At 47.6% G+C, this 272,315-nt stretch overlaps 7 protein-coding genes and 2 long non-coding RNA genes across 31 annotated transcripts; 4 read left to right on the top strand and 5 right to left on the bottom strand.

Annotated features, from left to right (window-relative positions):
• Positions 1-8,992: 8,992 nt before the first annotated feature.
• Positions 8,993-16,601, bottom strand: Tmem74b (transmembrane protein 74B). 3 transcript variants are annotated; one of them, XM_046433058.2, is made up of 3 exons: positions 16,119-16,600; positions 12,686-12,791; positions 8,993-12,335 (listed from the first exon to the last, which is right to left on the bottom strand). In XM_046433058.2, exon 3 carries the CDS (start codon positions 12,292-12,294, stop codon positions 11,596-11,598), a length of 699 nt encoding a protein of 232 aa, XP_046289014.1. In that variant the 5' UTR covers positions 12,295-12,335; positions 12,686-12,791; positions 16,119-16,600; the 3' UTR covers positions 8,993-11,595. The 3 variants fall into 3 exon arrangements, with proteins under 3 accessions (XP_046289014.1, XP_046289015.1, XP_046289013.1); XM_046433059.2 differs by lacking the exon at positions 12,686-12,791 and having other exon boundaries at positions 16,119-16,601; XM_046433057.2 differs by lacking the exon at positions 16,119-16,600 and having other exon boundaries at positions 12,686-15,653.
• CUNH20orf202 (chromosome unknown C20orf202 homolog) lies at positions 16,352-33,728 on the top strand. Of its 10 annotated transcripts, XM_046433064.2 has the most exons (9): positions 16,352-16,539; positions 24,053-24,163; positions 24,568-26,355; positions 26,630-26,715; positions 26,931-26,976; positions 27,742-27,844; positions 28,130-28,249; positions 28,565-28,641; positions 33,394-33,728. In XM_046433064.2, the coding sequence occupies exons 5-9, from the start codon at positions 26,938-26,940 to the stop codon at positions 33,625-33,627; spliced, it is 573 nt and encodes a 190-aa protein (XP_046289020.1). In that variant the 5' UTR covers positions 16,352-16,539; positions 24,053-24,163; positions 24,568-26,355; positions 26,630-26,715; positions 26,931-26,937; the 3' UTR covers positions 33,628-33,728. The 10 variants fall into 10 exon arrangements, with proteins under 10 accessions (XP_046289020.1, XP_046289018.1, XP_046289017.1 ...); XM_046433062.2 differs by having other exon boundaries at positions 24,568-26,715; positions 26,931-27,690; positions 27,763-27,844; XM_046433061.2 differs by having other exon boundaries at positions 24,568-26,715; positions 26,931-27,690.
• Positions 33,729-45,586: 11,858 nt separating this feature from the next.
• On the top strand, positions 45,587-70,428 carry Rad21l1 (RAD21 cohesin complex component like 1). Its single transcript, XM_046433684.2, has 14 exons — positions 45,587-45,676; positions 47,832-47,988; positions 49,529-49,658; positions 51,168-51,261; positions 53,430-53,536; positions 56,207-56,377; positions 57,222-57,317; positions 58,341-58,454; positions 59,858-60,084; positions 60,339-60,438; positions 61,245-61,369; positions 63,575-63,661; positions 66,410-66,487; positions 69,979-70,428. Exons 2-14 carry the CDS (start codon positions 47,845-47,847, stop codon positions 70,165-70,167), a joined length of 1,662 nt encoding a protein of 553 aa, XP_046289640.1. The 5' UTR covers positions 45,587-45,676; positions 47,832-47,844; the 3' UTR covers positions 70,168-70,428.
• Positions 70,429-80,010: 9,582 nt separating this feature from the next.
• Positions 80,011-121,903, top strand: Snph (syntaphilin). 3 transcript variants are annotated; one of them, XM_046433748.2, is made up of 6 exons: positions 80,011-80,117; positions 80,358-80,463; positions 111,415-111,511; positions 112,118-112,225; positions 115,627-115,776; positions 118,858-121,903. In XM_046433748.2, exons 3-6 carry the CDS (start codon positions 111,462-111,464, stop codon positions 120,023-120,025), a joined length of 1,476 nt encoding a protein of 491 aa, XP_046289704.1. In that variant the 5' UTR covers positions 80,011-80,117; positions 80,358-80,463; positions 111,415-111,461; the 3' UTR covers positions 120,026-121,903. The 3 variants fall into 3 exon arrangements, with proteins under 3 accessions (XP_046289704.1, XP_058431467.1, XP_046289702.1); XM_058575484.1 differs by having other exon boundaries at positions 112,019-112,225; XM_046433746.2 differs by lacking the exons at positions 80,011-80,117; positions 80,358-80,463 and having other exon boundaries at positions 110,771-111,511.
• A 1,747-nt stretch (positions 121,904-123,650) lies between these two features.
• On the bottom strand, positions 123,651-152,255 carry Sdcbp2 (syndecan binding protein 2). 9 transcript variants are annotated; one of them, XR_006849583.2, is made up of 11 exons: positions 142,778-142,915; positions 139,464-140,045; positions 132,981-133,053; positions 131,778-131,847; positions 130,929-131,029; positions 127,129-127,287; positions 126,488-126,663; positions 126,236-126,407; positions 124,396-124,487; positions 124,015-124,137; positions 123,651-123,798 (listed from the first exon to the last, which is right to left on the bottom strand). XR_006849583.2 is itself a non-coding variant. In XM_058575487.1 (10 exons), the coding sequence occupies exons 2-10, from the start codon at positions 139,598-139,600 to the stop codon at positions 124,083-124,085; spliced, it is 1,035 nt and encodes a 344-aa protein (XP_058431470.1). In that variant the 5' UTR covers positions 139,601-140,045; positions 152,181-152,255; the 3' UTR covers positions 123,651-124,082. The 9 variants fall into 9 exon arrangements, 8 of the variants coding, with proteins under 8 accessions (XP_058431470.1, XP_046289752.1, XP_058431469.1 ...); XM_058575487.1 differs by lacking the exon at positions 142,778-142,915 and adding an exon at positions 152,181-152,255 and having other exon boundaries at positions 123,651-124,137; XM_046433796.2 differs by lacking the exon at positions 142,778-142,915 and adding an exon at positions 152,181-152,199 and having other exon boundaries at positions 123,651-124,137; positions 139,942-140,045.
• A 15,246-nt stretch (positions 152,256-167,501) lies between these two features.
• On the bottom strand, positions 167,502-190,031 carry Fkbp1a (FKBP prolyl isomerase 1A). 2 transcript variants are annotated; one of them, XR_006849488.2, is made up of 6 exons: positions 189,877-190,031; positions 189,751-189,798; positions 173,788-173,900; positions 170,573-170,736; positions 169,791-169,830; positions 167,502-168,647 (listed from the first exon to the last, which is right to left on the bottom strand). XR_006849488.2 is itself a non-coding variant. In XM_046433435.2 (5 exons), exons 1-4 carry the CDS (start codon positions 189,911-189,913, stop codon positions 170,608-170,610), a joined length of 327 nt encoding a protein of 108 aa, XP_046289391.1. In that variant the 5' UTR covers positions 189,914-190,030; the 3' UTR covers positions 167,502-168,647; positions 170,573-170,607. The 2 variants fall into 2 exon arrangements, 1 of the variants encoding a protein (XP_046289391.1); XM_046433435.2 differs by lacking the exon at positions 169,791-169,830 and having other exon boundaries at positions 189,877-190,030.
• An 11,004-nt stretch (positions 190,032-201,035) lies between these two features.
• Positions 201,036-204,989, bottom strand: LOC124085676 (uncharacterized). Its single transcript, XR_006849515.2, has 4 exons — positions 204,654-204,989; positions 204,470-204,579; positions 201,847-203,281; positions 201,036-201,253 (listed from the first exon to the last, which is right to left on the bottom strand). It is a non-coding gene; the product is annotated as an uncharacterized LOC124085676 (long non-coding RNA).
• Positions 204,990-229,063: 24,074 nt separating this feature from the next.
• LOC124085510 (uncharacterized) lies at positions 229,064-248,367 on the top strand. The gene is made up of 3 exons (XR_006849448.2): positions 229,064-229,257; positions 245,445-246,317; positions 247,030-248,367. It is a non-coding gene; the product is annotated as an uncharacterized LOC124085510 (long non-coding RNA).
• Positions 244,068-265,666, bottom strand: Nsfl1c (NSFL1 cofactor). Its single transcript, XM_046433198.2, has 9 exons — positions 265,507-265,666; positions 263,027-263,124; positions 257,162-257,236; positions 254,369-254,534; positions 253,642-253,734; positions 252,169-252,278; positions 251,683-251,820; positions 247,286-247,450; positions 244,068-245,802 (listed from the first exon to the last, which is right to left on the bottom strand). Exons 1-9 carry the CDS (start codon positions 265,609-265,611, stop codon positions 245,640-245,642), a joined length of 1,113 nt encoding a protein of 370 aa, XP_046289154.1. The 5' UTR covers positions 265,612-265,666; the 3' UTR covers positions 244,068-245,639.
• Between the last annotated feature and the right edge of the window lie 6,649 nt (positions 265,667-272,315).

Here is a 272,315-nt window from a genome sequence, read left to right as displayed (position 1 = left end):
AGACCTATTCGTGTCGTGATACGTATCGGAACTTCGTTCCTGTTTATGGCTGAATAATCATTGTGAAGATATATCACATTCTGTCTGCCGGGAGACGGACAGTTGGGCTGCTTCTACTTTTTGGCTATTAGGAATGATGCTGCTATTAAGGCTAGCGTACAGTTTTTGTGCAGGCAGCTGTCCTCAGTGCATTTGGGCCTATACCCAGGGGTGGCATTCTGGACCACCTGCAACACTGTGTTAAACTTTTTGAGAATTGCCAGATGTCTTCCACAGCAGCCCATCATTTCACATTTCCAACGTGAATGAATGACCGTCCCAGTTCCTCCGTATCCTCGCCAGTACTTGTTATTCTTCATCTACCTGCTGGTAGCCATCCTAATGGGTGTCAAGTTGGATCTCATGGTTTGTCTTCTGTGTTTTTTAAAACAGAACATTTTGACCCAACCCAAGCAAGGCAGGGCCCAGAGCCACTCACCTTTGGGGAGCAAACCATGGCTTTGATAATAGCCACGCGGGATGACCGCAGCTGGTGAGACAGAGGAGTTGGATTTGACTTTGGGGGATGGTTCCAGGATGGACATGACACAGGACAGGTCCTTTCTCTAGGGAAGTTCCTGTGACCTTTTCAGATCTAGTGATTGACACCATCACTTTTGCTTGAAATTTCATAGTTGATCCCTAGAATAAAAGTCTGGTTCCAAATCATCCGCTTTGGTGTGCAAGTGCCACACCACTGATCCTGTTTGTAGGCTGCATCAGCCCATGGCCCTGCTCTTCCTTGGCCTCTCTCCTCCCGAGTTCCTGGAGCTGGCCCTGTTTCTCCTTGTCGTTGCCTGCTTGGGCCTGAGACTCTGCCATTCTCCACTGAAAGTCATGAGTTTATTAAGGCCTCAACCCCAACAGTATACCATGCTCAAAGCGCAGATGGCCGCACTGGTGGCGCATTAGGGAATGGGCAGGAAGTCCCACTCAGCCTCACTGGAACCAGCTTCCCTCCTGCCTCTCTTTCTGTTGTCCTTAATGACAGTTTCTTTGATCCATGCTTCTCTTCACAGGCGGAAATTAGAATCTGGAGCAGTTCCTACTCTCTTCCCTGGTCTTGTCGCACTTTGGTGCAGTTCCAATAAAGACAGGTCCCATGATCAAGGAGAGGAGAGATTCCCCATGTGTACCCCCAGCCTTCTCTGCGTCAGAGTCAGTCGGAGGTGCACGCCTAGAGGCCACTTCAACTTTTTTGCTCCAGAGCAGAGACTTGCCTGCAGGATCCCATCCCCAGGCTTTGTTTGCCCTTGGGATCTCACAAGGCACTCACACTGGGCGTGGCCCTGAAGAGGGTCAGAAGGCAAGGGCGGGCAGTGAAGGGTGGCAAGGTCCTGGTGACTGATGACAGACACTGCAGAGCCAGAAGCAGCAACGACAGGAAGTAGGAGCACCCTCTGGCAGCAGCCAGCGCTGGTGGGAGGTGCTTAGAGAACACCTGCTGATGGCAGTCTAGCAAGACCCTGGGTGGCCACACAGATGGTTTTGTTACAGGTGAGCCGCGGGGTTCAGAGGGACAGGGAGTAGGAGGGTCCTGCTCAAGTGCTGGTCCTGGGTTTCAGCTGCATAAGCAATTTAGCTTTTTAACCCAAAGGTTGGGGCCAGAAAGCAGCAGGATCACATCATCATTGCCTTTATCTGAAGAGTGGGAACTCCAGAGCCACACAACCACCACCTCCATCTGCACCAGAAAGTGGGTAGCCTTCCTACTACCACCTCAGCCCCACTCAGCTCAGTTCCAAGCTCAAGGCTCAATTGAATGAATGCATCTGGTTGTTGGAACCTACTTCACCTCTCAGACCCTAACAGCAAGGGATCCTAGGAAAATGCCCCTGCTCTCTCTTCCCACCTCTGCATTCTGGAAGATGAAACTGGGACAAATGTCTGGTGAGCCAACCTCCTGTGATCATCAGCACAGGCCGTGACATAAATGGGGACTACAACCTTGCTTGCCCAAGCCTGTCTCCTGAGACCTTTGTTCGAAGTACACTTACACCCAGAGTCCCCATCCACACCACCAAAGGAGGGCCTTCAAATCTGTTTTTTTTTTTTTTTAACCACAAATCCTCTTGTGATTCATGGGATCATGCAAGTTTGAGAACTAGGACCGAAAGACTGTCTACATCCTTACTACTAAGCAGCAGCAGAGACGACATTTCCTGAGAACTTGTTAGAAGTTTAGCATTTCGGGCCTCACCCCAGACTCAATGAGGATCTGCATTTTAACAAGTCCTCCATGTGATTCATATGCACACTAAAGTTTAAGAAACTCAAGTGTACAAACTTTTGTTCTTTTCCTTCCTCTGGATATCACATGTAAAGAATTGAGTCACTCAGTCTTCTTGATTGATGGCACGTAAGGATTAATGCACGCAAGTAACCCCAGTATCCATTCATCCCTTATCCTGTGGGTCATACCAATGCATTTCAAGTATGTTTTTAAATATTTCAGCACCCAGCATGCACTACACTTTCCAATCATGATAATGATGAGATATTCCCATGTTCTAGTCCAGAAAATGAGGGTTTGGAAAGGTCTGATAATTGCTCAAGGCCAGACAGGGGTCTCAGAATCAGGCAGGTGAGGGTGTGACTCCCAGAACCCCCTTTCACCATGTGCAGCTCCCTCATCTGCAGAATCTGCATCATTGCCCCTTCCTGCAGAATTGGTGCAGGGTCCCACCAATTGTGTCTTATTAGCAGGTTTCAGGGTGCTCGGTGGGTGTCAGCTGCTGCTGCGGTTATACGGTAGGCGAAATGGGGCTCAAGAGAAGACAGCTGCACCCCCCACGCCCCGTGCAGGAAGCAGGTGTTTATCAGGCACCCAGAGTATGCTGGTTTCCCATCTCATGTAATGCTCTCCACAAACTCAAGGAACACGTGGTCAGCATCCTCGGAGGCATGCTCCTGAGGGCTGGCACATCTGGTTGGCCTGATTCTAAAGCCAGTGCTCTTCTGCCATGCCCAGACCTCACAACCAGAAAAGGACAGGGCCCCAGGGAAAACCCATTCCAGAAACGGGAAAGCCCAGTCAGGACTTGTGTGAGCACAGAAAGGTGTCACGTAATCCCCAGGAGAATCTAGACTTTGAAATTGGTCCTGTCTGCAAAGTGTTCCTCATGTTCCTAAGGACTGCCACCTCTAGCCACAGGGCCCAGGGCAACAGGGTTAGAAAGGAGCGCCTGAAACCACCCGGCACGACCTCAGAGCCACAGGGGAGGCAATGGGTCCCAGAAGCCACTGAGAGAGAGAGCTCCTGAGTGCCTTCCTGGGCCCCAGGGCTGGGCCTGGGCTCTGTGCAGGTCCCATCACCTGGCCCCAGGGAGTGCTCTCCTTGGCCTTCCAAGTTTAGTGAGATGGAAGCTACTTTTGTTCATGAACAGGTGATAGGACATGTGCAGAGCAGATGAGGGACAATGACTTTCCCAGGGCCACAAAGACCATAGAAATCCTGGCTTCAAATCCAAGAAATCCCCAGGAAACACTGGCCAAAATAGTTAGTGTAACAAAAATAGAAGGGTCCTCTTCCCAGTCGCCTCCCTCTCCCTCCCTGGGCTGTTAGGAAGTGCTGTACTGCTTCAGCACCCTGGTCAGCACCCACCACCCATGAAGCCTGGGAGGCCTTTGGACCAAGTTAAGCCAAACTGTCCATGCCCCGATAAGATGGCCCACTTCTGGTGACAGGCAGACATCCCCCAGAGGAGGGGACTGCGCCTACTAGTCCTGCCTCCAGTTTAGAGCCCTCCCTTTCTCTCCCCTTCGGATACACCTGCAGGAGCAGTTTCATCCTTCCCCTTCTTGTTCCCACGACAATGGTCAGGTGGGCAGGAGGCTTGAGCCATGGTGACTCCAAGCTCCTGTCCCTGTGGCTCCATCTGTACAGTGGAGGTAAGGGTGGGCTTGACTCCCAGAGCCTGCCCATGTGAGACTCCATGGTTCTGAGTGGGCCGCGGGCCTGCCCAGCAGTACCCCGCACAGGGCTTCCTAATTAAGATAGACCACAGGCCTCCGAGTGGCAGCCACAGCCCAGATCTGCCACAAACCTGCTCCGACTGGCCTGTGTGTTATTAAGATGCATGATGGCATATTAGTCGATTTTGAGTTGTGACTGATGTTCATCAGGGGTGTGACCTTTGACAAGTCACAACCCACCTGTGCCAAAGCTTCCTCATCTGTAATCTGGAGGTGATGTCGTGAAGTGTAGATGAGATGAAAGATGTACAGACAAAGAAGAGGGCCTGGCACAGAAAGAGCACTGTGTGTTGTTTAAGAAGTGAACTGTTTAATGTGTGAAGTTTCGGTCCAGGGAACGAACCCGCAGTGTATTCTTTCCATCCAACCGAGTGCTGTGAAATCCCACTTCCATCTTGACACCTAGGGCTCAACCAATAGCTAACTGGTCCCTTTAATTTAAAATACAGTTCAGGCAACCTTTCTGACTCATCTGGTTCCAAGAGGTCCCCTCTGACCTCTTCGGGATCCTAGCTCCTCCAGGGTGGCAGATAGGGATGAGGAGGGACAAAAGCCACGTGTCTTTTCATTCCTACTAGTTTTTTGGACTTGGGGAGAGGAAGTTCTGTTTTGCCGCTGGGTCTCCAGGGGGCTGACTGCATACTGGGCAAGAGCCTCTCCCTGGACCCTCAGAGAGGCCTGGAGGTCTCCGTCCAGTTGGCCAGAGGCTCACAGCCCTGCAGCTGGGTACAGTCACCTGTGCATGCCACAGCTTCCAGCCTCCTGTCACCTACCTGTATCAACACTTGGGTCCCCAGAACAATAGAGTCGTCCACTTCCCTTCCAGGGCCTCTGAACTCCAGGAGGGAGTGCAGGACTACCTTCCCCACTGACCACACCAGCCTGCCTTCAAGCCAGCCAGAGCCCCTCCCCTGGGCCTCCCACCCCAGGAATCCTCCAGGTCAGAACAGACTTTGTTTCTGTATTTGCAAACACCCGGGGCTGCAGAAGACGCAGCTGGAGCCCTCTGGGAGTTCTCTCCCTGTGTTTCCATCTGTTGCTGATCTCCAAAACCCGGCACAAAGTAGCTGCTCAAATCTTTGTCAAAAGAAAGAACGAGGGATGCTTGGATGGGTGACCCTCAGTTGGCTGTGGGGAGGTAGAGGCCAGCCCCCACTTGAGGGTACCCCCATCTCTGGTGAGTGATTTAGTAAGCTCTGGGGGAGGGGAGGGGGATGCGAGGTCTGACCCCAGCAGGTGGCAGATCATTGGCCCAGCTTTGGCCTCAGCCACAATTCTCAGGCTGTGGGATAATCCCTTTCAGCGTCCTTGTACCCACACAAAGTCCAGCTGTCCAGCTGCTCTGGAAAAACCAGGCGCTCTGACAACCGCTGGGCAACAGCCAGGCCAGCGCTGGAGCAGCCCCTCTAATCCTGCCACCACGCCCACAGCCCCCTGCTGTCTTCCTTAATTCACCTGCTGAGCCCTGAAACCATTTGCACTTGGGCCTCAGCCTTAATCTCTGGTGGGGAAGGGTGGGGACTCTGGGGAGAGTTCCATGACAGACCGATGAGTCAGCAGTAGTGACAGCTCACCTCTGGGTGCCTAAACCCACGAGTGGCTTCAATAAAAGATGAGGACACAGGAATCAGAAAGAGGAGGAGGATGTGAGATTGAAAGAGGGGAAGAAAGAAAAGATGGGGAGGGAGAGAGATGGGTGTCGCTGAAGGCTGTTGGCCTGAGTCAGTGCTGGCTCAGACACGGTGCCTGGTGCCACTGGGAAGAGGTTGGCATGGCAGCCGCCCTCTTCCCTGGTGCTCCTGCTCCCCGGGGCCAGCACTCAGCAGGAAGGCTGGCTGGTGACAGTCCCTTCACTCACTCCCCTTCACCCAGGCCCAGGAGATCTGCGCTGCTGCCTCCCCTGGTGGCCCAGAGGCCACATGGGCACAGGCTTCCAGGAGGGAGGCCCGGAGCACAAGGTTCTGTCTTCTAGCCCCAGTGGGAGCCCTAAGAAGAGGACTGGGGGTGCTGGAGTCCACAATGCCAGGGTCACCCCTACAGTGCAGGTGACAGTTGAAGATTCTTTCTGCCACACACATCTGCGACCATCCTGGGGCAGACAGAGACCCCTTCCTGTGTGCCTTCCATGGTCCTTGTGAGAACTCAGAGTCTCCATGGTAACCCTGTGACCTGAGCACTGTGGTGCCCACTTCTGCTGCTGCTGAAACTCAGCACCCATGATGCCCTTCTGTGGGCCTCGTGTCACACCTACACAGAGCCTGTCCCTTCCCCAGAGTGCACCTGGCTGTCGAGGGCACTGCCCGTGCTGTTCCCCTCTGCCTGGATACCTGTGCTTCTCTCACTGTCACCTCATCAGTATCCCCAGCTCCATCCTCTACACACCCCCCCACAGCCCCTGGGCACCCTCCGTCACGACAGCAATCACCAAGCAGCCAAAGGGCAGCAGGGTCATGTGAGCCCACAGTGCCCAGGCCAGAGAAGGCAGATGAGGTGTGGACGGATGGACAAACATGCATGGGTAACTTTGCCAAGCAGTTAGAAGCGCCAAGTCCTGTGCTGAGTGCTGTCCAGGTGACCTCCTCACTCACTGCTCACAGAAGCCTTATGGGGAAGACGCTGTCGTGAGCCCTGCTGTTTTACAGATAAGGAAACAGGCAACGAGGTAATAACAACCACTGAGCACCCAGCAGTCCGCCTCTGGAGGCAGTACCCCTGCACTCTCCCTGATGGACCCACCGCAGGGGCTCTGCCTCCCGTGGCTCTGAGACTTGCATGGGGCAGAAGCTGGGCAGCACTTGCCCTCTGGGGGAAAGAAGGTGGGAATTCCACTCTCCTCTGCACCATTCAGATGTCCTGGTCCTCGCATCTGCTCAGCCCAGTCCAGGAGGAGAATGATGTGGGCATTTGGGGCACAGTAAGACCCGCTAGGTTCTGGCCACTGGGGCCTTGACCTTTGAAAGGAAGGGTTTGGGCAGCCTCTTAAGTGAATCCAACCCAACTCTATTATGACCCATCCCTGAAGATACCCCAACACCTGACCAGTAAACGCTAACACAGCTGCACTCACAGGGAGCTCCCTACCCTGCAACTCCAGCAAGATCACTGCAATGTGAGAATCTACCTCCCAGGAGCGGAAGGAGTCCACTCTCCAGGAGAAACCAACAGGCCATGGGGGGCCCTTTCTGCCTTGGTCAGGGTACCCACACCCCACCTTCCTCCACAGAACCCCACCTGGGGACTTCTTCCTGCCCCTGGACACAGGGCGCCATGCTGTCAACTTTGGCAAGGCCCCTGCCTGTGTTTCTTGGCCCCCAGCCCCTGGTGAAGAAGAGCAAGAAGATTTTGTTTTCCTCTGGAAAAGCAGAGAGGTGGCTCTATTTACCCAGACCCATTGGGAAGGGGTGACCAGAGGACCTGGCTGGCCTGGTTCCAAGCCCTCTCACAATGCCAGGGTGGAAGTGCTCCTGGACACCTCTCCTACACCCCGAGTTGGGGGAGCAGGAAGGACACCTGAGAGCAGCCTGGCCAGGGGAGGGGACACGCGGCTGCTGCTGAGAGGCCAGCATGCTGGGAGCCGCACAGCCTGTGGCTGGTGGGGAAAGAGAACCGTCTTCAGTCATCCAGAGGACACGCTGGCTTGGAGCCGCTCTCCCAGAGCGCGTGTCCTTGGCTTCTGAGCAAGGTCAGGCAAGCTGTGTGTGTCTGCCGCCCTTGCACAGGCGTGCACTCATGCTCATGTGCTCACGTGTGTGCGGATGTGTCCATGCGGAGAGGAGGACATTTTAAAGAGAATCCTAATAATACTGTTCCCCAAGAAAGGGAGCAACAATGACGCGGCTCGGCAGCCGGCCTCTTCAGCTGGGAGACCTGCAGGAGCCTGAGGTGGGTGGGCACAGGTGATGGCAGACACCGGGTTTCCATTCATCAGTGAGCCCCTCTGACTCCTTGGTACACACAGCTGTACAAGACCCAGAGAGGGGGAGGCAGATGGGTTCCTAGGGTCCAGTGACAAAATAAGGCCCTTGAACACTCTGGGCAGGCCGTCTTCTGCATCCCTGAATCTCAGCCCTAAACAGGGCTCCAGGAGGCCGGGCAGGGACTGCAGGACCCTGGGTCCCATGCAGGGACTGCATTCCCTGGCAGGCACAGGGAACTTTGGTTACATTCATCTGTCCCTTCATCAGTGAACACCTACTATGTGCACCAACCAGTTGGTCACAGTGTGAGCGCAGCATGAACTGGTTAGACCAAAATGCCAGCACTCGTGAAGCCTGCGATCCTGCAGGGGAGGAATGGGGAGTACAGACGGTCAATAAGAACAGGACACAGCCTGCTGGGTAGCGATCAATGCTTTGCTCTGGACAGAAATAAAGCAGGCAGGAGAAAAGGGAGTGAGGGAGGGGTATGGGGTGTGGTTTTAAACACAGGGGCCAGTAAAGGTGTCCATGAGAGGGTGGTGTTTACAGAAACCCCTAAGGAGGTGAGGGAGTGGGGCTTGCAGTATTGAGGGGAGGAGCCTTCCAAGCCGAGAAGCAGCTAGTGCAAAGGCCCTGGGGTGGGAGTGCCAGGCAAGGTTGAGGAACCGCAAGGTGATGGTGGCTAGAGGGAAATGAGGTTGGAGAGGCATAGGGGTCACACAGTGTAGGGCCTTGAGGCCACTGTAGGGAACCGATGCAGGTCTGGGGGACCTACAGCTTATGGACTTTATGGGGCCATCCTTAAGGAAAAAAATTAATCAGGATTGCAAATACAAAAGGCAATTGGGGCCTTGGGAAGGTCTACGCAGGAGAGGGACACAGGCTTTGCCTCTGGCTGTGGGGAGAACTGGGGCCTTTGTGTGGAATGATGGGGACATGGAGGGGAGCTCTGAGGGAAGGAGTGACCAGACCTTTTAACAGGCTTCCTCTGGCTGCCAACTGGATGATGAGCTGGGGGGATGGAACGGTCAGGAAAGAAAGCCAGACACCAGTGACCAACATGACGGATGAACACAGATCACATTCTGAAAGTGGATCTGACAATATCTGCTGGTGGGAGATGCACGAGGAAGAAGGGTTGACCTCCCCCACCACCCCCATGATTCAGGCCTAAAAGAGTTAGCGCCAGTCCAGGTCGGAAGGAGAGTGTCCTTGTCAGTGGCCATCCTGATCTGCACCACCCCCACCAGGCAGCGTTTTCATGAAACCAACTCTGCAAAGAAACCCAAACTCAGAAAGGTAGAGTAACTTACCTAAAGTCACACAGCTGGTAAATGGCACAGCCTGTATGCAACCCAGGTCTTACCAACTCCAAAACTGCTATCTGTTCGGATACCCCAGGACAAGCAAGGCTGGGGGACCCTAGTAAAGCTTTCAGATGCGAAAAGTCCTTGGAGGTGAGGAGGGCCTCTTCCAACAACCACAGGGGCCTCTGGGATATTACCACACCTGGCCCCTAGGAACTTACAAAGAAAATTCTCAGCACTCCACCCCCACCCCCTCGACTCCTTCCTAAACCTGTTTCTGACCCACTGGTGAGGAGATCTCAGCTGCAATCTTGAGGAAATGTTTCTGGCATCTCTCGAATTTTCTTAATTTGCTGACAAGGTAATGATTGCTTTGCTCCATTACAAACGTTTTCTAAAGGAGTTTCCACATTAGAATGCAAAGCGGACTTCTCTGGCTTGGAGAAAACCTGAGATTTAATCTTCTACTACATTTATCCCTTAAATACAATTCATTGCATTTAAACTGATAGGAACTGATGGTCCCAGATGCGTCTTCTCAACAGGTTTAGTAACCAAATGAGTCCCCCACTGTCTTCGTAATCCACAGGGCTTGGGTTGATATTTTTATTATTATCATTATGGATTTGAAAAGCCTCAGCCCATCATTTGGGGCGTCCAATCCTACTGTCGTTCACCTTGCCTGGCTCACCACCTTCTGTGGCTTCTCCTTGCTTGGAACTTGGGAGAGATGACACATCCGCGGGAGCCCAGGGGATGGTGACCCTTTCACCATCTTGGCCTTTGTTCTTTGTGACACCCCAACAGAACCTGGGAAGCCAAGCTAAAGGATCTTTGTCCTCTCCAGCCCTCCCCAGCCCCCTTCTCCTGACAGAAACTGCCAACAGGGGCAGATATTTGATCCGTCTCAGAAGCTGTGATCTCATGCTGCCCAGATGTTCCACTCACTGGACTAAAGGCTCCTGTTACGGTAATCAGGGGCCCTCGATCCCCTAGAGACCCCACGCCTACCCCATCCTCCCACCCCCCAGACAATGAGAATTCCCAGCCCACATGGCCAACTGACACGGAGTAAGTGGACCCACTCAGCCGCAGTGGGCTCACGGAAATGACCCCTTAGAGTCTTCATACCAGTGGCCTAAGAAGGCGGGTACTCTCAAAGCCCCCTAGAGCCATTTGGGCTGAACGATGCCTTCCCCCAAATTCTCAAATGCCTGTATCTCCTTGTTCCTGTCTCATCAAGAGTTTAGAAAGTATGGAAGGAGCTCGGAAACATTCCGCAAGCCAAAGAGAACAAATGTTCACCAATGGGACTGAGCATGCCTGCTCTCCCCCCAGATCAACTGTGGCTACACTTGACTAGTGAGAGGGTAAGTGGGAGGTGACAAACTCAGTGTTTAAAACAAACAAAAAAAAATTTTTTCTGCAATTAGCATGAGGTCAGACCCAAGAGACAATGCTATTAAGGAGGGTTGGTGAATAAGGGCACATCAGATACCACAAAGTCATCACACTTTCTTTTCTGAAAGATTCTCTGTATCCCCAAGAAGGGGTAGAAACAGCACTTCTAACTTTGCAAAATGTGCTACCACAGAAAATTAATCACTACAGGAAATTAGACCCCCAGACCAAAAGCAGGTTTGTGGCACACGGTGGGTTTGACCCACACTGACTAAGGCGCTCTTCAGCAGGACAGTGAGAGCTGCTGGCTTCCTGACAGTGGTGGTCACAGAGGAGAGGCCAGAAAATGGCATGGAGAAGGATCAGTGCCTGGCAGACACCCTCCTCCTGCAAAGGGTGGCCAGAGGCAAAGACCGGGTTCCCATTTCCAGGGCAGAAATGGCCGGAGAGATCATCCAGTCCAACCCCTCACTTTACAGACAGAGCCACTGAAGCCTGGAGAGGACAAGGTCACCGTTCAGTCAGTTGGGATACAACAGGGGGGTCACCGAGTGCTGGCTTCTCCCCTCACCATGAAACCACCTCCCACCTTAGAGGGTCGGAGCTCAAAGGTGCCCCCTCCAAGATCACCCAACATCTTCAGCTAGCCCATGAGGACAGTGGAGGTCCCAGAATTCCCCACAGCATAAGAACAGGACGAGCCACCTTTCACATGGCTCCCCACCTCATCTTCCAAGAGCAGGGCTTTCCAAACTTTGTATTCTTAGCAACAGAACCTTAAGCAAGACCTTGAACTGCAGAACCTGCCTGAGCGGGCTGCCCTGGGCTTCGCCTCCGCACCCAAGACCCCCAGCCCCCTTCCACTGGGCCCTTTCTGGGGAGCTCAGTTTGAAGCCCCAGGCCTCTGGGGGCCTCGGAGCCCGGAGCTAAGGCAGCCGGAAAGGAGGGGCTCTTCCTTAAGACCCCTGGAGGGCGTGGCTGGGCTCTGACACCTGGACCACCTCGTTCTCCACCAGGGCCTGGCCCCCGTCGCCATTGAGCTGTCTCATGCGCAGGTTGATGGAGCCGTAAGTCTTCCGGGAGCCCCTGCCGGGGACCAGGGCCCGCCGGCGGTACAGCTCTCCCTTGCACAGGGAGACCATGAGCAGCGCGGAGAGCAGCATGCCGCCCACCGTGAGCAGCCCCAGGCCCGCGATGATGCACTTGTCCAGGTGGGAGCCCAGGCGGGCGTAGTACATCTCCAGCCGCTCCATCTCCCTCGCCGTCACCGTGTCCGGGTTGACGCGGGCCTCGCGGGGGATGGCGTAGGCTGTCACCACTAGGAGGATCCCAGTCACCAGGAAAACCAGGGCCGAAACGAAGCCATAATCCACAGGGCGGCTCACCGGCTCCAGGCCCGGCCCCTCCTCTGAACGCAGGGACAGGTCGTCCCGCTGGGACCGGGGCAGTGAGGGGACGCCCCCCAGAGGACTGGGGGAGCTGTCCGGTCTGGCATCCCTGGGGTTTTGGAAACGGGTCTCATGCTCCTCCAAGGAGAAGCCGGCATTCTCCACGCCTGCCCTGGATGGGGCCGCGGGGCCCAGAGGAGCGGGTCTCCTTGGGACCTGGGGACCATTGCTCAGTGTCTTCAGTTCCAGACCAGGGGGAGATGCCATTGGGAAGGAGGGACCCAGCTCATCCCTTGGCCCCTTGGCAGCTAGAAGAGAAAACAGAAAGTCAGCTGAATTTAACCAATCTCTACCAAGTCCCTGCCTGTGCCACAGTTGACCTCTGGGCACAGCCCCCCTCCCCCACTGGGGGAGCTCACCACACCAAAGAGGGAATGGGACAATGACAGAGCAGTGCGATCCCCGCTAGGGTTCTGCTCCATCACTGGCTGGTGGGAAATTCACTTAGGCTCTCTGGGCCTCAGTTTCCCCACCTATGAAATGACAATACTACCACTTCCTCCTACTTCACAGGGCTTAAACAGGGATTGAGACAACCCATATAAAGTACTCAGCAGAGTAAGTGCGCGCCCAGTAAGCATTAGTGATGAGCCATTACCATGATGGAGAAATTCAGACTGAGTGGCTATCAGGTTCAAATCCCAGCTTCACCACTTGAGCTTAGACATGTGATGCAAGCTCCTCTGCAGACTCACTGTTCTCACCTGTAAAATGGGAATAAACAAATGCTCCCCCCAATGGTTGTTGTGAAGCTTTCATCAAATAATGCACACAAGGGCTGGGGCTGGGGCTCAGCGGCAGAGCGCTTGCCTCGTACATGTGAGGCACTGGGATCAATCCTCAGCACCATGTGAAAATAAATAAATAAAATAAAGACCATGTATAACTAAAAAAAATGTTTAAAAAATAATGCACACAAGGCCTTGGCCACTTGAAGAAGTGGGCGCTGTTGTGCGTTAGGAAGAGGATGGGAGTGGGGGCGGGGGTCATGGTGGAGACCAAGAAGAGAAAGGAGGGGATGCTTCCAGGAGTTGGTGGCATTTGAAAGCCAGATTCAGAGGAAGAAAGGGAAATTCCACATCAGTGAGGGGAGTGAGGGCATTCTGGAAGAGAGAGGGGTGCCTTGGAGGTCAGCAGGAGCTAGTTCATGGAAGACTCTGAAAACCAGGCCAAGGAGCCAGGGAGAAATAGGCAGGCAGGTACTGGAGCAGGTCGTGCTGGGGTGTGCAGGGGTCCAAGACAGATGGTCCAGAAGGTAACAGCATCCAGCAAGAAAGCCAACAGGTGGGGACTGGCTGGGGGTGGGGGCAAAGTGGGACGGACTTGAAAGCCACTACTGAGGTCAAAGTCAAATGCCTCAGGGGAGGCCTGGACAGGAGGGTTGGGAGAGAAAGGTGAGAAGGGGGTACTCTCTGGGCTGCAAAGAGGAGACACCCCACCAAGGACCTGAACACCACCATACATAAAGACACACAGAACATGTGCATTACCATCCCGGGATACCCAGGGCCATATTTGGCTCGCAAAAGTTCTGCTTTGCTTTGTTTCTGGTCTTTTCATTTGTTTTTGGTGCATTTGTTGCCAACACCCAAAAAAGCAAAAGGTTGACATTTTAAACTTTGGATTACTGGCTTCTCTTGCAAAATTGAAGAATCTGGGCATCCCAGGTCTCCATCCCCTCCCAACTCTCTGCTTGTCTTGGTAATGGGGTCCTCTCTTAGGCACAGCAAGTCTCTCTCCCACAGCTTCCGCCTCAGTCCCCTTCTTTGGCTGTCATGTGTCCTTCCTGATCCCACAGGAGAATCATGCTCTTCTGTTTACAAGCTGATAACCTGAGGGTACATGCACCCAGGGGGCCAGGCACACAAATCCCCACATGGCACAGAGACCCACAGGTGCAAAGTAGCTCCAATTTATCTATATACACACTCATAAACACACTTCTCTGCATTCGTAGGCTGTGTTTATTCTCTGATGCCCTGCGGTTCTGCATGTGTGGAGAGTGTTTTTGAATATGAGCAAATGAATGAAATAAGAATGAATGAAATGAACAGATGGATGAATATAACTCCAAGGGTCCAGCACAAAAGGGACATTTTTCAATCTCTCTGACCTTCCTTCCAATATGGACTTACAACAGACATCTCCCTTTAGCACATACAGGGCCTTTCATCTGAGTACAAATCCTCTTTCTACTCACAACCCATTTCTATACTACATTCCTCTTTCTAGAGTTCCAATTTTATAAATGCTTACTGAGCCTCCACTACCTGTTGGGCCCTGTACCGGGCACTTCACTTACAAGTATCACCCATGATCGTCTTCAGCCCAGGATCAGGAATCACTATCTCCAACTTATAAAACAAGGCCTAGATTCCATCACATGTACTTGAGGGATCAGGAATTGAATGCAGGTTTCTTAAGAATTATCCTCCCCCATAATCCTTCAAAGCCACTCACTCCTAGGCAGGTGGTGACACCCCACACTCCTACCCTGGCTCTTCCAGCAGGAACACACAGACCCTCCACTTGGTCCAACCGTCTAACAGCCACCATGAGCATCCAGAGGGCAGTGATACCTCTGAATTTCACCTGGGTCCCCAGATGCCCACCCAGTCACTTCCCAAGGAATAGACAGAGAGGACAGAAGCACTGGTTGGCTTGTTACTCAACACCAAAAGCCACAAATGGCCCCTAGCAGGTGCTACTTGGTCTTCAGATGTGGTACCCACTCACCAGGCCATCAGCACCTTCAACAGAACTGTGCTCCTGGAGTGGCCCAGGAATCCCTTTCCCAAATGGACACACTGATGACTCCATGTCCCAGAGGAAATCTGAGGCACCCAAATTCTTGATAAGGGACTCTCCTTCACCCACCAGGAAACCCGAAACTTATTCCTTAGGATGCCCAGTGTGGGGGCAGAGAAAAAAGACCCACCCCCAGCATCAGAATGTCACTGTTTCTAAATCAGGGGTTCAGAAGCCCACAAGGCCATGTGCAATGACCCAAACATAAGCACAGACACAAATATTGTACCCACTGATTGTACCCCAGAATCACACCAGTTACTCCAATTTCATCTGAAGTTGGACAGGCCCTGAAAGACACACCCCAGTTCCATATTCAATCCCCTGGGGGTGGTTCCCACAGCAGTCCCCACAGACCCAGTAAGAGCAGGGTGACCCACAGATCCATAGGTCACTCTGGTACCCCGGAGGGGGAAGAACTGGTTATAGAAAGGGAGAAAAGACAGAAAAGAAATGGAGAGTTTCCCCGTAGGGCTGCTGAGATTCAAGCCTGATCTGCTAAGACCTGCCTGGGCCCAGCACCCCACCCGTGGCGCACACTGACACCCAGGGAGACGGACGCACAGCGAGGATGGGTGAAGCTCCACAACACCCAATCGATAGTCACACGCATGAGTTGTACACAAAGCCTCGGGGCGCGCAGACACGCACACGCCGTCCACGCTGTTATATCCAAAGTTCCGCGCAGGAAGCCCGGCAGCTGGGCGACCACCGCGCCCGCGCGCCCGCCACCCGCAGCTCACACCCCCTGCTCCTGCCCTTGACCGCGAACGCCGCGGGCGGCCCAGGCCAGACCTTGCCGGGCAGCGCCCGCAGCAGGGCGGCCGGGGAGGCCGGGCTGCACCGGCGCTGGCGTGCCCGGGTCCCCTCGCCGCTTGTCCTTCGGCGGGCCGCGAGGTCAGGCTCGCTGTCCTTCGCCAACACGCGCCGGCCCCGGCCTCAGCCTCCGGCCGCCCCCGCAGCCCCCCTCGGCGTGCGTACCTGTGCCCGGCCTCCCCTGCCTCCCCGCGCGGAAGCGAAGGGCGCCGGGAGGCCAGCGGGCGAGGTGCGTCCTCCCGGGCGCCTGCCCGCCTCCCCGCGACCGGAGCCGCCCGCCAGCCCGCCGGCCGGGGGCTCGGCTGCAGCGCAGCCCGGGAGCGCGCGGGCCTGGCCGCCGCCGCCCGGTCCTCCCCGGCTCCCGCCCCCTTCCCGCCCGGCCCGAGCCCCCGGCGAGGAGCACATACCTGCTCGCGCCGCGCGGGGCTACACCGCGGCGGTGGCGACCGCTGAGGAGGGGTGGCGGGGTCCGGGGAGGTAGCGACAGGGAAGGGGCGGGAGCCGGGATTCTCCGGCGCCGCGGATCGAGCTCCGCCCTTGGCCGGCGAGGGCGCCCGGAGAGTTAGCACGGGGAGGGACCGGGAGACGGGTGGGGGACGGGGGCGAAGGCGGGGGGGTGCCAGTCCATCCTCCTCCTCTCCCCTCCCCTTAGGGCACCTCTGTACCGCCCGCGCCTGGGCTGCGGGAACCCGAGCTGGAGTCCCCGGTCCCAGGGCTCGGGGGCGGGGCGGGGGGAGGGGCTGGAGAAGACCCCTCCCCCGCCGCTGGGGAGCCCCCACTGCGCCAAAGCCAGGAGCGACCCCCGCACCCTCCAACACCCGGCCCCAGGTAGGACCCTGGGTCCCCTCTGAGGTCTGCAGGTCCGTAGTCTCCTCGGGCGCTGGAGGCTCGGCGGCTCAAAGGCGCCACCTAGAGGCTGAAAGGAAGCCCTGGCGAGGCCTCCCACCCTTCTTTCTCTGTGGGACCACGTAGTGCGCTGCCCAAGAGGGATGGGCTCCTGGGACACTGCTAAAGGCTGCGCACACCCTCGCGCTCCAAGGCCCAGCTGCAGCGCCTCCTCCGCCGGGAAGGCTACCTGGCTGCTTCACACGCAGCCTGTCCCCGGGGCCCTCCATCTGATCTCTGCCCTTGCTTGCCGGAGAACTCTGATCTCTGACCGGCGTGATTTTCTAGTTCAGGGCAGCCCCCTCCATCAGACTGACAACTCCTGCAGAGCAGGGTCCAAGCCTGAGCCCCCAGAACCCGGTGTGTGGGTGCGGTGCACAGCTAAGGAGTGGGGTGACTTCCTCAGCTTCTGTCCTTTACTGAGCCCAGACTTATTAAGATGGGCTGAGTGAAGTTCTCCTTCACAAAACTCAAGTTGGCACTTCCTCTTGGGGGCCAGGCCAAGCCCAGAGAGAGGTTTGGTCTGAGAAGCGTGGGATTTCCAGAAGACTGGGGGAGGGGGCTCTCTGAGCCTCAAGTGCTCCCCACTGTCCATGGGCATCATGACCATGCAGGCTCCTGGGGCTCTGGAGGACTGCAAATGAGGACCCCTTGTCCTGGCTCCTTTGCTTCATCATGAGCAGATCATCATCCAAAGGCCTGTGCAGTCTTCACCCACCAGGAGAGCAGAGGCCACCCTGGACTCTTGGGGCCAGGGTAGCATAGCCTATGCAGAGTCCCCGGGCCTGGGAAGGCCTGTCTCCTGCCAAGAAGTCCTGAGACCTGGCCCACTGTTAGGGTCTTCAAAGGGAAGCCAGCCCTGGCACCCACACACCAATGCAATCCCAGCTCTGCCACTCAGAGCTCAGTTTTCTCATCTGTGAAATGGACTCAGCAAGGGAATGGGAGTTGAATTAAAGATTTCCTTGCAGCAGTCACCCGGTTCCTCCCTTGTGGTGCACAGTCTTACCACACAGCTTGGACCTCGGCCAATATTTCTGCCTGGGACATTTTCTTCCCGATATCCTCAGTACTCACTCCTCTCACCTCCCTTAAGTCTTTGCTCATATGTCCCCTTCACCTACCCAGGCCATCCTTCAAAAAAATTCTAGTGCCCCAGCACCTTTACTTCTTCCTCTGGATTTTTCTCTGTAGCCTTTATTAACTCTTGATATTAGTTTATTTCTTTGTTTATTGTCACCAGGGAAACACGAGTGTCCAAAGACGAGTGGAGGCTTTGCCTGTTTCCCTGATGGGTGTATCCCCAGAGACTAGAAAAGACACCAACACCCGGAAGCCTCTTGATAAATAATTTTTAACTAAAGAGCAAATAAAAGAAGCAAGTATTTTATTGAATACCTATTCTATACTAGTGAACTAGGTAAACCCTACCCCATCCTCAAGAGCCCATATTCTAGATAAGTAAATATAACCTTGCAGCTGTAGTCAGTGCTACCAAGCAAAGGGACATTGTGAAAGCCTCAAGCAAGGATGCTGACCCTTGGGGGTAGGGATAGCTCCCCTGTAGAAGCAAGGGTGGAGCCCAGATTAGAAGATACAGTTGGGTAGAGAGGGCAAGGAAGAGAGGTCCAATAGAGGGCTAGCATGGGCAAAGGCCCTGGGGTGGAAGGCAGCACAGTAAGAATGAGGGCTGAAGGAGACAGATGTGGCTTATGTGGACTGCTCAGTTAGGAATGTGGTAGAGATGAGACTGCATCCGTCAGTAGGCCAGGTTTCTGGGAAGTCCTGTAGGCCAGAGTTTGTTCTTTGTCCTCAGAGCTATATTGAAGAGTGTGTGGACAGGGTTAACTAAACCTCTTCCTCTGTTGCATGTGAATTTGACCTTTGGTTAATTGTCAAGCTGTTTCCTGGAAACAGATTAAAAAAAAATACTATGTCTGCTGTGTTACTGAGCAACATTGTCCATGGTAAAAATGACCCCCAAGAAAGAGGCTAGAATGATCTATACAGCAATTGATTAGAATTGGACACATCAATATGAATTCATGCTTGGCTTAATATAGATGAAGATGATTACATGAGACATATTTATAGACATTTATATAACATGGATTAGTATATGCATATTTATTTCCTTGCTCTGTCAGTTGAGAGGCCTAGAAGCAGTGGTGTTCCATAGCAATGACCTCACCTCGCACCCAGATCCTGGTTCCCGATGCCAGTTGCCAGCAAGAGGAGCCAGGGCTCCTTGGAGAAATGGGGCATGAAATGTACAAGATGAACCTGGAGCATCTTATAGTGCCAGAAAACAAATGCTAAACACACACACACACACACACACAGTGATGGGGGTGTGTCAAAGGACATAGGCCAACTAAAAGAAGTTCAATAACTAAAACTGGAAAAAATAAATGAACCAATACTGGATTGCAACCAGAAGTATGAAACAAATAATCCGTAAGTCAATGCTGATACAAATAACTGAAAAAAAAATAAACAAGTGAGGAAAAGAGATAAATCTCCCATGCGGAATTCTAAATATGTAGATCCTTGGTCCTCAAAGATGGGGACAGCACCTTTACTTCTTCCTCTGGATTTTTCTCTGTAGCCTTTATCAACTCCTAATATATAAGGACCACATAACTCTGTGATCCTTAAGTGTGGGCTGTGCATAGTGACTTCTTTTCCAAGAGTACAGTGTGGAAGGGGGTTGGGGACACCTGACAAACCCTATCTCCTCAGCCAGGTGCTCAAGGTCAACATCAACTGTCAAATCACCTTATAGTATGCACCCTTGATGTGATGTGTCGAAGATGGCACTCAACCTCTATGTCCTTCCTCTCCATGATCCATAACCCCAGTGTAATCATGAGATAAATGCCATTGAGGACCAATTGAATGTCATTGAGGGACATTCGACGAGATACCTGACCAGTCCCCTCAAAACTGTCAAGGGCATCAAAATCCAGGAAAGTCTGCAAAACTGTCACAGACAAGAGGAGCCTAAGGAGACATACAACTAAATACAGTGCGGTGTCCTCAGTGGGATCCTGGAACAGAAAAAGGACAGTAGATAAAACCTAGGGAAATCCAAATAAAATGTGGGCATTAGCTAAGGACAATGTATCCACATTGGTTCATTCATTGAAACAAATGCGCCACACTAGTGTAGGGTGCTAATGACCGAGGTCTCTGGGGGTAGGATACAGGGGACTCTCTGCACTGTTGTCCTGATTTTTTTTTTTGTAAATCTAAAACTGTTCTAAAAAAAATTAAGTTGTCATTTTTTAACAACTGGAGAGAACTATAAATACCTGGTGGGAATTATACTTTGGGCTTCCTGAACATGGTGACTCATAACTGGACAGGTCTAAAGACATTGGCTCCCATGGGACTTGAGATGTTAAGCCAGGATGGGGCCGGCTGCTGCCCAGCGGGTAGTCCATCCTGTACCCGGGCAGCGCCCTCTGCTGGGCACAGCAAGGCCTTCCACTTGAGGAAGCACCTGGTGGCATGGCAGGCTGGCTGAGCTCCCAAGCTGGGGTCTCCCTCTCACTTTCTCAGAGTAGGCTAAAACCAGGCGTGGCTTCTGGTCACCTGTTGAGTCTGTGTGTAGTTGAACCTAAGAAGATTCCCTTGTAGACACTGCAGTGGGTGACAAGCTTTAGAGTGATGTGGTCAGGCTGGGCATGGTGGCACACGCCTCTAATCCCAGCCTCTGAGAAGGCTGAGGCAGGAGGATCGTGAGTTCAAAGCCAGCCTCAGCAACAGCAAGGCGCTGAGCAACTTGGCAAAACCCTGTCTCTAAATAAATAATGAAAAAAAGTGGTGGAGATGTGGCTTAGTGGTTGAGTGCCCCTGGGTTCAATTGCTGGTACCAAAAATAAAATATAATAAAATAGTGACTTGGTCATATTTGGATTATGAAAATATTCTCCTGGCTACTCCCAGCTGCAAAGGGACAAGAGAGAAAACAGACTTTGTGGAAGGTTATTTATGGTCATGTTGGCACACGGTCAGTCCTCAATAAATGAGCTGCAATTATATATCTGTGGAGACATTGATCTGTCAGAGAATAGGGTCTGCTTGGAGAACTTTAGAACATCAATTAATACAGAATTTTGCAAAGAATAGTGGTATATGACATAATTTTATGTGTTATATAGATAAATATGTGCTCTGTTTATCTATTGCCACATAGTAAACCATCCCAGGTGGTTTAGCTTAATAGACATGTGCAGAAAGAGAAGCAGGGGACTCATGTTCAGGCACATATAGTCAGGACATTGCCTTACAGTACATTTTTGCTGCTCTAACAAAATACCTGAGACTGGGTGGTTTATAAAGAGAGAGATTTCTCACAGTTCTAAAGTTGCAAAGTCTAAGGATGAGACACCATCGTTGGTGTTGGGTGAGGGTTGCCCTCTGCTTTCCAGATGGCACCTTGTTCTGTATCCTCACATGTTGGAAGGCAGAAGGGCCCTGGTGTGTTCGCTTTAACCTTGAGCCCTTTTATAAGGGTGCTGATCACTCCCCACAGATCAAGCCTCTTGAAGGTGTTACACTGGAGATTATGTTTCAACAGGACTAAAAGGAAAAAAATAAGTTTCAACACAAATTTTATTTATTGTTTTTGTACATTTTTTAGTTGTAGATGTACATAATACCTTTACTTTATTCATTTATATGTGGTGCTGAGGATTGAACCCAGGGCCTCACACATGCTAGGCAAGCGCTCTACCACTAAGCCACAGCCCTAAGCCCTCAACGTGAATTTTAGAGACCAAGCAGACACCTTGTGGGTTGAGTTCCCCCAGAAGCAGACTGGAGGGCAGAATCTGAGCACAGGTGGTTTATGTGAAGGTCATCCCAGGAAGCAGAGTGGAGGGGCGGCAGAACGAGACCAGGAAGGAAGGAGCTCCAATTCGCTACAGGTGCACTGACAAGCACGTGAGCATCGTGGGCAACTGGGGGTCTAGTCCTGCTGGATGGAGTACGTCCCACCTGAGAGCTGAGGGGACTGAGGTCTTTATCCAGCAGGACCTGTTTGTCATCGTTGAGGGCTATCCTCGGTACTCTCAGTCTGTCCTCTGCACAGGTCACGCAGGTGCCTTAAGCAGAGTCAGATGTGTTTGCAGTAGGAAGCCCCAGGGACACGCGGAGAAGAGGAGTGTGGCAGGAATGTGGATGGGGCCCAACAGCACTTGCTACTGGACACAGGGGCAGGGAACCATGAGACACAGACATGGGGCATCGTCAGAAGGCAAATGATTGGACAACTGGCCTTGTCTGTCTGGGCCAAAGGGAAGGCCTATGGGGAGGAGGTGAAGAGCCACAGAAAAAGAAGTAGGGCTGGGAATCCTGAGTACCCCAGGTACTCGTCTCTGTGTCCCTCTGGTTAGCGTGATGGCACGAGCTTACGTGGTAGGATGGTTGGGCAGGAAGGCTGGGGTTGTCACCATGTGAAAACTTCTCCCTGTGAGACTTCCACCTTGTTTGTGTTTTATAGGCGGATCAGGGCTAAGGTGCCCAGGGTCCCCCCAAATGTGGAGGACCCCAATCCTAGAAGCTAGACACAGGGCAGAGATAAATGACAACTCTGACCTGCTTGCCCATCTGAGAGATGAGAAAAGTCTGCCTTTGTGTCTCAGGACAGGTCACCCACCACTGCTACATCCTGGTTTCCCTGTCTATCTGGTCACAGCCAAGAGTCCTCTCTCTGCCATGTATTAAGGGCCAGATTCAGTTATGAACAAGAAAACTCTTGGAAGAGAATACAGCACTTAAAGACCTAGGTAGGAGGATTATGGAAAGGACTCGAATGGGAAATCATGGACTTGGTCTAGCACTCTGCTCTATTGTTAGGACATTGATTTGATTCCTGAAACAAAAAGACTCAAAATAATCATGTCTTCAATGAAACAGATCGTGTTTCTCTCTCCTGTAAAGGTCTACTTGGTCGCTGAGGCCGACATGGCGGCTCAGCGATTGCAAGGGGCCTGGGGTCCTTCTGTCTTCTGCCACCCTCATCTTGTGGGTCAAGACAGCTGCTCCAGCTGGTCCCATCACTACACTGGAGTCAGCAGAGAGAGGACACTGGGATGGGGAGTCACCCTCCTCCATCTTTTTAAGGGCACATCCCAGAAACTGAACACATCAACTCTATTCATATCCCATTGGCCAGGATTTAATCACGTGGCCCATTTATCTGCAAGGGAGTCTGGGAAATGTAGTCTTTGCCATGTCAGAAAGGGAGATGTGATATCAAGGAGCAGCCTACAATTTTTGCCAGGGCCGCTGACTTGCTTGGGTCACACAGCCTCATCTTTGAACCAACCTCTTACTGTCTGGACGACAAGCCCCGTGAGGTCTGGAGTGAGGTCTCTCTTGCTCATCACTGCGCCCTTAGTGTGCACTTCAGGGTCTGGCGCATGGGAGCCTTACTGTTGGCTGACTGCGGGTGATGAATGGACAGCATTCAGGCTTTCATAGGCTGGAGTAGCATTCTTCCTCATTCATGGGTTTAAATTTTTTCCCTTTCCACGACTTCTGGCTCCACTCTCTACCCCTATCATCTCTGTGTGCCAAGCCTTTCTGAGTCTATGAAGTAAAATTGTGCTCTGAGCCAGAATCCAGAGTATGATTAAAAATAAATGAAAGTTGCATCAAAACAAGTTAACCACAAGAAATGGCCTTTCCAGCGTAGTTAGCATTAGCACTGGAGGCCAAGCATAGAGGGCCAGGCTCTAATTACCAAGGACTGTTATCAACACCTCTACTATGCAGGGCAGAGAACAGTAGAGCCTGGTCTGCACCCCTCCATCACTGGCCCCCCCACCACTGTAGAACAATAGGCAGGACCCTCCCCACAGTGGGAGGGAGAAGGAGTTCTAATTCCATCTTTGTCTCTACCTGTCGGAATGATGTTATGAAAATCCATACCTCCTGGGGCCAAGCATGGTGGCGCACACCTGTAATCCCAGAGCTTGGGAGGCTGAGGCAGGAGGATCACAAGTTCAAAGCCAGCCTCAGCAACTAAGCAAGGCTCTAAGCAACTCAGCAAGACCCTTCTCTAAATAAAATATTTAAAAAGGGCTGGGGATGTGGCTCATTGGTTAAGTGCCCCTGGATTCAATCCCTGATACCAAAAGAAAAAATATATATATGGGCCTTTTGAAGCCTCGGTTTCCTCATCTGTTAAATGGCAGGATCTGTAATCATTGCTAATATTCAGATAATGATGGCGCCTAACTCAGAGACAGAGGATCCTCAACGTTGTCAGTTCACCCACCCTCATCTCAGTAACTTTTCCATTGTGCCAGGCCCCAAGAAATACCTGACATATATAAAAAGTGGTTAGGTTGAAACAACTTAGTAATATTTGCTTGCACAGCATCTGACAGATTGTCCTTTTGTTTCCCTCAGAAATGTAACTGTTTTTTTCTGCCTCTGTGAGTTTTCTGCAGTACCTGGGGGTGCCTTGGAACACAGTTTGGGAACTGCAGTCATAAAAAGGTTCTGGAGATGCTCTGAGGTCATGGATGCCCAGCAAGCCGCCTGGCGCACAGTAAGCCATCCAGAAATGCTGATTGTCCTCAATTATCCTTCAAGCCTGGTGCTCAGATCACCCTCTCTCGTCCTTCCTGGGTCTCCCACCACCGCCAGGCGGCACTACCTCCTGCGTCTAGCTCCTGCCCTGGGGTCCCTGTCGGCCAGCCTCCCTCGGGTCCCTCCAGGCCTGCAGCCCCCCTTTGCGCTGACTTCCCTCCCAGTGCAGGACGGGTGGCCCCACTGCTCTGCCTCTCCCTCACCTGCTCTCTTGGCACGACCTCTTTGTAGATGGCCCACGTCCTGGCCCCTCGGGTTTGGGGTAGGTGATGTGACTCACTGCCCGCAGGCAGGTGATTCTAGCTTAGGCCCTAAGTGACCTCATGCCGTTCCACTTGTTCCTTTCTTCTCTGTCCCTGTCAGGAGGGGAACATGTCCCAGGCACCCAGTGATTCCAGGAGGGTGACAAGAGACCCGTGGGGCAGCCTCACACCTGCCGATGGGCAGCCTGAGGAAAGCCATGCCAGGCAGCCCACACGCTCACGAGCAAAAGTAAACCATGGCTGTGGCTGGAGAAGCACCCCCGATGGCCACGTGTTCACGACTTGACCCCCGCCTGCGGAGCCTCGTGTCTGAACCAGCTGATGGAGCCTCTTATAGTCTGGGTTCCAAGAGGTGGGGCCTGGTGGGCCTTATAGTCATATGAAGGGGATAGTGAGACCCTGGCCCCTCCTCCCTCTCCCTCCACGCCTCCCCCTCTTCCTTTTCAGGAACCATGAGGTAAGCAGCGTATTCCAGCACACATTATGCTGCTTTGTCATAGTCCCAGGCAACAGGGCCAACTATGGGTTGAAATCTCCCAAACTGTGGCCAAAATAAACCTTTCCTCTTTTAAGTGGATTATCTCAGGTATTTTGGTACAATAATAGAAAGGTAATTCAGAGATTATTTTGTTTGAAAGTGTGGAGTTTTGGAGAGGTTTGTTATACAGTGTTCTAATTCTGTTTTGTTTTTATGGGGGGTGGGTGGGTACCAGAGATTGAATTCAGGGGCACTTCGCCATTGAGCCACATCCCCAGCCCTATTTTGTATTTTATTTAGAGACAGGGCCTCACTGAGGTGCTTAGCGCCTCATTTTTGCTGAGGCTGGCTTTGAACTCTTGATCCTCCTGTCTCAGCCTCCCAAGCCACTGGGATTACCGGTATGTGTCACCGCACCAACATACAGTGTTCTTGTAACAATCCAGCTTCACTATCTGTGGCAAACTCAGAGTCTCTGAGCTCAGCTCTGATTGGATCGTTTGGTTACCAACTCAGACACACAGCTCTTCAAATACAAGCCACCCAAGAACCCAGGGTCTGCCTCCTGACCAATCCGTGGGGGCCACCTGTGTGCAGCACCCACCTCTGCTCCAGGCAATTGTCCCATGACTACAGGGCCACAGGAAACGAAGCCTGGGGACCTACCTGGAGGGGCTCATGTCTAGTCCCTGTGTTCAGAAGGGGTGTGAGCGGGGCCGGCGAGAGTTTCTCAGATCTTCAGTTCTGAAGAGTGACAGCTGAACCAGAATAGAATTGGCACATAGCATCTTGTCTGCATGTGGCAATGAGATGCACTCAGGCTGTAAATCCTAGAGTACAAGGAACCTGAGGCTCCTTACAACTCAGGTTAGTAGTTATTTAGAGACGTTTTGCCTGAAGAGGGAAAGGATAAAGCCCAGCTGTGAACAGAAAGTCTGATGGAGCCCGGGTTGGATCCCAGGCACCAGGGCCCCCAGTACAGCACCCATTTTTCTGCCTGGTAGTTCTGATGCTTGGAAGGAGCCCAGGTGCACCTCTGGCCCACAGAGGCACTTCTCAAGTCTCCCTGGTTTCCTGGTTCAGGCTGCTGCTTGCTGATGGCGTCCTTGAAAGAACTCTCAGCCTTCTCCGGCTGGGTCCCAGCCTGTGCCCCATGTCCCCTACCCACTGTTAGCTTTGTCTTCTGGGGCCACAATAAATTCATTTATGAACACTTCCTATAATTTTTACTTCTATGAATTCAATTGAGTTCTATTTCAAAAAAGTTTTAATAGCATCTTTTTCTGTGTTTTTGATTCTTTCTTGTGTGCCTTTCATTCTTCTCAGAATATTTTTTTTGATCTCCTTCATCTGCAGGGGGAAGAGGCACTGGATCCGGCGGTAGATGGGGTCCGCTGACTCTGGTCCACTGTGGGTTCTGTCATCCGAAGGCAGCTTTATTTGGGGGTTCTTGTGTCACCGGGGTTGAGGGAAAGTCCTTCCAACTCGTATCGAATTTGTTTTGTCCCTCACCCCAGGGGATCTGGGTGACAGACAGAACACAGCTATCTGGGATGACTGTGTCAATCCTCAGGGTTCCTGGCTCACATGGATAGAATGAATTTTTTAAGACCCTACATCAAAGTAGGTCTGATTTCTTTCCATGATAACATTAGCTTGATTATTGTTTGTTTCAATCTGCTAGAATATCAGCTCCAGGAAAGCAGAGACTTTGTCCCTCTGGTGTTGGGCTAGTGCCTAGAGCAGAACTTGGCACAGAGTGGATACTCAGTAAGTATTTATTGGAAGGGACAATTAAAGAATAACCACTTCATATTATCCTGTGAGAATATCTGGGAAGTCAGTTAGGACAGTTTGTCCCCCAAGTAGTAGACTGTCCAGTTACAAATGGGGTCTGTTCTTTCACCTAATAAATATATGTTGCTGCTGATTCCATGTCTCAATGACTTCCAATCCCTTTAATTCTCTTGGCCTTTGTGTTACAGTTGCAAGATGATTGCTGTAGCACCAGACATCACGTCTACATTTAAGGTAAAAGGAAGGGGGAGAAAGTAAATGCAAAGGGGAAAACATCAGAAACACTTTCCCTTTCGTTAGAAAGGTAGAAGGGTTTTCCTAAGGTCTAATGACAAATTTCTGCTTTGGTCTCATTTGTTAGGAATGGGTTTTGCAGGCATCTTAGAAGTAAGGGAATTTGGGACGTGAACATCTTCCTTTATCTAGACTCAATGGATAAGTGAAAAAGGGAGGGAGGGTCTGGACCACAGGTGGGATACCTCCCCCCCCCCCCCCCCGCATATACTTCGCATATAAAGCACAAAACAAGCCCTGGGCAAGAGCACCTATTTCACCTATTTCAAAATGACTGTTATTGTTATGCTTTAAAGCTTCACAGTCCCTGTCATCCCGCTGGCTTCTGGAACCAGCAGGCACGGAGGCACTCATGCCCCGGTGGTCCCCTCCCTTCATATTCGGTTTGTGCAAAGTACTCAAGCCCTTTAAAAAAAAAAAAAAAAAAAAAAAACACTACACTTTCCCATGTGAACTGCTTCCTGCTCCCATTTATTCCATCTTGAGTGACTTGGCCACCCTGCTGCCAGCTGAAGGAGGTTGGGGACTCTATGAGTCACAAGTCCCTCAGGCCCACAGCCGGATCATCATCAAGGTCTTCTCAAGGAGATGAAGGCAGCTGGAGAGCCAACCCCGGACCTCGGGCAGACCCTGGAATGGCTGAGACGGGAGCTGGTGAGGCTTTGCGTGACTTTCCCCCTGACACCCGCACCCCACATTTTCAAGGTTTCCCGTCCCTCCTCTCAGGTGCCCCATTGGACAGGGCAGAGGCTGCAGGCATCCCTGTGGGGACCAGCCACCCGGTGCATGATCGCAGTTTCCGGCCAGGGTAAGTGGGTCGCGGCCTACATAGGAGGTGCGTACCTGGTGTGTCCCTGGCACATCCATGTGGGCTGTTAACCCTGACATGGAGCACGCCGCTGTCTCAGCCCAGATCCTCTAGAAAGCAGAGGCTCGGAGTTGAGGACCTAGCAAGGTGTTTGGAGGTAGGGGCCCAGAGGGACTGGGATGGCAGTAGGAATGCAGGCCAGAGCCCGTGCTCCTGGGGGGGCAGGGTGTTACGAGCTGGCTCCCACTTCAGAAGTGGCTAAGGAGGCCGAGGGTCTCTCAGCAGGTGGCCTACCAGCTCAGGACTTCTCTGCAGGGCTGACTCAGAAACTGTACCTTGGAAGAGAGAGAAAGGGGGGGAAATCTCTCTCTCCAGGAAACATCTCCTGTGTCTCATTTCCAGTGGGTAAAGATCCACCCCACGGGGTGCAAAGGCTCCTGAATGAGTGTGTCATGTTACTTGGTGGCTTGGTGGCTCTCAGGACGCTAGGCCTTATACCCTTCACTGGGTGTTTTTGCAACACAAAAATAAAGGAGTGCTCCAAAGTATGGGGGCCACCAGCTGAGAGAGAGGAGGAGGCGGGTCTGGGAACCTCAGGGAGGGCTTGGATTCCAAGACAACTTCTTCTCCTCCTGGGAAGGACAGACAGGATTGTCCTGTGACATTTCTGGGTGGCTAGGGATTGGGCCAGCGGGGACCTAACCCTGTCTTCCTCCTCAGAGGGAGTAGCTGGAGCCAGCAGAGGGGACTGCAGTTTCTCACATCCACAGGCGCTGGGCCTCCCGGGGTCCCCCAGGGTGAGTGCCTATGTCAGATTGCTAGGTGCCGGAACCCAAAGTGCCTGTTTTCTCCATAGAACAAAAGCAAGGGAACCTCCCAGGTCCAAGCCCCTTTCTCCCCAGGGTGCCAAGAGATGAGAGGCCCCTTGAGCCTCCTCTTGCAAATCCCTGACATCTTGATCATATGAAATTTACATGAACCCATAAGAGCTCCTTGGGAGCCCACCCAAGAAGCCCCTTTGACCTTGTCAGGGGAAGGGCCTGCACCAGACTGTCATTTCATGCAGCAAGGGGAACAGATGGTCAGCAGCCACCACAGGCAAAAAGTCAGGGCTCTTCCTCTTTTCCTGGGATCCTGTGAGCTCCAGAGTTTTGGTGGGTCTCCAGGAGGAGAGAGAGCCACAGGCATTCATGGCAAGAAGGTAAACCAGCTCGATGCCCCAGTGCCCGACCGTGTGGCAGCAGGACAGAGATCCACTGCAGAGGTTGAAGACACTTCTGCTGTGGCAGCCTGTCCTCAAGGTTTACATTCCTCAAAGTCAAAGGCATCGTGTCTGGCTCCTCCCTTCACATTGCTGTGATGCCAGGAGGCCGAGGCAGGAGGATTGCATGTTCGAGGCCAGCCTCTGCCCCTTAGCTGGACCCTGTCTCAAAATAAAAAGGGTTGGAGAGATAGCTCAGTGGTAAAGTTCCCCTGGGTTCAATCCCCAGTATCCAAAACAAAACAAAACAAAACCCCCACATCTCTGCATCTCTGCCATGCTGGGTACATACTCAGACAAAAAGATGTGTGTGGGGAAATCCTTCGAGAAAACACACCCTGAATGCTTTCCTGGGAGTTGGGAAGGGAAGGTCCTAGACCACTGGGGGGTGGCCTGTGGGATCCCAGGGTTCTCCAGGACACAGTCCACGCTCCACCCGAGGGTTCTCTTCCTCCTGGCAGTACTAGTAATGCTCGAGCAGCAGACACTGGCTCGGTCTTCTCATTTGTAAAGTAATCACAAAAATTAAACTGATTCTTTTTCATTGAATATTTTATTTGTCCTTTTTAGTTATACATGACAGTAGAGTGTATTTTGACATATCATACATCCATGGAGTATAACTTCTCATGTTGTGGTTGTACCTGATGTGGAGTTGCACTGGTCGTGTATTCATATATGGACATAGGAAAGTTATGTTCAATTCATTCTACTGTCTTTTCCATCCTCAACCCCCTTCCTTTAGCCTAACTCCCCCTGTCCAATCTGATGAACCTCCCCACCACCCCTCCTACCTATTATGAGTCAGCATCTGTATATCTGAGAGAACATTCAGCCTTTGGTTTTGGGGGATTGGCTTATTTCACTTAACATGATAGTCTCCAGTTCCATCAGCTTACCTGCGAATGCCATAATTTCATTCTTCTTTAAGGCTGAGTAATATTCCATTGTGTATATATATATATATACCACATTTTCTCTATCCATTCATCTGTTAAAGGGCACCTAGGTTGGTTCCATGGCTTAACTGTTGTGAATTGAACTGCTATAAACATTGATGGGGCCATGTCACTGTAGTATGTTGATTTTAAGTCCTTTGAGTATAAACTGAGGAGTGGGATAACTGGGTCAAATAGTGGTTTCATCCCAAGTTTTCAAAGGACTCTCCATACTGCTCTCTAGAGTGGTTGCAACAATTTGCAGTCCCACCTGCAAGGTATGAGTGCACCTTTCCCACCCACATCTCGCCAGCTTTTATTGTTGCTTGTATTCTTTTCTTTTCTTTTTTTGGTTGTAGTTGGACACAATGCCTCTATTTATTTATTTATTTTTATAGGGTGCTGAGGATTGAACCCAGTGCCTCACATACGCTAAGCAAGCACTCTACCACTGAGCTACAATCCCAGTCCTGCTTGTATTCTTAATGATTGCCATTCTGACGGGAATAAGATGGAATCTCAGCATAGTTTTAATTTGCATTTCTCTAATTGCTAGAGATGTTGAACACTTTTTCATATATTTGTTGACTGATCATTTTTCTTTTTCTGTGAAGTGCCTATTCAGTTCCTTTGCCTATTTATTGATTGGGTTATGTTTTGGGGGGTGGGGTGTCAGGTTTTTTTTTTTTAAGATAGGGCGGGGGGGAGAGAGAGAGAGAGTTTTTTTTTTTTTTTAAATATTTATTTATTTATTTATTTTTAGTTTTCGGCGGACACAACATCTTTGTTTGTATGTGGTGCTGAGGATCGAACTCGGGCCACATGCATGCCAGGCGAGCGCGCTACTGCTTGAGCCACATCCCCAGCCCAAGGGTGTCAGTTTTTTTTTTTTTTTGAGTTCTTTATTTATCCTGGAAATTAATGCTCTATCTGGGATGCAGGTGGCAAAAATTTTATCCCATTCTGTAGGCTCTGTCTTCACATTATTGATTGCTGTGAAGAAGCTTTTTAATTTGATTCCATCCCATTTATTGATTCTTGATTTTACTTCTTGTGCTTTAGGAGTCTTATTGAGGAAGTCTGTTCCTAAGCCACGTAATGGAGATCTGGGCCTAGTTTTTCTTCTGGTAGACACAGGGTCTCTGGTCTAATGCCAAGGTCCTTGATCCACTTGGAGTAGAGTTTTGTGCAGGGTGAGAGATAAGGGTTTAATTTCACTTTGTTACTATGGATTTCCAGTTTTCCCAGCACCATTTGTTGAAAACATGATCTTCTCTCCAATGTATGTTTATGGCGCCTTGTCTAGTATGAGATGACTTGAAATACTTTTTTTTTTTAATCTTACTTTATTTTATTGTGATGCCGGGGATTGAACCAGCCCCTCCTGCACTGTAGCCAAGCCCTCTACCACTGAGCTACATTCTTCGGCCCCTAAAATACTATTCTTAATAGAGAAATAATGTCACTAATTATCTCTTATTAAAAGAGACAGAGAGGGGTTGTAAATCTGCATATCTAATCATACATTATGCCTTGACCAGAATCAAGAGCGAAGCCTGGGAACTCTTCCCAGTGTTGGCCTCCGGGGAAGAGACTTGAACTACAGGAGCGGGTGGGGTGGGAGCGAGACTTTTAACAACAGTGGTCCTCTGTATCTGCAGGTTTCATCCACACCCATTCAACTAACCACAGATTGAAAATATGGAATTCAATTGAAAAACTGTGTCTCTACTAAAAATATATAGACTTATTTCTCGTCATTGTTCCTTTTTTGTTGTTGTTGTTGTTGTAGTTGGACACAATGCCTCTATTTATTTATTTATTTATTTATTTTATATGGTGCTGAGGATTGAACCCAGTGCCTCACATGCGCTCTACCACTGAGCTACAATCCCAGTCCTGCTTGTATTCTTAATGATTGCCATTCTGACGGGAATAAGATGGAATCTCAGCATAGTTTTAATTTGCATTTCTCTAATTGCTAGAGATGTTGAACACAGTATAACAGCTATTTACACGACATCTACATTAGATTTGGAATTATAATTATTCTAGAAGTGATTTAAAGGCCATAGGACTGTGTAGGTTAGATGAGGGGCTTGGGCATCCTTGGATGTTGGTATCCCTGGTGACCTGGAATCCCCCAGGGACCACTGTACATACCCTTGTGTGGCTATTAAATGTTGTATCATGTGTAAAAATTACTGACTCAGAAAATAAAATCTGAACATTTAAAATGATGAGGTAAAGCAGAGAAAAACTTATGAAAAGGTAATTCTTAGGGGAACAAGGGAGAAGGCCAGAGGTGAGTGAGTGACAGCACTGGGGTCCGAGGGAGCAGGACCCCTCGATGCTTGTCAGAATGATTAAGGACACCAAGAAGAAGCCCTTGTGTGCGTGAATTATATCCATCAATATTGACTAAATTACAAAAGAAATGGAGAAATGTTTAATATTTATTTACTTATGCATTTAAAAATAACAAACTCATTAAATGTTAATAAAATATTATTAATTTAAAACAACTATCTTTTGAAGCAGATATTTAGTGAGAAGTGTGGTATCATTTTATATTGTTGCATGACAGCTGGATTCTCCTCTGCTTCTGCCTCCAATCTGTTAAGATAGTACATGTGGCCTGGTGTGGTGGCGCAGGCCTGTGATCCCAGCGGCTTGGGAGGCTGAGACAGGAGGACCACGAGTTCAAAGCCAGCCTCAGCAATGGCGAGGGCTAACAACTCAGTGAGACCCTGTCTCTAAATAAAATACAAATAGGGCTGGGGATGTTGCTCAGTGGTCAAGTGCCCTGAGTTCAATCCCTGGTTACCCCCCCTCCCCCCAAAAAAGGGATAGTACATGTAATAGCTTCTAGAAAACTCTACCATTCACTGATAAGAACATAAAAGTGAATAACTGAAATAACGTTAGTATTGTAATAAAAGTAGTTTTGGCTTTGCTGATCCCAGAAAAGGATTTTGGGAACCGGGGAACCCAGACCTTATTGGGAATCATTGTTCCAAAGGGCTCCAGCCTGGTGAGTTGACTTCACTTTGTTTTAATATGAAAGAAACCCTGATCACCTTAACCCCTGTGCAATGATTTGATGGCGATCGTGGAGTTTCACACATCACATGCTAAAGCTTGTTTTCGGGTGGAGAATTCACTCAGTCCTCATAAGAGCCTTGGAATATAAGTAATTTGCTTTCTTCTTTGCAGATGAAGACACTGAGGCTTCGGTGGGTATGGCTTCTGCTGGGTGGTGCTAGGGACTTGCCTCGGCCCAGACAGTCAGGGGGACATGGGGCACTCTCGCACCCCCTCACAGTCTCCTCTCTCTCTCTCTCCCCTAGTCCGAGATGCAGATCCAAGACCAGCAGCTTCTGCTCACGCTGAGACATCTTCACGGGGTCCTGGAGGAGCTGCGAGCCGAGAGCGCCCGATGGGAGGAGGCGCGGTGCAGCGCCGGGACCAGCCCTGCTAGAGCCCGGGCGGGCTCTGAAGGCCGGGGCTGCCAGCCGGTCTCCTTGCGGGGGCTGGCCCAGCTCCTCCGAGGGGAAGAGAGCAGGCGAAGCTCCCTTCCGTAACTGGGCAGAAAAGGCACTGGCCTTAGGCCCTCCTGCCGCTGGTGTGGACTTTGGCTGTGATGTATGGGAGGGAGCTCTGGAGGGGAGCCCGGGAGCCTGGAGCCTGGGAGCCTGGAGCCTGGACAGGGTTCTGGGGTCATCTCTGGCCTTATCTGCTGTGTTTCTGGATCCATCACTCAACTCTGTCTCTGGTCCCTTTTCTGTCACTTATCAGAGGCTTTTCTGGTTGTTTTGTTTTAAGCATCAATAAAGTGCAGGATGCGGACATTCTGCAACGTGCAAACGTGTCCCGGCTTCAGGAGGGCAGCCGCAGCAGGAACCCCGTCCCTGGGAGTCTCCCACCGACAGTGACGATGAAGGGAGTCGGTGTGCGAGAATGGCGAGCTGGTGTTGCCATGGTGGAAATGAGACCTAGTGACTTAGAGGCCCATTTCTGTCTTCCCAGCAAGCCTTCCTGTCCCCCTTCACCTGATAACCACCGGCCCTGTCGCCATCCTGGCCATGGGGATGTGCCTGTCACCAGGCCTGGCCAATTATATGATTCATTGTTGGCCTAACAACGTGATTGGTTGAATAGGTGAGCATGTGACTCCACAGAGCCAATCACAGTCCTTCCTTGGGATTACTATCTGGAAGCTCGGGTTGCTCCAATTACAAAGCAGAGGCTGTCAGGGGCCCTGTTTCCTGGCAGGTAGAGAAGACCAGTCTATGGTAGGAAAGAAAGAGGCTAATCACTTGGAATGGAACCACCATTTGACCCAGCTATCCCACTCCTTGGTCTTTACCCAAAGGACTTAAAATCAGCATACTATAGTGAGGCAGCCACATCAGTGTTTACAGCAGCTCAATTCACAATAGCTGAACTGTGGATGCAACCTAGATGCCCTTTAATAGATGAATGGATAAAGACACTGTGGTATATATACACAATGGAATATTACTCAGCATTAAAAGAGAATAAAATTATGGCATTTGCAGGTAAATGGATAGAGTTGGAGAATATCAAGCTAAGTAAAAAAAAAAAAAAAGGCTGAATATTCTCTCTGATAAGTGGATGCTGATCCATAATGTGGGGGGCAGGAGGGGGCGTGGGCAGAATGGAGAAACTTTGGGCAAAGGGGAGGGAGGCAAGGAGAGGGAGCATGGGGGCAGGAAAGATGGTGGAATTAGACAGACATCAATATCCACCCCAACAAATAGAAGCAGAGAGAGGCCACATAGAGATGGACAGAGAGGAGGAGCCCCGACTCTTTTAGTCCCTGGTTTTGGACCCTAGCTTGTGAGTTCTTTCCAGTGAATTCCACAACTACCACTCCCAACCACATTTGCTGATTTTTTTTTATTGGTTGTTCAAAACATTACAAAGCTCATGATATATCATCTTTCATACATTTGACTCAATTGGGTTATGAACTCCCATTTTTACCCCAAATACAAATTGCAGAATCACATCGTTACACACTCACATTTTTACATAATGGCATATTAGTGACTGTTGTATTCTGCTACCTTTCCTTTCCCCTACTATCCCCCCTCCCCTCCCCTCCCATCATCCCTCTCTATGCCAAATGTCTTCTTTGATATAAAGAGAGCAACTAAGAACAGAACAGGGAGGAAGAGCATGAGGAAAAGATTAACATTAAACAAAGACGAGTGGGGGGAGAGAAAGGGAGAGAGAAGGGAAAGCATATGGAAATGGTAGGAGACCCTCAATGTTACACAAAATTACATAGAAGAGGATGTGAGGGGAAAGGGGGGGGGAACAAGGGAGAGAATTGCTGATATTTTTTTTGCTTCTCTTCTATGCAACCAGAATGCTCCCAAGGGATACAAAGGAGCAAAGAAAAATCATTAAGAAAACAGTGTTTCCTTCATTCAGGGTTTGGGACAATGACCTCTGAAATAGTAGGCAACAAGGCTCAAAATATAGCAGGACACTCAATTGTGTGGGATGCATCATCAGGACTTTGAAAATTATATCTGCCTGTCATAAAGGCTCAAACACAAAAGGTGAAACTAAAAAACATCATCGTGTTAGGATGAGCCAATTGTTGGTGTTTTTTTTTTAATATTTATTTTTTTAGTTGTAGTTGGACACAAGACCTTTATCTCATTCATTTATTTTTATGTGGTGCTGAGGATCAAACCCAGGCCCTGCATGTGCTACACGAGTGCTCTACCGCTGAGCCACAATCCCAGCCCCTAGGCTTTTGTTTTTGACCATTGAATTGCATGTTAGAATATTGTTCTTACAACTTGAAAAAGTAAATCCTTTGCACACAGAAGCAGAGTGCAGAGGATGTATAATAAGTACAGTGATTGTAATCAGGCTAACCTGTGATGTTAATAAAATACTTGATAACAGCCAGGTGTGGTGGTGCTCACCTATAATCTCCAGCATCTCGGGAGGCTGAGACAGGAGGATTGTGAGTTCAAAGCCAGCCTCATCAACTTAGCAAGGCACTAAGCAACTCAGGGAGACCCTGTCTCTAAGTAGAAAATACAAAAAAGGGCTGGGGATGTGGCTCAGAGATTAAGTGCTCCTAGGTTGGAACCCTGGTACCCAAAACCAAAACAAACAAACAAAAACCCCTGCTCTGTGCTGCTGAGGCTGGGACCCTGCCAACCACATTTCTAGGTTGCCAGCTGCTTGCTGTTGGGCTTTGTTGTTTTTGCCAGTAAAAAGGGTGGGGTTAGACTGAAGTAGCTACCAGGTACCCTCACCAAAACGACCCTCCCCATAATTATGCTTCTTGTCACCAAGATTTTGCAAGGGTGTCAACACAGTTCTGCAGAAAGCCCTGTGTGGTCTGAGCTCCCTCTGTCTTGTAAAGTCCCAGTTTCTCTTTCTTGTAAAAACTAGATCTGCCAGCAAGCTCATTGCCCCAAATTACTATTACTGTTTTTGTTGTGAAAACCTCTGTCTAGCCTAAGAATACCGGACAAAATTTACTTTCATGTAACCACCCACTGTTATGTAAATTCCCACCTCCATGCACACACTGGGTATAAATCTACAAGAATTTTCAGGCTCAGGGTCCAGAGATTTTTAGGCATGAGCCCCTCTGGACTGCTGCAGCTTAAATAAACCTGCTTCCTGCTAATTCTTAGTGGCCAGCCTCATCTGTCCTACATCAAGACCACAAGGCAGGAGAGAGAAAGACTGTCTTTGTTCCCTGTGGCTTTCCTGCTCCTAAGAGCAACCTCTAGCAATGCCGCTTCCCCTCATAGCAGCACCTCCTTCCAGGGAACTAGCCCTCTCCAGGGTGGAGGTCTCAACCCCATGGGCACTACAGAGCGCAGAGTAGCCAGCTGAGGCCCCACAGGGCTCCTCCTCCTCTGAGGTTTTTTTTTTTTTTTTTTGGGGGGGGGGATTGTACCAGGGATTGAACTCAGGGGCACTTGACCACTGAGCCACATCTCCCACCCCCCATCTTTTAAAAAACTATTGTTTAGTTGTAAATGGACAAAATATCTTTAATTTTTACTTATTTATTTTTATGAGATGCTGAGGATCGAATCCAGGGCCTCATGAATGCGAGGCAGGAGGATACCACTGAGCCACAACCCCAGCTCCCCCAGCCCTTTTTTGTATTTTAATTAGGGTCTCACTGAGTTGCTTAGTGCATCGATATTGCTGAGGCTGGCTTTGAACTCTTGATCCTCCTGCCCCAGCCTCCCAAGCTGCTGGGATTCCAGGCATGCACCACCACAGCAGGCTTGAGTTTTTTAAATTTCATATAATTTCAGCTTCTTTTCTATGTTCCCTCAGCCCTGGGGGTGGTAGATGCTTCCTGTAATTGCTACCTTAAAGTTCTTTTTATAGTCTTCAGTCACCCAGTTAACAACTCTATACCTAGTTAACACTTCTTTATATTAAATTCTCTGTGATTAAAAAAAAAGAACTGGTGTGGTTTCTGACTCCCACCTGTCCCCGACTCACACAATTGTTTGCTATTCTTACCAATGTCACTGTGATCGTTCTTGTTGCTGTCTCTTGGTGCACAAGTGCAAGAGTCTCTAGAAGGGGACAGTTGTGAGTGGAACTGGAGGAATGTGAACACTGATTTACAAGAAACCTGTTTTCCAAGGTGGATCATCATTGACCCTCGTCCCAAGCAGTGCATGAGCGGTCCTGGTGCTCTGTATCTAGCCAACAATTGATATAATCAATCTTCTTAATTTTGCTAATATAATGGATGCAAAATGGTATTAGATTGTGATCTTAGGGCTGCGAGTGTAGCTGGGTAGTATAGCACTTGCCTAGCATGTGCAAGGCCCAGGGTTCCATTCCCAGTACCACAAAAAATAAGAATAAATAAGATTGTGATCTTGAGCTTAACTTGCACGACCCTGACCGCATTTGGTTCTTAACCTGAGTTTTAATTCTATCTCTGCCATTTACTTACTTTTTGATCTTAGTTAAGTTGCTCAGCCTGTCTGGTCTATGATAAAGGGGATGACAATTGTACTTACTCATGGGATCATTGTGCAGATTAAATGGGATAATGCACATAAATCACTTTACACAGCACTTGGCACTGGAAAGGCTAATAAATGGCAGCTTGTCATTACTGCCGTGTGATTATATACTGATCTGTGAAATTGTGACTATTATAAATAAATGGGCTTGTTAGCAACCATCATCTAGAGAGATCTGCTTATCCTTGAAAAGAACAAAAGAACATGGGTCTCACATCCAGCTTCCCACAACTGGGCCCACTGACCAAAAGCAACCTCCACCATCCTAATCTGTGAAGATAAACAGACCTAGAGTACCCGAGCCTGCCCCTCTGATGGGATGTTTTTCTTTCTCCAAGACTCCACATCTGGAACCAATGTTCAGTTCTGGATCTCAGCTCCGAACAAGTCTGACTGACATCCTGAGCGTGGATCCTCTGGGCGGGCTGGGCTGGGAGTGGTACCCATCCAGGACAGCCAGTGAACACCAGGGGGCGCTGTGCATCGTGCTCTCAAAAAGGAAAGCGCGGGGCTTTCTCTGCTAAGGCGGCAAAACCAAGAACGCACCCCGAGCCTGGCATCCAGGTGAAGAGAGGAGGGGACACAGATGGCAAAAGACTTAATGAGATCAGAAGCTAAAAGCCGAGGAGCAGGAAGAAGAGGAGTTCAAGACTTGAAGCCCACAGTGGGCAGGGCAGGACTCACTGTGACTGCTGGGAGGTGATCAGAGGCTCTCCTTGAAGAGGGGGCAGCCTCATCATTGGCCTGCAGCGACAATTTCCGGAGCAGGCACGGGGGGGTAATAAACTGTCCCTGGGGCCAGGAATGTACAGCGCTTGTCTAGCAGGCACAGAGCTTGGGTTCCATCCCCAGCGCTGCAAACAAAAAACAACAAAGGGCCCCAAATTTACAACAACGTCATTCTATGATTGCAACAACACTCACAGCTGTTGAGATCCTACTTCCCGTGGGTCTGTGGGTTGCCTGGGCTCAGCTGAGCGGTTCCTGCTTTGGGTCTCCCAGGTGGTTGCAGTCAGGTGGTGGATGTGGCTCCATCCGTTTCAAAGCCTGAGTCCTTCTCCCCTCTGGCGGCTGATGCTGGCAGCTGCGGGATCTGAGCTGAGAATGTCAGCTGGCACAGCTGCTCAGGACCCTCTGTGCCCGGGGTCTTGCTCACTCATGCCTGGCCTTTATGTTCTGGCCTTCTTCTTGCATCTTTTCGATTCTGTTTTTTTTTTTTTTTCTGCTAATGATTTCACTGTCTTGCTGCTTTTTTGAAGTCAGAGACTATAGAGAGGAAATCTGATTGGTCGGCTCAGCTCTTGACACCTGGACACATGATAGATTGTTGGCACAAGATAGGTTTATTTCTTCTTCCTCCTTCTCTTATTTTTCTACCTCTTCTCCTTCTCCCTCTTCTTCATCAACACACAGTAATATAATAGGGTGATTTAACGTCCAGGCTGGGACTTCAGGTTGCCTGGGTTTGAATCCCAGGTCCATTGCTTATTAGCTCTCTAACCTTGGACAAATAACACAATTTTTTTTTCTGTGTTTCAGTTTGCTCCAGTATAAAGTAGTGATAGTAAAAGAAATATCTCATAGGGCTTTGAGCAAATGTAATGAGTCAATATGTTCCTGGCACATAGGAAGTGCTCCACAAAACTTTGCTATCATTAATGATGACAGCTACCATTTTTCAGTTAGGATCATGTAGTGGTTATAGGTACAGCTGGAAGCCCCACTGCCCATGTTCAAATCCCAGCTCTGCCATTTACTGTGTGCCCTCAGGCAGGCCATTAAATGTTCTGTGCTTCAGTTTTGTCATCTGTAGAATGGGGCTAATAGTCTTACCTACCTATCTCCTGGGGTTACCTTGAGGAACAAATGAGGTCCTACCTGTAAAGCACTCACAATGGTGCCTGTCATCCAGTCAGGTCCAAGTGTCACGTGGGCTATTCATTATCATTCTCAATCATCTGCTCTAACTTCCAAAACCACATGAAGCATTGTAAAGATCTTATCACACTGAACCACAAGGGTGATATTATATCTCATTTTATGGGCAAAGGATCTTTAGTGGAGCTAATTTGTCCCCAAATAACAAAATAACCAAAGGTGTTGGTGGAATTAAATCTTGGGCCCTCCTCCTGCCTAAGCAGGGCTCTCACCAGATGATGTTGCTCTTCTGATCAGCAACAGTGGGGAGAGGCCCAGCATGGGAGAGAGGAGGCCCAGAGGTCAGGCACACGTGTCCCCTTCCCCTCCTCCCTCGGGCGTGTGAATGGAACTTCAGGTCAGCACTTCTGTACTCACCCTGGCTAGCAGGCAGAACAGAATCTGGGATCCCCAACAGGGCACCTTCTTCCAGGCTACCAGCATCTCTGGAGCCCTAGTTCATAAGTAGGGTTTATGCCCTAATCTGCCCAAGCAGATTAGTTCTCCTGTTTCACTGGCCTGAGGTCAGTTTTACTGAGCCACAGGCAAGGTCAGGTATTGGCCATGCTGTCCTCCCTCTGGGGGCTTTGAGGGAGAATGTTTCTCACTCCTTTCTGTTTCTGATGGCTATACCAATCCAATCTCCACCTGCTTTCTTTGTTTGTTTGGCAGTACTGGGGATGGAACCCAGGGCCTCGTGATGCTAGGCAAGTGCTCTACCACTGAGCTACATCCCCAGTCTCCATCCATGTCTTCTAATAGCCTTCTACTCTCTGTGTGTAAAAATCTCCATCTGCCTTTACGAAGATTTGTGTGATTATACTTATGGCCCACCCGGACACCCAGGATAATCTCTCCATGTGGAGATCCTCAGCTTAGTGACATCTGCAAAGGATCTCCCCCCATTTTTTTTTCTTTGTAAACTAACATTCACAGCTTCCAGGGTTTGGGATGTGGTGGCCTACCACAGCTGGTGATCAGCAGAAGGGAATTTCTCTCTCATTCTTGTTGGAAATCATTCTCTGACCCATGTGCAGGAGTAAGAATCTCACCTAGAGTCAGCCCTCCATATCCATGAGCCCCACATTGTTGGATTCAACCAACTGAGGATGAAAGATTTTTTTCACGAAAAAAATTGCATTGTACTGAATGGGTACAGACTTTTTTCTTGTCGTTATTCCTAAACAACAAAGTATAATCACTGTTTAAACAGCATTTGCATTGTAATATTTTAAGTTATCTACAGATGATTTAAAGAATACAGTAGGACGTGTGGGTAGTTTATGCAAATATTATGCCATTTTACATAAGGTACTTTCAGCATCATGGAATTTGGTATCTATAGTGAGTCCTGGAACCAGTCTCCTAAGTACACTAAGGAATCACAGTAGCCGTAACCTTGGGCCCAGTTAGAAGAACTCATATATATATGTACGTATATGAGGTGCTGAGAATTGAACCCAGTGCCTTACACATGCCAGGCCCCAGCCCCCAGAACTCCTATTTTTTGATCACCTACTATGCACAGAGACCATATCCTCTCACTAGTAATTATTCCCACTTGACAGAAAAGAAGACTGAGACCCAGCAAGCAATGGCCAAAGAAGCAAAAGCAAGACACTTGAGAACAACTGAAACTGGCATTCAAAGTTGGACTTGTGACCCATAGTTTACTTTCTAATCCTAGGCCATCAGAGGAGGGCAACCATGTACTCTGTACGTGGGCGCCACCTAGTGTTCATGTAAAGCCTTCCTTCAGGGAATGGGCCCCTCTGCATCTTCACTCACCATGGGCTTTCCTTTGTATTGTGTGGCATTGCATTGGGAGGATGGCAGAGGACAGGGTTTTCGGTGCCAGAGATCTGGCTTTGAACTTAAGTTTGCCACAGACTGAGCGACCTGGGCCAGTCACTTCACTGAATCTCCACTTATCTTTAACTCCAAAATGAAAATGACACCTCTCAGAGATGTGGAAAGGATCAAAGTGCTTGGTAAACTGGAGATAACTGGCACAATGGGAAGAAGCCTCATGTGCAGTTGAGCAGGCCTGATTCACTCAGCAAACACTGTGCACCTGCTGGGTGCAAGGCACGGTCTGGGATGTGGGACTGCAGCAATAAATTACAACAGACCAAGTTCGGGCCACTAACATTGAGCATTCCAGTTTGGGATTCATTCATTCATTTACAAATACGTTTCTGATGCTAACAGGCACCAAACACTTCCTAAGTCATCAGTACAGAAGGCATCCAAGATGACTGGAGCCCAGGGAGCAAGAAGGCTGATTAGGGCAGATCCAAGTTTGTGGGACCTGAAGTTCACACAAGTTAGTGTGTCCTTTAAGAAAAGACAGGGCTAGGGTTGCGGCTCAGTGGCAGGGCGCTTGCCTAGCATGTGAGGCACTGGGTTGAGTTCTCAGCACTGTAAGTAAGTAAGTAAGTAAGTAAGTAAGTAAATAAATAAATAAATAAAATAAAGTAAAGTTCCACCGATAACTAATTTAAAAAATTTAAAAAAAGAAAAAAAGAATACAAAGTCAGAAATACGGAATTAGGTTAGGAGGAGGATATTTTTTAGAATCAGAAAAAAATGACAAATTCCAAAATTTAAAAATCTGACAAATATCACACATTATAAAATATAGAAACATAGAATAATATTTTTGTTTTTGTACTGAGGATTGAACCCAGGGGCACTTAACTAACTAATCTCCAGCCCTTTTAAATATTTTGTTTACAGACAGGGTCTCACTGAGTTTCTTAGCCCCTTGCTAACTTGCTGAGGCTGCCATTGAACTAGTGAGCCTCCTGCCTCGGCCTCCTGAGCTGCTGGGATTACGGGTATCCAGCAGCATAATGTTTTTTATTAATTAACTGTATATGCCTCTATAATAATTTTCTCTATGCTTTTTGTGTATATTCTTTAATCACCTACTCATAACCAATAATTTTGTTGTGGTGTTTTTTTTTTTTAATAAAGAGACTAGGGAAATAATTTAGTTCTACAAGGTTGATTAACATTTTGTGTGGCTACTTTAAATAATTTTCTTTATGTTGTAAAGTTTAATGCTGTGTAAAGTTTAGGAGTATTGCCAAATTTGGGGAAATCTCTAAGTTTCTTTCATATGAGCTCTACGTCTCATTGCATAGTGATTAGTTTTAAATATTCTTTGAGCTAACAGTATGTATATTAACTAGTTTACTTTCAAAGTCCCCATTATAGTGGTGTGTTATAAGTTCTGTATTTCATTCATCCAGGTTAGCATTTCATATCGAATAATAGAGAAAACTAAATCTGTCCCAATATGTTTATGATTCACTCATTTTAATTAATTAGATTATCAAATGATCCAAGAGTCTATTCATTATTTTGTTTTCAAATGTATCTATTCACCTTAGTGAATTACTATTTCTGTTATGATCCACAGGACATTTTGTCCGTAGGCACCAGACATCAGCAAGACAGATGTGCCAGCTAAGTCAAGATCCAATACAATGAGATCATACAACCTGCAACTTCTCACATGGATGTACCAGCTGTTTATAGGACTGTCACGTTCGTGCTCTATGAGCACAAGACTCATATCTCCTACTCTATGCAATTCTTGTTTAAAAAGAAGAAAAAGCATGCTGTGCATTTATAATTGTATGTGCTTCACTGCCAGATAAATTCTGGTAAGAAATAATTTCTGCTTTAACTGAGCTTTGATGAGAACCAAATCCTCTCTTAGTTGAATATGACTGATGATTGGAAGAACTTTCCATAGACCAGTTTCTGGCTCTGTTTCCTATCCCTGTGCACATGCTTCTGATGCTGGGCACCATGGACCTGCATCCTCAGTCACTCGAAGGGTGAGGCAGCTTGGTGGGCAGTAGGTGTGTTCCTGGAAGCCATTCCTACACTGAGATGGGTAGCAATAACTTACCAGAGATGGAAGTGACTGAGGACCACATAATTAGATCTCTCTACACCTGAATCAAACGCACACTCAACTCTGCCTTAGCCTCAGCCCTCGTTTATCCATTGCCTTTAACATAGTGTGATAGCATCGAAATGGATGACCTTGATCTGAAAGGATCACAGTTAAATATCTTTCGTCTGTGAAGTTTACAGAAACACCTGCCCATGTGAGCACATCACTAGGTGTCTCCCAGGGTCTTAAAAGGGCTCATACAAGGAAGACCCTGAAACTGAAGATGCAGGATTGTCAAGGGAAATCCACCATATGAAATGAAATCATAAGTAAGGGGGAGATCATGGAAGGTCTTGTAGTTGTTAGAAGGGGGTTTGATTTTTATTCTAAGGGCAACAGGAAGAACTTTCAGGCTTTAAAAGAGCAGGTTGAGTCATATAACAGGATTCGACTCACATTTTTCAAATACTCTTCTGGCTTTGTTGTGAAGAATGGGCTTCTGGGAGGCAGGTGACATGAAGGTGACTACTGAGGAGGCTATGGGAGATCTCCCAGGACAGCAGGGGCTTATCTAGGGTGGAGTGGGTGGAGAGAGTGAGAAATGGAGAAAGTGAATTTTTATTTGAAGGTGGAGTGATAGGCTTGCTGATGGGTAGAGGTTGACATCAGTGGATGTCAAAGGTGGCATCAAGGGTGTCTCCCAGACTTCTGCTTAAGTGGTTGCTGTAATCATCCCCTGAGTTTGGAAGATGAAGCTAAACTTGAGTATGAATCTTCTAACATTCCCAACTATGTGACTGCTGAAAATGTCGCTTTTTGTCTCTGGACCTTATTGCAAAGGAGGAAAAAAAAATAACTATTTTTTGAGGTTGTTTAAAGAGTAAATGAAGTAACCTATGAAAATGCCCAGCAAGGAGACCGGACTTATTAATAACCTTATGTTGGATGTCATTGCTGCTCTGAGATTTATTAGTATTTACTACGCAGCTCCAGGGAACAAAGCAGCCTTGGATCCTTACATTCTAGTATGATTTTTTCTCAGATCCTAGCAATTGGCTTTGTTATTTAAAGCTGTGATATTCGAGGCTGGAAAACTTTTGTTGTCCCCAAAGGGCATGTTAACGTGAATGACCTTACTAATAATAACAAGTATTTATTAAGCACTTATTATTGTAAGCCATTTACATGCTTCGTCTCATTTATTTCTTACAGTATCCTATGGCGCAGGTACTTTTATTATCACTTCCATTTTACAGATGACAAAAACTGAGGTATCAAGGGATCAAATAATTTCTCCAGAAACTTCTAACTAGTAAGTGGAGGAGACTGGACTGCTTTATAGGGATGTTCAGAGATCCAGGTGGAAGGATCACCTTCCACAATGGAATTATAGGGATTGTGCCTGGTCGCTGTTGTGCCCCAGGTTAGCAGACGTCCCGCGGCACCGCCCTAGCACAGCTCCTGAGACGGCGCGCTAGGACGGAGCGCCCCGCCCATCACCTGTAGCCCCGCCCACCCCCGCCCTTTGCCCTTTCCGCCGCGCTCCTCATGAAGCCACACCCTCTCTCCCAGCCCCGGCCGCCACGCCCCCTGCACGCCACGCCCCTCGCCCGGCTGCGCGTAGCTGACGCACAGTCGCGCCGGCGAGCCCCTGGTCTCAGACCTGACGCGCGCCCCGGGCCACTCTTCCTCACAGTCCCTGCTCCGGCGCACCTCTAGTCAGACCGGGCGCTCAAAGTAGGGCGCAGCCTACGGGCCGGGCGGGCTCCGAGGGCAGTAGGCAGGCAGGTTGATGGGGATGCAGGCCGCCCGTCCCCGCGCGCCCCAGCCCGCTCCTCACCGAGCCCTGAGGGCCCGGCCTGAGGAAGAAACGCGCCTCCCGCAGCCCGCCTGGGGCTGGCGGCGCCGCCCGGGACCCCGGGCTCGCTCGCGGCGTGCCTGCGGGCTCCTGCGGCGGTCCTGGTCTGGGGTCCGCCCTCCGGGGAGTGGTCTGCTGAGGAGACCCGGGCGTCTCTGCCGGCCGCTTCGCGGACCGCGTCCAGGCGCCTCCCTTTTCCTCGCCGCCCTGGGGTCTCCCACTCGGCTCGCCCAGGCGCCCGCCCCTGCCCTGCTCTCCTGCGCCGCTGTCACCCAGCAGCCCGGGCGCTGGCGCCTCCTCCCACGCACTGTCATTGGCTTTACTTCTCACGAAGCAGAGTCAATCTAGGAAGAATCCCCAGGGTTGTGGGGTATTGGAGGGGTGATTTTTTGGGTGAGGAGGATTGGTTTGATTAGTATATGCTTAAGAAAATCAATATCTCAAAGAAAAAGAAAAATCACAGGGTCTAGGTTTTTTTTTTTTTTTTTTTTTTTTAAACCGGTTACTTAAAAGGTCCTTTTAAAGGATCTCTCATCTGGGAGCAATTTCAGAAGATAAATTGGACTTTATTCAAGAAGCCCAAAGACACCCATTAGAAAGGAAAGTGGAGCCAACGCAAGGCATAAACCTCAAACATCGAAATCTCTAGGTGTCCCGCGGGGGTTGTGGTTTGGTAATTGCACAACCTATAGTTTTGAGCATAAGGAGGTGATTCTGGCGGTGAAAATGAGCATTGATCAAAGTTCACCTCCGTTTATAATTCCGTGGCCGACGTTGTGTTCATTTTGGCTCAATGTTCTCTTATCCAAACTTGAAATAGAAAAGAAGCTTCAGTAACCTTAGTTTAAGGTTACTTACATGTAGGCAGTACTTGATTCTTCTCTAGGAGTCAGCCAAAGTGCTGTAACATCTCTTCTCACTTTGGGCTTCATTATGGAGCCTTAAAATGTAATCTGTAGTACAGTTTGCACCCTAGGTACGGGTATGACTGCACATATGCTGTGACTCTACATCGTGTACAACCAGAGAAATGAAAAGTTGTGCTCCATTTGTGTACAATGAATCGAAATACATTCTGCTGTCATGTATAACTAATTAGAACAACAACAAAAAAGAATAGTACAGTTTGTAGAAATGTATAGTACTTGTCTTCAAGTGAGGATTTTTTTTGTTACCATTCTTATTTCAAAATGTTTAAATTTGTTTCTTTTCTTGCCACCTCTGATTCATTTCAAACCTATAGTTTCGTTTTGTCTTCATTTTTCTCTTCTGATAGTCCTTTAGAATTCTACTGTCTTAACTTCAAAAATTAGCCAAATAAACCAGAGCATCTTGAAGAAAACAAAGAAATTCAACACTTGAATATGAATCAATGATCCCAACACTTCTCAAATTCTCAAAATCCTGTTTCTTAGTTTTGTCCACTTTTTCCTATTCTATTGTTTCCCATAACCATCTCCTATTTCTTCAGCCTTTCTCCTTTATTTATTTGACCGCATTAGTATGATCTCAAATTCTGTATAGTATAAAATAAAACCTAGGAAGAGATCATTGATTAGGATACATTTAAACCAGATATAGTTAACAAACTATTAGAGCTCTGTCATTAGTTTATAATTTGTGCGTGGGGGTGGGGACTGGGGACTGAATGAACCTAGAGGTGCTCTAGCTGAGCTACATCCCCAGTATTTTCATTTTTTATTTCAAGACAGCAGCTTGCTGAGTTGCATAGGATCTTGCTAAGTTGTTGAGACTGGCCTGGAACTTGCATTCTTTCTGCTCAGCCTCCTCAGTGGCTGGGATTAGAGGCATGCCCCATCACCCCTGGCCTGACATTAGTTTATTATTTTATATTCTAAATAAACTTCTCTTTTTTTCAAGAAAATATTTTGAAATATATTGAATTAAAGAATCTGTTATTTTATAGAATTGATAAGAATGTATTTGCTTGCTGTAAAATAGTCCTGAGAGGTTTTTATTATCAAATTTTAAGTAACTTTTCATTTTCTCTCTAATTTCTTAAAAATTACTAAGGAATACAGGCAACATGTTCTACACCCATGTGCTTATGAGTAAACGAGGGCCACTGGCCAAAATATGGCTCGCAGCTCACTGGGAGAAGAAACTTACAAAGGCTCATGTATTTGAATGTAATCTAGAGATAACCATTGAAAAAATTCTTTCACCTAAGGTATGTTACCGATTAAAATGATAGTTCTTATTTTCCATGACTTCTGAAGAGGAAAGGACTTAAAATATATTGGCAAGAAAAAAGAAAATTTCTTGTCTAATGTTCTTTTTTTTTTTAATTTTTAGTCTTAGACACAATATCTTTATTTTATTTATTTATTTTTATGTGGTGCTGAGGATTGAACCCAGTGCCTCATAAGTCCTAGGCAAGTACTCTACCACTGAGATAAAACCCCAGCCCCTTGTCTAATTCTTTAACATGGAAGCTGATGAAATGGATTCAGGCACAGGGCATTTATATCATAAAATACATTTGCAAAGCAATTTTACTTCTCATATGATTACTTTAATTGTATTGCATTTATTGCCTGAACATATATCAGTTTTGGGCTGGGGCTGGGGCTGAGCGGTAACACACTTGCCTGACATGTGTGAGGCACTGGGTTCGATTCTTAGCACCACATATAAATAAATAAATAAAGGTCTGTCAACAACTTAAAAATATATATATTTAAAAAATATCAGTTTCTGTTGGTAATTGTATCATATATTTATCATAAATACACTGGGCCCTGAAGAAAAAAGGGCATATTCTATGCATATTTTGTACTATTTCATATTCCCTAACAAAATACTGCTATACATAGTAGGTACCTGATAAGTACTTATTAGAAAATAATGAATGAATGAATTGGGAGCATAGGAAAAAGAAGGAAAATTAATTATAAATTTAAAAATATGTGAAATTATATCATAAACAAGAGTATTATGTTCATTATAAAACTATAAAACAACTATTAGAATTTATATGAAAATATTATAGCTCAAAACAAATATTAGAATTTGCATAAAAATTTGATATTTTTATATTAAGTGTCTTTCTGCTTGAGAAAAGGATAAATTATAATTAAAAAGCTACTATGGGCTGGGCACTGGGTTAGACTATTAATTTTTTAAATTTCCACAACAGCCCTCTGAAATCAACTTCTTTTGGCCTCAATGAAGTGTGGTAGTTGGCATGAACTTTTGTGTTGATCAGATTTATATTTTATCCTTGCTTTATTACTTAATAGTTATATTACTTATGCATGCCACTCAACATATATGAGTCTGGATTTTTTCTTCTGTAAATAGATGTTGTCAAAATTAAGTAAATCAATGTATGGAAAGCTCTTAGGACAATGCCTGGCACAAAATAAATATAGAATAAGTTATTAAACTGAAGTTCAGAGGATTAAGTTACTCAGCCTCAGCAATTGAGCCACAGGTTGAACCCAATTCTGCCTGACAGCAGAGTTTACATTCTTCCCATAATATTAATAATAATATACTTCACTTAAATGCCACAGTAGGTTACCTTTACTGAGTAAGCAAAACAGAAGTTAATAATTTTGCAAGGTGAAGTAGAAGTTAAGTGGTTTAATTTTAGAATATGGAATGTTTTTTTAAAGAGAAGAAATTCTTATGATTTAGTAATTTTCAAAGAACAGGATTCATGAACCTAATTTTTATTATTCTAATACTTCAAAAATTATTGAAAGGTGAAAATTGCACTTCGAACTTCAGGACACCTTCTTTTGGGAGTTGTTCGAATCTATAATAGGAAGGCAAAATATCTTTTGGCAGATTGCAGTGAAGCATTTCTTAAAATGAAGATGACATTTCGCCCAGGTATACATGCAACGTTAATTTGTCTCACTCTTGGTTCCCTTTTACATTTTTATGTTGTGTGGGCTCTTTTAATTGGCAGAACCCTGTAATTTCAGGCAAGAATAGTGAATGTAAACTTCATTTTGCTGAATCTAAGTTTCCATAGTTAAGGAAAAATTATATTCTTTCCCTTGTTCTTTTCCCGTGTTTTCAGGAAAAAGTTATGATTCCTAAAACTTGTAATGTTCCTGTGATTTGTGTAAGAAATACACTTAAAACAAGCAGATTGTGTAAGAACTCTGATATTCCATTTGTGATGTGTCATTTAGTCTGTTACGTCTGTTTTTGCTTCTATGAGAGAAATTAGAAATAGCATGACTGACAAAGTGTAAATATCAATAATTGTCATTGTTTTTAAAATTTGCAAGACTTTTAAGTTTCATGCTGTTTATGAAATATTGTCAAAATTTCCTGGCATTTTAAAGTGCTGGAGATATATATAAAGCCTTCAAATTTTAGTTTATGTAGCATCTGTTCTACTTTTACTACACCCATTATTTTCTATCCTCTGTGATGGTTATTTAGATACAGTAGGTCTTTCCTTTATCATTAAGTGTTTAAGTTCCCTGGCAGAAGCATCTTTGACGTTCCATTTTCTGAATCTCTTATAGTATCATCTTTTGTAGATTTAGGATTTACAGGTTTTTTTTTCTTTTTCAGTTAAAATATTTGTAGAATCTCAAGATAGATTTATACTCACACTGTGGTTCACTTGCCCAAATATAATTTCATTTATATATTCCATAAATATTTATTGATTTCATACCTTGCACCAAACATGATGTTTGACACACTGACAAACAAGATAAATAAGGTTCTTTTTAGTCTGGGGAAGAAATCAGAGGATGAAAAGGTTTAAAAAACTTATTACAATACTTACAGATTGTCATTGTGCTATAAAGGAAAATAAACAGAACACAACAACAGAAAATAACAGAAGTTCACTTAGTTGGCCAGGAAAAGCCTTTCTGAAAGAACAGAATTTAAGCTCAGACTTGAAAAATGAGAAGTACCCAGTCATGTAAAAATTCCCCGAGGGAATGGCATACTAGGCAAATGAAAGTGCAAGAGCAGAGGTCTTGAGGTGAAAAAAATGCTTGACTTTTTCAGGGAACAAAAAGGCTAGTACATTTGTGGTAAGTATAACAAGTGAAGAAGAGAGTGTCTTTAGATGATGCCTAATAGATTTGTAGGACTGGAGAGGCCCCAGTTAGAAATCTGAATTTTATTTAAATGTACTGGGAAAATTGCTAAACTGTTTTAAGCATGAGAGTCATCTGATCTGTTTGCTTTTGCTTTTGCTTTTGATCTGGATGCTTTGTTAGAGAAAAAGGACTAAAGATGGACAGGAGTGGATACGGGGAAACCATTAAATAGATGAAGCAGTTGTTTAGAAAATGAACATTTAATTGGGAATGTCTTACTTTATACCACATCAATGCTTATTGAATGTAATTCTTTAATTTTCAGGACTGGTTGATCTCCCAAAAGAGAATTTTGAAGCAGCTTACAACGCTATCACATTACCAGAAGAATTTCATGATTTTGACACCCATAATATAAAGTAAATTATTTTATTTACTTTCCCTCAACTTGATTTTTTTTGATATTTTATTGTTTTCATATTCAAATTTTGTGAAGGCAAATGGAGTGTAGTTAACAACTAAACAAGTACACAGTTGACAAAGGCTTAAATATAGTATGACATTCCGAAGTGCAACAATAAAATGTATGCTTGTATGTTTATTGAATGTTGTATGCAATATTGACAGTATATTTATCTAGTCATTCAGTAAATATTCATTGAGTGCCTTTCCTACCAGGCTCTGTTCTTATCATTGAAGAGATAGCAATGAATCAAACACAGCTTTTGGCTTCCTGGATCTTACGTTTTAGTTGAAGTAAACTGACAATAAATACACAAGTAAATACACAGTACTCCAGGAAATGGTCAGATGATAAGTATGAAGAGAATAGAAAATAAAATAGGATGGTCAGGAAAGGAATTTCTGATAAGGTAGGAATAGAAACCTGAAGGAAGTAAAGGAAAACTCATTCAATAATGTGGAAAAATGTTCTGGAAAGAACAAGTGGAAAGGCCCCAAGAACACATTTCACATTTTCAAGGAACAGAAAGGAGGCAAGTGAGATTAGATCGAGTGAATGAGGAGCTGAATGGTAGAAAAATGTGGTCAGAGATGCAAGAGGTGCACATGATATAGGGCATTGTAGTTTGCAGTAAGTCTTTTATTTCACTCAGAGATGAAGCACAGGTGTGTTTGTTGTGGTTTTTTGTTTTTTGTGGTGCTGGGAATAGAACTCAGGATCTTGGGCATGCTAGGCAAGTGCTTTACAACTTAACTACAACCCAGTGCTCCACAGTAAGGTTTTGAATAGAGGAGCGACCAGATCTGACTTGATTACAATGCCTTCTCTCCGGCCACTTATTATAAGGGTAAAGAGAAGAAGAAGAGAGCCTTTGAGATTATCGAAGCAGGAAGTCCTGGAGAAAGAAGATAGTATCTGTGATCAGTTCTCACTCTTCATCTTATAGAGGTGGTAGCAATTTATAGATATGTGTGGAAGGCACAGCCAACAGGATTTGCTGATGAATTGGATATGGCTCTAAAAACAAAGAGGTGAAGGATGATTATATGATTTTAGGCATGAAAACAGAATTAGGATAACTAAGGAATGTCAGGTTAAAGAAGGGGAGGGAGAAGGAAGTAAGTTAAATCTTGCACATAAATTTTGAAGTGACTATTACACATTTCCAGTGGTCAGAATGTATGTGTTCTCCTTAATTCAGATGTTGAAATCTACCCCCTAAGGTTATTGTACAAAGAGGTGGGGCCTTTGAGTGAGTGATGATTAGATGAAGAGGATGGAGAGTGCTTGTGGATGGCATTAGTGCCCTTATAAAAGAGACCAGGGAAGGCTTCCTTGCACCTTCTACCACCTGAGGACACAGCAAGAAAGCACCATCTATGAGGAACAGGACTTCACCAGACATCCAATCTGTAGGCATCTTGATTTTGGACTTCTCAACTTCCAGAACTGCACAGTACATTTCTGTTTATAAATTACCTCATCTCATGTATTTGTTACAGCAGCCCCAAAGACTGGGAAGTCCAAAGTCAAGGTGCCAGCAGATTCAGTGTCTAGTGAGGGTCTGCTTCCTGGTTCACAGATAGCAGTCTTCTCACTGTGTCCTCATATGACAGATCTTGCAAGGCAGCTCTCTGGGGCCTAATAAAGGCACTAATCCCACTTCTGAAGGCAGAGTCTTCATGACCTAGTAACTTCCCAAAGACCTCACTTCCTAATGCCGTCACATTGGTGATTAGATTTCAACCTATGAATTTGGGGGAACGCAACGTTCAGGTTATGGCAGGAGTGGGCGTCTATTTTGAATGCTGTTTGTTAGCACAAGTAGGATAAAGACTGAGAACAACCATTGGATTTGGCAACTTGGATATATGTATATATAAAAAACTCATGATTATATGTGTATGTGTATGTTATGTATGTAGTTATGTGTACGTATGTAGTGTATATGTATACATATAAAACTCCTGTTTATAAATAATAATATTGAGAAAATAAAAATTTTTATTTTATAATAAACCTGTTTTTTTCTTTTAAGGTTTTTTTTTTTTTTTCTTTTTAAGGATGCTTCAAATTCATTGTGTTCTATTCTTATGTTTTCCTCAATCTTATATTCCTCTATAGTGCAATTGATGTTACAGAACACTTTACTCAAAACCAAAGTAGACCTGAAGAAATTACACTAAGAGAAGATTATGCCAATGATCTACTTTTCCAAGCAGGGAGCTTTGGTGAGAATATATCAGAAATCAAAATTACAAGTCATAATCAATTGTATTTACATTTCTCTGTTGACACAATGCCAGTAGAAATATCTATAGAATGAATACTTTCATTTATAAATATAATCCCTAATAAATTTTCCCTGCCATTTTCTGGTACAATATCATCTCCAAGACTCAGTCTTAGAATGTATTTCTTTCCCAGTATACATCTCTTTGTTGACTACCTACTGTGGCAGCTGCTGTCACAGACTTACACAATACCAGAGTTTAAAGGAGCTGTTTTTGCCCTCAACTAACTTCAGGCTGGGAGAGAGACATGCAAATAAACAATTGCTATAATTAACACATATACAAATTTTTATATGTATGCTACATTAAATGTCTTCAAATATATTTCCTCCAGTGTATAATGAATATTAGTTGTAAAATAACAGATTTCAAATCAGCTTGGGGGTGAAGAATAGGAAATACTACTACTGAATAAGGGATTGATTATAAAATAGAAACTGATTTTTGAAATGTTAAAATATGTTTGGGTGAATGTACTTGACAATTGAAGTGATAAGTTTTAATTCAACTGTATAGTATTTGTTCTTTTTTTTTTGGCATCTACCACACTCTGTCTTGTAACATGATATTTATACACCTTCTTTTTTAGTCAGCAAGCTTCATAAGGGTAGGATCTAAGTCATGTTCATTTTTTAATTTCTTATAGTACCCAAAACAGTGAACATAGCAGGAGGATGGCCTAAACCTGTCTTGGGTCAGGGAGGGAGGTCAAGGGTATAATGCTCAAACCACATCTCTAGTCTTGGCTTCTCATCCACACTCTCTTTATGTAACTCTTGCTAACTATAGTTGTTTCTCAAGCAATCTGGTGAAGGACTAGTTTTATAATTTTTGTCAATTTCAAATCTGTCTATATTGTATTTTAATTTTGTATAAATAAATTACTAGACTTGAAAATGGATCATTAGAAAAATTAAAAATTTCAAGAAATAAGCCTCAAGTTTTTGTTATTAGAGTTTTAGTTACATAAAACTACTAATTGCTATAAAACTTCCTAAAGGTTTACTTCTAATTGCTATTATTTATTATGGACCAGCACCAGTCCGCAGATCATATTTTGAGTAGAATAGGTCTCTTGCTGGCTGTATTCCTAGACCTAGAAATGTGACATATTGGCAATGACATAATTATATTCTCTTAACTACCCAAAACACTCTTTACAATTTTCTCTGCAAATTCTGCTATTTTTCTTCATGCCTGAAACTTTAAGATTACTTTCAACTACACTTTCTACCATCTTCATATTAGTGCTGATTTAAAACCCACACACAGACACACACCTAAAATGTCTCTTAGGTCTTTCTATTTACTTAGCCACCAACATAATTCACCAGTACCAAAGGCCTGGAGTACAGCACCACCCACCTGCAAATCAGCCATTCTCTTCCCACATTTTACACATCTCTGCAAGAGCAGTTGTCTTTGAATTTTTTTTTTCATATCACATTTTTTGCTTAAGTACCTTGTCCTTATGACACAGTATCAAATCCCTCTGCTTATCCTTGAGGCCTTATATCAATTTATCACCTTTATTTTATCAACCTTGTTTGTCTTACTCTTAATATAGACACTTTATTCAAAGTATCTTACCATCCAATCAATACAATTTAGTTGTTCACAGTTCTGTGTGTTGTATAATTTTTTAAGAAGTGGGAAGAACATGTTCTTAAAAGATCAACAGAGTTAGATTTGAATCTGGATTTTCTCTGTTGATTTGCTCTGTTGTACTGGACTTCTCTGAACCTTACTGCCCTGTCACGAAAGTTGAGATACTACTAGCAGCATCATAGATTATTTCTTTTCTTTTCTTCTTCCTTCAGCCTTCTCCACCAATATGGGATTTTCTCTTCTTCAAAAACAACCTCAAATATTTCCTTTGAGAAATATTTAATATTAACCCATCAAATTTTGGGTTACTACATAAAATTGGGCTACTATATAAAATTGAAGGTAGTGATTATTTATTTTCTGTAATCTCAGATTCTTATGATGCTCAATGCTTAGAAGATAGTGTCTGTTCATTAAGTCCTATTCTTAACTATGCTTAACTATGCTTCTCTAGTTCATGTAATGAGCACTCAGGTAATGCTAGCCATTTTAGTGTTATCATTTTTACTGCTCTATTAACATATTCAATGGACATTATGAGTCCATTCTTTAATATTTTTAATATCTTTCCATTTTCCTAAAAAGGTAGATATGCTTCTTATTTTCCCGATTCTCCTTAGGAGTAAAACCACTGAAGCAATTGTCCTTGAAATGATGTAATGCTTGGTCAAGCAGTATTGGACCTACCTACAGTAGAGGAAATCATTTTACTATCATAGTATTTCTGCCGTCTAGGACATTATTAAACTATATCACAAATTTAAACTCTACCTAATGTTTTTGCATTCTTTCTATTGGGAAGATTATTAAATAAACTAGAATTCTAATCTCTACTGATTAATTGAGTGACTTTAGTTGAACAATTCAAATAATTATTTCAGCTTTTCATTTCCTCATAAAATGAGGGTGAATTATGCTAGATAATATCTCATTTTCCTTCTAACCCTAAAGTTATGTGTTTCTATGACTAACTTAGCATTAATGACATATATTATTTAGGGGAAGAATCTGAAATTCTTAGAAGACATAGCTTCTTTGATGACAACATATTACTGAACTCCAGTGGTCCTTTAGTTGAACACAGTTCTGGAAGCCTTATTGGAGAAAAGTCTTTGTTCTATGACAGTGGAGATGGATTTGGAGATGAAGGAGCTGCAGGAGAAATGATTGGTATGATGTCCAGTCATATAGAAATTAAATATTTATTACTATTAGTAGATTTATTACATCAAACTAAAATTTCAGCTGTGCTTCTGTATCAAGTAGGTCAACTCATTTTTCAGACAAGCTTTCAAAATCTATGGTATATTTAAGCTATTCTTAAGTAAATAGCCATCTGTTTAAACACATTTTCTATAAAAGTTTGGAACTACTACCCAGTTTTTATAAAGTCCTAATTTTGGGAAGGGAAGGAGTGAGTTCAGTATATCCCTCAAAATACATACTAGATTATTTGCTGGAAAACATAGCTTTCTTTGACACAAATCGTGGGACAGCTATTCTAAAGAATCTTTCTGGCATTTTATATTACCATCTTATATTTATATTATGATATTATTATAATCATAGAAATAGGGTAGACAAAAACTGAGAAAACTAAATGTATATATTTAACCCATCATCCTAGATGGGGAACACCTAAAAAAACTTCTAATATATAATATGTAATTATATAACAATATAATAATATAATTATATAATAATAGGAAAAATACTATTAAGCATAATATTAATATAATAATATATAAGCTCTAGATTATTATTTCCAACCTATTTTACTATGCCTGTGTGTTAATATCATTGAAATACTTGCAAAATCAAGAACTTTGAGCTTAGTTAAGTTTAAAAATTGTTTGTTAGCTGTTCAGATATAGTTTAAATGTCTTCCAGTTCACATTAAAACTCTTGATTATTCCTTCACAATGCCTTTGTATAAAGTAATGTTAATAAGTATTTAGTGAACAAATGACAGATTCAAGTCTGTATGACGAAAGCGTGTGTTGTTTTTTTCAAGACAATCTATTGCAGGATGATGAGAATCTCCTGTTAGAAGACATGCCTTTGAACAGAGAAATCTCCCTTCCTCCTGAGCCTCCCCATGCTACAGTGGGTATGTTGAAGTTTTCCTCTGTGTAGAAAGTCAATGCAGACTAATATTGATATTAAGCCTTAGAACTTCTGAGTTCAAGCAGCAGTATAGTGCAGTGAATGATAAAGACTGTTGTCCCTCAAACTCTTAGAAGGACTCTAGATAATATAGAATAGGAGGTTGGTTCTAAGACAGGTGGAATGAAGGGTATTTAATTAGGAATGAGTTGAGTATGAGAACATGTTTAAATCCCCTGCCAAAACTATGCTTTAGAATCACTGAATATATGTTACATGGAAAGAAAAAATTTTTTAAATAGTATGACTTGACAATCTGTATACAATTTGAGAGAAATTATAAATGGAGCTATTTTCCCTATTTGAAATTCTTACAAAATATCTTAGATGATTTAGGTCTTTTAAGCTGATTTTTCTTAAAAATCAGAGGTACTGGGATTATGGCTCAGAGGTAGAGCACTTGCGTAGCATGCATGAGGCACTGGGTTCAATCCTCAGCAACACATAAAAATAAAATAAAGATATGTGTCCACCTATAACTAAAAAATAAATATTTAAAGAAATTAGAGGTACAACTAGCCTGATTTTGATTCTTCACGATTTTTGATGTTGTATTTACTTTCCAAAACAATAATCAAAATTGAAAATGTAAAAGGAGGAGTAAAATTTTAGTTTTGGTTCTTTATGAGTCAATTGATAAGTGATCCAACAGAATATAAATATTTGAATGGACATATCAAATTTATGTCAGTCATATATTGCTACCACTGTTACTGCCACTGAGTGTAGCCTACCTTTAAATGACTTGTGTGCACAGAGAATGATGATACTCGACTCACCTAAATACTGTGGGTCCCAGTCTATATAATCCTGAGTCTCTTCATCTCTATTAAATATATGAGTCTAAGAATTAGATAAGGCTCCCATTATCAATATAGATCTCTGCTTTTACTTTAACTCTCATAGTCTTCTAGATTACAACATGACTATATGTTTTTATAATTACTTTTATGGTGTCATTGATTAGTAGAACCAGATAATCCAGATTACATGCGTCTACCTGAAAATGAAAAAATGAATGAAACAACATTATTGTCAAATGAAGAGGAAGGATTTACTCTTGATCCAATCGATATTTCAGGTCAGAGGCACTATTTATCTCCAACACACTGCTATCATGTTTACCTTGAGATATTTGTAGTAATCCACAAAATATTCTAAGAGGTAGTCAATCTAGTAAAAGCATTTGTAATACAATAGGAGAAGAGCATGAAGGAAATTTGAGATGATTCTTTCATTATACTCATTCCTGTTTGAATAATACATCCAGTTTGGGAAACTGGAAAATTAAAAACTGAGTTTAGTTCAGGAAGTTATTAAGCCATTATTCTGTGCTGGGGGTAGGAATGAAGAAGACATGGTTCCTGCCTTTAAGAAGTTTTCAGTACAATCAAGATAAATAAACATGCAAGTGAATATAGGGCAGAAGAAAGGCATTGTGCCCTCTAACATTTAGCCTCTGACATTTAACATGTTTTTAGAAATAAACAGTAAGTATGAATCTCATATGTAAATAGGTCCTTTAGGATTATACTAATATTAGGATTATAGTAATATTAATATATAATTTTAAATTATACTATTTAAAACTAGAATATTCTCATTTTAAATAGTATAATTGATATAGATTTCAGTTTATAAACTGAGGCATGCAAAGAATAAAGCGTTCCAATTTTTTCTTTACTGAATTTAACTCTGAGCTGTTATCCCACATGGCTGGTGGGAAATTCAATCTGCACAACTCCCCTATGTTCTTGGAGTGTTGTAGTACCAAAGTTTAGGGGAAGGGTGTGAGACGTGAACCTGTAGTCATCAGCTACACCAGTTAGTAGTGACCACTGTCCCAGCTCCACAGCCAGCTGTATAGTGTCTTGTGCTCCCAGGATTTTTACTAAAGCACACCAACAAGCAGGTTTATGTTTTTTCTGGCTCCATCTGATCTGGGATCTTCATAGACTGGGAAATCTAATCCTTGCTCCCCTTTTGCAGCTTTACTAAAGAAAAGCTTGACTTCTGCTTTCTGCCTGGTAAAATTCCCTAAAGGAGTGAAATTCCACAGACCTAGCTTCCTACCTTGAATTTATACATGAATTTAATTAGAGGAGAGGAAAATACACTGGACAAATACAAATGAATGTTTCAGAAGGTTATCCTGGTACATAGGCATTTTAAGGAATCTTCAGATTGGTTAACTTCCCTCTCAATGGAGCCTCTGCTTCAAGCTTCCTCAGATGCCTACTTAGCAAGTCAACAGTGTCCCTCATGAGTACTTTCAAGCAGCACCTTTAAAAATATATCAGCTTTTGGCTGCTCAGGAATTCTAGTTGTGCAGAGACTTTACAAAGCATCATGTTCAGAAAATAATGGATTTTCTTCCCAGTGCAACTCTGCAGGTTGTAGACATTTCTTAGACATGCAGTGCCTAGAGTATTATTTTATCAAGCTACACAACCAATCACATTTATGCCTCTTTCTTATATTTAGACATTGCTGAGAAAAGGAAAAGCAGAAAGAGAAAACTGCTCATTGATCCAGTCAAGGAGATCAGTAGCAAAACTATGCATAAGCAACTTACTTCCTTTGCGGATACACTCATGGTTTTGGAACTTGCACCTCCTACCCAGAGATTAATGAGGTGGAAGAAGAAGGGAGGAGTGGACACCCTGCTGTCAACTGCTGCCCAGGATCTGACTCATGCTGAACTGAAAATGGTAATCGTTTCCCTTCTATCACATGAGTGCAATGTTTGTTTAAAATTAAATAAATACTTATTTGAATACATATGTGAAACAGAATTTGAACTTGTAAAAAATGGCTCCTCATTTTAAAATTAATTTGTTGGAGATCTATCTATCTATCTATATCTATGAATTATAATTTCTGCTTTTTAGCATCTATGCTTATGCTTTATTGGATTGCTTTACTAGGGAAAAGAAACAGGAAATAAAAATGTATGTTTTTACAGTTATTTACAAAGTGCTTTCTGTCCTCTGGCTTTAAACTTGGAAGAAAATTGATACAGAAGGAGTCAGTAAGGGAAGAAGTGGGAAACCAATACATAATAGGTGAGATTTCCTAATTCTGTTGATGTTGAGGGGAATGTGGAAACAAAAGTTTCAACTTACATTTTAAAATGAAAATGGAATCCAATTCCATATTTTTTTAGTAGAAAGGCTATCTCTAGAAAAATATGTTAATTTAAAAGTTACTTCAGTATTGCATTTTTCTGCTTTTCAGATCAATTTTTGTTCCAGATACTTCATTAAAAAGATGAAATATTATTCTTATTCTTACTTTCCCAGCCCCAAAAGTCGTACTCACAAACCCTCAAAAAAGAAAATATTTATATCTATCAGGATAATGTTTAACTTTAAAACAACTAACATGAAAAACTATATAGGAACAAGAGCTATATAATTAAACTGAGGCAGATATTACCATCCACCCAGAGGTACACGGAGTATTAATAATAGCTGATTATTATTGTGACAATTATAAAGTAATAATAAAACCAACTTCTGTTGTCAGTGAGCCTCCACTTCCCAATCTACTGAAAGCATTAAAATGTACTGAACAACGTAATGAAGTTGAGCTATCCACGTTGTCTTGTGAGTGAACGTGTGAACGTGTGAGTGTGGAGGGGACTGCTGACAGAGGATGGGAGTGAGGTGATAAGAGACAGAGGAGGGGAGTAGAAGATCAACATGGTAGACATAGGGGAACTATAAGAAAGTTTGTGTACCCTTTGATTAAATTCGTGGATTCCAACTGGTCTCCAAAGTTTTCTTTTGTAACAGCCATATCTCAATTCAAGTTTGAAAGGTACTTTGTTTGACAGCTTGAAAGAACTTTACTTTCCTTGATAATTCAGAGGTCTCCAGGGTAGAAGAACCACATTACCAGAAAGAGTTAATTCAACCCCAAACTTGGAAGGATGTGATTGATGAATTTAAGGGTAACTCTCATGAGAATATCAATAAACATATTAACTCTGAGGTAAGTTAACCAGAGAGAATCACAAAAATGTTCTTTTTCTGACAACTTATAGTGAAGGACTGTTGCCTCTGATAGATCTTCTTACATTGACAGTTCATATTTCATCTTAAAATGTTCTATAGTTTCTTTAGTAAGTGAAAGTACTATAAGATAAAGCATTATTTTTATTTGTAAGGCAATATTCTTTACAAGTTTAGAACAGTGATTCACAGAGTAGAATTATTTCACACTGAAATTGTATTTTACATGATATATGAAGTGAATGATAGTCAATCCTTGAATTTGGCTATGTACTGAGAATCTTACTAGGCCCCACATTCAATATGTCATGTAATCTTTTAGGACTCTAGCCAGTAAACATATGTTTTATTTCTCATTATAAGTTCACCCTTCCTACCTCTAAGAACATTTTAGACCTACCAGTGACCTTGACCTTCAATCTGAAAGATTATCTGAAGTCTATGACCAAAATAAATTTTAAAATTTTTATTTAAAGACATAATTTTTATTTGAAAAACAGCTATTTGAAAACATAATTGGAAACAATGTGCTTTAAAATATGTTCTCAATTGTCACTTTATTAATGGCACAAATGTAATATTATAGTTATACCAGATAAAAATAAACCAGTGCTTTTCTGGTCTCTTCTATCTTCACTGTATTTGATAACCACTCAGGGAATTCAAAGTTAACCCACATTGAAACTGAATGCCCTTGGAAGGAAATACAGCTTCACAGTGCATTAAACAGAACATGTATTACTAAATACTTGATAATATATTAGATACGTACTGGGTTGCCAGTACCATCTTCTGTGTTTGGGCTCTGGCATTTCTTATAATGTACCTACTGAAAATTGTAACTAGGTAAACTTACTTAGTTTATGATTTTTGAAAGGAATATGGAAGTGAAGTTATCACAGATATATTAACAATACAGATTTTTTTTTTTCAATCTTGGAATGGAAGGAAGGAGATTGATGTACTGGTTCTTTGGAACTCTTACTCTTATATCCTCTGCTATGCTTTAGCCTTCAATTCCATTATTAGGTGGCTTCCAAAACAGTGAACAAATATGAAATATAGTGAAGTATGGGAGCACTGTTAGTTTGAAGGGACAGGAAAATATTGATTCTAATGAATCATTTTCAAATCCTCATAAAACAATTTTATATACAATAACTACAAAATTAAGAGTATCTAAACTGTGGGAATAAAAGAAAGTAAAAGTGGAAAAACACAATAAGTCACCATAAATGTGTACAATAAAAAATAAAATGTAGCTGAGTATAATGGTAGGTGCCTAAATCCCAGCTACTAGAGAAGCTGAGGCAGGAGAATTGCATGTTTGAGGGCCCACGGCAATCTAATGAGAATTTCTCAAAATAAAAAAAGGCCTGGGGATATAGCTCAGTAGTAGAGTGAGGCGCTGGGTTCAGTCCCCAGTACCATAAAAACAATAATAATACAGTTTCTTGTAGTCACTAAAAAATTTTAAAGCTAAAGTAAAAATTAGCAAACTCTGTTGGAGGAAGCTCTGAAGGTCAGGGATGAGAGCTGGGAATGAAGCTTGGAAATAAATGAAAAGGGCTGACAGCTTTATAGCCATGCAAAGGGGAGGTGATGGCGGGGAATGGGAGAATTTCTGGCTTTCTCTTTTTCCTTCTTCCTTTGTCTTTTATCCTCCTTTCAGAGGACACGGTTTTTCCTTCCCTCTTGCCAGTGATGGCTCCAGCAGTGGTGTCAAAAGTCCTGTCATGCCCTGGGTAGGGATATTAATATCCCTTCCCTCACTCTCACTCCCTCTGCTTGCCCACTGCAGGTCTCTTCCTCTGCCACCTGGTACTGGCCTGAGAGGGAGAGGACTGGGGCTTTATAAAATGCTTCAAAGGGAAGTGATCTCAGCAGTAGAGACTGTTTGATGAAGCCTGAAGTGGAGAGGGAAATAGGAAGGAAAAGGATAGGGAGCAAGGCAGGAAGGGGTGTGCAGGGTTTTCATCTGTGTGAAGCACATGAGAAAAAGGAAGGTTTAAGTCAAGGCCTGCCTGTATGGGAAATTTCAGAAATAATATTTTGAGAATGTGGGTAGCATTTAAATTAATTTGAGAAACAAATATTCATTTGATTAAATCATTTAACAATATTAGATTATACCTGTGACAATCACTACCAGAATGACCTATCTTTGTCTAATTTACTTTAACAGGATCTTATCGAAATGGTTTATTCAGCTGCTGAAGAATCACCTTTGATGAATGCTTTCTTGACCCAAGAAAATTGTCAGGTTGAATTGGTAAATATATGGATAGTTTTGGGGATATTCTTAAAAACTTTGTTCCTAAATATTTAATATTCAATCTAAAATTTGTTTTTTAGGGCTATCATGTTACTTTCTAAATTTATAATTAAATTCATCATTTAAGCAGAGATGTATCAGTTCTTTTGTTTTCTTAATTTATTTTGAAATGTCAAATAATTATATGAGATTTTTACCAAAGATTTTAAAATATTAAGAAATCACTGTTGTAAGCTTTTCTAATTAGCATCTCTAGAGAAACCATGCTGTCTGTATTAGGGATACAGACTAGGGCATTTAAAATTTTATTTTATTTACAAAATAGTGAGGGAATTTTTTTTCCTTAACATATGGCTCAAGCTTGTATCTGTACAAGACTTCTGGAAATCAGAAAATGGTTTGCTCATCAGACCACATGTTGATAGCAAAATGAGAAGTAAAATCTAACTCACCGACTCCCTATGCACTGCCTTGTATCTCTGGTCCTTGTCCCAGAATACAGAAAGCATTTTTAAAAAATAAATTCTTTTCTTTTCTTTTTTTTTTTTAGATATACATGACAAGAGAGTACAGAAAGCATTTTGAATTGTAAGGAATTTCAGCAAAAATTCTTTAGTAAACGATATCAAAACACCTATTAGTACCTGGTGTTAACTGGCTTTAAAATAAGTTATCTTTATAATAAGTTCTAAGACTATTAGATTTTTTTTTCAGACATGAAAAATAGACTGAATTCTCTAGATAATCTAGGACAGAAGAAATAACTTGAACTTTTTACCTGAAACATCCAAACAGCTGAGCCAGAAGTGAACTGATTCTTTTTTTTTTTAAAGTTGTAGTTGGATACAATGCCTTTATTTTAATTTTTTGAGGTGCTGAGGATCCAACCCAATGCTTCCCATGTGTGAGGCGAGTGCTCTAGCACTGAGCCACGTTCTCAGCCCTGAGCTGATTCACTTTTGCCACCCTCTTTGCTCCCATTGACAGTTTATTTTCATACATGGTCAAGCAAACCACACCACAGCACAAGTTCAGCTGTTTTAATAATCCACTGGGCTTTCCCCACAATAGATTCAGTTGTAGGATGTCAGATAGATCAAATGGACAAGCGCTAGCAAAATACACACACGATGCTGAGCCTTTTTCTGGTTATTTGGGCCTTATAGGTGAAGCTACAGTTTCATGGATTTTAACAAAACTTTTTACATTTCAGAAATAGCATTTATATATTTAACAATAAACACGAGTATAGGTAAACTAATTTACCCAAGGACAGACCAGAAGGGAATAAACATGAATCATACCTAGAGAGATTTCAACAACTCCTTAGAAAAAAAATGACTATATTTTTAAAATCAGTCTCACTGGGATACAAGGTAGGATACAGGACAGGCAGGACCATGCTGCATAGCTGGTGGGAATGGGGACTCAGCAGTTTCTGGGGGCACTCAGCAGTTTCTGGACAGACTCAAAAGGGTCCCTTTAGCCTTAAATGATTTAAAATTTTGAAAAATGTAATCTTATTTCTTTTCTTGTAAACTTCATGATAGTTTTGTTTCTGTTATTGTTGGAGTTAATCATAACCTAATTTTTTCCATTTTTTTTTAACATCTGAACCCCATCCTTAATTATTTTTCCAAACCCTCTGACAATATAATAAAACCCATTTTAGTATATATATATAAAATATATATTAATTGATCCAACAGATTCTTTTTTTTTTCTCTTGAAGATAACCTCTCTGAGCTCATTGTCTGCTTGTTCTAATCCAAACCAATTGCTCTCTAGGTTGGCTGCACAGCTTTTATTTCTTTATCATAAATATGGGAATTTCCAGAATATTCTTGAACTTTCTGAAATCATCTTGGAGTCCATGAAATTGAAAGTACTTTGAAAATTTATTTGATCTGCAGATTTATAGGAAGCTAGACAAATAGCAAACAGTGTGATAACAGTGAACAGGTAGTGTGTGGAATGGTCAGAGCTAGTGCAGGAAAAATGATAAAGTAGGTCAGATCTGTGCCACTTTTCTTCCCCCAACCCTTGGTAGGCCTGCTCTTTTATCAGATTCATCAACACATTTCCTATGATAATTTCCATTCTCAGAAGCTCATAAGGTGTTTATTGGAAGGGTAAAATTTTACAATTTAAAATATTGAGGTATTTCAGAAAGTGGTTAAGTTTTAAAGACTGAAAAAAATGAACCTATTCAGATAATATGACAGGCAGTTGCTTGACCTTTTTGGACAAGACACGCTCAAAATTGACAAGGTTTCTAACCCAATTGTCATAAACTACTAAACAACAGTTATTTTTAGAGCTCCAGAATCACCAGGGAAATTCAAATAAAGGTCTTTACAAGGCAGTTTTTCTAGAGCTTTAAGTTTATTCTTGTCAACTGAGTTCAGTTTGACTAGAAATAGGATAGTCCCAGCAGAAAGCAATGTCTTGGCTAACTTTACTTTTCAAAGCACCTAAGGGCACAATGCTCTGGGAGCATTATCCAGACAGAATGCAGAATCTCCTACTTTAGATTTCCTTATCAGAAGACAATCTGGAGAGCAAAGTTATAATCCTGCAAGGCTCATCTATATTTGTGTTAGTCTTATTCTCTCCATTATCATAAGCTCTTTATTTGGCAGAACTTGGTGTTATATTTCCCATAGCAGTGAACGCTATGCTTGACCAATAGTTAACATTGAGTAAAATTTGCTTAAGTGAAATATTTCTCAATCATTCATACAGGAGTCATTGGAGAATGAACAAAACACTGAAGCAGAGAAATGGAATAGAAGATTACTTCAGATGTTAAATAGTTTGCGGGTGAGATGGTCAAGTTTGGCAACTGTTTTCATTTTTATATGTAGTCCTGATTCAGTAACTATAAGCCCAGCTAATAATTCAATTATTATGGAAGAAGAAGAGAATGGATATTAAAGGACAACTAGCAGTTGCTACTACAAAGACTGTACAAAAATTAGTTCACAATGAAGCTTCAAGTGTAATTGTATTTCTTTTCTTGTAAATGTTATGGTTTGTTGTTGTGATTGTTGTTGTTTGGGTTATTACCTCATGTTTTCCATTTATTTACTGTTCATATACCCATACTTAATTACCTTTCCAAACTCTGTGACAATATAATAAAACTCCTTTTAGTATATGTATATCTCAAATTATTAATTGATGTGTCAGTTCCATTTTTCCCCCTAAAAATAACCTTCTTAGAGCTCATCATCCTCTTGTTCTGATTCAAGCTAGTTGCTCTTAAGGTTTGCTCCATAGCTTTTATCCTGGGACATTCCTTTATCTTAAACACAGGAATTTCTTTGTTCCTTTTTAGTTCCTCTATTTCTTGGTGCTTTTATCCTAAATGTTTTGGTAATTAACATCCTCTCATAATTTCCTAAGATAACAGTGTGTAGGAAATTTGACCTCACAAGACTGAAAATTTCTTTGTTTTACCTTGAACTTAATTTGTTGTTTCTGGATATAAGTTGGAAATAATTTCTCTCAGATGCTGAAAGCTTTGTAACATGGATTCTTGTGTTATTGAAAAGTCAGACTCTGCCTTGGTTGGTGATCCTTTGTAGGTGAACTTTATTTTCTCTCTGGAAGTTTTTAGATCTTTTCTTTATCCTTAGTGTTCTGAAATTTAATGGTGATGTGCTTTTTTTTTTTTTAATGTTAAGTTCACTGTGTTGACCATGAATGGGTTCTTTTAATCAAAAATTCCATGTTCTTGAGCTCTAGGATTTTTTCCCCCTTGGACTTTCTCCTTTTTGTTTATTTGTTTTCTTTTCTTGGAGGGCTTATGGATCTGATAGTGGATCTCCTAAATTGATCCTTTAATTTTTTTGTTTTGTTTTTGGTACTAAGGATTGAACCCAGGGATGCTTAACCACCAAGCCACATCCCTAGCCCTTTTGAATATTGTATTTAGAGACTGGGTCTCACTGAGTTGTTAAGTGCCTCACTAAATTGCTGAGGCTGGCTTTGAACTTGTGATCCTCCTGCCTAAGCTTCCCAAGCCACTGGGATTACAGGCATGTGCCACTGTGTCTAGCTGATACTTTAATTTTTTAAAAAATATTTTTTAGTTGTTAATGGACCTTTATTTTACTTATTTATATGTGGTGCTGAGAATTGAACCCAGAGCCTTCAAACATGCTAGGCAAGTGCTCTACCACTGTGCTACAACCCCAGCCCCTATCCTTTAATCTTTAAAACATATTTTATCTCCTATATTAACTTCCCTTGGCTTTGAACCCTTTCACTCTCTGGAAGATTTCCTCAACTTTGTGTTCTAGTCCTTACAAAATTTTTATTTCTGCTTTCAACTTTTTGTTTTCCAGGAGTTTTTTTAAGGTTATTAACTATGATTTTATAGATTCCTAATCTTTGATTTAATTATTTATCCGGTTTTTAAGATAAAAATCTTTATTGAGGTATGATTAACATCAGTATACAGTTAGATAAGTTTCAATTTATATGTAAATCTGTGAAACCATCACATTCAGGATGACATTAATGTATCTAAAACCCCCAAAGTTTCCTTGTCCCTTGACAGCCCCCACCCCATCACTTGCACTGACCCCACATCTCCAAGCCACCACTGATCTTTCTCCACTATCAGCCTAACTGCTTTTAATAAATGTGAAACACTTCTCTTCACTTCAGAGATTTCTGTTTTCTTTTGTCCCCTGCATCCTCTGTCCTTGGCTCTCTTAAATACATTCTTTTTTGCTTTAAATCTTTAAATCTGCTGCCTAGGAAATATAAGCATGATGCCAGTGGTTCAGGAACCAAAGGAAAGGGAGAGGCTGGTTGCTTTACTGTATAGATGTGGAGTGTCCCTTAATCTCCATGTTTGTGGTGTGATACTTCTCCTTGCCCATCCACAGTGCCAGGGTACCAAGACCAGAGCCTCAGTGGTTGGTACCTCCAGAAAGACACCTTCTTGCCTTCTGCTGTATGAGTAGTCATCTGGTTCTGTGAGGTTGAGGAGTGTCAGAATGTCTAACTCTCAAGGAATTCTGGTTTCAGTCTTCCCCTCACCTCCAGCTTTTAACATTCTCATGTCTCCAGTTCCTGGGTTTTCCCAAGGTCTGTGTCTTATGCTGGCCTGCCTTGGCTGGCTTTCCTCCTTGTTGACGCACGGGTTGCAACCTTCTCTACTCTGCTAAGTCAGTTATGTATTCCATTTCTGTGTCTTTATTTCTTTTGTCACTTTTTTATTCCTTCATTTTAGAGGGTTTCTTTAGGAACAGAAATAAGCAGATGTGTTAAATATTGAATATTTGACCCCTAAAGATTTTTCAAAAGAATTTTTGAAATTGAAAAAGTGGTTCCTGCTCCCTCCAGGTGAGGGGATGGCGGTGGGGGGCACCCAATCCACATCTTGTCTCTCAAGAGAGGAAATAAATGAAGACTGGGTTACCATCTCTGAAAGGTTGCTGACTCTAGGCTACATTTTCGGTTAAGATAAAAGCACAATAAGATATTTCATTTATTAATTTGTTAAGGATTATGAACTGGAAAAACATAATATTTCTAAAAGTATTTTATAATTATCCAAGGAATACAATACTCAGGGTTATCAGACAATATTTACTATACTCTTTCTAACTAAAAAAACTATGCTTCTCTAGGAATCTGATTCCAAGGCCTAGACTCTAAAAAAGGAGTTATCTTCATCCATAATTATATACTTTATTATACCTCAATTATTTCTAGTAGGTACATGGGTGCCATATGATGAATCCAATATCTTTTAAATCTGTAGGAATAAAACTGAAAGATGTTTACTTATTTATATAAAATGTACTTCTGTATTTACCACTTAAGTTATATATTGTCTTCCCTGCCTCTTAGTACTTTTAGGAGAAGAAGAACCCTAATAGGCTGAGCATTTTCTTTGTATTTGAAGCCTCCCAAAGTTCTGTGGATATTTTTCTGCCTGAAAGTATAAACTATTTGCATTTTCCGTAGGAGGTATTTATGTTAGCATCAATGTTTTAAAAGACCTAACATTTGTATAACACATTACAAATTTACATAACATCCTTTATAAGATGTTTTTGTTGTTGTTGTTGTTGTTTTTTGCTTGTATTTTCTTGATGAACCAAACTGGTGCTGAGTAACCTATGGGATTTTTATAAATTTAGTAAAGAATTGTTTGTATTCTTCCATTTAAGGATATCATAGTTACTTATCTAAAATTTCAGTATCTTGTTGTTCATTTTGAATCCACAGCCTGCTTGACATCTGATGATTTTGTTTCCCTTTCCCTTCCTCCTTTCTAATCATTTTCCCAGGAATCCAACAAGATGGGAATGCAGTCCTTCAGTCTGATGAAACTCTGCAGAAATAGTGACCGAAAACGAACCGCTGCCAAGTTTTATAGCTTTCTTGTTCTAAAAAAACAGCAGGCTATTGAGCTGAACCAGAGTGCTCCCTATGCAGATATTATAGCTACAGTAGGACCAATGTTCCATAAGTTGTGAAGGAAATCAGAACATGCAGGTTTATGCCATCACTGGCATTTCCGAATTGATTGTTCAATTTAATGCAGAAGCCACTTGGAAACTGCTGAAGTTCTGACATCTCATAGGTCAGATGCCTATTTCTATTCCCTCTCTAGGATTCAGATCCTATTCCCTCTCTGTAAATTCAAAATAATCATAGACAGGATTGGAAAACTAGATGCTTACAGAAATACTTCATTATAACTATTTTTTTGAATGTAGAGCCTTTATCGTTTCCTTGATTTGAATGTTGTATTTAGGCTACATTTAGAATTACATTTTTTTAAATACTATGTACTTTCAAGAAACATTCAAAGATGTTTTTTCAAATGATATTTTACATTGGATTATTTACATAACTTTTTGTGGGATTAATGAATAATTAATACTTTCTTATTTCTACACAGACAGTAATTTATTTAATTCTAATGCATAACATCCTTGATATGACCTAATGCCATATTTTTAATATGACAACTTAACTGAAGAATTATAAAATTAATTTTTTGTTTTAAACTTCCTAAGTGATTTTTAGTCTACTTGTAGGTCATTTAACTTGTTATTTATTATTTAATTATTATTATAATTACCACTAATGTTTCAGCATAACTAAATCTGCTTTCTTTAAATTTTTTTAGTTGTTAATGGAACTTTATTTTATTAATTTATTTACATATGATGCTGAGAATCAAGCCCAGTGCCTCATACATATGAGGCAAGCATTGTACCACTGAGCCACAACACCAGGTCCTAAATCTGCTTTTTATGTTAAAAAAAAAAATCAACAGACACTTGTTCAACTGCAGGCATGTTGTCTGCAGCTAAAATTTGAGTAAAGATCACTAAAATAATTGTTCTTTAACTAAAGTTTGAGTTAGGAGATTTTGTTTTATGCCCTGTGAACTCCACAGTCACTGTAAGATGAAGCCTATAGTGCTCTTTAAAATATTGTATCTGGAATTATGCTACAAACAACTAAATTCTAAATAGTCTCTGAATGAATAAGTCATAAGGTACAAATATGAGGTACAAATGTCGAATTTGCTTTTATAATTTTTCTTTTATTTTTAAAATTAACATAGGTTAATTTTATTTTTGGTGCACAGCTATGTAGATTTTTATAGATAGACAGACAGACAGATGGATCACAATCAGGAGAAAACAGTAGCATCACCCTAGAAGACTCCCTTGAATTCTCTCTTTGTATTTACACCCTTCCCACATTCTAATGTCTGGCAACCACTCTTCTGCATGACTACACTTTTGTTTTTTAGGTCCCGTCATACAAATCATATGGCATGTAACTTTTTGAGACTGATTTCTTTCATTCCACATCACATCTTTGAGATTCACCCAAGTTGGTACTGCATCTGTAGTTTGTCCCTTTTTATTGCTAACTATCATTCTGTTTGTCTGGATATGCCAGTTTATTTATGTGTTTGCCCATTAAAGGATATTTAACTTGTTCCCAGTTTTTATATTTATAAATAGAGCTACATATATCTGTGTACAATTTTTGTGTGAATATAAGTTTTGATTTCTCTCAGACTGGGACTGCAGTGTCAGGTGGTACATTTAACACTATAATACACTTCTTTTCCAGAGTGGAGGTACAATTTTGCATTCTCACTAGTAATGTATGAAAGTTCTAATTTACTTGTTATTTTGAGATAATTGTAGATTTGCATGCAATTTTAAGAAATAATACAGAGAGACTGTATACCAGTTTCTCCCATTGGTAACATCTTTAGTATAATATCACAACCTGGAATTTGACATTGCTATAATCCACCAACCTTATTCAGCTTTTACCAATTTTCCATGTACCCATTTGTATGTGTATTTAGTTCCATGCAATGTTTTCAGTGGGTAGCTTTGTATGACCACCATTATAATACAGAAGCAGAATAATTCTATCTCGAGGATCATTTATGCTGCCTTTTATTAGCTAGTTACCTCCCTCCCTTCTCTTATCCTTAGCCACTGGCTACCACTAAGCTGTACTTCATTGCTATAATTTTGTCAGTAATACAATGACTTTCCTGGGTTAACTTTATATCCAGGGACTTTGTTAAGCTTACAAATTAGTTCCAGGTGGTTTTGTTTGTTTTCGTGAAGTCTCTGATATTTTCTACACAGACAACCATTTTATCTACATAAAGGAACAGTTATATTTCTTCCTTTGCATTCTGTATGCCTTTTCTTTTTTTTTTTTTTTACCCTGTACCACTGGCTAGAACACTTAATATGATGTTGGATAGGAATAGTGAGACTACTTTGCATTGTTCCCAGTCTTAGAAGATAAGTATTAATTATTTCACTGCAGAATATGATGTGAACTATATTTTTGTGTATAGTTTTTGTTTGTGTGTTTTTAGTGGGGAGTAATTTGAATCAATCAGATTGAGGATTGTATTAGTCTGCTTTCTATTGCTGTAACAATGATGCTGGGTACTTAAAAAGAAAAGAGGCATATTTAGCTCACAGCTTTAGAGGGTAGAGGTCCGAGATGAGGCAGTCATATCTGTTTGGCCTCTGGCGAGGGCCTCCTTAACTACATCACAGCATGGAGAATGGCATTATGGCTGGTGTATATGCCCGAAGGAGAGCTCATGTGGTCATCAGGAAGCAAGGGCAACCCAGCGTCCATACTTGCTCTTTTTAGAACAATTTGCTAGCTGCCTGAACTAGCCATGATCTGTGCTCACAGTAACTTAACCACTGTCCATCTTTTAGAAGTTCTGTCGCCTCAGTACTGCCATGCTGAGGACTGACCTTCCAGCCCATGAACTTTTGGGAGGCATCTGAATCATAGCAAAGACATTCCTTTCTATTCCTAGGTTGCCGAGAGATTTTATTATGAGTGGATACTGAATTTTGTCCAGTGCTTTCCCTTATTAGTTAGTTGGATCATGAGTTTTTTTTTTTTTTTTTTTTCTTTTCTGGCTGTTAATATTGTAGTATACACTGATGGACTTCTAAATTTTTAACCCATTTTGTATTTCCCGAATAAACTCCACTGGTCATGGTGTACTCTTCATTTTATGTATGCTGTATTTGATTTGCTAATAAACTCTTAACAGCTTTATTTAGATATAACTCACATACCATAAAATCAACCCTTTTCAAGTATTCAATTCTGTGGTTTTTAGTATATTCACAGTGTTATGCAACTACAACCATTATTTTCTAATTTTAAAACACTTTCATCACCCCAATTAGAAACTTCATACTCATTAGTAATAACTACCAGTTCCCTTCTTCACCCTCCACAGGTCTTGGCAACCACTAATCCACTTTCTGTCTCTAAGAATTTGGCTATTTTATACATTTACATAAATGGAATCATACAATATTAACTTTCATGCATTGTACCTGGCTTCTTTCATTTTCAAGGTTTATCCATGTTGTAGGACATGCCTTTTTTGGGGCAGGGGGCAGGTTACCAGGGATTGAACTCAGGGGCACTCAACCACTGAGCCACATCCCCAGCCCTTTTTTGTATTTTACTTAGAGACAGGGTCTCACTGAGTTGCTTAGCGCCTTGCTTTTGCTGAGGCTGGCTTTGAACTTGCAATCCTCCTGTCTCAGCCTCCTGAGCTGCCGGGATCATAGGCATGTACTACCTCTTGGCCATACCTTTTATTTATTTCTTTTAGTGCCTAAATAATATTCCATTGGATGGGTATACCACATTTTATTTGTCCAGTCATCAGTTGATGGACATGTGGGTTGTTTTCATTTTTGACTATTATGAATTATGCTGCTATCAACATTAGTGCATACATTTTTGTGTATGTGTATTTTGATTTTTCTTGAGTATGTAGATAGTAGTATATATAAATGCTGTGATATAAGTTTATATTTAAAATTTTAAGGAACTATATTAAATTGTTTTTCAAAGAGCAACACCATTTTACATACCTACCAGCAATGTATGAGAATTTCAGTTTCTCTATATCCTCATCAAAACTTGTTATTATCCCTCATTTTTATTATGGCCATAGCAGTGAGTGTGAAGTGGTATCTTACAATTTTGACTTGCATTTCTTTAATGATGCTGAACATCTTTTTCATGTGGATTTGATAATATATTATTGAGGGGTTTTGTTCAAAGACATAATCATTTTTTTTTTTTTTTAATCTTTCTCTGGTTTGGGTAGCACAAAATGCTTGGAAAGTGTTTCCTCCTATTCTCATGCTCTGGAAAAGACTGGAGATTTGTGTTATTTCTTCTTTCAATGTTTGGTAGAATTCACACCATAAAACCACCTGGATCTGGAGATTCATATTTTGGAAGGGTTCAAACTAAAAATTGATTTTTTATATAGTTGTAAAACTATCAGTCGTCTATTTCATTTTGGGAGTGTTTGGTAATTTGTGGTTTCAAAGAATCATTCTGTTTCATCTACATTGGTGAGTCTGTGTATGCAGAGTTGTTTCAAGTATTCCCTTATTATTCTTTTACTTTCTATGAGATCCATAGTAATAACCACCCTTTCATTCCAGAGGTGTTAATTTATGTCTTCTCTCTCTCTCTCCCTACCTCTCTCTCTCTCTGTTTTTCCAGTTGCTCTACAGGCTTGAAATTCATTGGTCTTTTCAAAGAATGTTGTTTTGGATTTTTTGTTCATTCGTTTTTTTTTGGTGCCGGGATTGAACTTGGGGCACTTAAACACTCAGCCACATCCCGAGACCTTTTTGTATTTTATTTAGAGACAGGGCCTTGCTAAGTTACTGAGGCTGGCTTTGAACTCATGATCCTCCTGCCTCAGCCTCCCAAGCCCCTGGGATTACAGGTGTGCACCATAATACCCAGCCTTCTTGGGCTGGGGATATAGCTCAGTTGGTAGAGTGCTTGCTTCACATGCACAAAGCCTTGGCTTCAATCCCCAGCACCACAGGTAAAAACGACAGCAGCAACAACAAAACACTTCTGTTTTGGATTCATCTTCTGTTTTGTTTTTCTATTTTCAATTTCATTGATTTTGCTCCTGTATTTATTATTTTTCTTCCCCCTTTGGCTTGCTCTGAATTTCTTTTGCTCTTATCTTTCTAGTTTTATTAAGGTGGAAGTATAGATAATTTGTGCTCTTCCTTCTTTTTTGGGGGGTGGGGGTACTAGGGATTGAACTCAGGGACACTCAACCTCTGAGCCACATCCCCAGTCCTATTTAGTATTTTACTTAGAGACAGGGTGTCACTGATTTGCTTAGCGCCTCACTAAGTTGCTGGCTTGGAACTCACGATCCTCCTGCCTCAGCCTCCCAAGCTGGTGGAATTATAGGCGTGCACCACTGCACCCAGCTCTCTTCCTTCATTTCTAATGTAAAAACACAAGGCTATTCATTTCCTTCCAAACACTGCTTTAACTGTATCACATATTTTGATATATTGTATTTCTGCTTTTGTTCAGTGAAAAATATTTTCTAATTTCCCGTGAAACTTCCTGTTTGACCTATGAATTATTTAGAAGTATGTTGCTGAATTTCTAAGAGAGATTTTCCTGCAATTTTTCAATAATGAATTTTGTCTAATTCTTTTATGTTCAGAGAACATACTTTAAATGATTTTGATTCTTTTTAACTTAAAGTTTGTTTTATGTACCAGTTTATTATCTATCTTGGTGAATGTCCCATGAGTACTTAAAAAAGAATATATTCTTAATTTTTAGGTGAGCATCAATAAACATCAATTGGACCTCATTGTTAATAGTGTTGTTCAATTCTTATCTTGCTTTTTTCTATTAGTTCTACCAATGACGGAGGACAGGAGTATTTATGTCTCTAGCCTATGATTGTGGGTCTGCTTATTCCTCCTCTCAGTTTTGCTTCATATGTATGAAGCCTTCCAACAGGCACAGACACGTTTACAATTATTGTTGTAAATGGATTATTGAAATGTACAGTTGTTATATCTTCTTGAGTAAGTGACCTTTTTACTTATTGTGTAATGATTATCCTGGTAGTTTTTCCCCTGAAGTCTGTTTTTCTTATATTAATAGTAACTATACTATACTAATAGTATCTATACTCTCTAATAGCGATATCTACTTTCCTTTGATTAGGCTTACATGGCATCTATATATATTTTTTCCAGATTTTACTTTTGGTCTACTTATGTCATCTAATAAAGTCATTTTTATCTATTTTGATAACTCTGTCTTCATTGGTGTGTTTAGATCACTTCATTTAATGAGCTTATTAACATGTTTGGATTTATGTCTGCCATTTTATTTTTTGTTTACCATTTGTCCCCTTTTTTTTTCATGCTTGTTTTCCCTTTTCTTGCTTTCTTTTGAAATATTTGAACTTTTTTTAGAATTGATTTTAATTTATCTGTTGCATTTTTAAAAATATAAATAAAATTTCTAAGAACTGCTCAAGGGATCTCAAAATGCATCCTTAACATCTCATACTCTACCTAGAATTGGTATTTTACCACTTCATGTGGAGTGCAGAAACCTTTCACCATACAGGTTTCTTTATACAGTATATGTCTTATTATTATATCTAAAGACATTAAAACCCATTAAACAATGATACAATTGTTGCTTTCAACCATCTCAACTGTCAAATATATTTTAAAGAATTTAAGGGGAGTGTATATTAGTGTATTTAATAGTATATTAAATTCACTCAGATATTTACCATTTTTTAATGTCTTTGTTTCCTTTTTGGTATTCCATGTTTCGTTTTTGATATAACGACTCAGTTTTTCTTTATCTGAGAAAGTCTTTATTTCACTTTGGTTCCTGAAGGATATCTTTGCCTGGTATGGAATTCTGGTTGATGTCCCCTTTCTTTTGGCAATACATAAAGTTGTTCTATTTTCTCTGGCCCTCTGTAGGTTTCTAATGAGAAATCTGCAACTACTCAAAGCATTATTCTCATATAATTAATGCATCATTTTTCTCTGATTGCTTCCTCAAGACTATGTTCTTGGATTTTAATGTTTAGTAGTACCTGAAATTATGAAATTGTTCTCATTTGGTTCATCTTCTTTGGGGTTCCTTATAAAGTTGGAAACTGGAGCCTTATTTGCTCAGCTCTGCTTTGCTGCCTGCTTCCCACAGTAATTGTCTGCGTCTGGGGCCAGAAAAAGATGCAAACCAGCAGGGGCTCGCTCACCCTCCCTCAGGACCACAGCTACTCTGATTGGAGAAATTTCTTCTCCCTCAGAGTTTTAGGTACCTGTGTGTTCCTGCTACCAAAGGATTACCTGGGGACTGGGATAAGAGAAACGGAAGAAAAGATTTTAAAAGAAAAATGTATTTCCCCCACTTACTCTGAGAATCAGAAGTCTTCTGTCTCGTCCTCAAGTCAGAACCAGGGGGATCATTTGTGAGCTTTCTCTCTGTGGATTCCCGATTTTGGTGTATCTCGAGACTAGCCTGGGAGAGATCAGAGGAAACAAAAATGGTAAATTCACCACTAGCTCAGTAGCTCATCAAATTATGCCTTTCCCCAATTTGCCTGCTAGTATTTTTTTCTTTAGAATCCTCAAGTAGGGGCCTCTTTTATTTTGTTCCGGTTTTATTGCTGTGTTCAGTGGGAGGAGTGTGCTTACCCAGACCTGAAATGAAAATTGCTTTTGAAACTAAAAGAAATGTAACTATTTCCCAATAAATACAAAACCAAGCAAAATTCCTGACTTTTTTGGAATAATTTTATCTTGTTTTATACTTAAAATCCTCACTCATTGCAATTAATATTATAACTAAACACTGATTCTCTTCTCAATTACCTGATTTCCAATGCTCAGGAGAATTCTTTACTAGCTGACACCATTCCAGATGGAAATAATGGGGGTAGAGAAGCTCTCTTGTTTTGGAGATGCTCCTAGTGGAGATTTCTGGGAAATGTAGTCTTCTAATTACCAAGCAAAATAAAACATGGGGGAAAGACAAAAAAATATGTATATATTTGTATAATGAGCTCAGAAATTTTCTCCTGCTAACCATATAGTGATTACATGGCTTCTTTTGGTTTTGTTTCAAGTGTAAAGAAGTCACATATGATTTAGGTGGATGTTCTGACAGATAAAAAATTCCTCTGTTAACCGGTTAATACAGCATTAGGCTTTGTAGACAGCAGGCCTCAATATTTCACATGGCTTTTTCAACTACGATTTCTATTTCTGCTACTATTTCTCTGCCATGTTTTCCCACAGTGACTAGTATAATAGTGACCACCTGATAGGAAGATTCAGTGTAATTGAATAGAAGCGAAAATATAGCTACCGCCAAAAATGTATATGCATTTATTGCAAGACAAGAAAACACACACACACACAAAAGACAAAAACAAAAACAAAACACAAACAAACAAACAAAAACTGCACTTACTGCAGAGTGCTATAGAAAAATATTTGGCTTTGAAAAGTAACAGAAAACTTTAAAATAATGATTTCTTCATGTACATTATAAATATTAGCTATTTCTCACCCAGGTCAATAATGCAGAGTCATGAAGTAAGTCCATGCACTTAGTTTATACATTTTTCTCTTGGAAAAGTCAGCTTGGGGAGGAGAAGACAGGGTACCAAGTTCAGCCTTAACAACAGCAGATACTTAAAGACTTAAGAGACTTCAGACATAAAGACCGCCAGCATGATATCTGAGCATTCTTATGGACAACTAGGTCCTGGAATAATGTGTGCTTGCTGGACTATTCATTCAGTCAGTTCTTATTGAGCACTTATTATGTGTTAGGTGCTGTTCTAGGCACTGGGGATATAGAAAGGGAGGAAAAGTTCCTTCCTCCATGAAGTGTATATTCTAGTGAAACAACTAGTAAGTCAGCTAGCTGGTGATCAAATACAGGGCAAAAGAGTCGGGGAGGAGAGGGTTTGTATTTTATATAGGGTGATCAAGGAAGGCCCACCAAAGGACAGTGACATTTGAGCAGAGACCTGGAGGAAGTGAAGGAGCAAAGAATGGCAAATATAAAAGCCTGGAGGCCTAGCAAGGGAGACAAGACAGTTCATGCCATGAGATAAAGTCGGAGGGGTCAGACAGGGCAGATGGCAGAGGTGACAGAGAAAAGTGTCTGTGAGCAGAGGATGGCTGATCAGATAGGGCTTGTTCAGAAAGAGGGAGCCCCTTCCCACCCACCCCACCCCACTTCCCACCCGCGGAGCAGATGAGGAATCAGGCCCAGAGAGTGAGTTCCTAAAGTTGCATGGCTCAAGTGGACGGGCTAGACATGGAAAGTGGAAATGCAGTTTCCTGGACTTTTTTTTTTTTTTTTAAATCCCTTTGTTGGGGGAAAGAGAAGAGAAAGACCCCAAATGAACATTTTAGGTTGCGAATGCTTTCCTTTATATCAACAATTCACTGTTTTAATCTTTCAAAGGAAAACATGTCGGTCCTCAGAAATTAGTTTCTGCTTATTATTTTCTTCGGAGTCCAAGGGTTGGACCACATTAAATACTCAGACTGGGTCGGGGAGGGAAAAACATTCCTAAAGGCGTTCAGCTCAAATTACTACACAACACGAGCCCACTGCCCGCGAGGGAACGAGATGGGTGTCCTCATCCCAGGTTACAGATGAGAAAGTTGAGGCCCCAGTGGCGAAGGGACTTGCCCAGGGTCAACACGCTTTCCGCCCCGCCCCGCACAGGCTGGTGCGTGGGTGGGAGGGGAGCCCGCCCCCCCCCCCCCCCCCGGCGCGCCGCGTCCCTCCGGGGCCCTGGGGAACCGGAGATCAACTATCTCTTTAAGAAGGAAAGTGAAGACGGGCCGCTTACGCAGCTGCCGGCGAGCCGCGGACTGGCTGGTCCCCTGCATCCACCTCACCCTCCTCCCCTCCCTCCTCCCTCCCGGCAGCCCCAGCCCGGCCAGCACCCGGCCAGCCGCCTCCAGCTGGGGCTCCGGAGAGCGAGTCGGCGGCCCGGGCTGGGCAGCCAAAGCCATGGAAGCCTCGGCAGGTGATGACCAGGACCCCGGGGACCTCCGGGCCCACCGCCCAGCTGCGCCCGCCGCACCCAGGAGTGCCAAGTGCCAGGGGGTGGGGGCGGCGCGGAGCCGCGCACTGGGCCCGCGGCGGGCAGCCGGCGCCCCCAGCCCTCTGTCCGGGGCGGCCCAGCGGTCGGCGGGGGGCTCGGCTGCCCCGGCGTCCCCCGCCCGCGCTCAGCCGCCCCGTGTGTCTCTCTCCCCCGCCGCCGCAGGTCGCTGATCAGGGCCAGGCGGCTGCAGCGGCGACTGCAGAGGCGCTGCGCCAAGCCGGGCCGGAGCGGTGCGGGCGGCGGGACTGCGGAGGGCGAGTGGACTCAGGTAAGGAGGCCGCGGCCGGCGGGAGGGACCGCGCTCCGGCGCCCGGGCCGGGGGCCGCTTGCGACCGCTCGCTGCGACAGAATCCCTCCGAGGGCACCGCGAGAGGGATTAAGCGTGACTCATTCCTGCCCTCCCTTCAGTCCCCTGCATCTTCCTTAGCGCCCCCACCCCAGCCTGAGATTGACTGATGACAGGATGCCGAGCGCAGCCGGGGGTGCCCAAGGTGGGCGACACCCGAGCGCTGCCAGGGAGCGGCCCCCTCCCCGTCCTGTTTGTCTTCCTCTGGTATTTGGCAAACAGGCAGGGTTTCTTTTCTTTTTTTTTTTTTTCCTTCTTGGAGAAGGAGCAAGGGTACTGGGGGTGGGAGAAGGAAGGAACCCCACACCTACTCCAAGGTCAAGTGCCAATGACTGCTTCTTCCCCACCTTTCCCTCCGGGGAGCCTCCGTGCTCTGCAGTGTCTGGAAAAACTGTCCAGGACCCCTACAGTGGGCGATCCGGGCCTCAGTCTCCCTTGAGCTTCCATGGGGTGCCCGCACTCCCCTCCACTCGCCAGCAAGGAGGGGGCTGTTGGCGACACCTACCAGCCTGGGGAGCCCCAGATTCCCGGCCTCAGCCCTGCAGACTCAAGGAGAGGCCTGGTCACATGCTGCCTGTTCCCTGAGCCTTCTCTGCCCATCTGGTGGTGTGGGCTGGGCTGGGCTGGAGGAGCTTCCTAGGAAAGATGATCTGCGTGGAGTGGGGTGAGGACAGTGCTAGAGATCGGGGTTCTAGGCCCTGAACTTGCTAGTTGGCGACAAGTAGCCATCTTAAAATGCTCCAGGCGTGGGTGTCTTTCTGCTGTGTTCCATGCGGGAGTTGGATTCAATGGTCTGTTCCGTTTGGGGTACCCCTAAAGCTGCTCTTGTCAGGGGGACCTCTCTACCAAAGCTATTTGATTTCAGGTCTGTGGCTTCATTGGGATTCCCTGGGTTAGTGCCTTTCAGCTCTGGACTTCCCCAGTGAAACGCTGACCTTGTGGGCCTCCTGGCACTGGAAGTGTCAGACAGGTCTATAGTGACATCCCTGTGCTGTTATGCCTCACCTCAAGTTTCAGCTTCCTCATCTGTAACCTGGGAAGAGGGGTACCTGCCGGAAGCTGCTGGGATGGTGCCCATGCCTGGCACATAGTGGGTGCTCAGATCTTCCAGGCTCAGGGGAGATGGACCCGGAGAGAGGAGAGGAGGGCTGCCTTGAATCTGCTGCCCCTCCCCCTCCCCCTGCCAGTCTTTTCCACATCCCTGAGGATGGTGTCCCTGCCAGGAGATAATGAATATTGGAACGTGTTGGGCCACCAGGTTGAGGGCCTTGGCAGCAACCAGGAGGTGCAGACATTTCCACTGCAAGGGCTGTGACATCACTCTAGCAAATGATGGTCCCGAGGAAACTCGTGTAGGCCAGCCCTGGGCTTGGAGCCCCCTCACATCCTCGGGCAGAGGTTCCCAGGGAGCAGAAGCATCTGCTCTTGCATGTTGGTAAGGGGACGGGCACCGAGACGTCCAGATTTCACAGGAACCCCCCCCTCCCTGGAGTCTCTCCCTGAGACCAGGGAGTCAGGTCTGGGGCACCCGTATTTTCTCTTCTTTATCTTCCCCCCATGGCATCGTTTCCAGCCTCCATTTGATTGCACAGATGCCTTCTGCCTTGGACACCGTGGTAAAGAGGTTCCCCACTGGGGCGGGCAGGGCATTCTGCCACTGCACCATTTAGACTAAAGGGAACTATGGTGTCCCCGCTCTGCCCTAAATCCCTGTTGTACCATGAGCTCCTGCTGACAGAGGCTTTTCCTCTCTGTGTTTCAGGCTCTGTGCTGTTGAGCACAAAGTAGATACTCAATAAGTGCTGGATTGAATATATTTGAGGAAATGTGTTTCTACAGCAGCGGGGTTGACTAGATCCTGCACTGTGTAGGGGTAGGGTAGGGAGGAGGGCTTTCAAGCGTAGGACACAGTCGTCGTTATTATAACTAATACTCTCGGCTTTGCCATTGTCATTGGCTAACAGAAACTTGACATGTCCTTCTAGGGCTCCTGACTAGGGTCAAAGGGGGCGCATGTGCTGGGAGGGTGGTGATGTTGCCAAGGAGGGGTCAGGATGGCTTTGGCCAGTGTGAGACGTGACTGTGGAGGGAAGGGGCTGGGAAGAGTGAGCCCAGCCATCGCTGTGACTGTGGAGGGAGGGAGCAGAGCAGGAGTCAAGACAGGCAGCAGGAGGTCAGGAGGTCAGGAGGTCAGGCCCCGGGTCCCACTCATCCACCCCCTCATCACCATCACGTGGCCTTGGCTCAGCCAGGCCCCCTCTCAAGGTCTCTGCATCCCCATCTCTATACTGAGGGGACCGGGCTGGACGGCTGAGGCTCCTTTAGGACTGACATTATTTCAAGTGGATGACTATTTATTCCTCCTGATATTACATGTAGAATATACCAGACCCACACCCACCTCACGTACGCCTCAGAACAACCTAGGCCTATCGGAAAGATGAGGAAACTGAGGTTTAGACCAAGTGACATGCCATGTGGCACAGCTGGAGATGGTGGCCTTGTTAACCTGCCACGAGGCTTTCCTTTATGAACCCCGCTGTGGCTAAGTTAGGGTGCCCTTGCAAACTCGTACAGGGGTCGGGACAGGAGGGTGGGAAGGATTCGTGATGAGAGGTCGTGGGCTTGCTGCGGAGGGCCGGCCGGTCTGATTGAAGGGTGTGTGAGTCATGGTTGGGGAGTTCAGCACGAGCTCTGCTTTCTGACAGGGGCCGGGTGCCCCTTGACTAGGGAAGGTGGCTGGGTCTGAATGACAGTCAGGACAGACACACTTTTGAGTGCTCCCTGTTTGCTGGGCTCCGTCTTCCATGGGCCAATGATCTGCTCCTCAGACCCTCCCAATCCACAAGCACTTTATAAGAATTCTAGAGGCCAAAAAGCCAGGGTAAAGGGGCTCAGGGCTGACTGCTGATGTGTCTTAGAACTTGGAAGCCGCTGGCCTGGGCCTCAAAGACCTGCTTTTAATCTGAGGCCTCCCATTGTCCCAGTAACCGTGTAAGCCAGGCTCCTCTGGGAGTCAGCATTCCCACCCCTCCAATGAACTGGGTGCCTCTCCCGGCCCTAAGAGGCCCAAGTGTGGCCTCACCCCACTGTGGGGGCTGGGGTGGACTCCTGCGCTGCTGGGTGCTGGTTAGTATCTGCTGTTGTCTATTAGGGGGCCCTGGGCGAAAAGCACAGGGTACAGGAAAGAATCAGAGGTGATCCCTGGTTTCCAGAAGTTCTCATGGAACAGGGAGAGCTGGATACCCAACAGTCAGTATGAAAAATGCCCAGGAGCTGTGAGGCGTGCTGACGCGGGGTCTTAGGGGAGCAGAGAAGCCCAGGGTGGTCTTTCCCACCTACCCCATGGGCCTGGTCGGTTTTGGTGAGGTGGCACATTGAGGTTGGGAATAAAAAAATGATAATAAAGGGTTCAACCAGCTCAGGACATCTCCAAACCATTCTAGAGACTTGTTAGAGCTCTCTCTCTCTCTCCCCCTTTTTTTTTTTTTTTTTTTTTTGGCACCAGGGATTGAACTCAGGGCACTCAGCCTCTGAGCCACATCCCCAGCCCTGTTTGTATTTTATTTAGAGACAGGGTCTCACTGAGTCGCTTAGTACCTTGCTCTTGCTGAGGGTGGCTTGGAACTTGCGATCCTCCTGCTTCAGCGGCCTCAGTGGCTGGGATTACAGGTGTGCGTTACTGCGCCAAGCTGACCTGTTAGTTCTTGTCCCCAGCCACTCAGAAGGTGGCCAGAGAGTCTGAGGGCCATCCAAGCTCACTCTGTGGCACAGTTTCAGTTGGACCATTCATTTGGCCCCGGGTGGACCAGAACCTTCCCTGTCCTTGGAGGATTCTAGAAGCTGGACTCTTCAATTCCTCTCGGAAGGCCCGCTTAGTGCCTTGCTTGGGAGATCCTTGGCCCTGTCCACCCTCGTCCATCCTTCCTGGACGAACCCTCAGAGTGAAAGCAGTTACCCGCGATTGCTCATCAGGACTGGGCTGTCCCTCTGGGCAGTGGGGCTGTAGTTCTGAGCCAACTGCAGACGCTCTTTCTGCATCTGGGCCACCAGGGGCCTGCAGGGCCACATCTTCACCTGATGGGCAGCCGGTGCTGACAGGCTGGGTGCAGGTGACACACTGAGTGAGGCCCTTGAAGAGAGGGAAGCCTGTGTGCCCCCGGGTGCTCTGCATCCCCAGCGGGCAGGTATTTATCGAGTGTTTGTCACATGCCCAGAACTGTCCTCTGTCACTGAGGTGCCAAGCCGACCAGAACGCAGTGTCGGGGAGGAAGTGGCATGGTGCGGAGATCCTGCCCTGAGGAGCCAGGAGCTGTGGGCCCTCGCGCTGGCTCTGCCATCGACTCAGTGGTGACCTGAGACCAGGCCTTGTGCTTGTCCACACCTCTGGGAAGCAGAGCTGGTGACCCTTCCAACTCTGACTGGCCATCTACAGCACTTCTTCCTGTTCTGTAACCACTTCAGGGGTGCAGGTAGCCGTGACTTGGGGAAGAATAAGATAAACGTAGCAAGAGGCCAGAGGAGGGCTCTGGGGCTGGGGGACGGGGCTGGGGAGGGGCTCTGAGACAGGAGACACCTGGAGGCAGTTGCTGTGTTTTGTTTCATGCACTGAATGAGGAGGAGCAGGAGTCTGCTGTCACATGGGGACAGGAGGGGACAGGAGGGCTGGATGGTGAGCAGTGGCTCCTGGACTTGGATCTCGCAGAGGGCCTTGGGGAACCCATCCTAGGTTGGCCAACTCTTTATTATGCTGGGGAAGGACATTTCAAATGACACTGAGAGTTCACTTTATTGTCACATAGAAGCATTAAATACCCCTCTCCCTGAGACAGAAAGGCCATGCTGTCAGGAAAAAGGCACCACTTCAAATTGAATGCCTTTTACTTTTCCTTTTCTAGAAACTCACTGTGGGCCCTGGGTGTAGCTCATTGGTCGAGCACTTGCCTCGCCTGTTCCGTCCCAGACACCGCAGACAAACAAACAAACAGCCCCTACTGGGCACAGTGGCTCTGGGGTGGCACACGCCTGTAATCCCAATGCTCAGGAGGCTGGGGCTGGAGGATGACAAGTTGGAGGCCAGCCTCAGCAACTTCATGAGATTAATCATAGAGTGCCTCTGGGTTCAGTTCGAGGACCACAAGCCAGCTCATGCATTGTCCTGACTTTGCTCATCTCGCCACAGACAAGTGTCCTTGTATGTGTGACTCTGGAGTCAGGTGCTTGGGTTTGGATTCCTTTTGGCCTCAGAGTCTCTGCTTTCTCACCTGTGAAATGGGGAGATGATGCTGTCAATCTCCTAGGGCCATTGGGAGGTCTGGGTGCTAAAAGAAGGTACATAAGCCCCCAGGGACCTCGACTACAGTCTCCTAAAAAGGCAACATGGGGGCTGGCCACAGGGGGGTTGTAGAGATGGGGATTCTTGTACTGCCGTTCATGTCCATGAGCACGTGGGCCCGTGTTCTCAGATCTGATCCACAGCACAGAAATGCAGATATTTGTCTGTGACATCTCCTCATTTTAAAAATGTGGCCGACTGGACAATGTTTTCAAATGCATTCTTTAAAATGTGTCTGTGGGCTGGGGGGCGTGGCTCGGTACAGCAGTGCTTGCCTGGCCTGCACCAGGCCCTGGGTTCAGACCCCAGCACCACAAAAATAAATCAGCAAATAAAAAATCAAGTGCGTCTGTGACGGGCCATAAGGTAGCGGCCTTGATGTGGGTTTCAGATGTGGGGCACACCCTGCCCAGCAAATTGCCAGCCAGTCCACAGAGGAGGGACACTAGGCTGAAAGGCGACCCCGGCCAGGGCAGCCTGGCCTGCGAGCTCAGAGCTCAGCCTCGCTTTGACAGCTGTCGACCGTTGGTTTCTGGGCCCCCGACTTCAAAGGCCCTGGTTGTGCCCCTCTGTTTTGGGTGGCTCTGGCAGGATTGAAGCTCTGGGGACTGAGGCCTCCAGACACCTCCCTGTGTCCTCTTGAGCCTGGGTCCCACCAGGCCTCCCACCAGAGGTCTCTGACAGGTGGTGGGCAGCCTCAGAAGAGGATGGCCTGGGAACCCTGGCACTTCCCCAGCCCCAGAGGCCCTGGAGAGGCGTCGGGCCCTCCCTCGCTGGGAACGCCCTCCTGCCCTTCCGCTCGGGCGGGCGCTGTGGTCCGGCCTGCCAGCTGTCCGCCTATTGCATGGCCCCTGCACAGGCGAAGCTGAGGTCTGGCTGCATTCTTAGAGAGGGACCTCAGAGGAGCTCCTGATTAGCAAGGGACCCCGCAGACACGGCTTCAGGGCCTTCAGGGATTCAGATTAAAGCCACTGAAGACGGTCTGCATTCCTGTGGTCCAGGGAATCTGGTCTTCATCATGCACCGACAGCCAGGTTCCATTCTGGCCCTAGGTGGGGGGAAGGCAAAGAAGTATGCGTGTCCCTTAATCCCCCTGGTGGGTTCTGAGGGTCTCTGGCACCTACAGTGGTCCCTGCATGGGAGCTTCTCAGCCTGGTTGAGGGAAGGGGCACGGCTGGTGCATCAGCCTGACGGAAATGGGGTCTCCATTGACACTGACTTCCGAGTGCCAGGTGCTGGCCACCAGAGTGCCTGCCCTAGAGAGCAGATGTGGCAATTGTGACAGCACCCCACACGGTGCCAGCCACTCAGTGTAGAGCGGAGTTATTATTGGCCTGAAAAACTGGGAAGACCCTGAAGAAGGGCCCTAGCTCTGAGCCCCTGCGCCACAAAACCGACACCATTTTGGGCCCACTTAGCCTGTGTTATCCACATTGATGAGGACGCTGAGGCTCAGAGAGGGGAAGTGATTTGTTCAAGATTGCACAGCAGCTGGCAAGAGAGCCCACACTTAGATCGTGGTCTGTCTGCGTCCTCAGCGTGTTCCTTCCCCTGAGCCAGGGGGCCTCCAAATAAGTGCATCTTGAAGGAAACAAAAAGTTTCCAGTTGTTGAACACTCAGGCGAGGGGGGCACTAGGGAGGCAGGGCTTTTATAGAGGAGGAGACTGGACTCCTAGGAGAGCAACCTGGAGGCTCCGAGCTGTGGACCAGGGAGAGGTGGGGACAAGACTCCAACCCCGTGTGCTGGACGTGGCTTCCCTGCTGCGATGACAGGGTAGGAAAGGGGACTCTCTGCAGGTCATGGGGGAGCGCTGGGGTCCCGAGGCCTTGAAGATGCCAGACGAGCGCTGGCAAGATGTCAGCAAAGGAGGCGCATTCCTGCCCATTCCAAGGAGAACATTCTCAAACAAAAGCCATTTAGCACCAAGACGGCTGCTCTCTTGGCCACTCATGTAGGCCCGGATGACCAGAAGCGACTCTTGCAGCGGGCTGCCATCGTGACAGCCGTGGTCATCAGCCGTGGTCATCAGCCGTGCCATCCAGAGGGTCTGGGGTCCGCACAGGGCTGGTCACAGCACTGATACCCACAGCAGGTGACACTGCTGTTCCCAAGAGAAAGATCTGGGAAGGTCTTCTGGAAGAGGAGGAGGAGGAGGAGGAAGAGGAGGAGGAGGCCCACTTAGCATGTGTTATCCACATTTTACAGATGAGGACCCTGAAGCTCAGAGAGGGGAAGTAATTGATTCAAGGTTGCACAGCGGCTGGCAGCAGAGCTCTACACTGAGATGCGGTTAGAACAGGGTCCGAAGAGCAGGTGGCACAGGCTGGGGGAGGGGAGAGGAGGGAGGCGTGGGCCAGGGAGCCCACTGCTCTGCTGTCATGGGTGGGCAAAGGGCAGTTCCCTGTCCCTCTGGTTGTTGAAATGGTAACGTGGAGGCACAGTGACCCTGGGTCCCTCCAGAGCCCCTCAGGAGGTGGGCCCAACATTGCCCCTTCAGTGAGACCTGCGTGGAGGTCACCTCCCTCACGTTTGGGTCACAGAGCCAAGGGAGGAGCCCTTGCTCCATCCTCTGAAGGAACTGGTCTCCTGGGAGCAGCTCAGGGTGAGCAGGGCCTCAGGGTCAGGCCTGGCCAGTTTTCCAGTCCTGTCACTCGTTAGCGGGGACTTGGGACACATCGTGTTATGCCCCTGGCCATTTTCTCATCCACCAGAGAGGGATCGATTGATCCTGCCTGAAAGGAGAGGGGACCCTGTTGGCAGCGGCCGTGGGAAAGGGTCTGTGTGCAGGATGGGGACGTCCCCTCGGTTGCTCCTCTGCCCCCAGCCCCAGCTCTCGGGCAAGTTAAGTGACACCACACTGTGCACGGCACAGGGACGTGACCTGCTGGCAGTTTCCTGGCAGCCAGGGGAGAGAGCAGGCTGTGGAGAGGAAGCAGAGCCACTGTCCCGTGCGAGGTCCCCAGCTCCCTCCCGGGGCGAGCTGCCAGGTCTCGGGCCCCAGAGCCCAGGTTCTCCTGTCCCCTCTGTCCTTGGCCTTTGACATCTTCGGATTCTTCCTGCCCCAAATTTCCATGATTCTGAAGATCTCAGTAGTCGACCATTAGAAGTCAGCTGGGCTCCGCTTGGAGGTCTGCTTAGCACAGATAAAGACAGTCCCGCTGGACGTGTGAGCTCATTGCAAGACTTGGAGGAGGCCAGCGCCAGTGCCTCCCAAGAAGTGGCAAGGGTACAGAGAAAATCAGGCCCTGGAGAGGGGCTCGGATGGCTGCAGTGGGGGGAGCCGGCCTGAGCAGGTGTTGGTGGATCTGGGGAAGGCTACACCGTGGCTGCTGGAACATGTGTCCTAGGGAAGAGATGGGGTGGATGTGCCTCTGCATCCCCCCTGCCCAGAGCAAGCCAGTCACAGAGGAAACACTCTGGAAAAATGCTGAGTATGTGACAAATAGCCTAAGCCGGGCGCATCGAGGTTTGCCTGTGGTCCCAGCTACTCTGCTCAGGAGGCTGAAACGGGAGGATCACAAGCCAAAGTTTGAGGCCGGCCTCAGCAGCTTAGCAAGACACTGTCTCAAAAAACGAAAAGGGCTGGGGGCGTAGCTCAGTGGTTAAGTGCCCCCAGGTTCAATCCCCAGTCCCAGAGCACAGCACCAGTGGCCCTAGGGTCAGGTGGAATCCTGGGTGCCCCAGAGGCCAGGTGGCAGTCTCATACTCGGTGTGAGTGTGTGGGGGGCTGTGGGGGGGCTGGGTGTGCGTGCACCTGACCTCCCAGGACGGCTCCTGCCTTCCCCATCCATCTTCCTCTCCTTTCCGTGGGCCGCTCACACAGGCCTGGCTGTCCCAGCAGGTGTCCTTGCTGGAGTTGTGACAGACAGCTGTGCTCATCAACCTTGCCATCCAGAGGGTCTGGGGTCCGCACAGGGCTGGTCACAGCACTGATGCCAGCAGCAGGTGACACTGCTGTTCCCAGGAGAAAGAGCAGCTGTAGGTCCCTCTCCTCTTCCAGAGTCACTGAGCAGAGTGGATGACAGCAAGCTGCCCTTGTTTAAAGTCACCTTTGGGTAAGTTTCAACATAAGTATAGACCCAGAGCCCATCACCACACTGAGATGAGGAACGTATCCACCCTCCTCAGACTTTGTAATCCCCCCTCAGCCTCCTCCCACCTCATTCCCAGACAACAACTGAAGACACCTTTGTTTTGGTTTGTTTTCTGTGCTGGGATTGAACCCAGGGCCTTGCACCTGCCAGGTGAGCACTCTCCACTGAGCCACACCCAGCCCAGCTGGCTTCTAGTTCCTATAAAGGAACCACGCAGGGTGCACCGCTGTTGATCGGGCTTCTTTCACTCAGTATATCTCCATTTTGAGGTACTAGAGATGGAACCTGGGGACACTTGGCCCTGAGCTACATCCCCAGCCCTTTTAATTTTTTATTTTGAGACAGGGTCTCACTAAGTTGCTGAGGCTGGCCTCAAACTTGCAATCCTCCCACCTCAGCCTCCCACTCTTCACTGGGATTACAGGTGTATACCACCGCACCTGGCTTCAGCATTATTGAGAGTCATGTTGTGTGTATATCTTCCTTTTTCTTACTGAATGGTATGCATCCATTGTGTGGATAATTCATAAACCATGATTTGTTTGTCCATTCAGCTGATGGACAATTGTTATTTTCCAGGTTTTTTTTTTTTTGTAATATAAATAAAACTACTATAACTATTTGTGTATAATCTTTCAATGAACATGTGTTTTTCAGTTCTCTTGGGTAAATAGCTAGGAGTAAAATGGCTATAATTTGGTGAATACATATTTAACTTTCTGAGAAACTGCCCACGTGTTTCCAAAGTTCTGTGCATTGTACATTCCCAGAGCTGCAGCGTGTGAGGATTCCAGCCCCTGCACAACTTCGCCAGCATTTGGAATGGCCAGGCTTTAATTTTAGCCATTCCATCAGGCCTGGGTTTCAATTTGCATTTTCCTAATGACTAATGACGTTGATCATCATTTTATATGCCTGTTTGCCATCCATATATATTCTTTATCGATTTGCTCATTTAAAAAAAAAAAAAAAATAGAGCCAGGTGTGGTGGTGCAGGCCTGTAATCCCTGTGGCTTGGGAGGCTGAGGCAGGAGGATTGTGAGTTCAAAGCCAGCCTCAGCAACAGCAAGGTGCTAAGCAACTCAATGAGACCCTGTCTCTAAGTAAAATACAAAACAGGGCTGGGGATGTGGCTCAGTGGTCCAGTGGCCCTGAGTTCAATCCCCAGTACCAAAAAAAAAAAAAAAAAAAAAAAAGAATTACTGGACTTCTGAGTTGTATGAATTCTTAACACTATGAATACAAATTCTTCGTCAAACAATATATTTTGCAAATATTTTCTCTCCGTCTGTGGCTTTCCCTAGAGGGGTTGTGAGAGTCTCATACTCATGGTACATGTGTGGGTGAAAAAAAAGAAAACTTAAGGGAGAATATAAAAGACTAGCCAGGCACCACGGTGGCACACAAAAGTGTACACCTATAATCTCAGCATCTGGGGAGGCTGAGGCAGGAGGATCACAAGCTCAAGATCAGGTTGGGCCACTTAGCAGGCCCTGTCTCAAAATAAAAAATAAAAAAAGGGCTGGGGGTGTATATAGCTCAGTGGTAGAGCACCCCTGGTTTCATCCCCAATACTGCAGAAAATAAATTAAAGAGAGGGAGGGAGGGAGGGAGGGAGAGAGGGGGGGGCAGGGGGAGAGAGAGAGAGAGAATATGAATCTAAGGGCCCTAGAGCCTCCATCTGAAGACGGTCCCAGGAAAGTTTAGTGCCAGAGCCCACATGGCACTCTGATCTGAGAGGAAGAGGGCTGTGGCCGACCCTTGATGCCTCATTCCTGTGACCTGGGGTGAGTGCTGGGAGAAGGCCACCACAGCGCCTGGCTGTGGGTGAGAGGCTCAGCAGGGCTCTGCAGCTGACCATCGGCACCCCGAGGGTGAGGCCTGGGGGTCTGCCCTATTGTGATCTAAAGGCCTCTGGGGTGCGGAGGAGGAGGCTGTGTGCTCTTTGATGGCGGGTGGGGGATGCCTGACTCCGCCGTGCTCCGCCTGGGCTCTGACCCACAGGAGCAGGCGGCCATCAGCGCCTCTTACGGAGCCCGCGGAGCCCGTCCACAGCGCTCCAGCGGCTCCTGTGCGCGTGTGGGGGTGTGCATGCGCGTGTGGGGGTGTGCATGCGCGTGTGGGGGTGTGCATGCGCGTGTGGGGGTGTGCATGCGTACGTGTGCGTGCGCGGAGGCGTGGAGGCCGAGAAACCCCGACAGTTGGGAGGCTGTGGTCCACGGCGGAGCCTTGGGAACGGGCTGACGTGGTGGGGCCCCGCGGGGAGCCGCGCACACCTGTGCGAACCGAACCGAACCGGGAGAGGAGCAGGCTGGAGAGGGACACAGGCGGGGACTTTCCAGGCGGAGGGCCCTGCATGGCGGGCAAAGGCGGGTGAAGATGGTTCCGGAGACGTCTGGGAAGGGAGTGCGGTGGGCGGTCACACGGAGGCCACGGTGCCCCAGTAGCTCTGCGAGGGGGCAGGTGTGGTTTCCACTTTATAGACGGGAGACAGGTCCGCGGTCAGGAGGGTTGTGCCCTCAGGTTGTGCGTGGACGACAGCGGAGTCCCCTGCTGCCAATACTGTGCTGTCCTTTGCCAGGCTTTCCCCGGGAGCTAGAGGCCAGAGAGGAGGGCTCTGTGGGCCCCTCTGCCTGGGGCCTGGAGTCACCTGTCCTCCAGGTCATCGCGGGCTGCCTGGCTCCCCTCAGCCTGCCTCAGCTGAGCCGGAGTCTGAATGCAGCCCTGTTCCAGCACCTGGCAAGGCTCCGAGCCATGGGAGGCACGGTGCCCGCTTCTCCCAGCCCCTGCAGGTGAGCAGACAGCCAAGTTGGGGCAGCTCAAGCTCACAGGCCAGGACTGTCAGGGCAGCTCTGGACACAGAACCCTGTCTGCTTGTATGTAAGCAGAACAAAAACTGGCTTCTGTTTTAAGGGAGAGGGAGGGTGTGACCTTTGGGAGGCAGGGATTGGAGTTCATCAACCACCTCTTAGGGTCGCCGCATCATCTCTGTTATTCTACCCCTCATTCCCCACAGTGTGCCTCTTGGGCTTCCTCCTAAGTGTCTCTCTGAAGGCATCTCTGCTTCTCCTTCTGCAGTTCCCTCCCCCCCCCCCACTTTAGCTTGGCAGCCTCCTTGAAGCCTCATTACCCCCCACCTGGTCTCCTAGTACCTCTCCTCCTCCTTTCCCCACCTATTCTTGACAGAATTAGCAAGGATCATCTTTTACAATATAAATCTGACCTTGAACCTTAAACTTGATCTTGACCTTAAAACTGCTCAGGACTTTTCTTCGGTAGGTTCCTCTCCTGGCCCGTCTTCCTCTCTGCTTCCCCGCATCCTGAGCTTAGCCCTGCAGGAACTTCAGCCGCCCGCGCCACCCCGCACTGTCCGCAGCCCTCCTCCATAGACTGCTCTTGGTGCCCGGCCGCAGCTGGGCATTCACCCTTGAGAATCCTGCTCCGGTGCCTCTGACTCCTGCAGAGACTCGTTTTCGCCTCTGCCCACCCCCTCTTAGAACCAGGCCTTGATGACCAGGACTATCTGTCTGCAGAGGCAACCACTGTGCACAGGAGAGGCTTGGTCAGTGTTGATGGACACAGCCACTCCAGAGCTGCCACACAGACAGAACGTGCTGGCGTTAGGAGAAGGAGGAGCTTTGGGAGCCTGTCTTTCTGTCTTGGAGCTGGGCCACTTTAAAGCTCAGCCTCAGTTCCCCACTGCCCCATGGGGGTGAAGGCCACAGAGGGTGGGGGTGGAGGGTAAGACTATCCAGGGTGACTCTTTCTTTCTTTAAATGGTATTGGGGATTGAATCCTGGGGTGCTTTACCACTGAGCTGCATCCCCAGTCTGTTTTAATTTTTATTTTGAAACAGGGTCTCACTAAGTTGCTGAGATTGGCCTTGAGCTCGTGATCCTCCTGCCTCGGCCTCCTGAGTTGCTAGAATTATAAGTGTGAGCCCCCATGCCTGGACCTGGTGACTCTGTGTCTGAGCTTTGGCCTAGTGCTAGTGGTTTTGTAGAGTGGAAACCCCAGCTACTGTGTGGCTGTCATGAACAGGGAAAATCAGTGACCCAGACCTCCAGGAAAACAATTTGGCAACACATTCAGACATTTTGACCCTATTAATCCACTAGCAGGGATCCATCCTGAGGAAAAATTCCTGAACACAGAACAGTAATTGTGCATAAATATTTCTATTTTTGCATTATTCATGACCGAAATAGTCTAAATGTTTAGCAGAGAAAAGTTACATTAACCATCATGGACCAACAAAGTGGAATATTATGTAGCCCATAAAACACTTTCTATAAAGAATATGCCATATGTACAATTCCTATACTGTGTTAAAACTTTAAAAGATACAAAATTGCACATGCACAGGCGCCGCTGGCGGGGGTGCAAACACACACACACACACCATGACCAGAACACACACACACACACACACACACACACCATGGCCAGAACAGTGTAAAAATAACAATGCTCCCCTTACCCCTGCCAAAAAAATCTGTGCTCAGGCAAAAGAAAAAAGAGTTCACAATCAAATTTTTCAGTGATTTATCTTTGAGTAGTAAAACTGGAAGGTCTCTAAAGGGTGAGTTCTACTTTAATAACTATATTAAAAATATAAAATCCACCCAGGCTGAGCTGAGGGGGTCTCTCCAGTCTGTGTTCTCCTTGGGAGGAGTTGCTGTCTGTAGAGCAAGGGGAAGACACCGCCGTCCCCTGAGTGCTGGCGCCAGACTCCCAGGTACATCATCATGTTCCACTGAACTTCAATTAGCAGATGAAGCCCAGCGCCCCGGGCCCCAGCTCTGAGCTGCCTGAGGATAGAGCCCCTCCCTCCCTCCCTCTCTCCCTTCCTTCCTTCCTTCCTTCTTTCCCACTGAGCCATCCCCAGCCCTTTTTACATTCTGTTTAGAGACAGGGTCTTGTTGAGTTGCTTAGTGCCTTGCTAAATTGCTGAGGCTGGCTTTGAACTTGTGATCCTCCTGCCTCAGCCTCCCGAGCTGCTGGGCTTGCAGGAGTGCGCACCGCGCGCCCGGCTAGAGTCCCTGCTGTCTGTGGTGTGCTGGATCCCTGTGACTGTGACTCTCTGGTTGCTCAGGGGAAAGGACAGGTGAAAGGGACAATTGAGAGCACTGTGTCAACAGGGCAGGGGAGGGGCTGAGCCGTTCACCTGGTGCATTTCATAGAGAGGAAGTCAGTGTTTGGCAGCAGCTGGAGGAAGAGCGCTCTTTGCTGGCTGTAGTGGGAGTGGGGTGCTCTGCCTCTCCAGCCCAGCAGCCTCTTCCTGCCAGGACTCTCCACTAGCCCGAGCCCCCCATTCTTCTCACCGGCTGGGAACCAAGCCAAAGAGCATTTGTTTCAGGGCTGGGCTCCTGGCACCCCTGTGCATCACACTACCCTGGATTCAGAGCAGCAAGCCGCAGGTTGAGCTCAGCTCTGCCACCAATTGACTTGGCACCTTGGGCAAGCGCCGCCCCTCCCCACCCCCACCCCAGGTCCTGCGCCTTCAGTGGGTCTAGGCTCCATGAGATGTGCCAAACCCCAGGGCCAGGCAGCTAACAAACAAAGCAGGTCAGGTTAAGAGCAAGATCTGAGGTAAGAATTCTGCCAAAAGGGAGCCACTTCTGAGCCCTGGACAGTCATTGCTGTGCAGAAATGTGGGCACAGAGCTGCAAGATCCTTGGTTCAAGACAAACCAGAAATCTGGATTAAAAACATCTGAGCTGGACGCAGTGGCACCCGCCTGTAATCCCAGCAACTGGGGAGACTGAGGCAGGAGGATCGCAAGTTGGAGGCCAGCTTCGGCAATTTAGCAAGACCCTGTTTTAAAATATGAAGGACTGGGGTGAAGTGCCCCTGGGTTCAACTCCCAGTCCTCTCCCCCACTCAGAAAATAAATCTGGATTTAAAATTATAAAGGCTGACTCAAATTAACATCCATACACACGCAGGTGAAAGGAAGGCCCTCTGCAGGCTTGGTGCAGCCTATGGGCTGCCAGTTTGGGGCACCATGGTCGCCTGCCTCGGAGCAGCTCTGACTTTGACTCTGCTGCAGCCAGGGCAGAGCAGACCAAGGCCCTGGCCTGTGGGAGCTGGGAGGACGGGGGGAGGCCAGCCCAGAGCGGGGCTTTGCTTAGCCTTCATGGTTGCTTTTGCCAAGTGCATGGTCTCCAAAGGCTTCCTGCCGCCTGCTGCAAGTCCTGCCAGCTGGAACACGCTCCATGGACCAGGGCTTGTCATGGGCTGCACACTGCACTTGGGTCACAACAGTGTGCCTTTAAAGAAATCAGCTTCGAGAATGACACAGGCTGGCACCCACTGCTGGCAATACAGGGGTGTGACTCTGTCACCTGAACTTCTCTTTCTTTTGGTTTTGATTTTTTTTTTTTTTTTTGTACCCAGGATTGAAGTCAGGGGCACTTGACCACTGAGCCGCATCCCCAGCCCTATTTTGTATTTTATTTACAAACAGGGTCTCACTGAGTTGCTTAGCAACTTGCTTTTGCTGAGGCTGGCTTTGAACTTGGCCTCAGCCTCCTGCCTCAGCCTCCCAAGCCGCTGGGATTCCAGGCCTGCACCACGGCTCCTGGCCATCACCTGAACTGCTGCATCTTCGTCACTTCCGGCCTCGGAGGGAACCTCCATGCTGGAGGTTGATCCTCATGTGCGGTAGTTATATTCTATCAAGTTGTGCAGACGATTGAGCTGGGAGGGGAAACACAGGGTCTGGGACCTGTGAGTCTCGGGTCGGGCCATCTGCCTGGACGCAGAGCCTTGCTGTCCAGGTGCTTGTTTAGAAGCACCTTCCTGCTCCACGTGGCTTCACGCACGTGAACAACTAGGCAACCAGGCCTGGAGGAGGCTCACCCCATCCAGGCATTTTCTCGGGGAGACCCTCAGTCATCCTAGGCATGGAAACCCAGGAGCACCTCTGCCCTGTGCTGGGGCCTCGTCTCGTGGACAGGAAGAAAGCGGGAACAAGGTCGCCTCGCTGGACCTCCCCTGTCTGCGAGAGACTGTGGACTGCGAGGGACTTGAGTATTGATTTGGGGGTTTCAGATAAAATCTAAACAAGCAGGTGAATTCATCACGGAGACTCCTGAAGGACGGCTCCGCTGGGTGTGACTCTCTCGGCTCATTCTCTGAGAGCTGCGGTCAGGATTGGGAGTTGTTGACACAACTAACTGGATTTCCTGAGTGTGCAGAGGTGCTCTGGGGGGCAGGAGGGATCCACTCCAAGTTCCAGACCTTCCCCAGCCTGTGCCAGGGCGAATGGAGAGAATGCAGCGGGGTGCGCCTGCGCCCAGGGGGTGCGGACACATGGAAGATTGCAAGTCCAAGGGCAGCCAGGACCACAAAGTGAGACCCTGCCTTGATGTTTAAAAAGTAAAAAGAAGTGGGAATGGAGCTCAGTGACAGAGCTCAGGGACAGGTCCCCTGAGTCATGTCCTGCCTCGCATGCATAAGACCTGGGTTCCGTCCCCGGTGCTGCAGATGACAACGGCAAAACACCGCGTGGCTTTGGTTCTTCCCCCTAAGACCCAGTGGCTGTGCTGTGTTCCAGTCTCTGCTGGTCCCTGAGGACTCAGAGGTGGAGGAGACCCTTCCCCCTCATGACCTCGCACAGAGACAAGCCCACTAAAGAGGGCTGCGTGGAAAGGACTGTCATCATATAAATGAAGCACTGCGGAACTTCTGCCCTGCTGCTGACTTGCTCAGAAGCCCATACTTTCTTGGGTGGTGACATCCACCCAAGTGTGTGCAGACCTACTTATTTGGCAAATATGTACTGAGTGTCTTCAGTGTCCTGGGGACTAGCCTGGGGACTGGAGACTAAATAAAGATCAAAATGGACTGGACACAGTGGATCACACCTGTCCTCCCAGAGGCTTGGGAACCTGAGGCAGGAGGGTCGTGAGTTCAAAGCCAGCCTCAGCAACTCAGCGAGGTGCTAAGCAACTCAGTGAGACCCTATTTCAAAATAAAATAAAAAATAGGGCTGGGGATGTGACTCAGTGGTAGAGTGCCCCTGAGTTCAATCCCCAGTACCCTCCCCACAAAAAGGTCCAAATGGGCACGTATCTGTGGCTTCCTTATATATCCTTGTCTTCCTTAAATTCTAAAGACAGTAAACAAAATAAGCACATCAATATACTAGACATTGCTAAGCATCACGGGGGGGGGGGAAATAAAGTGTGGGTAGAAAGAGGGTGTGCTGGGGGTGGGGGATTGTATTTTAAAAGGGGAGACCTGGTGGGGGTCATGGAGAAGGTGCCTTAGGAGCAAAGACCTCAGGTGGGTGACATTACAGCAGGTAGCAGTCTGGGAGCAGAGCATTCCAGGCAGAAGGGACGGCATGTGGGAAGGTCCTGAGGTCAGGAGTAGGCACGGAGTCCGGGTGACTAGGGCCCAGGGAACCAGGAGGCAGTAGATGAGGGCGGGAGGGCAGGGCGGGAGGGAAGGGTGTGCGGTACCTAACATCTGCCAGGGTAAGAGCTCGGCTTCTGCATCACATGGGCTCTGCTGGAGGTGTTCTGAGGAGAGCAGGATCTAGTCTGATCTGCGTTCTGAAAGGACCTCTCCAGCTACAGCGTAGAGATGCAGGGGTTTAGGGGACTGCTGCGTCCAGGGGAGGGATGGTGGTGGCTTGGACTAGGGAGAGGAGACCGCAGTCGCTGGCTAGAGTCGGATTCTGGCGACACTGTAAGGGGGAGAAAGCTGGTGGTTTCCTCTGATGCACCTGAGTGTTGACCTGATCACCTGGAACAACTGCGTCGCTATGAACAGAAACAAGGAAAGCTACAGAAAACCACATTTTTTGAAGGAAAAAGCAGAAATCTGCATTTTGGACATTTAACTTCAACACGCTCTGTTTGACCAAAATGGCAGAGTCCTGAAATTCTGTGGTTTGGTAGACAGCTCTTGGCCTATGACTTGTCTCTCTCTCTCTTTTTTTTTTTGCCAGTAGAACTAAGAAGATATAAAAAATGACACCAGTTAGGAATCTCTAAAATACAAACTATTACAATATTTCAGATTAAGATTTGGGGTAGGGCCAGCGGTGGTAGTGCACCCCTGTAATCCCAGGAACTCGGGAGGCTGAGGCAGAAGGATGGCAAGTCCAAGGCCAGCCTCAGCAACTAAGTGAGACCCTGTCTCAAAATTAATCATTTTTGAAAAGGGCTGGGGATGTGGCTTGGTGGTTAAGCGCCCTTGGGTTCAATCCCCGGTATGGAAAAAAAAAAAAAAGATTTGGGGTCAGGATAAAGATATAATATGTGGAGTCCATTAGAATAATAATAGACTTAGCTAATAAATAACCGCCTGGAGGGCTCTCCCAATGCCAGTACCTACCAGGCTCTTACCGCGTCATTGCTCCTCAGGGCCATCTTGTGCTGGAGACCGTGATTAGCCCCACTCTACAGATAAGGAGACCGAGGCCTCCAGAAGTAGAGTAGCACGTCCAGCCTCGTCAATATGTGATTGTGGGAGTTTGGAATCCAAATCCTGGCGTAATTGACTCCGGAGCCTTTGGGTCCTCTACCCGGTCAGTTCTACCCTGGGCAGGGGGAGAATCGTTGGGACAGGGTCTTTAACAGGTTGGTGGAACCTCCCTCCTAAATCATCTTGAAAAGCCGACTCGGGCTGAGTCAAGGGGCAGGAGGGCATCTCATGGTCACCCTCCCTTCTCCAGGAACTGGGAGCCACGGGGCCTCGCGGCGGCTCTGGACCTCCTGGAAGGTGGCGGAATCCAGCATGGCTGGCCGGGGACCCGAGGCCAAGGGCGGCGGGCGGCTGGCAGCTATGGGGAGAGAGCTGAGGGGCTGATGGGGGCCGTTCTGTGCTTAGCCCCCGGGGGCTGCGGGAAGGTGGCTGCGACTCGGCTTCCAGTGGCCTGGGTGCCCGTGCCCGTGGCCGGGAGGAGCTGAGCGGCCGCCTCGCAGAGTTGGTCTCCTGTCCACGCTGTGGGTTTCTGCTAAGTAAATGTGGCAGTTGGATAGAGTCGTGGATGCTCGGGGAGGTGGGGGGGTCTGTGGTCCCCCATCTGGGATGGGGACATGGCCCCGGCAGATCTGATGGCCTCTCCACAGCCCTTTAGCCCTGTGGTCCTCGTGACCCACGGGTGCCTCGACCCTGTGACGAAGCTCTGCATAGTGGGGAACTTGGTCGCTCTGAGGCACCGTCTTCTGGCCTTAGGACCTTGGTGCTGGTCCGCTCCACGACACTGTGGCCACAATACCCGCAGCCACAACCTAGAGGAGGAAGGGCTTTGGCTCAGGCTCCAGAGGGGAGCTCTGGGCCCAAGGGAGGCAGCTCCTGACGGCAGAGGGGTGTGGGGGGGAGAGCGCCTCAGGACCTGCCGGCTGGGGGCCGAGGAGGGAAATGGAGAGGGGGCTGCAGGAGACACGCACCCTTCCAGGCTCACCACCAGTGCCCCACCTCCCAAGCCATGCCCCGCACGTCCACAGTGACCACCGGTGCATTCTCACTAGGGTGGACTGAGGAGGCTCCTTATAGCACTCGTGGTCCAGTCATTTCACCTCCCAACACTCCCGCCTTAACACAGGATGTTGGGAGTGGGGGATACCTCATACCCAAATTATACCACCCTCCTCACAGGCTCCTGCAGCAAATCCCATGCAAAATTATTTCTTTTGACATTTGGTTTGGGATATCCTTATTTCTCCCCAAAAATTAGTCTGCTTCCTGCTTTCTCCTAACCATGAGAACAAGACGGAGCACCATTTCCCTTTTCACCCAAGTGGCCAGGAAGCTCAGAATGAAATCTGAACCCCATTACTGCCACCATGTCTGTACCTGCATTCTGGCTGTAATCTTCCCTCCTTCCCTGGGCTTTAATTTCGATGCACAGTTTACTGTATGTCATTTGTGAGTTGCTTCAAAGTTGACCGAACTTTTTCTTTCTTACCCCTGGGCTTTCCTTCCAAGACTTCTTTAACTGGAAAGCTACCCTGTGTCTTATTTGATGGAACCGTTGCCTGAGTTTAGTGGGGGTGACAGGTGGAGGCTTGTCACCGGCGTCAGCTCCCAGCCTAGGCTGTGCTCCCTCTCTGCAGGGCAGTCCCAGGGGCTCACAGACTCTCTCTGGGCTTCAGTTTCTCTCTATGTAAAATGATGGGCTTTTGACAGGCTCCGCCCACAATCCATGCCTGAATTCTGAGAGTCTGTTAGCCCTGTTGGTATTTGGGGTCAATACCGGGGACACCGACTCAAGGATCCTAAGAACCAAGTCCAAGAGATGAAAAAGGGGAGACTCCTCAGGGATAGAAGTGCCACCGTCTGCCCCTTCCCATGACACTGTTAGGCTGGAGACTTGGAAGGAGGGGCAGAGAGAGGAGCCGGCTGAGGCTTGACAGCTCTATCAGTCAGGAAGCCCAGGGAGGCCTCCGCGGCGGCCAAGGTTGCTGACGGCCTCCATCTGCTCGGAGCCTCTTGCCAGGTAGCCACCAAGCTGGGACTGGCTCCGTGGCCCCTCTGTCCCCCCACCTTTCCCTGAGCGTCCATGATGGTGCAGCTGGGATGGAGGAGGGATGGGAGTCAGGAGGTACCTGCGGCTCCCTTCCCAAATGGGAGGCCTGGCCCACGTTGCCCTGGAGACCCATCCTGGGGGAGGCTGGCCTGGAGGCCGGTGCCCATAACTTCAGAAGCACTCCTGGGTGTGCTCTGACTTCCTGAGGGTATATGCCGGCGAATCTCTGAAGAGAAAAAAAAAAGATCTCCTTCAAGACATAGTGGTAACTGGGCGCAGGGGAGCACACCTGTCATCCCAGCGGCTCAGGAGGCTGAGGCAGGAGGATGGCGAGTTCAAAGCCAGCCTCAGCAACGTGAGGCACTAAGCAACTCAGTGAGACCCTGTCTCTAAATAAAATACAAAATAGGGCTGGGGATGTGGCTCCGTGGTTGAGTGCCCCTGAGTTCAATCCCCAATCCCCGCCCACCCCCCAAAAAAGAGGAAGTGGTAGTAACAGCAGGAAATGACCAGTCTTCTGATTTCACAGAACTGCCCCATCCTTCCATTATTCTCTTTGTTTCTGGTGCTGCTGGGGATTGAACTCTGGGCCTCCCACGTGCTGAGCAAGTACTCCACCAGAGTCAAGCCCCTGGCCCGCCGTGGCCCTCTGTTTGCTACTTTAGTTGGATCCTAGAGAGTCGGGCTGGGAGAGGCCAGAACAGGGTGGTCCTGCAGGGGCTATCCTTTGCCTACAAGATGGTTCTTAAGAACACAGATTTGCTCCCACCTCTCATCCCTGTTTAATGGAGAGGTGGGAGGGAAAGGGAGAGAGAAGGGAAATTGCATGGAAATGGAAGGAGACCCTCCGGGTTATACAAAAGTACATACAAGAGGAAGTGAGGGGAAAGGGAAAAATAATACAAGGGGGAGAAATGAATGACAGTAGAGGGGGTAGAGAGAGAAGAGGGGAGGGGAGGGGAGGGGAGGGGAGGGGGGATAGTAGAGGATAGGAAAGGCAGCAGAACACAACAGACACTAGTATGGCAATATGTAAATCAATGGATGTGTAACTGATGTAATTCTGCAATCTGTATATGGGGTAAAAATGGGAGCTCATAACCCACTTGAATCAAAGTGTGAAATATGATATATCAAGAAATTTGTAATGTTTTGAACAACCAACAATAAAAAATTAAAAAAAAAAAAAACACGGAAGGCTGTGAAACCAGAAGTTAAACAAACATACTACTACACTTTTTTAAGAAAGCTCAGGAGAAAACACATTATTCACATCATGAAGTAATTGGCGTGGCATCACAGAACACAGTTACCCAAGTGCAATTTCTTAGTACTTGGGAAAGTATCATACGACTTAACATTCCATGGGGTGATACTGCAACTTAGCCATATGATTTTTGGAGTAAGGAACTGTGGATGCTAATCAGATACGTCTTTATCAGTCCATGTTTTACCACAAACGCATCTCCAAATGTTAGCTTTTCGAACACAGTCTGGTGAAAACAGAACCATTGACTTAGGATCTAGGAGCCCTACTTTTGTCGAATGTAGAATGTCACCATAGGCCTCTTGAGGCATAGAAAGCACTTCCACATAGACTATGCCATGTCACCTTCACACGCTTGTACAAAACACAGAGACAAGCCATCTTTTCCCACGACGACTTCTTCCACAGGAGACCAGTAGTGTGCATAAAGAGGGTCTGGGTTTCTGCTCACCTCTGAGATGGCCCTGTCAGGTGACGGTAAAAAAAAAAAAAAAGAACACGGATTCGGGCTGGGGATGTGGCTCAAGGGGTAGCGCGCTCGCCTGGCATGCGTGTGGCCCGGGTTCGATCCTCAGCACCACATACAAACAAAGATGTTGTGTCCACCGAAAACTAAAAAATAAATATTAAAATTCTAAAAAAAAAAAAAAAGAACAGAGATTTACTCTGGTTCAGAGGAATCTCTTTTAAACCAGCTCTGTCCTACACTTCCCTCTCATCCTGGTGAGTGCTGCATTTATGGAGGCACCTGGGGACATTCTCCCTCACCTCCACGTGGCTTGGGAAGGTCACTTATTTCTTTTATGCAGCATCACGCATCCATTGTCTGACGAGGGCTTCCTGATGCAGTGGAAATGCAAAACGCCCACTATCCGAAGTCCAAGTGGCCACCTTGGGACTTCCCCCTCCCCTGCGGGTTCAGGTTTCCCAGGTGTCAGAGCCAATAGTCTCCACCTGACCTCCCTCTGCAGGGAGCTCAGGAAGCACTGCCCAGGGCTGACCCAGGGCCAGGAGACCAGGCGGCTTCTGGGCCCACTGCCTGCAGGCGGGTGGGGGAGGCGCAGCCTGTGTTCCCCTGCTGCACACCTGCCAAGAGCTCTGGGCACTCCCTCCCATCTCGGGCCATCCCTGGCCCTTGTGCTTTTAAAATACGTATCGTGCTAGGCACAGGGGCACACGCCTGCAAGCCCAGCGGCTCTGGAGGCTGAGGCAGGAGAATCGTGAGTTCAAAGCCAGCGTCAGCAAGTTAGGGAGGCCCTAAGCAACTCAGTGAGACCCTGTCTCTAAATAAAATATAAAAAAGGGCTGGGGGGCTTGGGATGTGGCTCAAGTGGTAGCATGCTCGCCTGGCATGCGTGAGGCACTGGGTTCAATCCTCAGCACCACATAAAAGAAAATAAAGATATTGTGTCCACCTAAAACTAAAAAATAAATATTTTTTTTTTTTAAAAAGGGCTGGGGATGGGGCTCAGTGGTTAAGCGCCCTGGGTTCAATTCCCAGTACCTAAATAAATACGTATTTTGTGGATTTTTATAAAGCTGCAAAATTTTTACTGAGTTCAAATTCACACAGGGATAAAAGTTACCCTTTTAACGTGTACGATTCAGGGGTTTGTAGGACATTCACAAAATTGCCCAGCCAGTCCCTTAATCTAATCAAAAACACATTTTCATCATCCCAGAAAGAAATTCTTGTAGTTGTTCTCTATTCCTCCTTTCCCTCGCTAGTCTCTGCCAACCTGTCTCCAGGGTTTGACTCTGCTGGGTATTTTGTGTAAATGAAATCATACAATACGTGGTATTTTTTTAAAAAAAATATTTTTTAGTTGTAGATGGAGTAGTTGTAGTCGTGTTTATTTATTTTTATGTGTACTGAGGATGGAGCCCAGGGCCTCACCTGTGCGAGGCGAGCGCTCTGCCCCTGAGTCCCAGCCCCAGCCCCAACACACGGTCTTTCGTGTCTGGCTTCTTTCATTCAGCATGATGTTCTCGAGGTGCCTCTAAGTCGCAGCACATGCGAACCCCTCATTCTTTTTGGGGGCTATGTAGTATTTTGTGGTAACACCTGTCTCATTGTGTCCATCCACCCGCCTATTGATGGACCCTGGGCAGTCTCTGGCTCAGTGATGGATTGCTTGCTGGGCCTGCGGGAGGACCTGAGTTCGATCCCCAGCCCTGCAAAAGAAAAAAAAAAATCAATTGACGTTAGATTGTGTCAACCTCTTGGCCATTGTGATGCTGCTGCGGTGAACGCGCCTGGCAGGTTTCTGTTTGAACACCTGTTCTCCATTCTCTGGGGAACACACCTGGCAGAACCGCTAGTTCACGTGGTGATTCTGTGTCTGACTATTGGGGAGCTGCCAGGCTCCCCCAGCTCCTTCCCCACTTCGTGTTTCACTGTCCAGCCACCCTGGTGGGTGTGAAGTCACACCTCGTTGTGATAAACAGGGTGGGTACATCTCTACCTGGCAGCCCCTCCCCTGGCTCCGCACTGATTGGCGTGCTGGGCACGCGCTCCGCCACTGAGCTGCACCCCCAGCCCCAAACCCTTTTAAAAGGTAATCTTACTTCAGACCCCCCATGTGCAGAAGGGGTACGGGAGGGAGCTCTTGAATCCTGAGCACCCCTCTGGGAGTCCCTAAGCCAGGTCCCCTCCGTGGCTTGCAGACCTAGCCCAGCGCCCAGAAGTCAGAGTCTGACAAGTGGAGATGTCCGGGGTCGGTGGCCTCAGCCCTCCAGCCCATCCTGTTGCCCTGGGAACACTTCAGCCTTTGGCCAAGTTGTGGGTCCACCCTGCCCCTGTCCTGGGGTTGCCAGTGGGCAACCTTCTCCCAGTGGCAACCCCAGGACAGGGGCAGGGTGGCGTCCTCTGTGGCTGCAGCCCTGAGGTGACTTGTGTGTGCCTCGATTCCCAAATCCTGAAGGATGGTCAGCTTCTGCTGATGGTGCGCAGGAGCAGGGCAGTGGCTGGTGTGGCCACGAGGCCAGTGGAGGGTCTGCGCAGCTCAGCCGCGAGTCGCCTGGTGTCACCAGCTCTCGGAGATGGAGCAGCAGCTGTGGGCGTGTGTTCAGCCCGCCTTCCTGCCCCCTCTGCAAGGCACTCTAGGAGCACCCGCTCTGCCCAGGCGGCAGGGAGGAGCCCCCAGGGTCTGTCCCCAGGTGGTGGTGCTCTGCTTTCCAGCCATCTGTGGTTCAAGTCACCAGGCAGACGGTTCCGTTCCCTGGGATTTCAGGGCTGCGGTTTTAGGGTTGCTCTTCTATACTGATGGCTCATGCTTCAGAAAAGAGATCACTGAAGGTCCACGCAGGGACTTTGCTTGGCTGGAATCTGAGGTCACCCTGGTCTGTGCCCTCCTCCAGGAAAATGCCATGGTGCCTGTCGGGGTCGGGGTGCAGCTTCCGAGTTTTACAGATGTGGAAGCTGAGACCCAGGAGTCCCAGCGGTTGAAGAGGGGGCAGCATCTGTCACTGGACAGCACTGGAGCAGGTCGTTAGATCCAGAAGCACCTCAGAGACCATTTAGTCCAGCTCCTGGGTCCAGCCTGCGTGTTTCATCCACTGTGTGACCGATGTGCATGTGTGTTGATTGTTTGTTCCTGTGAAATCCCCGGGGGCTGCTCCCTGAGTCCCAGCCCTAGGCAGTCGACATGGTCAGGAGGAAGTCAGGGAGAGGCCCCTGGGAAGGGCTGCGGACGGCACCTGCGCACACAGGTCCTGTGCCTAGGCCAGGGCTGGGTGGGGGAGGGTCCCCCTGGCTGGCCATCACAGGGTGTGGGGGTGGCCGGGACCAGCAGGGCCCCCCAGGAGTCACCAGAGGGAGAGGGAGAAAGACTTGGGACCAGTGTGAATGGGAGGGCCTTGAACTTCAGGATCCAGAGTTGTGCCTTGATTTTTATTTAACCACGACCTCCAATGAGTTCCAAGAGCAGGTCCTTGTCACCCTCATCCTGCCACTGCCCCCATCGGGCCCTCTCCATTTCTCCCTGGGAGTTTTTAGTCACCCCCAACTGGTCGCCCGCCCTCTAATCTCTCCCTGTCCCAGCTCACGCCACAGGACCCCCAACCCAGGAGGTTTCTCAAGTGCAAATCTGATTGTGCCTCACCCCCTCCTTTGAAAGCACCTGCAGGCTCCCGGCCGCCCCAGCTCCCATCTGTGCCCACAGCCCACCTGGCTGGCCACCTGCCCCACTGCTGGCCTTCACCTCTGCCCTGCTGTTGAATTATTTGCTGCCTCTGGCCAGACTGCCGCTCCCTCCCCTGGCCATCTGCTATTCATCCTCCAAGGTCCAGCGCAGATATTTGGTTGGGACAAGCTTTTCCTGACCTTCCTGAGGCCACCAATGTGCCTAGAATGTGCTTCTGTTTTGAATCTCATATCACATTGCAATTGCTTTCAGATTACTGGCTGTGTGTGAGAGAGTGTGAATGTGTGTGTGTGAGTGTGTGTGTGAGTGTGTATATGTGTGTGAGTGTGTGTGTGTATGTGTGTGTGTGAATTGTGTGTATGAGAGTGTTGTGTGAGTGTGTATTGTGTATGAGTGTTTATTGTGTGTATTGTGTGTATTTGTGAGTGTGTATATGTGTATTGTGTATGTGAGTGTGTTTATGTGTGTTTATTAAATATGTGTATTGTGTGTGAGAGTGTGTGTGTATTGTGTGTGTGAGTGTATATTATGTGTGTGTATTTTGTGAGTGTACGTGTGTGTATTATGTTTGTGTTGTGTGTTTTGTATGTATATGTGAGAGTGTATTATGTGTGTATGTTGTGTGTATTGTGTATGTGTGTGTTGTGTGTATTGTGTGTGTGTATATGTGGGAGTATGTGTGTGTGTTGAGTGTGTGTATATGTGAGACTGTGTGAATGTGTGTGAGTGTGTGTATTGTGTGTGTGTCAGAGTGTCTGTGCGTGTGTGTATTGTGGGTGTGTGTATATGTAAGAGTATGTGTGTTGTGTATGTGTGTGTTGTGTATATGTGAGAGTTTGTGTGTGTGAGTATGTGTGTGCATATGTGAGACTATGTGTATGTGAGAGTGTGTGAATTGTGTGTGTATATGTGAGTGTGTATTGTGTGAGTGTGTTTATTGTATGTGTATTGTGTGTGTGAGTATATATTATGTGTGTGAGTGTATATTATGTGTGTGTATTTTGTGTGTGTTGTGTGTGTATATGTGTGTGTTTATATATATGAGAGAGTGTATTATGTATGTATGTTGTATGTGTGTGTTGTGTGTATTGTGTGCGTATATGTGAGCGTATGTGTGTGTTGAGTGTGTGTGTATATGTGAGAGTGTGTGATGTGTGTATGTGTGTGAGTGTGTATTGTGTGTGTGTTGTGTGTATGAGTGTGTGTGGGTGTGTATATGTAAGAGTGTATGTGTTGTGTGTGTATGTGAGTGTGTGTGTATATGTGTGTGCATATGTGAATTTGTGTATGTGTGTGTGAGTGTGTGTATTGTGTGTGAATGTGTTTGTGTGTGTGAGTGTATGTGTGAGTGTGTGTGTGTTGTGTATGTGTGAGTGTGTGAGTGTGTGTTGTGTGAGTGTGTGTATGTGTGTGTGTTGTGTGTGTACGTGTGTTGTGTGTTGTGTGTGAGTGTGAGTGTGAGTGTGTGTGTGTGTTGTGTGATGCACACTGACCTAGCCCCACATACGTGTGGTTTCATGTTGCACGTGTGGGGGGCTCAGGTCGGCTCTCACAGTAACCACAGAGGTACATTTCGTCACTGTCCCATGTACAAATGGTCCCGAGGCTCTGAGGAGTGGCCTGAGCTGCCCGAGGCCTGCAGCTGGGATTCGAGCCCAGATCTGCTGGACCCTCGTTGCAGGCCCCAGGAAACCTGGGCTTGTGGGGGACCCGTCTCAGGGGTGGGCGCAGCAGGGTTGCCATGGTGCCCACAGGATGGGAAATGGAGGGAGCCAGGAGCACCGAGGGGCTGCTCCCTTAGGGTTCAAAGGATGCGCTTACCAGCCAGGCCACTTCCATTGCAAATGGCAGCCTCTGGCTGCCTGGGGACAGGCCTGTGGGACTCCAGGCTGAGCTGGTGGCATGGTGACAAATGCCATGACAACTTGCCTCCTCTCTGGGGCCTTGGAGGGAGGAGGACCTGAGAAGGCCCAGGGCACATACTGAGGCATCAGAGCAGAACTTGGAGAGGTGGCTCCCTTTGAGCCTGGGTGGCTTCTGCCTGCCCACAAGGGACGCTGCCTGTCAGGTCCTGTCCCAGTAGGGGAAGTGCCACTTCCACCTCCATCCCGAATGAATGGCTGGCTCTGCCTCCCAGGAGACTGTCCGCGGCATCCAGGTACCAATGCCGGCCCTGTGGAGGGAGGAAGGAAGAGGGGGCGCAGGAGGAGGAGGCAAGGGACTGCCTGGCAAGGTATCAGCAGGGACAAGTGGGGACAAGGCCTTCATTGTACCAAGGCCACACGCAGCTCCGAGCCAACGTGGCATCTTGCCTGCCTCTCAGGACGTGGCCCTGGAACTCTACCTGGACTTTCCTGGCTCTTGAGCGACTCTCGCCTGAGCTGGCAGGGAGGAGAGAGCCCTGTGCTGGGCTGGGAGTCCCGCGGGTGCTGGGCGTCTTCCTGGAGGCTCAGCCTCCTGTCGCCTCCTCCCAAAAGCCAGGGGGAGGGGCGATGACAGAGAATGGCCTGCAGAACCAGCCTGGTGTGAACTGGAGGCCAGAGCCCAGAAGACCCACAGTGAAGCCGGCTGGGGATAGAGCTCAGCTGGTAGAGCCCTTGCCTCGCGTGCCCAAGGCCCTGCGTTCGATCCCCAGCACCACACACACACACACACACACACGCACACGCACAGCCTGCCTCAAGGGACACTGTGGGAAGTAAGGGGGCAGGATGCAAGGAAGCCCTCAGCAGGGCCACCTGGCCACAGAGGGATTCAGTGGATGACACGTGATCTTTGGGCTGTTGCCCATCCAGGAGGAAAGACCACTAGCCACTGCCCGTGCCACCCCCAGCTGCTCCTGGTGCCCAGGAGACAGTGAGCTGTCCACACCAGCACTGGGGGCACTGCTGGCCTGCCCCACACCTGCCCGGAGCTCCTGCTGGGGGGCTGCCCTGTGGCTCCTGGAGGCCCTGCCTGGGGGGCGGGGCACGGCTGGGTGAGCAGCTCAGGTGACAGGTGTGGTGTCTGCGGCTCCTGCAGCCCAGCACCCGACACCTTCAAGCAGACAATGCTGGCTGTGTCCAGGCCTCCAGGGGAACAGGCCATCTTTGTCCACCAAGGAGGCAGCCCCTCCACTGGCTGGGAGGCCCTGCTGTGGGAAGGGATAGTCTCTGGCCCAGGGACCCTGAGGTTTGAGACCCAGTCCTTAGTGCCTGATGTTGGGCTGCTACCCAGGGGTGACCTGGACACTCCCTTCCCTCCTGGGGGCTGGTTCCTCATTGGTGACAGGGGACTAATCACAGCACTTCCCCATAGGGTTGTTGGGAGGAGTCGATGGCGTAATGTACGTAATGTGTGGCACGGGGTCTGGCGTGGAGTGGGCTCGAAGCTGCTCTCCCTGCACGAGGAGGTCCACAGCACGAGGACCCCAGCCAAGTCTCCTCAGTCCCCGCTTGGAAAGTAGAGGGCTGCCTCTGGAGCTGGCTTGGAATTAGCATTTGGCTGCAGAGAGCCGGGTCCCTCTGCGTGGCAGTCTAGGGGTCCAGCTGATGCCCACACGGCCCTCCTCCCCACCTGGCCACGGCCTCGCTGGCATGGAGCTTCCCCTTCCCTAAAGCCCCACCGGCTGCCCTTGGAGCCTGTGCCCCTGCCCAGGAAAGAAGCCTCGGACACCTGAGCAGGAGCCAGTGGGCCCGAGTCCCTCCAGCCAAGGACGCTTCCTGCAGGGCCCACCCACCAGGACAGCTGGGAGCAAGCAGAGAGGGGTTCTGCTCCGTCCCCACCCCCTCCTCATCTGCGCTCAGCCTATGCCCTAAGCTCCTGGGCTCTGCCAGGCTCAGCATGCGCGGTTGCATGGGGGGCTGCGGGGGTGCCTGCATGCGGCGTGGGGCTGGGGGCCACGGCGTGTCCCGTGTCGCAGGCAGGCGCTGGGCATGTTCATGGAGACGTGTGTGGTGCACCTTGGAATGACAGGACATGGGGCCTGCTTGTGTCTGTGCGCGTCCGTGTGTCTTTCTACACGTGTGTTGGTACGTTGGTCTGTCTTGTCTCCCCTGTAGACAGGAAGCCCCGAGCATCGCGCCAACTGGGAAGCTGATGGTCGTCGAGACCAGGCCAGCCTCACCTGGGGCTCCTGGTCCTGCCCGGGGGTCCTCCAGACTGCAGCCTCTGCCGAGGAGGGGGACGAAGAGCGGGGGAGGCGGGGTCTGAGGGTCAGGGACCCAGCACTGTGTGGCGGACGGGGCCCCACTCCTGCTGCCCCGGTCACCTTGGGCACGACCTTTGCCCTCCCTGGGCACATTCACTCGTCTGGAGACACCGGGTTGGACTGATGATTTACAGCCACCCCTGGGGCTGTGACGATCCGTAGCAGGAACCTGTGCACCAGCCCCTTGAACTCACTGGGAGAGGCACTTGTGGCCAGAGCTTCGCCCAGTCCTCGGGTGTCCTGCCAAAGGGTGGTGACAGGAGAAGCCATGCCGGGCAGCGGCCCCAGTGAGAGGATGACATGGCCTGGCCCCGCCCTCCCCGCGGCCCCCCCAACCCGCCCTCTCTCCTCAGCCCCGGGGATACCGCCTATCCCGCCCCTCACCCGGACCCGCAGCCTAATGGCCATGTCCCTGCCAGGGAGTAGACGGGCCTCTGCTGGATCCCGCAGGTGAGTCTTCCCCTGGCCCAGAACCTCGGCCTCCGGGGGCGGGAGGAGGGCAGGCCTCTGTCCCCGCCTGCATTGACCTGCAGTGTTCTTTGAGCAAATCACATCTGGGTTTTCCTGTCTTTAAAGTGGGCTTGCTAATGCTCAGCCCTCCAGGAAGGGCTCAAGGGCTCCAGTGACCTGGGGATGAAGGTTACCTGGAGGCTCAAGCCTTGCAGCGTTGCTTCTGGAGGGGGCCACAATCCCCCCCCCTCCGCTGGCCTCCGTTGGTCTTCACCCCAGTCCCTTCTCCAGTCCCTCTTAGATCTCCTACCCTGGGCTTGGGGGACCCTGGGAGTTGAGGACTCACAGAGGGGCCCCACCCTTGGTCCACAGCCCCGCGCACCCGCTCCTTGTCGGGGACCCCGAGGACCAGCCTCCTGGCTTCCATCTTGATTTGCGCTGTCTGTTTTGTCACCCCTGTCTGTGCTCCCCCTTGTCCCCCTGCTTCTCTCCCTGATGACCCCAAAGTGGGAGTACTTTGGGCCGCAGCGGCCTGGCTGTGTTCGCCCAGTGTCCGCAGCTGCCCGCCAGTCAGAATGAGCACCTGCCTCTTCTCCCCGCCCCCAGGCGCACCTCGCCCCCGGTGAGCGTGCGGGACGCCTACGGCACCTCCTCCCTCAGCAGCAGCAGCAACTCGGGCTCCTGCAAGGGCAGCGACAGCAGCCCCACGCCCAGGTAATCGGCCCTCCTGGAGCCCCCAGCAGGGCTTCTGACCATCCCTGACTCCAGGATGTGACAGCCGCGCGACCTTGAGCAGGTCACTGCCCCCCTCTGAACCTCAGTCCTGTCTTTAAAACAGACATGATAATACTCACCTGCACAAAAGCAAATCCAGTGTCCTAAGTAACCTCGGGGTGATGCTTTCAGAACACGGAACCGAGGTAGGCGGCTCCCGAAAGCATAAGTGCTCCTCCTCCTTCCTGTCCCACCATCCTTGGTGAACAGCATGTGTCCTCATCACCACAGGATGGCTCTTGTACCACCAGCCATCAGGTCAGCCACCCAGGAAGAAAAAAGATGGAAAAGACCCAAGACCCCCTCTGCTGTCTTCCCCCCCCCCACCCTAAGAAGACACTTTCCCTGGGAAACACTTTTATCATTGGATAAAAGTGGGCCATGTGACTATCTCTAGCTGCAGGCCAGTTAGTGCAGAGAGTTTGACTTTCCCCCAGCACAGTGCCACCCCAGACAAAATCCAGATTCTGTTGGGAAGAAGGCAAGACCCCTATGGGGACGCCACCAGCATGCTGCCAGCTTGATCTTCTCAGGGAACACTTTGAGAGTGGCAGAGGTGGCCAAATTTTGGAAAGTGAGATGTGTTATAAAGGTGCTGAGTTGTGGTGTTGGACACGGTGCGTGAGACTGGAAGAGCAGGGTCAGGTGGACAGGCAGGGAGAGGGGGACTGCAGGTCCTCAACACCAGGAAGCAAGATCAGGAAGGGCCCCTCATTCTGCTGAACTAACCGTGGGTGGTAGGGGAGTGTGGGGACCTGCAGGGAGTTGGGATTTGGCCTCTTCCTGTCTCCAAGTCCCCATTTCCTTGTCTGTGAAGTGGAGCTAACAGGCAGAAACTTCAGTGAGCTGAGGGCCATACGCCTGCCACTCATCCCACATGCCAATTGTGCTGCTATTAGGACTTTGATCTGAGTCAAAGGTTCTGGACAAGAAAAGCCCAGGAGATGTCCTGCCTGCAGCTCCCAAGGCCAGAGTCTCTCCAGGGAAGACTCATGTGGCCCTTCCAGCAGAGAGGCTGCCATTTGTGTGCAGTGAGGCCCAGAAATGTGGAAGCAGTAGATCTCAGGATTTTCCACCAAGACACATGTGACAGATGACCTGTGCAGGATCCCCCAGTTTCCTGCCTGCAACAGACCTCAGAGCCCTGAGGACATCAGGGGATGTGTTAGCTTACGTCTGCAAAAGTCTATAATTGGCAACTTCAATATTTTCTCGTTAGTAACAGATTTTTCTAACACATCTCATAACCGTAGCCCTCAGGGTCATCTCAGCCCCAGCCTGAGCTGTGGTTCTGCAGAAGTGTCCTCCTGCTCATCACGAGGATTGCTGCCCTTGGGTCAGCCAGGGCTCCTGCTAGAGCCAAGCTTTCAAAGGCCTGAATGGCTGAGAGACACGCATCATAGCATGTTTTCCTTTCCTTTCCTTTTATCTTATTTTTTGCTGGGGAGGGGTACTAGGGATTGAAGCCAAGGGCGCTCAACCACTGAGCCATATCCCCAGCCCTTTTTTAATTTTTAATTTTGAAACAGGGTCTCTGGTCTCACTAAGTTGCTTAGGGACCTTGCTAAATTGCTGAGGCTGGCCTCAAACTTGCAATCCTCCTCCCTCAGCCTCTCAAGCCACTAGGATTACAGGCATGTGCCACCGCACCCAACTCTGTTTATATATTCATATATGTATTTTACAAAGATAGAGAGTTAAATGTAAAAAGACTCATGAAAGAAAATGGAAAAATATTAACACAGTCTCTTCCCTCTAACCTTCTACTTTTACTAGTTTTATCTTGATTCCACCAGTACCACCACCACCCACCACACCCCAGGCATGGAGGAAAAATCTGCGCCCTCTGGCCAAGTCCCTTACATGGGGAGGACAGGTAGAGGGCCACATGGGCCTTAGGACAATCCATGTGGCTTGCTTCTCATTTGGAAAGAGATTTTTTTTTTTTAGATCAAAGGGAGAAAACACAAGCCCCCAGCCCATGTCACCCCCTGCCCCTTGCCAAGCTATAAAGAGGCCCACATGGGACTTGCCTTGAGTTGAACTCAGGGACCAGGAGGTGACTACATAGATGGCATTTCTCCTCCTTCCCACACTAGTGCCACATTCTCTTCTGTGGTTTACAATCTACAAACATTGGAGAGATTCCACAGGACTTTAAAAATGGCCTCCAACTTTAGGACCCACCGGGGCCTGTAAAGCATCTGCCCTTCTCTGTGTCTGGAAGTCCCCATCCTGGATGGAGCAGGGTGGGACGGCAGCAGGGCCTGAGTCTCTGGTGACATGGGGACATGCCTGGGATTTTAAGGCAAGATGCAAGGAGGTTTCTTTAAGAACAGAAGATCCAGCAGCCAGGAAGCCGTGGGTGGAGCCGTCTGGGCCTCAATCTGTTGTGGAGTGGGGGGCCGTGGGTGGGGCGGCCCTTCCTTGGGGAAAGCCTTGGTCAGCCCTGGTCCCTGGCACGGCTGCCCTCTGGTTGGAGATTCCTCCTCCTCTGCGAGGTGGGGCTGTGTGTGCCGCACCCAAGCCACGTCACTGCTGTCTGTGCAGCCTGCTGCCATTCAGGGCCCTGCAGTGACAGCCCATCCTCAGAGCCACAGGTGTCCATGCATGTGTCCCCAGAGGGTGGCAGTGTGGCCACCCATGGACGTGGCCTGGCACAGGTGGTCACTGGTGAGGGCACCAGCAAGGTGATGGGGGTGTGGGGGCGTGCAGAGGGCTCGAACTGGGAGTCCTGTACCCAGATCCACACTCCCAATAAGTGTGGCTTCTGTGACATCCACAGGTACATGAGGGTGGGTGAGGGCAGAGTGCCCTCCAGCGTCTCCCTCCCTATGCCCAGGCTGTGTGGTCTCTAGGCTCCAGGGAGGAGCACTGCCGACACCGCCCTTGACCTCCATGACACCTGGAGCCCGCTCTTCTTCCCAACCTCTGCCCTCAGGGTCCTTGTCTGAGTCGGGGGCTGGGAGCCTGGGCTCTGGCTCACCCTGGGGCTGGCTGTGGGGCTGGCGGCAAGAGCCAGCCTCTCTGAAGCCAGTGCCCATCTCAAAGGTGAAGGCCCTGCTACCCAGGGCTGCCATGAGGACCGTGCAGATGGCAGCAGAGGGCGCTCGGCGAGATGCCAGGTGCCGGGTGCCCCTCCTGGAGACCCCCATCCTGGGTTCACTCAACAGAGTCTCCCTCAAATCCAGAAGGCTCCCCTGCTCCTGGGGCCTGCGCAGGAGGCGTGGTTTGGAGGCCCTGGGGGTCACGGACTGAGGATGGTTAGGCGGGTGTCCCCTGCCTGTCCCCCACAGCACCAGTGCCCCCTCCTCCCCACCCCATGACGGTGTCCCTTGCAGGCGCTCCATGAAGTACACACTGTGCAGCGACAACCATGGCATCAAGCCCCCCACCCCCGAGCAGTACCTGACGCCACTGCAGCAGAAGGAGGTCTGCATCCGCCACCTGAAGGCCCGGCTGAAGGACACCCAGGACCGGCTCCAGGACCGGTGAGCGGGCGGCTGGGTAGCGGTGTGCAGCCCCCGGGGGCCTCTGAGAAGGAGGAGCGGCCAGGGCTTCCCAGCGCCCACCGCACCCTCCTCCCCCTCAAGCCTCGCCTGGGCCCCTTAGCAGGAGCCGCCCCCCAGCTCCTCTGGAGGGCCCCAGGAAGCTGCTCTAGTCCAGGTGGGGGCTGCCCCAGTGAGGAGCTGCCTGTTGGCCCTGCTCCTGTGGCAGTCTGTCCCCGACCGTGGGCCCTGTTGGCCACTTCTCCTCCCTGTCTGCTGGGGAGCTGGAAGGCAGGGTTTCTCCTCGCTTAACCCTCCTCTGGTGGCTCAGGGTGAGTCTGAGGCTGGCTTTGAACTTGCGATCCTCCTGCCTCAGCCTCCCAAGTCTCTGGGATTTCAGGAGTGTGCCACCGCACCTGGCTTCTTTTCTTATATAGCACCTTATCCTATGTAACTGTCACCATGCAACTCACCTATCCAAAGTACACCGCTGGGTGCCTTCTAGTGTGGCCACAGGATTGTGCAACCCTCACTATCATCTAACTCCATCAACATGTTTATCACCCCAGAGGGAAATCCTATTCCCATTAGCAACCACCACTTTTCTCCAGCTACCTGTCCCTGGCAACCACTGGTCTCTCTGTGAAGTCTGTCTGTTTGCATGCGTGGACACACCTTTCTTTCTTTTAACATGTTTAGTTGTCCACGGACACCGGGCCTTTATTTATCTATTTGTGTGGTGCTGAGGATTGAGGCCAGTGCCTCGCACACGCTGAGCCCCAGCCCCAGCCTGACACATTCTTCTTGCTCTGCCAAGCAGCCAATCCGGTCGGGTGCGTTGTGGTTTCCAAGCACAGGTTTGGGGTGTGCTGGGGGCCTTGCTGTCCTCGAGCTGGGCTTTCTATTTTTGTTTCTCATCCTCTTCCTAATGATCTCCAGGCTCTGCCTGACCTTTTCTCACTAATATTCCCAGGGAGCAGATGGCCCATCTCCCAGCTGCTTTTCTAGGCCAGCTCTGTGGCTCGAGAGCAGACCACCCGCCCTGCGTGGCCTGGGCATGCGCACGCCGCAGCCCTGACACTCGGCCCTGTGGCCTCTGTGGCAAGTCCTTCCTTGCTGGGCTGCCACACTCCTGGCCCTCTGTGGGGCCCACCTCAACTCCTCAAAGATGCCCCGTACTTGGTCCCTCTGTGCTCTGTACACCGCGTCCCCACCACTCCAGGTGTCTTCCCCATGTGGCTTCCTTGGCGACCTCCTCCTTCATGACCCAGTTCAAACATAATGCCCTGTTGTCCACGGAGGGCTGGGGAGCCACTGCCCCCTGGAGTCCAAGAGGCTCTAAGGGACCAGCCAAACTGAGCATGCCCAGTTCCTTCTTCCCAGCCCATCTTCTTCCGGGGGGAGGGTGAGTGAGCAGTCGGGGGAGAGGCCAGGAGTGAGCCACGCCCGAGGCAGGAGCAATGAAGGCCACGTATCCCTCGTATCCCTCGTGCTGTGAAGTGACATCTGTCACTTCCACTTGATTATTTATTTTTGGTACCGAGGATTAAACCCAGGCTAAGCCACATCCCCAGCCTTCATTTTTTTTTTTTTAAATTTTGAAACAGGGTCTCGCTAAGTTGCTGAGATTGTTCAAGGCTGGCCTTGAACTTTGGATCCTCCTGCCTCTGTCTCCCTTGTTGCTGGGATCATAGGCCTGTGCCACCACACCTGGCTTGTCATTGCTGCTCTAAGTGATTCAGGTTCGCTGCTGCCAGGTCGTGTCTTGTTGGATGGTCCCACTGCCTTCCAAAGGAGGCCACAGCTGCTGGCCACGTGGCCACTGCAGTCCGCGAGGCCTGGTCCCTTCGGCATGCTGTGGAATGAGATCCTGGGCCTAGTCATGAAGTGGAATTTCCATTCTGATTTTGAAAAGCACGTGGTTCCTGATCTGGGACTCTCACTCTACTGAGCTCAGGAACCCCACAGTGACTGCCGCAGCATCCGTGGATTTCAGGGCTCTCGCTGAGTGGGTGCTTGTGGCCTGGAAGGCAAGGCTGCCCAGGGCAGGGGCCAGTCCGTGGAAGGCTGTCCTTCCTTCTCATTGCCTCGAGCCAGCCTCTGCTCAGGCTGACCCCGGTCTCACCTCCAGCCACAAGGCCTTTCTCTAATGTCCCTGTCTGCACCCTCCAGGTTCATCTCTAACTCAGGCCTTTGAAAGGCCTGTGCTCTTCTGCACCAGCACCCTCCAGTGGTCCTGCTGGCCTGCGCCTGCCCCTGCTCTCAGGAGCAGCCCTGTCTTTCCCCAGCCGTCTTTTCAGCGTCTCCTCCTTAGAGTAGACACAGAGAAGAAACTTCTAGCATGGCTGAAAGTGAGAGTCACTCCTGCCACTTCTCACCCTCCGCTTGGGGGATGGCAGAAATGTAGCTCCCCCTGCCGACATCAAAGGTGGTCACTTCTCTCAGGCCACTGTCCTCTCCCTGGGGGTCTCTGGCCAAAGGTCCCTTTATTTAAAATGTTCACCACCTGCTTTAATAGGAGGCTGCATCTCTTTCTATAGAGCAGAGCTTTTCTATCTAGTTTCTGTTGTTTTACATTAAAGTTTTATTAGGTATTTTAGCCGAGCATGGTGGCACCCGCCTATAATCCAAGCAGCTCAGGAGGCTGAGGCAGGAGGATCCCAAGTTCAAAGCCAGCCTTAGCAAAAGTGAGCACTAAGCAACTCAGTGAGACCCTGGCTCTAAATAAAATACAAAATAGGGCTGGGGATGGGGCTCAGTGGTCGAGTGCCCCTGAGTTCAATCCCTGGTATCTCCCCCACCAAAAAATCTTCTGCAGCTCAACGTCTGGGGGGTGGGATGTGGACATTTCTTCTCTCTCCCAGGAGGAGGCCCCTCCTGCCTTCAGCCCTGGTCTTCTGCTCCACCTGTCCTGCTCCTGGTGGGGTAGAAGGGAACCAGGCAGGGGGCCCTTCCTTTTATTCCTAGCCTCTGCAGCACAGAGCCCTCTGTCCTTGATGACCCTGCCCCGTCCTTGCCTCTCCCTGGTGGTGGTGACAGGCCAGGCAGGCAGGCATCGAGCAAGTGCCTCTCATCTGCTCACAGGGACACAGAGATCGATGACCTGAAGACGCAGCTGTCGCGCATGCAGGAGGACTGGATCGAGGAGGAGTGCCATCGCGTGGAGGCCCAGCTGGCCCTGAAGGAGGCCCGCAAGGAGATCAAACAGCTCAAGCAGGTCATCGACACGGTCAAGAACAACCTGATTGACAAGGACAAGGGGCTGCAGAAGTACTTTGTGGACATCAACATCCAGAACAAGAAGCTGGAGACGCTGCTGCACAGCATGGAGGTGGCCCAGAACGGCATGGCCAAGGAGGATGGCACCGGGGAGTCCGCCGGCGGGTCCCCCGCCCGCTCCCTCACCCGCAGCTCCACCTACACCAAGCTCAGCGACCCTGCTGTCTGCGGCGACCGCCAGCCTGGTGACCCCCCCAGCGCCTCCGCCGAGGATGGACCTGACAGTGGCTTTGTGGCCGCTGATGACACGCTGAGCCGGACGGATGCCCTGGAGGCCAGCAGCCTGCTCTCATCGGGGGTGGACTGCGGCCCTGAGGAGGCCTCGCTGCACAGCTTCAACCTGGGGCCCCGCTTCCCCGCCAGCAACACCTACGAGAAGCTTCTGTGCGGCATGGAGGCCGGCGTGCAGGTCAGCTGCCTGCAGGAGCGCGCCATCCAGACGGACTTCGCGCAGTACCAGCCCGACCTGGACGCCATCCTGGAGAAAGTGACCCACGCCCAGGTCTGTGGGACAGTTCCCGAGGACAGGCACCGGGAGCCAGATCCCCACCCCTCAGGGCCCAGAGACCCCGAGTCAGCAGTGGTGGTGACCGTGGGTGAGGAGCTCGAGGCCCCGGAGCCCATTACCCACGGGCCCACCCCGCACGGGCCTGCAGCCAACCCCAGCCCCAGCCTGTCAGTGAGCGTGGTGTGCCCCGTGGAGGAGGAGGAGGAGGCTGCCCCGGCCGAGAAGGAGCCCAAGAGCTACTGGAGCCGCCACTACATCGTGGATCTGCTGGCCGTGGTGGTGCCGGCCGTGCCCACGGTGGCCTGGCTCTGCCGCTCCCAGCGGCGCCAGGGCCAGCCCATCTACAACATCAGCTCCCTGCTGCGGGGCTGCTGCACGGTGGCCTTGCACTCCATCCGCAGAATCAGCTGCCGCTCGCTGAGCCAGCCGGGGCCCAGCTCGGCCAGCGGGGGCTCCCAGCTCTGAGGAGGCCTGTCCCCGCAGCACCCGGCCGCCTGACCACTGATTGTAGGGATGCCCTCCTCCCCTCGCCTGTCCCCATGGGTATCATCTTATTTATTTAGTTTTGGGTTTGGAACCATTTTTTCCCCCAACATTACCAGGGTCCAGGAGAAGAGCTTGGGGGAGACACCCCAAGACTTCCTGAGAGAAAAAGGTAAGAGAGGCCAAAGACCAGGAGTGAGGGGCGCACTGAGTGGACAAACTGCAGAGAGAGAAGCTGGTGAGGGCCCCCTGTGTCCACCTGGCCCTTGAGACAGGGGGGGACCTGCTTAGGAAGTCTCTGGATCTCTCTGGGGAGGCTTCCCCCCTGCACCATCCTGTCCAGTGGCCTGCCCACTCCATGTCCTCTCTCCCAAGTCACCCCTTGCCCTGCGCCCAGGTTTCTGGGCCAATATTATCCCCTCAGATGGAGGCAGCCTTGGCCCAAAGTGCAGACAGCTGACCCACGGACTCGGGCAGGGTCTGGATCCCAGGCCTGGGCTGGAGCTCCAGCGCCCCCAGCCTGCCCGTCCCTTGGGATTCAGCAGCACCGTCGAGGCTGTGAGCCCGGAACAGACGGGCTGGGTTCTGCCGGGGGCAGAAGGCAGGGTGGGCTCTGTGTCTGTCTGTCCTCCCAGGCCCTCCCCACCATCCACTTTCCTCTTGGTGTTTCTGGGTGTGTCCGATCGTCCCTTTGTGAGAGAGCTAAGCCCCATCGGCTCGGTGCTGCTGGGTGGGGACCCTCACGAGTCCCATCGCGAGTATCCACCAGCAGGAAAGGCGTCAGGGGCAGGGCGGTCCAGGGAGCCCTCCACCTTCTGAGATGAGGCCATCTCATCTGCTGTCTGCGAGGCCTGACCGGACTCAGGAATCCTCGGCCAGTTTGAAAAGCCGGAGGCCCCCACGGCCCCTGGAGCTTGCCCGAGTTTCTCTGGGGGCCTCGGGCCCAACTTCTCCCTTGCACTACGTTCACTTTGGGGATTGGTTCTCCCTCATCCCAGGACCTCCAGAGAGGTGGCTGCTTTCTTTCCGGGATGAGTGTCCTTGTGTCTTCAACCTATCTGCCTCGGAGGAGGGTGCAGATTCTGGCAGATCTCAAAACGGGGTCCAGAAGCCATGGGGTTTGTCCAGGCCACAGCAGGGACGTGTTTCCTGGGCAGGGGCATGGCAGAGGGGGTTGGAACTCTGCAGCCACCTTCCCCCTGCCCAAGCCCAAGCCCAGTCAGCCTGGGAAGCTCACTGTCCCCAACCCTTGCCTGGAATCCCGTGGGAGACCCCAGAAAGCCGGTGATGTTAATTGCCATGACTAGTTTACAAAGTCACATCCCTCTGGTCATCGGACCCACCTGCCAGACGTCAGGTCCCACATGGGGAGTTGGCGGGACCCTAGGTCTCACTCGGCCCTCTGGCCTAGGGGCCAGTCGGCTCCCTGCCAAGGTGGCTTGTCCTCACCCCACTGCCTGACTCACGGGCTCTGCCCTTCCGCTCTGTGCCCTCCCCGCGAGGGGGCACCTGCATGCCCTGGGAATGGGCAGCAGCCCAGCCATCGGGGCAGGAGCCCCCCCACGCGCTTTGTGCCTCCAAAGACCCCCACCTCGTTTGGGGCCTCAGGCCAGCCCTCCTTCGCGCAGCTCCCCCCCACCCCCCAGCTGAATGAAGCCCGAATGCCTGGGGCCTGCTGGGGCCGCCCCACAGGACACTGGGCTTGTGCCATGGAGGAGGCAGGGGACAAAAGCAATCCAAAGCCGAGCCAGGACTGGCCACGGACCCAGCCTCCCGAGCCGTGTCCTCACGGAGCTGCGTAGCGTCTCCCTAGACACAGTCAAAGCTTTGCAGACAAAATAAATGTACGAACTCATCTGACGCCATAGAATCTACGTGTTTTCCACTGGAACTTAGTCGAGCTCTGTGCCCCTCTGCCCCTGTCCGCGTCTCGCTGTCTGTGGCCTTCCTAATGTGTCTGTGTGTCGGTGGACGTGGGCAGGGCGCCTGGGGCTCTAGTCCACTCTGCCCTGCTGCTCGAGAAGCCGCTTGGAAAGCGCTGGGCAGTGGGTGGGCCTGAGGCCCGTGGAGCAGGGGACGGGGCTGGCGGTCACCTCGACTCCTGCTCTGGGCCAGACCTGCGTGGGTCCCGGGGTCCAGCCCATCGTGTTGGGTCCCCTCTGTGGGTCTGCTGGAGCCTTTCTCAGGCTTCTCTTCTTGCCAATGGAGAATGCAGCTCACTGCCCAGCCCTGGGACAGACCTGGGCCTGCACGGCTGGGGCCCCGGTCCAGCTCCTGGGCCTGTGTGAACTCAGTATCCTGCATCTATGCAAAGGGGCAGTGCTGCCCGTACAGTTCCCAGAGGTGGCCGAGCAGCAGCCTGCTGGCTCCAACTCCCGGCCCTGACTAGCGGGGCCCCTGACAAGGGCCTGGGAGGGCAAGGCTGGGGCCGGGGGCTGGGCCTCCCCAGAGCATTGATCCTCCAAAGCTCCCCTTTCCCTTCTGCTTGACCCTCCTCCTGTCGGGGTGTGGCCCTTCCTACCTGCACTTGGCTTCTGGAGTAGAAGTCGTCGGGACCCCCCTCCCAGCCTCTGGCTGGAGCCGATAAGTCCTGAGGAACGACATCCCCAGGAACCACTGTCTAGAACTGTTGGTCCCTTGGAGCCCAGAGGCCAGAAGCAGCTTCTCCTTAGTTCAGGACCAGGGCAGCCCTGATGCCCCTCTGGTCACAGCTCAGGCAGGAAATGGGAGCTGGGGCCCGGGCTTCTGCACGGACAGCTGACCCTGAGCAGAGTTTATGACCAGTATCTCCCAAGGGAGTAATTAGACATTCACAGAGCACCTTCCCGGGCACCACTAGCTCAGGGGCATCTGGCAGCACTTTGGGGAGGGGGTGGGGCAACTTACAAAGTTCTAGGACAAACACCTGCCTCGGGGCCTCTACCCTGCGAACTCACGACTCCCTCTCTGACCTGGGGACAATGCCATCGGGTCACAGTGCACTCTTATATTATTAGACCATTGACGGAGAGTTCAGGGGGCGTGGGAAGCGGGAGGTGGGGAGGGTCCTGACTCTCGTCCCCTTTGTCCTTTGTTCAGAGTCCTACCTGCAGCAGACAGCTCTGATTAAAGCATGAGCACACAGCAAGACTCTCCGCCTGGTTTCTTTGTACAGTGTCATTTTCTAAGGGCGGGGGTTGGGGGAGGTCTGCACTGTCCTTCCCCAGCACAGAGGGAAGCAGAGGCTGTCGTTGGGCCACCACTGCCCACTCCACATCAGGGACACCCTCTCCGCCCGCCCCACCAGGTGTGGACACTGAGTGCCTTGCATTTCTTCCTCCCCAACAGCCCTGAAGTGGCTTCTCATGCCCACTTTGCAGATGCAGAAGCAGCCACGGTCACCCACAGCTCAAAGCCAAGGCCACGCTCTGTCCACCAGCCCTGCCACCACACAGCCCCCTAGATCCAGCCATCCCTGTGCCAGACGAGCTGGCAGTACATGGCGGAGGCAGGGCCAAGTCACCCCTCTCAGAGGGGATGCATAGAAAGGCCTGAGTGTCACCACTGTTTCAAAGAAGACCAGCCCTGGCGTATCACGGGAATTCCCAATGACCTTTGAGGAAGGGACTGTGTTTCCAATCAAATCTTTATTCAAAAGACAGCCAAGGGTCGTAACTGACGATCTGTGCTCAGTCTGCAGCAAAAAGCAAGGAAAGGCGAAGGCGAGATTCTCACGAAGAATGTGGTTCTGTCTGTCAAACTGCGGGGCTGTTTCCCTGCTCTAAGAGTCGTCTGGCTGGCCCGTCCACGTGCCCAACGTGTAAATAAGTGCAGAGAATGGGCTGCATTGGGCACTGCTGGGGCCGTGGCCCGGTTAGGAGGGAGACTCCCAGAGACCTCCGTGCATGAGTGACAGACTCACGCCATCCAGTGCCACCCACCTGAAACATGCTCCCCTCAAGACCCCACCCCAGGAGGCAGCCAGCTGCAACCTGTCATCCAAGAGGTCACTGCCCTTTCCTGCAGGAGGGTGGGATGGCTGAGCTGCCCTCCTGCGGCTTCAGACATCTGGGATGGAGTGGTCCATGGTGTGGTGGAGAAGCGTCGGGGACAACCTAGACAGTGGCAATGGTGACAGTGGTGGACACTGGAAGCTCCTTCTCCCTGCCCAGCCCCAAGCCTGTGTACCCCAGGGGGGCATTCACCCCTGTTCTAAAACTTTTAGGTCCCCAGAAGCCACCAGCCACCTTGGAGAGAGGGGAAGAGAGAGGAGGAGGGGCAAGCCGGGCCTGCCCCCTGGGTCAGCCTTGGAAAAGCCAGGGTGGCTCAGCAGGTGGCCTCGGGGGCGGGGGGACGAGGAGGGCGCTCCTTACTTTTTGACCATGTGCTCGTAGATCACAGTGGGAATGAGGGTCAGGGTGATGACGTTTCCCGCTGAGGCCAGAATCTCCATGATTGCTTTGTCCTGGACAGGAGGTGAGTGAATGGTCACCCTGAGGGCCGGGGACAGAGATACTGCCACAGGCCACTGACGCCCAACTGCAGGGGCCAGGCCGCCTGGGCCCCTGAGCCTGCCTGGCAAGGGTTAGGCACAGTCTGGCTTGAGCAAGGACGTGGGCCTCCCATCTGAGGATCTCCAGGGTCAAAGGAGCATGCAGTCCCCTCCCCTGCCTGTGAAGGCCAGCTGCGTGGGCCTGGCACACAACACGGCCTCACAGACGGAGCCTCCTTCCCCTTGCGAGGGCCCACATTGCCACCCCATCTTCCTGGCCCCAGTCACACTAGGGTTTGGGTTCTAAAGCCCAGAAAGAAGAACCCTGTGGTGGGAGACAGTAAGCACACCTGACCCCTGCTCGTTTGGCCAGACAGGCCAGGTGGGTGCTGTCCCCTACATCTCCGACCATGAGGAGGACAAACCTGAAGTCTCTGAGCAGCCTGTGCCCGGCAGCCCAACACAACAGCCGGGGCCATAGGGGCCTCTGGCCCGGACCCAGGGCCTGGTGACTGTTACTTTGCACATCTGTCCCTGGCTGTGTTTTCTTAGTTGTTCCAGAATAAATGGGAGCGAATGTGCCAGGTCAGAGTAGTGACAGCCACAGAGTGAAATAAACTTCAGAGAGACCAGTGAAGAATCGAGCCATCTAGAGCCTCCCTAAGAGCCGCACAGAGCCGTGGCCTGGCACAATGACTGATAAACTCACGACCATGCCCTGAGCCATCCATGCAGATGATGTCAGAATCCCATCTTAGCAGGACTGCTTTCCAGAAGAGTTAGGATGGAAGAACTGTAATGCTCTCAAAGGAGGAGTTCACTAATATCCGGGCTCTCCAGCTACTCAGAATCCATATTACTATACTCAACTTTTTAAGCACTTTTTAGTTGTCATGTCTGAGAAAAGGGAGATGATGTAGCAGGAGGGATACTGGATAGATATTAGGAAGAACTTCCTGACCACAACAGTCACTAAGAACAAACTCTAAGGAAGGTGGGCGAGACTGTCAGGCATAAGGAAGCAGACATGTGACAGGAATGGCTTGTGTCAGCTGCGGAGTGAGATGCCACTACCCAGACCACTTCTGCTGGGAGGAGCCCTGCCCCACAAGTGCCAAAGCACTGGACATGGACAGGAGGGGGGCGCTCCCTCTATATCACAACTGGGTTTGAGAGCCACTCTGAGTCCAAGTGGCATCAAGTCAGGATAAAGGCACTTTCACTTGTTCAGGACCATATGACTCATCATCCTCGGTCCATTCCCCCAAGACACCCCCATTCCAGATGCACAGCGCCCACCCCTCCTTGCACCTTCTGGATTTTCAAAGGTGAAACTCACCACCACCCTTGAAAAAGAAACAAAGATCAGAAGTGATCAACATGGAACCAGGAGCTCCATGTAGAGGAAGAGGTGTCCATGCAGCGGGCACCTTGGGGTGCCCTGTCCTCACATGCATTGCCACGCCCCTCTGCCCTCAGCGCCCCCACATGCATTGCCACGCCCCTCTGCCCTCAGCGCCCCGGGGTTAGTCACAGTAGCTAGTACTTACTGAGCACTGCGCTGTGCCTGGTGCCCTGCAGAGCTCTAGGCACACACAGGGTCTTACTGAAACCTTGGGAGGAGGAAGCTGCATGGGGGTTGGGGGCCTGCAGCCTGTCCAGATACCAGCCTTCCCAACCAGCCAGCTCCCCCGTGCCCACGGAGACCGGCCACCGCCTACCTTCAGTCCGATGACGTTCTGCCCGTTCACCTCGCACACATAGTGGTTGGTGAGGAGCCCGTTGCGGGCCGCAGAGCTCCCTTTGACCACAGAGACCACCTTCCCCTTCTTGATGAAGAAGCCCACGTGGCCCAAGCTGTCCTTGTGCATGGTGACCGTCCGCTGGAATGGTCTGGCAGAGAGGGAGAGTGAGCTGGGCTTGGGGACGTGGCTGGAACTAGGCAGAGGGGCTCTGGGGCTCTGGCTGCTCACCTGTCCCTAATGACCATGACGATCTTCTCCGGCGAGGCCTTCTTCAGCGCCCGGTGGGCCTTTTCCGTGCTCCACCCAGCGCAGTCCCGCCCATCGATCTGCAGGATCTGGTCCCCGAAGCGCAGCCCCACAAGGGAGGCGGGGGTGTTGGCCTGGACCAGCTGCACGAAGAGCCCCTGGGGAAGGTGGCCTAGAGTCAACCGCTGCCGCCCTGAGCCCGGGAGCCTACCCGGCACGGGGCCACGACCCTGCGGGGCAGGTAACACGGTTACCCCATCTTCCTGGGGAGGAAGCAGGGCGGGCCACACAGCTGGGTCAGGATTTGAACCCCGGCCAGAGGCTGCACGGCGACCCCTCCAGTGCACCGCCCCTCCAGAGGCATAGGGTTTCTCAGCTTTCACTGTCTGCGGGCAGTTGCCAGGAAGCCGATCCCTGGGTGGTGGGGTGCACGGGGGTGGGGCATGGCTCCCCAGGGAGCCACGGACCAACGGGAGCCCAGAAGGGGTGGAGGGTCCCTGCCGCAACCTAGCCCAGCCCCGGGGCCTTGGGTCAGGATGCCCCATCTGCCCCCTCCTCACTAGTGCCCTCTCGGGGTGGCGCGCTTTCCCGACAGGGCGCGTGTCCCCAGCCGCCGCGCCTACCTTGTCGATGGCCCGCAGCCGCAGCCCGGTCTTGCCGCGCTCGTCCTTGCACAGGTGGATCTCGCGCACCCCGGGCTTGATCTCCGCGCGCTTCACGCCTAGGTTGTTCCCGGACACCGGTGCCACCACCTGGCCAGGCAAGAGACCGGAGATCGCCTCCTGCAGCCATCAGGGGAACACGGAGTCAGGCAACCCCAGGAGCTGAGGGTCTCAGGGGTCACTGGGCTGGCGGGTAGGAAAGAGCAAAGGAGGACCCAGCAGTCCCTGGGAGCCCAGATCCACCCCAGACCACACACGGCTCCGCAGGGGCTGGGAGGCGCCGTGGCTCCAGGAAGCCACTAGAGGGCATCAAAGCCCATGTCCCTAAAAATGGGCTGAGAAAGGGTGGTGGGGCCCCAGGGAAGGGAGGGGGGCGCGTTTTCCAAGGCAACTTGATATCAGGAAGAGATCCCTTCAAATTCACTTAAAATAGAAAAATAATATGGTAAATAGTGAGCAGTGGCGGATGAAGGAACTCACTATAATTCTCGTTCTTAAAAAAAATGAACCCCAAAATATAAAGATTAACAAATGCTTCCTCATAAAGTGCAGAACAAGGCAAAGATGTCTATTCTCACTCATCTACTGAACAAAGTACTGGAAGAGCTAACCAGTGCAATAAGGCAAGAAAAAAGAGAATAAAAGGCATACAGACCAGAAAGAAGGAATCTAAGTGTTCTTATTCATTGATGACATCACAGTCTACTAGGAAATCCCAAGGAATCTACAAGTAAACTCCTACATCCAACAAATTAGCTCAGCCAGGTCATAAGATACAAGTCAACGTGAAAAAATCAATGCTTCGAGCCACAGGTACAGAGAATTGGGCTTGTTAGTCCCACCTACTGCAGAGGCTGAAGCGGGAGGATTCCGTGAACCCAGGAGTTCTGTGCCTGCCTGGGCTGACAGCAGGACCTAGTCTCAAAATATGTATGTACTTCTGTATATTAACAAGTACAAGTAGAAACTTAAATTAAAAATAAAATATCACTTATAATAATTTGAAATAGGGGAGATATTTAGGCATAAGTCTAACAAAACATGTACCGAAACTGTAACAAAACAACCTAACACTGATAAGTGGTCAAAGAAAACCTAAAAAAATAGAAGAGTGTCCATGGGTTAAAAACTAGTACAGTTGTCAACTTTACCCAAATTGATATACAAATATAATATAATTTCCAACAAAATGTATAGAAATATTTTGTAGATACAGGTGCACTGTATAAAAGCTCAAAGTCCACTGTGCCCAGTGCACTTTGAGCATTTATAACAAGAAGAAAGAGGAGAAAGGAAGGGAAAAGTGCAAGCTGGGTGCAGCAGTACACGCCTGTAATCTCAGCAACTCAGGAGGCTCAGGCAGGAGGACTGCAAGTTTGAGGCCAGCCTGGGCAATTTAGTGAGGCCCTAAGCAACTTCGCAAAGTCCTCAAAAATAAATAAGAAGAAAATAAAATATGTCTATACAAAACCTATACACGAACAGCTTTGTTTGTAATAATCAAAAACTGGAACAACTAAAATGTATTTCAACAGGTTAAACAAACACTGTTACGTTGCATGGCAGAATATTTCAGCAATGAAAAGGAGTAAACTGCTGGGCATGACGGTGTACATCTCTAATCCCAGTGACTCAGGAGGCTGAGGCAGGAGGATCCCAAGTTCAAGGCCAGCCTCAACAATTTAGTGAGGCCCTATGCAAGACCCTGTCTCACAATTAAAAAAATAAAAAGTGGGGGTGTGGCTAGATGGTAAAATACTCCTGGATTCAATCCCTAGTATCAAAAATAAGTAAATAAATAAACACATAGATAGATAAATGATATGAACTACTGAACATATGATGACTGGCATGGACATCAAAGACATATTGAGTAAAAAAAAAAAAGCCAATCTTGCCAGGTGCGGTGGTGCACACCTGTTAATCCCAGAGGCTCAGGAGGGTGAGGCAGGAGGATCACGAGTTCAAAGCCAGCCTCAGCAAAAGTGAGGCAGTAAGCAACTCAGTGAGACCCTGACTCTAAATGAAATACAAAATTGGGCTGGGGATGTGACTCAGTGGTTGAGTGTCCCTGAGTTCAATCCCTGGTACTGAAAAAAAAAAACAAAACAACAACAACAAAAAGCCAGTCTCAGAAAGTCACATTATAGTATGCAATATTTCAAAGTGACAAAATTATACAGATGGAAAAATAAACTAGTGGTTGGGGAGGGTGTGGAGGTGGGAGTGAGCAAGATTCCAAAGCAGCAGCAGGGGCGAGACTCTGGGGCTGAAGTGGTTCATCCTTGACTGTGCTGTGGTTCCTTGTATTTAAACATGTAACAAAATGACACAGACCTGCAGGCATTCATTGCACCAGAGTCAAACTCCTGGTTTTGAGGTAGGGCTATGGTTATGTAAATCGGAACCAGTGAGTGGGGGTGCTGCTCAGTGGTAGGGCACTGGACAGCATGCGTGAGAGCCTGGGTTTGATCCCCTGTACTGCAAAAGAACAAAAAGATCAACAAAACATAACCAGTGAAGAAACTGGGTGAAATATACTTCTCTATACTATATTTGCAACTGCCTGTGAACCTATTATTTATTTTTTACTTAACCACTGAACCATAACCCCAGACCTTTTATTTTATTATTTTTTTTATTTTTACTTTTTTTATTTTGAGGCATAGTCTCACTAAATTGCTTAGGGCCTCACTAAGTGCAAACATTGGCCTCAAACTTTCGATCCTCCTGCTTAGCCCTCCCAACCTGCTGGGATTACAGGCATGTGCCACCTTGCCTGACTTAAACCTACTATTTAAAAATGAAAAGTTTGGGGATGGAATGCAGCTCAGTGGTGGAGCACTTTCCTACCATGTGGGAGCCCCAGGTTCAATGCCTAGCATCACAAAAAATGATAAGTAGGTAAAATAAAAAGTAAAACACAATGCAAGAGCCTTCAATTACAAAAATACATCTTATCCTCTTATATTATTATGACCTAGACTGAATGCATTTATGTCCTAATTACCCAACATGACCTTCTTTGCTTCCTGGTTGTATTTTACAGCATGACTACCAAGAAGGTCATTTAGGAGAAGGACCGTAGGGTGTCACCAGTTTTCCCCAGGGTCCCACATGTCCTCATCCTTAATGATTTCCTCCTGTCAAATCCTCACTCATCCGTGGGTTTGCATATGACTACTGTCACTTCCATCAGCTTCATGAAACCCTACAGCCTTGGCAAGAGGTAAAATTGTTCTCTGCAATCAATTGCATTGGCTTAGGAAGAAGCTAGACAATGGGGTCATTGACAGATGGGTCACAGGATGCCAGAGCTGATTGCAAGGGGTCCTATCAGTGAATGTGTTTTCAGGAGCATTTCTGGTGACAGTTTGGTTTGCTCTCTGAAACCATGAAAAGCAGGAATCAAGTATTGTTGGACTTGGGGAGCACATTGGGGTGTGAGCACCTGCCATTGTTGCTGAGTCACAGGTCGCCCCAGCATTAGATGTCCCAGGCTCCTACTGGCTCTAATGTCTTTTCTTTGCATCCAGCTGGGTCAGACCAGCAGCCTGAAGCCACAGGTCAAGGGGCAGGGAAGACATGAAGCCCCAGAATGCTTCCCATGAAGGCTTAAAATGAAAAGTGCCACTAAGAAACAGAGCCATAAATAAGAACCCAGCCGAGAAAGGAGACTCAAACACAGAGAAAAGGCGAGACCAGGGGGAAGGGGGCTCGGGACGTTCTGAGCCGCAGCTGGACAGGAGACAGACACTCACACAGTCGCCCTCTGGCATCTGGGGCAGGCTCTGCTGGACTTCTCGGCTGGAGAGGGAAAGACCCATGTAGCTCTCCAATTCTGCCAGGTTTGGGTACAAAACTGATGGGAGAGGAGGAAGAAAGGTCACCCAAGAGCATGTGCTCTGTCACCTCTGCCTGGCCATCCATTCTTAGTAAAAAATGGAACCTGGGGATACTTTTATTCCTTGTGCTGAGCCCTGGGACGCTTGCTGCGGATGCGGACTGGCTCAGAGGATGAGCTGTGAGTGGGGAAGGGAGCCTGCCTTTGTCCTGGAGCAGCCTGGGGCACAGGGGCCCTTGTGGACCACTCTGGAATTCGACTCCACTGACTCTGGCACCAGCCAAACACCAGCCAGCTGGGGTCCACAGTCATGGAGGAAGGACTCTGAGCCCAGGACAACCCCCAGAAAACCTGCACAAGGTGGAGGGCAAGATGGAGCTTGAGTTCAAGTTTCTATTACAGAACTGACTCAAAATGCAGGAGCACCTCCAGAGGGCACCATGAACATCTGGTGTCCCCAGGCATCCTCCTGTGGTGGCCCTCACTAAACCAGTCTGCCAGTGTCCCCTCCAAGGGTTCTGGAGAGAGCAAAATGTGCATAAAGCCCTCACATAATAGAAGGCAAGAAGAAATCCTGGGTTCAGAAGTGGCCAGAAATGTGAGGCTGGGTTCTCAAGGTCAAGACTACCCAGAGACCCAGGCAAGCAGGACCTGCCCCGTCCTGGGAGCAGAATCCTCCATGTCCTTTCTGGTGATGAGGACCCACGGGGACCAGTAGTGCCAGCTGGGGGTGTTAGGTGTGAACATTTGTGTCAGGCTCACTCACCTGAGGGTGGGGACACAGCTGTCTCCTGGGCAGGCAGGGCGGCCATCCTGGGCAAGGCTGTGGCCTGGGCCTGGGCAGGGGCAAGGAGTACCGTCAGCTATGGCCAGGACCCTGGGATCCTCAGAACCTGGGGCTCCCTGAGCAGGGGAGTCTGGGAATTGGGTACATATGTGGGCCTGGGATGGGGGTGCCCTGGAGCTCTCCAGGCTCTGTGGCCTGCAGGTGGCTTCTATGCTCTGTTAATTAGTGGGGCCCAGAAAGACCAATACCACAAGTTCTCACTCCCACATTCAATTTCAAAGAAGTAGAGAATAGAAGTGTAGTTCCTAGGGCCCAGGGAAGGGTGTGGGGCAGGGAGAGGGTTGGAGAGAGGATTGTTAAAGGGTGCAGGGGTGCAGCGGGACAGGAGGAATACATTCGAATGTTCTACAGCATAGTCAGGAAACTAGGGTTGAGAGCAATGGATCAAATATTTAAAAATAGCAAGTAGAGAGGGTTGTAAGTGTTCCCAACACAAAGAATGATAAATGTCTGGAGTGATACATGTGCGAGCCGCCCTTATCGGACTGTTACAGTGTAGACGTAGTGAAATGTTACGCTGTGCCCCATAAATAGCTACAGTTACTATGTATTAATTAAAATAAAAAACAGATTTTTTTTTTCAAAAAAGTGGCCTCTGTAGATGGACATCTTTGTGAGAGGAGGTTCTCCTGGGGCCAATGACCCACCAAATGTCACCACCCATTTTTTGCCTATGGCAGCCAGGACACCAAAGCCAACCTCCTGAACAAGTTCTCAGTGGGAAAGGCCCAAATTCTCAAAGTCCTCTGGGACCCCAGGGCAGTGGGATGGAGGGAGGAAGAAGCTGGACACACCAAGGCCACACCCTCTGGGTTTCCTGTGGAGCTGGCCCTGGCACCACAGGGTCCACCTGTAGCAGGAAGTGTGGGGACAGAGCTGGGCCTGAAAGGCATGTTGGTGGCTCCTTGGTCCTTCCCACTCCTGCTGTGGCTCCGCTGGCCCTGGCTCTAGATGCCTTCCCTGCCCAGCCCCTGCAGTGGGACTTGCAGGCCACAGGGACTCCCAGGAGTGCCCAAGGTCCACAGCACCCAGCGCCTTCCAGGAAAGCCTCCCTTAGTTACCCGGGGGTCACCCCCAAGGCCTCAGCCAAGGAACCCAGGCTAATGGGGCCTGGTGGCTTACCTGGATGACTTGGTCCACCTTCAGGTCCTCCAGAGATGGGTACAGGGTGGACATGGCTGCTCCCTGGGACACCCTGCAGAGAGCAGAGAGTGAGGGGCTGAGGATGCATCTCCCATCTTCCTGAGGAGAGGCGCAGACATCAGGCTTCTGCCCCATATGCCACTCAGCACTCCCGGATATGAGAAAATCATCAGGGGGTGTTATTATCCCTGTTTTAGAAATGGGGAGACTGGCTGGGCATAGTGGTACATGCCTGGGGAGGCTGAGGAAAATTGCAAGTTCAAGGCCAGCCTCAGCAATTTAGCAAGACTCAGCAATTTGGAGAGACCTATCTCAAAATTAAAAATTAAAAATATCTGGGCCTGGGGTTGTGGCTCAATGGTAGAGTGCTCGCCTAGTAGGCACAAGGCACTGGGTTCGATCTTCAGCACCACATAAATGTAAAATAAAGATATTCTGTCCACCTAAAACTTAAGAATAAGTATTTAAAAGTATCTGGGGATATAGAGAGGTAAAAGGTCAGGGGATATAAAGTACCCCTGAGTGTAATGCCCAGGAGAAGGGGGAGGGGAGAGAAGAAAGAAATGGGAGGGCTAGGTATTGAGCCAGTCTGACTCCAAAGCTCATGATCTCCACACACATCCAACCATGTTTGGCTTAGAACCCAGGCCCAGGGGACCAGCCAGGATATGCTATGGAGGAAAGGCAGAATCATGAACCACATTCTCCCCTGCCATCTGTCAAAGGTCAGATCACTCAAGATCTAAATCTAACCCAGCAGGCAGATATAAAAGACCTGGTGTATACCAGGTCTAGGTTAGGGGTATGCACAGAACTATCTCACAACTACAAATAGCAAAGGCAGCAGAGCATTCCAAGTCCCTGCATCCCCCACCTTCCACACACCTCTGGATATTTGAGCTCCACTATATACCACTGATTTCCAGACACCCTGGCAACTTCTGATCTTAGCTAAAATGAAGTAAGATCCTTCAAAATTCATTAAAAACATGCACATGGGATCTGGGAGTGTAGTCTAGTAGCATATAACACTTGCTTAGCCTTTGTGAGGCCCTGGGTTCCATCTCCAGAAAAACACACACACACATACACACACACCCCTAACATATACACACAAACAGGCAAAATTCAGTTGGACAGAGCTTGGTCCACAAAGGGAGACTGGGGTGGTGGGCCACTGTGAACACTTGCTAACAGCTTCTGATTGTCCCAGAGGAGACTCAGTGAAGCCCCTAAGCAAGGTGCCCAGAGAAATTCAAAGGAACCTGTCATGAGCCATCCATGGGCTGTGTGTGTGAGCTATGCGCATTTGAGCCCTATGAGGGGACTGGCCTGACGTTGCCGCCTGATTGGGCTGTGCGTATGTGTGCCTTTTCTCTCCCTCTGCCCGTGATCCCACACAGCACCTGAGATGGTGTGGCTTTCCAAGATGTCAAGCAACCTGGGGATCACAAGACATCACCAAGCAAGACTCCACCCTTTGAAACCAAATCCATTGCCTTATTTGGGTGGAATATTCTATGAATGGCTTTTCCTCCATAAATAGGGGGGGTTTCCGGTGTGCCCTCTCTCTCTTGCCTCCCTTGCTCACCTTGCCTTCCTGCACGGGAGCTGACACCTGAGGGCTCAGAGCTGTCCCTGACCCCCAAAAAGGTATTTCTGTGTTTGTGTGTTTTTTAATTGCCAGCCCGGCCAGTGGTGACAGGAGTCACAGCCTTTTGAGAAATGCTTTGTCTCCTTCCTAGATAAAATGCAGGAAGGGAATCTTTATTGGTCTTTCTGGACTCTTCCCCTTGACCCACTCATCCCTGGCTCTGGCACACCTCCACCTCCACCCCAGTTCGTGACCTGCCCCACCCCCTGATCACCCTTAATCCTGCAGAAAGGTGTTCCTGGTAGAAAGGTCATTGTCCCTCTTACCCTGGGCCTGCCCTTAGGGACAGGCTCTGGCCAGCCTCCCACCCTGAACTTTTCAACTGTCCTCAGTCTGTTTTCCCAGGGGGACGGCAGGTTCTCAGGGTCAAGGTATGTCCTATTGCCTACATGTGACAGGTGCATGTGATAAAGGAAGGCCTGATGGTGGCACAGGGGACTGACTGGGCTGTGCCAAGGAAAATGTGACTCTGGCCTGCTCCTAGGGATCAGTTCCTTTGGGCACTTCCCTTAGTGATCCATGGGCACCAAGAACATCCTCACGTATCAATGTTCCTTCCCACAGTGCACATGCTGCCCCACCCCGTCTTCCCTGACCCCCATCCCCCACCCTTCCAGTCTGTATCAAGTCCCCTCCCCCACACGTTGTGTTGTGCAAACTCCTTCATCTCTCCGTCCCTCCCCAGGGCCACAACATCCTCCCCCCTGTCGATGTTCCCAGAGGGCAGCTCAGGTGTTGTGGCCCTGCGTGGTGTCCCTAGGTGGCATGCCACTGCCCTCAGAATGTGACCTTTGTTTCCTAAAATGGCCCACAGGGACTTCCTGATTCCTCCGGAGATTGGAATGGGTGCCCCATGAGCCTGCTGTAAACAGACTGTAGAGTATGTAACGAACCTTGCAGAGTATGTAACATTCAAATTAGTGGCCTAAATGCAAAACTCAAGACCCTGCATTTATAATCTGTATTTCCCACTGCTCCTAAAAACAAACAAACAAAACCAGGAAGCTTCGTTGCTCCTGGACTGCATCTGAGTAGCTATCTATGGTGGAGAAGCAGCAGACTCCAGGGCACCTCAGGCCCCACCACTCTGTATTGTCCCTTACACCCAAGCCACTGTACTAGACAGCATCAAGACCCAGGGGACATCTGTTGGCAACAGTGGCCTCACTCTCCGGCTTCTTTTCTTGCCACGCATCCTCCCAGTTCCTTCATTCAGTCCCAGTTGTGATAGACTAGTTTCAGATATTTGAATGAATGTTATTGTCCCTTGTCTCCAGGCCTTTCTGTGTGTCATTCCTTCTATCTGGAATGACCCATCGGCCTCGTCATCTTGCCTGACTAGATCCTAATAATTTTCAAGTCCAAGATCAAGGGACCCTTTTTGCAGGAAGCCCACCTTGATTTGTGCTCCTGGTAGCTACTGCCCCATGTCCTTACTCCTGTTGGTCATTCACTGCTCCCGTGGTCACCTCTTTTCCTGTCCAATTGCCTCATTAAATTGGGAGTCCCAAGAGGCAGCAACTGGGCCTTTTCACTCATGGCCGAGCTTCTAGCCCCTAGCATGGAGACGAATGCAATAACATTGCCTAAGCTTAGGAACCAACTTCCTCAACAAGACTCCTATAATTGCAAGAAGTAAAATCAAGAATCAATAAATGGGATGGAATCAAACTAAAGAGCTTCTTCACAGCAAGGGGAACAATGTGAAGAGAGAGCCTACCCCCCACCCCACCCGCTCCTGTAGTTCAAGTCTCTTCCCCAGAGGCCAACACTGGGAAGAGTCCCCAGGATTCCCTTGTGATTCTGGTCAAGGCATAAAGCGAGATTAGATATGCAGATTCACAACCCCTCTCTGTCTCTTTTTATAAGAGGTAATTATTAACATTATTCCTCTATTAAGAGTAGTATTTTAGGGGCTGGGGAATACAGCTCAGTGGTAGAGGGATTGGCTAGTGTGCAAGAGGGGCTGGTTCAATCCCCAGCACCACGATAAAATAAAGTAAAATAAAAAAAAGAAGTATTTCAAGTCATCTCATATTAGACAAGGCGCCATAAACATATATTGGAGAAAAGATCTCCTTTCCAACAAATGGTGCTGGGAAAACTGGAAATCCATATGTAGCAAGATGAAATTAGACCCCTATCTCTCACCCTGCACAAAACTCAACTCTAAGTGTCAAGGACTTTGGCATTATACCAGAGACCCTGTGTCTACCAGAAGAAAAACTAGGTCCAGATCTCCATCACGTCCATTTAGGAACAGACTTCCTCAATAAGACTCCTAAAATGCAAGAAGTAAAATAAAGAATCAATAAATGGGATGGAATCAAATTAAAAAGCTTCTTCATAGCAAAGGAAACAATCACGAATGTGAAGAGAAGCCTACAGAATGGGAGAAAATCTTTGCCACCTGCACCCCAGATAGAACATTAATCTCCAGAATATATAAAAAATTCAAAAAACTTAACACTCCCCCAAATAACCAATCAATAAATGGTCAAATGAACAGGCACTTCACAGAAGAAGAAATATAACCAGTCAACAAATATATGAAAAAAATGTTCAACATCTTTAGCAATTAAAGAAATGCAAATTAAAACTACTGAGATTCCATTTCACTGCAGTCAGAATGGCCATTATCCAGAATACAAGTAACAATAAATGTTGGTGAGGATTTAGGGAAAAGGCACACTCATACATTGCTGGTAGGACTGAAAATTGGTGCAGCCACTCTGGAAAGCAGTGTGGAGCTTCCTCAGAAAACTTAGAACGGAACCACCATTTGACCCAGCTATCCTACTCTTTGGTATACACCCAAAGGATTTAAAATCAGCACACTACAGTGATTTAGCCATGTCAATGTTTATAGCAGCTCAATTTCAATTCACAATAGCTAAGCTATGGAACCAAACTAGGTGCTCTTCTGTGGGACACTAACCTTGCACGTGACTGAGTTAACTCCCCTGCTGGGCGATGTGGCCTCAGGCACCCATGCTAGACTGCCCTGCTCTTCTGGGGTTTGAGTGATTGTGTCTTCATGCCCGGGCTGTATCTTCCTACAGTCACATGGGTGGAGCTATGCTCACCTGTTCCTTTGTAATATAACCCCTTGCCCTGTTTAGAATGTTCCATGGAAGTGCCTTGTGTGTGTCCCCTTCTCTTACTGTGCCCTTGAGTGTGGCCTACCTAAATGTCAGTCAATCTGCTGACAGTGGACATCATGAAGATAGACTCAGCCCCCTGAAACCTGATCCCTTGCCTCATTTGAATAGCTTCTCCTCAATAAAAGGGGTCAGCATGCTCTCTCTCTCTCTCTCTCTCTCTCTCTCTCTCTTCCTGTGGACCCTTAAGGTCAGAGGAGCCATCACAGCGACCCCAAAGAAAAAGGTATTTGTGTCTCTTGTGTGGTTATTTTACACAGCCCAGTTAGCCCAGTTTCCCTGGAGTGACCCCCTGAGCGTTTTAAACTCGAACACTCTTCAAGAGATAAATGGATAGAGAAAATGTGGTATGTATACACAGTAATACTCAGCCATAAAGAAGAATGAAATTATGGCATTTCCTAGTAAATGAATGGAACTGGAAACTATCATGCTAAGTGAAATACGCCAATCCCAAAAAGGCAAAGGCTGAATGTTTTCTCTGATATGCTGCTACTAACGCACAATAAGGGGGTGGGGAGGGAAGAACAGAAGTTCATTAGACAAAGGGGAATGAAAGGAAGGGAGGGGTGGGAATAGGAAAGACAGTGGAATGCATCTGACATGACTTTTCTATCTTCATATATGAACACGCCACCAGTGAAACTCCACATGTGTACAACCACAAGAATGGGAAGTTATACTCTATATGTGTATAATATGTCAAAATACACCGTACTGTCATGTATATCAAAAAGAACAAATTAAAAAAATAACTTGTGAAAAATAATAATATTGCCAAGGGCGATGCTTTGTGCCTGGGCTTTCACTTTCCTCCTTGTAAAGCTCAGCTCTGTTATCCTGAGGACACCCACCTCCCTAGGATGAACCAAACCGTCATGTAACAAAACAAAACAAAACAAAATCTGTTTATAATCTGTTCCATATACAAATATAAAGACAATATCCCTGGTTTTAGCATGCACTGTATTATCCCAAAATGCATATATACTAGGTTAACTTAGGGAAGTTATACTTTGTTTTCTTCACCATTTTGGAAAATCACTGTGAACCCTGCTCACCACAGGTGTCAACACAACAACCTGCCCAAGCCTTCCTGAAGTTGTAGCTGTCACCGTGACTCCACGCTCCTATATACTAAGCCTTTGACTCAAGTTGTCAAATATAAACTGTTGCAAAGTTCAGTTGAATATTGCCTCCTATTAAATCTGAACTTGTAAGATGGGTACAAGCATGATCAATGTAATCTGTCTGACTTTACAATCGTTTATTATAGATCACTGCCACTTCCCTTACTCCTCCCATATAGATATTGATTTTTTTCTTTTTCACCAAGAGGGAACCATCGCCTAGCATGAAGCCTCAGGATGAACTTGCCCCTTCCCTCGCCTCAGTTTCCCGCTCTGGGTAATGGGAGCAACCAGCACAAACTCCGTGGACCGAGGCACCGCGGAGACCTGAGGCGCACCCTCCACCCCCCCACCCCCCGGCCCCAGCCAGCCCCAGCCAGCCCATCCCTCACACCTCCTGGCTGACCCGCTCTGCCTAGCCGCTCCCGACCCGCCTCTCCCGCCTGCATTGCCTACGGCGCCTGCGCAGACCCCCCCCCCATTTCGGCAGTGTCTAGGGCGCATGTGTCGCGCCCACCTAAGCCCGAGCGGCTGAGCGCAGCTCCCAGAATGCCCCACGGCTGTGGAACGAAAAATGGTGGCCTCCTCGCCGCGTAGGAGGCCGGCTGGGTGGGTTACTAGAGTCATAGTACAGGCGCCCGTGATTAGCGGCATCCGCAAAGAGGGAGCGGGTAAAGCGGCAGAGCAAGCGAGGCGAAGGCTCGGTCGCGTTCTGCGTCCTCTCTACGGACCGGAGGCCGCGCGTGTCGAATGGGTCTTAGTGGCGAGGCCCCTGCGCTCCCACGCCCTGGGCTCCAAGCGACACGCGTGGGCTCCGGAGGAGAGGGGTGAGGCCGAGCCACCGCTGCCTGCCTTGGGAGATCCTGCGCCCCGCGGCTTGTTGCTGGTGTGAACAGGAAGTCTCCGCGCTCCCCTTGGCTTCCAAGGCCCTTGAAGACCAGAGCGTTTCTGCACGGCGGGACGTCACGCTGCGCCTCTTGACCGTGTGCCCCCACCTCACGCGGATGCTCCCCAGGCACCACAGGGATGGAAGGAGACTTGGGCTTCCCACGGTGAAATCAGACCCACTGCCTTTGACAAGGGACTCCGGAAGTTGGGTCTGTGGGGTTAAAAAAAAAAAAAAGGCTAGGAAAGCCACCTGAAGGCAGAAGACCCTAGAAAGTTCTAGGCAATGAGAGTGTAGTGTGCAGTGCAGTACGGGGGATAGCAAGGCCCAGGCCTGAGAGTCCAGCTGCCCTCTGGATAGTTACTACCTCTTGATTCTCCTCCTGAAGTTTCCCCCAGCTGTGCTGTCCCTCCAATGCAGCCCCACCAAGTCCATCCATGGGCTGAACCAAAAATCAGTTTTCTTCCGATCCTGCCTTTCCCTCCTTTTGAAACCATACCCACCTCTTTATCAGGATGAATCTCAAACTAGAGCCTGGCATAAAATTTCCCTAACCCTAACCCTGATAATGTCCCATATCACCTCTGCACCCATTCGCCGTGCATTTTAATTCATCCCAAATTATTTGCTGGTTCTAAAACAACCTGAGAGCTGTACCACAGTGCCATTATAGGTCTGTGCCCTCTCTCTTGAATGACATTCACAACTTCCTCCTCATTCATCTGATGGTGTAATTCTAAGCCCTCCACCGAGAGAAGGGCCAACCTCCTTTCTCTAGACCACAGAATCTCATATATATCACCTATGACTTGCTCATTCCCTAAGTGTTTATTAAACATCTACTATGAGCAAGACCTTTTGCATTTCCTGGGTTGCAATTCCACTGTGCTGTATTTATTTGCTTATCCTCAGCAGTGCTGAGCATAGTGCCTGGTATATAACAGCCATCCAATTACTTCTTCCAAAGGAGTTGAAAAGCAGAGACAGAAGAGAAGGTCTGAAAACCTAGATGTGCAGTCTACTCATTCCCACAGCTTAGAGAAGGAAAAGAAAACAGCCCTGATAGGTAGCCTAAAGGTGGTGGCTGGTACAATCTCAGTGGAAGAGTTGACTCAGTTCTTAATGGTTTCCTGCAAATAATTGGTTCCCCAGAAAGAAACAACCCCTCTAACTCGCGTCTCTCTGAGGAATTTTCCTCTCCCTGAGTGCTTTTCAGATTCCCATCCCTGAGCTTCTGCACTTAATGTTATAAGCAATAACACCCACAGCAATCTAGCAATCAGGTCCTGGGAGATCAGCAGGGCTGAAAGGGGTCTTCAGCCCCCATATTTGAATAGAGTGAGAACACTTTGTTCCAAAGAGCTGAGGCTCAGGGACTCCCACGTGTTCCTGTGGACAACTCATCCTTTAGAAGACAGTGTGCAGGAGGGAAGCGTGGGTTAGGTGGTGGAGGAATAGCTTTGAAGGCCAAATTAGCCCAGGGATCTGGTGAGTCGGAAAGGAAGAGGCTGTTGCTAGGCCACAGTCCTATACCCCAACCCCCTCCTCTCAGGGCTGTACTACCTGCTGGGGAAAAACTGTGGACTTCAAGAAACACAGATATTCCCAAATGGGAACGCCCAAGGGAGTCAGGGCAGGAGCCAGGACTTGGAGGGAGGCTGGGCTCAGACTACCTGCCTCTGGCTTGTGAGAGCAGAGCATGGCTAAGACCCTTTGGGGTGTCATTTCTTTCATAATATGGGTAATAGTACCCAATTACCCATATCTAATCCCCAGAGTTGTCTGGGGATTTTTTTTTTTTTTAAGAGAGATTTGGAAAACATTTAGCTTGGTAACTATCACATAATAGGCAATCAATAATAATAGTAGTTCATTCATCCAACACATTTACTGAGTGCCTACTAAGTCCAAGTACTGTTCTAGCTGCCAGCAGTGTGGCAGTGAACAGAAGAATTGGTTCTTGAGGAAGTTGCTTTGTAGTGAGGAGCTAGATTAAAAAGCCCCATGACTCGGTGGGCTCTCAGGTGGTGGGAACCGCTAGGGAGAAGGTGAAGCAAGTCGGAGAGTGGAGAATCAGGAGATCAGAGGAGCCTGCCTGCAGGATGGGGGGCATGTGAGGAAAGGCCTAAAGGGGTGGGTGGGGAGGAGCATTCCAGGATGAGGGCACAGCTGTTGCGTAGGCCCTGGGGAGGGGGTGCCTGCTGTGCTCAGGGACATCTGACCACGAGACTGCAGTCAGCTGTGCAGAGGGGAAGCAGCAGAGGTGTTCCTACCTTAGGCACAGTATGTCAAGTAGCCAGGACAGCCAACAACCCACGGTGGGCCCACTCCGAGCCCCTTCCTGAGACCCTGCCATAGAGGACATGGGCAGACTCCTCGTTTCTGTTCTCATTCTGTTGTCACAGCTGGGCTACTTCCAGCCTGCAGATGAGGACACTGGTTCCTAAGTGGTCAAGCCACTGGCTGTTTCCCAGCAGGTTTTCCTTGCTGTGGCAGGAAGTGGTTTGTAGAAACAGCTCCAGGAAAAGAAGAAACAAGCAGAGACCTGGGCCCTGTTCTTTGTGGACACCACCTCTACCTTCAGCTGGGCCTTTGCTGCCAAGGGCTCCCGTGAGGACCCAGGTGTGGGTTCCACTCCTGGCGCCCTCCTGGTGAGGGGCAGAGTGAGTGCCAAGGTTCAGCTTTCATGCAGAGGGCCCCCAGGGCTGGGGTTGGGAAACAGACCAGAAGAAGTCAGAGGCAGCGCAGAACACCAGCCCCCGAACCTGGCCGGCTGCTAGAGTCCGAAGAGGAAATCCCTATTCATGGGTCACTCTCAGAGTGAGGCAGGGTGGACGAAAACTGCCTGGAAGTCCCAGAAAGGAAGGGACAGAGAGGCGGCAAGGAGATAGTGTGAGAGCAGGGCTCACTCATTCCTCTCCCAGTCAGCACAGCCCCGCTCTTACCTGCAGACAGGTGCTGCTGCGTGTCCTCCAGCCACTGCTCAAAGTCTGTCTCACTCCCTGGAATGCAGTGGCCCTTGTCCCAGCTGGGTTCCTGCTCTAGGAAGGGTAGTGCCCGCCCCTTGGGCAACTGACTCACCTTGGGCTGGGCTAGGCCCAGTTGTGGTTGGGTAAACAAGGCAGGTGGCCTCCTCTGGATTTGGAGGTGGGTTAGTGCACACAGCTGACTTGTGTCAACACAGAGCTGTTGACTGGGGCGTGAGCTTTCTGCTCTTTTCCTGGGGAAGTCTGTGTTTGGGTTGGAGACCTCCTGCTGGTGGTGGCAATGGCAAAAGACTGGAGAGCAGTTTGATGGGTCCCCTGGGTCTTAAAAAGTGCCCATTCCTTGTGGTCCAGCATTTCTTCTAGAAATCTGTTACTGTGAGGTCTCAGGGCCCATCTCCATGTTTTTTTGCTTTTTTTTTTGGCGGGGGGGGGGTACCCAGGATTGAATCCAGGGGCATTCGACCACTGAGCCACATCCCCAGCCCTATTCTGTATTTTATTTAGAGACAGGGACTCACTGAGTTGCTTAGCACCTCGCCATTGCTGAGGCTGGCTTTGAACTCGCGATCCTCCTGCCTCAGCCTCCTGAGCTGCTGGGATTGCAGATGCGTGCCACCATTTAAAAAAACAAACAAAAAAACCCGGAAAGTCTAGAAATCCCAAATGCCAGTCACTGTGGTCTGGTTAAATAAACCATCCAACTATTAAAGTCACTTAAGGAAGGAGCTATTAGGAAATGCTCCTGACACAGTAAGATAAGGAAAAAGCCTTATTGTGGTTTTGCTCTTACATTTTGTTTTTGTAAGTGACAGTCTAGACAGACACGAACTCAATGCTGGCTGACTGGATGTGGAGTGGGGGAGCAGCTTTGCTTTTTTTTTCCTGGTGCTGGGGATGGAACCCAGGGTCTCTCACACACTGGGTTGCATTTTTTGAGCAAGGTGAGCTTTTCAGTTTGTGCTTTTGTGTGTCCTCCATAGTGGTAATGTGGTTTGGTGATTTTTATGTTATTCTTTGTCTGAATGCTCACATGTTGTAAGGGAGGACTCCAAACTAAGTTTTTAACTGTTTTAAAAAGGAATTTCAACTGATTGTCTCCTGGAAGGGGAGCTAAGGAGCTGTGGGGGAGGGTGTGAGGGGATTTTTTGTTAAGCATCTTTTTTTGGTGCCTTTTAAATTTTGAAAAATGTAAGTGTGTTATCTCAAAAAACACTCAAATACAAAAGTCAGAATGCCGCAGTCTGGCTGGGCACAAATCACGAGCCACTGAAGCAGGAACAAACTTTATTTCTGAACTCCACCAGCACACTCCACACAACTCTCCCGAACGCCACACGGCTCCTCTAGGAACCAACAACTGGAAATCCCCCCCTCCCGCACTTCCCCAACCAATTGGAACTCTCCGGGGATCCCCACGAGAACTCCAAAGTAGTGCGAGAACTCCAAAGTAGCAGGCCGAGGCGGACAGTAAAGGTCTAATATACAACCTAATCAATCCAGCATCATCTTAATGGCTTACCTCCCAACCAATACTATTGGCAAAATGCCAGGGGCCATTTCGACTTGGCTGTGGCTCTCAGCATCAGGTTAAACAGAAAAGGAGGAGGAATTTAGATTCTGGTGGGTTTGGTTAGGTAAGGGTGCCTGTCGCACCTGGTGCCTAGGGAAGGAGGGGGACCTGGGTGTTGGGCATTCCCGTGAGGAATGGTACAGGGCGCCCACTCGGGGCGGGGTGAGTATCGAGGCTGCTTGCCAGGCCATGCAGGCCCACGTCACAGTCCCTGTGACGCACCTGGGCAGAACTGCATCAGCCTTGGGCAGCAGATCTTGAGTCTTGACTCCAGGGAGGAGACACTGTGACTTCCCGTGGAGCGCCTTCAGCCAGGAGTGCCACAGAGGGCACAGTGACGTCCCCATCCAGGTGGCATCTCTCACCTCTACCTCCAGGTCAGACAGTCCTGCTCTCTTCTTGGAGAATTCTCCTCTTGTATTGTTCACATTTACCCAAGGCTACCAGGTAGACCCTGGGTTCTTGAGGGTGGTGGTGGTGGGGGGTCGCTCTATATACAATGACTACTCCCTTCAAAATAAAAATGGGAACCTGGGCTCTGACGGGTATCTTTCTGCTTTGTTGTCTGTTTGCATCAACACTCTCCGTAAATCCAAAGCATGGTGGCCAACACGCGCAGACTCGCAGAAACTCCCTGACAGCGGCCAGGACAGACCTGAAGACCCAGCCACCATTCCCCTCCTGAAGAAGTCATCACCTGCAGTTGGCCCTGAGCTGCTCATGGTGGCAGGGGCTTGTCTCTCGGTTTCTTATCCCAAGGGCCTGGCACTGTGCCCAGCACATGGTACACTCTCAACAGTTACTGAATGAATAAATGTTCTTCCTCGAAAAGACAATTACAGGTCTGAACTTCATGACTCGGTCTTACTTAAAGAAGAATTTGGGTCAGGGCATCAGATGTCAGTCCAGATCTGTGACGTTGCACAGTTACGAAACCTCTCTGAGCTACGTTTTCCATGTCTACTTGCTTACAGGATAAAATGAATATTTTGTCCTTGGGATAAAATGAATGAGTCATGAGGAATGCCTAGGACAAGCTGGCATTTAGGACATCTCAGTTTCCTACTCCCTTACGGCTGCAAACACCAGTCTTCTGGTTCCAGGGAAAATGAAGATGTTCTTACCAGGGGAGGGGAGGTTGGTTGGTGGGCAGAGAGGAAACCACTGCTCACTCCAGCTCTCACAGATCTGGAAGGTGTAGTACAGCGCGGACTTATGTCACTACACTTCATCGGCCCTGCTGAATCAGGAGGAACACCATCTCTCCAGCTCCTGCAGGCTAGGTGCTCTGCTGGGCACAGGGCATAAACTGAGTCAGGAATCAGAGAGTACAGCACTTTGCCCAAGGCCACACAGCCAAGAGTGGCAAAGTCAAGCCTTGGCTGAGAACTGAACCAAGGTGCCTGGGCTCCCCCAACCCCCTGTGGCATCTGAGTCATAGATTTCCTTTTAGGAAGGCCACCAAGAGGTCCTAGTGAAGTCCGAATTAGACAGGCAGTCAGTATAGATAGGTAAATTGAGTCAGGTAGGATCTAGGGGCCAATTTTGAGTGAGTCTGAGAAGTTGGAGACTGTCCCTTGAGGGATCTTATCAAGAACCTGCCCCTGCTCCAACCTGTTGCCAAAGTAACCTGTCCCAGGAATTGTCCCTCCCTACAGGGAGCTAAAAGGTTGTTAATGTGTCCTTGGCTGCTCCATCCTGCCCTTCCCCCTTCAGCCCACCTGTGTCCCACCTTTTGGCCACCCCACCGAGCATTCCTGGGCCTAGCCCTGTAAGCAGGAAGAAGAAAGGTAAGGGGAAGAGGGCAGGAGAGCAGAGGAAGCCTAGGACATATAAAAAGGGCGGAACACCTCTCTTCTTGGGGTACCAGGATACCAGCTATGGCCCCCTTCTCCCTCCCGGGAGAAGTCTGTTACCCCTTTTTAAATAAACCCTGCTTCATAAGCTTGCCTCAGCCGGCTTCTCTAATGTTCAGACTTCAACATGTGAGGAAGCAGGATTCGGCACCGATAACCAGAGGTATCACTAGGTAGACTTCAGCTGTGTCAGAATCTAATTCATGCCCAGGTGGAGCTGCGTGGGAAGCTGGGAGATGGAGTCTAGTCAGGGCCTGTAGCCAGATACTGGGGTTCATTTATTAAGAAAATGGGGAGCATGACACTGGGTGGCCAAGAGCAGTCTTGGCCACCCTTGCCAAGGTGTGCTTGGCGGCCCTGGCCAGACTGACCCTGCCTGGTGCTGTGCCTGCGAGGCCTTCCCAGCAGCAGCCTGGGGACGTCTGCCTGGACAGGAGCATGAAGAGTCCTGAGTGGGGAATCTGGTCTTGACCCCCATTCAATTCCTCTCCAGGCCTCAACGCTCCTGTCTGTCAAATGGGAATTGAGATGCACAGATTTCTAGCCCAGTCTGAGAGGGTTCTATCACAGGCTCCCTCTGCTACGGCCTGCTGTCACGCCCTGCTCTCTGGGCCCCAGTGTCCACATTTATTCAGGGAACAGTTTGGGTGGGTGATCTCAGGTTTCCCCCAGGTGTGCCACCCAAGGGCCTATAGTAACACCAAAGCCCCTGCCGGGCCCCGGCACCACAGGTGACCGTCCATTTCTCAGCTCCCTCTTGGCCTGTGGTCTGGAGGCCATACTGATCAAGGTGGGCTAGGTCACACTGCAGCAAAAACCACCCTGAGGTCTGTGGCTTCCAACACAGAGTGGGTTTCCCCACACACCATGTTCCACCGAGGACTGACAGGAGCCCACACCTTACTCCAGGTCCCAGGGTGATGGACATCTGCCATCTCAGAGGCTGTTGGAAGCATAGCAGAGGGAAAGGGGTCTCCATCTGGCAATTAAATACTTCAGCCTGAAGTGACAAATGTCACTTCTACACCATTGGCCAGGTGGCCCCACTGACAGAGGGGTAGGAATGTGCCACCCAACCACATGCACAGAGGGTGACATTAAAGATGATCCCAGATCTTGTTCCTGGTTGTCTGCCAGGTGGAGGGTTGGGGAGAGCTGCATGGAGTCCTACTGGGACCTACCCAAAAGAGCTGACTACTCATGGCCTGTGGTACCTGACTGTCCTCCCAGGCTGCTGTGATCTGATGTTGGTGTCCCCTCAGAATCCATCCTCTGAACCCTAATCCCCAAGGTGGTGGTCTGAAGAGAGGGTGCTTGGGGGAGGTGATTGAGGGTGAGGCCCTTATGAATGAGGCCTTGGGAGTTTGTCCTTCTGTCTGTCGTGAGATTGCACCAGAAGGCCCCCACTGCCATCCGTGCAGCAGAGACTCCTTCAGTGTGGGTTTCCCAACCTCGAGAACCGCGAGCACCTTCTGTTGTTCATAAGCTGCCCCGTCTGAGGTATTTTGTTCCATCAGCCCAGAGAGACTGAGGACACAGTCCTAGCCAGGAGCTGCAGTTCCCAGCTCTAACAAGCGGGGCAGTATTTCCTGCCCTGCAGGCCTTTAGTGAAGGTGACTAAGGCACAGGAGAAACAGCTGGGCAAGGCGTCTCTTCACTCCCAGCAGCCTCTGAGGATGTGGGTATTTCAGTGGAAGCCATTTGCTTTCCTGAGCCCTTGGTGAATTTAGGTGGGCAAGTTTGAGACTAGGAACTTGGCAGAGGGGTTTGGAAAAGGCTGTCAAGATGGAGGGGACTTTTGTGCTTAAGAATAGGTTCCCAGGTTTTCTTTGGGGTGACTTAATTTGGAACAGTTTGGGGGGAATTGACAAAGGTGGGGGCCTCCAAGCCTCCAGTGTCTGCCCCCACGTAAACAGAAGATTTGGGGGTTCTTGTGAAGTTCACACGATAGGGGGAATGAAAAGAGCATATTTAGTGACCTCCATGGAAAGACCCCCTGTCCCCAAAGGTGAAGGCCAGCAAGGGTGAGGTTCTACAGCTGCTGACTTGCTCTGAGGTGAGCCCCAGCTCCTCACACCTTCAGCGACCCCCTTTGTTGACAGGAGTGGGGTTTACTGAACACTGCCTGCTGCCTGTGTCACCTAGGGCATGTCAAAAGTGACCAGTGGACACACAGGCCCTGTGCTTCCCTGGGGCTGGGGTGGGAAGAAAGCACTGCAGAAGCCAAGCCCCTCTCCTCTTCACAAAGCCTCAGTAGCCAACCCCAACCAGCCGCCGCCACCCCTCCTCTGAACAGACAATGGGGAGAGGGCTACTGCGGAAACTTCCTGGGACCAGGAGCCATCTCAGCCATCTAGGTGAGCGTACCGACTTGCAGATTAGACAAACTGAGGCCTGAGGGAATAACAGCTTCCCGTAGTAACCCCACCAGCCCTGCGTGGCCCCGGTGAGAAGCCTCATCTGCCTTCCTAGGACTTTAGAGGAGGGAGACAGGCCCAGGCTGGAGTGGCCCTGCTAGAGGTCACACAGGTTCAAGGACTCCACATCCATGTCTCCTCCAAGTGCCTGCTGGGAAAGTTGCCCACCCCTTTCACCCGCTTTCGGCCTTTTTCTAGGGAGATACAGCATTATCTGAGAAACCTACTCAGGCCCAAACCCTAGGCCCAGCTGTCCCCTGCCTGCTGGCTGGAAGCAGCATTTTGAAAGCCAGTCCTGACGGAGACTTAGTGCCAGGACAGATGTGCTCTAAGATTGTCAGCGTCCCCTGTGGGCTACCTCGCTCAACCCCAGGGGGCCATCAGGTGGGCCCCTCTGTTCTCTGTTTTTCAGAGAGGAAAGCAGGTGACTGGGACTCAGTCTTGGGACCGCAGTCCAGCACATGCCACCGGGCGGATGCAGGCAGTCAAGCAGGGCTGGGTTTGGGGAGGGGCCAGGGCCACTTTCCCAGAGGCCTCAAGGAGCGGCCACTGCCCCACACAGGAAGGCCAGAACAATGGGCCGGCAGTGGCAGAGGCTGGGGTTCCTGAGCCTGGGGTGGGGCGCAGGGGAAACCAGGTTCCTGCACAGGGGACTCACAGCAGACCGAGCCACCAACATTCCTGAGAACCTGTGTGCCCGGGCCCGTGTTCAACACTGTGGAGGGATCATGCAGATGCCCTATTATTGCCACTCTACAGATGAAATGGACACACGGAGAGTTTAAAGTAGAATGCTCAAAGTAAAGAGTGAATGTGAAATTTGAGCCCAGGCAGACTGGCTCCAAATTCCATTCTCTTAACTACATTAAATTGCATATATTTGTTTGCAAGGGAATTAACAAATAATAATTGGGGGTTCAGAAAGGTGACTTCCGGATCACCCACCTCAGGTCACCCCAGTGTGGGAAAGAGTTCTTATTAGACCACCTGTCAGGGCAGGAAGAGCTTACAGAGGGCATATAAAATGAAATCTGGTTCTATCTGTTGTAGTTTAGATCTAGAATGCCTCCCCACAAGCTCATGGTCACCAGCCTGCGCTGCTTTTGGGAGGCTGCAGAATCTCTAGGAGGTGGACGATATGGAGGGTCATTTGAGTGTGCCCTTGAGGTGGATACTGGGAATGCCCCCTACCCCTTCCCCCTCTCTTTTTCTCCTCCCTCCCTCCCTCTTTTCCTTCCTGGCCACTGTGAGGCGAGCAGCTCTGCTCTTCTAAAGCTCATCACCATGATGTTCCGCCTCCCCATAGGCCCAAAGGGAAGGGAGCAAGCAACCATGGACTGAAACCTCTGAAACTATAAACCAAAATATATCTTTTCTCCTTGTAAGTTGATTATCTCAGGCATTTTGTCATAATGACAGAAAGCTAATACAGAATATTGGTTCCAAGAAGTGGGGTCAGTGCTGTGACTACAGCTTAGGGTGTGATTCAGAAGCCTTTGAAATTGGTTTGCAGAAGTTTGGAGAAACAGGCTAGAGACAGCTGAGAACTTAAGCAGAACTTAATGGGCAGTTCTTATGGGAGCTCAGAAAAGCAGGATGCTGAGTGTAGACAGTCAAGTCCAGATTCATGGGTTTTCAGATGGAAGTGAGGCCTCTGCTGGGAATTAGAATAGAGGCCATTCTTATTGCATTCTAGCAAAGAATGTGTTTGTATTTATTTAGTCCATGCCCTGAGAGTGTGAGACCGAGTTGATGGTGTGGTTGCTGAAGAGATTAGTGTTGTTAAACAGAATCCAAGTGCTGGGTGTGGCCGTGCACGCCTGTGATCCCAGCAGCTCAGGAGGCTGAGGCAGGAGGATCAGAGTTCAAAGTCAGCCTCAGCAAAATCGAGGCGCTAAGCAACTCAATGAGACTCTGTCTCTAAGTAAAATACAGAATAGGGCTGGGGATGTGGCTCAGTGGTTGAGTCGAGCACCCCTGAGTTCAATCCCCAGTAACACTGCCCCCCCCAGAACCCCCCCAACACAAAAAAAGGCCAAGGACTGGGTGAGGTGGCACATGCCTGTAATTCCAGCAACTCAGGAGGCTGAGGTGGGAGGATCACAAGCCATCTACACCAAGACAGTGAGAGCCTGTGTCAAAATTAAAAAATAAAAAGGCCTGGAAATGCAACCCTCAACCCCCAAAACAACAAAAAGGAGAAGAAGAAGAACACAGAGAAGAGGGAGAGGAAGGGGAAGAAGAGGAGAAGGAGAAAGAGGGAGAAGGAAAAGGAGGAGGAGGAGGAGGAGCCACCAGTACTGTGCACCAGACGACTTGAGCCTATCTCTGGAAGACAGCCAGGGACCATCATGCTGGGACAGAGGCTGGGACAATGAAATAAATCCCTGGGTGCGATAAACTAGGATTCCCCTGTAGCATGGAATTTGCTTTTCTTTCCTTGTGCTCTTTTCAATAGTCCTGTCACAAGACTTTGACACACACACACACACACACACACACACAGGATGTTTGCAAACAATGAAATTGTGGCCTGGGAAAAATCTAAATTAACCTAACTTCACTGATTTTTAGTCAAATTAAAAGTCACTGATTTTGGAGTCTCCCGGGGCGACCCGTGATTAGCTTGCCCTCAGCTGTTTTGTGGCTAATACCTTGGCCATGTGGGCTGTGATGATAATGGTTGCCTAGGTTACTTTTCAGCAACAGGAAGACCACATTTGCTATAAACACTGACTCGACTCTCCACCTGGTCTTGTGATGTCTGATGGGCGACTGGAATAGGATCTCTGTCTTCATATAGTGTCTGTCCCTTTGCCACCTTAACTTTAGAGTCTGGTCTTACTCAGCCCTGTGTGCAGACATGTGTGTTTTCTTCTACCTGCCCTTGTGCCAGCTATAGCTGCCCAAGCTCCCAGGTCCTTCCGCCCTGTTGAAAGGCTCAGCTTGAGCCACAGGCCAGGACGCTTGCACCGGACCTTGGTGTTGTGCACAACGGTGGGGGTCCAGGTCTCATGAAGAAGAAACACCTTTTGGAGCTGTGCTCTGGGCCAGCCGAAGTGGAGTGGAGTGGGCCAGGCAGTAGCCCACCCCAGCAAATCAACAGAAGCCTGCACCTCCCTTCAGGGGGCATCCTGGCCGCCCTGTCAATCAGTGCCGGCTCCCTTCAGCTGAAGCCCACTTAAAGACTCAGCTGCACACTCATGCTCACTTGACTCAAAGTCGTTTGTGTCATCACCCAATCAGATTTCTCATCGCCGGTATCTGCAAGACTCCTCCTACTGCAGATCTCAGTGCCCTGCTTGTGCAGCCCCCCGCCCAGAGCCCCCTTTGGGCATTAGAGGCAAGCTAGAGGCGCTGCATGGAGAAGTTAGACCCCCCCCATGGGCTGCTGTCCTTTGGGTCACCTGAGCTGCCACGGGGGTGACCCTGACATTACCTTTCTAACCCCCAACTGTTATTACATTTTTTTCATATATCTACATAATTATTTTTGAAAGATGGCTCTTTGGACTCACCCAGCACCCATTTCCCCTTTTTATGTAGCTGCTCCCAATTTTCCTCTGAGGAAGCCTCTCCTTCCTTGCTTCTGACTCCAGCAGAAGGACGGACAAGGGGAAGCCCTACGTTCCATTCCACGCCCAGACTTGGGAAGAAGTGAGGGGTCATGTGACCCTGTTCCAGCCAATGGCATCAGGTGAAGGACTGCCCAACTGTGGAGAGTCTGGAAGCTTCCAATCTGAGAGGCTCTGAGGCTGCCTCCCTTGAACATGGAGCTCCCCAGCAGGTGGAGCTGGGCGAGCGACAGCTCAACAGGGCCCCACCCCGCCCCAGTCCCACTGTGCGCCAAGAGCCCTGATATCCCTAGCCTAATTCTCTCTTTAGATCAGAAGCCAGCTTGTCACAGGTTATGAAGGATCCATTTCTGTTTTCTGTAAAAACATTAGGATGTCTGTATGCCTGGACATAAGCTGATGTTGTAAAGCTGCTTGGAATGCCTGCCCATGCCCTGAACTCACCCATGCCTGGTTTTCCCTGACCAGATAACAACCCTTTCCTAAACCTCATAAATCCTGGCCTTCCCTGGCCAGACAACGACCCTCTCTGAGGCTCTAACAACCTTCATAAATTCTGATGTTGGGGCCACCAAATATGTAAACTAGCCTTTGTGTTATGCTCGTCAGAGTTTTGTTATCTGTGACCCCCCTTTGTGTAACTTTTGGGCTATAAAGCTAGGCTGCAAGAAAGATGCGGTGCTGTCCTTGGCTCCCACAGTTTTGTTGGGAGAGGCATCCCAGCCAGTCGAAATAATAAGCTTGCTTTAATTTGATTTTATTTGGAGTCAATGGTCTTTACTTGTGTGGTGGTCTAACAGCCCCTAGAGAAATGCCTTTCACCCAACCAGTTTGAAGTGGGTTTTCGTTGCTCACAGAATCCTGTTTGTTGAACTTTCTTGATTCTGACACCATTAATTCTAAGTTGAGTTTTAAAAAATCTATTTAATATGTTTCTTAGTTTTTTTAAAAAAAAATATCAGATATATCCTTAAAATAACTGAAAAGGTGGTGTACACCTGTAAACCCAGCAGCTCAGGAGGCTGAAGCAGGAGGATCCCAAGTTCAAGGCTAGCCTCAGCACCTTAGAGAGGCCCTAAGCAACTTAGCGAGACTCTGTATCAAATTAAAAAATAGGAAGGGCTGTGGATGTGGCTCAGTGGTTAAGTGCCCCTGGGTTTAATCCCTTGAACTAAAAGAAAACAAACAAACAAAAAAAACAAATCTGAAAAGAGGTATTTTTGTTTATAAAATTGCATAGACTCACTGTTCTCTTGGGTAATAATGACCAAAGTTCTTCACATCTAATCTTTTTTGGCAGCTACATTACCTGGCTGCTGACTATCAATCTTCTGTATATTCAATAATACTTATTTTCACATGGTATCATTTTAGAAGTCATTTTAAGTGAGAAACTGGGCTGAATCACAGCACTGAATCACAATTGGGCAGCAGACAATGACCACACCTCACTGGCCCTCCACCTGCTGGCTGACATCCTCATTCCAGAAATATTAGGCCAGTATTAAGGGGAGGCTGTGAGTCAGAACTAGTTATGAACAGAGTCACCACTTCTAGGAGACAGTCACTGAGCCAAGCAGAACAGAGATGTGACTTTAGAATGTCACTCCTCTGCTTCCCAGTCGTCATATTTATAAACGAGAACAATTGTAACTTCATTAGTAACTTCTTCAGTTACTTGTGGAGTTTAAGTCTCCAGAGAAAAGCCAGGCACCATGACACACCGCTGTAATCTCAGCTCCTTGGGAGGCTGAGGCAGGAGGACTACAAGTCCAAGGCCATCCTGACCAGCCCTGGCAGTCACAGCCCTGTCACTGGACTCCTCACATGGTCCTCATACTTCAGTGCTTCTCCTCTGGACATCCATCCCCGAACCTGGTGGGCTCCGGCCTCTCCCAGGCCACCCACCCCCAGGCCTGGTGGCAGGAGTCTCAGTACTCACCTAGCATTTCGGAAGTGGACACTGTAGTCAGGGAGACGTGGGCTTGGATCCTGCGTGTGTGTGTGTGTGTGTGTGTGTGTGTGGTGCAGGGCCTTGCGCATGCGAGGCAAGCGCTCTACCAACTGAGCTTGCCCCTGCCCCGGGCGCCTCCTTTTACCACCTCTTAGCTGTGTGACCTCTCACCTTACTGAGCCTTGGTTTCCTTACCTGTAGAATGGGTGCTGAAAGTATGGGGTCCGGTGAAGTCTCAGTGAGGATGGACCATGGAGGGCTGAGCACAGCTTGGCACACACTCAGCCTCCAACTCAGTGCCCACTTGGATCAGATCTCTTTCCCGCTTTCCCTCGCTCTATGTGATGTAATTATTTTCTTTAATAACTGTGAAGGAAAATGAATAATGCAGGCAATGCAGAAATGTAGGCAGCAAAATATTTCTTTTACAGGATTTCACATATTTTGTCAACAAAAAAACTAAGTGAATATATATGTATATATATTTTATAGACCTTTATTTTATTTATTTATATGTGGTGCTGAGAATCAAACCCAGGGCCTCACACATGCCAGGCAAGCGCTCTACCACAGAGCCACAACCCCAGCCCTAAGTGAACATATTTATTTATATTATAACATACAAAGTAATGAATTAATACTTTTTTAAAAGATATAGAATATTTTAATGGTTCCTGAAAATTTCCTCAGGTTCTTTTGCAGTCACCCAACCATTCTATTATCTGACAAATGCTGATCTGTTAATCTATCACAAAGAGGTCAGTTTTGCCAGTTCTAGAACTTTGTATAAAAGAAATCACACAGTATGTGCTCTTCTGTGTCTATCTTCTTACATTCGGCATGTTTGTGAGGTTATCTAAGCTGTGCATATAAATAGTTAAGAATTAATACTTTCAGCTGGGCTATCTGATAGCATATGCCTGTAATCCCAAGGGCTAGGGAGGCTGAGGCAGGAGGACCCCAAGTTCAAAGCCAGCCTCAGCAACTAAGTGAGGCCCTATGCAACTTAGCGAGACCCTGTCTCAAAAATTTAAAAAGGAGTTGGGGTTGTAGCTCAGTAATAGAGTACTTGCCTAGCATGTGTGAGGCACTGGGTTGGATCCTCAGGACCACATAACAAATTAATAAATAAAATAAAGATATTGTGTCCACCTACAACCAAAACCAATTTTTTTTAAATTAAAAAAAAACCTACGTGCATGGGTAGTGCAAGTGCCTTATTGCTGTAATCCCCCCTCCGAGTCTGAGAACACTGCTGTCGGTCATGTGCTGATCCACGTGGTATGATCACCTCGTTCCTTCTTGCTATTATTGCTTTGAACAAAGAGTTATTTATAGATCAGGTAGGTATACAAAGGAGGAAGATTTTACTTTACCTTCTTTATTTCTTTGTCTCATGTTCTTCCTTTTTGTGGAGGTGAATTTCTAACCTCCATCATCGTCCTTCTCTCTGAGGTATCGTTTTTTTTTTTTTTTGGCAGGGGTGCTGGGGCAATGCTGGGGATTGAACCCAGGGCCCTGGGCACACTAGGCAAGTGCTTTACCACTGAGCTACATCCCCAGCTCTCCCTCATCTTTAAAGGACAATTTTGCTGGATGCAAAATTTTAGGCTTTTAACAATAACAACAACAAAAATTTCCCCTTCAATATAACATTTTAAATATTTTATTTCCCTCTCTTCTTCTTGTTTTTTCTCGCTGAGTTTCGGAGGTCCTCACGGCTGAGGCTGGCTTTGAACTCACGATCTTCCTGCCTCAGCCTTCGGAGCTGCTGGGATTGCAGGTCATTTCTCTCTCTTCTTGCTTGGATAGTTTCAGGGGGGCGTCGGGTATGATCCCCCTGTTCCTCGATGGGTGTAGGTAAGGGGTTTCTCCCTGCTGTGGCTTATGTCAAGATCCTCTCTTTTCCTTTTGTTTTCTGCAGTTTGAGTGTGAAACACTTAGCTTAAACTTTTTGGTATTTATCTTATTCTGTGTTTTCTGAACTTCCTGAGTTTGTGGTCTGGTATCTATCATTATTTTGAAAAACCCACAGCCATTACTACTTCAACAATGTCTTTTTCTCCTTCTTCTACAATCCCCATTGTGTATTTACCCTTTTTATCATTGTCCCACGGTTTTTTTTTTTTTTTTTTTTTTTTTTACAAATGTGGTAATTTCACTATTTGGTCATACACTGGCAACTCTTTAACATCGAGAGACTAGATGTTGCAAATTTGAGACTCATCTGTCCTTTAGATACACTATATACACAGCAAAACAAGATGCAGAAAACTGGTGTCTGAAAATGTCCAAGTGTGAACACACTAACATATTACCTTTTGCAATTGCTTCCCTCCCGCCCCCTCCACATCACTGAGCAAGTACAGACAGTACCATACTGCTCACAGAGGAGGTTCAACCATTCCATTCCCAAAAGACAATCTTTCATTTGAAGTTTAGCAAAAAAATATTTACGGAGTGATATTGTACTACCTCTACTATAACACATATTGGGCACTTCTAAACATCTAGACAGACTAGATATTTCAAGTAGGGATTCAATTTGTCCACTCTGTACGACAGTCTTGACTACACTGCACACATGTAACAATAGTTCTAATTTGAAAATATCTTCAAAATATGAGCATTCTGGCCCTTCACCCACCCGGTGGGCTATAATGCTCAAATTTTCAGAAGACAATCCTTCCTAGGAATTTTATAATTCTACTTTTGTCATACACTGGCAACCTCATTAACATCTAGAAAGACTAGATGTAGATTAGGAGGACTCATTTGTCCTTTATATACACTATGTACAGAGCAAAGAAAACAAAACCCATAGATATAAGGTACGACTCTTGGCTCACGGTGAGCACACCGGCATGAGGACCAGAACACAACTCTGTACCTCAACAGGGGGTTGGCTATTGCCCACTCCAAAAAAAGTTTTTTTTTTCATAAGAATTTTAACAAACAAAAAAAAATGGGGGTAGGGGAGTTGTGGCTTAGTGGTAGAGCACTCGCCTACTGTGTGAGAAGCTCTGGTTTTGATCCTCAGCAACACATATAAATAAATAAAATAAAGGTATTGTGTCCACCTTCAACTAAAAATTATATATATATATATATAAATATAATTTTAATAAAAATAAATTTACAAAATGTGTTATATTTTACCACTTCTACTTTTAACATATGCCAGGCACTTTAGAGCATCTCAAAAGTCTAGATATTTTTAAAAAAAGTTCTTAGCATTTTCAACTATATATACAGTAATGAGGAATAAAATGCACACACAAAACAATTGTTATAATAGAAAGCGGCTTTTACAGAAAACTAGTCTGGCACGAGACCTCCTTCTCACCGTCAAAGTCTTCTCCGTGTCCTCTAACCCACTGAACAAGCGAGACAAGTGCCATTCGTTCCTAGAGGTGGTCTAACAAACCCATTCAATGTCACTTCCAGAAGAAATTTCTGATTTTTTTCAAACAAATGGGCATTTACGTTATTTTGTAACTCTATCATATGTCTGCAACCTCTTTACATTTAGAATGTCCAGATGTAGCAAAGGTTTTACAAGGTGTGTGCGGGGGGTGGGGCAAGTTGAGAGCAGCTTCTTCATATCGTATACACAGGCCTCTACAAATGGCCAGTCGATCTTCCCAAAGGATAGTGGGCATTTCCAGTTTGTCAGATACGCCCTGTTACTCTGCCCTTTCAACTTTGGTAAAACTACACCAACCACCCGACAGCCACTAAGTGTCCCACTGGTGGTTGTCAGGGCTTTGCTCACCCTCCAGGGTGGCTAAGGCCTTGCTTTGCCGTGGGGGACAAGGTGTGGGGCTCGTGGGCTGAGGTGCGGTCTTGCTGGGTTCGTGGAGCCCCATGAAGTGGTCACGTAGGGCCCTAGTAGGGCCCTAATCTCTTCCAAATTCTAGTCCAATGGTGTGATTGTAAAGTCTTCAGAAATCTGTACTTCAAAAGTTTTTTTCCATTCTTTCTGTGAACCTCCTTGAAGACACAATAGCTTAGGATCACAGTTGCTTGACAAAGAACTTCGAGAACAAGCCCAGGCAGGAAGAACTCAGCTGTGACAGCAAGATCAGCATGGCCTGGTGCAGGGTCTGGTGGAGTCCGTTGTGCTGTGTCCCACAGTTCTTCAATGTTCCTTTCCGGCTTGTGGTGGGGGGGGGGGGTTGAACCAGGGCCTCATGCAGGGCAGGCAAGTGCTCTTCCTCTAAACTGCACCTCCAACCCTGTTTTGGTTTTTCATGATTTTTTATTTGTGTTTCAACTTGGAAGGTTCGTTGGGTGTCCTCAAGTTGGCTCATGATTCTTTCCTTGCTGTGTCTTCTCTCCGGATGCTCTTCGTGTCTGCTCCGGTCTGTTTGCTCTCATGCATTTCTTCTTGACACTTCGTAGGCTTCCCCCTCGGTGTCCTCTTTACCCATCGGTCCTTGCCTGTCGCTCACTTTCCTATCAGAGCTCTTGGTCTACTGGTCATAGTTATGTTAGTCTCACAGTGCCCCACTCTCTGACTTGATGATTCTGTTGCTATTTGTCTCTTCAGATAGACGTTTTTCTCTCCTAAAATTCCTTATAATCTGTTGTTGTTGAAGGTCTGCTGTGTGGGACGGCAGGATGGGACGCTCCTTTACCTGGCTAGCAGTCCGGCTGGGCTGACTGTTGCTCTAGCTATAGGTGTCACAGCCGCCCATTGCCTCCAGTACTCAGTTTGTCTCCTGCTGTGGTTCAAGTGGCTTTTGCTCTCTGAGATTCACCCAGAAGCTTGGTTCCCAATGCAGTGATGTTGGGAGGCATGGCTTTTGGAAGATGATTGGCCATGGAGGCTCCGCCCCCCTTGATGAGCTCACCTGTTTTTTTATAAAAGGGCTCTGCAGAGGGAGGCCTTCCCTCCTTGGCCCTCCACCATCTGCTGCATGAGCACATGGCATCTGCCTCTGGAGGATGCAGTATGCAAGGAGCATCTTAGAGGCAGAGCCGGGTACCCTACATGACAACAAACCCCTGCAACCTTCATCTTGGACTCCTCAGCCTCCATTTCTGTTCTTTCTACAGTACCCAGGCTGTGGTGTTCTGCTACATCAACGAAATAGATGAAGATATCTCCTTTGTTGTCTTTTGGGTTCCCCAGAATCTCCTTAGAGTCTGAGTGGGCGGAGGATAGCTCAGTGTTCTGCACTTGCCTACCATGTGTGAGGCCCTGAGTTCAATCCCCAGCACTGCAAAAACAAAGCTTCAAGAGAACTAAGCCTTGAAGTTCTTGCACCTGTAACCCCCTGTCAGAGAGGAGCCCTGTAGAGAGGTACCAAGGTGTCAGGGAGAGGAAGCACCCTATCACCCTATGATTTGGTCTTACACTTGTAATGGGCCTGTGCCCCTGGGCTGTGACCTTCACAAGTTCGTCTTAGCTCCTTCTCACCTTTAGTTGAGGCTCAAAGTCTAGAGGGGGCTGGAGTTGAATTAGGCTCGATGAAGTCTCTGCCGTTGCTGGCTGGGCCACTTTTGCTGAGAATGTGCTGGGCTTATTTCACAGTGGTTACTTTCCCCTCCCTCAGATGTGTATGAGATTTTCCCTGATATTTTATTCTCACTATGAGAATCTGGCGGGGCTCCTGGAGGTAAAACTGACACAAGTGAGGGCTCCTCTTAGACTGGGCACATAGAACTGTTTAACTCTCCAGTTCATCCATGCTAATCGGGCACACTAACACACACATGTAATCCCAGCTACTTGGGAGGCTGAGGCATGAGGATCACAAGTTGGAGGCCAGCCTTGGCAACTTAGTGAGATTCTATCTCAAAATAAAAAGGGCTGGGTGTGGGGAGGGGTAGCTCAGTTGTAGAGCACTTGCCTAGAATGTGCAAGGCCTTGGGTTCAACCCCCAGTCCTGTTTAAAAAGAAAACAACAGTACTTAGTCCTTACCTCTTCATACACTTCAACCAAAACAACATATTGCAGCGGATTGAATGCAGAAGTAGATGTGAGACTTCACTTGTGTTCTGTGAAGCCAGCATTAAAGAGATTTTTTAAAGTGTGAAATAATGCTACTCTTCTAATGCTTTGTGAGAAAATATTTCTGGAAAATATATCTAATAAGGAAATAATAGAAATAATTTCAAACTGGAAGACACAGGTTTTCGGATTAAAATAAATTTTAAAATGCCCAACGATCTTTTTCCTAAAAGAAAAATAGGAGGAGGAGAAAGAGGAGATGAAAAGAAAAGAACCCCCATGCAAGGCCACCTTACGGAATTCCATCACTGCACAGATAAGCAGCCCTTGAACCTGGGCTGGCCTGTGCATACTTGACCAAGAGAACAGGAAAGAAGCCCATCTGTGGGGGTCCTGTAGCTTGAAGGGTCCTCGAAGTTTCTCCTCTCGCCTCCTTGACACCGTGAATAGCCTGGGCCCTTCTACAGGAGGGCGGAGGCCTCACACCATGTCCACAACCAGATCAGCCAGCACGGCTATTTAATGCCATTCTCTATTAGACCAATTCTTCTTCTTCTTCTTCTTCTTTTAATACTTTTTTAGATGTTGATGGACCTTTATTTTATTTATTTATATGCGGTGCTGAGAATCGAACCCAGGGCCTCACACATGCCAGGGAAGTGCGCTGCCACCGAACCCCAGCCCAGCCCCCGGTTATTCTTCTTTAAATTCTTCTTGTGTTTAGGGTATGAGATCGTTGTTGTTACATTTTGCAAATATTTTCGCTCCATTTTTAAAACCCAGAACGGCTTCCTGGGCTGGCTTCCCACCCAGGTGGGCTCGGGGTGCTACTGAAGCTGCTTTCCTCTTCCCATCCCCCCAAGCTGCTGTTCCTCCTGGAGGCTGGCAGAGGACCACAGGGCAGCGGCCACAGGACTCCCACGTGCGCCTGCAGACCAGGTGATGTCACTGAGTGGGAATTGACACCGTGCTCTGTCCCAGGTGCTGCTGCTTGTGCTGCTCTTCTTCTCTGGAGAGGGATGAAGAGGATCCTTCACAAGAGGCATGTCCTCCTTATCACTGCTGAAAAGCACGGCTCATCTTTTAACTTTATTATCTTTTAAGAGAGAGAAATTTTTTTTTTTTCATTTTTGGGTCACATCTATTAATAATTTCCTTTATGTCCTTGAGGTTTTATTTATCAACTTAAGCCTTTTCCACTGAGGATGTACTTCAATCTTAAAAAACAAACAAACAAACAATAACAACAACAACAAGGCAAATTAGCTGGGTATGGTATTGTACACCTGTAATCCCTGCTGCCCCGGAGGCTGACGCAGGAGGATCGAAAGTTCAAGGTCAGCCTCAGCAATTTAGTGAGGCTCTAAGCAACTTAGTGAGACTCTGTCTCAAAATGAAAAATGAAGAGGGCTGGGGACATGGCTCAGTGGTAAAGCACCTCTGTTACCAAAATAAATAAGTTTATAATTTTAAAATAAAAAAGTAAGGGGGAAAATAATAGTATAGCAGGTGGTTGGTACAATATGGTGGTGGCTGTCAAAAGAGAGAGCGGAGTCTGGGTGTCCGTCTGTAAGGAGCGGCCGGGGATGAGGGGAGGCCAGGCAGGGACGCTGCCTTCTGTTGGAGCTCCTTCCCTCACGTTCCAACCGGAAATGGCTCACACAGTGTACCCTGAACCTGAGCACTTCCTGGGTCACTTCCACCTGTCTGGTCCAGGCTCCATCACCTCTTGCCTAGAACATCCTGACAACTGGCTCCCTGGTGTCCGCTCCCCCCTTGGCCCTGTTTCAGTTACCACCGTGAAAAAAACCATTTCAAAACCAAGTTATTTGGTCTCACAATTCTTTGGTTTTCTTGGGCTGAGTGATGTGGCTTCTCTGAGTGAGTGTTGTTGGTGGCACCGTGGGTCCTTGTGGGCTCGACTGGCAGAATGTCCGTGGTGGCTTCTTCAGCAGAACGTTGCCTGGCTGGCAGTTGCTGCTGCGGTTGGCTGCGTTCTGGGCTGGGATGGTTGGTCTCAAGCCTCCTCTGTGTGGCCTCCCATGTAACCTGGCAGAGCCAGCATTCTAAGAGGAAGAAAGAAGAAACTGGCTGTCCTCTTAAGGCCTGGGCTGGGCATCCCAGAACAGCCTTCCACAGCCTCCCATGGGCAAAGTAGCAGCAAGGCCAGCCAATCTTCCAGTGTCCAATGACATCCTTATTTTTTTTGGGGGGGGTACTAGAGATTGAACCCAGGGGCGCTTAACCACTGAGCTACATCCCCAGCCCTTTTTATATTTTATTTAGAGACAGAGTCTCCCTAAGTTGCTGAGGCTGGCTTTGAACTTGCAATCCTCCTGCCTTAGCCTCCCGAGCCACGACACCTGGTCAATAACATCTTTTAAAAACAATTACACACCTCTACTTTGCTGAAGTCTACCCGTGGCATCGTCATGCTCACTGTGCCTATAATGTAGACCTGCCTAACTCTGTCCTGCCAACTCTTGCTCACCCACTCCTGGCCTTCCAGTGGTCTCTCCAGATCCCCCAGTGCACTGCCCCTCAGGACCTTTGCATTTGCTGCTCCATTAGCCTAGAACTGTTTCCCTCCTGGCCTTGACTTGGCAGCCTTTAGATGCAGCTGCCTGACACGATGCCCTCATCCGCTTCAATCTCCTTCACTAGGACATACAGTTCTCACAGGTGTACTGTCCTTGGTCTCATATTGTCTTCACTCCAAATACTGGAATCTATCAACTACAGGAATGGCACAAATCAGAAGTATACTCTGTGTTCAACTGAACTATTTTCCTAAATTTTGGGCATGTACTGTTTGAGAAATACACAAATCAATGGCAAAATAGGACAAATGACAGTGGTCATTAGTAGACAGGTCTGACAGTACACCAGTCCCATGTGCAGACTGGCACGTGTTTCCACCTTTGCAGGGAAAGCTGTTTGGCTGTCAGCTAGGGCAGCTGCTGCAGCAAGCCCAGCCTTAGATGGTTCCGAAATCAAACTGCCCTATGTACTTCTGGGACTTGAGGAACACATCATGTGCTCTGGGCAGAAGCCAGGGGAGTGCTGCCCTTGGCATTTCATTTTAATCCATTTTTTATGTCAGCTGTCCTTCATCATTCATTTATCCACTGAATTTAATTAGAGGTCTGAATGAGGGTTCCTACACTGGCTTCAATGGTTCAAGAAGGCAATGTAGTCCAAGGTGGTCAACCAGAACAAACCCACGTTTACACAGGATGTGCGTGAAGGCAGAATTTCTACACACATCCCACATGCGTCAGAGAAAGTCCAGGACAAAATTAACAAAGACTGTGCATTCATAAACTTGCAACAAGGGAAATACTTCTGTGGTCACCTTTGTTTCAGCTGTGATTCAAAGGTGTCAGAGAGGATGGTCTATAGAGTATAAAAAGAAAATAGTGACTGCTGGGCTGGTGAACCTTCCTTCGGGGTAGGATTCCTGGAAGCAGGAAGAGACTGGTCTTCAGGAGCATGTGGCTACCTGGATTAGCTGCAAGGGGTGAGCTAGTTTGGGAGCATTTCAAGAGGACGGGGGCGAGGGCTTTCTGTGGCTACCCATTTCCTGGAACTAGTTGGGGTCCAGGGGATGTTTTGGCAGTCAAACCTTCCTCAGGGTCTCATGGGGCAGGGAGGGGTAATGGCGGCAGGAAACTTCCCCTATGAATCATCACATTTCAAGTACTTAACATTTCCAAGTTGGAAGGTATCTTAAAGTTCACTGCTAACTTTGACCACCTGTGTCACCCCCCCACCCCCACTTAGGTCAGATGAATGGAAAGACTCAGACATAGCGTCATTTGGTGGCTAAGCCTTAGCAGACGGAAGCAGAAGCAGAAACAGGTCTTCCTGAACCCTAGGATGGTGAATGTAATCATCATGCTTCTCAAAAATAAAACAAAAAAAGGAAAGAAGTGAAAATGTAGTCACTAAACATAAACTATTTCCAGTGGGGCCCTCCTCTGTACTGACACAACTTGATTATATTTGGGGGCTCCAGGACTCTGAACTTTGGGGTCCTTCCACAGCCCTGGGGGTCGGGTCCTGATTGGCACCAGGCCAGTCAATTCACAGATTCAATTCTAGCCAATGATTATGAGGGGAAATGGGAGTGTGTGAGGAAGTCTTGGGTCACTTTATGCTGCTGAAACAGTGTACCACAGATTGGGTCATTTATAGTGAACAGAAATTCCTCACAGTTCTGGAGGCTGGTTAAGTCCAAAAATCAAGGTGCTGGCATCCAGCAAGGGCCTTCTTCTCTTTTTTCTTTTTGGTACCAGGGATTGAACTCAGGGGCACTCAACCCCTAAGTCACATCTCTAGACCTATTTTATATTTTATTTAGAGACGGGGTCTCACTGAGTTGCTAAGCACCTAGCCATTGCTGAGGCTAGCTTTGAACTCGTGATCCTCCTGCCTCAGTCTCCTGAGTCACTGGGATTATGGGTGTGCACCATCATGCCCGGCTAAGGGCCTTCTTATTGTCACCCCATGGAGGAAAGTAAAAGAGCAAAGACAGGGAGAGAGGGAGAGAAAAAGGGGACAGAATTAATTCTTTTAAAAGGACTCAATCCGAGGATAGGAAAGGCAGCAGAATACAACAGACACTAGTATGGCAGTATGTAAAAAAGTGGATGTGTAACCGATGTGAATCTGCAATATTTGTACGGGGTAAAAATGGGAGTTCATAATCTGCTTGAATCAAATGTATGAAATATGATATGTCAAGAGCTTTGTAATGTTTTGAACAACTAATAATAAAAAAAAAGAAAAAAAAAACAATGAAAAAAAATAACAAACCCACCCATGTGATATTGGTATCCATCCATCCATTTGGGAGGGCAGAGTCCCCAGATTCAAACACCTCCTAACATGGACACATCAAGGATCAAGTTTCTAACATATAAACTTTGTGGGACACATTCAAGTCAAAGAGGGCTTTGGGAAAATAGTGAAGCCATTTTCTGCTGTGGGATGTTGGATGCTGGACATGGTGTATTTTACTGTGAGGAAAAGAAAACCTATAATAGGAATTAAAACTCATTAAACGTCTATATTTCTCCAGGCCCCCTTCTAATAGTTTCTCTTACAGGGTCTAGGTATTTAGAAAAGAAAAAGGTTACATGTTCAAAGATGTACTAACTTTGATGAAAGCAAAAATTGGAAATAACCCAAGTATGTAATAATAGGGTGTAAGGAAACCCTGGGAAAGATTTGGAAATAGGCCTGTCCCTCTTAAAGGGTGTTGTACTAGCCTACCCTTCTGGAATGTCTCCACTCAATTATGTAAGTTGAGAGAAAGTATGATGCAGATTATTCTTATCCTCAGAAATGCAAACTGTGACCAGTGGAATGTAATTGTTTATTGCTGTAGCTATTGGCTTATTTTGCCAGTTTTGTATCTATTATGCAAATTAATTTCAGCTCTCCTGCTGGGTTTATATATTTACTCTTTGGATTTTCTTTTGGAATGATGAAAACATCTCACTGATTCTCATTAACTAATGAGTTAAGATCTTTAATTAAACATGCTCATTTCACATTTGTATGAATTATTACTTTTACTTTTTTGGCACTGAAGATTGAACCCAGAGGTATTTCCATTGAAGTATATCGCCAGTCCTTTTTACTTTTTGAGGGTCTTGCTGGCTTTGAACCAGCGATCTTCCTGCCTTATCTTCCCAGGTTGCTGGGACTACCAGTAGGCACCATGGTAAATGGTTCATAATTTCATTTTCTAAATGAAAAGTTCTCCTTTATCAAAGTAGTTACTTGATATTCACTTGATACAATTTACAGTTCTCTTAAAACAGTTAAAGATTATTCAGCAACATGAATAAATATTCGCAATAAAACATTAAGGGGGAAAATGTAGACTTTTTTTTTTTTAACTGGTTGAATGTAAAAACTTGTGCCTTTAATTAAAAGTAAAAATTGTTTGAAGTGCCTAGGGAAAGAAGAAATTGAACTTGTTAGGGTAATGATCCTGTATAAAATTTTAAAATATTCTCAGTTGTTATTGTTTAAAAAAAAGCGCCCACTGCATTCTCAAATGTCTTTCCAACTCACATCTCCTTCTCTGAATCTTGTATGGATCCTTGTGATACATACACTGACTCCACCAGGTAATCCAGGATGATCTCTTCATCTCAGGGCCCTTCACTTATCCATATCCACAAAATTCCTTTTGCCAGGTCAAGTGTCACATCCAAGGATCCCAGGGACTAGGATGTGAGCTTCCCGGAGGCCATGATTCTGCTGCCCAATCCAGAGGTTTCGCTTGAGTTCCACAAGAACAGATTTCCTATGTGCCAGGGTGGAAAGCACAGCACTGACTTTGGAGGGCAGGGACCCTATGCCAGAGGACACAGGTAGAATGCCATTTAAATTAGTACAACAGGCAACAGTAATCTATAAGGGAAAACCCCAAAACAACTGGTGTGGGGACTGGTGGGGGAGAGGGCATAGGGCATTTTCTGACTTGATGATGCTCTGTGTATTGATAAGGAGCAAAAATATAAACAAACACTGCTCTCTAGTTTATGATACGTATTGGGGGGGGATTGTGATGTGTGCCATTGACTGTGAATGTGACATAAAGGGTGAACTGAGGAATGGAGAGATGTGACAATAGGAACAGCAAAATTTAAAGAACCAGAGATAGTCACTGAAACAATCTTTCACTTTTTTGACAACTTTCATTAAAAAATTTGGGGAAAATAAGACACAAACCTGGAATATTACTCCAGTGATTTAAATTAAAAAGGACTAAGAAAATCACTAATTAAGTCCTCGAATCATGTTTAGAACCAGTCTCAAACAGAACAATTGTAAAGTTGCCTCTCAAGGAGTGGGGGCATCTTTGGTGGTCTCTATTCTGACCAGCATGTACAGGGTGGGCCAGAGGAGGTGTGGAGCCACCCAGCCTGACCACATGGCAAAGTCTCTCCACACCAAAGGTCACCTAGAATTCCAGCTTAAAACCCAGCTCTTCCCTTCATTATTCCTCACCAATTTGCTCACAGCCAATGAGACTGGGCATCCCTTTTTAGGAGTTGGTTCCATCTCACTTTTTTCACCTAAGAACTCAGCAGTGTTCTACCAGGACACACACTTAAGGAACAAGGGACATGACCTCTAAGCAGTTCCTCTGGTGCAAACCTACTGCCCTGCCTGGCCATGCACCCCAGCACAGCCAGGGGCAAGGTGTTCACTGCTGCAGTTCTGCTGAGACAATGCTGGATAGTAGAACCCCTGCCCCCACCAATGCCTTCCCAGAACCTGTACCAAAAGGCAAGGGAAGCACATGAAAGGAACCACCAAGACCGGAGCTGAGAAAAGCCAGCATAAAGCACTTTTATTGCAATAGTAAAACTTGAAACTCATACGTGGTGCGGGGGAAGCGGGGACAAAGCAACAATTTCTCTCACCAAATCACTACACAGGACAGCAAAGGGTAAGAAGGGGCTGAGGGACAAAAAGCCAGGAAACCTGGAGATCAGCAGAGAGCCAAGCATCAAAAAACAGGCGTTGCTGAAGCTGCGTTGGCCAGCAGCGTTTTCTGAGAGAACACTCGAGGATGTGTCACGATGGCCGGGCTTTCACTGGGTGTTGAAGTCTACAAACAGCACCTTCAATTTAAACTTTCAATTAAGGTTCTTAAAATTTACGAAGTGGAACTTGGATAGCTTCGATATTACAAAAGTTCTGAAAATCCATTAGAAAAACCACAAGATGGAGGAAAGAAAGGGAAAAAAACCCCAAAACAAAAAAAACCCCAAAGACCCCAAACCAAAACCAGCCAGGTCACAAAGGCGGCTTCAGAGGTCCCTGCTGGCCCAGGGACAGATACCTGTAGTTTCCAACATCGCAGTGAAAGTGATCTGCTTTCAAAAGGCAGAGGGGTTCTGGGGAGGGGGTGGGCTGGCGAGGCAAAGGCTCTCCCCTCCCCACTGCAGTATTGGGTAGGGCTTTGAATTTAACCCAAGGACATTTCTCACATTGGAGAGTAATTCAGCCCTCCACAGCGTCTCAAATCTGCTATGGCTTTGCAGCACAGCAGCAAGAATGTTTAATATATAATAGATAAAAATTTCATCCAAAAAAATAAAATAAAATAAAGATTCTTGCAAACCCCACCCCCAACACCAATTCCTATTCTAAAGTTAACCCATCACTTGTGCTGTTAATACCTGTCAAGATATTTAAATGGAAACCTAGATTCTAAAGACTGAAACTGAATCTTCACCCCAAAATGAAAACAAAATGACTAACTTGAGGTTTATGGCATATAGTTTAGGTAAACACACATACAAGGAGAAAGGGGAAGGGGAGATGGAGGTGTCAGAAGCAAAGCTGAGTGACAGAACACATTCAGTCAGGGTAGATGTTTATACAAAGTGTAGTGGGACGCCAGGAAAAGCTCCGTATGGATTCATGTGCACGCGTCTGGAGGCACCGGATCCCTCCATGGCAGATCTGTTGGGGACAGAAAAATGTGTTGAGTTCCAGCAACTCCGTGTTCTTTGTGGAGACAGACACAATACCGTCTGCCACGCCAAGTCCCATCCCCTGCAGCTGAGAGATCTTCCGGGGACCACATCACTTCTCTTCCAGGTGGAGAAAGCCAGATGGGCACTGGCTGGATTCCCAGGGGAGCAACCTTCTTCCTGCTTAAACTGGTCCATGTGTTTTGTTTTGCTCTTTTGTTGTTAATCTGAGGCTAAGTTTGGCTTGCTGCAAACAGCAGGTGGGTTGGACCCTGCTGCTGGCAGTGGAGGTTCCCCATTATCAATGGCACCCCAACTTGGCTATGTATAGCTTGGCCCACCCCGGGGCTTGAAAAAAAATGTAATGCCTGGACCCCACTCCTAGTGACTGTAATTAATTGGTTTAGGGTGATCTCAAAAGCTATTCAGGTCTTTAATGTGTAATCCACCCTGAGAATCACAGCTCTAATTGGTTCTTGACATGGTGAAAAGACTTGGGAAATGTTTCCAGTTTGTTTACTCAAATCTACAACTTTCTGGGTTGCCCTTGGCCATTCCTTGGAGACCTTTGTGGGAAGTGCTGAAATTTTCTTCAGCAGAGGGCAGGGAAGGTTAGGTTAGGTTTCTCTTTTTCTTCCCCTCTCTCCAACTCATCAGGGTTTACAGAAAGTGAATCCTCCCAATTCACCCTTTTACATTTAAATGACTCAGCTCTCAATGAACAGGAGGGGGTTTGGGTTAGGTGTAGACCTCTGGGTGGACAGAGGCTTCTCTAAAGGTCCAGAATTCCCTCCAGGTAGGATGACAAGCAAAGAGACTAGAGCTGTCAAGTCCAGCCGGGCCTATGTTACCTTGGTGTGAATTTACACCTAGGATCAGGCCATGGAGAGGAAGATCACTGATAGGAAGAAGCCTCTCACTCCAGGAAGCCCCCCGCAAGTCAAGCTTCCAAGTAGTTCCAACTGCCACAACACAGGTAGCAGCAATTTGTTGTAGCTTTCAAACAAAACCACCCTCACCCAGCCCCTGGCTGTGCCCTCGTGGTCCCCAAAGCAGGAGAGGAAGGGACTAGAAAGGTCTGGCCAGTTGGGAAGGAATGACAGCAGGTGTGTTTAGTGATTCTAATACCTACATGAAAAGGGATGCGCCACTGGGATATTCAGTTTGGTTTCCTAAGAAATAAGGGCAGAAGAAGGGAAATCAGGAAATGGGTCTGGTCCTACTTTGCCACTGCCTGGATGGGACTGAGGAAGGTCTTTCTCCAGGACTTAGGCTCCTCACTTGCTGCCAAGGAAGACGGATACAGTCCCTTGCCAGGACTGGTCTGAGCACATCCTTTCCATCTCACGAGCATCCTTTGGCCTTATCTTTCTGCCCCACTCCCTGGTACAAGTTGGCCATGAGTGTCCTGGGTTCGGTCTGTCCCCAGGGCAGTCAGCCTCCCTCACATCATCTAACAGGCAGTAACCAGGAACCCTACAGCTGAGAGCGCCACACAGTAGACATGGTATTCATATTAGAGGTGCTTTCTCTGCTGGGCTTCTAGAAATGGGGGAAGCAAAGTCATCAGAGCCTTATTTCTAGAGAACTAAAGCACCAAAACTAGAAATCTGCCCTGTGTCTCCACAGTCCCAGCTCAGATTTAGTTAATAAGTGACATAAAAAGACTTTAAACAGCTGCCATCCTGAGTTAATTGGAGAGTATAAGCTGTCCCTTTCCTTAGGGTGACCAACAACATTTACATTCTAGATACACACTAATTAACACTGAAAGGACACCCTACAGGGAAGAACCTAGGGGGAAAGAGAGCCCTGTGGCTCTTTTTTTTGTTTTGTTTTGTTCTCTTCCCATCAAACTCTGGGCCTCACAAGGAAGGAGCAAAGGTAGTTAAGGCCTTCAGCAGGTTTCCTTACCCAGGAACAGGGGGCTGAGGGAGGGGCCACTCCTGTCATTCCAGTTTTAGAAGCTCCACATCGAAGACCAGAGTGGCGTGTGGTGGGATGATGCCCGGGTGCCCAGTGGCACCGTAGGCATAGTCTGGGGAGATAGTCAGTTTGGCTCTCTGACCCACACTCATCTGTGGAAAGAACAAGAAAGAAACACTCAGCAGGACACACATCTGTCTCTGGAGAAGCAGAGCTGTTTCCCAGGGTGTTCTCTGGTCAGGATGGTGTTTATTAGGAAATCCCAGGAACTCTGTACTTGCCCAGGCTGCAGGCAGCACCCCTTACTTCCTGAAGGACTTGAGGTGAGCAGTGAGACTCCAAGGATTCCAACAGCAGTTAAAAAACCCTGACACCCCTAAAGGTCAGGTCCACAACCTTTCCACCTAGATCTTACTGATGGACGCCTTCCAGTCCATCAGTGATCTGTCACTCAGAGGACATGTGGTTAGGTGGCATTTATGCTCTTGTAAAAGGATCACAGCCATCCCTTGATATTTGTGGATGCTCAAGTCACTCACAAAAAACATATTAGCATATAACCTAAATACATCTTCTTGAACACTCTAAATAGCCTCTATTATAATACATAACGCAGTGTAAATGCTACAAAGTTTTTATATTCTGTTGTTTAAGTAGTAATGACAAGAAAAAAGTCAGTAAGTACAGATTAAACGTCCCATCCCCAATAATTTCTATCTTTGGTTGGCTGAATGTATTGTGGAAACTCTGAATATAGAGGCCTATCAAATTTTTGCTTTAAAAGCAAATACACAGATAAAATAATACTTGGGGATAGTCTACTTTTTTGTTTTCTATATTTATATATTTACATTCATACTGAGAAACTTGAAAGCAGATAACATGATTTTCTAGAGTACAGAATAGCAAGTACAGTGAGTTCCTATTTGTACAAATATTTATATTTGCCCTACTACATAAACAGAAAACATCTTTGGAAGTACAATGAAAATTGCAGTGTTTTCCAATGGAAAGCAGAGTGGTGAGTAACCAGAGAGGAAGGAAAAACTTTCACTTTAAAAAAAATATATCTGCGCACTTTTTTTGAGTTTCTAATCAAATACGCCAACAGACGTAAATGTCTTTTCCTGAAACACTGAGAAGGTTTTCTGCTGAATCTCCACCCTTCGCTTATTTCTCCTCTGATTGTTCACGGTGTGCCCCTGGCTCTGACTAAGGGGGAGTGCAGTAATGTTGCTAATGCAGTTCAGAATCCACACTTCCACAGCACTTCTCAGAAACTGGAACACATTAGACCACAGTTTTAAGGACAGTTAAAACTTATAGCTTTATCTAATAACTTCAAAATAATCATTTTCTTTGAGCAAATGTACGTCTACAATATATGCTAACAACCCGTCTCAGTGGGAGTGGTTCCACAGGCATGTCCACACAGTTGGAAGCAATATAGCAGTTGTGAATATACTTCCATGGACAGATGCCCAAGACTACTGTTAGACGAAAAAAGGGAAGCCGTGAAACTAGCACTTGTATGATTCTATACCTGGAAATGCGAAAACCAGAACGCTAACAATGTCAAAAAAGAAGGGGCATAAGACAATCCTCCCTTCTTCCTATGCCTTTAACTCACTGGCTGAAGGCTTCTGGGCAGGGGAGTTTAGTATAGGGAGTTCTGTGTGGCTCTCAATCTACCTCAATGTGTCCCAAGTACAGGGCTATGACCCACCCCAGAGCACTGGGTCAAGGGGAGTCTGGGCTTCTCCCAGTCACTTATGATGCCTTGCCACACCTGAGACATGAAGTAGGTTAGTAACACCATCTCAGTGGCAGTTGTGACACCTGGGACATATAACACAGTCATTGTCCTAGTGCAGACACAGACAGAGGATGTCTGTGGTGTGAACAATGGTTGGCACAAAAGACGGGGGATGGACTACAGACTCAAGAGCTGGCCAAATTACAGGGGATGGGGCAAAATGGCATGGCTGACAAGAGTTCCCGAGGGAGGCAAAACACACAGGGCCCCTTCCTTGCACTGCCAGACCTTCTCTCCTCAGGACAGAGACCCACACTTAGGAGTAGGAAGGCTTCAAGTTCCAGTCTATTTGGAGAGAAGTCAGTGATATTTCATGGAGAAAGTAGAACACTGTGTATTCTGGAAACGAGATTGACAGAAATCTTTCTTCTTGTCTTGTTAAATTTCCAATTCTCCTCGATAAGAAGATAACAGACTAATTGCCATCACGCAGAGCCCGCTAGGTCTCAGCCCACCATGAACACCCCCTTACCTGATTAAAGAAAAAAAAAAAAAAAAAAATCTGCTTGACAGAATCCTACTACATTTTGGCAATTCTAGGTCCCCCATCATCTCTTGGGAATTTTGAAGCGTTGGCAGAATAAAAGCTTTTCCACAAATAGGGAGGAAGGAGGTGAGGAAACAGACTCAAGCAAAAATGACTCTCTTCATGAGTCTGATCTCTCATAAGCTGTCTAACATAATGTAATCAACAATCAATAAAACAAACAAAAAAATTAAACTATACAAGATAACATTTTTCATTCATCATATTGTCCCAACGCCAAAAATTCTAACCCCATACTCAGTTGGTGGGTGGGGAGGACACAGCACCCCCAAAGCCTGCCCGTGGCAGTTCAAAGAATGCAATCCCCACGTAAACCCCCTCGGCAGGACCTGATAAATACAGGGCGCAGGTCCCCTGAGCCATGTACCCCACTTTTGAGAATCCGTCCTATAGCAGCAACACTTGCATACATGTAAAATCAAGTCCATACTAGATGAGACACCGCAGCATTATTTATAATGGCAAAATACTGAAAATGCCATCATTAGGGCTCAGGTGGAATAAATTCTAACACACCCATTGAAGGGAATACTATGCAGCTACACTCCTTTATGCTCTGGTATGAAGTGTCAATATAGATTAAGTGAAAAAGCCAAGAACAATGTATTTGTATAAAGGCAAGAGAAAGGAGTACGTTTTTGTGTATGCTTAAAGAAACTACAACACAAGAAACACTATTAAGAAGTTACCTGTGGGGTGTTGGGCAGTGGAGGCAGAATGAGAATGACACTTTTCATTTATACTTTTTAAAAAAATTTTTGAACCATATGAATATGCTATCTATAAAAATAATTTCAAAGCTAGATATCAGGAAATAAAACAAAACAAAGGAGAGCATACCTGGGCCACCCCTTCTTCCCAGCCTCGGATCACCTCCTGCTTGCCTAGCATAAACTTAAAGGGCTTGTTTCTGTCCCGGGAAGAATCAAATTTCTTTCCATCTTCAAGCATCCCTGTGAAAAGGGCAGATGTAACATGAGCAATGAGGAGAAAGACATGAGGCAAGTCAGAAACCAGCAGCAAAGGACCCATCCCACCCGCCAGCGCTGGCAGGGCGTTCTAGCCTGGGAGGAACTGGGCACCCAGGGAGGATCTCCTGGGACCTCACTGGGCAGCTCTGGTTCTGGGGAATCCCTCTATACCAGACCTGTAGAGGTTCCTCAGGAAGTCGGCCACAAAGGGACCTTGCCTCCCAGTAGCAAGAGCAGTTTCCTTGTCTAAAGGCAGAGAGCATCAACTCCCTCCAGTCATGACGTTCCAGCAACCTGTAGATTTCTTCCCAGACTAAGAATAACTTTAGGCTCACACAGGGCTTACAGGGCAAGAGGCAACCCTCCTTCCCTAATTCCCCGGTACCTTTAACATACACCATGTAATCTCTCTTTCACTGTTCAGATGAGGCGAACCCCTCCACCACTGCCACTCCATGATCCCCTCTGCAGCTGAGTGTGACCCCCATATATTGCTGCTCTCCAGGCTGGGGTGACTGGCAGTTCATCTAGAGGAGAACCCCTCTCATACCACAGAGTGTGGTATTCCATCAAGGAATCTAGACCCTTAGTAAAAAGCCTTTATTTAGCCCAATGGGAACTGTGAACCATGAAGGGGACCAATAACAACGCTGGCTTTGAGTTGTCATAATCTTCCTGAGAAAAGGAACCACATGGGCTGAACCAGAGGAATGAAAGAACTTGTGCAGCTTTCGTCCTACTTATTTGATTCAGTGGTGACCAGACCTCTGGCGCTCAATTCTTCACACACACTCATTCAATTCTTTTCACAGCACCGTCCCAGGTTACATAGATGAGGAAACTGAGGCAGAGAAGTGAAGTAATTTGAAGTAGTAAATTTAGACTATAAATCCAAATACTGCATTCTTTCTACCAGACTGTTTCCTAGCCAAACCACAATGGCACCCTTCAACAAAAGGGGGAACTCCAGAGATGGCGATCCCAGAGGGCGAGAGCTATGAGAACAGGGGAAAAGACATGTGTGATAGACATCTGCAACTCCCCTTTCCAAAACACACCATCAGCACCGGTTTCTCGGAAGTCAATGTAAGCCACTTGTGTTAGCTGACACCACCTAGTTCCTGGAATCCCAGATGGGATGGGGCCAGCTGTTGATGTACAACTGACACAACACTGGCTTTACTGGAAGCTGAGGACAGGCAACCACAAGGGTTCTAAGCATCATTCAAACGACTCACCCAAACAAAATTCTGCTGTGTGTGTTTAGGGGAGTAGGGAAATCCCAACCTAAAAAACATGGCAATATTTATAAGGACAGGAAAGCAGAGATGAACTGAGAATGTTATCACAACTACCAGATTATATGGAGTTTAACAAAATAGGAAACGGGGCTGGGGGTGGGTGCTGCTGTCCTGAAAGCTGGAGGGGAGACAGATGTCCTGGGGCAGAGTGGGCACGGATACTGCCTGAAGTCTGGGACTGAGGATAAGAGAGAAAAACACCATGCAGAGGCAGGAGATGGCACTCCAGAACTGGTGAGCTGGAGTACAGACTTAGCTCATCCCTTCACTAGTACACAACTACCAGCTGTAGGACTGGAACAGTCTTCTACAAATGAGTAAGCGGGAGAGAGGAAAGCAGTTTCCCAATTCCACAATGCCACTGTGCACATACCCCTTGCAAGCTTTGCTTCATGCACTGAACCCAACACAACTGAGCTTAGTGGTTAAGGCAATGAACCGCTATAATGTCCAGAATCCTCTTCCTGAACAGACAGGGAGCATTTCCATTCACCTTGAGGCTGCATGTAGCAGAAATCTGGAAACCAACTCCAAAACTCTGTAACCTGGCCAAGGTCAGAGGCAGTCAACGGCAGGGTATCTTAGTAAAAAGCCTTTATTTAGCCCAATGGGAACTGTGAACCATGAAGGGACCAATAACAAGAAATTCCTGGTCTGTACTTCCTTGAACAGACCTTGAATTGGAGAACAGGATGAAGGGTAGTTCCTGGCTCCTCTTTCTGACTGAATATCAGAGCCCCGGCTAGATGAACCGGATTAATCTAAGCCTTTCCCTATGTTGGTGTGAAGGCGTACGGGCCCATTTGGGCACTAAGATCTACTTAGTTTAGGCACTACTTCACCTATTGTGAACATCTACTAGAGTCTTCTAGGAAAGTTCTGCCTCACTAGCAAAAAGAGACACACTGAGGAAAAAAGCCCCTACCCTCCACACAGCTGAATGCTGCCAAGTGAGCATGTGACATCTGAAGCTACAGTAGCTACCTTATAACCAGGGGAAGGCCAGAGCACCAGGGCTCTGAACCAACCCAAGCCACCTCTTTTAAGACTTACGTTCTAGGTGGCATACAGAGGCACATGCCTGTCATCTCAGCTACTTGGGAGGCTGAGGCAGAAGGACTGCCAGTTGGAGGTCAGCTGGTGCAACTTAGCAAGACCTTATCTCAAAATTTAAACTAAAATAGCCTGGGGTACTGCTCATTGGTAGAGTGCTTGCTTACTACATGCACGAGGCCCTGGGTTCAATGCCCAGCAACTGGGGGGAAAAAGCTGAGGTGATCATAATGTCCTCTGAAGGCAAACTATTGAGATAGTAAAAAGATCAGTGGTTGCCAGGAGTTAGGAGGAGAGGGAGGCATGAACAGATGGAACAGAGAATTTTTAGAGCTGTGAAAATAATCTTTATGATACTATAATGGTGGATATATGTCATTATACATTTGTCCAAACCAAAAGAATGAACAGCACCAGGAGTGAATCCTAATGTAAACTATGGACCTTAGGTGATTATAATATTATGATATAGGTTTATCAATTTTAACAAATAAAGCACTCTAGTGGGGAATGGAAAAAATGGGGAAGGAAGGCTATGCATGCAAGGGGCCAAGAGACACACGGGAAATCTCCACACCTTCCTTTCAATTTTTCTGAGAAACTGAAATAGCTCTAAAAGGTCTTATTTTAAAAAAAGGAGGTTGGGGGGTGCTGAGGTTGTGGCTCAGCGGTAGAGAGCTTGCCTAGCATGTGTGAGGCACTGGGTTCGAGCCTCAGCACAACATAAAAATAAATAAATAAAATAAAGGTATTGTGTCCAACTACAACTAAAAAAAAAAAAAAAAACTAAAAATAAAAGTCTGCTTTTTTTTTTTGTACTGAGGATTGAATCTGAGGTGCTTTACCACTGAGCAACATCCCCAGTCCTTTTAAAAAATTTATTATTTTGAGAAAGGGTCTTGCTAAATTGCTGAGGCTAGCCTTGAACTTACGATCCTATTGCTTCAGCCTCCTGAGGATTTAAGTCACATTTTCTGTTACTTAAAGCTGAATACAACCTAACTGGTATGAGTTTAAGCTTTAAAAAATTTTATTTAGCACACTCCAATGTACAGTTGACATGAAAGTAATAAAGAAATGGAACTTGACACCAAGATCACAAAGTGGTATCACTGACCTGTGATAACCAGACCAGTGTTTTAGGCCAGGACTCAGTAGATATATTTTGTATAGGTACAAACAAAACAAAACTTCTAGGTAATGGTTGCTACGTGTGATACACTTCTCATTTTTAAAAAGAATTGGATTGTAACCCATAGTTATACAGGTGAATCATCCTATTTTAGGCCAAATCTGAACATGGCCCAGACCTGGGCAAGATCATATTCTGATTGCAATGAAAAACCACAAGGTATTGAGACAGACTCCCTACACTTTTCTCTTACACCCCATCCACTCCGGAGGTGAGAATGTTCTTCAGTGCAGAGACTCTGGGTCTGTGCAGACCTCTAAATCCTGCTCTCTCTTAAGCTTGTGTGGGACTCTGAGGGACAAAGCCTCTCCCTGTTACTTCAGCAAATCATAAAAGCCAGGAAGCAGAATCTGCCTAGGATCCTGATTCTCCTATGCTATTTCAGATGAGCTGTTGACTCTGGGAAGAGGATGTAAGCCATACTCCAGAACTTCTGACCATAGTTACCATCTGTCAATCCCCCGACTTCATCTTCACAGAAGGGCTGGTGGGGTGGGTATTCCTTAGGCCCGAGGAGAGGATCTCCCATATTTCAAGTCCAAAAGCCAAGCAATATTCTCATAAATGGTGGTATGTGTCTGAGCAGATGTCACACAACTGGCACAAGCTCTAGGATAAGGAGATACTTGAAGAAGGGCTTGCCCAATGGGGAGTAACAAACCCTAGTATGGATGTGAGTGAGTGAGAAGACTCGGGGGAGGAGGCCAAGAGGAGGGTAAGCAGTGGTGCCCGTCAAGAGGCAGGAATGAGTGTGCACTACAGTGTTCTGGAGTGGGAGTTATGCTGGTCAGCAATGATTGCAGGACATAAAGAAGCAGGTGGTCAAAAGTCAAGATGGAGGAAAAGGTTCAGATCTACCTCTGAAGCAGTGGTAGAGCTCTTGCCTAGCACGTCTGAGGCACTGAGTTCAATTCTCAGCACCACATAAGTAAATAAAATAAAGTCCATTTACAACTTAAAAAAAAAAAAAAAGATAAGCCTACACTTGCTCCAGCTTACATCCTTGGGAATTTCCAGGGGGAGGCTTAGGCTCAGCAACCAGAAGGGAACCTAAGGCAGGTAGGACCACAGACTCTACAGACTATCAGGAAAGTGCTATGGAGAGACCTGCAGAGGTTTGCAAAGTGTCCTCCTTGAGTATTCACCAGAGTACCAACAAGTGCACATGTCTGGAGAAACTAAGTTCAGGAAAAGAACCATCTAAAAGCTTTAGAGGAAACAGAGCCCAGTGCTCACATAGGGCTGGGATTAGTGCCTGTTTCCACTAGACAGAATAGGAGAAACACGTGGTTCACAAGGCACTGGGTAGAATGCAAGGTAGCAGAAAGTAATCAGCCCTAAATTGAGCACTGCTAACAAATCACAAAAGCAGACTCACAAGGATCTAGTACTAGTAAATGCTCCTCAGTAGGAAGCTTGAGAAGATATATAGGAATAAAGATATCTAACACTCCAAAAGGCAAAATTCACAATATCTGGCATCCAAAGAGGCAGAAAAACATAACCCACAATGAGGAGAAAAATGGTAGAGGATGTTAAGACTCAAATTTCCAGATATGAGAACTATGAAATTAAAAATGCACACGTAGAAAAGCAAAAACTTGCATCCATACTTCATTGTCAAACGCTGACTCAAATAACAGGCCTAAATATAAAAGCTAAGAAATCTTTGTGATTTTAGCTTAGGCAAAGATTTCTTACATACAATGTAAAAAAGCACTACTCATAAAAGAGTAAACTGAACTTCATCAAGATTAAAAACTTCTGTATTTAAAAAAAAAAACTCGGTTAAGAGAACGAAAAGACTCAGACTGGGAGAAAATTTTCGCGAAGCATATTTCTGATAAAGGCCTTCTATCCTGAGTACATAAAGAACTACCAAAATTAACCACTAAATGGATACTTCAAGCCTGAGGAGGGGGTGAGGAACCAGGACTTCTCACCTGCACCCCCACCTCCCCGCCACTGGTGGACTGCAAATGGGGCAACTACTGCAGAAACAGCATCTCCCACATGACATGGCCACTACCACTGAGCAAGTATCAAGAAGAAAGGACATGCTATGTCCATATAAAGACTTGCATGCAAATGTTCAAAAACTTGTAAATGACCCAAATAATCTACCAACTAGTGAACTGATAAATAAGTATGCCCATATGTAGAAAATATTCAGCAATAAAAAGGAACAAACTACTGATACTTGGAATGACACAGATGAATCTCAAAATAATAATGCTGACTAAAAGAAGCTAGACAAAAGAATAAATGATGCACGATCCCATTTATAGAAAAACTTCAGAAAAAGAAAACTAATTTCTGCTGACAGAAAAGCAATCAGCAGTTGTTAGGGGAGGGTAAAGAGGAAGGATTTTTAGAGGTAACAGATTTCAAAGAAACATCAAAACTTATGAAATTGTACATTTTAAAGGATGTCAATTATGCTTCAACAATTTTTTTTTTTTTTTTTAAGAAAAAGAAAAAAGTAGGTAGTGACATTTCTAAAGTTCTGCCTATGCTTAGCTCCTATATCCATCCTGGCAATGGACGAAAAGTCTGGGAGGGGGAAGGCAAAGCAGGCAGCAGGTGAAGTCTCAGCAGTTGCTCCAATTTTAACTCTGGAGGTCTCTGTGCCAGGTCCTGGAGCCCTGGAGCAGTGGAGCCACCTCCACGTCAGTGCTGTAATTTCCTAGAGAAAGCACACTCTACAGGGAGGAGGCAACTGAGGCTGCGGTTCGGACAAGACAGCTGGCATTCTTTAAGCTCAAAAGGCCATGCTCAGCAAAAAGCACCCCCGTAGTTCTTGCTATCCTGACAGTACCCGCCACTTTCATTTCTGACTACACACAGACCACACCTCATGATCTAGAAACTGCCTGGAAGAGCTCCACATTCTTGATTCAAGTATTCAGTCTTGGCTCTTAGGACTGAATGTAGCTTGAGGTCACAGATCTGGACTTGGAGTCCCCATGGCACCAGCTCAGCCCTTGGCACTTGCAATGCTGGCATTCACAAGCACTTTTTGTTTCACTGTGTGATTTTTAAGAATCAGGAGGACAAGTAAGAGGCTTCCATATTTAGACCCTCTTCCCTTTATGGGTAAGAAGAATCTGAGGGGTAATCCCAGAATGGCAGCCTTTACTTTCAGCACCTCGAAGTCACTCATCAGTGAGAAAAACATGAAACTCTGGGGGCCTCCAGATAAAAGCACAAGACCATGAAAGAAATGAAAGCTATGGCTGCACACAGAGTTGACGTCACCTTCACCTGGGTCTCCTCCCAACTGTTTAGCAGGTCCTTGGGGAAAGACCCAGACTCAAATCCTTGGAGAGGGAGCAGGAAGATTTAAAAAAAAAAAAAAAAAAAGAGGGGTTTAGCGGAGTTTCAAGTCCCTCTCCACCATGGCCGTAGGCACTTTCCTGCCACTTACTGCTTGAGCATGTTCTTGTTCAGAAGGAATTGGCAGAGGGAGACTTGGCCAGCAGCTCCTGGGCAGACAAAGTGTCCTGGGTGCTTGGCCCATGCCACCGAAGCAGTGGTTAAGACCTAAAACTAGGACTTGGAGATTTGCAAGGACCACTGGGTTATTTTTCGTTAATAACTCAAGAGAAATGGAGTCATTTCCAGTGTACTCTGCTTTGTGGAAGGCAGAGCTCCCACGTGCCCTCTACTGGGTTCGGTACAGAAGGGGACTGAAGGCACCTTTAAAGAATTACAGCTTGACAGGCTCAATTCACAATGGGGGGGTACAGCTGCTCATCAATCTTTGCAGGAAGTTTTCATAGCATATTACATGGACCCCAAAACGGACAGTTTTAAACACTTAGCAAAAAAACTAAACCTTAATCAAACATTAACAAAAAGACAGAACAGCCCAACCTCCAAATGTTTAAAACAGAGTTCTTGCTCGGAGTTCTCAGTTGGGAGAGGGGGAAAGGACTTCCACTTTTGAGCGTACAGATTGAAAAGAGGTGGAGGCACCCAGCTGAACACAAGTTTTTCTGCAGATTTTCATGTGAAGCCACTTAGAACCTCCTTGTGTGGCTGAGGAGCCTGCGGCCTCATGGCTTAGCTCTTTTTCTTCCCTCTCCTCATCAGACACAAAGACTCCGAATCACCTTCTGCTTAACTACCTTACCAGAAACTCCTATGCGACCTACCACCTGTGTAACAGCCCCAGCAGGGCGGGGAGGAGAACTCCCCTCCCGCCTCTCTCTAGCTGTGTGCACTCCTTCACTCCCATAAGGGTTCTTTATGCTTAACAAGGAGAGGGGGGTCAGCTGTATTTGCTTCCAAACCCATTCATGGCAGTTACACTAACTGTGTACAGATGACATAATTAAATAATATGTAAATTAATAAAATGTGAGTGTGACTAGAAAGAGCAGTCCCAGCTGACTGCGTGGAAAGACTTAATATGGGCAAGTCATTAAAAAATACAGCTAGTGAATAACGTTGCACAGACGTCAGACCACTGTATGTTTGGAGAAAGAAACAGTAAAAATCTAGAATGGTATGGCATTTAGGTGATCTCTTACAATAGTCCTTGCTCTAGGAAAAAAAAAAGGTCAAACTTGGTTTTTGTAAGAACTATGATGGGATACTCCACAAGTGGAGCCTAATACTCAAAAAGAAATTCTTTTTGTTCTGAAAGTTCTCACCCTCCCACCCCAGGGCCTTTGCACATGCTGTTCCCACTGCCTAAAATGTTCTCGCTCAAATAGTCACATGGATCACTCCCTTACCTTCCTCAGGTCTCTCTACTCAAATGCCACTTTCTCACTGAGGCCTACCTGTATCATTCCCTACAGGGTAAACATCTTAAGGACACGGTGGAGGCTTTTTCTCATCTCCTGACACCTTCCCTGAATAGCTGAGCAATAGCTTTGGTGTGCAGTGGTTACAAGAGAAAGGAGTGGTCACAATTTTATTAATCTATATGACTGAATAAAGTCCAAAAAGTTGTAAATATTTTTCTCTCATTCTAACTTAAAGGAAACAGAAAAATACCAATCATAACAGAAATGTGGGCTTTGTCCACCCAGCTAGTCTAATGCCAAGTCCGAATTGGCCACTCATTCAATAGTCCCTGACTCATTCAAATAGTCACTGAACGCCCCCTCGATACCACAGTACATCAATGCTAAGCACCGATGGGGAGACTCTAGAGAACAACAGTGAGGTTCTGGCCTCGGTCTGTTGGGGGAAAAGCTGTGATATCAAGACTGGGAAAGAGCTTGCCAAGTACATAAAGGGAGTGGGGGCATTGTGGCAGCACCTAAGCACGGAGCAGAGCGCCGTGCGGAAAGGCTGGCTGTGTCCAAAGAACCAAGTGGAGGCCAGGGTGATCCGAGTTCTTGGATCAGGAAGAGAAAATTACAAAGCAGACAAATGATTCCCAGTTTATGGACATAATAAACCATTAATACTTCATAAAAATCAGTTTTAACCTCCCAAAATGTTTAAGTTACAGTCTATGGGTGAATGAATTTTATGGTATATAAATTATATTCAATAAGGCTGTTCAAAAATGTCAATGGGACCCTCTGAAAGGAGCCAGAACTCTTTGGCGATGGCTGATACCAAAACCAGAGCAGTGAAATCAAGAAACTGATTAATCAATTCCAACTTCTCAATTCTGGGACTATTTCAATTATACAGGTATTAAAATAGGTTGGAAATCATAATCTGAAGCTCATGTACCCTTCATTATTAGTGACAACAAAAATACAGCTAGTCCTATAAATAACTGGGTACTAGGACAATACAGTATCTTTACATATATACAAGCCATCCTATAAACAGGACAGGACATTGGCACACATGGACATGCTCCTCAGGTTAATCTCTTCAAAATCAAGGCAGACAGAGAGAAGCAAAGAAGAATTCTGATGAACAGAGAATAATGAGGGCAGGTAGGCATCATTTCTGTGGCCCAGAATACCCAGGCATTACACCAATGGGTCACTATGCAGTACACATTGTTGCAGAGAATAGCTATTTTCCACCATTAATAATTTGAAATACAGTGTATTCCTTGAAATAAAGAGACAGCCTAATTCTAGAGAGTAATGAATGTATTTCTTATATTATGTATCAGTTATGTACATAATACTTTGCACAGCTCAGCGTTTAGAAGTAACTTAGTAATAAAACTTATGAAATCTTTACAATGCATTTAAAGTTTTTCAAACACTATAATCATTCACCTATTACTTTTTCTCCAAATAGACTTCTAAAAACATTATTATTATTATTTTGGTAGCGGAGCTTGAACCCACGAGCACTTAACCACTAAGCCACATCCCAACCCTTTTTTGTATTGTTTTATTTAGAGGCAGGGTCTCACTGAGCTGCTTAGTGCCTCGTTGTTGCTGAAGCTGGCTTTGAACTTGTGATCCTCCTTCCAGTTTCTCAAGCCTCTGGGATTATAGTTGTGCTTCCAGCCATAATTATTATTTTGAAGTTACCTTAAGTGATATATTTGTTGCTAATTTCTTAATGGGTTTTCCACACCGAGGACAATGAGACAAATATAAAGAATAAAGAATTTCATTGATTTTTAAAGACTTTGGAAATTTTAGGAGTCCACAGTATACTAAAAACAGAGGGAAAAAATGTTGGAGTTTGATTCCTCACTTTAAAAATAATATTTAAAATGAAGGAATTTGCCTTACCCTCTCTTATAGAAGACAGCTAAGAGAAGGAATGAGAAAATTTTAATAATTGCCACTTTGTGAATGCTACTGAAAAAAAAAGTCTTCTGGTAAAAATTCTCCACAAGTGGAAATATCACCAGGGTGTCTGCAGGATGCAGGTCTGCACTCACAGATCACTGCTACTTGCAAAGGGAAAATTGTACCTTTACAAACAAGATGGAATTCAGCATCACAAACAGTGGTACTTACCAGGGTCTATTCAGCCATTTAACATTGAACATGCAGTTTACAGGAAACCAAGAGGGGGAGGACAAGGGCAAGTTAAACAATACCAGGAGGAAACAACAGGACAGATACGGGCATTCTATAAGATAATTAGCCTGCTGCCTTAGAAAAATCAGGGTCATTAAGAAAAAAATAGTGCACATAATGCACCAATTTAAAAATGTGGGAAAAAAATAATAAAATTTTTTAAAAGAAAAAAAGTAAATTTTAAAAAAGAAAAGAATAAAATAGTGCAAAACTCATAGATTCAGATTACAGAAAGAACATCTAACTGCAATGAGTGAACAATGGAGCTGGGGAGTCTTAAAAAAAGGATATAAACACTGAAGAAAACTGGGGTGGTTTCAATGAGTTTGGTGTTAGATACTGTTAAATCATTTAAAACTTCTTCTTAGAGGTGACAAGGAGAAGGATAAGGAGAATAACCCCATTCTTGGGGTATGTTCAAGACTTCAGAGAAGAAAGATGTCATGATGTTTGCAACTTAAAATGGCTCGGCACAAAAACAGATTACAGAACTGCTGCTGTCTCCTTTCCTATGGAGTAGACAGAAATGGCATTTATGATGAAACTGGAATCTAGGTGGTACTACATGTCAGTAGTCTTTGTTCTATTTTCATTTTTCTTTCTCTGAAAACTTCTCCATGAAGAGCTGCCATACACACAAGATGCAATGAAGCCTCTGGATCATTTAAGACAAGGGAGCTGTCATCCACTCTTATTTATAGGAGGCAATGAGGACATTTGTGTTGTGATTTTGATAATGACACTCCCAGAAAGAGACAGTAGCTTCCACAGCAAAGTCTATTTCCACAGTGTTAACATCTCACCATGCTGAGGGAATGGAGGAGAAACAGGACTGGTACCTTAACCTGCTCATACAGCCTGGTACAGGCCAACCCCAGCCCTTCGGATTCAGTGCTGGCCACAACCACAACTAATAAACCCCCCTTGGTCCTCAAATGCAAGAGAACAGCTGCAGCATTCTTAGCCAATGAACACTGGGAACAATGTCTTCAGATGAATCCCCACTCAGCCCATCTCCCTTCCCTGGGTGCCTATTTCCTCATATGTAAAACAGGAGGAGGAGGAGGCCATCGCCCAAACAAATGCACCAAGATGCATGGAAAGCCACATGAAAAACACACCAAATGCAAGAGGTGGCATGAAAGTTTGGGCTATCCAAGGAGTTCAGTGTCAAGACCCTGGCTCTTTGTCGCACTCTCATCATCACCAAAGCCAAGTGGACACAATACCCAGTGCTGGGACACAGGGAGCCTGACAGTATGTGTAATGACATCATCACTGTCATATGCTCCCAGCTTCACACCCTCAGCCACTCCTCACTGTTGGTTCCACTTTACAGGTAGCACATGGAAGCTGAGAAGGGCAGGACCACTTGCTCACATTCTCAGAGCTTGTTACATGGCAAAAGACGAGCTCCGATCCCTCAAAGGACTTCCGACCTCTTTCAGGATCACTATCCACCTGGCATCATCTCTGCTTATGGCCTGGCCTGGTACACATTTGGGATACAGTCTGGGTCCTATTTCTGCCCTAACCCTCCCACAGTCCATTGTCTACACAGAAGCCACAAAGGAAAGGATTAAAATCCAAGTCAGCTTATAAGAGCTTCCAAAGGCTCCCACCTGACTCAGAGGAAAAGCCAATGTTCTCCTACAACCTGCCACAACCCACCCCAGCCTCCAGGTTTGGCCCTGTGCGAGCTTTCCCCTCTACCTGGAATGCTCTTCCCTGACAGCCACAAGGCTCACACTCCGACTTCCTTTGAAAGATGCAAAGATGTCACTTTGTCACAGGCCTTTTCAACTACCCTCATTAAAAGCAAACTCCCTTTCCTGCTTTTCTTTCTCCACAGTGTCTCTGGATACCTGAGCTGTCACACTATCATGGGAGTCTTTGCCATGGGCTGAGTCCCACTAGATTAGGCCTCTGTCTACTGAGTTCACTGGCCATGTTTCATGACTGGCCTGTTGGTGTAGGAAGGAAAAGGTCCTGTCACATCCTTGCCCAACAGCTCCAGCCTGTCTGCCTTGAGATTGCATCCATCTGGGAGAAGCCATCTGAGGCATCTCTGGTGGGTGTGAGCCTTCCTCCAGACACCAGCTCATCAAACAGGAAACAGGCAGGGCAGTGCAGGAAATAAAGCAGAGAAGAGGGGGAACGGAGGCGAGAGAAGAGCAAGAGGCTTGAGGGAGCTGTGGGAAAGCAGACACCTGCCTGAGGAGCCTCAGAAGCCCTCCAGGAGGACCCCTAAAGACCTGAGGCTGGGGGACTCTCAGCTTCTCTCAGGCAGAAGCCAGGAGGCTATGGATGACTTAAGCCCAAATTCAAGGATGAGATGTCAAGCTACTTTTTAAAAGGATAAAAAAAGAATTTCTTCAATCTTGAGGTTGCTATCACAATGGCAGGCACGTGGCCTGCTGATGTGAGTAAAAGGGACATGAACCTAGCTGTGTGCCAGGGAAAGCTCAACAGTAAAGATGACAAAGCTTCTGGAAGCAGGGAGTGGGCTCTGAGAATCAGCTTTATCCTCAAGGCACTTAATTGGTGGTTACCTCCCCACCTCCTCCCACCTAATCAAGGCATGTCACACTTCTAGGAGATGGCTTATATGCTGCCAGGAAAGTTTTCCTTTTCCCTTTGGTACTACACAGAGGTGGTGTAGGACTTTAAAACCTTGCTCATGCTATGCTCTGCTAGCGGGCATGGGAGGCACAAGTGGAAGCCTTGAGAGTGACATCAAGGCCATTAACTGGTGGCATTTAAAATATCCTAGGGGTAAAATCACACCGTATTGTGCTCTGGTGGCTAAGGGGGAATTTGTCACCTTACTTCTACCTGCTCTTTCTCTGGATCCACCCCAAATCAACAACAGTGGACAGATGGCCAGAGCTAACACGGTCAGAACTGTACCTCTAACCTAAACCTGGGTCAGCTAGATCCTCCACCTTAGCAACTGTAACCATCAATCATATAAGCAGAACAATCTGAACTGGGTACTCAAAAGGAGACAGAGAAACTGGCACCTTCCATCAGGTGGGAAAGCAGAAGAATGCATATCTGTAACAGGATTACAAACAAGCAGGGGCAGGGGGAGAGATGAAAACTAGGGGCATCCTGAGAATGTTTCTCTCTTCTTAAGACACAGTGGGCTTCCTGCCTTTGAAGCCCCCTCCCAAATCTTTACAATAACCCTCCCTTCTGATCATGTTCACTCAAAATGGATTCTGTTCCCAGTGACTTAAAAGCCTAAACTGCTACAGATGAGATCGCACAGTGCCTACCCCCTCCTCCCACGCCCCCACAGGTCTCAAACAGGTTCTTCCTGGGAGGCTGGTGGCAAAGACCCACGGGAACAAAGCCACCCGCCTGCGGGAGAACAGCCTATTCTGTGAACATGAGGCAGAGCTGGCTTCTCACTAAGGCGTCTTTGTAGAGCTTATCAAAATGAAATAAAAGAGAAAGCTTTTGTCCTAATGCATGCCAGGGTCTTGCTGCTGTTCTGGGAACGTGTGGGTGGGTGCCACCCTCCAGGAAAACACAGACTTGAAGAGGCACTGAGAGCCCTGATGGTGTTTTGGGTCCCATGGCCATCTGTTCTTTTACTAAAAGGCTTCAGCATGCTGTGGGGACATTTCACCAAGAGACACAGTGAAGCCAAGGATGAGGGGCAGACTTGAGAGTGGGACAAATGCAGCCAAACCACCCTAGTGTGGTCACCTGCAAACAGGTGGGGAGAGGCTACAGTGGAAGGCACCTCCTCATCAACTTGTAGGAATTCAAGGAACTGCTATTCACCCCAGCACATAAATAAAGCATAAATAAATACTCTTCTCAACATGTGGATCAAAAATGACCAAACTGATGAGTGTTCCTCCCTAGACCTCCGAGGCACAGGTGCTGACTGCTGTCTACAAGGACAGTCATTTAAATCACTTTCCAGTTTTTGTTCAACATGAGACTGACTGTTCCCTTCAGAGATGGATCTCGATACTCCTTTTCTGGCAGCCCTTTAAAGGTTCTAGTCCTTAACTCTGTCCACCTCTGGCCTCCATTTCTACTCAAGGAGAAGGGCCAGAGAAACAAAAGGGCACAGGAGGGAGGATGTTAGTTGCCTTTTTCCCCTTCCTAATGTAAGTCATTTTCCCCAAGAAGGGGCTCCTCCATGATGGAGAAGAGGAGGGCAGAGCAGTTTGGTCAGAACTGCCCAAAGGGGAGGGGGGGAGGAAGGGGGAACGGAACTGCCCTAAGAGAAGGGGAAGAGGAAGAGGAGGGAGGAGAACTGCCCAAGAGGAGGAGGAAGGGGGAGCAGAAGAAACAGAGGAAGGAGGTGGGGGATAGAGGAAAGGGTGGGGAAAGGGATAAATGGGAAGGAGAGGGAGGGAAGGTTATTCACATCAATTGTGGCTACAGCTCTCCAGTCCTGGAGCCAACAGCCCCTCCCCTCCCCCACCCCACCCAACCCTCGAGGACCTTGTAAGGACATGGAGCAAAAGATGGTTCCAAGGTGCGCAACTCTGATGTCTGAATTCTGGCTAAGGGGTCTAAACTTCCCTTTGGCGTTAACATCACTGTATAACAATACCCTCCCGGAGCCTCCAGTTGCCTTTTCATTAAAATGGGGATGAGAAAAATCTCTATTTCGGGGGGTGGGGGCGGGTAACACGTGCAGTTTTTGGTCATTGTGGTCCATCACTGCCAGTGAGGCTTGGAGTGTTTTCAAAAGTAAGTGGAGAAAAAAAGACCGTGCACATCCATTTCTTCCACAGCCGTATCGAAACACCAAGTAGGGACTTAGGAAGTGGGACGCACTCATGGGCGCATCCCGACTCCCGAGCGGAAGGGGCAACTTCGCTGCCTTGAATTACCTCGCCCTTCTTATTTTCAATGGAGGGAGAGGCGGAGCCAGGGGAAGGTGTCCATCGGGACGTGGAAATGTTCCACATTCTCTCCAAGGGTCCCTGGCCAGGACTCGGCCCATTCGTGAGCGGGTGACCTTGGGCAAGGGACTTGCCTCGCCGAGCCTCAGTTTCCTCATCTGTGCAGTGGGCATACAGGCAATACCCAAGGCACAGAACCGCTTTGGAGGGGCGAGGTACCTCCTGGCCGGAGTCACCGCTCGAAAACGTCGGCTCCCACTGTCCCGGGTTCGGCAGGCCCCAGGCTGTCCCCTCCCGGCGCGGCCACCGCCCAGGCCTCAGCCTCGGGCCACGCGGGCCTCGCCACCGCCACGCCCCGGGTCCCCAGACCGCGGCTGCCGGCCGCAGCCGGGCCGGGGGTCGCGGCCCGGGCCCCCCACCCCGCGGGCGCGCCCCACTCACCGGTGTAGTGCACCACGCAGGTCTGGCCGCGCTTCGGGAAGGTGCGCCCTGAGGAGACAGACAGACGCGCCGGGTGAGCGGAGGGCTCGGCTGCGGAGCGCCGCGGGCCGCGAGCGCCCTACTCACCGTCTCCGGGGGAGATGGTCTCCACCTGCACTCCCATGGTGGTGGCGGCGGCGGACGCTGGGCGGGCGGCGCGACGGGCGGCGTGGACCGTGAGCGGACCTGGCGGCGGTTCCGCGACTGTGCCTCGTCCCTCCGCGCGTCGCCTGCGCACGCGCGCGCCCCCGCACGCCCCGCCCTGCGTGCGCGCCCCACGCGGCGCGCACGTCCCGGAAGCCCAGGCCGCGGTGCAAAGGAACCGGAAGCCCCGAGGCCCCCGGATGCAGCTGTGTTTGAAGACCTGTTGGGCGCGCCCCTCCCTGCCTTTCTCTGGGCTTCCATCCTGGCAGGCATCGCCTCAACCGAGTTTCCGCAGCCGAAAAGCAGGAGTAGTAACTGGGGCTCGGCCAGTTACTGACTGGGTGCCTTTGAGCAGTTCACACCTGCACAGGCTGCGCAGCCTGCAGAGTGGGTGGCTGTGAGAACACGTGTGTCATGTTACCGATCAGTAAATGGCTCAAGTTTCTGGGCTTCTCTTTGGAGGAGGAGGCAGTGCTTACATTGCCCTGCATGAAGCCTGTCCGGATGCTTCCATTCGTTTCACCCAACTTTACCATCGCATATTCTGATGAAGCACCTATTAGTTATCATGCACTGCGGTAGATGCGTGGGACATAGCAGTGAAGAATATACTCATTCCCAGACTTCAAAGAATTTACGGTCTGGTGTGGAAGAGACAATTAAATGACCACATAAATTAAAGTTTTCGTTCCGTTAAGTGCAATGAGAGCAATACATGGTGTCATGTCATGACTTAGCCTGGAGTATGGTGAAATGTTTTCCTGCGTTAACCAGGTTTAGCAAAAGTCTAAAGCATTGGCCAGCTGTACAAGTGCATGTTAGAGTGGGAGACAGAAGAGAACCTTGTGGCACTGTCTTAAGACCTAGGGAGGCAGATGTGAACTAATCCCTCTCTCATCTCCCTGTTTGTGCTCCTGTAAGTGTTTTAAACAAGACCTCAGAGTTCTCTGACACTGTTCTCATTGTCTACATCCCCTTCCCTAGAATTTCAATTGAGTTTGTGTCTGCCTTGTCAATTTTTAGAGTAGGATGTAAGCTGTAAGAGAAACCCAGTCAACAATGGTTGAAATGAGAAGTTATTGTCTTTCTTGCCGCAGTCTGGCTGGGCACAATCAGGAGCCACTTGTCAAAAGAAACTAACTTTATTTTTAGAACCACACACGCCAAACAAAACAGCCTCTCAGGAAAAACCCTCTGAGCCTCAACTGCCACCACCAGCTTTCCACAAGCCTCTCTCTCCCACACAAGCTTCTCTCCACCTCCCACAATCCTCCTGCTCTTGAGGCCCATTGGCTGGGTCACGTGGGCGGAGCCAAAAAAGTCCCCCAATGAGCAGTTCGGTGGTCTGAAAGGGCAGGGAAACAGCCCAATGAGCCTCACCGCAGAGGAACCAATCAGCTAGATGTTGCTGGGGCTGCTGTGAGCCAATCATCAGCCGGCAGCTGGAAGTTTGCTGGCAGCTGGAAGTTTGCTGGGGCCCCTTCGGCTGTGGCTCTCAACATTTCTCATGTAGCAGTCCAGAGGCAGATGGTTCAGTGCAGGTAAGAATTCACAGGCTGTCCAGGCACCCATGCTTCTTATTGCCTCTCATTCCTTAGAATCTTACCCTCATATGTATGGTCCCAGATGGTTCTCCAACATGCTTTCCTTCGAACAGTGGGAAGAGGGAAAGGAGGAGTGACAGCACAACCCCTTTCCTTTAGGGCATGACCTAGAGGCTGCATACTTCTCTTCCCCTCACACCTCATTGACTACAACGCCATTATGTGACCAAATTTAGCTGCATGGGAGGCTGGGAAATACAGTTTCCACTCTAGGTGGACATATGCCCAACTAAAAATCAGGAAGAATGGATATTGAGAGACAAAGTTTAAAAGAGCAAACCCAGCTGTTGCTAGGACACTAACCCTACCACCTAGAGAAGATCTGACTGCAGAGAGCACAAATTATGAAGCAAGAAAGCCACCAGGAGGTGAGAGAATTCCTGTATCCAGTTTCCCCTGAAGCCCAGCAGGAGGAAACTTGCTTCACTTTCACCCTGTGCTCATGTGGTTGTTCATGGCTCTAAATTGGGCATCTATTCAAAACATAGTCCTGCCTTTGCGACAGAATCCATAAAAATCCATAGATAAAAGGCTGTTTCGCTCTTCCTGTGAGGATTCCCAAGATCCTCATGTTTGCATCACCTCTTTCTTATTGCTTTCTTACTAGGTAAAGGAAAAAAGGCATGTGGCTATCATTTCAGCTACTGGTGGCAATATGCAACGCTGGTCCAAGACGAATGTGAATTCATGTGTGCTGTGCAACACAAGGGGCACTTATTAAGCATTTGTGTGTGTGTGTGTGTGTGTATACGCACGCACGCATGCACACTGAGGATCGAACCTGGAGCCTTGTGCCTGCCAAGTACATGCTCTACCATTGGGTCACATCCTCTGCCTCTAAGAAAGTTTTAATTTTTTTACTTCTAACACTTCCACTTTGCTCTTCCTTCTGTTTTATTTATTTGCTTAGGTTTCCATCCTTCCCTTTGTTTTGAGATGATTTGTTCTTATTTTTCTTTCTTTCCTCCTCTTCCTCTTCCTTTTTTTTTTTTTTTTTGGTAGCACAGGGATTAAGCTTGGGGTCTTGCATGTGCCAGCCAGGCAAGTGGTCCATGACCAAGGTACATTCCCAACTGTTGTCCTTATTTTTTGAAACATTCTTATAATACCTGCTTTAGAGACTTTATCAGATAGTTTCAACAGCTGTGTCGTTTCAACATTAACATGAATTGATGTTGAATTCATGTTAATGTTGGTCTTTTTTTCACATTTCTTCATATGTCAGGTAATTTTGAATTCTATCCTAGACATTTTGAATATCATACAGTAATATTCAGAGCCTTTTAAAAAATCCTGTGCTGTCTTTGTGTTAGCAGGCAATTGACTAGATTGGGCTCAGGCTATCTAATTCCTCTCAATTTAGGATCCTGCAGGTACAGACCGTTTGCTGTCGCTGCCACCTTCACAAGGATTTCTGGGGACTGGGGTACAAGTGAAAGAAAAAATTATTTAAAAAAGAGAGTTCTCCCACTTTTGACATTTGGAGACCTTGTTCTGCTTCTTGTCCTGAGCTAGAAATAGAAAGCCACTTCTGAAGCTTTCTCTGTCTGCCCTGGTATGTACTTCTGGTTTTCAACCTGAAGAGTCCAAGATGGAAAATACTAGAGGGAAAAAAATAAGGATAAACTTGTTGCTAGCTCAGAGGTACTTTAAACTCTGATATTGTTCCCCAAGTGTATCTGAAATGTTTTATTTTTAAGAGTTCCTTTAGCTACTGCATGCATTTTGTCCAGCTGCAATCCTTGGAAGAGAAGGCACAGCTTGCTTACTCCAATCCACCAGAGGCAGATTCTGGCCCCTTCGATTTTAAAAAGGACCTCTCACCAGGCATGGTGGTGCACACCTGTAATCCCAGTGATTCAGGAGGCTGAGGTAGAAGGATCCCAAGTTGGAGACCAAGCTGGATAACTTGACCTTTAGTGGTCAAAATAGTAACTTTTATATTATGTGTATTTTACCACAATAAAAAAGGGGAGGAGCTTCATATACAAAGCAAAAACAGCAACCAAAGAAAACAAGGTGTCACTTTTTAACTCCAGCAGGAGAAGTGATGTGTCTGTGGTCTCCAAAGAGCCATGATGTTGACCCAGCTTCACTTCCCACTGGTTGCAAGGTTTGGGCAATGTACATTCTGGGCCAACCTTTGGTATTATAGGTAAGTAGCAGGTGGGCCAGTCACCGCCAGCCTCTCAGCCCAGTACCGAGCCAAGAGCACCAAATCTGGGCCTTCTTCCCCTTATAACTGAAGTCAGCCTGTTATTAGTGCCATGGAGCATGCAAGACTCAATTTAGCATAAGAAACAATGAAACTATGAGCTTGGCATGGTGGTGTACACCTGTAATCTCAGAGATTTGGGAGGCTGAGGCAGAAGGATCCCAAGTTTGAGGCCAGTCTCAGCAACTTAATGAGACCCTGGCTCAAAATAAAAAAGAAAAGGGGCTGAGGATGTGGCTTAGTGTTCAAGCACTGCCTCCCCCCTTCAACCCTGGCGCCAAAAAAAAAAAAAAAAAAAAAAAAAGAAAAAAGAAAGAAAGAAAGAAAAAAGAAACAATGAGACTGTGCTTTGACGTTAAAAGAAGAAATCCAGTGCTTCTGAAAGCCCAGTGTGCATTCCGAAAGGGGCTCTGAGTCTAACGTTTTGGGGTCCAAGGCCCATTCCAAGGCAGAATTGCTGGAAATCCTGAGCTCTTCTTTCCCCCTTGACCTCCTGTAGCTCTCTTCTTTTTCTTCCTGGAGAACAACTTCTAGATTTTTCCAGGTATCAAACCTGTAAGTGACTGACAATATCTTCACTCTATAATTTAAAAATTTAGGCTAAAGGTTTGAAACTTTAGGCTAATGATGAAATTTCAGGCATTCACCAATGGATGGAGTGGGTATATTTGAGCCTTCCTGCAGTCTCAGGGGCTTAGGGAATCTTAGAGACATCCCTTCCATCCTGCCCAAATGTTCCAATCTCCTCGCCAGATGCTTCCAGGAGGCTGCCCAGATTCTACTTGAACACCTCTATGGACAGAAAACCCACTACCTTCAGGAGTGGGAACTTTCAGCTTCAGGGTGTGTGGCATGGAAGGGCACTGGGGTGGGACAAAGCACTGGACTGGCTATCCTCTGCTTGTGGGGGAAGTGAGGGCAGTAGGCCAACTCTGAAGGTCCTAAACTTGATGGGATGTAGGACAGGGGTGGGGGTGAGGTGCGTTGCTGTGTCAGGGCATGACTGAGCCTGTGCTGAGTATGGCACCAAGTAGAAGATTTGGGGAAAAGGAAGTAGTAGAACTGAGATCCCTCGTTGAAAATCTTATACATTTCTATGGCGGATGTTTGTGGTGTTTGTCTTTCTTTTGAAAATAGTGCTTTGGTTTTCATTTGGGGGAAGCACTCCTCCACTCTTTGGCCTAAGGTTTAAGTAGAACTATTATCACTTGCAGTTCCAGAGAGGGCATTGACCCAAATCTGGCCACATGCTGTGGGTCTCCTTAGATACGAGGATTGATTTAGGGGTGGGTATATGTCTCATGCTGTTCAGGTTAGTATAAGAAAAAAATACCATAAACTGGGTGGCTTGTCAACAAGAGAAATTTATTTATCACAGTTCTGGAGACCGAGAAGTCGAAGGCTGAGGCAGATTCCAGGTCTGGTGAGGGTCTGCTTTCTAGCTCATAGCACCTTCTCACTGTGTGCTCACAGGGCGGAAGTGGTGAGGGGTCTCCAGTTTCTTTCATAAGGACACTAATCCTACCATGCCCTAATCACATCCTGAAAGCCCCACTGACTGATATCATCACCTCCGGGCTTAGGATTTCAAAATATGACTTTGGGAGGGGACACAGACATTCTGACTGTGATAGTATCAGACACACAGAGAATGCTTTAGCTTGCGCTGCCATAACAAAACACCATAAGCTGTTTGTTTTCTTTCCCCGTCGCAGGGCTGGGGATCCAGCCCAGTGTCTTGCACATGCAAGGAAAGCACCCTACTGCTGAGCTATGCCCCCAGCCCCAAGCTGGGTGACTTAAACAACAGAAGTTTATTTTCCCAAGGTCTGGAGGTTGGAATTCTGAGATCAAGTGCCAGCAGTTAGATTCGTGTGAGGACTTTCTTCCTTGGTAATAGATAGTTTCTTGTTTCCTTACCTAGGAGGGAAAAGCAGTGGAAGAGGGAGAGAAGGAGTCAGAGGGAGAGAAATGGAGAAAGGAAGAAGGGAGGGAGAAGGAGAGAGAAGAGAGAATTCTCTGGTGTCTCTTCTCATAAAGATGCTAAGACATCGTGAGGGTCTCTGTCACCCTCATGACCTCATTTAACCCTAATTCCTGCCCAAAGTCCCTTCCTCAAATACCATCACATTGAGGGCTAGGACTTCAAGGTGAATTTGGCAGGGGCATTGTTCAGTCCACAGCACAGTTAAATAATCCTGAATATTTATGGGTGCAGTTTCTGATTAAAAGAGAATTCTGATGATAGTAGATCCAGCAGTGTCTGAATCTGGATGACCCTTAAGTTTTCCATTATGTGGGCCAATACATTCTTCGAATTGGACTTTCCGTTGCTTGCAACAGAAAGATTTTTGGGTAATGCAATCCTCAAACTCATAGATTACTCAATATGCAAAGGCTGCACTTGCTGGTTAATCAGCCGCTTGTGTGTGTGTGTGTGTGTGTGTGTGTGCACGCGTGCGCACGTGTAATGACTACAGGGGTCTTCACATTTAAGTTACATTTAAGTGTGCAGGGGAATCACCTGGTAGAACTGATTGCTGGTCTTTACTGTCGAGTTTCTCATTTTGCAGACATGAGGTGTGACCAGAGAATCTGTATTTCTAACAAGTTCCCCAGGGATGCTGTTGGCCTGGGAACTACATTTGGAAAACCACTAGTGTCATGGAAGCCCGTGATTCCTGAAATCAGGACACCTGGAATCTTGGTGGTCCAAGCTTGAGATGAGGGAAAGAACCATGGCAGTATGTTCCAGTAGTTCATGGGAAGTTTATTCACCCAGCTTAACTCCCAGAGGAAAGGTTTCTCAGTTCTCACAATCTTTAAAAATGTCCATCATGCCTCCCTCTGGAAAAGTTCAGGGGCTGTTATGGTTTGGATCTGGAATGAACCCAGAGGCTCCTGTGTTGGAAGCCTGGGCCCAGCGCAGCAATGGTCAGAGGTGGGAATGTGGGGAAGTGACTGGATTGTGAGGACCGTCATCTCATCAGTGGATTAATCCATTGATGGGTTCGTAATTGAATGGACTGTTGAGAAATTATGGAAACTGGGAGGTGGGGCCTAGCCTAGTTAGGGGAAATAGCTAATAGGAGGGTACATCTTGTCCCTGGCCCTTCCTCGCATGTGTTTGTACACGCTGTCTGCCCTCTGGCCACCGTGAGATGAGCAGCTCGGCCCTGCCATGTGGTCCCTGCCATGACGCTCTGCTTTGCCAAAGATCCAAATGGGTGGGGCCAAGTGACTAACACTGAAAGCTCTTAAACCATGAATCAAAATAAAAATTTCTTCCTTTAAATTGATTTTCTTGGGTATTTCATCACAGTGATGAAAAGCTAACACAGGAGACTTGAAGACCTTCCAGAGGGCTGGGGAAGTAGCTCAGTTGGTAGAGTGCTTGCCTTGCATGCACAAGGTCCTGAGTTCAGTTCTCAGCAACACACACACACACACACACACACACACACACATGAGCTGTCTGGCTCGTCATTTTGTGGTTTCCTCTGTACCCTGGAGCCATAACAGGAGAAAACACAAGACCATCCAGGGCCAAGTGGAAGGGAACAGAAACCCCTTTCTCTTGACTCCTTTCAAACACAACATTCACAGCCATGGGCCTCAGGCATACTAGAATTCTCTGAGCCACACCAGTAGCAAACTTTCTCTTCTGTTGCTCTCATCATTTCTCTGAACATCAGGAAGTTTCTAGTCTGTTTGGATCTAAACTAAACTATATCTCTCAGATGGTTTGGGGCCCAAGAATGATCCTTAGACCTCCACAGGCTCAGATATTTGGGTTTGGAATTGCGATCATTAGATCATGGTGGCCAGAAACAGTGGCCCCTGATACTAGGGGGAGTCATAAAACAGTGTCAACCAATGGCCGGGATGGGATTGTACTGCCCCTGAGGGTCAGAGAAGGGACTCTTCACCATCCCACAAGGTCACAGGTAGATGACTCAACTGCAGGAAATGCAGTGGTGGTGTTTTGCATACAGTGATTTATCAAATCCTGACACTACATTGTAATCTTAGCCCTCTTTTACAGAAGGGAAAGCTGAGGCTTAGAGATGTTGGTAATTTCCCTATGGCTGCATGTGGTATCTTGAAAAATGGCCTCTCAGAGATTTCAGTTCCTAATCTCTGGGGCCTGTAGATGCTGCCTTACATGGAAACAGGTCTTTGCAAGTGGGATTAAGTTCAGGATCTTGACATGGGGGATTATCCTGGATTATCAGATCAGGCCCTAAATACTATTTCATATATCAAGGAGTACATGACTTCACCTCTACCTACTCACAGAAAAAAAAAAAAAGCAATGTAACCATGGAGCTGGGATATTTGAAGATGCTGGCCTTGAAAGTTGGAGTGATGAAACCACAAGCCAAGGAATGATGGCAGCCCCCAGATCTTGGCAGAGCCGAGGAGGGATTCTCTCCAGGAGTGTGTGAAGGCAGCACAGCCCTGCTGACGCCTTCGTTTTAGTTCAGACTTCCAGCTTCCAGAATTCTTGAGACAATTTCTGTTGTTCTAAACCACCAGGTTTGCAGCAACTTTCTACAATAGCCTCAGGAAACCAATCCACAAACATCCAGAAATGTGCCCAGGGCTGTTTGGCTCATCATTTTGTGGTTTCCTCTGTACCCTGGAGCCATAACAGGAGAAAACAAATTCTGTTCCCCATGATCTGCACTTAGGAAGGACTTGGAGATATGTCTCAGCTACTCTGGACCACTGTCAACTAGGGAAGAGCCAAGTCTGTTCCAGGGGTTAAATTCTAAGCTCACTATGAAAAGGTACCAGTTAAAGAAAGGCAACATTACCCTTGTCCCCCCACCTGCCCCCAATACCAGTGACCAAACCCAGATCCTTGTATGCTCTGCAAGCACTCCACCATGAAGCTACATCCCCAGCCATTATTATTATTATTATTTTTATTTTGAGACAGTGTCTTGCTAAGTTACCCAGGCTGGCCTTGAATTTGCAATCCACCTGCCTCAGCCTCATGATTCACTGGGATTCTAGGGTGGGCCACCATGCTGAGCCGTAGCATTATTCTTGACAGTGCCTCAGAAGACATCCTGTTGGAGACCCTGTGCCTCCCAATGAGTCCAGCAGCAGCCATTTGTCCTAGGGCCATCTTCTCTTTGGGTAAGCAGCAGGGGTGTCTGTAGAGTGTGTGAGACCTAAATTGGAGTCTCCACCATGCTTAAAATACTCTTGCACAGGGGGCCCAGATCCAGAGCCCAGGGTAAGTGGAACATTGTCCATCACCTACTGCCTATTGTGGGAGATGACTACTCTCTTTATTAATTAACATAATAAAATGTACTGATCTTAAGTGTACAGATTAGTGAGTTGCAAAAATCATGTATGCTGTTTTAACCAACACCCAAGCAAGATGCAGAGTACTACAAATTAAGGTGGCAGAGTTTACCACCCTGAAATATGTCACTTGTTTGGAGCTGAAGGCATTTGAGAAACAGCAGATACAAGAAGAGCTTTCTGACCTCCCCCTTCCTTCCTGAAAGCTGGAGAGAAAACGCCCCGGTAGAAGCTGTCCTCCTTGTATCAGGAGGAAAGGAGCCTTCCTACTGCAGAGCCCGGAGTAAAGGGTGGGAGAATTCTGGAGAATTCTGCCTTTAGTCTCCCCACACATTTTAGCTATTCTCCCATTAATTGCTTCTCTTGTACAACTTAATTTTTGCCACTTCTTTGGGTCTTCATTTCCTTCTGAGCACTTGTGTCATTTATTACATTTATATATTTTTCTTCTGTTAATCTGTGTCAATTTTATTCCTAGGTCTAGCCAAAGATCCTCAGAGGGCAGTGGGAAAGTTTTCTTCCTGCACACCTGTGTAGAAAGTCCCCTATTGTCCCTTCCAGTTAAACACCTTCCCAAGAGGTGATCATGGTCCAGATTTCTATCCCCATAGGTTAATCCGAGAAGAGTGCTGTCCCGTAGAAATTTCTGGCATGATGGAAATATTCCAAATCTAGACTGACTAGTATAGCACCTATGGGTCACATATTCAGCCCTTAAATGTGGTTAGTGTGGATGAAGATGTAACATTCTTTTTTGGTGTGTGTGTGGGGGGTACCGGGGATTGAACTCAGGGACACTCAGCCGCTGAGCCACATCCCCAGCCCTATGTTGTATTTTATTTAGAGACAGGGTCTCACTGAGTTGCTTAGTGCCTCGATTTTGCTGAGGCTGGCTTTGAACTCATGATCCTCCTGCCTCAGCCTCCCAAGCTGGTTGGATTACAGGCGTGCACCACCTTGCCTGGCTAAGACATGACATTTCTATTCTGTATAATTTTACTTAAATTTGGACAGCCTCATGTGACTAGCAGCTACCATACTGTACAGTGCTATCTGTCTTCTTTGTCTCAACATGGTTTTAACATTACTTCAGTGTGCTTCAGCAGCTTCTCACTGCTGAGTAAGGTTTTTACATTTTTAAAATTTTTATTTTTAGTTGTATGCCAATCATATTCTATGATATATGTATATATATCATAGAATGGACCATTTAACCTTCTTAAGTGTGCAATTCAGTAGCATTAAGTCCTTTCACATTGTTAATTGTGTGACTGTCACCTCCATCTACTCCAGAACTTTTTCACTTTCCCCAAGTGAAACTCTGTGCCCATCAAACTCTAACTCTGAAGTCCCCCACCCCCAGCTCCTGGCAACCATAACTACTCTCTGTTGTTAGATGAGTTTTCGTTGCCAAGTTAGATTTTTGCTGCTGGCCAGCATTCATCTTTCTCCATCTCACCCTGAGTTGCTTAGGAGCTGATCCTTGAAGGTTTGCTGTGTAAAGTGACAGTTCATCTATAAGCTTTGGCTTCTGCACATTCTCCGTGACTAGAGCAGGCTTTTTGCAGCAGAGCCTTCCCTTCTATTTCTTTGAATCACACTGGATGCCCCGCCATGTGGTTGATAGAGACATGTCTGCTCACGATGAGTTTTTGGCATCTGTTGGGGAACTTGGGTAGGACACCAGCATTTGCTGAATTCTCAGGAGTCCCAGGCATGTTCTCTCCAGTGTGTCAGCAGGCCCTCCACAGCCCAAGGTCATCTAAACCTGAGCTCCTCAGTAAGGCCTGAGCCAAAGCTCAGGAATCCACCCTCAGGGCTCCTTCTCTATTTGTCTCCAGGCCTGTTCTTTCCCAATAGCTGGGGACTAAAATGAACCATGCCTCCCAAAATTTGACAGAGAGTTGGGAGAAGAGACACTGTTTGCATTTGAAGGCTCAACTAAATTGCTGGAGTCATGGTCAGGGTGGATTAATCAACTTTTATAAATAGGCCCATCACGCAAACACGTGATCACAACAGAGAGTGTGTTTATCCCATGGAACATTCCAGGGTGAACGCTCCAGCAGGGGTGGGTGGGTGCTCTGCTCCACATGCCCACTCAGGGACACAGTCTGCCTTCCAGTCTGCCAGTTTCGCACATGGATCCCAAGATGACTCTACTGTTGGGTCACTTCAGCTGAAGGGCAGGAAGACAGAGCATGAGGAATAGCATGGGAGGATTCTTGGCCAGGACCAGAGTGACACCAATCACTTCCAATTAAGAGAATTTAGTCACGGAGCCATACTTAACTACAAGGGAGGCTGGGAAGTGTGCCTGGTAAGGAGAGGGGACTGGATTTTGGTGATCACTAGGTGTGTTTGAGAGCTTCTGAGCAATAACACTTTTATAGGAATCTTCTGTGGGGACCTTCACTTTTGAACTTTGCTTCCTGAGTCTCTCTCTGTCTTTCTGACACACACACACACACACACACACACACACACACGAAGCACACAGTAATAATCAGCTGTCACTGTTCTTAGTTGATTCTTAGTTCTGACTCAGCATTTACTAAGCAATCCCAAGTTCCCCATCTAGATTCATCTAGTGGGAGAGAATTCCTCAGCTAGTGGATGGGAGTGTTAGGCTGTCTAGATAATTAGGTTTTGGGCTAGACATTGCCATCTGCCCCAATCCTTCCATCCTCTCCTTACTGCAGAACCAGATTTTGTACAAAGCAGCGAAGCACTTGTCTGACGCCCACCCACCACCCCTCCCCAGGCACTCACTCTTGCACAGGCTCCTGTGCTGCTAGAAGTTGTTGGGTAAAAGGTTAATAAGAGAAAAGCAGAGGTGCCCTGGCTGGGGCTTCTGGAATGCCATCGTATTCCTGCTAGAGGAGAAAAAAAAAAAAAAAAAAAAGAGTAGACATGGCAGGTTGGCTGGTCTTCTGCTCAGTCTCCTCTCCATCTTCTGCCTTCTTTCTACCCAGGGTGCACTCATGGAGTAGAGCAGCCCCCTTGTATCCAGGAGGGGAACAGATGAAGGAAATATGAGTGAACTATGGACCTGGTTGATTTGGTGTTGGCTCATTAACTGTAACAAAAGCGTTACTGTGGTGTAAGATATTAATATTAGGGGAAATGGGGGTGAGGATGGAATGGGAAACTCTCGGGACTAGCCACTCAGTTTTTCTATAAACCTAAAACTGTCTTTAAAAATAAAGTATATTAATAAAAAGTATATTTTCAAATGGAAATTATAGAAATAAAAAATATGATATGTGTTGGGCAGAATAATGGTCCTCAAAGATGTCTACATCCCAATCCCTGGACTCTGTAAATATGTTGCTTTGCTGGAAAAAAAGGCCTTGAGATGAAGAGATTGGCCTAGAGTATCTTCACATCATCCATCTAATAATACAGGCCCTTAAAGGAAGAGACTCTTTCTCAACTTTCGTCAGAGAGAGAAGTGACTATGGAAGAATGCTCAGAGAGATACAGCATTGTTGACTTTGAAGATGGAGGAAGGGGGCCATGAGCCAAAGACTATGGGAAGCTTCTAGAAGCTTGAACAGTTAGGAAACTGATTCTCCCCCAGAGCTCTCAGGAGGGAATGTAGCATTACTGACAGTTTAATATTAGCCCTGTGAAGCCTGTGCTGGAATTCTTAACTATGGAAGAGTAACACAGTCTGTCTGTGTTGTTTTAAGATAACAAGTTCAGACTTGTTACGACAAGTCTATGGCAGCAATAGAAAAAACTAACAGAACTAAAAAATTCATTGAATGAGCTTTAATAACAGAGTGCAGATGACAGAGGATAGAGTTAATGAACTCAAGGATGGAGTAACAGAATTCACCCAATTGGAACTAAAGGAAAAAGAAAAAGGGATAGAGCCTCAGGGAACTATGGGGGCAAAAACAAAATATCAGCATTTGTGTTATTGGAATTCTCAAAGGAAGAAGGGAAAGTGGTGCTGAAAGAGCACTCAAATACACATGCTCCTTGATTTATGGGATTACATCCTGACAAGCCCATCATGATTTGAAAATATTTTAAGTAAAAAATGTATCACACCTGATATACTGAACAGCAGAGCGAAGCAACACAGACTACTCCTGCAGGATTGGCTCGTTACCTTCACAGCCCCGTGGCTGATGGGGAGCTGTGACTCACTGCTGCTGCCCACCATGGCTAGGGTCCCCTAGTGCACATTGCCAGCCTGACAAAAGATCAAAATGCAAAATGGTTTCTACTGACTCTGCATTGCTTTCATGCTGTTGTAAAATGGAAATAGCACTAATTTTGAATGGTTGGGAGTCATCAAGGACTATATCTAATGGCTAAAAACATCCAAAAATTTGTTTAGTATATGAACCCATAGATTCAAGAAGGTGAGAGAACTCCAATCAAAATAAAATTGAAGAAACCCATTTAAAGATCCATCCAAGTTAAACTTCTAAAAAAGAGAAAATAATATTTAAGAGCAGCCAGGGAGTAATGGCCTACAGAGGGAAAAACAAACAAACAAACAAACAAACAAACTTCTCATGTGGACTTCTCATCTGAAAGCATGGAAGTAGAAGGAAGTAATACCAAATTTTTATGTGCTGAGAGAAAACAACTATCAACTGTAACTTCCAAATCCAGCTAATCTATCATGCAGGAATGAGGAAGAAATGAAGATATTCTCAGATGAAGGAAAGCTGAAGGAATTTGTCACTAGCAGCTACCCTTAAAGACTGGGTAAAGGAAGTTCTACAAACAGAGGATATAAGAGAAAAAATCTTGGAGGATCAGGAAGGAAGAAGAAAAAATAGAAATGGCAGAAATATATGGATACATATATTAGACTATCTTTATGAGTTTTATGAATTATATTTCATGACTGAGATTTTGCCCTGATACTCAAGATATCAAAAGGGGGAGAGTAAAGGTATCTATGGGGAAGTGATGTTGGAGTGGTAAGATGGTAAAATGGTGATACTAGTGATGGTGATTTATCACCTTTGTATATTGTAATATCCAGAGCAACTACTAATGAAGTATACAAAGAGATAAATAAATCAAAATGGAATCCTAAACAATGTGTAAGTAACCCAAGAGAAGACAAACAGGGATGAGAAACAGGGAAAAAGCAGAAAACAAATAATAGACTATAGACTTGCAGCTGTGTGCAGTGGTGCTCACCTGTAATCCCAGTAGCTTAGGAGGCTAAAGCAGGAGGATTGTGAGTTCAAAGCCAGCCTCAGCAATTTAGCGAGGCTCTAAGCAACTCAGCTAGACCCTTTGACTAAAAATATATAAAAATGGCTGGGGACGTGGCTCAGTGGTTAAGTGTCCCTGGGTTCAATCCCTGGTACCAGGAAAAAAAAAAGGTAGCCCTAGGCACTAACATGTTAATAGTTACCTTTGAGGGCTGGGGATGTGGCTCAAGCGGTAGCGCTCGCCTGGCATGCATGCGGCCCGGGTTTGATCCTCAGCACCACATACAAATAAAGATGTTGTGTCCGCCAATAACTAAAATAAATAAATAAATATTAAAAAATTCTCTCTCTCTCTCTTAAAAAAAAAAACAAAAAACAAATAGTTACCTTTGAGAAGTCCAATTCCAAGCCAAAATTCTATGCAAGCCTTTCCTTGTCCCAAGGTCACTGTTGACACTGTTCTCTTTTCAGGACATGCACCTTCACTTCCACCTCCACCTGGGTAATTTCAGCTCATCTTTCCCACTTCAGTTAAAACATCACCTCCTCCGGGTCTTCCTGACTGCCCAGGCTAGAGGAGGGTGCATGATCTTCTGTGTTTCCCGTAGTTCTATGGGTTCCCTCCTTTCACGCCCAAGATGCATTGTCATTTCTTATTTTTGCCTATACTTGCACCAGAATGTGAACTCCATGTGAACAGAATGGTGTATGTTTTGTTTGCTGTTGAACAGTACCTGGCACCTAGTAGCAGCTCAGAAAATGTTGGATGAATGATTAATTTATCTGCTGAGAAACAAACACAGGCATGTGGCCCTCCCGGTCAACTGGGCAAATGTTAAGAGAAAATCAATTCTGAACCTTCTAACTGTGTGTCATGCACCTCCAAGTCCTTGTTTATCCCTCACCATTGCCCCCTTGAGATAGGCATTGCCATACCATTCCACAGGGGAGCAAACTGAGGCTCCTGGAGGGGAAATATTGCTCACAGGGTCACCTGGTAGGTAAAGCACAGTCAGAATCTGGCCTTGTAATTAACTCTGCACCACCAAAGGCACTGCCTGCCCTTTTACAGTTGCCCCTAGGAGTTGAGAGGAGCGACATTGGCTGTGCACCTGTTCTGTGCCAGATGCGGATCTTCCTCAGGCTTACCAGAGACTGCTGGCGTAGAAATCTGGGAGGAGAGGTCACCTGCTGAGGTCACTTAGCTGAGAAGGGATAAGCAGGTACCCTAGGGTGTTCTGACTCAAAGGCTGGTGGGCCCAAGCAGAGTGGTCGCACCTCAGAGTCACCTCCCAAGTTGACTACCAGGTGCTAGAAGCTTCCATTAAGACTTGTGGCATAAGAACAGAAAGAGACACAAATCCATGACTCATCTGGGTGAAAAAGGGCAGAGAATGGAAGGCCCATTGACTGCTGGTGGTGACTGGCCTGTCAGATGGAGATCAACCATGAACTTTGGGCCCTGAAGAGAATCAATTCTGGAGAGAGCGAGGGAGATGCAGGGAAGTTCCCCCAATACCCTCCCTGGCCCCTGCCTGCACAGGGCTCCAAATCACAGTGCTCCAGGTCAAGTGGCCAAAGAGAGCTGCCTCGGTTTCCATCTCTAAAATGAACCTTCTCAAGACTGCAAGACTGATATGAAAGAAGTGTCATCAGGCCTTTGACAACTGGTCCCTGAGGCCCAGAGAGGCCCGAGAACTAACCCAGGTCACATGGCTAACTAGGGGTGGTGTCAGGGCTTTGGACTCCCAGCACAGTGCTCTCCGTCCTGCCCCAGGATATGCTCATGCCTTCTTTCTCACCTGGACAGCCGAGGAGATGAAGAAGCAGCTGCTAAGCAGCAGGGTGTAGGGGTGATGGTGGAGGGTGTGACATAGAGTGAGCCAGAGAGAGAGCTGGGGTGCTTCTCGGGGGCTGAAGAACCCTGGGAGGGAAGACCTAGGTCAGATCCGGGTGTCCAGGCACCTATGGTCTCAATTGCATTCTCAAATTTTCTAAACCCAACAGTAAGTATGCAAAATAACATGACCTTTGGGGTGACTCCAGGGGCCTTGACTTTCTTCCCGTGACTGAATTGGTACCCACCCTGGGGGCAAGAAGAGCTCTTGTTGCCTCTGGGTCTCTGGTCCCCAACTCTTTATTTTTTCCATGTCCAGGAGAAAGATCTGGAGAAGAAGATGATGGTGTTGTCTGTAAACTGCCACAGTAGCAGATTTTCTGGGGACAATGATGCTGTCTCCTGGTACCAAGACACATCCCAAGGCTGGGTCACCGCAACTGCTGGCTACCCAACAGGAAACCCAGGCCCAGAGAGCAGGTGCCAATATCTATCCTCATCTTGGCCCTTGGGGAGGCAGCATGGCAGGACCCGCTGCCTGTCCCCGCTGGCTCTGCATACAGAAGTGGGAGGATGTGGAAGATCCACATGCATGGAGGGCCAAGCATGAGAGCAGCGTTTCCGGTCCCACCCCAGGCCTCCCAGGCTCCCCCATACCGTAAGCCTCCCCTCCCCTCTCTCCATCTGACAGGTTCCTGCCTTGGAAGCCCGACCAAGCCGTGCCTCCTTTGCAAGCCCTCCTGGATTCCCCAGCCGTGGAACCTCTACAGCCACCCCTGGGCTGGGAATGCTCATCTTTCCACAGAATAATGGGTTTTTCTAGGGAAACTATGGTCTCAGAAGGGGCAGGTCTTCCAGATGACCTCTGCCCCACCTCTACCCCCTGGTGTCCTAAGTTAGAGCAAGGCCAGGTTGACAGCACCTGTCCTTACCCCACCCCCTTGCTAGCTCAGCAAATTACTTTACCTCTCTGTGCCTCAGTTTCCTCCTCTGTGGAATAAGGATGGCAAAAGACCCTACCTGATAAGGTGTGGCGAGAACATGGCATTGTCATTTCTTCTCTGAGCATTGCAAGCAAAATATTATCAGCTGTAAGACTGGAAAACGCCACACCACACGACACAGATCACCAAAGAGGTTCCACTTTATTACCAAAGGCTGTGTGTTTATATAGGTCTAAGGAGAGGTATCAGGGCTGAGGTAGATAACGGGTCACCCGTTTATTGGAAAGCTCTTCCATATGTCAGTTCCGGAACCCAAGAAGTTAATTCTTATTGGGGCTAAGGCTTCCCACCAGCAGGATTTGAACATTGCCACCAGTAGGAACGTTTCGCGCCAGTGAAAGAAACAAAGAGGAGAAAGAGGGTCGTTAGACGCCATGTTGGGGTTTTTCTCTGGGGTGCTGCTGCCATTATATGTTTTCCCAACATTCCTCCCTTTTTGTTTTCTTAGGAATTGGGGCGTCGCTGGTCAGATCTGGCTGCTTCCGGCTGTGCTGGGGTGGTGTAGGGCCTAGAAGGGAAAGTGGAGGAATGTTGGGGAAGGCAGGTCTGGGGATATCATGGCAGCCAGAAATAAAACCCAGTGGCTATAGACAGCTACTTCTGTAGGGGTAAAGTCTATAAAAGTTCCCTGAAGCCACAAGTCGTTGATGGCATCGAACCACTCCTGGATGGAGATTGTTGGTATCAGCCACTGGTCCTGTAACAGAGACTCTAGGAAATATTAGAAGCATTGCCTTGACATGGCATCACCAGCACCTGAAGAAGATCAGAGCAAACAAAAGCAGGATGAAGATAAAAATTAAAGCAAATGTCAATTTTTGGCAGAAGTTCCATGTCGGGGGACTGACAGAGAACCATTACACCATTACACCAAGGGCCATGAGGAGGCTTAAAAGGACATAAAGGCTCAAGAATCCAGGATGGCAGATTAAGAGGTTCTCCGGGCTCGTTGTCTCCCACTGTCCGATGTCCATTGCATTCCATCGAGCCTGGTAGTGAGCTTCAGCAATGAGTGAGCTGTTCTCTTGAAGATGTTGGGGGGCTCATTGGTCATCAGAGGCTGCTAGTACCTAAGCAGAGGCTGGTTGAAAGTTTGGTTAGAGATCTTCCATAATTGGCCCTGAAGGAAGTGAAGCAGACAGGGCAGGAACAGACACATCAGGAAAAGAAGACATATGGGCCTTAAAAGAGGCAACAGCCACGATTGGAAGTGGGCTAAAAAGAAGGTGGCAAATGGGTTTTGGTTTGGTGGATTTTTCAAAGAGGTAGCCAAGTCGGTGAGCTTGACTACATTAGTTTCCACAAGGCCTGATTCATTGATGTAGTAACAGCATTCTTCCCTCAAGAAAAGACAGGTTCCACCTTTTTCGGCTGTGAGTAAGTCTATAGCTCGTCGATTCTGAAGAGTGACCTGAGCCAAGGATGTGACCTGCCTTTGTAAAGATGCTAGAGATTCTGCCGTAGAAGTGAGCGCTTGTTCAAGTTTAGAACTTAAGTCCTGTACAGCCCATAAGGAGTGTCCTAGAGCTCCACCAGAAATTTCTGCTCCCACCGCAGATGCAGCCAGTGAGAGACCCACCAGTATTGGAAGGGAAGCAGCCTGCTTATTCCGCACTAGGGGAGACAAGAGGGCCTGCACTTCAGCTGGGGTATAGAGAGTCAACTGTGGGACATGTGTCACCAGTATACATGGGGTGGAGGTGTTGGTGAATAAGATAGTGATGAGAGAACCATTACACCAGAAGAATGAGCCAGGTGGTGCATAGAGGGTGAAGTTAAAGGTGATGTTAGAGTGGCAAAACTTTGACTGGGAGACACCCAAGCCCAGAAGGCAGCACCGGGGAATCACAGTATGGTTAGACTCCTCGGGCTCTCATAATGGAGCATTGGGTGAAAGGGTTTTGAGAGAATGGCGGGCAGATGGAGTGGAGAAATTTGAGAGGTCAGAAGCCGAGAAGTTCAAGGGAACCGCTGCAAGCAAAGGTCGAGTCAGAGAGGCGCATAAGTAGCAATCAGTTGGTGTGATGGCGGGGAAGGTTAGATTTAAGAAGGTTACAGTTTCAGTAAGTAGTCATAGCCATGAATACTGTGGTGGACTCCTCACATTAGGCTCATATGGATCCTGTATGGAGTCTAACTACTGCTGTTTGGAATGCTTTAAGAGGAGGACGATGATGTCCCCTGGAAAAGGGTGATGACTGTGAAAATACCACCTAGAAGAGTGGGAGTCATGGTGGAGTATGGGCGGTTATGCGAGACAGGCGAAGCTTTAGAGGATAGTTAGGATGTGGAGAGCAGGAGTAAAAGGGAGGTCTAGGAGGTGACTCTTGAGGCTCCTCTGGGGTAGTCTTGTCATCGGCAGGTGGGGGGGCCTCCTGGTGATATGGCTTCAACAGGATTCCTCAGTTTGATCTGCTATGAAGCATAGCATTGCTGAACATAAGTGGGATGAGGTGGCCCAGTTGAATCCAGTAACATTAAGGGCCCGATTACAGCCAGTGAAAGGCCAATCACGTTGGCCCATAGACTGAGAGTGGATGGTGCCATCCTGTTGCCATGTCGCTTGGATGTAGAAGCGCCATCTGTGGGTTGGGATAGAAGCTTGAGAGAGATTAATGATTAGTAATAGGAGAGGGTTGGCAAGAAACCTTGAGTTTGGTGGGCCCCAGCATGGTGGAAATATGACTGTATGGGGTCCTGTCCCGTGAGGTTTCAACGACTGAGAATGTAGCTCTCGAAATAAGACTGCATCACTCGGTTGAAGAGGGTCCAATTTAATTCCCGATTGTGCTGGAACAGAAGTAACAGATGGTGCAGGAAGACACCAGTCTGCGTGTTCTCTTAGGAGTTTGTATAGAAGCATGAGATAGGGCAGGTGGGACACAAGGGGAGGAGGAGTGATAGGAAAGTTTTAGTTGATTAAGAAAGGCACCCATAGAACAGCTCAAAGGGGCTAAGGCCTGAGGGGGCTCTAGGGGTTGCCCGAATTTGGGTGAGGGCCAATGGCAAAAGATTGGGCCAGGACAGTCTGAGTTCAATAGCAAGTTTAGTGAGATGATCCTTGAGAATGCCATTAGGCCTCTCAAACTTACCTGAGGATTGGGGTCAGTGGGGGATGTGGAGCCTCCAAGTTCTGTTAAGGCCTTTGGAAATTAGTTAAAGAATCTGAGAAGTTAAGGCTGGACCATTGTCTGCCTGGATGGAGGCAGGAAGTTCGAACCTAGTAATGATCTGCTTAATGAGGATGGAGGCGACAGTGTCAGCAGTTTCCGATGGTGTCAGCAGTTTTCCTGGTGGTAGGGAAGGCTTCTATCCAACTGTAAGAGAGTGCTATCCCCAAATTACAAACAGTTAAATCCTGTGTCAAGGCCTGACCAAAGTGGTAGGGACTGTCCCTGAAGCCTTGGGGTAGGCCTGTCCATGTCAGCTGTTGAAACCTAAAGAATGTAAGGTCTTCCCATGTGAAGACAAAGAGGTAATAAGAGTCAGGATGCAGAGGCACTGTAAAGACATTAGCTTTAAGATCCAGGACAGTAAAGTGAATGGTCAAAGGGGGATATGAGAAAGAAAAGCATGAGGGCTGGAAACCACCGAGTGGATGGGAATAACTGCCTCATTAATTAGGTGGAGTTCCTGGACTAAGTGATAGGCTCCTGAGGGTTTGCGTACCAGAAATATAGGAGTATTACAGGGGGACTCAGTAAGGATTGGGAGTCCCTGGGCCAGCAACTGGTGTATAATGGGCTTAAATCCCTCCCTATGGGTTTTGGAGATAGGAAATTGGGAACACAAGGAAGTTTAGTTTGGTGTTTCAGCTGGGTATGGACTGGCTTGTGGTGGGAGGCAATAACCAGCATGGAGATGTCTCAGACCTAGGGATCAGGGGGCAGTGGCACAGTAGGTACTGTCAGGTCATTAGAGAGGGTAAGAGTTAAAGGCTGAACGAGATGGGTGGTAGTATTCTTGGGGTGTAATTGGAGGGTGGCTCCTAATAATTGGAGAACATCTCTGCCTAGGAGAGGAACTGACAGGATGGAGTGACCAGAAGAGTGAGCGAATGGGTGTTCCTCCAGGGCACAGGCCAGCTTTACAGTTCTGTTTTGGGGGAAGGGTTTGTCATTAATCCCCATAACTGAGACCTGGGAAGGAAACAGAGGCCTAGAATGGGCAGGCAATACAGAATAGGTAGCCCCCGTGTCCACAAGGAAGGTTATGGACTTACCCACTGCCTGGAGCATTACCCTGGGCTTGGAGAGGGCTGAGGGGGGTCTTTGAATCTGGGCTTCTTCAGTCTTCTGCAAACCCCAAAAGTTCAGAAGAAGGGACTGCCTGATTGGTCATACCCCCTGCCAAGGAAGGGCCAGCCAGGGGCAGTCAATCTTCAAATGTCCTGTCTGCTTACAGGTAGGGCATGGCCTGGAAGGAGGCCATGGGTTTGGGCATTGGCGTGCCCAGTGACCTTCGCATTCATATTTGAGGCAAGCCTCTGGTGGAGAGGAATGCTGGTTCCCCTCTGAAACTTTTGCTGGAGATGTAGGCCTCAGGGCTGCTGTCAAGGCCTGAGTTTGGGGTGTTACCTTCTTTTCTGCAGTGGAGCCTGCTTTAAAAGCCATTTTCACCAGATCTCAGATAGGGGTCTGATAGTCCTCCTCAGCTCATTTGAGCTTTTTCTAATATCATGAGCCGATTGAGTAATGAAATGGGTTGCTAACACTGTAGCCCTGATGGGAGACTCAAGATCTAGCTTAATGTATTTGGTTAGGGCCTCTGTAAGGCGGTTGAGAAATAAAAATGGATTTTCAGCAGGGTTCTGGGTAATGTCCTTCAGTTTATCAAAGTTAACTACCTTATTAGAAACTGCTTGAATGCAGTCCCAGTTAGGTTCAGACTATCCCTTCAGCACCAGCTACTTCCCTGAGAGAACAAAGGAACTGTGAGTTATCTGATAAAAGGGATCAGTGGGATACTGGAAGGAGAAGAGAGGCGTGAGTAGGGGGAGGGGAAGGGCTTATCAATAGAAGAGGTGAGCAGAGTGGGGCTAGGGGGAGAGGCTCGGAGGGATCCAGAGATCCCACCCTTTGCAGCCAGGTGGGACCCATCCTGCCTGCCTATTGGAACCGGGTGGCAAAGGGAGACGCACGAGTCAGGGGCTCGCGCGAAAGCTGCTGTGGCGCAATAAAGGTGAAGTACGGCCGCACCGGGAAGGTGGAGCACCAGCGCACGTGTCTGGTGGCCAGGCAGACTAGAAGCACGCAGACAAGGCCATGGGCGGCTGCGTAGGCAGCGGTGGACAGGAAGAAGAGGGAGGGGAGGGGGATGTCTCCGTGGAAGAGGAGGGGAAGTGCACAGGCAGGGCTGCAGGCGGGTGCAACAGGGAGAGGGAGGGGATACGGACGCGGAGGAAGAGGAGGAGAAGTGCGCAGAGGGGAAGGTTGGGAACAGAGAGCAGAAGGCAGGTCGGGGAGACCTGGGAACTCTTTCTACACTTTCAGGTGCCAGCAACAGTTAAAAAGTCCTGGAGGAAATTTGGATCTAACAAGCCTTCTGGAGGCCAATGATTGTCATTATCTAGTGGATATGTGGGCCAATCTTGGGTTCAGAATCTGATAAGAATTTTGGGCTTGAGATCTGGGGAGAGAGAGAGTAGCCAAATTCTTAAGGAGACACTTGATTGGTGAGGTTTCCCGTATAGACAAGGAGGCACCCATAGTTAGAGAGTGGAGGAAGGGACAGCAGAGGGAGAAAAAGAATTAACCCGGCCCGTAGGAGCTTCCTGGAAGCATAGAGCAGATGGAGAATCATGTGGGCGTCCCCAAAGTGACCAGTCCACTGTGAGTAGGCACAGAGGGCACAGCTCGGTCGTCACTGACGAAGTGCAGTCTGTGTGACCCTGTAAGGTCCAGGCCGCAGGCCACCTGATGTCAGGAAAATTTTTCTACCGGAATGAGACAGAATCAAGGAAGGAAAGACAGAGCCCCAGCAGAACGCAGCTCCGGGCCAGAAGTTCAGCTCCGGGCTGAACACAGATCTGGCAGGGGAGGAAGAGACCAGGGAGCCTCTCTTGTGTAAACCCAGAAGCCTCACGCCCTAAAGGGAAGCGGGTCACCAGAGGGTCCACTGCGACCAGTGAAGGTCTTAGTGGAGTGCATTCCCTCCTCCCTACTGGGCGTCAGGAGAGTGCCGGATGATCACGGTCCGTCTCCACCTGCTAACCTGAAGGCAGTTGGCGAGCCGGGGAGGGGGAAACTTACCTAGACCCGATCAGTGGTGAGTGCAGGGAGCCCGCGCCCAAAAAGACAGACAAGGGAGAAATGTGTCCTTGGTGACTGCGGTGGTGGAGACGGGGCTCGGTTTGTCGAGCACACTGTCTCCCGGGTTTTCGGCATCACTGTAAGACTGGAAGACGCCGCACCACACGACACAGATCACCAAAGAGGTTCCACTTTATTACCAAAGGCTGTGTGTTTATATAGGTCTAAGGAAAGGTAGCAGGGCTGAGGTAGATAACGGGTCGCCCGTTTATTGGCAAGCTCTTCCATATGTCAGTTCCGGAGCCCAAGAAGTTAATTCTTATTGGGGCTAAGGCTTCCCACCAGCAGGATTTGAACATTGGCGCTGGCGGGAACATTTTGCGCCAGTGAAAGAAACAAAGAGGAGAAAGAGGGTCGTTAGACGCCATGTTGGGGTTTTTCTCTGGGGTGCTGCTGCCATTATATGTTTTCCCAACATCAGCCCATTTTACAGATTAGGAAAATGAGGACCAAAGGGGAAGAATGTGCCCAGGCTCACACAGTTAATACCCAAGAGGAATAGAGAGGAGACCCAGGTCTGACCTTAGGGTGGTGTCAGGCTGCTTAGAAGTGGTTCTCACTTGAGAATTTTCTAGAAAGAGGTGGGAGAAGGCCATTCCTAGGGCACTTGGGGCCAGCCTCCTCCAGCCTCCTGCTGGATTCCAGCCTGTGGCTCTAGGCTAATCATTGATGGCCTTTGTCTGGCCAGCCAGGTGGCTTCATTCATCCTGCTGGATGCACCCAGTCCCCCACCCTCCCCATGAGGTCAAGCCCAGTCACCCACAGGGTTACTCAGGCCACGTGTGAAGGGTCTAAGCTATTTCCTTCCCACCATCTCTTGGATCCCACCCTCCAGGACAGCCTCAGGCATGTCTCCGCTCTCCTCCAGGCCTCCTCTGCTTTTCCTGGGTGTAGAAGAGAGACTGTCCCCTCACAGGGACACTGGAGAATCCTACCTAGGTAAATCGAGTCAGGTCAGATGGAGTCAGACCAATTTTGAGTGAGTCCGGGAAGTTGGAGACTGTCCCCTGAGGGATTGGAATGTTGATTCCTTCAGAGCCCTTCCTCCACGCTTATCCAGAACCTGCCCCTGCTCCAACCTGTTGCCAACCTGTCCCAGGAACTGCCCCTCCCCTACAGGGAGCTAGAAGTTGTGAATTAATATGTCCTGGGCTGCTCCATCCTGCCCTTCCCCCTCCAGCCCTCCGGTTTCCCACCTTTGGGCCACCCCAGGGAGCGTCCTGGGCCTAGTCACACCTAGTCACACAGGAAGGAGAAAGATAAGAAGGGGAAAGATAAGGGGAAGAGGCAGGAGAACAAAGGAAGCCAGGACACATAAAAGGGCAGAACATCTGGCTTCTTGGGATACCAGGATACCAGCTGTGGCCCCCTTCTCCCTCGTGGGAGAAGTCTATGTTACCCCTTAAAAAAACAACCCTGCTTTATTTGCTTGCCTTGGGGTGCTTCTATAATGTTCAGACTTCAACATGTGGGGAAGCAGGACTCACTGATAACCAGCGGTATCAATAGTTTGGATCTAGATGTTTCCCCAGAGGCCTCTGTGTGGAAGGTTGTTCCCCAGGGTAGTGCTACTGGGAGGCTGTGGAACTTTTAAGAGGTGTGGCCTGGTGGAAGGAAGTTAGGAGTGTGACCTAGAAGGGGATGTTGGGACCCCAGAATCTCTTGTCCTTTCCTGGTCATAATTTGTTAATAGGTTTCCTCCGCCACAGGTTCCTGCCATGACAATGCGCCTCTCCATGCTGCACAGATCAGCCCCAAAGCAGCAGGACCAATTGAAACCTCCGAAGCTGTGGGCCAAAATAAACCTTCCCTCTTCTTAAGTTTCTTATTTCAGGTATTTTTGTAACAGTAACTGAATACTGCCCACCACAGCAGGAAAGTGTTACAGTGATGAATGCAGCCTAATTCCATCCTAAGATTGGGAGCCATCTTGTCACAAAGACATGAAAAGTTCATTTCTGTTATACTATAAAATGCTAAGATGTGTTTTTGGCTTGACCAAACTCTGATGTTTAAGCTTGTTTGGAATTTCTGCCCATGCTCTGAACTCACCCATGCCTGGCTCTCCTTGACCAGATAACAACCTTCCCTAAAACCTCAGCGGCTCCTCGTAAATTCTGATGTTGGAATCTAAATTTACTCACTACCTAGAAATATTAAGCCATGCATGTCATGCCAATGAAGGTGGCTGAGGAACAAAGCACCAAGCAACTCACGCACACGAAAGAAACACCAATCAGGCACTGATGGAACCACCTGTCAATCAGCAGGGTCTCCTGGCCAATCCTGGATCTTAGCCAGCTCTGCCCCCCCCCCACCAACCTCAGTATAACAAGGGATTATAAAAACCCCTTTTCCTGTCCCAGGCCTCCCTTCCTGCCCTAAGCCTAATAAAAATTCCAGTCTGGTCGATCCCCCTGCGCTTCTCCTCAGACCTACCCTGTTGGTCTGAGGGTCTCACCCAGGAGCGAATTCTCAATAAATCCTTGTTCAGCAGCCTTTTTGAACTTACTCCTTTGGGTCACCCACTGCCTGACCTTACAATCATTAACCTGTTAGCTGTAAGTTCCCAAGACACCTGCCTTTGTACCTATTTGTGTTATAAAAACCTCCCTTGTGCTGAGACCAGTGTCCTCTGGCCCAGCGTTTGGGTGAAGCAGTCGCTGATCAGGTCTCTTGTGTACACGATATAAGCGTGCTTTAATTTGGTTTAAATTAGAGTCGGTGGTCTTTGCCTCGCGGATTCAACAACAGGAGCAGAATTGGTTAGAATGTTAAACCAAGATGCAGTGGAAAGACCACCAACTCCAATTTTAAATAAAATTAAAGCAAGCTTGTAATTCTGGCAGGACTGTCTCTCCCAAAAACCCTGGGATACAGAACAGTCCCCCAGCTCTCTAGAAGCATAGTTTTTTTGCACAAAAAGTTGCACAGGCGGGGGTGTCTTAAGAACTTACAGATAACAGGATTTTGACAAGCACAATACAAAGGCAGATAGTAGGTTAATGATCTACATGGCTTAACATTTCAAGGTAGGGAATAAATTTAGATCCCAACATCAGAATTTATGAGGTGCCACTGAGGTTTCAGAGAGGGTTGTTATCTGGTCATGGGGAGCCAGGCATGAGTGAGTTCAAGACATGGGCAGGCATTCAAACAGGTTTAGAAATTGCAGTTATTTACAGTAAAACAGAAATTAACTTTTCATGACTTTGTGACGAGATGGCTCCCAATCTTAAAGTGGAATTAGGCTGGGTTCATCAAGAATGGCCCAAAAAGAGAAGAAATGATCACTTAATGGAAGATTTCAGTGAGCGTCACTATGTGAAATGCACTAATGACATTACCTGTGATGCCATTTGTGTGTAAAACACAACATGATACCATGCACATTTCATGCCACTATACTTAAGAACCACCTGGGTACAACTTTTTTTTTAAACTTTTTACTATGAAAAATTTCAAACATGCCCTTCAAATAATGAAACTAGTGCCATAAACACCCCTGTACCTACTCGAAGCTCTGCCCAGTTATTCACACACCCACTGGTTTTACTCCGGATTATCTCAAAGCAAACACAAGATGTGATGTCTCTTTCCTCCTGAAAGCTCCAGTGTCCTCTTACTGATATCAAATTTGTGAACATTAATCTCATCTGAACCCAGTTCATACTCAGATTTCCTTGATTGTCACAACTGTGCTATTGAGACCTGAGCAAAAGCATGGTCAATGCAGATAAGGAATGATTGGGTCAGGAAGATGGGAGCCAACTCAAAAGGAAGTAAAATGCTAATACATCCAGAGCACTTCCCTCTTCCCCTCACCTGTTGCCAAGGTCACTGCCTCCAGGAAATTGTTCCTTCCAGCAAGTAGTTGTTAATGAATACCCCATGGGTGGTTCCTTTTCTTCCCCTTCAGACAGATAAGGAAAACAGGGAGAGGCACCCTGTGGTTGGCTCTCTTCCTGTCCTTTTGGGACCAAATAGGTGGAATGGGAGGAGGGGGCAAGAGAAAAAAGGAAACCTGAAATCTATGAAGGGGCAGGACACCCCCACTCCCTTGGTACACTAGCTCGGAACCACCTCCTCTCCAGAAAGTCACTTCTCTTTCTCTCTCTCTCATCCTTAAATAAAACTTTTTGCTCTTGCCTCAGCATTACTCAAGTATTCAATCTTCCACACCAGGAATGGGACTGATCCTGATTTTTAAGACCGGTTTCAGATGGGGGCTCGTCTGGGATCTTTACCGAGGTAAGCTCCTCTGCACTCCACATCTTTCTGAGTTGCGCCTTTCTGTCTCTTTCTTTCTTTTTGGAGGACAATAATGGGCACCTGTTGGCTAATTAAATGTAGTTAGTGCAAGCTGCTGTTCTACAAGACTTGGATGGCAGGATTCACAGCCCAGGTCACTTCTGGTCACCTATCCTGTAGGTCAGACATGTTGGATTCAGCCAAAGCCATTTCTCACTGTCCTATTCTGGCTCAGAGTCTATCTGGCCTGAGTGCACAGTGTCACTGATCCCAGTCTGCCTTTGGATGCATGGAGACAGACACAGGATTGGAATTACTGTGAAATTCTGGCTGGGGCCACTCCCTGGTGAATCTTGAAGACTTTTTCCCTGAACTCCTTTCTCAACTGCCCTTATGGGGTATCTTGTGGCACCTCGTCCAACAAAAGGTGCTGAACAAAAGCCCCAGTAACATATACCTCCAGATGAGCCATACTGCACTCCTCCTGAGCACTCCCCTCACCTCGCTGATCAGACTCTAGCTCTTCAGACTCTAGGGTTGACAAGGACATGGAGTGGTTCCTAAGGAAATTCCTGGATTCCCTTTGTTTGCATATTAAGCCTTTACAGGGATTCCCATTGTTGTTTCTATGCTCCTGTGTACCTTGTGTGCCCCACTAGGAAGAGTTATACCCACAGCCCTCTGAAGATTCCTTTGGCCCATGGCAAGTGTCAACTCTTTTTTTTTTTTTTTTGGTCAGTGTTCTGCTGTCAAGCACAATCTCAACAAAAACTCTGAGAGAGAATCACAGCCATCAGAGAGAAATATAAATTTTAATACCATTCTATAGCTTAGCCTGTTCTGTAAAAAGGGAGGACATAGTCCAAGATTCCTATGTGCAGGCCTAAGGACTTCTCAGACCTTGTTTTTTAAAAACAAACAAATTGTGCCAAAAATGTAAATTAGACTCACCTATGATCCTCTATTCTAAGTGAGGCCCAAATCCCACCCCAAAAATTTATTATCTAATGGGAGGCTCAAAACTGACAGATTCATTACAAAACCAGCCCTGTGTTCTCTCTGGGATTACAAACCACATGGTAAAAGTGGATAATCCGGGGGCTTGCATCTTTATCATGGCCACACATGAAAAAGTACATGGGTTATGACCAGACTGGTGAGGCAGAAGTTAAATCCAGAGGTCATACAGGGAAGGAGAGGCGAAAACTGCTGACCACTAAAGGCTCCAGGAGCTAGAGGCTCCAGCACTGGGGAGATGTCCCCTAGACAGAGAGTTCCTTGCTGCATCTGTTCTCTTCCTGTTGTTCATTTCCATGTCATTGTTCAGAAGGGAGCCTTGTCCTCAAAAGTATTAATGGAAGATGATGTCTCATAATTTTCTGCATCCAAACCTGGCCTGATTACCAACTGGGAAAATTTAAAAATGATTAAAAATCCCTGTGCATGAGGTTTTGCTCAAAACAGCAGCTTCCTTACTTAGTTTCTGCCAGGTCTCCATCTCTCCAAGGCTTGCATTTGAAATGTAAATTGCAGATATTTACAGAACTTAAAGGCTTGTGGAGGACTGATTTGAGACTAAAGAAAAAGAAAAATGTGTCACTTTTAGATTCAAGTCACTGTGGGACCTAAATGGCTGGCCATCATGTCTGCTCTCTCACTCTACAAACCTACTCTCTTAACAAGTTCCTCCTTAAACACAAGGAGGAAAAATGAAATTATCTCATATATACAAGTCTTCTATACCTTGAGAATCTTTCTTTTTTTAAAATTTTTATTGTTGGTTGGGTTGTTCAAAACATTACATAGTTCTTGATATATCATATTTCACACTTTGATTCAAGTGGGTTATGAACTCCCATTTTTACCCCGGATACAGATTGCAGAATCACATCAGTTACACATCCATTGATTTACATATTGCCATACTAGTGTCTGTTGTATTCTGCTGCCTTTCCTATCCTCTACTATCCCCCCTCCCCTCCCCTCCCCTCCCCTCTTCTCTTCTCTCTCTACCCCCTCTACTGTCATTCATTTCTCCCCCTTGTATTATTTTTCCCTTTCCCCTCACTTCCTCTTGTATGTAATTTTGTATAACCCTGAGGGTCTCCTTCCATTTCCATGCAATTTCCCTTCTCTCTCCCTTTCCCTCCCACCTCTCATCCCTGTTTAATGTTAATCTTCTTCTCATGCTCTTCGTCCCTACTCTGTTCTTAGTTACTCTCCTTATATCAAAGAAGACATTTGGCATTTGTTTTTTAGGGATTGGCTAGCTTCACTTAGCATAATCTGCTCTAATGCCATCCATTTCCCTGCAAATTCTATGATTTTGTCATTTTTTAATGCAGAGTAATACTCCATTGTGTATAAATTCCACATTTTTTTTTATCCATTCGTCTATTGAAGGGCATCTAGGTTGGTTCCACAGTCTTGCTGTTGTGAATTGAGCTGCTATGAACATCGATGTAGCAGTGTCCCTATAGCATGCTCTTTTTAGGTCTTTAGGGAATAGACTGAGAAGGGGAATAGCTGGGTCAAATGGTGGTTCCATTCCCAGCTTTCCAAGAAATCTCCATACTGCTTTCTAAATTGGCTGCACCAATTTGCAGTCCCACCAGCAATGTACAAGTGTACCCTTTTCCCCACATCCTCGCCAGCACTTGTTGTTTGACTTCATAATGGCTGCCAATCTTACTGGAGTGAGATGGTATCTTAGGGTGGTTTTGATTTGCATTTCTTTGACTGCTAGAGATGGTGAGCATTTTTTCATGTACTTGTTGATTGATTGTATGTCCTCCTCTGAGAAGTGTCTGTTCAGGTCCTTGGCCCATTTGTTGATTGGGTTATTTGTTATCTTATTGTCTAATTTTTTGAGTTCTTTGGAGAATCTTTCTTTATCTGAGGATTTCAGGACTCTGTCATTCTTTGAATATCTGAACTTCTAATCTGAGCAAAAAACTGAACTCTGATCTGATAAAAATGTTCTGCATGCTCCTTTACTAGAGCAATTATGGCTGTGTCATTTTTTTTCAGAAGTGTGTTTTTTTTTTTTTTAATTCTATGTGTTTGAGCTCATGGTTTTATGGTGAATTCACACTTGATCCTGTAGTTTAAATGAATATACTTTTTTTGATCAGTCTTATTTTATCTAACTATGGAGTTTTTTTTTTTTTTTAACATTCTGTTTTTCTTCAGAAGCCAATTTTCAGAGGTGTCTCTCAAATACAATGGAAAAATCTCCTTTCACAAAAAAAGGACATAGACATGGTGATTTGAAGAATAAATCTAATAGCCATTGAGAACAAGTGGCCACATGACCCTTTGATTTCTCTGAACAGTTCTGCCCTATACTTAAGTCATAATGTAAAAGTCTTACAGGCTCTATTTTAATTTCTAATAAGTTAAATCTAATAGAAGCTTTAATAAACGTCTGTAGCATTTTCTCCTTGTGGAGAGCTACCTACAAACAGCTACAAGATCATTGCTTTCTGTTTTATGTATGTGTGCATACCTGTGCATCATATTTTTGAGTCTATATATGTGCTAATGTCATATATCATGTACATGATATTAAAATTGCATAGATAAATAAGTGCTCATAAATTAAAATTTCAATGAGAAATGGCTCCAAATACCTTGTGACTTAAAAAAGATTCAATTTAAATTAGGTAAACAAATGAGAGTAAATATGTGTTTTAAATTACTAACTCACAAGTTTTTCTAGGTGGTCATACAATTCACAGAATATTGTTTTTTTTATAAAATGTCTAGAATGTGATATCCATTGCTTCTAGGATTTTTATTCAATAGGGTAGAGCTGGCTAATACTGTTAACTATACTTGTCTGATATCTTGGTTTTTACAGTTAAAATGAGTAAATTAGATTTAACATAAATAAGATTAATCTTCATAAATGAATTAATTTATTCTCATAAATTAATCTTATTCTCATAAATGTTAGAGGAGACATCTGATTAATTTACAAAGTTAAAGTGCTAAAATATCAACTGCTAAATTTAAAATCAAGTACTCATGACTTATATTACATAAAGTAATATACTTAAACATTATGTGTGTTTTCACTGGTGGGCAAAAAAAGAGGTTTAAGATTGATTTGTTTCTGTGTTTTCACTAAAAAGAAAGTTACTAAGAGTTAAGATTCTATCAGGTATAATTTTATATACAAAGGGTACAAAATGCTTCAGTTGAGTTTCAATTAAAGTACTCTGAAAACAAAGCATTTCATCTTATTAAAGTGGAGTAATTTGTCTAAATTCAGAATTTCATAAAGATGGTTTCAGAATGTGAATTTCAAAAGGGGTCAACAGCTAAGAAAGAGATATAAGAAGTTTTTGGGTATGGAAATATATTTTAGTATGAAAAATAGAAGGAAAAACAAATGTTTCTACATGAGAAAGTCTTTGTGTGGTAAAGTAAAAAGTTGTAGAATGTCTAAGTTACAAAAGGTTTGTGGAGGGTAAATTTTTGAAAGTTTGCATGTAAACTAAATTGGCTATAATTAGCATAATCAGTTAAAGTTATTTAAGGCTTTTTTCTAAGGTTAAATATTAATGTACTGATATGAACCAAAGTTTATTACTATATGGAGTGAAGTAACAAATATTTCTTCAAACATTAATCTGCTCTTATCCATCAAGATAATTTCATGTGTCTGTAAGTTTTATTCTCCAGAGAAACTTGTATAACTGTTACTTTAGAGTATTACACTACATTCCAGATTTTAGATTTTTCTTTAAAAGCTAAACTGGTTAATATAAAAACATTAACGTAATTGTGGTGCTGTTACTGGCTTTTTTGTATACTAGATATATTCCTATCTTCCAAGTATGCAAGTCTTCAAAAGATAAGACTTAGAAGAGCATTTTAAAAGCTGGAGTTCTTCAAACTAAAGTTTAAAGTAAAGGCTTAGGATGATAAAAATTATGTTTCTTGATTTATAGCTATTATATGAACTAAATATGTTTTTACTCTTGTTAATTTCATTTTACTTTTTCTTATAAACTTCATAACTGTTGTCTGTTAATACCTTGCAAAGGTACAACTTTCAATATAATAACCTGAGTTAATTTGAGATAATAAGCCATCACCTACAGGACATACAGAATGTAAGGCTAACTTCCAGTACTAATACTGACCTCAATTAAATAGAAGGAGTAAAATAACCATAAAGTTATCAACATTAAAGGTAAAACCCACCTCTCTTATTTTAATACTGGTAGAACTAGCTTGCTGGATGTTTAAGACCAAAACTTGGAGATGAAGCTAACTAAGGAAGAACCAAGAAAAAAATAGCCAATATTTGGCTCTTGCCCTCTGAGTCAGTTTGGACCCAGGGACAGAGGGGTCTTCTCTGAGGGCTTTGCAACTCTGGGCCACATGACCTCCCTATCAGGGGGATCCATGAGACCATGGAGAATAGAAAGTTGACTAGTGCACGCGCTGCAAAGAGGAGGGTCATTGGAGAAGGGAGACATCCCTGGTGCTTCAAGGGAAACCACATGGTCAAGCATCTTGACCTATCCTGGCAGATGGCACTAAAATATATAAGAGGCTGCTCTCAAATTTCCTAAGAGTGACCTCTGTGGGAACTCAGTTGAATTTTAACAGTAGATAGGAACAAGAACAATTTGATTGGCTTGGCCTAAAAAAAACTAGCAAAAACAGTTATAACCAAAGTATAGCCCTACATGGGCATTTAGAAGAAAAGAAAATGATTCTTTGAACTTAAGGAGTACACTTTGGGAAAAAAATATTTACCAAATTCACCTTAGACAGAGCACTAATCTCCAGGATATATAAAGAACTCAAAAATCTTAACGCCAAAACAAACAACCAACCCCACAAATAACCCAGTTAATAAATGGACTAAAGAGCTAAACAGACCCTTCACAGAAGAAATACAATTGATCAACAAATATATATGAAAAGATGTTCAACATCTTAAGCAATTGGAGAAATGCATATCAAAACTACTGTAAGATTTCCTCTCACCTCAGTCAGAATGGCAATTATCAAGGATATAAACAACAATAAATATTGACGAGGATTTGGGGAAAAAGGTACACTCATACATTGCTGGTAGGAATGCAAATCAGTGCAACCATTATGGAAAGCAATATGGAAATTCCTCAGAAAACCTGGGATGAAACCATCAGTTGATCCACCTATCTCACTCCTTGGCTTATACCCAAAGGACTTAAAATCAGCATATTACATTGATGCAGCCACATTAATGTATATAGAAGCTCAACTCACAATAGCTAAAATATGGAATCAACCTAGGTGCCATTCAACAGATGAATGGATAAAAAAATGTGGCATATATATATATATATAAAATGAACTATTACTCAGCCTTAAAGAAGAATGAAATTATGGCATTTGCCAGTAGATGGATGGAGATGGAGAATATCATGCTAAGGAAAATAAGACAATCCCCCAAAACCACAAGCTGAAGAATGTTTTGTCTGATATGCAGATGCTAATTCACAATGGCGGGCAAGAGCTAGGGAAGAACAGAATTACTTCAGATTAGGTAGAGGGGAGTGAAAGGGGGAGAGGGGGTATGAGGTTAGGGAGGACAGTATGATAAATTAGACATTATTACTTTATGTATGTATATAACTATAAGATCAGTGGGATTCTACCTCATGTATAATCAGAAGAATGAGGAATTATACTCCATTATATATGATGTATCAAAGTGCATTCTACTGTCCTGTATAACTAAAACAAATTTAGAAAATAAAAGAGACTATCAGAGACAGAAGTTTTTGTAGTCAATTTAAGGTCTGCAAATCTTCCTAACTTCCTACATAGACAGACTTGATCTGTTTGCTAGTATGTTTATCTAGCCTTAAGTGACAGAAATAAAGGGATCTCTACTAAACACAGAGATTATGCCAATAGAAAGGCATTTTACAAAAATCAGATGACCTTAGCTTCTTAACTATATCTTATGGGGGCATCTATGACATTATAAAAACTAAGTGTTATGTTTATATTCCTGATAACTCTGACAATGTAAACAATATCCTTAAAGATTTACATTTCTTGCTTAGCATCTGGATGGCCATCTTAAGTGACAGCTTCCATTTTCAGAAAAAAGTTTTGCTTTCCTGTCCAAGGGCTTTTCTGAGAAAGGCTCACCACTCCCTCATACCAACCCAACCCCTAACTGCCCACATTAGGACCCATCTGGCTCTGATTCCTGAGCCTTCCCCATAAAAGTCCCAGAACCCAAGCCTGTTTCGCCTCTCTCTGCTCTATAGAGAGTTGGCCTTTAATCTTCAGCTCTGACAAACAAACTCTCCTGTGTATCTCTGCCTGGTCTCCATCTTTCATTTCTCGCTTATCTGTCTCTTGTTCCTTGCTTTCCCTTCATTTTGGTGCTGAAACCAGGTTCCCCAGGGTGCCCACATCCCTATTTGAGGGTCACTGAGCATACTTGGGCCCCAATCCAAATTCCATCGTGGGACCAGGCCCTCGAGTCTGCCAAACACCCTCTCCACACCCACTACTGGACATTCCAGATAAGACCCGTGTTTCCGGTCGACCTAAATGACCCCGGGTCCAGGGAAATGACTGTCCTATCAGTGGTCTTTTATTTGGGTCCTGGGTTTTGAGTTCTCTCTCACCCCAGAACCTAAGCCCCTCCAAAACTTACCCGCTTGTACAATCAGACCTGGCTTCAATATCCTTTGGATAATGACCCTAAATGGCCACTTAACAGCACTCCAGATTCCAATATTATCAGGGATCTTTTCAACTATCGTGAGCATTCAGGAAAATGGAAAGAGATATCATACAATCAGGCCTTCTCCTTTCTACATTCTAAGCCCTCTCTTCAACTCTTGCTCTCCCTCACAAGTCCCCTTAGCTCTCACCTCCTCTACGCCTGCTTCCAAAGGGACAGAAGATCCTACCCATGACTCCTCCTCCTTTAACCCAGCCAATGTGCCCCCACCATACCACAATTCTCTTTCTGATGAAGCTGCCGCAGCAACTGTCCCCTCAGCCCCTTTGCCCTTCTCTCCTCCTGCCACTGGCTCACGGGCTGCCACTGCCCAACCCGCATATCTGTGTCCTCTACTCAAGGTGACTGGGATAGATGGTGTAATCCAGGTCCCTGTGCCTTTCTCTTTATCAGATCTTTCACAGATAGAAATGTGACTTGGGTCTTATACTTCAAGTCCCACCACATAGATCAAAGAATTTCAATATCTGACTCAATCGTATGATTTGACCTTCTTCAATGTCCATATGATCTTGTCTAACACCCTCCTGCCTGAGGATCGCAGGTGAGTTTGGGGGTAAGCTAGAAATTATGCTGATGAGGTATATCCAATTGGCACTGAAGTGGTCTCTGATCAGGACTCCAATTGTGATTATAATTCTACTATAACTAGTAGAAACCAATTCATTACTTGTCACATGGCAGGACTTAGAAAGGCAGCCCATAAGGCTATCAATTATGAAAAGCTCCAGGAAATCATCCAGGATAAGAATGAACACCCTTCAGCATTTTTAGATCACCTCATCAAGGTTTTATTACACTTTACTAATCTGGACCCTGAGACTCCAGATGGGAGAAAACTACTAATGACCGACTTTTTCTCCCAGATTTTCCCTAATATTAAAGCCAAACTAAGGCGCCTTGATAGGGGGCCTCTAACACCCCAAGCTGAGGTTCTGGGGGTGGCCTTTAAGGTGTATTATGGGAGAGACGAGAAGGCCAGAAATATCAGATGCTCACTCAAGCCATCCATCTGGCCTCAGCATCTGTCCCTGGTTCCACTGCTCCCCCTCACCTGTGGAAGGGTCCCTTGGGACCACCCAGACTTGTTTTAAATGTGGTCTGATGGGTCACTGGGCTCATACATGTCCCAAGCCTCACAAGCCTTCGTGCCCTTGTCCTAAATGCCATCATGAGGGACATTGGGTCACTGGCTGTCCCTGAGTCCATAACGGCTCCTGGACATCTGGCCCTTCTGGTCCCCTTTCCAACTCTTAGGACTGGCTGCAGAGGATTGACAAGGCCCAGGTCCCCATCACCAGATCACTATCATCACTCTACTGGGACCCAGGATAACTCGGCGTATTTCAGGGGGCCTGTCTCCTTCCTCCTAGACACCATGGCTACATATTCAGTCCTCAAGGAGTTCTGGGGGTTACTAGTCCTTCTGTGACCTCTACTATCAGGGTAGAGGGTAAACCTTACCAATCTTACAGACACCTAGCCTTGTTTGTGCTTTTGGCTCTCTAATTTTTACCCACTCCTTTTTGGTCATTCCAAAATGCCTTGTTCCCCTTATTGGAAGGGATATTCTCACAAATTTGGGGGCTAGACTTTCCTTTTTCCCTCATATACATTTCCATTCAGACTCGTCTACTGCTCCCCTGATCCTCACCCTTACCTTAGGGCCATCTCCAATTCTGTCTGCTGATAGACCCAACCTGATCTTTTCTTAAAATTGGGCATCTCGCCACAAAGCCATGAAAAGATAATTTCGGCTTTACTATAAATTACTGCAAATTCTGAACCTGCTTGGAATGCCTGCCCGTGCCTTGAACTCACCCATGGCTGGCTCTCTGACCAGATAGCAGCCCTCTCTGAAACTTTAGTGACACCTCATAAATATTGGCCTTCCCTGGCCAGACAACGACCCTCTCTGAGGCTCTAATGGTCCTCATAAATTCTGATGTTGGGGCCAGCAAAAAATGTAAACTACCATTCGTGTGATGCTTGTCAGAGTTCTGTTATCCGTAACCCCCCTTTGTGTAACTTTCTGGGCTATAAAGCTGGGCTGCAGGAAAGCTGGGGTGCTGTCTTGTTCCCACCATTTTGGGAGGGAGAGGCAGCCTGGCCGGTCGAAATAATAAGCTTGTTTAATTTGATTTTAATTGGAGTCAGTGGTCTTTTCTTGCGTCCTGGTCTAACACTGCTACTGTCTGGGATCGCCTCACACCACAAGCCCATTCACATCTGTCTCAAAACCCCCTCCATTTTCTGGCCCAATCACAATACCTGCTCTCCCTCCTTGCTGCTGCTGTTATCCCAGGTGTGTGTGTGTGTGTGATTAGTCCTGCGCCAATTTTCTTTAATTGGTGCACTGACTTGATCCCATTCTCCCATCAGCTTTGCTCTCCCCTCTGGGGATTTGAGCTGCTTTGGGACCCTGACCTGAGGGCCCAGGACAATCACCACACACCTTCTTCCATTCACTGAGCACCCTTCTTCTCCTTCCACACACCGGCCTCATTTGGGTAAGTGACTTAGCCTTTCCCCTCCCCTCCTCCCCACAAGTCTACTTCCTAGAGATGGCAGTGACAAGTCTCCTCTTTAGAGACTAAAGTTAAATTAGATCTTGGCCCAGCACCAAGATTCTTGACCTTCCCATCCCTTCCCCTTGGAGAGTCTTGGTTCTCAGCTCCTCAGCAGAGCTCACAAAAGTCCTGGTTAGGCACCAAGACTCTCGGCTGGCAAAGCCTGGGACTAGGGAAGTAGTGGGTGATGACTTCCTTCTCCCAGTCCCAGAAAGGCTTCAGCCCCAGGACCAGTGAATTGTGTGGTGATGACCCCTTTTCACTGCTGTCCTCCTCTCACTCTGGTTGGTCTAGAGCCGGGGACGCTTACCTCTAGCCACTCCAGCACTCCAACTTGCCATGGGGGACTCCCAATCCAGAATCCCATCTAACTCACCCTCAGCTGCCTCCTCACCCACTTAGCCCTACTCTGTTTGGCTCATGATTAATTTAACTTTCCACTCAGTCATGGCCCTTCTATGACTTGGACAATGGCCACCTCATGGCACCTTTGATCTGAATATTTTATGAAATCTTCATAACTTTGGCGAGCACCCAGGAAAATGGAAGGAAATTCCTTATATGCAGGCTTTCTCCTTTCTCCACTCTGAACCTTCCCTTTGCTCCTCTTGCTCCCCCACCCAGTTTCTACTTGCCACTAAAGCTCTGGATTCCTCCAGAGACCCTACTTCTAGACAAACAAGGGACCCAGAATCCTCCTCCCTTCTTCTATTGGCATAGTACATTGTAAAGCCCTAGGCAGCAATCTCCCTGGCCAAGGCCAGGCTGAAGCTATGTCACACACCCATTTCACCTTTACGTGGCTGAGATTTGCTCTAGGGGTCCTCGGACACATGCTGAGGACAACCTTTGCCCCTGTGGCTTATCTATCAAATGGTCTCGACCCTACTGTTTGGGGATGGGCCCCTTGCCTACCAACATTGGCTGTAGCCTACTACTCATTAACGAGTCAAAGAAAGAGAGAGAGAGAGAGAGAGAGAGAGAGAGAGAGAGAGAGAGAGAGAGAGAGAGAGAGAGAGAGAGAGAGACTCCTCCAGAGAGAAGAGGGTCCAGAGCCGGTGCCCCAAGGGAATAGGGGTGTCCTGCCCCTTTATAGATTTTAGGTTTCCTTTCTTCTCACTCCTCCTCCTCCCATTTCACCTATTTGGTGACCAAATGGGCAGGAAGAGAGCCACCCAGGGGGCACTCATTAACAACTCCTTGCTGGAGGAACACTTCCCTGGAGGCCGTGATTGTGACCACAGGTAAGCGGAAGTGCTCTGGGGGTGTTGACATTTTATGTCCTTTGGAATCGCCCCCACCTTCCTGACCTGATCACTCATTATCTGCACTGACTGTTCTTTTGCCCTGTCTCAGTCCCCCCCCCCCCCCCCCCCCGTTAACGGAACCCCTACTGCTGTGAGGGGAGATGGACGATGACCACTGTGGCTGAGAGGGGGCGATGTGGGGCAAGCCAGCAGTTTGGGTTACCCTTTTAGGAGTGTTTTGGGTCCATTGAGGGGTCCACAGTGAAAGTCTGGTTAGTGAACACGGGTTGTAAGGTTATCTGAGAGGCGGGTGCTCTATGAGAGCAATGAGAAGACCCGAGTACTGGAGGGAGATTAATACTTGTCACCACCCCAGACTGAGACAGAATTTCTGGGGGCAAGACTCACATACTTGAGTTTTGTACACCTGTCCCAGGCAGTTCTAAGGCACAGCTGGGGATAAGAGCCACTAGAGGTAGAGATTTAGGTACGGCTCAGTTTAAACGCATTCCAGTACTCACAGCAGCATGGCTGGAGAAGGCACGCCCGATTGGTGGTCTGCCATCTGGAAATGGGATGGTGACTGCACATACTGCACAGAGCTTTCGGGAATTTCATGTTTGTCGAGTCCGTATGAACCTCACTCAATGGGCACAATCCCCCCCCCCCCGAAGCTCAATGTTAGGCATCGAGCATCGTGGCTTACAGAGGTGGGGTGATTTGCTGAAGGTCACACAGAGCAGAAGTTTTATCCAGACCCTCTGGCCTGGGCCTGCTGGAGCAGCGGATGCAGGGGGCGCTGCTAGCTAGGGGCTGGGCCTTTGCCCTCTCTTCTCTAACTGACTCTGACGGAAGCTGCCCCAGGATAGAGTCCCACGTCGTTTTGGCCTCCACCTCAGCAACTGAGCCATCTGAACCCGGGTATTTCTGAACATTTTTTAGCCACATTGGTATTTTCTTAAGGAAAACTTATGCAAAAAGCCAGAATATAGAATACAAACTGATGAATTGAATTCTTATACAGAATGACAAAGTGGGCCATGGACCTGCAGAGGCCCCAAGGAATGAGCTCTTAAAAGCCTGAGCCAGAGAGAGTGACCTCCATCTGTAGCCTCAGTCACTGTCCAGGGGGCTACCAGGGGGCCAGCCAGGCTGTGGGTGGAGGCGGTGACAGAATGTTTGCTGAGGAACTTTTAAAAGTATCCAATGTTTTCAAGTCATTGTAAATCAGACCTTTTGGCTTTGGCCCTAAAAATAGACACTATGAAGAACAAAGGAACTGTGGTGTTAAAAGTAGGAAAGCCCAGGCCACCAGCAAAGAGTCTGTGTCCTCTTAGAACACCAGAGACTCCTGGGCCAGCCCGTGTGCCAGTTCATGGAGCTATTTGGAGCACTCTGAGCTAGGAAATGAGAGTAACTATCTTTGTTTTTAAAACTAACAAGATAACAGCTATTATTTCTCTAGAACTTACTGTATCTGGAACCAGGCTAGAAACTTTAGTCCTCATTTCAACCTGTTTTATATATGAGAAAAGTGAGGTTCAGAGAGGTTAAGTCACTTGCCCAGGATCACACAGAAAATCAGGGGTGGAGTTAGCATTCAAACCCGAATCTGTTGGGGTTTAGAACCTGTCTCATAATGCTGTGTGTCCTGGCTCTCTGGATTTGGGGCAAAGCTGAGCAACCTCAGGCAAACTTTCACTGTCTCTGTGCCTATGTCTCTTGCATAAAAAGGGAGTGGGACAGGAATTTAGGTGTCCCTTCCTCTGTCCCCTACTCAGAGTCCATCAGGATCTTTTCTCCAAGTCTTTCTCAGTGTTTGTCACCTGGGGAAAGAGGAAGAGCAGACACTTCCGGGAGGCAGGAGGAATGAGGAGGGATGAGGGGCACCTGAAAGCACAAACCGCTGCTGAGGCAGGACGTTCCTCGGCCACAGAAGCAGAAGCGCACGTTCCCATTCAGTCCCTCTCTGGAGGGTTCCTTGGCACCTCTCCACAGCACCCAGTGCCCGGCCCCTGAGCTCCAGTGTCGCTCGGCAGGGAAGTGCGTCTCTCAGCTGCGCTCAGTTCCCGGTCACCTTTCCTGGGACCTCGCCGTGCGCACCTGGGAATGGGGTCCGTGTCCTCTGGTGCTACAGTGGGGGTCCCACCGCTGCCCGCTGGCTGCCTTGGCAAAATGCTTGTCACCCGCGTCTGGGCCGACCCAGCATGCCTCAGGGTTTGGGGTTCTCCTGTCAGAGCCACCACCAGGGGCCGCAGGGCATCAGTGCTTGGGGGGTGCGTCAGGTCCCCACCATTCCAGTCACCGCTGCCTGCAAGCTGCCCAGAGAGGGAGGTGCCCTTGGCCCCTTTCCCTGACCTTTCACCTCACCAGTTCAGAGTCAGGAGGGGGTGTGGGACACACAGAGGCAGAAGTGACAGCTCAGGCCCCGATGGGGGTTGGGATTAGGGAGGTATGTGTGTGGGGTTCTGGGGACCTGCTATGCCCTCAGCTTACCTCTCGGTCTTCAGTGACCGTCTGGTGGTCTCAGCAGGTTTTGGTGATCTCCCTGATTGCGTTGACGAGGCAGCCAGTAGGGCCAGGGTACCCAGGTTAACAGTCAGTCCTGATCCCAAGCCCTCTGAACTACTTCTGTGGCCTGGAAGGGACTAATTAAATGGTTCTCTCCCTTAGCCTTTCTGTCCCCAACTGTCATGAGTTCGTGGTCACATCTGTCCGAGAGAGCCATACCCCACCACCCATAAGGATCCATCAGCAAATCCTGACATTGCCAGACCCCCGTCTGAGCCCCTGGGGTGTCTTCTGCAGGGACAAACACACTCCTCCTGTGTTGCCTTCTCCACCCACACCCATGGCCCCTGCGGCAGCAGCAGGGCCCGTGACCCTCCTGGCCCGCATCCCAAATCCTCCCCAGGCCCTCCTGCCCTGCGGTGCTGCTGCCCTCACCTCCCGTGAAGCCCCCCAGGTCTTTCTCCCCAGCAGGGCTGGCCTCCTTGCTAGTCTCACAACAGACCAGCTCTTCTCCCAGGGCCTTTCCCCTGGGTGGGGGTCTCCCCCTGCCTCCTCAGGAAGCCTGACCACCTGTGTAGCATGGTACCCCCTCCCAGTCTTCCCTGTCTCCTGCTTTGTTTACTTTGCCACTCAGGTCACCATCACGGATGGACTCTGCAGGCTGCGGGTGCCCCTCCCCAAGGCCTGGGAATTTGGCCTCTTACTCATTACTATGTACACACAGTGCTGGGCCAATAATAAATGCTTGGGAGATATTTGGTAAATGGATGAATAAATAAATAGTGCACCTGGCTGCATACAGCAGGTGCTTAACAATTGGGAGAACTGGGCAGGGAGAAGGTGAGAAAAGAGAGTTGAGTTCCTGCTTCCAGGCGGGGGGTGGGGAGAAAGGTAGTCAAGGAAATCCCTTCTGCCATCCCTGATAAGGGCCCCAGAGACTGCTGGGAGGAGCCAGGTGGGTGCACCAGGTGGAGGGGAGACAGGACCCTGTTTCTGATCTCAGCTCCCAGACCAGGCACCCGGGGCCAGCCAAGACCAGAGCTTGGAGCAGCCCATCAGGCTGACACATGGGGAATGTTGAGGAAGTTCTGTGTCCAGCCAGATCCCCAGACAAACCCTCTTTTTGGTACCAGAGATTGAACCTGGGGGTGCTTTACCACTGAGTCACATCCCTATCCCTTTTTATGTTTTGTTTAGAGACAGGGTCTTGCTGAGTTGCTCAGGGCCTCACTAAGTTGCTGAGGCTGGCTTTGAACTCATGATCCTCCTGCCTCAGCCTCCCAAGTGGCTAGGATAATGGGCGTGCACATTGTACCTGGATTCCCCTGACCAACTCTTAACCACTCTGATCTCAAATCTCTCCTTCCTCTCTTGCGTGGATGGACGTGTGACTTCCTGGAAGTGCCACCCTGGCTATGTGTGCTCTGCTTGTCTTCTCTGGCCTGGTCATGCAGGACTGGAAGCCCCTTCTCTATGTCCCCTCTACCACCAGGGCTTCCCTCTGTCCCCCAGCCTGGGATCACCTGGTTTATGAGAGAGTTTAATCCAGTCTCTGACCCTCTAGAGGCCAACTTTGCTCAGGTGAGGAGGACCTGCCAGAGGCCCTGCAGAGGGACTGGACACTTGAATCCTGAGACCTGCCATCAAACTGCTCCTCTGGTTTGTCAACCTGAGAACAGACCCAAAATCTAGCCAAGGAGGAAGCCATGCTTGCTTCTGGCCTTCACTTCTCCTTTCCTTTGTGGCAAAGGAACCCCGACTCCCTAAGAGAGACATCTTCTAGCTCCATGCAAACATTCTTCACTGACCTTCCTGACAATCCGGGGGGAAGGCCTCCCTGTCCCACTGTGCAGAGGAGGAGACCCAGGCTCCTACAGGCCAAAGGCTGTGGTAGGCCACCCCTGGACAGCACAGGTTGTGTCCGCAACCTGCACAGCTGTTAATTAAAAAACCTGGCTAGGGGAAATGGGGGATTAGAAAAGACAAACAGACATGCATAGAGAGAAGAAGCTGGAACCAGTGGGCATTACACTCTGATAGAGATACAATGACCAGAGCTAGCTCAGCACGTTTATTGTATAGGTTTTAACATCAAAAGGATTTTTTTGGATGAGAAAGTTTTTTTCAAAGCACACAGGATGAAGGATGAACTTCTGGGCGGCCCAATTACAATGATCAACTTGTGCTCATAATTCTTTTTTACCCCCCAGCAGCTGGTGCCCAAATTCAGGGTCAAGATGATAGTCCCACGGCAAGCATGGACCCTCCTTTGAATAGGGTGTCACCATAGCCATTGGGCAGTCTCAATCCGTGCCTTTGCACATGAAGTTCTGTTGCTGGACAATTAGAGACTGTAATTCCAATCACTGCTCCCAACAAGCACGGAAGCATTCAGGGAACTGACAGCCTAGGTGGGGCCATCAGGAGGTGGTCTTGTACTTCAGGGAGATTGTGAACCAGGAGGCTGTGAGGGGCCTGGCTCAGCCCTGGGCTTCCAGGAGGAGGATGTTGCCCTGGAGGAGGAGGAGAAACTGGGCAGAGGAAGAGTGTTCAGGCCACGGGAGTGAGGTGGGAGTGCAGTCAAGTGGGAAATCCATGTTTGATGGGGTGAGGAGGGTTAGGGGAGGAGGAGAGAGGTGACAGGGGCAGAGGAGGAAGCCAGGACCTTCGCCATGCAGGACCTTGGGAGTCACAGCTGGGAAGTGGAGCTGACTCCAGGCCCTCCTACAGGTGGGCCAGGCTAGGGTGTGAGTTTGGAAAAAGTCACCTCATTGGCTGGAGAGTGGAGTGGCAAGCCAGGAGTCAGGGAGGTCCCATGGAGGCTTCTGCCAGTATGGGTGTTGGGGGCTGGGGACGCGTCTCAGTGGTAGAATGCCTGCCCAGAATGTGCAAGGCCCTGGGTTCAATACCCAGCACCTTCCCCCCAAATAGAGCTCAGGAGGGGTGTTGGGCCTGGATCAAGGTGGGGGTCGGGGTGGAGAAATTTGGTGGTTTAAAGGGCATTCCAGGGGGCTCCCTGCCCTCAACCACACCGCAGCACCCCAAGTGGGAAACTCCAGTTCTGGCTTTGGCATCTGTGAAAATGCTGGTGCCCTGACATTGGGTCCCATGGACACAGTTTAGGGACAGTCAGAAAGTTCACGAGCAGCAAACTGCAGATTCCCTGGGGGCTCATCTGGCTTTTATCCAACTATGACCCAAGTGGACGTCCAGTGTCCTCAACAGGCTACGCTGTTTTCATGCCTCCAACCCCCTACCCCAGCTGTTCCATCTGGATCATTGCATTGCGAGGCCAGGGGTGAACACCTCTGTGGAAGCGGCCCAGACTCCTGGACCAGCCCCTCACCCCCAGGGAAAGGGGCTCCCTGCCGCTGTGTGCTCCTCCTGGCACCTGGGCCACATCATTCCACGGCTCGGCACATTGTACTTCAGTTCCACAGGGTTTTTCTGGTGCCAGAGCAGTGCTGGCTGCTTACCCTCAGGGGCACAGTTTAGGTGAAGGGTTGAGACACTTTGGGGACACTCATCGGCCTAAGCATGTCCAGGGCAGAGGGCAGGACATAATCTGACCTGAGGATCCTGGCGCTGTTAGGGCGTTGGCACCTCACACTGTCTGGAACAGTAGCCGAGAAATCCTGCTTTACAGATGGGGAGATTGAGGCACAAGCGGTTCAGCATCGCATCCCCACCCAAATGCCGGGGGCTGACTTCAGAGTCTGTGTTAACTGCTGCCCCTTGAGCTCCTCTTGGGAAGGGAGGGAAGCCCTAGCGGCCTGACTGTATCAAAGGGCTCTGGAGTCTCCTTGGGTCCAATCTAAATCTCAGCTCAGCCACCGGCTGGCTCTGTGACCCCGGGCAGGTTATGGCTGTTTGAGAGCCAGCTTCTTCATCTGTAAAAGGGGATTAACTCACTATTTCTCAGGGCCATTATCAGGACGAAATGAGGTGATGCATGTGACGTGCAAGCCGCGCCTGGCGTGTATCCAGTGCTCAATAAACGGCAGCTGGCCCTGCTATTGTTAGCTGCGAACCATCCGCCCATCCCTAGACTCGCGTACTAACAGGTGCATACATTTGTTGAATGAACATACGAATGACTAATAGAGTTTAGTTAACAGTAACTAATTATTGAGTACCTACTATGTGCTGGGCCCTGGGGCCCTCTTGGGGCATCAACTATCGTCCATCATGGCTCCCAGGGCCTCCCCTTGGCCTCTCTTCCTGCAGCCCTTTATCTACTCCCTTGCTGAGAGTTCAGCTGCTCCAGACAGAGCAAGAGCCCTGCACTCAGATTCTTCCCTCTGGGTCTTTGTTGCCAAGAGTGTCCCTCCGTGGTGATGGCTTCCTTGGGCCTCCACCAATGACCCTCTCACAGCTTTGGCTAAACATTGAATTTCATGAGGCCATAGATGGGTCAACCTGAAACAGACCCAATGACACCAGGGCTTCAAGGCGCTCTCTGTGCAGGAATCTGAGCTGCTGTAGGAACCGAGGTCTGCAAAATGGTGCTGCGCTCACTCCATTCCTAGGCTGTGACCCTGTTTGGTGTACATAGCTTCCAGTAAATCTGCATTCCAGCCAGAGGGTGGGACAGAAACGGAGCACAACCCACACATCTCGTTGGCCAGACTTTGTCACTTGACTATTCCTATCTGTATGGCAATGCTGGGAAATGTACTCTTTATTTGGGTTAAAAACTGGAGTTTTGGCAGGGCATGTTGGTGCATACCTGTAATTCCAGGAACTTGGGAGGCTGAGGCAGGAGGATTGTAAGCTGGAGGCCAGCCTCAGCAACTTCGAGAGCCCTAAGCAACTTAGCAAGACCCTATCTCAAAATGAAAAATAAAAGGGCTGGGGATGTGGCGCAGTGTTTAATCACCCCTGGGTTCAATTTCCAGTACTGCAGAAATCAGAAACAAAAACTGGAGTTTCTGCCACAGTGAGAGAGGAAGGAGAACGACATGGGGCATAACTGGGAGTTTCTCCACAGAAGCAGCCACTTGCTGGGAAATCTGAAGGCTTTATCTGTGGTCATGCTCAGGGTCTCTGTGACTGTGCTGAGACCATTATAAAGTTAGAGAGGCGAGTGGGACACATGTGTCTGTGTGTACAAGTGTCCCGTTTCTCAAGAGGGCCGAAGCAGTGTACCAGATGTGTTGAGCTGCAGGGCATGGGGTACTCAGCTGAAGGAGGGGCCTTGACAGTATCACATCTACATCTGAAACCAGAGACCAAGGCAGGCTGGCCCGGGATTGGTTTGGTATCACCAACCAAAGATCTCGGGGTCCCTGGATGCTTCCACCTGTCACCCCAGCATGTTGGAGAGGCCCCCCTTCAAGCTTTCAGGATGCTGCAGTAACTCCCAGAATCCCCTCCTCAAAGGAGAGTACCCTAACAGGAAACAAGGGGAGGAGCTTTTTTTTTTGGTGCAGGGGACTGAACGCAGGGGCACTCTATCGCCAAGCTAAACCCCCATCTCTTTATTTATTTATTTATTTGAGACAGGGTCTCACTAAGTTGCTGTGGCTGGCCTGCAACTGGTAATCCTCCTCCTCAGCCTCCCAAGTTGCTGGAATTTCACGTGTGCACTACCGTACCTGGGGGGCCGGGCTTTTCATTCTCACTCCTCTCTCTTATCAGGACTGACAATCTCTCCCTGAAGTCCACAGTTGACTTTCCCAATTTATTCCTAGACTGGGCATGCAGGCACTCAAGCAAGGGCAAGATTTGCTACTAAGGCCAGCTATAGTGATCTGTAGAACTAGTTGCTCCCAACGAAAAGTGCCCTTCATAGGAAGCCAACTGTGCGACAGGTGAGCCTATTAACATTGTGTTAATTAATTCTCATGGCCATCTAGGTAGTATGGAAAACCAAGGCCTTGAACTTGGGACTTAAGATTTCTGAAAGGGTATGTAAAACCTGTCTTGGCTGGATCTTGATAAAGATGGGAACCAGGCAGGCCAGCGGGACCCATATCTGTTCAAGGGTGCCCTCCATGTGCCCTTGTGTGCTTGGCACACACCTTCATTCTCACCTCAGCTCTGACAGGCAGGTCGGTGTCCATCCCAGGATGTCCTCATCCTCCCTGGACCTGCTTATGTTACTTTATGTGACAAAAGGTTGTTTGACAGTTGACCATAGAACAAGGAGAGGGCGTTGGATTACCCAGGTGGGCCTAGTGTAATCCCAAGACTCGTTAAAAGTGGAAGAGGTTCATAGAAGAGGAGGAGAGGGTCAGAGTGGCTCGAGGTGAGATGGACTGTACCTGATAGGGCTGCTTTGAAGATGCAGGAGGGAGGCCGTGGGCCAAGGAGCATATGAGTTGGTAGAGACTGGAAAGGACAAGGAAATGGGTATAACCCCCCAAATACAGAGAGAAACATGGCTCTGTGGGTGCCTTGACAGTAGCCCAGTTAGGGTTAGGGTTAGTTGTGTTGTTTTAAGCCACTACATTTATAATGAACAGCCGCAGAAAGCCATGAAGTGGCCGGGCCAGCCTGGCAGGTGCCAGGCCATTTGCCTATAGAATAGTGCTCTCAGTCCTGGCTCAGCCATTAGAACCCCTGGGAGCTTTTAAAAATCATTTTTAACTTATTGAATGGATTAGTATCCATGTGATAAATTATTGAATCGAGAGCTACTACCTTAGCATTCCTTACTATGTGATAAAATGCATCACAGAAAGTATATAATACACATATGTATATTTATATGTATTATACTGCATTGATATAATACAAGTATATTAATTATAATTAATGTCATATTAATAATTAACATTATATTAATTAATTATTATAATATTGTATATTTATATGTATACATACATATAGTCCTAAAACGTGGTTGAAACAGTTCTGATACTGTGATAATTAAAAATGTGGTTGGTGCTCATCAGTATTATGCGGTGAGTTTATATCTTCTGTCTGCTTAAAAGCAGCTTTCCTGCTTCATGGAGACAGTAGTTACCACCGGCTTTCCCTTCCCCGGGCACACACTTCATTTCCATTGGTGCCACTGGTTGATTGGAAGCGATTTGCTGGGGGCTCAGGATGGCTGTTCTTGAGACAGTATCTGAACTGCTAGGGATTGTGATGATTCAACGTCTTTGGAATGCTCTCTTTTATCCTCTCTTCCTGAGAATCACTAATGTAGAAGGCAGAAATATAGTCGAGGAACAAACAGACTATTTCCTTGGTAAGACAGCTTGTTCACTTTAGACTATTTCCCCAATAGTGTGAGGACATCTATTGTTGGTGCAGTGGAGAGCTTGCCATGAAAATATGACACTTAATTTGTTTACACCAGGTATGGTGGTGCATGCCAGTAATCCCAGCCACCCAGGAGGCTGAGGCAGGAGGATGACAAGTTTGAGGCCAGCCTGGGCAATTTAGTGAGGCTCTAAGCAATTTAGTGAGACCCTGTCTCAAAATAAAAAGTAAAAAGGGCTGGGGATGTGGCTCAATGGTTAAGCACCCCTGTGTCCAAACCCTAATAGCCCCACAAAAAAGTTATTCACAAAAAGTATTAAGCTATGATATCTTCTTTCAGAACAAGGGAAATGTTAAGTGCGAATGCTTTATCTGGGGAAAGAAGCCAGTGAAATAAATGATACACTGTACAAGTATCCCACAGCCTATTGATTGCTTATATTTATCCCTTGATCCAAGATCTTCCTTTTGAAGAAGTATTGGACACATCTCATTCTTTGCCCCTGAATATTTGTAGTTGTTTATTGCATATTCATGTTGAAACACCCTTACTTATTGTGTATTTGTTTAAGAAATATATGATTGATTTTTCAAAAAAAGGTAACTGGGGCCATTGTAGCTCAGTGGTAGAACGCTTGCCTAGCACATGTGAGGCCCTGGGTCTGCACCACATATATAAATAAATAAACAAACAAATAAATAAAGGTATTGTGTCCATCTACAACTATACACACACACACACACGTTCATATATATATTCCTATACTTATATATGGCCTTGGTAACCAAGCTTATGCCTTATGGGGTCGGTCTGAGGATTAAATGAGATAATGCATGAGAAGAATACAGCTGGTAACGAGGTACAGAAAAGAACTCCATAAATGGCGTCCTTTATTCATAGAAGAGCAATCTGTCCCTCACCTGGCTAACAAATCTTCACAGTGCACTCTGCTGGTGAATCTTGGGAAAGACAGGCTCAAGCCCAGGGCAGGAGGGAGTTGGTGAGCCCTTTGACCTGGCATTTCCACATTTTGGAATTTTCTTTCTCCATAGTTTTGCACACAGAAGCTGCCCTTTCACATAACCATCTGTAATAGCAAAACACTGGGGACACCCACATGTCTATCCCAACAAACTATCTCCAAAATCTACTGTTAAATGGAAAAAAAAATGTGGACAGGTAAGCAGGCTGCCATTTGCCAGAGAATCATTACAGTAGATGCCAGGGGTGACAAAATCAGCATTAACTTATGTGCCACTAATAAAGAAAGACCACTTTGAGAGCTCGTCTACTTATATAGACATTAAATTATATCATATGTCACTTTTAGGCATAGGTGACAAGGAAACATATAGGCAAAATAAATGTTATGGTTTTCAGTGATGTCGGGCCTGCCTGGTCACATGATGCATCTGATTTTAGAGGTGTTAAAATGTGGAAAAACAACATAGCTTTAGACTAGACATAGAGTATTGATTTATATTTAGGAACTCTAGAAGGACACCCAGGAAATTTATGGTGGGGAGGGAGGGTAGGGGACTTCTCATGCAGGAGAAGAGGCAAAGGGAGAACTTTGTGAATACTATTACATTGTGAATTTGAATCTTGTGAATATATTGCCTGTCTTAAAATAATTTTTAATAAAAGCCATTCCCATGCTTTTTTGGGAAGATTTTGGGAAGTCAAGATTTTGAACTTCATTTAGAGGCACAGTTTCTCCTGATCCATGAGGGCCAGGGTTGCAGGAGTAGGAAAAACTAAAGGCAGGGGTAGGGAAGGACCTGCTGGCTTCCCTGTGGCCAGGACGGATGCTCCAAGCCTGCCTCTGGGAGCATTTGTGGGCTCTTCAGTTCTTGGTCCACTGTGGGGGATCTCCCCCGTACTTCCCTAGAGGAGGCCAAGTGCACGTCTCTGACTACTTGCTTGCTTCTGTCTCAGTCCTGGAGTAAGACATCCATCCTCCACCCAGGTCCTTCTGTCCCTGCAGGGAGGGACTCAAGGCAGTCCGTCCAGCTGGCTCTGCAGACCCCCCTCCAGCCCACTGGAGATGTTGTGTGTCCCCGGGCCCTGTAGACTCTCGGGGTCTAGGCTCCCCAGTTCTTTTTGTTCCAGCAGCCTCTTCCATTTGAGTTGGCTGGGCATGAGGCAGCGGTCTGGTACCTTTGTAACCCCTAAGGGAAGTAAAGCCTGCTCCCCGTTTTCTGTGGACTCAGTGCCCTTCAGCAGCTTCCTTCAAAGAAAACTCTTCTCTGACCTACAACCCCACCCTTTGCATTTTGTGTGAGGCAAGAGCCAGAGTCACACAGTTGCTTTTCGACGTCTTTGTAAGCCCTGTGTGGGCGGCGTCTCACCTTGGACTGTAGGGATGCTGGGCCTCCTTTTTCTCAGGGCCTCAGTCAAATTGAGAAGGAAATAGTTCTATCTTAATATACTGTCACATGGGTGGTCAGGTTAGGAACTTTCCAGGGTCCCATAATCAGTACCCAGCAGTCTGCTGAGCCTGACCTTTACCCGCTGCATGAGGTTTGCACAGAACCTGGTTTAAAATAAGCTTGTAGCTGGGAATGGTGGCACATCCCTGTAGTTCAAGCTACTGGGGAGGTTGAGGCAGGAGGATCATTTGAGCCCAGGGGTTGAGACCAGCCCTGGCAACATAGTGAGACCCTGTCTTCAAAAATAAATAATAAAATAAGCTCCTGTCAGAGAGCATGAGGATGGAGTTAAACAGCTCTTAGATGGAATTTCAGTTCTGTCATTTATTAGTGGCATGTTGTTGACAAAGTTTCTCCTCTTTGATTCTCAGTTCATTTATCTGATGTATAGGGTGATTGCTATCTATAAGACATTTGGTTTCCTCTGTGAAATGTCAATAAAAATGGTCATTTATGGAGATACACATTGTGATCCCAGTGTCTTGGGAGTCTAAGGCAGGAGGATTGTAAGTTTGAGGTCAGCCTTGGCAAGTTAGCAAAATACCCTGTTTCTAAAAAATAAGAAAAGGGCTGGGGATGTAGCTCAGTGCGGAGTGCCCCAGGTTCTATTTCCAGTACTGAAAGAAAAAGAGGCAGGCGGATAAAAGCAATTGCCACACAGGAGGGTCAAGACTTAATAAGATCATGCTTGATAAAGTGTTCCCAGTGCCTGGCAAGAGCTCATTCAATGGCAAGTATTATTTACACTTATAAAATTCCTGTTGTCCTGGGCATAGTGGCACATGCCTGTAAGAGGCTCGGAAGGCTGAGGCAGGAGGATCATGAGTTCAAAGCCAGCCTCAGCAACTTAGTGAAGCTCTAAGCAACTTAGTGAGATCCTGTCTCAAAATAAAACATAAAAAGGGCTGGGGATGTAGCTCTGTGCTTAAGTACTCCTGGATTCAATCCCTGATACCAAAAGGAGGAAAAAAAGAAAGAAAAAAAGCACAAATTCCTGCCTGGGCGGCTTAGTTTCCAGAGGTGAGCCACAGGAAACACACGAATGGAAAATGTACACTGCACCAGATGGGGAGGCTAACCAGGGAAATAAAACAAGACACAGGGAAAGTGGGTGGGGGTCAGGGACTGGGTCCTTGGGCTCTTTGAGTCTTAGACGTTTCCAGGGAAAACAGGAAGCTCCTAAGGGCTGTAGAGAAAAGGGTGGGCATGAGGACTATGGAGGGCAGGGGCAGAGGCAGGGCAGGGGAGAGATGAGGAGGATACCATAGGGTAGGAGTGAGACATAGAGGGTGGCCAAGGGGAGGAACTGGCTGGGTTTGGTACAGATTTGAAGCTGCCCCTGGAGCACTTGCCAATGGGATGTGGTGAGAGGTTTGAGGCCACTGAAACAGAGTGGCAAGGTCCACGATCCGAGGGCAGGTTTTTTTCACTCTGCTTCTCTGGCCTGGCCTGAGAAGAGTTTGGCCAGGAAGAGGGGACTGGGAGGCCACAGCAGCATACCAGACACAGGAATCAAGCACATTGGAAAACAGGAAGATCTCCTATTATCTGAGCCTGGGAGGGTGTCTGGAGGCAGCAGTTCCCTGGAGGTTGATTTAGAGGGAGCAGCAGGGAACCCACATGTCTTCACCAGCTGCATTTCTTGAATGAGCACCAGGTTACCTTGAAGGCCCTGGCAGGGAAGGATATGCTTTGTGCTATTGGTGGGCAAACAGGGCTGCTGGCCCTCTGGAAGGCACTCTGACGATGTCATCCAAAGCATGAAGACATGCCCCACAGGCCACTTCCTCCCAGGCTCTCTCCTGAGGAGGCAACCTGGTCTGTTGACAGGGATGTTGGCATGGTTAACAAGACCAAACAGCATCCGTCCCAGGGGACTAGTTTAGACTGCACTTGTTAGAGAATCTGCATTACAATACTTAACTTGCCCTTTCACTGGTGGATTTGGGGTGTCTTTCCACCGGGACACATCCCAGGTGTTACAATGCATGCTAGGCTGGGCCCATTAACACCAGGTGGTTCCCTTACTCACCAGCCATGTTGGGATGACCCTAAATGCTCCAGTGGAGAACAATGCCCCGAATTAAGAAGCCCTGGGACTAGTGGCTGAGGATCCCGAGAATCCCCTCTGGGTGAATGGACCTTTTCATCTCAGCCACCAGAACAGAAAACCGGGGGCTGGAAACTTCCTTCCCCAGCCTAGAATCAGATCAGTGCACTCTCTCTGGCCTTGGGCCAGATGCTGGCCTGTCTGGACCGCATCAGCTATAGATAGGGTGGGCTGCACTCACGTCCCAGGGCTGGGAGCAAATCCCAGAGCCCTCTGCAAACTACTATAGGTGAGGCAGGGTGTAATTGGGTGTTTCAGGATCTCTTCTGATGGGTGCTAATTAATGAATCAGAAACTCTCTGGAGGGCCTGAATGTAGGTAGGCAGGGCAGGGAGTGAGTCCTGAATGCCTGCACACAGGGCTGGGGTTAGAGCATGGGTTCTAGAGGCTGCTGGTGGCACCTCCCCACTCATACCTAGTCTGTGGTTTGGGCTTTAGGTTTGGCACCAAAAGTGGGACCCTTGTCATATACCAAAGCACTCAGGATGGCTGCTGCGGTAATTCCCTCCAGGCAACCTGTTAGAAAGTATGAACTCCAATGTCCTCATTCTGGATTTTAATGGTCAAGGTGACAGTAATTTTCATGTTTCCAGATTTGCAGTTACCTTCGCCACTAGAGAGAACATCACGGTAGATGCTGTAGCCTGGGGAGGCCACTGTGTTTGGGAGATTTGGGATGGGAAGCACCAAACCAAGTTCCTTTTTCAGGACCCTTGGTTGAAACCATGAGCCCTCTGCAGCTCTGAGAATCTGGGTCTTTCCAGAAGCTCCTCTGCCTCCCTTCCTGTGGTTAATGCTGGTTCCTGGTGCAGGGAAGGGGCCAAGCAGGAAAGTGCCAGTGACTGATATTGACTGCTGTGGAGGGGGAGGGAGGCACATTATGACAAGGCTGGCAGATTCAGTCAGTGGAAAAAGGTCCCACCCAAGACCAGGTGTCCCTCCTCCCCACACTGGTGAGGAAGCAAAGTGACGGGGTGGAGGACCTTCACCAGGCCACAACCATTGCCCAAGTTGCTGCAAGTCGGAGGTCAGCAGGGCAGATGATCACTGTGGGTGAGACCCGCAGCCCAGTCACGTGCTGATGTTACACTTGTCCTCAAGATTTGCTCACTGAAGACTCTTGCAAACCAACATGGGGGTTAGGGACATTTAACACTTGCCTGGCATGCGTAAGACCCTGGGCTCCATCCTCAGCCCAGTCATAAAACTAAAAAGAACACCAACATGGCAAAGGGTGCTTGTAGTCCAGGACAGCCACCTTTCAACCCTTGATTGGCCACACAGAGTTAGTGAAAAGCTCAGTGCCATTCTGACTCTGCTTCTTAGGCCAACATACCGGGACTGCACTTACTTGGGTTGGCATGAATTGTATCCAAAGGAAAAATGCCCCCCCCCCCCTCACTGTACAGACGTGTGCACATGGAGCACACAAAGCATGACACAACTGAGAATCACCAGGGAGCAACCTGGGTGGCAGGGGGCAAAGGCCTGGGGCAGGAGCAGAAGCTTAGCTGGTCAGGGTGGGGGAGTGGACTCCCAGGGCTGAGAGAAGGGCACACAGCGCAAAATTCTTTCTCCTGAAGGAGGGAGTGTCCACAGCCCAGGCCTCATCCCTCAGGGGCCTTTTGTGTAGCAGTTGTGACAAATGATACACTCTTGTGGAAGCAAGCAGCTGCAAAGCCCCTTCCATCCCTGTAGAGGGGGAAATCCTCTGGTCACCTCTCAGGTGGCGGGAGAGATGTGGATGTGTTGTATGCCACAGCAATTTTCATGGAGGATGGAAGGAAAGTCCCCCCACCACCAAGCCAAGATAAGATTTTATAACAATCAAAGTCTACTTCAGTGTGAGTTTCCATACAACATGCTGGTGATATTTCTTCAATTTTTTTGGTTGTTTTTATTTTTTTTTTCTTTAAAGTTCATTGATCGTCACAAAAACCCAGGAAATGCAACTAAGAAGAAAACAAATGTCCAACTGAGATCTAAGGACCCAGAGCAACGGAGGAGACGTGGCACTGGACCGCTGGGTGTGCACAGGGACAGGAGGGCTGATCCCCACGGGGCAGGGCTGCAGCGTGGAGACACAGGAGGGTATGAGGCAGCGGCCAGGTGGTTATGTTAACCGCTGCACAATGACGGCGTTGAGCAGGTTGGCTTCCTTTAGGGTCTGGTTCTCGTCATCCAGCTCTTTGTTTGGGAAGGTAGTCATGAGGACAAAGCTGGTGGCAGCCATGGCTGGCCGGGCGTCCACGATGAAGAGTCGGATGTCGCTGATCCTGGAGGAGTAGGGGTGGGCGGAGGCGGTGAGCAGGACCCTCCCTGGTGCCTACCACCCCGACTCTCAGAGGACGAGTCATTCAGAGCCCCTTTCCAAGCAGCAGCCAAGCTGTCACTTGGAAGTATGAGGCCAGTCCTCCCCCTGCTTCCTTCAGATGAACCCCAACATCCCCAGTGCGCTGCCACGGACGCCCGCCCTCCCCCTCATCCTCTTCTCCCTCTTTTGTTATCAGGCCACACTCCTCTACCACATTCAGTCTCCCCAGAAGCTCTCTGCTTTCCTGCCGGGAACCCTGACCACACCGCGGGCCTCAGCGGGATGCCTCTCCCAGGGCAGCCTTGCCTGCTCCTGGTTTCCACCCCACTTCCTGTCACAGCAATGATCAAGTTTGTAAATAAACACTCTGGGATGCGTTGGAATCACTGTCCCTTCCTGAGAGGCACTTGAAGCTCTTTCAGCAACTCCTCAGGGCCAGGAATTCCTTCTCTACCTGCTGCTTGTGTCCTGAACCTGGTATGAGAATGATGTCCCCAGGAATAGCCTCCTCCCTAGAGTGCTTCCACAAAGTTCCCTTCCCCTCCAACCCCTGGATTCTATGCATCTACACCAGCTCAAGGCCTGGGGGTGCATGATGCAACCCGAGGCCTGGGAAGACCAGTCCTCACCAGTGCCCAGCACAGGCTTCCACAGGATGAAAGTATCCTTCTGGGGCTTCTGAGTGGACTGAAACTGAGGCAATAACTCAGGTAGCAAACTGGGCCACTCCTCCTTCAGCTCACACCTAGGCAAGCCTCCCGAGGCTCCAGCTCACACCTGGGCTTGTTACATGCCAAACCCTGGCCCCACATATGGGTCCAGGCTTGGTTGGCCCATGACTGATGAAATTTAAAGACATCCCTGCTCTCAAAAGAGGGGCTGTCACATGTCTTTATTGGTGATAGCCCTTCAGCACCTCCCTTGCTGGTCTCTTCAGCTCTGGTTGCCTTACTTTTTCCATCTAACACACAGAGGAGAGTTTGGCCTGACTCATCCCAGACAGCCTGAGACAGTGAGCAGGTATTCCCAGAATTCCCAAAGACCAGATCCAGAAAAATCTTAAGAGCCTAGTGGTTTTCAGAGGCCCTGGGGGAGAGAGTTGGAAGAAGCCAGGTGGGTGGGGTGCGGGCCCTGCACCTTCCTCCTCCACCAACTACAGCAGTTCTAATTTGATCTCTTCTGTACCCAGGCTTTGGTATGATACTTCCTGTGAAGAAAGAATCTGGTGACTTAAAAATCCCAAGGATGAGGAACAAGACCCACAGGAAGGAGTAAGCTGCCCTTGGCACACTAATGGAAGAGGAGGACCAAAGGCTTCAGACTCGCAGTGCCCCTCCTCCCTGCCTAGGGAAAGCCTGCTCATACTCAGAACAGCTCCCTGCTTCCCAGGCTCCAGGTCATTGCTAGCAAAGCCAGGCCAGGCCAGGCCAGGCCACACGCGGTACCTGTGGCTGTGGTTGAACTTCTGCACCAGCCTCCCGCCATCAGCAAGCCTGATCTGGATGTTTGTGGTCGGCTCTGACTCGTCGATCAGGATGGAGGAGCTGGCTTTGGCTTCATTTTCTGCCTGCTGGGCTGGGGAGCTCGTGTTCAACAACTGGGGGGCCGTGCTGAGGGGAGAGAGGCACATCAGCACAAGAACAGGGAGGGACTCGTCTCAGCATGCTGGTGGACATCAGATGTGATCCTGGCCTGTGTTTGGTGCTGCTGATCTAGAGACCAGACAGGAGGAATCCCAGCCCTGAGGGACTCGCGGGCCCAGGAGAATCCACCCTAGCACCAAGTCACTGCTGCCTCCCTCTCTCCTGAGGAGGCTTGGGCCCGTTACTCGTCCTCACCTGCCCAAGGCCTTGAAGGGAGGAAGCCTGAGGCAGAAGAGACAGGCTCAAGACTGGAGGAGCCAACAGCAGCTGAGGGGAACACTCCATGTCTGTGGCAGAGGCAGCCTTGGCACAGTCTGGCAAGTGACCAGCTGGGATGAAATGTTCAGGCCTGCGCCCTCAGTGCGACCTCATTCATGTGTGTATCTCACATACATGTGCCCCCAAAGGCCCCATCTCACCTCCATCACTGGCACGAATGCCAGGTCTGTTGGGATTCATTATACAGTGAATAGGATATGGTGTCTGCCAGTGTTGAGATCAAATCTTAGAAGTGGGTGGACCAGGGTGTGAATTCACCCACTAGCTCAGTGACCTTGGGCAAGTTAATCAAGCTCCCCTAATTTCAACAAATGTAACAGGACCTTTTCTTGATGTGTGGTAGTGGAGATTGAACCCAGGCATCACACTTGCTAGGCAAGCATTCTATCCTTAGCTACATCCCTAGCCTTTAAAAAATTTTAACTTGAGACAGGGTCTAAGTTGCTAAGGTTGGCCTCTAACTCAGTGGTCCTTCTGCCTTCTCTCCTGGGAGCTGGGATTACAGCATGTAACACTACACCCAGCAGTTAGCAAGGACTGGTAACCAGGGTTGAGGCTGCCTGTCTTGCTTAGTTGTTGTGAAAATTAAAGGAGAATTGCATGAACTAGTCTGGGTGATGGATGAAATGCACATACAACTCACTCCCAGTTCTCCATGAGCCTTCTTGCACTAAACCACCCACCTGCCTTGTTCTTAGCCTTCCTCCTAGCAGATAGCTGGCCTAGAACTTTGCAAAGAAAGGCCATTAGGTAAGAGTTTGATGGCTTCTCTTCAAAAGCACCTAATTAGATAAGTTCCTGTACCTAACTCTTCCAATTTTTATGACCTAAAAAAGCATACTTGCGGAATCAGGCATAGGGGGTACCTGTAATTCCAGCAACCTGGGGGACTGAGGCAGGAGGATTACAAGATCAAGGCCAGTTTCAGCAACTTAGAGAGACCCTGTCTCAAAATAAAAATGGAAGAAAGGACTGGGGGTGTAAGCTCAGTGGTAGAGTGGCCCTGGCTTCAATCCTCAATACCAAAATAAATCAGTAAAAAAGGGTATTTGTAGCAAATCCAACTGAGGGTACTCTTCAAAGTATGCTCCACAGTACACTTGTCCCTTCAGATACCTGCAGGAAGGTTTAGGAAACATCACATACTATTCCAGCGGCATCAGGGCATTTGCATGTTCAGTGCCTTGAGAAAGGAGCAGTGACGGCATCTCATTGACTACCAGGCCCTTTTCAGGTGTTACACTTACTAACCTCCTGCAGCAGGAGTCAGGGAAACCAGTGTGTGAAACACTGCCGGGGAACAAAAAATAACAAAAAGTCAACATTCTTTTCTGTGAAAGTGAAATATAGGCTTAGAGAAGACAAACTGGAGCTCAGAGGCGAATGCTTGCCACATTTGTGCATAAGGAACTGCTCCTGCTCATCAGCCTCACAGCACATTGGATTCAAATGAGGGCAGAACCCACAGGTAAATCACACCGTCCCAGGCAGGAGAGATGCCTAGAAATAGTGCAAGTGCTTGTAAATGCCTCCTCTCTTCTAAAGCTGTTTTGTTCATTAGTTTTAGGGGCATTAGGCCAACTCTCCAATTAGACTACAGGCAGCAGACCCCTCAAGTTAAGAACAAGTCCAAGTACACATGACAGGTATTCATGTCATGGTACAGCATGATGAACACAAGAGCTGCTTATGAAGTACCTCTACCAAGCCAATTCCTATGCTGAACACTTTATACATATGAACTCACTTATGCCTCAGCCCACAAGATGGGGGCTCATCACCTCCATTTTTCAGATAAGAAATGGAGGTGTAGGGGGGTCAGGCAATTTGCCCAAGATATCAGTGTTGGTTTGAGGTAGAGCCAGGATACAAGCCAAGCTGTCTGGCTCTGGTCCTGTGCTCTTTTAACACTGTCACATTCTTGTGCCAGATCCGGGAGTCAGAGAGATTAAGGCCTGGATTTCAGGAACCTGACCCCAAGACTCAGTTTCCTCATTAGTAAGAGTTCAGCACACCCTCCAAGGTTGAGAAAATAGCTAAAAATATGCACTGTACCAGGCATATACAAAAATGTCTACGTGGCTGTGAAGAACATCTAGGATACCTTCAGCAAGACGGACAAGAGCAGAGACTGGAGGGAACCCTGTGTGGCACTGACCAGCAATGTGGCCCTGGGCAAGGCCTGACCTCTCCAAGCCTCAAAATCCTTATCTGTAGTATGGGGATCAAAACAGGATTAAAGGAGACGATGCATGGAAATGACTCACAGTGCTCAGCTGAGGGAGCAAACCCCTCAAATAGCTGATTACTATCTTTTTTCAAGATTCTGCCCCATCATGTTTGCCATCACTTGGCAATAGCACTGTCTACCCATGGGCTGTAAGTGGAAGTCACCTACAAGGTACTCCCAGCCAATGCTGCTCTCAGGGTGGATTGGGTGGAGGAGAAACTCCATCACTGGGCCTCAGAGTGAGATGCTCAAGAGCATTAGTTCACCACGTAGGACAGATGCACGCTTCTGTCCAAAGGACCAACCTGTATCTAGTTTCCTGAGAACTGCTCCCATGTGGGCTACTGCAAAAGTGAGGGCATTTCACCCAGAGGCTGGAGAGGCTGAAGCAGACTTTAGAAAACAAGGCATTTCTAGTATCTCCCTGCAAACACTGTAAACATTCACAAGTCACAAGGAAACTGAGTCTCTCAGAGCAAGACCCTCAGCCACCTAACTGTTCATTGCCTTCATAGTGGAAAAAACTGGCATTAAGATACTTTCTTGTCATAATTTCAAATCCTGAGACTCAGCCAGGCCTGGTGGTGCATGCCTGTAATCCCAGTGACTCAGGGCTGAAGCAGGATTCAGTTTGAGACCAGTTTCAGCAATTTAGCAAGACCCTGTCTCAAAATAAAAAAATAAAAAGAACTGGGGATATCAGTGGTAAAGCACCTTGGGTTCAACCCCCAGTACAAAACAAACAAACAAGAATAGAACTCTAGCTGGGTGCTGTGGTGAACATTTGTAATCCTAGCAGCTTGGGAGGCAGATAAAAAAACCAAAATCCAAAACCCCCAAATAAACAAAAACCTCCAGAAACATTTATTTCAAAAGTTACCATGGTATATTTGTTGATTGATTTAAGTTTTGTATAGGTGCCCCACATCTAGAATGATGGGACTTCATGGGTTAATAACAAATGAAAAAAAGAAAAAAAAAAAAAAATCAGGTGCTCTCCAAAGCTCATCACAGCTACCATGGAAGTTCACCTGAGAACAGCACCCTCCAAGTGGCACACGGATGAGGCGAGCAGGCCAGCTAATGTAACTATTTTGGTTCTGGTAAGTCACAAACCACTGGTCTCTAGTGTCCTGAGCTCTGATTCTTGCTCCTTGGCAAGGATAGTCAACAGGGAGGTAGGGAAACCAGGAGAGCACCAGCCAGAAGCTGAAAAGGGCCTCGCTGCTGGCACACCAGGCTCTGAGTCCTTCAGATGGCTGTGAGGAGAAAGGCAGAGAGGGTGTCCTGCTGTGCAGGAGCATGGCAAGGAATGCCAGTTAGAAGGCTTCAATCCCAATCCCGGCTCTGCCACACACCAACCAAGGGCAAGCTAAGAGCCAAAGAGCAGAGGCTTTCTGCATGTAAAACCAGGACAGTACTGGCAAGAGAGGGACACTTTGCTGAGTGCCTGTCAAATGCAACAGTTCCTTCAGAAAAACACTTGACAAAGTGAACCCAAGGCCACGGTCAAGGCTGAGTGGGACCCTGAGAGAAGGCAGCCTGCCTATAAGGGTTGTTAATCCCAAAGCCCACACTCTCCATATTCTTCCTCCCATAAAAATAAAATCTGAATGCCTCTGAAAATGGTAAAAAGCTATCCACAGTGAGGACACAAGGTCTGCTGGGCCTGGCCAGTGTTCTTCCTTACCTGCCTAGTTTCTGGCCCTCACCAGTGAAGGCTTTGAAGGCTCCCTTGGGCTTCACGAAGTCCTCGTCCCGATGGTCCTCCATATCCAAGTTCACCTGCCCACCATGCGCTAACCTCCGCAGCTCAGCTGGCACCTCCCTGAGAAGGAAAAGGCAATGCTGGGGCTTGCAGAGGGCAGGATGGAGGGTAAGGAGAGTGCCACTGGTAGAGACCTGCTGCTCCAGTGGCTTCCTATCTACCTCTATCTTCTCTTGTCTCCTTGGTCACAGTGGACAACTATTTCTTATTTTGCCATTTGGCTTTGCTCCAGACCCAAAGGTGAAAAATGGACACAATGTTTTTGGAGCAGATCTGTTCATCTGTATTTCAACTGTGCTAAACCTGCTTCAAAAAATTTATTTCTCAAATCATAAATGTTTTGCCTCGTCCTTTCCTATTGCCATCTCATTCACTTATTTGGAACTCAAAGGAGGGCTTTTCTCTTACCCTCTGCGGATAGACTCCAGAAACTGGGCATTGGCTGGGTCTTGGTAGCTTCTGAGTTCACCATTGTCCAGGCTGAATCCACTTTTCCAGAGCTTCAGCACTACATGAACCTGGGATGACAGGAGGTAAGCAGTTGTTATTATTTTTGGTACTGGTAACTGAACCCGCGGTACTTTACACTGAGCTACATCCCCAACCTCTGTAATTTTTTATTTTGAGACGGGTTTTGCTAAGTTGTTGAAACTATCCTTGATCCTTCTGCCTCGGTCTCCTGAGTTGCTGGGATTTCAGACATGTGCTACCAGTCCAGCAGGTGGTAGGCAATTAAAACATTGACAGGAACCTGGAAAGCACACTGATTTGAACCTGCAAATCAGTAAGCTTTTACTATTTCACCACATTATTAAACAGACAAGCAAACATACATATAGACATGTGTGTAAAGGGAAACCAATCAACAACCAAGCAAATAAGCATTAACCTAAAGTAAGAAGGTGACCCGGAACAGGCTGGGAGCATAGGCATTGTATTAAGGAAGCCTGGGGTTGTGTCCTGACTTTGCCACTCACTGGTGAGTTGGCTCTGAGCAGATGACAGATGACTCGATTGAAGCTGTGGCCTGCTCCTCTGTAGGACTGCCAGTGTGGTTGGTATGTAGCTAGTGTTTTAATAAAATACCCTGGCAAATCTACTCCTGGACTATTTTGCAATCATTAAAAAAATGACATCTACAATTTCTGTCAACAACAACTCCCTATATGCATTCTCAGAAGAGTTTAGAAGGCTAAAAACAAATGCCTTAGTAACTGCTGCCACAAGAAGACAGGATTTTAACTTTCAATTCTGACTGACTTTTTTTATTTTGGAACAAAACCCAAAATGATTTAAACATATATTATACAAAGTTATATTCAGGCTGGAGTTGTGGCTCAGTGGTAGAGCACTTGCCTAGTGTATGAGAGGCACTGGATTCAATTCTCAGCATAAAAATAAAGAAAGGTATGATGTCTATCTACAACTAAAAATATATTTTAAAAAAGGAACTATTCACAAGGCTACATGAAAGTGTTTGTGGCATAATATTAATGTTTTAAAAAGATTAAAATTTATTCATATGGTATGATTGCAAATTATAGGGAGAAGGTCCCTATGCATATGGAAAAAAGTACTGGACAAGTAAGAAGGCAAAATAGAGAATCCCAGATACAATGTCCATATGCCTGAGATCCATGGAATGCCCAGAAAACTTCATTTGGCCATCCCCTCCCCCCATCCTTTCTCACCAGCCCCCTGATCAGCCAGATGAGAGCCGCCCCAGCAAGCCCCTCTATTTAGACCACACAAGGACACCATTTCTACAGACCCCCCCTCTTTAAGGAGGCTGCTGGTTCACATACTACACACAACTGATCCCTTTCAGAAAAAAGGGCAAAATAGCCCCCAAACTTCCCCGAGGAAGGCGGGCACACTCACGTCTTGGCTGGAGTGCCGCCTCCTTTCCCCTGCCACATAGGCAGACTCTTCTTCCGGTGCTGCCCCAAGGCGGTAGCCACCACCTGCAAATGGCTATAAAGGACAAGTTCATAAACACCTGGTGATAGGGCTTAGATTCAATGATGCATCTTAGGTGAGTGAAAGAAAAGAGGCAGGGATTCTGATCACGCTTATTCACCACTAGATGTGCTTTCTCTGAGTAACTCAGTGCCCACAGGGCCAGGCACTATGGCAGATGAATTAAGTAACCAGGATTAGGGTAAAAACAGGAAAGGGGAGGGGGAGCACAGTTAGATGAAATAGATATTAAACTCTAGTTAATTACAGCCATGTAGGAATCCAGGAGCAGATAATTCCAAAGTCTTTTTCATTTTCCCAAAGGCAGAAATTCAGATTTTATATCAAGTTGGTGGCAATTAAAGTCAATTAGAACAAAAAAAACCCCTGAGTTGGTCAAATTGGATAGGCCAAGACAACACGCCTGCAGGACCGAATCTAGATTGCAGGCCAAAGGTTTGAAAATTTTGCCCCCAATTGTGGTTGCATGTTAAAGGATGGGAGAAACTATATTAGTTTTCTGCATAGGAGACCAAGTAAGCAAACAGGGAGAGAAAACAAACCAGTCAAGACTGACTGAATGAACAAAGTCTCCTTTTCCAGGGGAACCCTGGGTCTTATGGGCACAGACAGGGACCCTCATGCTCACTCTAGGTTTACTGGTCTCTCCCGGGCTCTTGGTCACTCGTTCCACAGCTACAGCTCCATGCTCCTTGGCACCTTTAAAGAGATCATCCACCAGCTCGTTGGGACTTCTCTTCCGGGGAGGGCCAACAATCTGCTGTCCACTTCTCTCTGAGCCCCCAGCATAAAACCTGTGTAGAAAATAAGCTTCTAACACTAAATGCACATAGAAAACAAAAAGAAAACAAACACAGCATGCGCCAGGTTCTGGGCCCAGTGCTGGGCCCACTGGATCAAAGGGCACAATGCCCGTCTTAAAGGAACTTACTGGCTAGTTGGGGACACATACAACAGAGGCAGGCAGGCACAATGCAATGTGAGCAGCCATGACGTCAGTAAGGGGACTCAGGCACAATGAGAGGGGAGGACAGCCACGGCTTCCTACAAAGGCATCTTCCAGGCTGAGTCTTGAGGATGAGTTATCAGGTGAAGGGGTCAGGGAAGGGCATTTCAGGCATGCACAGCACCATGCCAGCACAGGAGCATGCCAGCCAGGAACCGTCCGTCCCCTGCGCCTCTTCAATAGACAGCAACTACAGTCCTAGCCAGGTGAGGCTATCTCTAGTAGCTCTGGGTTAATGGTGGCAGTGGCAGGGTTAGTACAGCAGCTAGGCTCCAGCACTGGCTCTGCCACTGTGACCTGGGTAAGCCAGTGCTCTATTCTGGACACTTTCCTTGTCTTTGAAATGGGAGGGAGGAACCGCATGCCCTACCTACCTGCTCCTTAAGTCAGGGCGGTGAGGTTCAAATCAGCAGATGTATGCAAAAGAACAAGCAGAGTAATGCACACACGTGAGGTGGTGTGACAGCACCAAGAGCTCCCCCAAGACTCACCTCACCATTGTGGTGACACACACTGGAGAACCAGAGGAGATAGTACTTGAGAAGGCCAGGGAAGCCCAGATCTCAAATACAAGCCCCCACACAACCACATGGGGCTTGGTAATGGGTTAAGGGTGGCTTGAGATTAAATTAGTAGTTTTTTTTTTTTAACTTGAGCCTGAAAACCAGTTGTCATGTAGCTGCCTTCTTATCACTCTTAGTCACAGCCAAGTCACAAAACCTAGGAAAATTAGTTCCAATCCTCTAATTCTAGAAGTCACCTGGGAATGTGAAGCAAAATTTAGGTCCTGACAGGGCAGTGTCATTTCAGGTCTGAAATGCTGAGGGGCCAAGGGAGCTATGGATGTGAAATAATGGAGGGCTGGAGAGGAAACGGTAGAGGCCATTTAGGAGCCTAGCATTCACATACTTAATGACAACACATTTCACTCAAGGAATATAAAACCCTAAAATTAACATATATTACTGAACTTTGTATTTAAATGAAGGTTCTGGGGAACATAATATAGGTGAAATAGGAGAACACATATAATTTCTCAGCCCTCTTGCCAAAGACTAACCAATGCGAGGAAGCTGCATTTCCATGATTACATACAATGTTTCTCAGGAATATTTGGTGGACCGAGGCAGACCCATGGAGAACCAAAACCCATAAAATGAGGCTGAAGCCAGTTTATTCCCATTCAGTCCAGCTAAAGTTCTGCTCAACAGACTGTAAGGTTTTTAACTAAAGGATCTCCAAGCCTTGGCTTAAGAACTGGGAGTCTAGGATCAAGAGCCTTAGGAATATGCATGCCCTTGACCTGGTATTTCCACACCAGGAATTATTGTAAGAAAATAACCTGAAATTGGGTCAAAGAATAATACACAAAGATGCTCACTGCACTGATATATAGTAGTAAAGAAACTGGAAACAGCTGAGGATGTATCTCAGTGATAGAGTACTTGCCTAATATGCTCAAGGCCCTGAATTCAATCTCCAGTACTGACAAAAACAAACAAACAAAATCCAAAATACCCCCGAATAACAAACAAACAAAAACTAGAAACAACCTAAATGTTGGTTAGTCCACATGACAGATTATTATTTAGCCACTGAAGTTGCCATGTGCGATGGCACATGCCTGTAATCCCAGAGACCAGGGCGGCTGCTGAGGCAGGAGGTCATCATGTTCAAGGTCACCCTACACAAATTAATAAGACCCGTCTCAAAAAATTAAAAGGACTTGGGATGTAGGTCAGTGGCAAAAAAGAGAAAGAACACGCTCATGAAGAATTTTAATGACATGAAGGGCTTAAGACCTAGCATTAATCCAACAAAAGAAACCAAAATCTGATCTTCACCTTGCAAAATACAACACAGAACAAAGACCCATTGGGAATACACCAAAATATTAACTGTAGTTATCAAAGGGTAAGTGAACATTATATTTTATATTAGTTCATATTTTCCACAATGGACATTGATTTTAACTTTTAGGAATGTTCTAATAAAATCAATCTGTGTGTGTGTATTGGAGGAGCACACATTTAGAAGCCTATTACTCTATTTATTATGTGATGTACTGCTTTATCTGTAAAAAGAAAAAAGCTGGAAAGAAATACCTCAGAAGTACTGACACCCGGTTATGTCTGTGTTGATGTGAATGACTTTTTCCTTTTGATTTGTTCCTGTCCCATAATATTCATCAATAAATACACAGTTTTAAAAACAATTTAACAAGACAAACCCATACAACCACAAAAGGGTGAGAGAAAAGTAACAGGGGACAGGGATCACTTCTAAGCTACAGGGAGTATGGTTAGAATGTACCCCTATCTCCAGCAGTAAGACTAACAGTGACCCACATGTGTTCCATGTCATGCTCTAGGTGATCTAAGCACCACTGCGGGATGTGCCCCATCAAAAACTTACCTCTGTCCTTCCTCCTCCTCCTCCTCCTCATCTTGGTCATGAATGAGGTCTCTGAAAGATGTCACCCTATTATCACTGGAGACACAGAAAGGAGCAAAATGATTTTGGGGAGTTTAAAGAAGGTAACCCCATCACCAGCTTCGGAGTTGAGAACAATGGAATTAGAGATGTGTGTGTGTGTATGTGTATATGTGTGTGTATGTGTGTGTATATATATATATATATATATATATATATATATATATATATATTTTTTTTTTTGTGGGATGAGAAGCTGCATGTAGATGAGGGTTAACCTCCCCTAAGCTTATTTGTAAAATAATGTGGCATTTATTTCTTCAAAGCCACACAGGACTGAGAATAAATTAAAAAGTGATACTATGAGATAATATCATAATATTATGATATTATGGGGAATCTAACATAAGTTATCCTGGGAGGGGGGCAATGAGGTCTTTACTTCTTTAAAAGCATACTACTGGATAACTGTTTTCATAATTTAAATTTTAAATACTGAGGGATTGTCTGCATGTCAGGCACTGAATAGATGCTGGGTCTGTACAGTTCATCCCATAATAGAAGAGACGGGCCAGGCAACCATCCATTAAATTTTGTGCCAGAGGGGCCCAGAGACAGCTCATAAGGCCTCACAAATATGGAGCCTCTTAAGAGGGAATGGGAAGAACATTAAAAAATACCATTCCAGCCCACCCCCTCCAAATCTAGGGACATTCTACTACTGAGCTATATCCCTAGCCAATTAAAAAAAAGAAAAAAAAATATTGTTTTAGTTGTCAATGGGCATTTATTTTATTTATTTATATGCGGTGCTGAGAATCGAACCCAGTGCCTCACACATGCTAGGCAAGCGCTCTACACTGAGCTCCAACCCCAGCCCCTCCAGTCAACTTTACTTTTTTATTTTGAGACAGGGTCTTGTTGGCCTCAAACTTGTAATCCTCCTCCCAAGTTGCTAGAATTACAGGCATGTGATACCACACCCAGCTAAAACACCACATGTGGACTAGTGCCAAAGAACGGGTAGGCAGGCAACCAGGTGCATGAATGGTGGTTAGGCTGGTGGGCAAGGGGACAGTACAGCATTACAGGGAAGCTGCATATGTAAATGTACAGTCACACACTGCAGGAAGGATGAGGAGTCAGGAAGTAGAAATGAAATGAACATGAGGGTGGGCAGCCTCGGGGAGAGGTCCTGCTTGCTTCTGCTGCAGGTCAGTTAAGAAAAGGTGTTTATTAATACTTAGGAAACAAGCAGTGTTGTGCAGGTGAGGAGAGCACACTAACAGAGGCCTGAGGAGGGTGAACTCTCTCCTCCAACGCTGTCTTACACTACTACTTTCTTCCTAGTTTAGACCTGTTCTCAAGAGCAGGCTTAGTTTTTCAAGGACAATAAGACACAAATTTTATAGATGAAATATTTCTGTATTTCTCCCAGGAAAAAATAGCGTTCCTAGAATATGGGGAGTAGAGTAGAGGCTAACAGAGGTTTCATGAGGCCAGACAGGAGGAGTTGTTTACAAAGATTAAAGTTTCAGCTTCATCTTGAAGATTTTTAAGTAGATAATGAGAATAAGAGAGGCTCCGAGCTTCCCTCAACAAGAAGTGAGAGAATCCCTGCTTGAGCTAGCTGAACAGCCTACTGGACATTCCTTTAGCTAAATACACTACAGTTCACAAGGATCTGAGTGCTGACATCTCTATGGTGCCCAGACAGGCTACTTCTACTTGCTCACCTGCCCTGGGGGGAGTTCAGAGAGGATCAGCCCAAAGTCTCCTCCAGTGATATGGTTAGGATAAGTATCCATGGGAAAACCCCTCCCCCTGTTGCTAAACTCTTTCATACAGACACACGTATGTCTGCTTGAGCAAGTCACTTGCTCTGGTTTTGGTTGGAGGTTTTCTCCTCCCCCACCCAAATCCACACATCTAGATTTTGAAGGTATCTGACAGATTCTGGTGTCAACGTATGTGAATCCAATCCCAATTCTGCCTCCTACTGTAGGATCTTGGGCATGCTATTTAAATTCTCTTAAGTCTTCATTTTCTCACGTGTAAACAGTAATAACCCCAGCATTAGCTTCCTGGGTTTTCTGTGTATGGTTGAGGTACTGATGGAGAAAGAGTCCTTTGCATACTGTGGCACATTTAAGTACTTCTCTTGAACAGCAATTCTGAAAGCATGGTCCTTGATCAGGAACATCAGCATCACCCGTAAACCTATGCAATGCAAACCTCCTGAATAAAAAACTCTGGGAAGGGTACCTGGCAATCCAGTTTTAAGAAACCCTGCAGACAATTTTGATGCACCCTCAAGTCTGAGACCACTGTTTTGGAGTAATGCTCTGAGAGTCACCTTATGGCATGAACATCCCGGGCATATTACCAACGTTAGATTCCTCTATCCTATGATCTTCACAAAATGTCTCAGAAATTTCCATTTTTTTTTTTTTCTGACCATCAAAACTATATTCCCCAGAACACTGAAAAACAAAATTCTATTCCTCAGACTACTTGGAATCCCAAAGAAGCACAAAATCCTTTATTAGATCATATTTTCAGTTTTTAATCTGGTCATCTTGGTTCTGTGTGGCAGCATCTTCCTGTGAAGATGGAAATGTATCTGTGTGGCTATTGAACATCTGAAATGTGGAAAGTGCAAAGAAATAACTGAATGCTTTATTCAGTATTTTAAACTTAAATAACCACATTAGGCTAGTAGCTAACTTAACGGACAATTTAGTTCTGGAGAATCTGACAATGGCAGTCCCTGAAATCCTAACAAATTATACATCTTGTTAGATAAGAGAGGAAAAATACTGGAAGAAACCGTTACCTCTTGCCTGATCAGCATATAGGGGACAGGGGTGGGAGGTGCTGGGCAGTGAGACAGCCTATGGCAGTGTAAGCAACTGTGGTTTTAGACAGACTTCGTTTGAATCTGTGAGTTACTCAACCTAAGACTGAGCACCATGACACATGAAAGGAGAGCGCACTGTCTATTCCCAACGCTGATGACAGATATAAGAATACAGATGGGAATACCTGGACAAGCTAGACAGATGGTAAATGTTCCTGAAGTGCCAGCCCTCCTGCTTCCAATTTGCTTAGGGAGAAAAAATTAAGTTAAATACCAGGAAGAATTCAAGACAACACAGGAGATGTCACCCAGTAATAAGTGGGTATGGTCAAAGTGAATGAATTAGAGTTGCAACTGGAGTTCTGAAGAACAGGACTGTGGAGTACTGCTCAATAGAGAGGTGGGGGTGGAGATGAACTTGGAGGAGGCAGAGGGCAAGAGTGTGGGCACTCACTCAGATGAGAGGCTTGAGCAAGGGCAAAACCAAAAATAAGGCAGTACCGGGACACCAAAGAACTTGGTTTGGCTGGAACAAAGGTGAGAAATGAGGAAAGGGGAAAGCCTAGGAAGGTAGTTCAGAAAGGTGTTGAGTGCCCACAGGAGAAGCAGTATGCTGCTGGGGATGAGAGCCGAGATGCTGGAGGCAGAACAGCCCTGACCTGAAACCCTTGTTTTACTGACTGTGCGATCTTGGAAGAAGCCTAGCTCTAGTGTCCTCATCTGTAAGATGGGAACTATAACAGTACTCAACTCAGGGTTGTTGTAAAGACTAAAAAGGTGTGTATGGGAAGGCTTACCTCAGAGCCTGGCACCTACTAAGTGCTCAATAAACGTCAGCTGTTATCACTGAGGATTTTACACCTCCTTCCATAGCAAGTGCTAATCTTTTTAGGTCTACTCCTTTAAGAATGTAATAAAAGCTATGGACGCTTTTACCAAAAAAGGTATCTGCCGAAATACATACAAACTTGTGCCTATAATTCCAGTTAATTTGTAGAGCAACTCATATCCATTCCACAGACTCCTCTTAGGAGTTCACAGGCTCCACATCAAACATCCCTGTCCTAGAGTGACGGAGGAGCTCACTGATTGTGGTTACAGGGCAGTTGTGGCACCATGAATGGAAGGTGAGAAGATGACAGCAGCAGGTTAAGTACTCTGCAACAGCCAGGTCAGCGGGAAGCAGGCACTCCTCAGATCCCTTCGGGTGCTAGCACAAGTATGGCTTATGGTGAGCATACAGTTGACATTTTCCTACTAGACAAGGACAATGACAGAACAAACAGTGCCTTCCTTCTTCCTCTTCCTAGGCTTCACCAAAGTCCATTACCAAAACCAAGGCTTAATCAAGACAACGGGACAAGGCCTCTTAGGCCTAAATGTGTGTCTAGTCTTTCATTCCTTTCAGGCTTACTGTTAAACTCTATTTCCTTGATTATTTTACTTTAATGTTTATTTTTACACATATGTATTTGCTGTGGAATGGGACAGGGTACAAAGAACCAAGAAGTTGAGAACGGACACCCAAAATGATAAAAATAAAATGAGAACAGAGATAACATATACTGTGCTCTAAGTGCTATGTAAGTACTGATTCATTTAATTGTGCGGCAGGCACTAATATCATTTCCATTTAACAGGTGGGGAAAACTGAGGGGTTGAGATAAGTAATCTGTCCAAGGTCACAAAGCTCTGAAGTAGCAGAGCTGGAATTTAAACTTGGCAGTTAGGTTCCTGAGCCCCTACTTTAATGAACACTGTCTTGGGGGACTTTAGGACTAATACAGAGGAGAGGAGTGTACTTGTGACTGGCATTAGAAACTAAGTTTCTAATCCTCTACCTTGGAATTTCTGACATGTCAACATCCCAACAGTGATCCACGATAGATATCAAAGGTTTATGTTCCAGGAAATAAGCCACCTCTACCAGCAGCTGCAAGAATGACCCTTATCCTAACAACCAATCTCAGGCAGTAAAATCCCAATATGCCATTACTAACACCTCACAGCTTAACACCTGCAAATAACTCAAAGATCACTTTCCTATTAGCTCTTTTCTCTGGAGATAAGAGGCTGAGAAAGATGTGAAGGGAGCAATGAGATTTGGACTTTGTGTTCCTTATTCAAAGGGAGGACATGGCCTTAAACTTCAGATGCACTCAGAAGACAGACAATTTACCACATCATGGCAAAGAAATATCCTTTTTGCATTTGGGGTTGAATTCAAATTCAAATAACCAGCACTGTCCCACTCTGTAGATCACAAGAGTGATCTGCCATGGGAGGCAAGGGGCCAAAAAAGTGATGCAAATGGGATCCCAGAGGTTAACACTGTGTCACCTCCCTAAATCAACTTTGGAAGGGGTAGGTTACACAGGTTAATTTTCTACAAGACCTGTTTTTATCTTTCTTTTTGTGGCTGTCCAGGGACTTGTGCATGCTATGCCAGCACCTATCCACTGTATCCCAGCTCCTCTTTTCATTTTGAGCAAGGATCTTGCTAAGCTGCCTAGCTTGGCCTTGAATTTGTCATTCTCCTGCCTTAGCCTCTGGAGTAGCTGGAATTACAGGTATGTGCCACTATACTAGTTAATAGCATTAACGGCCATCCCAAAATATCAAAGCAGCATCCCAAAAGGCATCTGACCTAATCTCTTTACATCTACAGTGACACTGCTTAACAATGTCAAGAGATGGAGTAGTCACTCCCTGTGTTTCATAAATAAAAGGCCCTCAAAAATCTTAAAAAATAGATTTTGTAGTTTTTCCCAGACTTAGATTATAACAACACTTGGGTAAGAGTTACACATGCTTCTGCACAGGAAATGATGAGGCTTTCAGGGAGTTACTAGTCAACACTTGGTCTAATTTTCTCACTGGAACCCAGTGGCCCACAAATCCAGGTCTGAATCCTCTGTTAAGTCAGAAACTAGCTCCTCATCACTGCTGGAAACGCTCATGTAGCAGGAAGTGAAGTTGGCCCTTACCTGGGGGCTGTGCCTCTGGACACTGAACTGGGGGTTGCCTGCGAAATGGTCACAATGTCTTCATCCCCTCCGTCCTCGTAAAAGCTCGCTAGCGCGATCTGAAACAGAGAGGTAGTACCTTGGGACCCTTAAAACAGTCCTTCACCTAATACATATCTCATCTGAGCACAAAGGAACAAAAATATAGACACAGCCTACACTTACAAAATGGCTTGTGTCTGGGGCCATAGAAAATTAGACCAAAAGGTAGTGGATGAACTGTTAGACTTCATGTCACCTGAAATTCCACCCACTAAGGGGTAAAAAAGGCAAGAAAAAAGATACTCTTCATTCATATTTTACAAAGTAAAAGCAGCATGTATTTATTGAACATTTATGTGCCAAATTGTTTTGAGCACTTGACATGTGTCAATTCATTTATTCCTCACAGAAACTCATGCGATTAGTACTATTACTGTTTCATTTTATATTGATACAGAAGCACTCTGAAGTTAAGAAAATTGCCCAAGGTTAAGGTTACTAAGGAGAAGAGCCAGGTTTGATCCCAGGCAATATGCTCAGATCCTCATTCTTTAAGTGGAGTCCCTCCAAATTGCCACTTTTCCTTTCTTTCTGAAGCCCAATTTCTATCCCCCCCCCCCCGCCTTTGGTACTGCGGATTGAACCTAAGGGCTTTACCACTAAGTCACATCTCCAGTCCTTTTTGTTTTTAATTTCGAGACATGCCTCCCCAAGTTGCGATTCTCTTGCCTCAGCATCCTAAATTGCTGAGATTACAGGTGTTGACACTGTGCCTGACTCCTAGTGTCTTACTCTGGGAAATGGGGACACCTGTCCCATCAACCCTGCACACTGGATGAGATGATTAATATTTAAGCACAATCATTTCTTTGCTCTATGCATACAGAAGGACTATATAAGAGTCCTTTGGCCATTTGTGATTATATGTCTCTCACCAGCTCAATTACACGTATTTACTAATCACTCTGCACAAAGAAATAAGAAAGAGCACTGAGGTCTACAGAGATGATGAAGACACCACTCCTAATCTCAAGGAGACACTGAATGTATAGTCAGTGTACAGGAGGCACCGAGCCAACATGGGACATATCAGCCTGTTGGGAGGCAGTGCATTATCTTGGAACTTGAAATGAACTGACATTCAGAGAGCCTGCATTCAAGTCCTGGCCCTGCTGGGTAAGTCACAGCACATACATGAGCCACTTTCTCCACCTAGAGCGACACAATGAGATAGATGACCTGTTGACCATTACACTATGTGCTTTCAGGAAGAAGATTTTCTATTTCGCACTTCTGCCCAGCACAGGGCCTTTGGGCTTTGCCTGTACAGGTATGTGATGCTTTAACTCTTACATTTGGGAAGCAATTTAAGTGGTGCGGTCAGCAGATCCAGTTCAAATCCCAACTCCACTACTTACTGGCTGTGTGACCTTGGGCACATTCCTTGTCCTTTGGGATGTTAATTCCTCATCCATAAAACCGGGCGAGTCTTTACTTGTTTGGTTAGAATCAGATAGAACTGAGATCCGATCCTATCTCTCCCACTTGGAAGCCAATAAGGCCTTCCTTGAGCAAAGCCACTTAATCTCAAACCTCAGCTGTAAAACGTGAAGGTTAAATGACATAAAACATGTAAAGCAGTTAGTACAGTGCCTGGCTTGTGGTAAGTACTTAATAAATATTAGTCATTCATCATCATCTACCTAAGACGTAGGCTGGCCTAGAACATTTATGCAACTCCTTCTATAATTAATTATTGAGGGCTTCTTACATGCCAGGCATTGTTCTAGGCAGTGGGGGCTCATCAGTGTGCAAAAATCCCTGTCTCATGAAGCTTGTCTTCTTATTCAACAAGTATTTAGTGAACACTTAATACGTGCCAGTGAATTAAATAGTAAATTCCAAGAAACTCCCATTTTACAGTTGAGTTAACTATGGGGAAGAGGCTCTAACCCTGCGCCACCTCCCCAGGGGTAGTTTCTCCCAGCATTAGGTAAGAGGGGGCGTGGGCCAACTCCATGGCCAGGTTCTTCCCTCCGCCGCCGCCACGTTGCGGCTACGGAATTGAAGGATCGCGTCGTCGGGAGCGTGGTTCCACCCAGGAGCCAGCGGCTCCGACCCTCCTGGCCTGCAACTAGCGCCCAGCGCGGCAGCCACGCCCCCAGGCGACCCCTCTCCACCGCGGCGGCTGCTGCAGTGCGCGAAGTCTAGCCAACGCCGCGAGCGGGAGAGGCAGGGGGGAAACAGATCCGGCAGGGCAGGCCAGGGCTGGCCCGCGTTCCCCGACTCCCAAGCTGGGCCGGTGACGCGTGGCCAGCGGCCCTAGCACCCTGAGGCCTGGGTCGGGCCCCGACCGGGCAGGGATGACTATGCGCTTCGGCCGCCTCGGGCTTAAAGCGCCAAGCGCCCGCGCCCGGCAGTCCCCGGCCCACCCGATGCGGCCCGCCTCGCTGCGCTACCTGCAGGTCCCAGCCGGCGGACTCGAGGAAGAAGCGGGCCCGGTCCTCTTCGGTGCCCGTCACCGCCACGAACTCCCTCAGCGCGTCCTGTCGCTCCGCCGCCATCTTCGCCCCGTGCGCGTCTCAAACCGCTCCGGCTGCCGCCGCACAGCCCCAAACCTGCTGCCGCGTTCCGCTCAGCGGTAGACACAGCCCAGACGCTGGGCGCCCGCCCGCAGGCCCCGCCCCACGCGGTGCCTCACGCAAAACCCTCCGTGCGGAAATCCCCGCCGCTCCGCGCCCTCTGGAGGCCGCAGCGCGCACAGCAGCTTAAAGGCGGGAGTGGGCGGGGCGGAGGATGAGAGGTGGAGCAGGTCTCCACTCCCTGTGGGAGGAAGATCCCTTAGAGAAATGAGACTCATCGTCTCATCCTCTCATTTCACTCGTCCATTTATTTACTTGTTCAAACATTTCCTGAGGCCTGGCTATGGCCTGATGCGCTTCCAGGGTTATGGATTTGGCAGGGAACGAAGTTGCTGCCCTCTTATTGCTTACAGTCTTGCAGGGGTGTGGGGGTTGGGGGAGGAGGGCGGTGCCCAGACCTTAAATCTGTCAATCCTCTACTCACAACCTTTCCATGGTTCTTTGCGTCACTCTGCACAAAAGACAGTCTCATGGCATGCAAGACTCTTGTGAGATAAGCCAGCTCCTCCATCTCATTTTCCCCAGTTCCTACTATGCTCCCGGCTCTAGGCACCTTGCTCCTCTTGCTGTTCCTGAAAGGTGCCAGGCATGTTTTGGCCTCAGGACCTTTGCATTTACTGCTTTCTTGCTTTGCTTAGAGCACCATTTCCTTGCAACTCAGCAAAGTACTCTCCCACTGCTCCAAGAGCACGTCTTCGGACATAAGCTTATCATTTAGGTACTCAGCTTCTTTTCCCTTTTGCCTCCTGCCACCCTGTCTGAGACTCTCTTCCCTTTGTCACCTCCTGATTCTTCTTCAGGTCTCTGTTTAGGTGTCCTCTTCTTGAGGATCCTTGAGACACTCCTCAGCCTCTGTCCAAACCCTTCTTAATAAAGTTGTTTTCTTGGAAACTTTGAAATATAGCTGGGCTCAGTGGTGCACACCTGAAATCCTGCCTACTGTAGAGGCTGAGGCAGGAGGTTGGCACGTTCAAGGCCAGCTTCAGCAATTTAGTGAGCCCCGTCTCAAAATTAAAAAGGCTGGGGATGTAGCCTTCAGTGGTAGAGTGCTTGTTTAGTATGAGTGAGGTCCTGAGTTCAAACTTGAGTACAAAAAAAAAAAAAAGGAGAAAACAAAGAAAATTTGATGCACATTAAAACTGTGCAAAAAAAGAAACTTGACATTTATCTGTCAAGTGTGTTAGGGTCCTGAAATATCAGTTACTTTGGAGGATCACAATTTTGAGGCAAGCCTGAGCAACTTGGACTCTGTCTCAAAGTTAAAATTTAAGAAGGAATTGGGGGCACAGCTCAGTGGTAGAGTGCTTCCCCAGCACGCACAAGGCTCTGGGTTTAACTCCACGTACTGTGAAGACAAAACAATAACAACAAAAAAGTATTAGGGTCTAGATTCTGGTTATTATGAGCAGGTTTTCAGCTTTACCAGGTCCTGGCAGGAGTCATAGGAGGATGGGGCTTTTTTTGAGGTACGAGACTCATTTCCAATTCAAGACCACCTAGCCCCACCCCTGCTCCTCAGCCCCTACTCCCTTCATTGCTTTGCCAACTCCACATGCCCCACAACCTCATGGAAAGTCCAAGAGGTGGAGGCTCGCTCTGGACCATGCTCATGCATTACTGGAGACTAACAACAATGAACCTCAGCTTAAAGATCGGTGGTATCTGGGCATGGTGGTACACACCTGTAATCCCAGGTACTCAGGAGGATTGCAAAATCGAGGTGGTATAGTGCTTTAAGACCTCAGCAACTTTGCAGGGTCTTAACTTAGCAAGATTCTGTCTCAAAATAAAAAATAAAAAGGGCTGGGGATGTGGCTCAGTGGTTAAGTGCCTCTGGTTTCGATCCTTGCTGCAAAAAAAGAAAGAAAGTAATGTGTGGTTTTGATTGGCTCAACTGGTATTAGAGACTGAACCTGGTCATCACCTGTTCTTCAGTTTGTTCCACTGAGGGGAGCCCTATCTTAGGCCAGGGGACCCCTCGTGTCTCTCCCAGAGGCCTTGGGACATCTTTCCCCATAATAGTACCTGGCAGTTATGTTTACTGAGCACTTACTATGCCCTAGACACTCTTTTTTTTCTAATCTTTATTTTGTTTATTTATTTTTATGTGGTGCTGAGGATTAACTCAGGGCCTCACATGCGCAAGGCAAGCGCTCTGCCACTGAGCCCCAGCCCCAGCCCCACCCTAGATACTCTTAAAAGAGCTTCAGATTTACTAACTCTTTCATTCTTGTGGCACCTATGGAGTGAGTTCTGCTACTATCATTTTATCAGACCTCCAAGTGGGCTTGAATCTAGGTATCTCGTGCCTCCAAGTCCGTGTTCCTAACCACTGCACCACTCTGCCTCTCCTTGCCCCATGGGTCCCTGATCACCAATTCCTTTGTCTGATTTCTGCCGAAAGCTCCTGACCAATCTGACTAGAGGAATTTAGGAATTTGATCAGAAGCGGATGTGAGGGCATGAACTTGAAACTACAATTACATAACACTTAGATCTAAGTGTCCTGAACAAAACTGGGTGTGTACATGCTTGTAAAATGAGGAAAATACACAAGTTCAGGAAAACACATGAAATTGTGCAGGCCCACCCTGGATCCACCTCCAGTCCAGCTCCTGACACAGCCTTCTATAAATATTGGGCCCTCAGCCCAAGTCCGGGATGCTTCTCACTCTCGAGACAACCCTTCTGTTTCCTTGAAGGTATATCCACTTTCCTAGATAAACCTCCGTCTATGCCTTTGTGTGGCTTGTGCCGAAATTCTTTTCTGTCATGGCCAAGAATCCCCTGGGTCCTGAGTTCAGTTCCCCCTCCCTTCTGGGACTCCTCAGACCCTTCAACAGAGACATCTTTTCTCCCATGACAAGATGACACTGGACCCTCCAGAGGCTTCTGCAAAGAATGTTAATAATAATAATAGTAATAATAATAATAATAACAACAACAACAAAAATACAACAACAGTTATTACTTTTTGCAGTACTGGGAATTGAAACCCATGGTTCTCTATCACTGAGCTATACTTCCAGCCCTTCTGATTTTATTTTGAGACAGGGCCTCACTAAATTGCTCAGGCTGGCCTTGAACTTGTGATCTTCCTGCCTCTGGCTGTTGAGTGGCTGGATTTAGCTCCTTTATCTTCCTGATTCCCTACTATCGACACTTGTCTCTGGAATATTAGTACTTGGAGGAGGTTTGTTATTATTGGGGTGTCCAGGTGGGGTCCAGGTCCCTGGTGTCCCAGAAAATTGAGCAAGATCCTCACAAGTGACAGACAAAGTACAGATTTGCGGAAGGTGAAGGTGGAAGTCACCGCAGAATGGACTCAGCAAGAGGCCCCAGTGTCTGGAAATTAGTGTCTTATATGCTGATGTGCTGAGCTGTGGGCTGTTCTCTTCCATCTATGGACCTGATTGAAGACCTTCCCTGTTTGCTCCCTTTGGTTACCTTATGATACCTGACTAGAATAGTGTCCAGTTTCCCCCCATTGGTTAATTAATTAATTTTTGGTACCAGGGATTGCACCCAGGGGCACTTAACCACTGACCACGTCCCCAGCCCTTTCTATATTTTATGTTGAGCCGGGGTCTTGCTAAGTTGCTTAGGGCCTTGCTAAATTGCTGAGGCTGATCTCAAATTTACAATCCTCTTGCCTCAGCTTCCTGTGTAAGCAAAAATAACCCCAAATGGGAGCTGACCTGGGATCAGCAAGCTGTCTTTTCCAGGAGCAGTGGAGTGGCACATTTTCAGGGGTGAAAATGGTGACTGGTGACAAGAGGGGTCTGTTTTTTATAAGTCTTAGTGTGAATCATAGCAGAATGTTTAGTGTGACTTAATCATTAGAGACTTGGGAAGTGCCGGCTGGGCAGTCGGGAAACTAGTCGTGCAGATTATAAATCTAACTCAGGAAAACAGCTGGAGAAGCTCAAAGCCACTGTTACTGGGGAAGGATGACTGACCAGAGCCCAGAGCCTAGAGTTTACCTCCTTCCTCCCAGGACTCATCATCCCTGGGAAGGGCTGAAGGCCCAGGGCCAGGGCCTGATGTCTACCTTCTCTCCCCTGGACCCGATGTTCTCCCTCCTCCCTGTGGGCCGTCACCCCCCTTTTCTTGGGGGGTGTTATTTCCCACACCCTTCACCCTGAGTCACTGGGATTACAGGTGTTTGCACCAGGCCTGGCTCCCACTGGTTAATGCAGAGAACCTAATCACAGTACTGTCCACTGCACCCTTGTTGGTCATTTAGAGTACCGAAACTGTCGAGGGAGTTGTTGTGTGACAGGGTCCTCTGGGCAGGAGTTGTCATGGCAACGGGACTTGTGGTGCCTCATCTCCTGTTATGTCCTTCAGGGGCATCTCTCTGGTCCCCTGCCTCTGTCATCTTGGCGTCCTAAACTCCCACCTCCAATCTGATTCCAGTAGTAATGAGACCTAGTCCAAACCATTATGGCAACTGTGAAATATTTTACAAGTCTGGCCACAGGAAACACTGGCAGGGCTGCCTGGCAAACAGAATTGTCCAGGTCTGATGGGGGTGTGCGTTGGCTCAAAGGCACATCACTGATCATTTCCCAAATTTTGGGATTCTCCCTCCTCCTCCTCCTCCTCCTCCTCCTCCTCCTCCTCCTCCTCCTCCTCCTCCTCCTCACTTTTCTCTTTTTGTCGTACCTGGGATTGAACCCAGGGACAATCTACCAATAAACTACATCCCCAGCCTTTTAAAAAAATTTTGTATGGAGACAGGCTCTACCTAAGTTGCTTAGGGCCTCACTAAGTTGCTGAGGCTGGGTTTGAACTTGTGATCCTCCAGCCTCAGCCTCCTGAGTCGCTGTGATGACAGGTACGCACCACCACCCTGGCTTTTTGGATTCCTTTTCTCTGGAGCAGGGTCAGTAATGACATGGGGGGACAACCACATAGAGTGAAGTCTTCTCAATGGCCAGTGAAGGTGGGCGGGGAGACTAGGAGTTTGCTCTCAAAGCATGTCCCCTGTCCAAGGGAGCAAAAGGAGTAGGGTTATATAGTTGGTGGGGGGGTGGTCACCCAGCAGGCAGGTGAATGGGCAGAATATTTAAGATTTTCTGCCCTGCCTCCATAAGTGACCATATTTGGCCTATTCTAGCAGTTGCCATAGAAATTGTAAACTGTCAGCTGGGAGTGGGTGGGAGTTTTGCCATGAAAATGTACAAACTCCTGTCAACATGGCATGGAAACCAGCTTAGACCGGCTTAATCCACTTCTAGACACTTTTCTCTAAAGATGCTTCACATCTCTGACGTAGGTCATGCCTGTGCTGATCACGCAGGAGTGCTGGGGACAGCAAGAAGAGAAACAGGAAAGAATAATGGACCCAGAAGGGTCTCAGAGGGGCTCTGTAACAATTGGAACACAACTTGGCAAACCCAGCAGAGCTGATGACCTGCGAATTCTACTTGTCGCTGTGCACTAGGGAAACTTGCATGTGTGCACCAGAATGTAAAGAACCAGTCACTGTGATAGTGAGATGCCACAACAACTGAGGTTTCCATCCATCAGTGGAATTCACAAATACATGACTACAAAGGAATACTATACAACTGTGTACACGAATGAACTAGAGCATCAGGTAATCCACCTGGATAGACCTCAGGTGTGGACCCCAAAAATCAAGGCTGGGAATGGTCTGTGTAGCAAAGTGTGCATATACAGGGACATTTATAGAGAGATCAGAAGCATATTACACTGTGCTTGGCTAGACCTGGTCACCCTTGCTTCCTCAACCCAAGGGCATATAGCTGCACCTGAGCTGTGTGTCTTGAGGGGAGGATACCGTGGTCTTTGTTTTTAAAATGATTATCACTAACACATATTAATTGTGCACATCAACGGGGTCTTTCTGTACACATTCACCTCATGCATTGAATGTGCCTAACCCCCTTCCACTCTCAGCCCTCCCTCTCCCTGGCATCTGTCCCAGGCTCTAACAGCCCCTCCTAATTCCTCCATCCCCTCTCCTGCTTGCCCTTCTCCATCTCTAGCAACCGCTGTTCTCTTTCCACTTCTACAAGGTTGACTTCTTGGTTTCCTTCAATGAGTGAAAAACGGATGATATTTGTCTTCCCAGGTCTGGCTGGTTTCATTCAAAATAACCTTCTCCAGGGGCATTCATGTTGCTGCAAGTGACAGGATTTCATCTTTATGGCTGGACAGTATCCCATCGTGTGAATACCATGCTTGCTTTCTTCCTTTTTTTCCACTTTTTGTCCTGGAGATTGAGCTCAGGGGTGCTTAACCACTGAGCCACAGCCCAGCCCTTTTTACTTTTTGAAACAGGGTCCCACTAAGTTGCTTAAGGCTATGCTAGGTTGCACACATGCGCGCGCGCACACACACACACACACACACACTCCTACAACTCATTTTTTTTCCAGAATTGGGGTTGGAACCCATGGGTGCTCTATCACTAAGCAACATTCATAGCCCATTTTATTTTTTATTTTGAGAGAGGATCTTGCTAAATTGCCCAGGCTTGTGGGAGGCCGACATAATACGTGACCATGTCTGTCTCCCCTTCTGACCGGTGCGGCATTGTCTGGTCACTCTGTGATCTGGTTGCATAGGTAACCCAGACCATAGCCCCAATCTTT

Source organism: Marmota monax, unplaced genomic scaffold (assembly GCF_021218885.2).
Source record: "Marmota monax isolate L192 unplaced genomic scaffold, Marmota_monax_Labrador192_F-V1.1 WCK01_AAM20220418_F8-fsc00014, whole genome shotgun sequence".
Taxonomy (NCBI): Eukaryota; Metazoa; Chordata; class Mammalia; order Rodentia; family Sciuridae; genus Marmota; species Marmota monax.
Note: the sequence above shows the minus strand (reverse complement) of the source record. Positions and strands in the feature narration are given on the sequence as shown.

Coding starts and splice junctions, on each gene's coding strand:
- Tmem74b (XM_046433059.2), bottom strand. CDS start 12,294: ATGGCATCTCCCCCTGGTCTGGAACTGAAGACACTGAGCAATGGTCCC.
- Nsfl1c (XM_046433198.2), bottom strand. CDS start 265,611: ATGGCGGCGGAGCGACAGGACGCGCTGAGGGAGTTCGTGGCGGTGACG. Junction 252,279..253,641: donor GGCGGCACTCCAGCCAAGAC/GTGAGTGTGCCC, acceptor CTGTCATCCCAG/GTTCATGTAGTGCTGAAGCT. Junction 247,451..251,682: donor GAGGGCCAGAAACTAGGCAG/GTAAGGAAGAAC, acceptor CTCTCCCCTCAG/CACGGCCCCCCAGTTGTTGA.
- Fkbp1a (XM_046433435.2), bottom strand. CDS start 189,913: ATGGGAGTGCAGGTGGAGACCATCTCCCCCGGAGACG. Junction 189,799..189,876: donor GACCATCTCCCCCGGAGACG/GTGAGTAGGGCG, acceptor CTGTCTCCTCAG/GGCGCACCTTCCCGAAGCGC. Junction 173,901..189,750: donor CTGCGTGGTGCACTACACCG/GTGAGTGGGGCG, acceptor CCCTTTTCACAG/GGATGCTTGAAGATGGAAAG.
- CUNH20orf202 (XM_046433060.2), top strand. CDS start 27,625: ATGAAGGCAGCTGGAGAGCCAACCCCGGACCTCGGGCAGACCCTGGAA. Junction 27,845..28,129: donor GATCGCAGTTTCCGGCCAGG/GTAAGTGGGTCG, acceptor GTCTCTCAGCAG/GTGGCCTACCAGCTCAGGAC. Junction 28,642..33,393: donor GCCTCCCGGGGTCCCCCAGG/GTGAGTGCCTAT, acceptor TCTCTCCCCTAG/TCCGAGATGCAGATCCAAGA.
- Snph (XM_046433746.2), top strand. CDS start 111,330: ATGCCGGGCAGCGGCCCCAGTGAGAGGATGACATGGCCTGGCCCCGCC. Junction 112,226..115,626: donor GACAGCAGCCCCACGCCCAG/GTAATCGGCCCT, acceptor TGTCCCTTGCAG/GCGCTCCATGAAGTACACAC. Junction 115,777..118,857: donor CAGGACCGGCTCCAGGACCG/GTGAGCGGGCGG, acceptor ATCTGCTCACAG/GGACACAGAGATCGATGACC.
- Rad21l1 (XM_046433684.2), top strand. CDS start 47,845: ATGTTCTACACCCATGTGCTTATGAGTAAACGAGGGCCACTGGCCAAA. Junction 61,370..63,574: donor ATAAACATATTAACTCTGAG/GTAAGTTAACCA, acceptor TTACTTTAACAG/GATCTTATCGAAATGGTTTA. Junction 66,488..69,978: donor AGATGTTAAATAGTTTGCGG/GTGAGATGGTCA, acceptor TCATTTTCCCAG/GAATCCAACAAGATGGGAAT.
- Sdcbp2 (XM_058575487.1), bottom strand. CDS start 139,600: ATGCCGCTAATCACGGGCGCCTGTACTATGACTCTAGTAACCCACCCA. Junction 131,848..132,980: donor AGGTGGACCAAGTCATCCAG/GTAAGCCACCAG, acceptor GCCCCTGCCCAG/GCCCAGGCCACAGCCTTGCC. Junction 131,030..131,777: donor AGCTGTGTCCCCACCCTCAG/GTGAGTGAGCCT, acceptor CTCTCCCATCAG/TTTTGTACCCAAACCTGGCA.